The 288,358-nt window shown below is 40.6% G+C and overlaps 4 protein-coding genes and 1 pseudogene across 14 annotated transcripts; 3 read left to right on the forward strand and 2 right to left on the reverse strand.

Moving 5' to 3' along the window:
* Positions 1–3,619: 3,619 nt before the first annotated feature.
* On the reverse strand, positions 3,620–102,405 carry PUS7L (pseudouridine synthase 7 like). Of its 7 annotated transcripts, none has more exons than XM_039340711.1 (8): positions 53,471–53,689; positions 51,244–51,387; positions 46,416–46,611; positions 45,830–45,928; positions 45,414–45,495; positions 43,632–43,795; positions 30,365–30,418; positions 3,620–3,789 (listed from the first exon to the last, which is right to left on the reverse strand). In XM_039340711.1, the coding sequence occupies exons 1-8, from the start codon at positions 53,542–53,544 to the stop codon at positions 3,769–3,771; spliced, it is 834 nt and encodes a 277-aa protein (XP_039196645.1). In that variant the 5' UTR covers positions 53,545–53,689; the 3' UTR covers positions 3,620–3,768. The 7 variants fall into 7 exon arrangements, with proteins under 7 accessions (XP_039196645.1, XP_039196646.1, XP_039196647.1 ...); XM_039340708.1 differs by lacking the exon at positions 3,620–3,789 and adding an exon at positions 17,564–19,746; XM_039340712.1 differs by lacking the exons at positions 3,620–3,789; positions 46,416–46,611; positions 53,471–53,689 and adding exons at positions 17,545–19,746; positions 47,891–48,008 and having other exon boundaries at positions 51,244–51,272.
* LOC120306805 lies at positions 65,969–68,468 on the forward strand (annotated as a pseudogene).
* On the forward strand, positions 101,850–201,202 carry IRAK4 (interleukin 1 receptor associated kinase 4). 4 transcript variants are annotated; one of them, XM_039340705.1, is made up of 12 exons: positions 101,851–101,998; positions 124,185–124,354; positions 125,221–125,366; positions 126,544–126,738; positions 128,637–128,797; positions 135,688–135,752; positions 170,921–171,035; positions 173,369–173,478; positions 174,259–174,442; positions 182,021–182,083; positions 199,731–199,889; positions 200,846–201,202. In XM_039340705.1, exons 2-12 carry the CDS (start codon positions 124,194–124,196, stop codon positions 200,879–200,881), a joined length of 1,395 nt encoding a protein of 464 aa, XP_039196639.1. In that variant the 5' UTR covers positions 101,851–101,998; positions 124,185–124,193; the 3' UTR covers positions 200,882–201,202. The 4 variants fall into 4 exon arrangements, with proteins under 4 accessions (XP_039196641.1, XP_039196640.1, XP_039196639.1 ...); XM_039340704.1 differs by lacking the exon at positions 200,846–201,202 and having other exon boundaries at positions 199,731–200,341; XM_039340707.1 differs by lacking the exons at positions 182,021–182,083; positions 199,731–199,889; positions 200,846–201,202 and adding an exon at positions 175,615–176,195 and having other exon boundaries at positions 101,850–101,998.
* Positions 135,770–137,578, forward strand: LOC120306809 (tRNA methyltransferase 10 homolog A-like). Its single transcript, XM_039340716.1, is given in 2 exon segments — positions 135,770–136,273; positions 136,276–137,578. Coding segments are annotated over 2 exon segments (615 nt in total). The 5' UTR covers positions 135,770–136,074; the 3' UTR covers positions 136,692–137,578.
* A 5,212-nt stretch (positions 201,203–206,414) lies between the features above and the next one.
* On the reverse strand, positions 206,415–219,419 carry TWF1 (twinfilin actin binding protein 1). Of its 2 annotated transcripts, XM_039340717.1 has the most exons (3): positions 219,248–219,411; positions 209,361–209,438; positions 206,415–206,791 (listed from the first exon to the last, which is right to left on the reverse strand). In XM_039340717.1, exons 1-3 carry the CDS (start codon positions 219,291–219,293, stop codon positions 206,433–206,435), a joined length of 483 nt encoding a protein of 160 aa, XP_039196651.1. In that variant the 5' UTR covers positions 219,294–219,411; the 3' UTR covers positions 206,415–206,432. The 2 variants fall into 2 exon arrangements, with proteins under 2 accessions (XP_039196651.1, XP_039196652.1); XM_039340718.1 differs by lacking the exon at positions 209,361–209,438 and having other exon boundaries at positions 219,248–219,419.
* Between the last annotated feature and the right edge of the window lie 68,939 nt (positions 219,420–288,358).

The raw sequence follows: 288,358 nt of genomic DNA on the forward strand, positions 1-288,358 counted from the left end.
AGTCCTGCATGAGAGAAGTTGGTCCTTCTCGAAAGGGAATCCTTTCGAGAAGGATGCTGGCTTGTTGGGGTAGCCTTCCCTCATGCAGCTCCCTGACACCCCTCCTTCTCTCCAGAGATCTTTGTAATTCAACCAAGAACTTTGGCCTGCTGCACACACGCATGCACACACTGTGGTGTGTGTGTATGTATGTAAACTTGGCTGCTGGCAGTTTGGGAAGGTGAAGAGCTTGTGGGGCACCGAGTTGTCCCTATGTTGAGTTAGCCAGTGCGTCTTGTTCCATCCCGACCCAGTCTTCCTGAGTCAGTGAAGCTGGGCCGACTGCACTTACCTGGCCACGCCTACCCAGCCATGCTCTCCTGGCCATACCGAGTCAGCCGCACCAAGTGAGTGGCATCAAGCCAGCCACGCCCACCCATCTGGCCCTTTCAAGGCAACCATAATGCTGATGCAGCTCTCAATGAAATTCAGTTTGACATCCCTGGTCTACACTGAAGTAATCTCTAGCCCAGTGGTTCTCAACCTTTTTAATGCCACGACCCCCAACCGGTCATAAGTCGAGGACTACTCAACCGGTCGTAAGTCAACTGGTGCAGCACCGTTTGCAGAATGGGACTTTTGGTGGGCTCAGCAGGGCAGAGACAGCCTGGACAATTCCTATTGGCTTTTGAAAGCCAATAGAATTAGACTCTATTCAAGAGAGTCTATTCTATTGGCTTTCAAAAGCCAATAGAATAAAAGGGAGTAGCACAGCTAAGGAAAAGGGGAAAAAATGGTGGACTGCGTTGTTTGGCGACCCCCGTGAAATGGTCGTTCGACCCCAAATGGGGTCCCAACCCACAGGTTGAGAACCACTGCTCTAGCCTAACATGTCACTCAAACTTTTCACTGCAGATAATTTGCAATAGGCTGCTGTTGTAACTTATAAAGAGGCAACACTTCATTAATGTGAGGGTCTGGTAGCTTGTCTACAGAACTATACTTCACAGAATTGTACAATTTGCAAAGAAATAGATCTAACTCAGTGGGTCATGTTTTTGTTACCCCACACCAACATTATGTTTCTTTCATTATGTATTGCAGTTCTCCAGTGAGGACCTGAACTCTCCCTTATATCTTTAGTGCTTCTACAAGATGGTGACATATTCATAGAAAACACCACATTACACCTGTCAACCATCCTGATGTAAATGCAGCAAAAGAAACTCCTGGGACATTATGTTACCAAGAGTATAACTTTACTGATAACTCTACATAGGCACAAAAGTAGCAAAGCCAGGTTCTAAAGTTTTCACATGAAAACCAGCATAGGTAAAATTCCCTTTTTCCCCTGGACCTCTCCACGGTTCATTATCCACAAATCAATTGCATTCATTTTATTTTGGGAACAATCTGAGAGCCTCAGAATTTTCCCAGCATTTGACCTTGGGGTGTTGGGACTGTGCCAGGCTGTGCCAGCTCATTTGCATTCCTCAATTCCCTCCCAAGCCTCCCTTGCATTCAAATACTCCCCCCCCCCTATGTTCATTGGCTCCATTTGTTTGAGGATGATGGGCAGAACTAAGTCTTTGGGAGGAGCCTATCAGATTCAGGAATTCACGCCAAAGCTTGATGTGAATTGTACTTCCTGATCTGAAATGATGCGCTTCAGGACACCGTGTAGCCAGTATACATGCTGCATGAATGGTTTAGCTAGGGAATGGACGAAGGAATCCTGGGATATGCCACAAAGTGGGTTTGCTTAGAGAACAAATCATGATAGTCCAGATTACAGTATTCACAGCACTCTCCGGCAACTCCACAGATAGTCCATAGATATTTCCCTCCAGGGAGCTGTCGGGCTGGCCACCATTTGCAGCAGACCCAGAAACCCGGCAGCTGCTTCATTGAGGCACATATGGGACAGCTGGCCACATAGGCTTCTATGTCCTTCTTAATTCTTGGCCACCAAAACTGCCTATTTATGAGATGAAGAGTCTTTACAAATAACAAAATGCCCTGCCTCTCTAGCATCATGGCTCCTCTGCAAAACTAGAGTCCTCTGGCTAGCTGGAACATATAGCTTGCTCCTCTCCATGCCAGCCCATCTCTTAACCACAGATCATCTTTATGCTGTTGGAACCATTCATCTCCTACCAGAGCATCTTTTAAGGTTGCATTAGATCTTTGGCTAACTGCAGTGGCGATGCTCTCTGCTGTCTTGTAAGGGTTGGTGCCCCAAATTATCTGGACAGAATTATGGAGTTAATGACTTCCTTTTGGGTGCAGTTGTACTCTGAATTTGGGAGACGGCATCTCACAAGAAATTCCCCCCGGTAGATAGCAGAGGGTAAAAGTGAAGTGGGAACTTCAGCCCCTGTCAAAATGGGACCAGTCTTCTATAAAAGCAACTGCAAAGGAGAAGACAAGAGCACCATCATCCCCTTGACTGCTAGGGTGGAGATTTCGTTGTCTTCGGACATAAAGGGGACCCTTACGGCCTTGATAGATACAGGATGCACCAGATGCTTGGTCTGGCCCCAAGTGGTAGAGAAGCTAAGGAAGCCCATAGCATTTTCCCACCTAGATGGCTCGATAACAGGCAAAGTGTCAGCAACCTGCCTAACCAAGCCTGTGAAGCTAAAAGTGGGGACCCATACAGAGACTATTTGATTTATTATGGCCCTGGGGATGACAGAGGCCATGGTTTTGGGCCTGGCATGTGGAAAAAATGGAGCCCATCTGTCAATTGGGCAGAGACAAGTGGCAGATGCGAAGGAAAGTATCCAACTAGCAAGAGTTAGGGAAAGTGCTAAGAAGCTGCCATGCACCTGCGGTTAAGAAAGTGAAAGCTGCCAATACATTAAAAGAGAGTGATAGCTCAGAACCACTGACTCCCAAGGAATATCATGATCTAGCCAAGATCTTTCGTGAGGAATCTGACATGCTTTCCCCCACCACCCCAAAGACTGTGCGATTGAGATTGTGCCTGGGGCTAAGCTGCCAAAGCTATATTCTATGACACCCAGGGAGATGAGAGAACTCTGCTCATTCAAAGACAAAAATTTAGCCAGAGGCTTCATTCAACTGGTGATGTCAATGGCAACCCCTGTGCTGTTCAAAAAGAAGAAAGATGGGTCCCTTAGGTTGTACATCGACTATAGAGGGCTAAACTGTATATATATGGAAAATATGTATTCCCTTCCTTTAATGAAGGACATGTTGGGCCACATTGCAAAAGGGAAAATTTTCACAAAGCTAGGCTTGAGGGAGGCATACTACTGAGAATTAAGGAGAGGGGTGAATGGAAGACAGCATTCAACTATCCTCTGTGTAAGGACCCACTTCAACTAACCACCCAAGAAAGCAGAACTCTTGAAACAGGCATTGTCTCAAAAGGATACTTTTATTAGGGGTCAGTGACAGTAGGGAAGTCAAGGCAAGATCTGGGGAAAATCCCACGCAAACGATATAGTTAAGCAAACAATATTCCTCCTCCCACCAAAGTATAATGTCCATTTGAAATTCAACCAATCCACAGGTGGTATGATGTGCGGGTAACTGGCACAGTTGATGTGCATCTCAAGGTCTTCTCCAGCTTTCGTTTCTCTGTAACTGTCTCCCTGATAAGGGAGATGCATTCCTTTTTCAAGGAGGGAGGCAGGAGAGGGAAAGTAGAAAGTGAAAGTATCACAAGCTCCCCCTCCCCCCAGCAGAATGGCAGGTCCCAAAAGTAGAATATATATGCAAGGGAAAACAGAGATTTTGGGGTCCAGACATTTGGGCCCCCTAGAAGAATGGGAAATCCACCTAAAAAACAAAAAAGGAAAGGGGAACAACAACACAGAAAGTCAATGAGGTTTGTCAGGATATTTAAAATGAAAGCGTTTTAAAATCGTAGAGGCCCTAATGTGTCTCTTGTACACTCACTCATTCTGGACAGAAGGGAGATTCTTCCAAGCCACTAGGTACTGTGTCACCCATGGTGTGTTTGAGAGTCTAAAATGTCTTTGATTTCAAAATGTTGTTCTCCCTCAATCATGATAGGTGTAGGCACCGGTGGTGCAGGAGGCCTATTATTGGAGGTGACTTCTAGTTTAAGCAAACTGCAGTGGAAAACAGGGTGGATTTTCTGTAGATTCTTTGGCAAATCTAATTCAACAGTCACAGGATTGATAAGGCGCTTAACAGGAAAAGGTCCTATAAATTTAGGCCCTAATTTCTTTGAAGATTGTAGAGACTGTAAATATTTTGTAGAGAGGAATACACAGTCCCCAACTTTGTACGGTTTCTGTTCTGCCCTCGATTTGCCAGCTTCAGCTTTATAGGCCTCCTTGGCTTTATCTAGGGCCTTCCTGATCACCGGCCAGGTGTTTTGCAATTGTTTGATCCACTCCTGCAAGGAGGGGAATCTCAGGCTCTTTGGTGGGGAGTTCAGGCATGGCCATAAAGGTTTGACCATTTGCTACTTTTTTTAAAAAAATTTATTATTTTATTTTCAATTACAATCATAAAAAAAAATTCAGATACATAACAAGTTAAAATACAACACACAAATTCCGGCATTGCTCACCCATTTCCCCCCAAACCGCATCCTCCTCTCATCTCTTCACTTCCCCCTTCCTTCTTCTTCCTCATTCTCCTCCTCTCCTCCCTCTCTGCTCCATCTTTCTACTTGCTTATCTCTCTCCTCTTCTTCTCAATTGGATGCGGTCTAGGGGAAAATGCCTGAGCAATCCTCTATCACCAAAAAAAAGAAAAGAAAATCTTAAAAATATAAAACTATTCCTACTTATCTGAACTATTGAACATACTACCCATACTCTCCCCCCCTCCCCCCACCCCCTTCTCCCCCCGGCTTCCCAGAGCTCAGTACAGGGTTACACACACAAAAAAACCTAAACATAATCAACTTAAATTTACTACTTATACAATAACCAAAATCATAATAACCATTAACTCTCTGAAAACTTCAATTCATAATTTAATAAAAATCCATTATTCATAAAATAAATGAAACTTTGTTGTTCCATACTTCTTCTGAATATATTCTATCCATCTTCTCCATACAGAAACATATCTCTTTTGTGAATGGTCCTTTAAATAAGCAGAAATTTTAGCCAATTCTGCTAAATTAGAAACCTTGAATACCCATTCTTCTAAAGAAGGCAGAGAATCTTTTTTCCAATACTGACCCACCAGTAGTCTTGCTGCTGTTATTAAATTCAGCATTAAAATAGTTTCTTTAACATCAAAATCCACAAAAATACTCAAAAGAAATAATTGGGGAGTAAATTTAATTTTCCTTTTAAAAACCTTTTGAATGTTCCACCAAATCATAATCCAAAAAGCTTTAATATTTTTGCAAGTCCACCAAACATGAAAATAAGTTGCATCCAAAGAACCACATCTCCAACATTTGGGTTGCAAGTTCAGATACATACAAGATAACTTTTTAGGATCCAAATGCCATCTATAAAACATTTTATAAAAATTTTCCCTCAAATTTTGTGCCTGAGTAAATTTAACATTTCTAACCCAAATTATCTCCCAGGAATCCATTAAGATCGGTTCCTGTATATTCTGAGCCCATTTGATCATACAATCTTTTACTAACTCTGTTTCCGAATCCAATTTTATTAACTCATTATAAATTCTTTTGATATGAGCAAATTTCTGATCTTTAATCTGAATTATCAAGTTTTCATCTGTTAAAGTAATTCCCATCTTCTTATCTACCCTCCATCTCTCCATTATTTGCAAATATCGAAACCATGATTGTAAAATATTTTCTTGCCTTAACAAATCAAAAGACTTTAATTGCCAATCTGTACCTGACCAAATGAGCAACTCTTTATATGAAATATTATCAAAATTCACCCCCTTAGAAACCCCTTGAATTGCCTGTCCAGGAATCCCCCAAATGGGTATTTTATAGTTTAATTTGTAATAATACTTCTTCCAGACTCGAAGTATGGCATTTCTTAAAATATGTGACTTAAACACCCAATCTACTTTCTTATCAAAAACTAAATATACGTGCCAACCAAATAATAAATCCCAGCCTTCAAGAACCAAAATATTTTTATTTGTTAAATTGAGCCAATCACTTACTAAAGTTAAGGTGGCCGCATCATAATATAATTTCAGATTAGGTGCTTTAAGTCCACCCCTTTCTCTAGCATGTTGTAAAATCTTAAACTTAACCCTTGATTTCCTGCCATCCCATATAAATTTATTGATACTCTTCTGCCACTCTTCCAAATTTGCATCCTTTTTCAAAATGGGTAACATCTGAAATAAAAAAAGAAACTTTGGTAGAACATTCATCTTTACTACTGAAATTCTCCCCAACAAAGATAATTGTAGTTTTTGTCAGTCATTTAAATCTTTTTGTACCTTTATCCACAATTGTTCATAATTATTCTTATACAATTTCCCATTAGATGTTGTAATATATACTCCTAAATACTTAACCTTATTAACTACTTCATAACCTGTTACTTCAGCTACAATATCTTTTCCCTTCATAGACACATTTTCCAATAAAATTTTAATTTTATTCTTATTCACCTTAAAACCAGAGACCTGTCCATACTGCGCTAAAATTTCAACCAATTCATTAATCGAATCTATTGGATAAGATAATGTCACCACCAAATCATCAGCAAAAGCTTTCAACCTATAATCGATCTTGTTTATTTTTATTCCTTTTAATCTAGGGGATTCTCAAATTTTAATAAGTAAGATTTCCATAGTTAATACAAATAACAAAGGGGATAGAGGACAACCCTGTCTAGTACCTTTTTCTATTTTAAATTGCTCTGTTAATCCCCCATTAATTATAATTTGTGCTGATTGTTGCTGATACACAGCTTTAAGAGCACACAAAAATTTATCTCCAAAATTCATTTCCTCTACCACTTTCAATAAAAATTTCCAATCTAATTGATCAAACGTTTTCTCCGCATCTATAAATATTAAGGCAGCAGGAATTTGATTATTCTTATCCAAGTATTCTATTATATTAACCAATTGTCTTACATTATTTTTCATATATCTTCCCATTATAAATCCCAATTGATCAGTATGAATCAATTGTTCAAAACCTGCATTAATATATTTGCCAATATCTTTGCAAAAATCTTATAGTCCGTATTTAACAAAGATATAGGCCTATAATTTCTAGGTTGGGACAAGTCCTGGTCGTCCTTTGGAATCAATGATATGAAGGCCCTTTTCCAAGATGGAGGTAACTCTGCTCCCAGCAAAATGTCATTAAAAAGTTCCTTCAATGGTTCTATCATTTCTTCCGATAGCATCTTGTAATAAATTGCAGTTAATCCATCAGTGCCTGGCGTCTTACCAACCTTTAATTGTTTAATTTCAGAGGTAATCTCTTCAGCAGTAATTGAAGCATTAATCCCATCATGCTGATCAGTTGTAAGTCTAGGAAAATTGGCTTGTTGTAAATAGTTTTCTATTTTGAAATTTGTATAACTTCACTAGTATATAACTTAGAATAAAAATCTAAAAAAGCCTTTTTAATCAAATTTTGTTGATACACTTCTTTACCTTTATAACTTATTTTGTTTATAATCCTTGATTTCTGCTTCTTACGTAATTGATAAGCCAACCATCTACCAGGTTTATTTGCATTACAAAATGTATTATACTTCATATACCTCAAATTAATTTCCATCTGATCCGCTATTAACATATTAAATTGTTCCTTAAGCAGAGTTATAGAAGCTTTCAAATTATTATCCATTGGATTTGATAATAAAATCTTTTCCTTACATTTAATCTCATCTTCCAACTCTTTACGCTTCTCGGTTTGTTTACGTCTATGAGCATTGTTCATAGAGATCAAAATCCCTCACATGTATGCTTTACTGGAATCCCAAACCATTGGCATCGAGGTACCCTTATTCATATTCCAAGAGAAAAATTCTTTTAAATAACCTCTACATTTCTGTATATTCTCTTCATATCTAAATAAATTTTCATTTAACCTCCAAGACCTTCTAGACCCTTTATCCAAAGAAATTTCCAACCATACAGGACTATGATCTGAAAAAATTCTAGGAAATATCTTAGTATTCTTCATTCTGAAAGAAAAGTCATTAGTAACTAGAAAAAAATCAATTCTAGATGCCTGTCGGAAAAAAAGGTAAAATCTTTTTCCTGAAGATTACATTCTCTCCAAATATCTCTGAGTTCCAAATCATCCTTTAAATCAAAAAAAGCTTTAGGAAGTCTTGCCTGGTTGCACACTTTAAAATAACCCTTCTTATCTTTGCTTGGATCCAAAACACCATTCCAATCTCCCATCATAATAACCGATTTATAATCCAAATAAATTAGTTTCTGATGAATCATCTTGTAAAAATGTTTTTGTTGTTGATTGGGAGCATATAATCCAACAAGAAGAGTTCTGTTATCATTTATTAAAAGATCAATAATAACGTATCTGCCTTGTAAGTCCGAGTCAATTAATTTTGGTGAAAGCTCTTTTCTTACATATATAACTACACCTCCTTTTTTCTGCAATGCAGGAGCTATAAAATGTACCCCCAGCCGAGGGATGAACAAGTATTTTTGATCTTTGGAAATAATATGAGTCTCTTGCAAACAAATAATATCATTTTTATGCTGTTTCAAATAGTAAAAAACTTTCTTTTCTGTGGAGTGTTAAGCCCGTTAACATTCCAGGTTAGAAGCTTTGCCATTCTTGGCAGGTTGAAGCCTTTGGAACAAAACCTCTAGACTTGCAGTCGATGATTTCTTTGGCCTTGCTCCTCCCACTGGCTCCGAAGTAAAGTGTGATCCATCATCAACCTTTTGTTGCTGTTGCTGTTGTTGTTCTCTTTCTCTATGTTTATAGGCAGCACGTGTAATTTTCTGTTGTTTTGGGTCATCAATTAATTGAATAGATTCAACCAATAACTCTTCTCCTGGGAGTGGCTTTAAGCCTACATTAGATTGTGTTTCTGCCTTGCTCTCATCTTTTTTTGATTTTGGAGATGGTGGTGCCTCTTCTTTTAACACAGTCATATAAAAATCTTTTGCTTTAGAAATTGTATTAAGACGATAATGTAAGCCAAGATAAGTCACCACTATCCCCACAGGTATATCCCATCTGAATTGAATTTGTTGTTTCTTAAGTTCATCAGCCAAAAAAGCAAAATCTCTCCTTCCCCTAAGGATTTTTGAAGGTATTTCTTTTAAGATTATCACATCTTGAGTTGCAATCTGAAATCTGTGCTTATAAAAAGCCTGAATAATTTCATTCCGCAATGATCTTCTAGCAAAATAAACCACCACATCTCTTGGTAGCTTCCTCTGTCTTGCGACCCATGAATTAACTCTAAAAATCTTTTCTATATCTCTCAACATTGCTTCAGGGTCGCATTCCAAAATAGAAGCCAATTCTATTGCAATTTCTTCTTTCAAATTCTCCTGAACATTCTCCTTCAAACCTCTTATTCTCAAAGCAAACTCAATTTCTCTATATTGTGACATTAAAATCTCATTCTGTACATTGTCTGCATTGTCTTCTATCTTATCCACTCTATCTTGTAGTATTTTGACTTTCCCCACCACTTCATCCACCCTGTCATCAATTTTTTCTACAAGTCCAGCAAGCCCCTCAAGGGCAGAAATAATATATACCCTCATCTGGTCATTTTTTTTCTCTATAACTTCTGCTGTCTTTTGTATAGTTTTCTCATAAATGTTCTCCAAAGCATCTTGCAAATCTTTAAGTGTTATTGACTGAGGTGGTGGTGAGGGTGGAGAAAGTTTAGGTCTGGGTTGTTGTTGTACAGTCTGAGTTGCTGAAGAAGGAGTTGCAACTTTAGGAAGAGAAGCAGGTCCAGGACGTTTTGAAGCCATTTTAACAAAAGAATTTTTTTTTAAAAAAAAAGAATTAAAAACTAGTAAAAATAAAAAGAACAAGAACAGCAAAAAAAGAAGTTTATTCTTTAAAAAAAGGAATTCTCTTAAACAAATCAAGTCCATTACGTTGTTAAAGCTATTACCAATCCAGTTTGGATGGAATTGGCTGTCGAAAAAGAGGAGAGGAGATCCTGGAGGGTGAATGAGAACTTATTTAAACAAGAAAAAAATGTTCAAAAATTAAAGGAGTGCTTGAAGGATTACTTTGCTTTAAATATGTATAAGGGAACATCAATATCAATGGTATGGGATGCAGGTAAAGCCTTCATGCGTGGGATCTTGATAAAGATGAATAATGTTTATAGACAAAAGCAGATTCAGAAACGTAAAGAATTAGAAGATGAGATTAAGCTAAAAGAGAAGTCTTTGATTTTAAACCCTTCAGATGAAAAGGTTAAAGAAGCTATAAAGTTGTTAAAAACACAATTTAATATGTTGATGGCTGACCAAGCTGCAACTAATTTAATGTTTATGAAACAAAATACATTCTGTAATGCTAATAAACCAGGGAGATGGTTGGCCTATCAATTAAGAAAGAAACAGAGACAGAGAATTATAGATAAAATAAATTATAACGGTAAATTGGTCTACCAGAAAGAGTTGATTAAGAAATCTTTTCTAGATTATTATCAGAAATTATATAAGAGCACCAATGTACAAACTTTAGATATAAATAATTATTTAAGTGAGGCTAACTTTCCTAAACTAACAGAAGATCAGAAACAAGAAATCAATGGTTTAATTACTAATGAGGAAATTGTGACAGTTATTAAGCAATTAAAATTAGGTAAAGCGCCGGGTACGGATGGTTTGACATCCATTTATTATAAAACCTTAGTAGAAGAGATGACTCAACCTTTATGTGAGCTTTTTAATAATATATTACAGGGTTTAGAGATTCCTCCGTCATGGCGCAGTGCTTTTATATCCTTAATTCCAAAAGAGGATCAAGATCTTACCTTACCAAAGAATTATAGGCTTATATCTCTCTTAAATGTGGATTATAAAATTTTTGCAAAAATTTTAGCTAATAGGTTTATGAGGGTTTTGCAGCAGCTTATACATAAGGATCAATCGGGTTTTATAACCGGAAGGTATATGAAAAATAATGTTAGACAAATTATTAACTTATTAGAATATTTAGATAAGAATAACCAAATCTCTGCAGGGCTGATATTTTTAGATGCTGAAAAAGCCTTTGACCAACTGAATTGGCAGTTTATGTTAAGATTAATTGAGGAGATGAATTTTGGAGAAAAAATATCACAAGCTCTAGGTGCTATATATCAAAAACAAACGGCACAACTTATTGTTAATGGGGGTTTGTCAGAGGTTTTTACAATAGAAAAAGGTACAAGACAGGGATGTCCATTGTCACCGTTATTGTTTGTTTTAACATTGGAAATTTTGTTGATTAAAATTCGAGAGTTGCAGGAAATAAAAGGAATAGAAGTTAACAAAAAAGAATATAAGTTAAGAGCTTTTGCAGATGACTTGGTGGTTACTCTGTCTCAACCTACTTATTCTGTAGTAAAGTTACTACAACTGATTCATCAATATGGATGTGTTTCGGGTTTTAAAATCAATAATAATAAGACTAAAATATTACCTAAAAACATGACTAACCGGGACAAGAAGATTTTGGTTAATTTAACAGATTTTGAAGTTGTTGATGAGGTAAAATATTTGGGGGTTACTTTATCTGTTTCTAATGTAAAATTGTATAAGAATAATTATGAAAAGTTGTGGATCAGGGTACAGAAAGATTTGAAGAATTGGGATAAGTTACAGCTATCTCTTATGGGTAGAATTGCAGTGATTAAAATGAATGTCCTACCAAAATTTCTTTTTTTGTTTCAAATGCTACCTATTTTAAAGAATGAGCTTAACTTAAATGAATGGCAGAAAGGCATTAATAAATTTATTTGGGCAGGGAAAAAACCAAGGGTAAAGCTTAAAATTATGCAAGATTTTCGTGAGAGGGGTGGACTCAAGGTACCGAATTTGAAATTATATTATGATGCTGTGGTCTTAACATTGATTAGTGATTGGGTAAATTTAACAAATGTAGAAATACTCCATCTGGAGGGCTGGGACTTACTTTTTGGATGGCATGCCTACTTAATTTTTAATAAAAAAGTGGATCGAGTTTTTAAATCACATATTATAAGGATCTCTTTACTTCGGGTTTGGAGGAAGTATTATAAGAGTGATTTTAAAATACCTTTATGGGCTATACCTTGGCATGCGATAGAGGGGATAAGGAGAGGAGTTAAAATGGATAGGGTTTCTTATACACAATTACTTAGATGGGATGGTCAAAATTGGCAGTTAAAATCTTTGGAAGATTTAGTACATGAAAATATTACCTATTCATGGTTTCAATATAGACAAATAGTGGACAGATGGAAGATGGATTGTAATATGGGCTGGCTTAGAGAAGATGAAAATCTTTTTAAACAAGTAAAGGATCAAAGACAAACTCACATTAAGAGGATTTATGGGGTTCTAGTGGAATTGGATTCAGAATCTGAATTAATCAAAGATTGTATGATTAAATGGGCACAAAATTTTGGTGAACCAATCCCACTGGATACCTGGGAAATTATCTGGGTGAGGAATGTTAAATTTACATAAGCCCAGAACTTAAGGGAGAATTTTTATAAAATGTTTTATAGATGGCACCTTGATCCACAAAAAATGTCTCTTATGTACCCTGATTTACAGCCTAAATGTTGGAGATGTGGCTGTTTGGACGCCACCTATTATCATATTTGGTGGTCGTGTAAAAATATAAAAGCTTTTTGGATTAAGATATGGTGGAATATTCAAAGAATTTTTAGAAGGAGGGTAAAATTTACTCCGCAATTATTTTTGTTAGGTATTGTTACTGATTGTGATGCTAAGGAGGTTATATTGATGTTAAATTTGATTACAGCCGCAAGGCTGTTAGTAGGGCAATATTGGAAGAAGGAATCTTTGCCTACCTTGCAAGAGTGGTTTTTTAAAGTTTCCTATCTGGTGGAAATGGCAAAGATTTCGGCTTTTTTAAAGGAGCAATCGCAAGAGAAATTTTTTGCTGTATGGGAAAAATGGATAAATTTTATACAACATAAATTGGATATAAAAAAATATCATTTAGCTTTTTTATAACTTGTATATAATTTTTCATATTTTATAGATTGTTTTCTCTTTTTTCCTTTTTTTCTTTTTCCTATTTCTTTTCTTCTTTCTTTCTTTCTTCTTTTTTTCCTTTTTAAGTATTTTTTCTTTTTAATGTTTATGTCATATATATTTTATTATTAACTATTTTATAAGTTGTTAAAATTTGTTTAGGTTTCTTAAAATTTTAATTAAGCCTCTATTCAGCTCTGGGAAGCTCGGGGGGGGGATGGAGGGGGTGGTTTGGGAGGGGTTGGGTGAGGGTTGTTTTGTGTTTTTTGTTTGTTATTGTTCTTTTTTTGTTATTTGTAAAAACTTTTAAAAATTCTCAATAAAAAAAAAAAGCTATTACCAGGAAATCCATCAATAAAAAGTAGAAAGTGAAAGTGTTCAAACAAGGAGAGTAACAAAGAAACAATATTCCTCTGCCATATTTCTTGACTCCAGCAGTTTGTTAAAATAGTAACAGGAGAAGATGTTAGTTCTCCCTGAGTTAAATTAGAAGTAAAATCCAATCATTGTCCTCCCGACAGCTCTGTCTGCTTTAAAAGTAACTTACAGTTTTCATTAGGAAAGCAGCAGTGGAGGTGGTGTCTGGCTTCGTTCTCTTCGGAGAACAAAGACATCCCAGGAAACAGAGCAACACCCGGACTTCGGAGGAGCTCTCACGCTTCACCTCCCAAGAAAAAATCCCTGGGAGATTGGTGAGGCTCAACTCCTATCCAGGAGAGAGCTCACCTTCTTCCCTTCACCCGGGAAGAAATTTTCAAGCCATAAAACAGCTGATCGTCGCTGTTTAACCGGCTTTTACGATCTCCCGGGAGAGGCAGCTGTAAAACAGCTGCCATCAACACCAACGCAGCCACCGGAAGTCCGATGGCGAACCTTTTTGACCATTTGCTACTTGAAATGGAGTGAAACCAAGTGTGAAACCATGAGTGTACAGCATTATTATAGGCAACCTCAGCAAACGGTAGCAGATTGGCCCAATTGTCTTGTTGGTAATTAATAAAACATCTTAGGTAGCGTTCTAGAACACTACCTAAGCCTCTCTGTCCCCTCAGTAGTTTGAGGATGGTGAGAAGATGATATTCCCTGACTAGAACACATTAAGTCCAGAAAAGCCTTCCAGAATTTAGAAGTGAATTGAACCCCTCAGTCTGAAATTATATGCTTCAGGGCTCCATGAAACTGATATATGTTCTGCACAAATAGTTTAGCTAAAGTTTTTGCAGTTGAAATCTTGGGGCATGGGATGAAGTGAACTTGTCTGGAGAACAAGTCTGTTACAACCCAAATTACAGTGTTGCCAGCACTTTCAGGCAGTTCTATAATGAAATCCATAAAAATCTCTCTCCAGGGTGCTGATGGACTTGCTACTGGTTGCAGCAGTCCTGGGTATTTCCCTTGTCGCCTCTTAGCAGCTGCACATGTGGTGCAGCTGGCCACATAGCTTTCTATGTCCTTTTTCAATGCAGGCCACCAAAATTGTCTCTCAATATGATGTAACGTTTTTACAAAACCAAAATGTCCAGCAGTTTTTGAATCGCGTCCTGCTTGCATCACTTTAAGTCTCAAGGCTGCTGAGTTTCTGTCCAATCCACACTAATACATCTTTTAATGTACACAGGTTATTATGGTTAATGAAACCATTCATCTGTTTCTAAGGTGACTTTAAATTCCTGTAATAAAGTATTTCTAACAGGTTCCACTGGTTTTGATTGGGCCCTAGTGGTCACAGGGGCTGCAGTTGATGAGAATGCAGAAATGGTTTGGCCACTTCTGCTTTCTTACTGTTATATTGTGGTAACCTATAAGGCATCAGTCACAAAATTCTGCCCCCCAGGGAGGTAATGAATTGTAAAGTTGAAATGATGGAAATGTTTGGACCACCTTGCTTGTTTAAGGGAGAGTTTTCTGCATGTTTTCATGGCTTCAAGGTTCTTATGATCAGTCCATACTTGAAATGGTATTTTATTTCCTTCAAGGAAATGCCTTCAAGTGAGCAAAGCCCACCTACAGCGTAGGCGTCTTTTTCCCAGGCTGCCCACCTCTATTCAGTCTCTGACAATTTTCTCAAAGTGTAAGCACAAGGTTGCAATTGTCCATCTTTATTTTTTGGGAGTTAAACTGCTCCCACAGCCACATCACTGGCATCAGCCTGAATTATAAAGGGTTGTTCTGAGTCCAGGTGTTTCAAAACTGGCTCCAAAGAAAAAAGTCTCTTAAGTTTCTCAAAAGCCACTTAACATTCTCCTGTCCATTTTAATGGTTGACTAGGCTTTGGCTTATCTCCTCCTCTGGTCTTTAACAGGTTTGTGATTGGGAAGGCAATCTGTGGAAAAAATGGGATGAATTGTCTGTAAAAATGTACAAATCCTAGGAAACTTTGGAGCTGTTTCCTGGGTTTTTTTGGGGGGGGGGATGCCCAGTCTAAGACTGCCCTTACTTTCTCTGGGTCAATCTCTATCCCTTCATTTGATATGCAATAACCCAGGTAATCAATGCGATCTTTGTGGAATTCACATTTTGACAGTTTGCCAGAGCGTATTTCTTCAGTACTGCTCTGACTAGCTTAATATGTTCATCTTTTTGGACCTCTGGTTTTGACGTCACAGAATCACAGATGCAGGATGATGGGGCTCCGCCTTTCCCCTGCTGGGGGACCCTGGAAAGGGTTAAAAGTCACCCCATAGAGGCAGCAAGGAGGGGACTCTCATTGATCATGGGGGGGGGGGTAGCAGTCCTCCTATTTGATCTGAGGAAGCCCTCTTCCTGAAAATCTGCCCAAGCACTCCCGCAGATGAAAGAAAGGGAATTTCCGTCCCATTCCCTCAGAAAAGAAAAACGGTGAATTAATTACTTGGGGAAAATGGCAAAACCTATAAGACTTATCTGGAATTAATATATACATAAAGCTTGAAAATTTGGGGACTAAAAGTGTTTTTAAGACCTTTTTTTTAAAAAAAAAAGACTTGAAAAGTTTACAACATAAGTTTTGGATCTAAAAACTGGAAAGCAGTGTTTATGACATCTAATGATGAATTATGGCACTACAATTTATTTATGCCTAAAGGAAACCTGGCTTGAAGCCCAGAACTAGATAAGACTTTGGCTGGCCTTGGAAGCTTTTACTATTGAGAAATTGCAGCTGAGAAAAAAGGAACAGGCTTGGGAGCTGCTTATCTGTGTGGCACAGATGATAAACATTCTAAATTTGGCCTGTCTGAATTTTGAACATAAATACTGACTTTCAGAACTGTATTGTGGATTTATTTTCTTGTAGAAGAAACATATGGAACATTTTGGATTATAAATCTTGATTCTTAAACAATCTTCAATGGTTCTTTTGTCACCTTGGACAGAAAGGATATATTTCTTACTGGACAAAAAAAAATTGAATTTTAGTTATATCTGCTTAAGGGAGATTCAGGAATGGACAATTGGTTGGATAAGTCTATAAAGGCTACTTATAAAAAAAAAATAAAATGGATGTTTCATATTTAGCATTAAATAGTAAAACACCATCTTTAACATCTGTTCCTAGTAGCCTTAACTTGCCATAACATCAAGAAAATATTGATGAAACACAGAAAGAAATTCTCTCCATGTTGAAATTAATACAGAAAACAATTACTTTAGCTTGTGAGCAGGTTAATAATAACACAAAGGAGATAAAAGAACAATTTTCTAATTCAAATCTACAAACTCAGAAGACAATTACAGAGAAGGAACCAGCAACCCAGAAAATAGAAGGAAAACTAGAGAATGCCAGCACAAACATTGACGATCTAAAAGAAGAATCTAAGGACCAGACTCAGATAAATGAAAACTCAGAAGACACAATGATAATATTGGAAATGGAAATGACATTTTATAAACCAAGGTTTCAGAACATACTGGATGACAAGGAAGGAGACTGATGGAATGGAAGATAAAAGTCGTTAACAGAACTGTGGGGAACTGGAGAAGGAGGAAGGCGGTTTAATGAATATCAACAGGCTAGCTTTTCCAAAAACACTTTAACCAAATTGTTTCTCTTGTTTCAAATAATATATACAAAAATAGAGGAAGAATTATTTGATATTCCAAATGCACTGACTTGAAAAGTTAGTTGGCAAAGAAAGAAAGCTAGAGTAAGATTGAAGGAAACAGAAACTTTGACCTATTAGAGGGGATGCTATATTATTAATTAGAGGTTTGAATATGGTTAAGAATAGATTGTTAGAAATAGAAGTATAGTTATAACTATATAGTTAGGATTTGTAATCAGAATATTAGATTTTGGTATGAGAAGGGAAACAGGAAAATGCTAAGAAGTTTGAATAAGAGAAACTTTTGGTTACTCAAATACAACTTACTTTGAAATTATAAACAATAGAGACATTTTGAACACTGAGGGGAAATTAAAATTTTAAAAAAGCGAAAACAGGATACTGATTGAACATATAGATATTGAGTGCAAATGCAATTAAGATATGCTTTGGCTAGAAAAAATATTTTAAACTGATATTATTGATATCATTAGAAAAATAAAACAAATGTTGATATGCAATGGTATGTTTACTAACAATAATAATTGCATTTGCTTACTATGGAAAAATGGTTATTACCAAAAGAAGAGAGGATGTACTGGTGGGTGTAATATTGGATTTAGTTGGAAGAAGCTTATATGTACCACAGAATCACTAATGGACTCAGTTATCATGTTGTCTATTGAGCACTTGTTTGTAAAAATAGAAAATTAATAAACATTTAAAAAATATTCATCTTTTGTTTCGGTGTAAATAAGGATATTGGCCAGGTAAACTAGGACCCCCTTATAAAAGTGATCATGTAGGACTTTGTTGATCAGTTGCATGAATACTGCAGGGGGCCCCTGTAACCCAAAGGGAAGAACTTTAAATTGGCAATTGAAAGCAGTTTTCCACTCATCTCCTTTCTTTATTCTTATTCTGAGTCCCTAGGGATTGGGCGGCATATAAATTTTATTAATAAATAAATAAATTCTATAATAAGCCTCTCTCAAGTCCAGTTTTGTGGGAAAAAAATTCCTTTCGATAGGTGCGTTAACTTGTCTTTTATTAAAGGTAATGGATACATGTTTTCCATGCACACAGCGTTAAGGCTTCTATAATCCATGCAAAGACGAAGAGAGCCATATTTCTTCTCTCTGAATAACACAGGGGCTGCTATCTAGCTGGCCAGCTGGCTCGATAAACCCTCACTCTAAGTTTTTTTTGATATTTTTTTCCAGTTCGTTCAACTCTCTAGGAGTCATTGAGTAAATTTTAGGTTTTGGCAATTTCATCCCTGGGATGATTTCTATTGCACAGTCTGTGGGCCAGTGAGGGAGGAGTTCATCCGCCCTCTGCTCGCTGAAAGCTTCAGCCAAATCTCGGTATTCCATTGAGAGGCTTTGCAAGTCTGACTCACTGAGGGCAGAGGCAAAATCACAATGTAATCCACATCTCCCACCATTTCCTTTAGTAATGTGCGGGGCTTCCCCATGGGAATCTGTTGCCCTTCCCTCCAGTTCCATTTCTTTAGCCAAGCCAGTCCCAGAACTAATGATCACTCCATTCCCGAGGCCACAATAAATGTTAAAGTCTCTGTGTGGCCACCCAGGTCGATGTATAAGGGTCTGGTGGCAAAACTAGCAGGCAACCCCCCCAACAGAACCATCCAGATGGCAAAAATTGGAGTCTTAAGTCTCCTGAGGAGGATCCCCATTTTTCCCACTAGTTCTGGGCTAATCATGTACTGGGTACACCCCAAGTCCAGCAAGGCTAATTTCATGACCTCCCAATGCCGGATATGGAAAGTTCTAGGGGCACTGTTATGGGGTCAATTGGCCTATTCACCAATGGGTCATCCTCGTAGTCATCCTCCACCGCTTCTGGGTCATCATAATGTGGAGTTGACCCTCTTAATTGCAATCCCAAGCTCCCCCTCTTCCTTCCCCCAGCAGAATGGCAGCCCCCAAAAGTAGAATATATATGCAAGGGAAAACACAGAGGTTTTGAGGTCCTGACACTCTACGTTGCTACCAATTGAGGGTGATGTCATTTAGGCTACAAGGGACTCCATGGTATTCATAAATGAAGTCCTGTGGAGCCAGCTGTCAAGAGAAACGGGTGTGTTGAACGATTCTCTGGATCATTTCCCCCTGCTTCCGACCGTTTGACGGACTTCTTGGGGTCCCAGTTTCCTTGGAGGGAAAATGGAAAATAAGAGGAGCGATCTCTGGTGACAGCTGAGACCAGCGAATTCAGGAGAAGCCTTGGAAAAGTCGAGCGGAGGAAGGAGACAGCCCATAATGGCGGCCGCAAAGAAATGACAGCTGACAGCTGGCCGAAAGACAGTAGCAAAATAGTGGGACAGAGACGTGACAGATTGAGTGAAAAGTAATCCTAACAGCAATCCTGACGATTCAGTGGAAGTGATCTGGGGTGAAAGAACTTGCCGGAGGATTTCCAAGGAAGGAAGTACAAAGGAGCCCAGAAGAGTGAGAGGAGAGAAAGCTGTTTTCTTTTCTTCTCTCCTGAAACAGCAGCGAGAAAAAAGTTTGGGCATAGAAGGGTTGCTTGCATTGTGGAATTGTACTGGCTGGAGAAACTCAAAGTGAAGAGGAGTTTCTTTTTTCTATCAAAAAAAAGAGAAGGAAAGTCTAATCATGAGAGGCAAGTGCGCTTCAAAGCCATAAAATGAAAGTGCTGATGAAGCCGAGGAGGTAGACATTTTGAATTAAGACTGCAGGCTGAATAGCAGAGATAAAGACAAGAGAGACACCTGCTGGCTGAACAGAGAACAACTCTAGAAGGGAAAAAAAATAAAGAGGGAATTACAAACCTGAGACTTTAAAGTACACTTGGTTTTGTCTGCAAGTGTAAATTAGATATTTGAGCAAAAACTCTCTGAAAGGAGCTATAGGGAAAAACTATATGAGGGAATTGTGAGTATAGCAAGGGTGACAAATCATATATATTTATTGAACTTTTTGAAATCATTGACATCTATATTAGCTAAAAGAATGATTGTTAATTATATGTATTGATAAGTTTACTGTGAATATTGATCACTGCAAAATATTGGTGACCCAGATTTACAACTTAAATAATTTAATTTAATAACAAGTACCTAAAATTAATTAGTTATGTCTATGTTTGTTTTAAAACGCTTTAATATTCACTGTTAAGTATGTTAATATCTGTATTTAATATATCTAATTGACAACCTATTACTATATCCAAACCTAACATACTTAGATCTAATTGTGATAACCTTGATATACTGGACAGAAACAGAAAAATTGTAAATAAGTGGGGAGGTTGGTTTAAAGAGTTGAGAAAGATGACAAGTATTCCCAATCTCACGAGAGTTGGAATAGGAAGGAAACAGACAACACAAACCATAACAATGGAACCAAGCCCAGCTAGGCAAAGATCTCTGGAAGAGGTGACACAAAGAGATAGAGCGAACTCATTTAAAGACTTACAATTAATGCTGCATCAATAAAAGAGGTAATGTGTAAAAACCATGAAGACCTCAAAAAAAAAAAAAAAAGAAATTGGGAAAGTGAGAAATGATACAGGAGAACTTAAGGAAAAGATGCAGTCAATGGATGGGAAATTTGAGTGTTTTCAGCAACAGATTATGAAAAATGAACAAAAGTTACAGGAAATGGAAGAAAGAATGGGAAAAGAAGAAAAGAGAATAGATGAAATGAATGAGAGATTAACCCAGGCTAACAGAGAATTGGAATCGACAGTCATCTCCCTGGAACTAGAGAAGGCTGCCCATTACCTACGGTTCCAAAACATCAGAGAGATGAAAGTGAAGATCTACCAGTGATGATGACAGACCTACTGGTGGGAGCTTTAGGGACTGGCAAAGAAGAGATGGCGAACAAAATTGATGAGATCTATAGAATCCATACGAATTATGCAAGACAATATAGTCTCCCTAGAAAAGTCCACATTAGATTTGTTAAGAAAGCTATTAGAGATGAGATATTATTTAGGACTAGACACGACCCACTAGAATACTGAGGCAGGCAATTAACTGTACTTAAGCAAGTACCCAGAAGGGTGAGGGATTTAAGGAGACCCTACCAACGAATAACCTCCAAACTGACAAGAAAAAATATTAATTTCAGATGGCTGGCACCAGAAGGGATTATGGTGGTGTGGCAGGAAAAAATGCTTCGACTAGATACAATAGATAAAGCAGAAGAATTTTATGGACAAAATTTTGGTAATGAGGAGGAGTTAGTGGAAAGAGAGATAAGAGAAGGTGAGATACTAGCGCAGGCCATAGAAGGAAAGGAACCACAAATCAAAGACAAGGGAGCTGGGAAAAGAGAGGATATAGATAATGAAAAAGATAATGAAAATGAGGATAGACTCAAAGAAGTTAAAGAGGTTAGACCGACAAGAATGTTAGTGGAAAGAGAAAAGGAACCACAAGTTAAAGAGTCTAGACTGACAATAATAACAAGATCTAAATATAGATAAAGAGACAAAAGAGGGAGCTGAGATTCTATCCTTGAACATTAATGGCCTCAACTCCCCACTAAAAAGGAAAAAAAATTAAACAAACTCAGCAAGATGAATTTGGATATAATAATTCTACAAGAAGTCCATATAAAACAACGACATCAACATCTACTAAATTGCCCCAAATTGGGGAATATGTTTGCATCACTGTCACAACAAAAAAGGAGGAGTTGTAGCATATATTAAACAAGAAATTCCGACGAAACAAATTTACAAAGATGAAGATGGTAGAATTCTAATAATAGAAGTAATACTGAATAAAATAAAAATAGCTCTCGTGGGAATCTATGCCCCGAATGAAGGGCAGAAACAATTTTATAAAAAATTACATAGTATCATTGGTGAGTTTGAATATGATAATATCTGTATAATGGGAGATTTTAACACAATTGCGGATAGACACTTAGATTATAAAAGTGGTAAGATTAGAAAAGGAATTAAAAGAACATTACCTAGTACCTTCCTTAAAACGGTGGAGGAGTTTAATATCCAAGATATCTGGAGGGAGAGGAATATAGGGAAAAAATAATATACTTATTATTCGGGTCGAATCTATCATGGTCCAGAATCGACACGGTGTGGCTGTCAGCAGATTTAAATTCAGAAGTGGAAGACATTACAATTGACAGAACTCTTGGACAGACCACAATCCAGTCAGAATTAGATGGAGAGGACAAAAGAAAATAAGGAGATGGACTTTGAAAAGAGCAATTTTAAAACATAAAGAATTTAAATTGAAAATGGAAGACCAAATGGGCCTGTTTTTCCAGATGAACAAAAAGGAAGATACAAACTGACAAAATTTATGGGACACAAAGCCTACATGAGAGGTGTTGCAATTGCTTACATGACCAGGGAAAATAAAACCAAACTACAGCGACAAAGAAATTTAGAAGAACTTAGTAGAGCTGAGAAAAAAACTACAAAATGAACCACAAAGATGTGACTTGAAGCAACAAATAGACCTAATTAAACACAAGATAAACACCATTGAAAAGGAAGAACTGACACAGCAAATAAAATGCACCAAGCAAAATTCTTTTGAAAACGCTAACAAACCGGGGAGATGGTTGGCTTACAGAATAAAAAAACATAATGATAAAAAGAGGATTAGTAAACTATACAATGAAGAAGGTGATATTGTATACCAGAATGAAGAAAAGAAAATCATGGCCTATGAGTTCTACACGAAATTGTATAAACATGAAGAATGGAAAAATAAAGATGATATACTAAAATACTTGCAAACAGCTGAATTACCGAAAGTTCCAGAAGAGATCAAAAATATGTTGAATAAAGAGATAACACCTTTAGAATTATCAGAGGCGATTAAGAAACAAAAAAACAACAAAGCCCCAAGCCCTGACAGTTTACCGGCAAAAATATATATAATTTTACAAGAATCTTTAAGTCCAATATTAATAGAACTATTCAATGAGGTCCTAAAAAATGCGAAAATACCGGCTTCATGGGAAGAAGCAATCATTACATTGATTCCCAAGGAAAACTCAGACTTGGCATTTATTAAAAATTATAGACCTATCTCATTACTAAATTCGGATTACAAAATTTTTATGGCCATAATGGCTGAGAAACTTGAAAGATTCTTAGTAGAATTTATACATACAGATCAAAATGGCTTTTTACACAAAAGATACATAAGAAATAATGTTAGGATTGTATTAGATGTATTGGAATACTATGAGGTTCATAATGAAAAACAAATGGGACTAATTTTTCTTGATAAAAAAAAGCAAAAAGCATTTGATAATGTTAAATGAGACTTCATGCTTAATCAACTCGTATATATGGATTTGGGGGAGAACTTTATAAATATGTTTAAAGCAATCTATTCCAAACAGGCAGCTAAAGTAATAATCAATGGAGAAACAACTGAACATTTTCAAATTCAAAAAGGCACAAGGCAAGGTTGTCCACTATCCCCGTTACTGTTTGTACTGTCCCTGGAGGTATTAATTAGAACGATTTGGAAATATGAGCAAATCAAAGGCTTGGAGATTAAGAGAGAAATATTTAAAATGCAAGCTTTTGCAGATGACCTTGTTTTTATAATTGAAGAGCCCCTACAATCAGAGACAAGGCTAATGGAAGTACTGGGTGACTATGGTGAAATAGCAGGCCTAAAGATAAATAAAGAAAAAACTAAAATGCTTGTTAAGAATATGACTAGAGCACAGAAAAATGAATTAGTTGATAGATTAGGCATTCAGATTGCAAAGAAAATATTTAGAGATACAATTAACAGCTAAATGTGCCATACTTAAAGAAGACAATTACGACAAATTAATGGAGCAGATTAAAATTGATTTGGATAGGTGGACAAACCTACAGCTTTCTTTTATGGGAAGAATCGCTGTAATTAAAATGAACGTGCTACCCAAAATACTATTTTTGTTTCAATGCATACCGATCAAATTAGATAAAGATTTTTTTTGAAATTTTAACCAAATTATACTCAAATTTATTTGGCAAGGGAAAAAATCAAGGATTAAATTAAAATTATTGCAAGATTCTAAAGAGAGGGGCAGATTCGGTCTCCCGGATTTGGAAAAATACTATCAAGATACAATATTAATATGGGTGCGGGACTGGATACAATTGAAAAATAGGAGATTGTTAAGATTGGAAGGCCATGATATGCAGATTGGGTGGCACGCCATATTATGAGATGAGAAATACAAGGTTCATCAGTACTTCCGGAGGCATTATATAAGATGTGCGCTAATAGATGTGTGGGTTAAAATTAGGCAACAAAATTATATGCAAATTCCTAATTGGATTTCAACATTGGAAATGCACATACACCCAATGTTCATACAACTTGGGAAAGTAATAACATATAAAAATATATTAGACGAGAGAGGAGAATTGAAATCAAGGAAAAATCTTCAGGAAGAAGGGATAGGATTGGAATTGTGGGCATATTTCCAATTGCAATCAAGATATAGGAAAGATAAAAAAGATTGGGGTATAAAAACAGAGTCGACACATTTAGATAAAATATTATTAGGAACTGAGGACAAAATGATTAAAAGAATATATCATTACCTTCTAGACCAGGCAATGTATGAAGAGCAGGTCAAAGAAACTATGTTAACGTGGAGTAGGGATTTCGGCTTTAATATTGATCTGCATATTTGGCAAGAATTGTGGGAAAGAAACAGGAAACTCACTTTAGCTACTTCTTATAAGGAAAATCTCCATAAGATGTTTTATAGATGGCATTTCCCACCTATGAGGTTAGCCAAAATGGGCCCAAATCTTTCACCATATGTTGGAAATGTAAAATAGCAATAGGGACTTATTACCACATGTGGTGGGAATGTCCTAAAGCCTGTGATTATTGGAATAGGATAATAAAATGGCTGAAAGAAATATTAATGTTGGAGATAGAGTTAAAACCTGAACTCTTTTTACTGGGCATAACCACAGAGAAATATGATAAGGGGATAATCTACTTGATGTTGCACATCTTGACCACTGCTAAATTGGCGTTTGCGCAAAAATGGAAGAACAAAGAAACTCCCTCAGACGAAGAGATACTGCATAAAATACTATCTTGTGCTGAAATGGACAGACTTAACGATGGAACTGAAAGATAAAAGTGGATCAGAATATTTTGAAATCTGGGATAAATTCTACCATTGGTGGGAATCGAGGAGGACTGTTGGGGTTATAGATTAGCGACAAGATGGAAATATACATAATCTTAGGTCAGCAAACAGACAAAATGTATTAAGTATTGTATAATTTTTATATGTATTTATAGAGAGAAAGAATTGAATGTAAGAAGAGAAATAATTTGATAGAAATGTTCAAACTGGAAAGTTACGTCATGTCCAATGTTTTCTTTTTTTAATTGTATTATAAATAAAAAAAATTAAAAAAATTAAAAAAAAAATGAAGTCCTGCATGAGCACTTGTACAAGGGGTGTATGTGGATGATGTCCAAGGAGGACAATATGAAGTTGGTTAGGGCAGTGCTTGAGAAAGTGCAGAAGGCTCAGCTTTTTAGGAAACTGTACAAGTGTGATTTCCATAAGAGTAGCTTGGATTACCTAGGTTACCAAATCTAGAAGGAAGCATAGAAATGGATCCTGGGAAAGTCTGAGTGATCCTAGAGTAAGAGCCTCTGTGAACAATAAGACAACTATAAAGTTTTCTTGGCTTGGCTAACTTCTATCATCAGTTCATCCCCATGTTTGCTCAGATAGCCCTACTGATCACGAACTTGTTGAAAATGAAAGGGGAAGCTAAGCCTAGGCCCAGCCAACCCTTAAGCTGGTCACTGGAGAGCCAAGCCAAGAAGTTCAAATGTCTTTTTGCTGCTGAACCAGTCCTAAAACACCCTGACTCAGATGAGCCCTTTGTAATACAAGTGGATGCCAGTGATGTGGCCATGGGGGCAGTGCTACTTAAGAATGCAAAGGAAGAATTACAGCCATGCACCTACATCTCACACAAGCTGAGACTGAGAGATGATGGGCTATTTGGGAAAATGAGATCCTTATTTGGAGGTAATTCCTGGACGGCAGTAAAAGCCCCTTCGAGATGTGAACAGACCACAAAAACCTAGAAGCATTGAAGGCTCCCTGAAAGTTGTCTCCCAAACAGTCCACTAGGCCCAATACTTCAATTGATTCAACTTCACCCTCTGCCTATCAGGAGGGCAAAATTTCTTGGCAGACGCTCTCTCCTGGATGCCAATATAACAGTGCTCAAGAGGAGATCATCAACTCCATCCTCCCCTCCAAGCAAATTGCAGCATCAGCCCTCATGAGACAGCAGGAAGCATCATCAACATTGACCAAGGACCTGATGCGGCCACTAAAAGAAGCCCTGGCAGGGCATAAGTGGCTACAGCAACACAAGAGTGAGCTGTCATTAAGAGACAGACTGGCATGGCTGGGGAGCAAGCTATACGTCCCAGCAAGCCAGAAGACTTTAGTATTGCAGCAAAGCCATGATGCGAAGGCAGCAGGGCATTTTGGATTTGTGAAGACCTTTCACCTTGTAAAGAGACAGTTTTGGTGCCATGAATGAAGAATGACATAGAAGCCTACATAGCCAGCTGTCCTATGTGTGCTTCAGCGAAGAGGCTGCCCAGCAAACCTCCAAGGCTATTATAGGCGGTAACCAGCCCCACAGCTCCCTAGAGGGAGGTATCTATGGACTTTATTGTGGAGCTGCCGGAGAGTGCTGGGAACACTGTGATCTGGTCATTACAGTTCCTATGCAAGCCCACTTTGTGGCATGCCCTAGGACCCCCCTCTGTCCGGACTTTGACTAAGCTCATTGTACAACACGTGTACTGGCTGCATGGGATTCCAAAATGCATAATCTCAGATCAGATCAAAGTTTTGGCAAGAATTCCTGAGGTTGCTAGGCTCCTGCCATGGCCTTAGTTCTACCCATCATCCACAAATGAACGGAGCTTGTGAATGTAAAATGCAGTCCTGGAGCAATACTCTCGATACTACGTGAACTAGTAGCAGACTAATTGGACCAAGTTTCTGCTTTTCACTGATGTGGCATACAATAACTCTGTGCACAGTAGCATCGGGTTTATCCCCTTTCAACTGGGCTGGAATTTGTGCCTGTGCCAGAGGTTTGTCAAGAGTCTCCATCAACCTGCTTGACTGAATGGATGAGTACAGTAAAAGCTATCTGGCCTGTAGTGTGCAAAGCTCTAGAGCAGTGGTTCTCAACCTGTGGGTCGGGACCCCATTTGGAGTCGAACGGCCATTTCACGGGGGTCGCCAAACAACGCAGTCCGCCATTTTTTTCTCCCTTTTCCTTAGCTGTACTACTCCCTTTTATTCTATTGGCTTTTGAAAGCCAATAGAATTAGATTCTATTCTAATTGAGTCTTGAATAAAGTCTAATTCTATTGGCTTTCAAAAGCCAATAGAAATTGTCCAGGCTGTCTCTGCCCTGCTGAGCCCGCCAAAAGTCCCATTCTGCAAATGGTGCTACAAGTTGTCTGTAGCGAAGGCGAGCTGTCTGGAAGTTTCCACCCCTCCCTGCTGAGCAACTACTAAAAATGTAAGTAAAAGAGGGCCAGGGGTGGGAGGTGGGAGGCCGGCAGGCGCAGGGAGGGTTGCTGGCATGCTTGGGGCCCGGTGGGTGCCTTACCTCCCTTGGGCTGGGCCAGCTGGTGGCCCAGCCGGTGATCGGCCTGCGCCATCTCTGCCACTTGCCAGCAAAGCCTCGGCCGGCGCAGGGAGTGGCACCACGCATGCGTGGCGTTCCCGGGCAGGGAAAGTCCTCGACTTAAGACCGGTTGGGTAGTCCTCGACTTATGACCGGTTGGAGTCATGGCATTAAAAAGGTTGAGAACCACTGCTCTAGAGGAAGTAAGAAGAGACAGGCTGACAAGGAGAGCACTTCAGAGGGAGTTTAGGATAGGGGAGGAGGTGTACCTGTCCTCGAAATTCCTGCAGTTGGGGCAGCCCTGCAAGAAGTTGGGCCTTAAGAACCTAGGTCCTTTCCCTATTATCCAGATTGTAAATCCAGTGTCAGTGGAATTACAATTACCCAAATATCTCAGGCATATTCACCCAGTGTTTCACTATAGTTTGTGGAAGCCCTTTTGTACGTCCCCTTTAAGGCTGGCCATTAAGCCGCCTCCCCCCTCCCCATATGGGTAAGTGGAGAGAAGCATTTTGAGGTCAAGGAAATGCTTGACTCTGGGTACCACAAGAGGTTGTATTTGGTTTTGTGGAAAGGGTTTCCTTTAGCGAGGCAGAAGGGAATGTCCATGCTCCCTGCTTACTCAAAGGTTCAATGCCAAATACCCAAATCGACCCCAATAGAATGTTTGTGCATAAAGACTAGTGTAGGAATAATGTTTGTATTTGTCTCTTTGTAGGATTAATCTTTTTTTGGAGGGTCATAAATGACTCGCTATACAGCCTGCTCACAACCTGACAACAATAATGGGAGGGGGGAGGGAAGGCATCAGAATGTGAGGGTGGTTTGGGAGGGAAACTCTAGAATGCAAGTGTGCCATCTGGAAGCCTCAGGCCGTTACACTCCCAAGATCATCAGGCCTGGGAACATCGGAGGCAAACAGATCGTTCTCAAAACAACCCAGGTGCAACCGATTGGTGGACAAAGAACAATGGGAGGTCCAAGGGAAAAGGGGGAATTTATCTTACGTTTTTCACATGCAAAATTTTAGAACTGCCTTTTCCACTTCTGTACCCACATGGCTTTTCAGTAAAGTATAGTCTTGGAGAAAAAAAGTCTCAAGAGTTTTTTTGCTGGCTAGCATAGTGGGACAGTTGACAAGTTCTTTCAAAACCAGAATATTTTCTCACTGGTCATCTGACTACCTTCAAGACATGGCTGATTTTTTAGCATTAATTTTTGAGCTATGAATCCATATGCAAAAATGTGATAGTTTTCATTGCTACTAACACAGTAATACTTTGAGTTAAGAATTACTATGAAATAAAATTGTACCTTGATTCCATTGTGCTAGAATTGTGTTGATTCCAAACACATAAAAACTAGTTGCTTTTCCATTTTATTGTATTTATTTATCAAATTAATATAGCCTGCCATCTCATAGGAAGTTACTCTGTTCATGGTTTATATAGGACAACTGCATTTCTAGGGTAGATTAAAATCACAGGATTCATTTGTCTTAGAACTCATTAATAGAGGTTTGCTTGGAATCCTCCAAGGAAATATTCATAATCAAGCTGCTTTGCTTTTTTATGAAGTTCTTAATCATCAGTGCCATCTTTGGTAATTTCTGAGTGGATTGTTGTACAGACTGAACGAAGATTCACATGAGAAATTAATACCATGGTGAAATTTGTCTTCCAATTTTCCCTCTTGCGTACAACAGCCTTCTGTTTTTGTTTCATTCTCAGGGCACTTTCACATTTAACAGAAGTGTTAGAAGAGTTGGGTGCCATTAACTCAACTCAAATAAATATATAATAGAAAGCAGGAGGAGCTTATAATATAACAAATTATTTGTTATAATAATTAAATATCATTCTTGTGGCTCTACTGATTTTTACACAAAGTCTGTGCCACTTTGAACAAATCAACATGTTCCTTAAAATTGAATCTTTTAAAGCTTGCATTTCATGATTTCCCCCAAACAAGCAGTTGCATAACATGAAGTGATAGTAGAGAACTATTTTTCATTCCCTTTTCAGTACTATCTAAAAAATGGTATAACAGATCATGAGGGTATTTTAGAAGCTATCTGTAGCAGCCTGGCACATTCAGCTGCAACCCAGGAAGTCTGAACTCGCACATCTGAAGCCCATGATCAGCAAGCCTTTTGTGATACCACTTCCCAATTTCATTAGTGGGATATTGGATACTGTAACCAACCATTGGGAGAATAACCTTGGGAAAGAAAATGATAATATCAGTTTATATTTTCTATGGGAGGGGGGGGAACTCAGCATGTAAAATTCTATATATCAGAACAAAAGAAAATAGCAAATCTGAAGCCCAGAAAGGAAATAAACAGGGAGCAGGAACAGCAGTTGATTCATTCAGTGCTTTTCTCTGAATGGGTTTGATATTTAGACTAATTTTTAAAAAAATACCAGCATATTTTTCAACAATGCATTATACTGACAGAATTATTCCATGAAACTAAAACCCAGTATTAATCCAAAGCAATACAATTTGATTCTTTCAAGGAAACCTACTTGGTTTATTGTATATTTATTGTCCATTTCTTCTACAGCTGTTACCATATGGACCTATGGCATAAAAAGAAATTTTATATATATACAGTATACCATTTGTAATGGTCATTTGTCAATGGTCAAGCTAATTATTTTAACACAATCTACATAGGGCTGCTCTTGAAGATCACCCAAAAGCTACAACTGGCCCAAAATGCAGTAATATCTACAGTGTTGGGCATCTCTAGGTTTCCCACATTACTTCCCTGTTGTGTGAACTGCACTGGTCCCAGTTCCTTTCTTGGTGCAACTCAAGGGTTGGTTACCACTTTAAAGCCCTACATGACACAGAGACAGAATATTTGTGGTCTTCTTTTCCCTGAAGGCATCTGCCCATTTCATTATACCAAATAAGATTGACATGCTCCAGGTCCCTTGCCTGAAACATTGTATCTAGGGGGCATAGAAAGTGCGCCTTTTCTCATGCTGCTCTACCTTATAGAATATACTCCCTCTGGCAATCTGCCAGGAATCCTTTCTCTTCTAGAAGGCAATTAAAACCTACCTTTACTCAGGCACTTAAGTAGAGTGATGGAGGCTGTGGACAGTTGTTGGGGATCCTAGGAGGTGGACTGAGGTGCAATATTTTTAGTTTATGAATACTGTGTCTTTCCCCTTTATGGATTACTGCCTTGTCATGGCGAAGGGGCTTGCGTAACTCAATGAAGCTATAAGCTATGCCGTGCAGGGTCACCCAAGACAGACAGGTCATAGCAGAGAGTTCTGACAAAATGTGATCCACTGGAGAAGGAAATGGCAAACCACTCCAGTATCTTTGCCATGAAAACCCCATGGACAGTACTAAAAGGCAAAAAGATACGACGTTGGAAGATGAGCCCCTCAGGTCGGAAGGTGTCCAATATGCTACTGGGGAAGAGCAGAGGGCTAGTACTAGTAGTGCCAAAAAGAATGAAGCGACTGGGCCAAAGCCGAAAGGATGCTCAGCTGTGGATATATCTGATGGTGAAAGGAAAATCCGATGCTGTAAAGACTTTTTCTCCATAGGAACCTGGAATGTAAGATCCATGAATCAAGGCAAGCTAGATGTAGTCAAAAAAGAGATGACAAGACTGAACATCGACATCTTAGGAATCAGCAAACTAAAATGGACAGGAATGAGTGAATTTAACTCAGATGACCATCAAGTATACTACTGTGGACAAGAATCCCTCAGAAGAAATGGACTAGCTTTCATAGTCAATAAAAGAATAGGAAAAGCAATACTGGGATACAATCCCCAAAATGACACAATGATCTCAATTCGAATCCAAGGTAAACCATTCAATATCACAATAGTCCAAATTTATGCCCCAACCACTGGTGCTGAAGAGGATGAAATTGACCGGTTCTATGAAGCCCTACAGCACCTTATAGAATTAACACCAAAAAATGATGTCCTTATCATCATGGGGGATTGGAATGCTAAGGTAGGAAGCCAAAAGATAACCGGAATAACAGGCAAGTTTGGCCTTGGAGTACAAAATGAAGCAGGGCACAGGCTGATAGAATTTTGTCAAGAGAATACGATGGTCATAACAAACACTCTTTTCCAACAACCCAAGAGACGGCTCTACACATGGACATCACCAGACGGTCAACATAGAAATCAGATTGACTACGTGCTCTGCAGCCAAAGATGGAGAAGCTCTATACAGTCAGTAAAAACAAGACCAGGAGCTGACTGTGGCTCAGATCATGAGCTTCTCGTTCCAAAATTTAGGCTTAAATTGAAAAAAGTAGGGAAAAGCACTAGGCCACTCAAGTATGAACTAAATCATATCCCTGATGAATATACAGTAGAGGTGACAAATAGATTTAAGGAATTAGATCTGATAGACAGAGTGCCTGAAGAACTATGGATGGAAGTTCGCAACATTGTACAAGAGGTAGCAACTAAAACCATCCCAAGAAAAAGAAATGCAAGAAAGCAAAATGGCTGTCTGAGGAAGCTTTGCAAATAGCTGAGGAAAGAAGGGAAGCGAAAGGCAAAGGAGAAAGAGAAAGATACACCCAATTGAATGCAGAATTCCAGAGAGTAGCTAGAAGAGATAAGAATGCCTTCTTAAATGAACAGTGCAAAGAAATAGAAGAAAACAACAGAATAAGGAGGACCAGAAATCTCTTCAAGAAAATTGGAGATATGAAGGGAACGTTTCATGCAAAGATGGGCATGATAAAGGACCAAAATGGCAGGGACCTAAAAGAGGCAGAAGAGATTAAGAAGAGATGGCAAAACTACACAGAAGAACTATACAAGAATGAACTTAATGTCCCAGATAACCACAATGAGATGGTCACTGACCTCGAACCAGACATCCTAGAATGTGAAGTGAAATGGGCCTTAGAAAATCTGAGCAACAACAAAGCTAGTGGAGGTGACAGTATTCCAGCTGAGCTATTCAAAATCTTAAAAGACGATGCAGTAAAAGTGCTACACTCAATTTGCCAGCAAATCTGGAAAACTCAACAGTGGCCACAGGATTGGAAAAGGTCAGTTTACATTCCAATTCCAAAGAAAGGCAATGCCAAAGAATGTTCAAACTATCGCACCATTGCACTCATTTCACATGCTAGTAAAGTTATGCTTAAAATCCTACAAGCTAGACTCCAGCAGTATGTGGATCGAGAACTACCAGAAGTACAGGCAGGATTTCGAAGAGGCAAAAGACATACCAGAAACAAAAATTAAAATAAGCAAGAAAATGATAAGGAAACACCTATCCAACCTTGACGAATATAAATCACCGGGACCCAACAGGCTACATCCCAGAGTTCTGAAAGAGCTGGCAGATGTTATCTTAGAACCATTGCACCACATCTTTCATAAATCCTGGAGCACCGGGGAAGTATCAAAGGATTGGAAAAGGGCTGATGTGGTCCCCATCTTCAAGAAAGGGGAAAAAAACGGACCCAGGAAACTATAAACCAATCAGTTTAACATCAATACCTGGGAAGATCCTAGAAAAGATAATCAAAAAACAGATCTGCAAACTAGAAGCAAACAATATCATTGTCATGGCCCACTTCAAAACCTCATCCTAAGAAAGCAAAACTCGCGGAAGCAGTTTCTTCCAAAAGGAATTTTATTAGGAGAAGTTGATAGCAGGCATAATAGACAGGATCTGAGGGTTTCCCGCTGAGATCAATAGGTATCCCAAGCAAATCCCACCCCAATAGTTTATCCGGTCAGTTCGAATGGGCGAATCCACAAGTGTGGGAAAGAGCTGATAACGCCAGGCTGTCTCAGGATTGCAGCGATGTTTTGTTGGGTCTTTGCACCTTCCCTTCCGAAAGTGGAGATAAACCAGTTGCCGAAGGTGCATTCCTTTCTCCTCCCCCCCTTCCAAGCTGACATCAAGGGGGAAGATAGTTCAAAGAGCGTGTATGCAGAAACAGCAAAAGTGTTACAGTGTAGTGATAGAAGAAAACAAAGAAATAGCCCGCAGAGTTTTCTCCCTCCCCTGCAGGAGCATGGCAGAATCCAGAAGTGTAGAAAGATTAGAGTTAGAATTAAAGTTAGAAAAAGCCCCCCTAGAATATGGGTTCTGACAGTCATAATTAGTAGCCAGCACGGATTTGTTAAAAACAGATCATGCCAAACCAATCTCATCTCATTTTTCGATAAAATGACTGAACTAGTAGACCAGCAAAACACATTGGATGTAGTATACCTAGATTTCAGTAAGGCATTTGACAAGGTAGTCCACAACCTACTCCTTGGTAAACTAGGAAAAGGTGGGATAGACAACATCACCATGAGATGGATCTGTAGCTGGCTAACAAACCGTACTCAACGAGTAGTCCTCAATGGCACTACATCCACATGGAGAGAAGTAAGCAGTGGCGTATCACAAGGTTCCATATTAGGCCCAGTACTCTTCAATATTTTCATCAATGACAAAATGATGAGGGAATTGAAGGGGAACTCATTGAGTTTGTAGATGACACCAAACTGGCAGGAGTAGCCAACACCCAAGAAGACAAACTCAGGATCCAAAAAGATCTTGACAAATTTGAACAATGGGCCTTATCTAACAAAATGTGTTTCAATGTGGAGAAAAGCAAAGTCTTACATTTAGGCAGGAAAAACCAAAGGCACAAATACAGATTGGGCGAGACCTGGCTTAAAAACAGTAACTGTGAGAGGGACCTTGGAGTCCTAGTGGACAATCACTTAACTATGAACCAGCAGTGTGCAGCAGCAACCAAAAAAGCTAATGCAGTCCTGGGTTATATAAACAGAGGCATAGAATCAAGATCACGTGAAGTACTATTACAGCTTTATAAAGCCCTAGTAAGACCACACCTGGAATACTGCAGCCAATTTTAGTCACCATATCACTAAAAAGATGTTGAGACTTTGGAAAAAATTCAGAGAAGAACAACTAAGATGATCAGGGGCCTGGAGACTAAAACATACGAAGAATGGCTATGGGGCTTGGGTTTGGCTAGTCTAAAGAAAAGAAGAAACAAGGGAAATATGATAGCAGTGTTCCAGTATCTGAGGGGCTGCCACAAGGCAGAAGGGGGCAGGTTGTTCACCAAAGCACCCGATGGAAGGATGACAAACAATGTTTGGAAACTGATCAAAGAGAGAAGCAACCTGGAACTAAGGAGAAACTTCCTGACAGTGAGGACAATGAACCAATGGAACAGCTTACTCCTAGAAATTGTGGGTGCTCCATCACTGGAGATTTTTAAGAAGAGATTAAATATTCACCTGTCTGAGATGGTATAGGTACTATAGCTCTATTCTATTCTTCTATTCTTCTTATACTATATTAGTCTTAATCTATAACTTTCAGGTCCCTACCGGAACATTGCCATTCCAAGGGTAGGAGGAGAGTTACTTTGTTACATTTCATCCCCTGCTAAAAGATTTCCACGGCCAAAGGGCTGGCAAAAATGTTCCTGCACGATGTTTATCTCCTGCAGGGAGTATCGCAACACATCATCTTAGACGGATCTAAGATATTTTGCCTCCTACCCTTGGCCTCATTTCCTTCTCTTTGAGCCTCCCGCCTCCTCCCATTTGCAGCCAGCTTTCCTCCTCTGCTGGACCTCCCCCAGCCATTCTCCATGGTCAATGGGCCCCTTGCCCTGTGTTCTTCAGCCTGGCCCATTCACCGAGGTCCCCTTTGGCTGCACAGGACAAATAGCCTTTGGCTGCACAGGACAAATAGCCGCCAGCCAATCAGATGGCAGGCAGAAGCTATGGTGCTGTGGGAACAGTGTGTGATTGCTGATAGGTGATTGCACAGGCTTTGGAGGGGGCACAGTTTCTGGCATTGAAGTGGGGGCATGTTGGGATGTTAGTGGGTTATCCTGAAAGATTCCCTAACTTTAAAACAGCTCTTGGGTGGTGAGTTACCCAGCACAAGGGGCTCAGGAGAAAGAAGTGATGGCAATGCTAACTCCCAAGAATAAGGCAGCTGTCTCAGAGGCAGCTACAAGTATGGAGGGAAGGAGAGAGGGCAAAGAAAGAAAACCAACTCTGATTGACAGCGAGCGTAGTAACCCTGCCCCTACTCCTCAGAGGGTAGATCTCCATCATCCCTGGCCCGGCAGTGTCTTCCTGCCCCCTTCCTGTTGCAGACAAGGGCAGCTCCAATGAGGAAGAGGAAGAGGGTTTAAGCAAGCTCAGCAACCGGCGTGGGGATCCCCCCGCCAAAAACAAACATGCTTCATGGGCAAACTCCTAGCACAACAGAAGTGACCAAAACCTGCTGCAACCACCCAGCAGACAGGTGGGGGGGAATAAAAACCAAACAGCCCCCACTGCCAATCACATGACCCTGGGACTCATAAATACAAGTCAGATGCCAAGATCCCAATTTTGATCACATAATCCTGGGAAACTGAAACCGTCATAAGTACGAGTCTGATGCCAAGTGTCTGAAATTTAATCACATGGTCGACCCTGGGACGCTGTGACCATCAAAAATATGAATCAGATACCGTCATAAATATGAGTCAGATGCTTGGCAACTGAGTCGTATTTATGATGGTCACAGCATTACAGGCTCATGTGATTAAATTTCAGATGTTTGGAATCTGACTCATATTTATGATGGTCGCAGTATCCCAGGGTCATCCAATAATAATAATTTTCATTTTTAAGTGCAAATTTTCTCAACTTCAATTTGCCAGAGAAGTGCGATTAGCATCTGAGAGAAGGGGGGGGGAACAGGGCAGAGGAAGGGGAGGGAATCAAAACAAGAAAAAAAAGATTACATACACATCCAGTTCTTGGGGAGGAGGTGGAGTGGGGCATTTTTATTTTTTGCATTTTGCTCTTTTAAAAAGACTGTGCCGGCAATGCCCCTCCACAAAGCCAGAAGCCATGTGCCATCGCCGTTTGCCTGCTGCCGCCGCCTCCACAGCCCCTTTCCCTTCCTTTGAAAAAAACAACCCACCCTCGAATCCTCCTGTTCCTCCTTTCTGAATTAAAACCAAAGACAGCCAAGTTTTTTCTTTTGTGGTCTTTACATACTTAAACTGCTAGAAGGAAGTGGGGTAGAACACCATTGAGAGACATTCTTCTGTTTTAACCTTTTTTCCTTGTCATTTTTTGGAGTTTTTATCCTGCTTTTGTGAGAGGGCAGTGTTTTTTGGGGGGGTGAAGCTGCCCCTGCCCCCCCTGAAGCCACCAGCCAAGCAAGATGCCTGCCTGCCCACTCTCCCCAAGGTTTTTGTTGTCGTGAGCATTTCTTTCTTCCTTTTTTTATTGAAAATTTTTAAAATTTTACAAAAAAGTAAACCCTCTCAACCCACCCCAACCCTCCCCCAACCTTCCCAGAGCTTAATACAGGCTTAATTAAAATTTAAAAGAAAATTTTTTAAACACAAATAAACCATATACAAATTTGGTTACAATAATTAAACAAATTATAAAATACTTTAACACCAATATTTAAAAAACAGAAAGAGAAAAAGAAAAGAAACAAGAAAAAGAAGAAAAAAAAAGAAAAAAAATTAAAAAAAAAGAATATCTAAAAAATATCTTAAACTTTGAATATAAATTATTCAAAAGCTAAATAATATTTTTTTATATCATACTTGTATTGTATAAAATTTATCCATCTTTTCCATACCAAAAGGTACTTCTCTTGCGATTGATCTTTCAAAAAAGCCGAAATCTTTGCCATTTCCGCTAAATAAGAAACTTTAAGAAACCATTCTTGCAAAGTAGGCAAAGATTCCTTCTTCCAACATTGCCCTACTAACAACCTAGCCGCTGTAATTAAATTTAACATTAATATAGTTTCTTTACTGTCACAATCGGAAACAATACCCAACAAAAACAATTGTGGAGTAAATTTTATCCTTCTTTTAAAAATTCTTTGAATATTCCACCATATCTTAATCCAAAAAGCTTTTATATTTTTGCATAACCACCAAATATGATAATAAGTGGCGTCCAAGCAACCACATCTCCAACATTTAGGCTGCAAGTTTGAATACATACGAGACATTTTTTGTGGATCAAGGTGCCATCTGTAAAACAATTTATAAAAGTTTTCCTGTAAGTTTTGGGCTTGTGTAAATTTGACATTCCTCACCCAAATAATCTCCCAAGTATCTAATGGAACCGATTCATCAAAATTTTGTGCCCATTTAACCATACAATCTTTAACTAGTTCTGCTTCTGAATCCAATTCCACTAACACCCCATAAATTCTTTTAATATGGGTTCGTCTTTGATCTTTTATTTGTTTTAACAAATTCTCATCCTCTCTGAGCAAACCCACCTTGCAATCTATCTTCCACCTTTCCAATAATTGTCTATACTGAAACCATGAATAAATGTTTTCTTCTATTAAATCTTCCATAGATTTTAATTGCCAATTTTTACCATCCCATCTAAGTAATTGTGTATAAGAGATACTATCCATCTTAACTCCTCTCCTTATCCCTTCTATCGCATGCCATGGGATAGCCCATAATGGAATTCTAGAGTCACTTCTATAATATTTCTTCCAAACCCAAAGTAAAGAAGTTCTTAAAATATGAGACTTAAAAACCCTATCAACCTTTTTATTAAAAATTAAATAGGCATGCCATCCAAAAAGTAAATCCCATCCCTCCAGGAGGAGTACATCTACATTCGTTAAGTTAACCCAATCACTAATTAATGTTAACACCACAGCATCATAATACAATTTCAGGTTCGGTACCTCGAGTCCACCTCTCTCACGAATATCTTGTATAATTTTAAGTTTTACTCTTGGTTTTTTCCCTGCCCAAATAAATTTATTGATACCTTTCTGCCATTCATTTAAGTTGGCCTCATTCTTTAAAATAGGTATCATTTTAAATAAAAAGAGAAACTTTGGCAAAACATTCATTTTAATCGCTGCAATTCTCCCCAGTAGGGATAATTGCAGCTTCTTCCAATTTTCCAAATCCTTTTGTATTTTAACCCACAGCCTTTCATAATTATTTTTATACAATTTTGCATTGGAGGCAGATAAAATAACCCCCAAATATTTTACCTTATTAACAACCTCAAAATCTGTCAACCTAACTAAAGTCTCCTTATCCAAATTGGTCATGTTTTTAAGCAATATTTTAGTCTTATTATTATTAATTTTAAAACCCGAAACTTGTCCATACTGATATATCAATTGTAACAGTTCCATAACAGAATGAGTTGGTTGGGATAAAGTAACAACCAAATCATCTGCAAAAGCCCTTAATTTATATTCTTTTTTATTGACTTCTATTCCTTTTATTTTCTGTGATTCCCGAATTTTAATCAACAAAATTTCCAAAGTTAAAACAAACAGCAATGGTGACAGTGGACAACCCTGTCTAGTCCCCTTCTCAATTGAAAACACCTCTGACAAACCTCCATTAACTATGAGTTGTGCCGTTTGTTTTTGATAAATAACACAAAGAGCTTGTGAAATTTTTTCTCCAAAATTCATTTCCTCAATTAATCTTAACATAAATTGCCAATTTAACTGATCAAAAGCTTTTTCAGCATCTAAAAATATCAATCCTGCAGAAACTTGGTTGTTTTTATCCAAATATTCTATTAAATTAATAATTTGTCTAACATTATTCTTCATATACCTTCCAGTTATAAAACCCGTTTGATCCATATGTATTAATTGATTTAACACCCTCATAAGTCTATTAGCTAGAATTTTTGAAAAAATCTTATAATCTACATTCAAAAGAGATATGAGTCTATAATTCTTTGGTAAAGTGAGATCTTGGTCTTCTTTTGGGATCAAAGATATGAAAGCTCTGCCCCATGACAAGGGGGTCTCTGTAATATATTGTTAAAACTTTCCCTTAAAGGTTGTTTCAACTCTTCTACCAAGGTTTTATAATAAATAGATGTCAATCCATCAGTACCCGGTGCTTTACCTAATTTTAATTCTTTAATTACTATCTCAATTTCCTCGATGGTAATCAAACCATTAATTTCTTGTTTCTGATCTTCTGTTAATTTAGGGAAGTGAGCATCTTGTATATATTTATCTATATCTGAAGCCTGTACTTTCGTTCCCATATATAATTTTTATAGTAATCTAAAAAAGATTTCTTAATCAGCTCCTTCTGATATACAAATTTACCATTATAATTTATTTTATCTATAGTTCTCAATCTCTGCTTCTTTCGCAATTGATAAGCCAACCATCTCCCTGGTTTATTAGCATTGCAAAATGTATTATGTTTCATGTACAATAAGTTGGTTGCAGTTTGATCAGCCATCAACATGTTAAATTGTGATTTAAACAATTTTATAGATTCTTTAATCTTCTCATCTGTAGGATTCAAAATTAAAGCTTTGTCTTTTAATTTAATCTCATCTTCCAACTCCTTACGTTTCTGCACCTGTTTCTGTCTATAAACCTTATTCATTTGTATCAAGACCCCCCGCATGTAAGCTTTACCTGCATCCCAAACCATTGGCATTGAAGTTCCCTTATACATATTTAAAGCAAAATATTCCTTTAATTGCTCCTTTAATTTCTGAACATTCTTTTCTTGTCTAAATAAATTTTCATTCATCCTCCAGGATCTCCTCTCCTCTTTTTCATTAACCAATTCCACCCAGACTGGACTATGATCCGTCAGTGTTCTAGGAAAAATCTTAGCATTCTTTACCCTAAAATATAAGTCCGTTGTAATAAAAAAAAAATCAATTCTTGAAAAAGATTGATGTCTGTCTGAAAAGAAGGTGAAGTCTCTCTCCTCCAAATTGTGTTCACACCAATAGTCTCGCAACTCCCAGTCCTCTTTCAAATCAAAAAAGGCCTTAGGTAATTTAGCCTGTTTGAAAGAAGTAGAAGATCCTTTTTTATCTCTTTGTGTATCTAAAACACCATTCCAGTCTCCCATTAATATAACAGATCTATAGTCCAGCAAAATTAATTTTTGATGTAACAGTCTATAAAATTGTTCCTGTTGTTGGTTTGGTGCATACAAACCTGCTATAAGTACTTTCTTGCCATACAGTCCCACTTCAATCATAACATATCTCCCTTGAGGATCAGAATCTACTAAACAAGCTGATAAATTTTGCTTAATATAAATAACTACACCCCCTTTTTTCCCAAGAGCAAAAGATGCAAAATGACATCCCAATCGGGTATTAACTAAATGTTTTTGATCCTTAGAAATAATATGTGTTTCCTGCAAACAAATAATATCATTATTATATTGCTTTAAATAGTGAAATATTTTCTTTCTCTTTTGAGGGGAATTGAGGCCATTAGCATTCCATGTCAGGAGCTTTACCATCTCCCTTGACCAAAAGCCTAGAGAAGACTGCTTGAAGATCTGCCATTGAAGAATGTACCGCAGAACTCTTGGGTCTTGCTCCTCCCACAGGCTCAGAAACAGATTCTTGTAAAACTTCTTTAACATCTTTCTTCTGTTGTTCCTTTTCCTTACGTTTGTGGGCTGCCCGGGTCATTCTTTGCTCTTTCATCCCTGCTTGTTGCAACCACTCAGCCTGTAGTTTTCCAGCTTCCATCAATACTACTTCTTCAGACTGCTGTTCTGCCTCCTTGCCATCCAAAACTTTCATCATCATAGGTGGTGATGAGCGTGCTCCCAGGACCGACATATAAAACTCCTTTGCTTTAGAAACAGTATTAAATCTATAACGCGTCCCCACATGACTCACCACTATGCCAATCGGAATCTCCCATCTGAATGGCATCAACCTTTTTTTAAGTTCATCAGCTAAGAAGGCAAACTCTTTTCTTCTTCTTAAAATTTTAGATGGAATCTCCTTTAGGATTATAACATCTTGTGCAGCAATCTGAAACCTCTTATTATAAAAAGCTTGTATAATTTCATTACGCAGAGATCTTTTCCCAAAATAAATTACCACATCTCTTGGCAGATTTCTTTGCTTCGCAACCCAGGAGTTGACTCTAAATATTTTTTCAATTTCCCTAGATATTGCCTCTTTTTCTCTGTCCAGAATCACAGCAAAATCATTTGCTACAATCTCTCTCAGATCTTGTTGGATGTCTTCTCTCAGCCCCCTGATTCTTAAAGCAAACTCCATTTCTCTATATTGAGACATAACAATATCATCTTGTGAAATTTCCATCTTTTTTTCCATGCCTTCAAATTTATCCTCCAAAACCTCCACCTTATCTGCCACTTCTTCCACTCGAGAATCCAGCTTCTCAGCCACAGAAGCAAGTCCTTTTAGAGCCACAACTATATCTTGCCTCAAAATAATGTTATTCTCCACTAAAAGCTCTTTCACTTCCCCTCTAATTTGAGATATAGCATTTCCCATTATATCTTGCATATCTTTTACCGTTACTGATGGCAGAGGGGGGGAAGGTGGTGGTGTAGCTTTAGGTTGTTGTGCTGGTAGAATCGCAGGAGAGGAAGCCACCTTGGGTACTGTAGATGTTACTTGCCACTTTGAAGCCATTTTCAAAAAGAAAAGTTTTGTTTCTTCTTTCCTCCTTCTTAAAAAAAATAGAAAAAATACAAAAAAAAAATCCCTTAAAGAAATAACAAAAAAGAGTTTGACAGAGAGGGAAAATAATCTTCCTAAAACATAAATCCATCTTGAAAAAACCTTTAAAAACGATCTAATCCATTCCGTTCCGTTCCACTCCCTTCAAAAAAAAACCAAAAACTTTCCAATCGCCATTTTACTTTCCCTCTCGAGAAAAGAAAAAAGAAAAAAAGGGAAGTAAAAATCAATCTTTAAGCTTAAGGTCCAAATAAAATAAAAAAAATAAATAAAATCCTTTATCCAGCTCTGTCCGCTTTTAAAATAACTCACCCGATTTCTTTAAGTGTGGAGGATCATGAGCATTTCTGTTAAGGATTGGCAGTGGGCGGCTATTTGGTTTTTATTTCCCCTCCACCTGTCTGCTGGGTAGTTGCAGCAGGTTTTGGTCACTTCTGTCGTGCTGGGAGGTTACCCACAAAGCACATTTGTTTTGGGGGGGGATCCCCACTCTGGTTGCTGAACTTGCTTAAAACCTCTTCCTGCTCCTCCTCCTCACTGGGGCAACGGTGGGGCAAGAAGACCCCTGCCAGGCTGGGGAAGATAGGGATCTACCGTCTACAGAGTAGGGGCAATGTTACTATGCTCCCTCTCAATCAGGCTGATTTCCTTTCTGTGCCCTTCCTCCCTTCCATATTTGTAGCTGCCTCTGAGCCCCTCATTCTTGGGAGTTAGCATTGCCAGCACCTCTTTCTCCTGAGCAACTTGTGCAGGGTAACTGTTGCACCCAAGAGCTGTTTTAAAGTTAGGGAATCTTTGGGAATAATCAACTAACACCCTGACACGCCCCCCATACCCCACTTTACCGCCAGAAGCCGCACCCAACTCAAAGCCCCTACAATCGCCTATTCGCGATTGTACACTATTCTTGCAGCACTATGGCTTCTGCCTGCCATCTGATTGGCTGGCGGCTATTTGTCTCATGCCTGGGATAAAGGCGAATGGGCTGGGCCGAAGGGCGCAGGGCAGTGGGCAAGGGATCCATTGACCATGGAGAATGGCTGGGGGAGGAAAGCTGGCTGCAAATGGACAGAGACTGGAGGTTCGAGAAGGAGGCGTGTCCAAAGGTCAGTGTCTAAACATCCCATTCTGTCTCAGACAGAGGGTTCCAATTCATGTCTAAGTTTTAGAGAGCTTTTTTGGATCTCTTAGGGCTCTGTTCCAGTCACCCATCTACAATAGAACGGGGGGATGGAAAGAATGGATTCAGTTCTAGAGCAGTACCTTCATTGCTTCATCAACCACCAACAGGATGACTGGACTGACTTCTTGCCTTTTTGCTGAAGTGGCATACAACAATGCTGTACACACCAGCCTTTCTGAATGGCAACAGGACAGGATTTCAACCTGATGCCTGAATAGCCAACCAATGACTCCACAATCCCCTCCTTAAAGGAATGGATAAATCAGTTAAAGAATACCTGGCCAGTTGGCACCTTGCTGAGGCCAGGACAGCTACAAAACCCAAAAAACAAAAAAAGGATAGACCATAAACCATTTCACATTGGGGACCATGTCTCCTACAATCCTTACAGTCCTCAAAGAAGTTAGGACTGAAATTTGTAGGGCCTTTTCTCATGAAACGAATTATTAACTCAGTCACAGTAGAATTAGAGCTACCTAAGTCACTAAGAAAAGTCCACCCCTTTTTCCGTTGCAGTCTTCTAAAATCGGAGGTGATTTCACCTTTAAGGCCAATTCCTCTTCCGATACCTGAACCTTTTATGGTGAAAGGGGAGCAGCACTTTGAAATCAAAGAGATTCTTGACTTATACATGCACAGGGGGGGGCATCCAATAGGTAGTATATGGAAAAACCTCCAGAATGAATGTGTACAAAAGAAACATATTAAATCCCCTAGACCCGTGATGGCAAACTTATGGTACACGTGCCACAGGTGGCACACAGAGCCCTCTCTGTGGGCATGCGCACCGTCACCCAAGTCCTAGGCCTTCAGCTGGGTTTTATAAATCTTTTCACTTTAGGCCTCCGCCGCCATGTGCAAAAAAAGGTTCAATCAATCAATTTCAACTTGCAGGAAAAAAAGATCTCGCAAAATTGGAATTGATTGATTGAACTTTTTAGTCCCATCCAATCTGCCGTTACCACCACAGCCACAGCCACCCAATGGGCCACGCACACCCAATGGGCCACACCCACCTGGCACCCAACGATACATGTGGGTTTTGGGTTCCAGTTTGGGCACTCGGTCTCTAAAAGCTTCTCCATTATTGCCCTAGACTATTTAAGCTCTTTCATGACCACTATTCTGATAAATCTAAATGAATGTGTAAGTTTTCTTTTCTTGTTCCCTCTATTATTCTTTTAGGAGGGCTGCCGTTTTGAGGGGAGGGGGAGAGTTACTTGATGATTGAGGATATTTCTATATTGTTTCTACTTTCGCTTTGATGTATCTGCATGGGAATCGGGGAGGAGGAAATGAACCCTCAGGGCCATCTGGTTTGACTCCTTTCTGGCTAACGCCTGCCTGCTACCAAGATCGCGTTGCCACGGAACGACTCATTATCACCTTTTCGGCTTGGAGTTCTCACAACAACTTCACACCAGCAGATTGGCTCCTGATGGACTGGGGATTTGGGGTGGGGTTTGGACAATGGGAAATTAGCTTAACATTTTGCACAAAAACCTCAGATTCCACCTGACCTCTCTGCAATTTTTTTCTCTCAGTAAAAGATCCTTTTGAAATCTCGCTTTCCTGAGAAGATAGCTGAGGCAGGACTTACAATAACTGTATCACATCTTTCTGCACAGAAAGCATTTCAAGGGACTAACTATACCGAGGTCCCCAAACCCCAGGCTGCAGTCATGAGCCAGAGCCCATTCGGAACCCAGCCTCAGAAGTGGGTGAGATGCATTTATCAAAGCAGCACCTCTGGCAGTCTGCCGAGCTGGAAAGATTAGGAAATGCTGAACTACAGAAAATAAAGTATAAACTTTTCTTCCCATACTGTATTTCATGAAAAGAAATCAGTGTGAAGTATTTACCAGTCTGAAGAAAGTATTTCTTTGCCTTATTAACAGGATCATTTGAATCTTCTGGTGTGAAAAACAGTTTTACAGATTTGACCTTTCAAATAAACAAGAAAGAAAGAAATGCAAACATTGTGTTGCTTTATTCATTTTTACATCAATACCATCTTTAAAAAAAAATGAAATGTTTCCCAAATCTGTCTTATATTGTAGCTGGGAGTAGAATTTTTCTGAGATAGATTTAGAACATATAGATGAAAATGAGTCAGAGTATAATAATATGAGTAGAAGACCTGGATTCAAGAACCTGCCTAGCTATGAAACTCACTAGGTCTTAGGACAGTTGCTGCCTTTCAACTAACCTCCCCATCTGCTATAATAATAAAACAGAAAGACAAATTCCGAACTTAAAAATAATGTATAACAAGTACCATTTCTTCATTCAGCAAAGCCAAGCCAGTCTGATTGATCTGAATATTCTGTCCTTGTCCAAACCGCTGAGATCCATAATAATTTATAAACCCGTTTTTCTACAAAATTAAGACAAAAAGAAAATATTATTTGGGCTATCTTGTGAATTTTATTCAGTATATAGGTAGTCCTCAACTTACAACAGTTCATTTAGTGACCGTTTGAAGCTACAGCAGCATTAAAATAGTGAATTATGACCATTTTTCACATTTATGACCACTGCAGCATCCCCATGGTCATGTGATCAAAATTCAGATACTGGGCAACTGACTCATATTTATAATGGTTGCAGTGTTTCAGGGTCATGTGACCCTCTTTTGCAAACTTCTGACAAGAAAAGCCAATGAGGAAGCCAGATTCACTTAATAACCATGTTACTAATTTAATAACTGCAGTGATTCACTTAACAACTGTGACAAGAAAGGTCACAAAATGGGACAAAACTCACTTAATGTCTCACTTAGCAACAGAAATTTTGGATTCAATTGTGATCGTACGTTGAGGACTACCTGTACTCACTTAAATCATTCTGAATATGAGTATTACCTTGACATTCTCAATTGCCTCACAAATTTGCTCCTTTAGGCTTGAGGTAGGCTCGTTATTATGGAGTTTTAAATCTCTCACAATTATATCAAACTGATTTCCTTGCAGTTGACACAGTCTAAGTGACTGGCTCACAGAATATATATGAGACACACCAAGTCCTTTTTTTTCAACTGCATTTCCAAGTTCTTTTAATCTGCCGAAAGACAGACAATATTATTTATGTTACCATCAAATGATTAATACTAGGCTCAACCTAACATTTTGGTATAAGTTGTTTTTCTAGATGCAAAAAAATTACATGCTATATCATTGCTGTACAAGCTGCACTGGCTCATGGTTTCCTTCCAAGTGTAATTTAAAGTACCAGCTGCTATGTTTAACATGGCACAAGGTTATTTGTGGAACTACTTTTTCCTGAAAGTACTGTATCTGCCCATCCCACAACATTGGACAGAATAGACAGACATCACATCCTGAGAGAAGGTGCAGGTGAAGCCTAGGGAAGTATGCCTTTTCTGTAGCTGTCCCTGCTTTGTGAACATCTTCTTCTAGGTGATCTGGCTGGCTCCCACCCTTTTAGTCTTCCAGAAGAACTGGCTCTTTACCTATACACTGGGATAGAGCCATTAAAGCCTATGGATGGTTGTTGGGACATCCTAGGTGGATGCATGCAGTAATATAAGTTACATGTCATCCTTGTTTAGCAACTGCCTTGAATAACAGTTAACAAGGATAATGTAAAAGCAATTTTGTGACAATTTAAGACAAGGGTGTCAAACTCGATTGTGTCACATGACATTTAATGATTTTTTTGCCTTTGTGGAGCCGAGGTAGGCATGGCATGATGGATAACCAGATCTTTTTCGTTTTAGTTCTTGTTCTTATAGTTTGTAGTTTTCTGATTGATGTGGGCCACCCAGAGTTATGCTCTAAGAGAGGTGGCCATACAAATATTTTTTAAAAATAATATATAATGGTACCTCGGTACTCTGTAATTCATTCTGAAAGACACGATGAATACTAAAACTAACGAGTACCAAAAAACCCCCACATAACTTACCACATGACCTGCTATTTCAGTCAGAAGAAATAGCGTGTCATGAGGCAGTTGACATCGGCAATTTTTCCTTGCACGTTGACTACCAGGAGAAAGGCGAGTGCTGGGACAAGATTTCTGCTTCAAAACGTGTTGAATACTGAATCTGAGGAGTTTTGAAGCAATCAAGTGCCAAGGTATGACTGTAAATAAATTCTGAACCTTAATATAAATTTTATAAGTATTTCTTCAATTGCAAAACTAGGAAACAGTTAAGGATATCATGCTACTTGATGCAATCGACATAGAGTTTTAGAATTTACAGGACCTATTTTAAAGTACTAAGACAATTTATTGCCATCAACCAATTTGAAGGAGAAAGTTTTTTTTAAAAAGAACATAAGATAAAAAAGTCAAAATTAAAAAAAAGCCCAACCTAAAAATAAATAAGAAACTAGAGATCCTCCTGAAAACAATTTATATATGGAAAGTTGCTGTTCTTGCCGAAAACATGGAAGGGAAAACCACTGTTCAATAAAGACACTGAAGAAAAGCTGCAAAAATAGAGATATTAGATATAGAAATATTAGATATTTTGCAAAAGGAAGAATTTTTAATGAAAGATCTCCAGCTACATTGTTTTTAAAATATTTATTTTGACACATAATTTTGCAGCAATTAAGAACTGCAAGAATATAAATTAAAAGGTCAGTTCAGACTATTACCTCTAACAGTATATTTAAGACAAGTAATATTAACCCATCTTATTAAATATATAACTATAAGATAAAATTCTCAAAGTAAATATTTTTTTCACATACTGGTTAAAGAGTACTTTGAAAAAGATGACAATTTCATATTTTTATATTAAAAAAAATAGCTCATGACTCAACAGTGATTGTTTTAAGACTCATTATTCACATGACATTTCCTCTAATATACTTCAATTTTTCTTTATTATTTCTGGTGTTTTTAATCACAGACAATGTTTTTGTAGATTTCAACTAGGGAAATGCAAAATGTTTCAAACTATTTGCAAAGCAAAACACACCTCAAAAGAATTTCACAATTATTAAAACAGCCTTTTTTGAATTTAAAATAAGGCATTTCACTCTCAAGAGTATTTTGAATTCTAAACTTTTGCCCATCATGCAACACATGGATTTCATCCTAGAGATCATTAGAAAAGATGAAAAATAATGATGAAAGCGCTGAAAAATTGTTGCCATTCTATTTGAAAATTGAGTAAAGCTCTGGTACTCAGATTTCAAAACAATATCACATATATGATATTCAACAGAACTGAAAAGCTTAGAAATATTCACAAAGTGGAGAACATTATAAGCAGGGATTGTCCAATGAATCTATTAATGGACATTTTAAAACAGGTTAAAAAAATTACAATGTGACGATGGCACCCAATTAGCTTTTTCTTAAAAAAAGAAAATAGAAACTAAAATTAACCCATGGCACAACTCAGGTTGAGAATGAACCTTACTTTTGTTCTTGACTTATGACCACAATTGGGACTGGAACTTCCATCGCTAAGTGAGGCAGTTGTTATGTGAGTTGTACCCAATTTTTACATGGGTTTTTTTGGGGGGTCATTAAGCAAATCATCACATTTGTTAAATGAATCTGGCTTCTCCCATTGACTTTGTTTGTGGAAGCCGGTTTGGAAAGTCACAAATGGGGATCATGTGACCTAGGGACATGCAACCATCATAAATATATGCCAATTGCCAATGCCCCCAATTTTGATATAACTATAGGGATGCTATGACTGTAGTAAGCATAAGGACTGGTTGTAAATCACTTTTTTCAGCATTGTTGTAATTCTGAATGGTCACTAAATGAATGCTCATAAGTCAAGGACTACCTGGAAAAGCTGTGACATTAATAATACCAATCTCAACTTGATTATTTTAAATTGTAAGTTTATAGCTGAAACAGCTAGCCAATTTTTAAACTTCCCTATTTCTTTCACATAGTTGTGTTTTATATTTTGCCTGATGAAAAGATCTAAGTAACTTAAAATCTAGGACAGTTAATTTGCTCATAAAGGTACTGCTGAACAATGGATAAATATGACTCTCACTGATTTCTGAATGTTGGGAACATCAAATGGAAATGAAAGGTTCAATATATCTGGTAAATTATTCAATTCTCTATGTGGCTGTTAGCTTTGGTTTGTACATGTTTTGTATTTTTCTATTATACATTTCCTGCAATTTCATTGATGCATGTTTTTCTTTCATACTTGTTCATCGTGATGAATGCAAGATTGAAAAGTATCTCATAAATAAGTAAAAAGTATTTATACAACAAAATAAATACAAGAAATGAAAGAAATCTTGGTTACAATTTACAACCAGATCTTACAAAAAAACAAACCCTAATAACATGCATTATATCTGCTTCTCATATTTGGGGAAATATATTAGATATATAAAAAACTTAAAACCATTTATGAATAGAATGATGATATTTTAAAAATATTCTTATAACATCAACATTGTATACAAGAATAATAGGAAGAGGGGTTTTGTTAATAATTCTTCTAATATCAAATCCACTATCTTTTAGCTTTTCATTTTGTTTTATAATGTTAAAAACTCCAAATAAAGTGGTACAGGAAGTCTTCGAGTTACGAGTGTAATGGAGCCTGCCCATTCCACTCGTAACTCGAAAACTCGTAGAGTGAATTTCGTTCGAAGTATGAGATCATTCCTTTGCTTGTTAAAAAGCACACGGCTGGTTAAACAAACATGAGGTATCTCAGGGTGGGGAAGGCCATGGAGGGTCTAGTGTTGAAACAGGTCCCCAAGGCCTCCCTGACTCACAAAAATACCGCATGCTTCCCCCTCCCTTCCTGCCATGCCGGACTCACCTGGAAAAGATCCATCTCCTCTCTGCTGTGGGTCCTGCTGCCGCCCAGATTTGAGGCCAGGAAACGCTTCTGCAGTCCTCCCATGGCCCGTTCGGGTCTGGAAAAGGCTTCCGGAGCCCGGATTGGGCCGGGGGGGGGGGTTATGGAAGCATTCTCCAGCCTCAAATCTGGGTGGCAGTGACCTGGAAAAGGCCTCTGAAGCCCAGATCAGGCTGTGCAGGGTATGCGGAAGCGTTCCCCAGCCTTACATCCAGGCCACAGCGGCCTGGAAAAGGCCTCCAGAGGCACGTGGAAGCATCCCCCAGCTTTGGTTCTGTTCTCTGTTGCAGAGAACAGAGGCCTAAAGTACCATGAAATCATGCGAGATCATGTGAGATCTTACCCCACTGATCTCGCGTGATCTTGCGTTACTTTAGGCCTCCATTCTCTGTGAATGCACTGAAGGCCTGGAGCAACCAAGAAAGTGAAGGATCTTAATCTTCGCAGGGTGATTATTGAAGATCTGGTGCCTAGAGAGACACGGGGATGGGGAGGGACGGAATAACCAGGGTGTATGTTGCAGAGCCACTGTGGTCGCTCGTAAGAGTGAACGACTGCCATGGTGCTGCAATATTCATAACTTTGGGATTTGCTTGTAAGCACTAGGGGGTGCTCATCACGTAACTTTGAACGAGCGCTACATGAATGCTCGTAACTCAGGGATTACCTGTATGTCTTTTCACATCTATTCGAACTTGAACAGAACCCAATTGTTAAAATGAATCTTGATGTTCTTGTACGAATAAAATGATAGTTAAATGTCATTTATTACACTGCAATGTCAAAATGACCTATATGTGGTGACATCGTAATACATACATTGGTGCCTGTGAATTGAAGTATAGTGTAAATCTTCATACCTTTGAGGGGTCACTTTTTTCACAACAGCTTGATAAGTAATTGCTCTTTTGTCTTTAATGCCAGTATAACTGAAATCTGAAGGAAATATACCAAGCTTTGCAGACAAATAATTAATTGCTTCAAGGGTTTCCAGGTTCTCTTTCCTAAGAGTAAAAGTTGCAACATCATTGTAAGTTCAATTCATACATATTTCATCTCACACGGACTCTCAAGAGAAATATGCTAATATAACATTAATTTACATATTGAACTGAAAGTTCTGGACTCTTTTAAGATTAAACTTTCTTATATTATACTAACTTTTATTTTACTCCATGTAAGAACACTCTGGCTCAATTTGTTTTTAACAAATCCCAACAAATTTATTGCAGCTGTTTCTTTATAATCATGTCTTTATAATTTCATCACTGTAATAAAAAATAACACTATAATTAGCTCTAGTTCAATTTTCCAAATGAAATAACATAAAACATCACTGGGGTTTTTTTTAGGCTATGCTAGACATTTAGTAATTGCATGAATTATTTTTAAAAATGTAAGTTACAGATATATATTTCACTCACTGCTGCCCCCAAATCTCAAATCTGTATCAATTCATTTATGAGGAACAAAGGAGAACCTTTGTTTTCTTCACACTTGGACCAGAACCTTGAGCCTTCTAATTGTATAAAGAACAAAGTACTATGTTTGAGTGTATGCAATAGTGTGTGACATTAGTGTGCTATCATGGTTTAAAAAGTTAAAGTGCAGAGCTCAGAACTAAGAATCCTTCCATCAATGAAATTTGGTTGAAAGTGCAGGAGGTAGAGCTACGGATTAAAGCTTCTGTATCTTCCATTAGATTTTGATTCACATAAGAGTTACTAAACTACCAACTTAAATCTAAACCATTCATACAATCACTATTATTTTGGTATTAGATATATTCAAAATCTTCCATGTTAATAGAATCACTGATGTGATGCTTGCTGTATTAGTTTTTATCCATTTTTTGACAAGTATTTTGAACTCTAAAAATCTGAATGCAGCATCTTTTTATTCATTTTAGCATCATCATCTTTTTTTCAGGCTAATGCAGAAGCCTAAAAAATGACATTATTTATTAAACAGACATTTGATAGACATAAAATATATGTCCAGAAACTGCATTCTTTTGATGATTAGCAGAGAAGCATTGCATTTGCAAGGGATCGGAAACACTTTACTATTTCAAAATGTACACACTACCTCTATGACAATGTTAGAAAACTTCATGTTAGGAAAGCTTGCCTATTCCAGATGCAGTGGAGTATAGATAAAAATGGGCCTTCAATATCCAGAAACAGTAACTGTGATCTTTACATTTAAATCCACATTACAGTAGGGACATGCCTCTACCTGAATACTCAGCTTTGAAATCAGTCAAATACTTTTTACATCTTGATAAAGCTGAGAGGGTTTGGTTTAGTAATATAAACTAATAACAGTATTAATAAAAACATGTTGTTTTCCTTACACATAGTCTTTTTTTAATGACTGCAATTGGTTCTGGTAAAATGGTCACTAAGCAAATCCTGTAACTGAGAGTGATCCTGTGAAGATTAATGGCTGCTGGTGTTGCATTCAGATAAAGTTCTCTCATACGCTGTCCTGTGTCTAATCCATTTTCCCCCCTTGCAGGGGGAGAGATTGCTTGAACAAGTTATTTTTTCCTGATCTGCTTTTCTGACAATGCAGCACTTCCCTCAAAAGTGCTAATGGCAAGCTAACAAGCTCAACTCTATGACTTTGATTAGCTGATTATAATTCCCCTGCTAGCTCCCAGCTGATGCTTGAAACTGACAATACCTTACTCAATTTCAACTGAAATCTTAAATCAGGAGTGTCAAACTGGCGACCTGTGGGCCAGATGCGTCACGGGCAGGCCACACCCACCCAGCTCCACAAAGGCAAAAAAGTCACAATACATCACGTGACACAATCGAGTTTGACACCCATGTCTTAAATGGTCACAAAATTGCATTTACATTATCCTTATTAACTGCTATTCAAGGCAGTTGCTAAACAAGGACAACATGTAACTTATGTTATTGCAGACACTGGATTAATATTCTATATAATTAGTTAACAGGGAGCAATTTAGTTTATGGAGATCTTTCTTCAAAGTAAGCAGCACTCTGTTTGGCAATAGACTGTTTTACTATAAGAGCACAAAATTGTTTTCCAAGAAAATAATGAATTAGTTACCTATGTACCTGTATAAATGTAGTGCTTCTCTCCAATGTTAGAATTAGTCCTTTTCCCGAATCTACTTTTCTCATGAAACCTTATTACAATCACAAGCTTTTGCTGAGAGTCAGGGAACAATTTGCTTTCTATAAGCTTCCCAATTTTTTTATTCAGAAAATGGCAGAGTATCTTACGATGCTCTTTATTCCCCTCAGGTCTAAAAGCAAACTTGGAATTTTCTAATTTAGCATCCAAAAATTTTAGAAATCCAGATGCTTCTTCTTCAGATACCAACTGGCAAAGTTCTTGGTAGTCTTGGTTCGCTTTGATGATAATCTCATCACATTTTGTAGCTGTGATTATGAAAGGATATTCTTGCCTGATGGCCCCATGCAGGCTAGCTCGGACCTTTTTGTCAAGAACTGAACCAAGGGTGAATTCAGGGAGAACATCTCTTGACTCATATGCAGAATTCCATGTGTTTTTAAAATGACAAGCAAATTGATGCAGTTGTTCTCTAACCCGCTCATCTAATAAGATGTGTAATATAACAGCTTTGTCACAATGGCATTCAAATATGTGATTATCTTTACAGATTTCACTTTCTTGAACACAGAGTGAAAGCTGATCAGTAGAACAATAAACATTATCAACTTGAATTCTGCAGGATTCTTTAGTTGAGCATTCCTTATCTATCCACAACTTTTTGGAATCTTGTGGTCCACTGGTTCTTTCTTCTGATAAGATTCCACTGGGTTTTGGAAAAGAATCTGCCACAATTTCATTAACCAGTTGTCCAAGTATATTAATTTCTGTCACTACAAAGTCACTTGGAAATGTTTTTATATTGCCAGAGAAGCCAGTGTGATCATTTATATAAGTGGAAAACTGTACAATCTCTGGTGCTTCAGAACTTTTTTCCATTCCAATATTTTACAAACTGAAGAAAAGTGGAAAGATTGAATGAGTAGTCCTGTGATAAAAGAGATATATACATACATACATACATACATATATATAGTCAATTACCAAGAAAACGTGAACACCAGGAATATAATAAACTATAAAAGTTTAATACCATCACCGATCACCAAGCTTTCGTCAGATACTTCTGACATCGTCAGGGTTAATGCTGGTCTGTGGGAGAGTGCCTTTATAGGTGAGCCGTCATTTGCACATGGCTTCTAGATCTTGTCGCGGGTCCTAATTGATTTAACTGCTTTTTAATTATGGCTTCCATACTGATGACTCCTCTTTTCTTGCTTTTACTGCTTGTGGGTGTGTCATTATTCCCCTCTACCTCCCACTGTCTTGAATTAGGGAGGTTCTTTCCTCTCCTTTTTTGGTCATTCGTATCTCTAAGTTGTTCCCTCTTCACACCTCCGTGTCTCCTACCTTCCTCCTTCTTCTGGTCTTTATTTGCTCCCCAATTGTCATCCCTCATTCTATGGGGCCGCACTCTCAGCCTTTCTCCCCATCCCTTGCTTTCCATTTCCCTCTCTTTGGCTGCATAAACTCCGTTTCTGTCGTTGCCATTCCGTCTGACATCTACTTGCTCTTTCACCCCATTATCAATGTTCTCGGACTCCACATCAGACTGAATCCCTTGAATATCTCCTTCCTCCTCATACAAGCCCTTGTGTGCCCTCCTTTTTTGAATACGTATGCCTGGTTCCTTTGTATCCCTCCCTCCATCAACACAGTGATCTTTTTTTTACAGTTTCTATCACGTTCTACCCTTATTTGCATTTCCCCCCCATTCACCCTGCTCTCGATCTCTATATCCTCTCGGGCGTTCCGATTGGCGCTCTATTGTTTCCGTTGATGGACTGTTGTCACAGGGTAAGCCGGTCCCATCCTCCTTCTTTCTTGATGCTGCTGGATCATCACTGTTTTGGTTTCGGGGGGTCGGAAATGATTGTTCGTTGGCTAATTGCCTCTTTCTCATCATGCAACCGTTCTCTCACTGTCTGGGAGCGTGTGCATGGTCCTGGAGCAAGGGGGAAGAAGTCCCTCAATCGTTGATTATTCTCCTGAATGTCCATGGGCCATTGCTGTTGTTGTGTGTGTGGGGGAAATTCATCCCCTCCATAACTTCTTGCCTAGGGTTACGTGGTACTGTCGCAGGGTGTCTCCTTAGGGGTGGGCGGTCTCACCTGTTCCATGCTCTTTTTTTTTTTAATTGAAAATTTTTATTTTTTTAAAACATACAATCATTTATAAAAATACAATAAAATTTTAAAATAGAGAACCCCCCCCTTACCCTCCCTCCCACCCCCACCCCCCTCCCTTCACTTCCCAGAGCAGAATACAGGATTAAGAAAAAAAAAGAAAAAGAAAATTATAATAATTAAAAAAAAGAAAAAAAAAGAGAAAGAAAAAAAATATCATAATTAACCTTTAACTCCATAACTTATAAAACAATTCTCTATAATATTTGATATTCATTCATAAAATAAATAAAACTTTTTAATTCCATATTTTTTCTGAATATAATCTATCCACCTTCCCCATACAGTAATATATCTTTCTTGTGTATGATCCTTTAAATAAGCAGAAATTTTTGCCATTTCTGCAAAACTAGATACTTTAAATATCCATTCTTCTAAAGTAGGCAAAGAATCTTTCTTCCAATATAGACCTACTAGTAACCTTGCTGCAGTTAATAAATTCAACATCAAAGTAGTTTCTTTTTCATTTAAGTCAACAAAAATACCAAGTAAAAATAGTTGAGGAGTAAACTTTATCTTCTTTCTAAAAATCTTTTGAATGTTCCACCAAATCATAATCCAAAAAGCCTTTACTTTTTTACAATTCCACCAAATATGAAAGTATGTCGCATCATTATTGCCACATCTCCAACATTTGGGCTGTATGTTGGAATACATACAAGATAATTTTTTAGGATCTAAATGCCATCTATAAAACATTTTATAAAAATTTTCTCTCAAATTTTGAGCTTGTGTAAATTTAACATTTCTTATCCAAATTATCTCCCATAAATCCAATGAGATCGGCTCCTGTATATTCTGAGCCCATTTAATCATACAATCTTTAACCAATTCTGTTTCCGAATCTAACTCTAATAAAACATTATATATTCTTTTTATATGAGCCGGACCTTGGTTTTTAATCTGAATAACCAATTGTCTATCTTCTAGTGTTATTCCCTCTTTCTTGTCTACAGTCCATCTATCCATTATTTGTAAATATTGAAACCATGACTGTAGAATATTTTGCTGCCTTAATACATCTAGGGATTTCAAATGCCAATTCGAACCAGAACAAATTAACAATTCTTTATATGAAATTTTATCAAAATTTGTCCCCTTAGAGGTTCCCTCAATTGCATGTCTGGGAATCCCCCAGATAGGTATTTTATAATTTAATCTATAATAATACTTCTTCCAAACACGAAGTAAGGCATTCCTCAAAATATGTGATTTAAAAGTCCGATCAACTTTCTTATTAAAAATTAAATATGCATGCCAACCATATATTAAATCCCAACCTTCCAAAAAACTGTTCCATGCTCTTAAAGTAAGATGTGGCGGGCACAAATAGATGTGCCGGTTGACAGAGTCCCTGTCAGAGAGCCATGCCTCTTTAATAACCGGCCCTCTTTCGTGTTGTCACCGGACAGGATGCATACATTATCAAAGTCAAAGGAATGTCCAGAATCCGCCATGTGCGCCCATACTTGGGAGTGCTGTTCCCCCCTTTTTACTGCTAATTTATGCTCATGGACCCTAGTCTTCATTCTTTTTGAAGTCTCTCCAACATAATTAGCGGGGCAATCTTTACAGTTGATTTTATACATGATTGCCGATTTTTCAGTGTTGGGGAGTGGGTCCTTTGGGCGCATCACTTTGGATCTTAAAGTTTGATCAGGTCTGTGAGCCACCCTCACTTTATGGGGGGCTAACAACCTGGCTGTTGCTTCTGAAACATTGCTGATGTAAGGGAGGGTGACACGGGTTATCTGTGACAGGAGTTCCTCCATATCCGAGCTCATCCAGGGTTTGGTGGTATACTACAGCATCTGATGAACCTGGTAGGGTAACCATTGCATCTGCATATTTGGAAGAGATGGTTTCTTTCTTCCCTTTTAGCTTTGGCTGTGCTGCAATGGGAGTCTATTCGTCTATTTCGATGCGGTGAATGATTGGTTCAAATGAAGCTGCGAAATCAAGGTGTTTGGCATCCTTAAGGTTGGTACCAGCATCACGTTGTAACAGTGAGGTTTGTTGACTGGTCAAGGTCCTAGATGAAAGGTTGTGTACCAATTTTTCAAGGACTTCTTTCTTGTTTGAGGTGATTAAGCTTTCAGTTTTTCTTTGAAGTATCTCTGTTTTGCGCTGTCGTGTTTTTTGGGTAGTGTGGTATATTAAGAGGTTGAGGATGTTGAAATGTTCTTGGGTGAGGATGGATCGGCATTGTTCACGATGGTGCTGGATTCTGGTAGTTTGGGCATCAATGCGTCTGTGATGGTGATTAATCATGGCACGCATGATGCGGCGTTGGAACTGCCAAACTGCTGCATAACCTTCTGGTGATTTAATTGGAGGCTTCTTACGTAAAGATTTTGGTGGGAGGTTGTTGTGGATGCAGTTATGTAAAAAAGCTAGTTGTTCATAGCTGGTAGTCATGCGTTTGGATAAACTCTCCCAATATCTGGCTTGTTGTAATACTGCCGGTCCATATGGGTCTTTAATAATTTTGAATACAGGAATCCCAGGTATGGACATTTAAAGTCAATCAGATAAAAATAAAGAGCTCTGGGATGTAAGATAAAAGGCTTTTTTTATTAACTGCTGAGCTTTCGTTAACAACCTGTTAACATCATCAGAGCAAAGGGCTAAATGAGAAGAGGGAGCATGTGCATAAATTTACATAACAGTTAAAAAAAAAACAGTTGAAGTGAGGCATGTGCACACATTGTGCCCAAGAAGCTCTTAAAGGCATAGAGCAGTCAGTCTCAAGACCATTTTAAAAGTCGCGCTTGTCAGCTGTTTGGCGCGTAGATCCAGCATGCCTTTTAACCTGCCTCTTGGATTGTATAGTTTGTTTGGTGTAGGGTTGTTGTGTGTGTGTGTTTTGTTGGGTACGGTTATTTGGAATGTTTGTGTGTGTTCATTTGTTATGCTTATTAGTTGTGGGTGGTTTTGTGGTGTTTGGGAATTGGGCTGTAATATTTTGTTCCATTGAATGTGATAAGTTATATTTCATTGTAGGGGGGAGTTTTGGTCTTGGTCTTAATATTCTGTTGTTACTTAGGTGTTGTGTGTGTATGTTTTGTTGTGTGTGAGTATCTTATGAGGTTGCAGGATTTATGTTTTGGATGTTTGTGTCCTGGATGTTGTGGTCAGGGGGGTTGTTGTTTCTGTGTGTGAGAATATCAGAACATGGTGTGTTGGTTGTGTGAATTGTCATGGTTGTGTTAGAATTATATTCTTTAGTTAGGTTTGATGAAAAGGATTGTGTTGTAGAAAGGATATCTATTGTGTTGGTTTGGGGTTTGATAAGTGGCTGGGGTGGTGTTTTTGTGTTATTATTGGTTGGGTTGAAGTGTTTAGGTACTTTACGTTTTTGTAAATGTCTTTTTAGGGTTTGGTAAGGAGGTAGTAGGTCTATGTGTCTATTAATAGAATGACAGTCTGAAAACCAAGCTTCTTTTAAAAGACGGCCTCCTTTGGTGGAATCATGAGCAATGACTTCTGCTCCTTTACAGTTGAAAGTGTGGCCATGCTCAGCTATATGGGTCCAGACTTGGGAGCGCTGTTCTTGTCTTCTTACTGCCAAAACATGCTCATGTATTCTGGTCTTAAGTCTTTTTGATGTTTCTCCAATGTAGTTACATTGGCATGTGTTGCAGTTGATCTTGTATACGATGGAGGACAAATCACTGATTGGTAATGGTTCTTTGGGTTGCATCAACTGGGAACTGGGGCCTAGTTGTTACATCTGCTTGTGGAGGCCCATTCACTTCCTGAGGCTTGAAATGCCTCAATTTCAAAAGAAGAATTTGTAAAGGCAAAGAGTACAGTATTAAACTGGACCCTGAATGTGTTAAATCGCTAATCTGCAATCCGCAGTTGCTTTGAGCTTCTGTTGAGTTGATTGAGTTCAGAGGCCTTCAAAAAAAAAAAAAACACCCCGCTGAAAAGACAGCGCTGATTTAAGACCTGAGTGTTGTGGCCAGGTCTAAATAGTCCTTGCTGTGAATTGAGAATTGTTTCTCCAAGGCCTCTTCCAATAATTGAACTGAGGTCCCTTTTAGAATTGCTGAGCTAAACAAGTACTGTTTACAGAAGGAACTACCTCCCTCCGGCTGGAAAACACGCTAGCAGTGGTCAAAATGGCGACTGCTATTGGCGAAAGTAAAACCCAGGCTTCAGCCGAAGCTTAAATAGCAATTCAGGCAGAAAGGAGCCAGAAACGTTCGGAAATCAGCTTTGCAAACAACAAAAGCAGTAGATTTGAATTGCTCCCAAAGCAAATCACAGAAGTGAAAAAATAAAACAAAATAGAGCAATAAACAGAGCAATAAACCTCCCCTGCGGCGTCCAAATGGTGCCCGCAACACTGAAGGAACCAAAAGGAGGGTTGAGGCTTCCTGAAGCCTGCAAAGCCTATATGTAGGTCTTTGGTTATTCAGGTTTTCTCCCGCGTAAAATTGGAAGTGTCTTGGTGACGTTTCGACGAAGTCCATTCATCATCTTCAGGCTGGTGTTTTCGGCTTCGTGCTTCTAGGAGCAATGTGTGATCGTAGCTGTTTCTTCCTTTTAACTGCTAGTGGGGGTATGAACTGATTGGATGGGAGCATGGCTGTGTTCTGATTGGGTGGAGGTGTGTTCTGATTGGTTAGGGGCTTGGGTGTGCTATGATTGGATGGGGGGTTGGTTGTGCTCTGATTGGATGGGGGAGTGTTCTGTTTGGGTGGGGGCTTTGTTGTGCTCGGGTTAGTCTGAGTTGCAGGGGAATTTGAGATGGTGAGCTGCATTGCTGTTTGGCTTCACGTTCGTGGTCGTGCCTCATTTTCATGGTGGGTGTCAGTTTGCTTCATGTATGGATTGGAGGGGTTTAAAGTGGCTAATGATGCAGCTGTGGTCTGGCTTCTGGTTTGTGGTCATGCCTCATCATCGGTGTGGGTTTGGGTTTGCTTTTTGCGTGGTTGTGTGGTGGTGACGTCCTGTGTGGTTTTCGTGAATGTGTGTCTGGTGTCATTCTTTGTGTTAGGGACTCGTTTGTCAATAAGGGCGGGTTTCCAAATGGCTGGTAGGTGGGAGGTATCATCTCATTTATTCATGCTGTGTGGGTGTTTTTCTATCTCGATGGCTTCTCTGATTATTCTGTTATTAAAGTGTTCAGTTTTGGCGATAGTTCTGGTCTTTTTAAAGTCAATTTCATGTCCTGTAGCTTTAAGGTGTTGGACCAGGGAAGAAGTTGGTTCCTCTTTTTTGACTGAGTTCTTATGTTCTTCAATGCGTGCACTTATTCTTCTATTGGTTTGTCTGATGTATTTGGTGGGACAAGTGGTGCATGGGATTTCATATACTCCTTGATTTTCTAACTCAATTTTGTCTTTGGGGTTTCTTAGGATGGTGGATATTTTTCGGTTTCTGCAGAATGCTGTCTTGATGTTGTATTTGTGGAGGATCTTGTTGATTCTGTCTGTGGTGCCTTTTATGTATGGGAGGAGGGCTTTGCCATTTTCTTGTTCTCTGTCTTGGGTTTTAGTGGGGGTTTTTTTTGGATTAGGTTGGTAATCTTATTTCTTTGGAATCCATTGGATGTTAGTACATTAGTGACAGTGTGTAGTTCGGTTTTTAGGTGTTGTTCATCAGCTAAGCGTTTTGTTCTGGAGATGAATGTCTTGGCTATGGAGTTGATCTGTGCTAGGTGGTGGTGTGAGAGAGTGTGCAGATAGCGGTTTGTGTGTGTTTTCTTCTGGTAGATGGTGTGTCCTAGGGAGCCATTGGATTTCTTGTAGACTAAGACATCCAGGAAGGGAAGTTGGTTATTAGCTTCTGTTTCCATGGTGAACTGTATTTTGGGGTGTAGGCTGTTGAGGTGTGTGAGGAAGTTGTCCAGTTTTTCTTTCCCATGTGGCCAGATTATGAACGTGTCGTCTACGTATCTGAGCCAGAGTTTGGGTTTGTGATCAGATTTTTCTAGAGCTTGGGTTTCAAAGTGTTCCATGTAGAGGTTTGCAATGACAGGTGAGACGGGTGATCCCATGGGTGCTCCTTCTATTTGTTTCTATTTTTGTCCATTATAGATGAAGTATGTGTTGGATAGGCAGTGGTTGGTCAGATCTAGGATGTGTTTGGGGGATTATATTTGTTTTGGATAGCAGTCAAGGCTTCTTTGATTGGCACTTGGGTGAAGAGGGATATGACATCGAAGCTCACAAGTAGGTCGCTGGGCTGTAAGTTTTGTTTCTTTATGATCTCTATGAAATGGAATGAGTTTTTTACGTGTGAGGTGATGGATTCTGCATAGGGCTGTAGTTGTTAGGCGAGAAATTTGGATAGGTTTTGTAGAGGTGAGCCTATGGAACTAACTATGGGTCTAAGTGGGGTTCCTTCTTTGTGTATCTTGGGGAGACCATAGAGCTTAGGGCATCTGGATGTTTTCTCTCTGGGAATGATTCTTTGCTGAATCTCTTTGCTAATGGGGGAGGCTTTTATTTTGGATCTGGTGGTTTTTATGTCATATATAAAAGTATATATAGTCATATATATTGATATATATGACTATATATATATATTGTATCATGTATTTTTTGTGGAAACTATACTTCTTAAGAGTCCATATACATCCGCCTCCACAATTTTTAAATCACAAACACAAACCACAGCTGTTTCCAAGCCTTTATCTTTTCTTCTTATTAATTCCTGAAGTAGTGTTCTCCAAACACTATTTTCGCCACAAGATGTCCTCAGTAAGCTATAAAAAGCTTTTCTTTGCATGTTAAAAGCCTTTATCTCATTAAGAATGAGAACGAAAGAGACAGGAGGAAGCAAATATCTTCAGTATAGTAAGTAAAATAATGCTCTAAATTAGAAATCTTTCCAGGGATGCCCAGTATCCAAAAGGTTCAAAATATAATGAGTACTATTTATATGGTTGATTTAAAGTATTATTATTATTTCCCCCCCCAAACAGACAGAAGCTGCTTTCTTAAAACAGGGAAGTCATCCAAAAAGTAAGCTCTTTGCAGGAAAAGTAGTTCAGAATGGAGAGAGGGAGGAAAGGTCTCACCCAGATTCACCATGGTGGTTCTTTATGCTTAGATGATTTTCTGACTTCAGCTGGCACAGAGAAGTGATCAGCCATTTTACTGACCGATCTTCTTCTTTCATTGGCCCTACGGAGTTAGCTTAGACTGTAGGGGGAGCTGGTTTTTCTTGATGCCCAGAAGGCATTTGATAATCTGAATTGGAAGTTTATTATAACACAGTTGCACTATACAGATTTTGGGACAAAATTTGGAAAGATGGTTGAAAAAATATATACTAAATAAACAGCTAGGGTAATTATAAATGATGAAATGACAGAAAAAATTGATATAACCAAAGGAGTAAGACAAGGATGCCCACTCTCCCCTCTTCTGTTTATTTTATCATTAGAAATACTTCTGACAAAAATCTGAGAGGAGCAAGAAATAAAGGGTTTGAAAATTAAGAAGGAAGAATATAAGGTCCAAACTTTATATGATGATTTGGTATTCATTTTGGAAGATCCATTAGAAACCGGCCTTAAATTGATTAAAAAAATAGAAGAATTTGGTCAGATAGCCGAACTTAAGATTAATAAGAATAAATCCAAATTAATAACCAAAAATTGTACAAAGGCAAAGGAAAGTGAACTGGAAGATAAAACAAAGATAAGTGTAAATAAAATATTTAGGTATCTGGCTTACAGCGAAGTGTTCCTTGATTAAGGAGGATAATTATGATAAAATATTACATCAGATAAAAAAAGAAAAATCTACAAATCTACAAATTTCATTTTTAGGGAGGACCGCTACGGTCAAAATGAATATATTGCCAAAAATATTATTTCTGTTCCAAGTTATTCCAATAAAACTAGGGAAAACATTCTTTCAAGAATTAAATAAATTGGTCACCAAATTTATATGGCAAAGGAAAAAACCCAGGATTAAATTAAAACTCTTGCAAGATATGAAAGATAAAGGGGGATTGGAGTTACCAGAGTGGGAAATATACTACCAAGCATCGAGCCTAACTTGGCTAAAAGAATGGATGGAACTGAAAACTACCAGAGTTTTAACAACAGAAGGACATGACTTGCAAGTGGCGTGGCATGCATTCCTATGGGACGAAAAATATAAAATACATAGATACTTTCAAAGACACATTGTTAGAAATGCATTGCTACAGACTTGGGAAAAAATAAAACAAAAACATTATATAAGAATTCCAATGTGGTTATCCCCAACAGAAGTTCTGAAACACCCAAACCTACTGGGTATAAATAAGATAATTAGATACAAGGAATTAGTAAACGAACAGGGAAATCTGAAAACAAAACAAGAATTGGAATAAGATATAGATAGAGAGATTGACTGGTGGACATTTATACAAATTCAATCTAAATATACAGAGGACAAAAAATTATATGAAATACAAAAAGAGCCACAAGAATTGGATAAAATTAATTTAATTAATTAATTAGCAGTCTATACAAATACCTATTGAGATATAAAATGGAAGACGAGGTTGTCAAAGACACAATGATTAGATGGGCAAAAATTTTTGGATATAATATAGAATTGGAGAAATGGGAAAAAATACGGGAAATAAACATAAAATTGACTATGTCAACAGCATTCAAGGAAAACCAGTTGAAGATGTTTTACAGATGGCATCTTCCACCAGCAAAACTTGCCAAGATGTTCCAGAACAATTCACCAACATGTTGGAAATGTAAAAAAGTACATAGAACATATTATCATTTATGGTGGACATGCCCAATTGTGAAAAAATACTGGACTAAAATAAGAAGATGCATGGAAGAAATAATAGACCAACCCGTAGACTGGAAACCAGAGATCTTTTTGCTGGGTATTTTAAACAGAAAATATAGTAAAGAAATACGGTATTTAATTCTATATATAATAACGGCAGCAAGAATAGCATATGCACAGTTCTGGAAAAATGAGAATATACCATTAGAGGAAGAAGTGATAAGAAAAATCATGGACTGTGCTGAGATGGACAAATTAACAAAAGAGATAAAAGAAAAGGAAGATACAGAGTTCTATCTAATACGGAATAAGTGGTATGATTGGTTGGAGACTAGAAATAATAAAGGAGAATAAATGTGGAAAGGTCAAAAGTGGAAAATGTGTGTATAATAATGTATAGTAATAATAATATGTATTATTTTTAGTATGAGGTATAGTATGAAGGAAGAAAAATGTAAACAAGAAACAATGGGACAACAAGGACAAATATATCTAAAGAAGAATAAGGGGGGGAAATGTAAATAATAGAAGATTACCGTTACGAAATTGCTGTTAAAAAAAGGAGGAGTATACACTGTGTGTGTATGTGTTACATTTTGTTGTTTAAAAAAATAAAAAAAAATAAAAAAATAGAATTAAAAAAAACATACTATGATCAACATATGTATAGACAAGCAGTTCTCAACCTGTGGGTCGTGACACCTTTTGGGGTTGAATGACCATTTCACAGGGGTCATCAAAGTCCTGGAGCTTTTCCTCATAGAATCCTTATGAAACGCAATCCGGCATTTTTTTATTTTTGTTTTTTTCCCCTTTTTCATGAGCTGTGCTACTCCCTCTTATTCTATTGGCTTTCGAACGCCAATAGAATAGACTCTCTTGAATAGAGTCTAATTCTATTGGCTTTCAAAAGCCAATAGGAATTGTCCAGGCTGTCTCTGCCCTGCTGAGCCCGCCAAAAGTCCCAGTTGGCAAACATTGCTGCAAGTTGTCTGCAGCTAAGACGAGCTTTCTGGAAGTTTCCACCTCTCCCTGCTGAGCAACTATTAAATGTAAGTAAAAGAGGGCCAGGTGTGGGAGGGCCGCTCAGGAGCACCTGGGCCTGCCTGCCGCCGCACCGAACAGGTGGGGTTCATGGTGAGGCTAGCGGGGTAGCAGCGGGCACTGGGAGGGTAGCTGGCATGCGTGGGGCCCGGAGGGTGGCTTACCTCCCTTGGGCTGGGCCAGCTGGTGGCCCAGCTGGTGGTCGGACTGCGCCATTGCTGCCGCTTGCCATGGCCTCCCAGGAGCGCCTGGGCCTGCCTGCCGCCGCAACGAACGGATGTCTTGCTCTGCGATTGCCGGCTCTGCGCAAGAAGCAGAGTTTTCTTTTCTTTCTTCTACCCCCCTTCTCCCCCTCTCCTGTCCCCTCTCCCATTCTTTTCTCCCATCTCCTTACGTCCCCTCTCCCCTCCTTTCTTTTCTTTTTTCTTTCCTTTTTTCTTTTCCTCCTCTCCTCCCCCTCCCCTTTCCTTCTCTCTTTTTCCTTGTCCTGTCCTGTTCTGTCCTCTTGTCCCCTTTCCTTTTCTTTTTCTTTTCTTTTGTTTAATTTTCTTTTCTTTCCTTACATGGCACAACTTCTTAATTGATTACCTACTCAAATAATGGAGTAATTACTTTGTTGAAGTGCTTAATTACATGTTATGACTTCCAGGAAGAGGGTTTGGAAATGGGGAATAAAAGTTGATTTCTTCTGCTCTTTTCCTTTTTAATATTTCATTCCCAGAATGAAATCTGAGTGTAACGTATTTCAGCAAATATTGGGCAGATTCTGCCTACGCTCCCTGAGGTTGGGTGGTGCATCTTGGGCTCCCAAATCATGATGAATACTCAGTTATGTGGCCACCTAAATATGGACTTGTGTTTTCTCATAGTCTCAGATCTCTGGCTAAAAATCTGAATTGCATGAGCCTGGTTTCTTTCCCAAGATAGTAGAGTTGGTTTTCCACCAAAGGAGTAAAACTTCTCCCATGGAGTTGGTGATTGCTGGCTGTGAAGTTCTGGGAGTTGAAGTCCACATGCCATAAAATTGTCAAGGTTGAGAAACACTGGGTTTGTAAATAGAACAATACAGAGAATGGTAAATCATAGGGAACTTTAATGAACTGTTTTGACTGAACTATGCCATGTGTCATGTTTTGTATTATTGAAGCTATTGTTACATATTTTCACTAGCAAACCATTCAATGACAATGGATCTGAAGAACATCAGGAAAAGGAAATATAGTGAGGATTTCTTACAATATGGTTTTACCTCAATATTTACAACGGGAATCGAGAAACCGCAATGTGTAATTTGTTGTGAAGTTCTATCAGACAAATCGATGAAGCCGAACAAACTGAAATGCCATTTTGAGAGCAAGCATCTGAGCTATGATGGCAAGGATACCAACTATTTTAGAACCAAAGCTGATGGACTCAAAAAAGCCAGACTTGACACTGGTGGCAAGTACCACAAACAAAATGTAGCAGCCGTTGAAGCTTCATATGTGGTGGCACTCAGAATTGCCAGAGTTATGAAACCTCACACCATGCTTAGGAGTTACTTTTGCCAGCGGCAAAAGACATTGTTCGACTTATGATCAGAGACGAATTTGTGATGAAATTGAGTGCAGTTTCCTTGTCCAATGACACTGTCCACAGAAGAATAGATGACATGTCTGCTGATATTCTTGATCAGGTAATCCAAGATATTAAATCTGCTCCACTTCCAATATTTAGTATCCAGCTTGATGAATCTACAGACGTTGCAAACTGTTCCCAGTTACTGGTTTATGTGAGGTATATTAACGATGGTGACATTAAAGATGAGTTTCTGTTTTGCAAACTTCTTGAAACGACAACTACTGCATGTGATGTATTTGACACAGTTCATTTCTGAAAGAGCATAAGATATCTTGGGAAAAGGTTTGTGGTGTTTGCACAGATGGTGCTCCAGCTATGCTAGGATGTAGATCTGGATTTCAACATTTGGTACTGAATGAGTCACCCAAAGTCATCGGAACTCACTGTATGATTCATCAGCAAATATTAGCAACAAAGACGCTGCCACAAGAGTTACGAGAAGTAATGGAAACTGTCATAAATTCTGTCAACTTTGTAAAGGCAAGCAGTTTAAACACATGACTGTTTTCACAACTGTACAACGAGTTGGATGCACCAAACAATGCTCTGCTATTTCACACTGAAGTGAGATGGTTGTCAAAAGGAAAAGTTTTAAAATGTGTTTTGAGCTTCGTGATGAACTCAAAATGTTTTAGTCAAAAAGCAAGACCGTAGTTTGAAGCTCTTTTCAGCGATAACAGTGAATTGCAGAAAATAGCTTACTTGGTTGACATCTTTGCCATCTTGAATGAGTTAAATTTATCACTGCAAGGACCAAATGCAACATGCCTCGATTTGTCTGAAAAGATCCGATCATTCCAAATGAAACTGCAGCTTTGGCAAAAAAAATTGGATGAAAATAAAATTTACATGTTGCCTACCTTATCTGCTTTCTTTGAGAAACATGACATTGAATCAGACAACAGGATTACGATGATAAGTTCTGTTAAAGAACACCTGCGCATGCTTGCAGATGAAACCTCATCGTACTTTCCAAATCTACCTGACATCCCATTTGCACTTGCCAGAAGCTCATTCACAGTCAACGTTGAAAATGTTCCTAAGACAGCACAAGAGGAGTTCATTGAACTTATTAACAGCGATGCAGCAAGAACTGATTTCTCCACAATGCCAGGTACAAAATTCTGGATCAAATGTTTGCAGTCATATCCTGATCTGTCTGAGACTGTGTTGCACCTTCTTCTTCCATTTCCAACAACATATCTTTGTGAAACAGGGTTTTCCAGCTTGTTGTTTATCAAATCTAAATACAGAAGTAGACTTGTTGTGGAAGATGATCTTTGTTGTGCTCTTGCAAAGACTGCCCCGAGAATTTCTGATCTGGTGAAAAAGAAGCAATCTCAACCTTCGCACTGATGTTGGCTTTTTATGCATACTGTTGAAAAATGTAGCAATGTAGTTTACTGTTGTTATATTAAGACTGTTACCCATGCTACACCATGCTTCAAGACAAAAATTCATTTTTTGTAATTAAAAATAAATATTTAACAATATATAATTACATATTGTTTTTGTGATTAATCACTATGCTTTAATTATGTTCAATGCAAATACATCCTGCATATCAGATATTTACATTGCGATTCATAACAGTAGCAAAATTATAGTTATGAAATAGCAATGAAAATAATTTTATGGTTGGGGGTCACCACAACATGAGGAACTGTATTAAGGGTTTGCAGCATTAGAAAGGTTGAGAACCACATCTCTACATATACATAGCAAATAAATATTAAATATTGTCCATCTTGAATATATAACGGAAGGAGGAAGCTTGAGAGTTCGCAAGATTAATGCTGTATGGAATGAAACTCTGGCTGAATCTGGATGTTCTGCTTCAGATACCACGAAGCCTCCTCCCAGAAGGTAACAAGGAAAAAGAAAGGAAAAAAGGATAAATACAAAACACTTGTGGACAAGGAAGAAAGGGATAAACTTTCAAGTCAGGGAGTAGAGGGTTAAGAGCAAAGCATGTCCTAGAACAGGGCTTTTCAACCTTTTCACCCATCATACCACTTTTAGGATAAGGCAACATCTGAGTACCACCAGTTGCCCAGCAAGGTATCAAAAATGTGACCAAAAAAAGGAAAAAAATGATAAAGTACAGGTAGTCCTCGACTTACAACAATTCGCTTAGTGACTATTCGAAGTTACAATGGCACTGAAAAAAGTGACTTATGACCATTTTTCACACTTATGATTGTTGCAGCATCCCCAGGGCCATGTGATTTACATTCGGATGCTTGGCAACTGATTCATACTTATGATGTTCACAGTGTCCCAGGGTCATGTGATCACCTTTTGCAACTTTTTGACAAGCGAAGTCAATGGCCGGGGGGGGGGTGTGGCCAGCTCATCATTCAGGTTGCAGGGTGCCTGTGGGGGGAAATCCTTGGGTCTCTGGTGGAGGGGGGTGGGGCTGGGGTGGGTGCCTTTCTTCTTTCCCTCCCTCTCTCCCATTGTCCCTTCCTTCCTGCTTTCCTTCCTTTCTTCCTTCCTTCCCTCTTTGTCACTTCCTCCTTCCCTCTCATTGTCCTTTCCTCCCTCCCTCCCTCCATCACTCAGTTTAAATTTCTTTGATGATGGTTCCTTTGCTGAATCACTTTCCTTTTGCACTGTAATAATTAAGATGTGCAGTTTTAAGTCCAATATAAAGGAATGACTAAATCTCTTGATATAGGAACATGCAAAAACTGGTGCAAGAAATCTCAGCCTTTGTGTAAGAACTACAACCTCCCATAAAAGACACCCCAAAAGCTGTTACTATTATAAGTAGGCAGGAAGGAAACCAAACTTTTCAATAGACATGTTAGTGTTTATACTCTGAAGGGCTAAGTGAAGACCCAGGATCAGCGGGCTACATATGTGTGTGTGTTTGTGTGTGTCTGTGAGAAAGGAAGAGGGAGAATGTATATGAATATGCATATGTATTTGTGCATATATTCATATTTTATAGTGCTATTCCAAGTTCATATTATCCAGATTGCATATTTAAATTTCATCTTGTTGTATATCTGTAGTATGAATAAGCCTTTTAACATATTCTGATTTGATATTGTTTTTTAACCAAAATGTTTGTCTGAAAGTACTTTTTTAACTATCCTGAATTTGTCACTTTAGTTTTGGATATTCTGAGTATTTGAATGCCAATTCTTTTGTTTTGATTAATGACTACAATAAAGTTAAGATGATGATAATGATAATGCAACCCAGAAGGCTGCAGTAAAGTTGAGAAATATTGAAAAGAATAACTCTTTGATTCAACTGATAAAGGAGAGTATTTATAAGCTCAGGGCTGACATGAGGGATCCTTGGTGCTCTCTGAACTTGGTTGTTTTCTTGCAGATGTTTCATTACTCAAATTAGATAACATCAGCAGTGCTAGTAGGGAATGGGGTTTGTTGTTAATTTATATTCTAGTAGTAGGGAATGGGGTTTGTTGTTAATTTATATTCTAGTAGTTCTGTCAGTATAGGGAGGAGTGATCTTAGAGGTTTTTTGTTTCTTTGCAGCAAAGCTCAGAGAGCACTAAGGATCCCTCGCTTTGATTCAAATTCAGAAATTTGCTATGAAAAGTAAGGTAATTAAAATTTGGGGGCCAAGGATCTTGATGTTTAACATATTACAACGGACAGGAAGAAATAAGAAACTCTGGAAAAATCAAATAGATCGAGATTAAGAGAGATTATAACTGCCTGAAAACTGTAGTTAATCAAGGAAATTACAATTAAGCAGATTCAAACAAGGGAGTAGATTGTCCCAAGCAGCAGAGAAACAAAATTCAGAAGACACAGAAAGATGTCAAAAGCTGTTGATAGATAGATAGAAAGCAAGCGGAAAGCAAGCAAGTGAGCTGGGCAGGAGCACGGAATCGGCGTTTCTGAGCACATGCCGATTCGCGCCCCTGCCCATCTCGCTCGCCTCCAGGGGTCCTCACCAACCTTCACCGGATGGGAATGGGGAGGGCATAAAAGAGCTCAGAGGAGGCAATTGGAGTTTGGCCGCCACCGCCGCTGTTGCTGAGCCAGACGGCTGCACGACGGTGGCAGCTGCGGTTCCTGCCCGCTGCTTCTCCTTGGCTGCTTCCTCCGAAAAGGAGTAGCGGTCGCGCTCGGTGCAGCCAGGAGCCCAGCACAGCCGCTGTTCTTCTGCAGGGGGAGGAGAGCGCAGGCAGCGGAGGAGCACATGGGGACGGGGAAAGAGCCTCTGGTGCATTGTGCGTGGCCACAGCAGGAGAAAAGCAGCAAGTGCGGAAGCAGCTCATTCATTGCTGCAGCCAACCCTGAGGAAGAACTGGCACAACCCTCAGGCGAATCCCGCCTGGCTGCATTCTTTGTGATTGAAAGATTCCGCTTTCCCTTCACTCTGGCTGGGTCCATGAATGCCAGATCTAACCCCAGGGTGGTTCGAAAGGCCAGCAGGCTGGCTGGGAGTTTTGGGGTGGAGACGTGTGAGCCTTCCTCCATCTTCTTGAATCTTCATGAGAAAAAGATCTGATAGCCAAGAAGGGAGCCCTTCCCTATGAATTTGACTTCAAGGATGCCCTGGAATGTCAAATGGCTTAATAACTGCAACAGCTACAGCTTCCAATCACAGAAACAATGCAAGAAATCCTCTTTTGCTTTCTATCAAGCTATGAGAGACCAGCTACCAGTGTGGCTCTTGGAAGATACTTGCTTGCGGAAAGCAAGCGAAAAGCAAGTGAGCAAGATGGACAGGGGCATGAATCAGTGTGTGCTCAGAAACGCCGATCTTGTGCTCCTGCCCATCTCACTTGCTTGCAGAAGCAAAATTCAGAAGATGCAGAAAGGCATCAAAAGCTGTTGATAGATAGAAAGCAAGTGGAAAGCAAGCAAGTGAAATGGGTAGGAGCACGAGATCGGCATTTCTGAGCACACGCTGATTCGCGCCCCTGCCCATCTCGCTCGCTTGCTTTCCACTTGCTTTCTGCAAGCGAGATGAGCAGGAGCATGAGATCGGCATTTCTGAGCACATGCCAATTCGCACTCCTGCCCGGCCTCCCCTCTGCCTGCTTTGCACACCTCCTCCTGGGCCCCCGCGCCTGCTGTTAACCCTCTTGCCACCATGCAGGGTAAGGTTGGCACCCTGGCCCCACCCAGATGCCCTTGCCTCCCCCAAGCATTTTTTTACTAACCTGCTTTCAGTTGCACTCCCTTTCTTCTTTTGCTTCACTGCCTTCGCCACGTGTTTGTGGGACTATCGATAAAAAAGAAAAAAGTTCCATGAGATTTTCTAACTTCTCGCAAGAAGTTAGAAAGTCTTATGGAACTTTTTTTTGTCTCACAAACACATGGCGAAGGCTGAGAAGGACAGGAGAAAGGGAATGCTGCTGAAAGCAGGTTGGTAAAAAAAATGCTTGGGGGAAGGTGAGGGCATCTGGGTGGGGGTGGTGGGACCCAGGCGATGCATCACGCAGCTCCAGTGGAATGTCCACTGAAGACTGCTTGAGGCTGCCTGCTACTCCCAAGGCCACCACCAATCAGCTGAAGCTGCGCGCTTTAATCCTGGGCTCAGTACGACCCAGGCAATGTGCAGTTCCAGCTGACTTTGCCAGAAGCCTCTGTGGCGCTGCTGCCACTTCACCTCATCCACTTTTACACTTTTTTTACAGTGCTATTCAACCCGTCCTATGCGTACCACCAGCCAGGTGCTCGCATACCACTGGTGGTATGCATACCACGGGTTGAAAAGCCCTGTTCTAGAAAATAGTCTGATAGTTCCAACAGAGGAAGTGCATATTACTTCACAAAGGGCAAAAAACTCTTGTAAATTCTTAAATTTTAAAAATCTCTGAATTCTTTCTTAAGAAAAATTCCTTTTCAATTTTTTAATTTCTTTTTTCAATTTTAAATTTCTTGCTCTAATTTTACTCTTTTTCAACTTTTAAATATCATTTTAAATTTTAAATTCTTTTTTCAATTTTAATTCCTTTTCAATTTTAAAATCCTTTTTTCAATTTTTTTTATAAAATCCTTTTTTCAATTTCTCCAATTTTTCAATTTCTTAATTCAACTAAACATTTGAAAAAAAATATTCTAATTCTTTAGAAATTTTTAAATTCTTAATGATCTAAGAGGAAAAAATAAAAAACCACAGAGACAGACACTTAAAACAGAGAAGTTACTGATGACATTTTCAAGACAGAGAACAAAAGGTCAAGAACTCTTGTAAACTTGTAAGCTATTGCAAACTGACACTTCATAACACAAAGAATAGTTTACAATTTTTAGAAAATTTTTAATTTTTTAGCAAACAAACAAAGAAAAAAGTCATGGAGATAGAGACTAACACTATAGCAACTTGCAAAGTGTGCCATATGTTTCAGCTTATGTCTAGAAAAGACACAAACTATGTATGTATCAAATGTAGTATCCCAGGGTCACGTGATCCCCTTTTGCAATCTTTTGACAAGCAAAGTCAATGGCAGGGCTGCTGGTGGTCAAGTGCTAAGGCAGAACTTCCTTCAGACCCACCCTCCCTTTCATTCCAATCTCCCTCCCTCCTCTCTTCCTTCCTTTTTTCCTCCCTCCCTCCTTCCCTGCCACCCTCTTTTTTATTCACATCTCCTTCCTTCTGAAGGAAGAATTTCAACACTATCCCTCATATTTTCCCTCTTCCATATATTTATCAAACAAGGAAAAGCCTCCAGAGAAAAAAAGACAAGCTGCTGAAGGAACTAGCTTAAAAAGACGCATTCCCCTTTAAGAATAAGCTACTGGCTAGAAAGGAAAGTTAAGGAGCCAGTAGCCAGCACTTAAGAAAAAACAAATAAACAAACAAACAAACAAAAAAACAAATGTAGCAAATACTGGCTTCCGGCTAAGGCAGCCTCCCCAAATGGCTCCATTCATATGTAAACAAATGCTACAGGCAAAATCCATTCAGAACAAAAATACTTCGAAACCCCTTGCAGCAAAACTTATAGCTAACAATAGCAGAGCAATAGAATTAGAACCCAAAATCCAAACACTCCTTAAGAACACAAAGCCCACATTGCACAAATCCCAGAACTTTAAAGTCACAAAATCACATAAGAATCCTTCCACTCTCCCGGTTTGTTGTTCAGCTGATCCAGAACTGCTGAAACGGCACTTCGCTTCTGCCAATAAACATCTCTTCTTGAGCAGCTGACTTCCTCTCGCAACAGCAGTGCTTCATTTTTTTTCTTTTCTCTTAAAGGTATAGCCTCCTGGCTGGAAAGCAAGCCCCTGGCTTTCCTTCCAACACTTACTTTCTTTTCATTTCCCTCCCTCCTTCCTGCTCTCTACCTCCCTGTTTTTCATTGCCATCTCCTTCCTTCCTTCCTTCCTTCCTTCCTTCCTTCCTTCCTTCCTTCCTTCCTTCCTTCCTTCCTTCCTTCCTGCCTCACCTCCAGCCGATGCTGCCTTTCTTCATTCCTCATGGAGGGCGAACCTTTTCCAGCAGCGTTTCTTGCCTGTTTGTCGTTGCCACCTGAGTGCATGCCCAGAGAGCCAGCCTATTTGATCTCCTCTCCTCTCTTCCCCCTCCTCCTTTTCCCTTTGGTGCAGCTCCAGTTGACTCCTCTTCCCAAGGCTGCATCTTTTTTTTTCTCTCCCTCTCCCGCCCAAGCTGCCTCCTTTTATTTTTTTTCATAAAAGTTTTATTAATTTTTAAAAATTACAGTATTTAGTGTTTAGTAAACAACATGTTGTCTGGGTTCAGATATTTAACATTAACTTCTTTAATATAAATCTGTTCAATATCTCACAATCCAGTATTTTCTTCTCCATATTTTTTCCATTTTCTCTTCATTACACCATTACAATTTTTGGTACTGTTAATGTATACAGCATTTGATATAAGTATCTTCATCATATTTTACTAATATCAGACAAATAACAATAATATCAATTCATAAATCAATAATGTCATTTTATTAATCAATATCCTGTTTTTTGTGTTCTTGTTAAAGTTTGATTTCCCATCAGTATTGAAAATGTCTGTATCAGTTATGATTTTCTCAATATTACATTTATATAGCAGAAAGTTTTATTCAAATAAATTCTCCTCTTATCTTCATATTTCCCATATCAAAAGAAAGAAGAAAAAAAATGCTATCTTAATTCTAAATCATATCTTATATTACAAAGGCCTAATTATATCTTCTGTTCTTTTAATCTTATTCAAAGAAATATTTAAACATTTAATGCAACCCTCTAAAAGATCAAATCTTCTGTTTTTTAAATCTGACTCTTGCTTTTTTTTTTTTTGCCAAGTCGCTTTCCAAGCCAAGGCAATTCGATTGCCCAAGAATTTTCTTTCTGTTTTTGTAAAAATTGCTTGGCATGAGGAAGACAATTTAGGTAGAGTATTTTGGGGGGAGAATTCCACCCATTTATATTCCTTAAACAACTCCCAGTTCCTTTCTCCCTCCAATTTTCTTTTCAATCCCTGTCTCCCAAATTGTGACATTTCCCTTAACAGCTCTAGATTCCCTTTTTAAAAATCTTTTTCCTTGCCATCAGATGTATTTTGCAGACCTGAGGGGTAAAAGGTCTTTTGCATTTTCATTGTTATAGCTAAGTTTTGCAGTATTTTATTTGTATATAATCATTTGTATTTCCCTTCTTTTATTTCTTCCATCTTAAATCCATTTCCTCTGTTTCAACTTCTGATTCTGGATTGTTTATTCATATTTTGTAGTCGTTATCTGGGAGCTTTCTAGTTGTAGATTTAATTTGGAGATTTGCTTGTTTATATTCTCTAAATTGTTTTTAGTCTTATTATGATATCTTTTTATTTCCTCTTTTCATTCAACAATTGTTTGGTGAATTAGTTGTAGCATAGAATATATTTATTTCTGAAAGGTGTTTGTTTTTTCTTGAGGCATTATTCCTGGAGATTAATTTTCTGGTCTTTAAATGTATCCTTTATAATCCAATAGATTCCAAAGTATAGGTTCAGTTCTGAAAGCAATATTTTATAGTAATCCCTTGTCTCAATTATCCCAAAAATTGTCAATCAGGCAAGGCTGTAATCCATAATGTTCAAAATGTTCAAAATGTCCAACCTCTCTGGCTTCCGGTGGCGCTGCGCTGGCCTGAGAAAGTGTTAGAACCGCTGAGAACAGCAGGCATCAGCTGTTCTGTGGTTTAAAACCTCCTTCCCGGGCAAAGCGAAGGAGGGGAGTATCACCCTGAATAGTGGTAGAGCCTCTGAAATCCCCAAAAGAATCTTTTTTGGGGGGTGAAAAGAGTGCTCCCACGGAGTTCAGGGTGTCTCCGCTTCTCAGCTGTCTTTGTCTCTCGCTGTTGGGGACAAAGCAAGACGCCACTCCCACCTCCGTGACTAAAGAGAACTGGTGAGTTATTTAAAAAGCGGACAGAGCTGAACAGAGGATTTTATCTTTTGATTTTATTTGGACTTTAATTTTAAAGATCTATTTTTATTTTTTTATTTTTTTCTTTTGTTGAGAGGGAAAGTAAAATGGCAATTGTAAGTTTTCTCTTTTTTTAAGGGAATGGAACGGAACGGACTTGGTTACTTAATTACTTTTTTTTATAATGATTTTTTGAAGGAGGATTTGGGTTTTAGGAGGATTATTTTCCCTCTTTGTTTAATTTTTTTTTTACTTTTCTAAGGGATTTTTTTTGCATTTTTTAAGAAGGAGGAAAGAAGATATATATATATATATATATATATATATATGATTGGAAATAAAAACAAAAACATGACTCTTGGGAATATTCATGTTAGTCAAATAGTAATGATCACCAAGAGAGTATCTATAAAAATAGAATTTTAATCCACCGAGCTTTCGTCAAACACAATTGACATCGTCAGGGTTAAAAGGTAAGTGCCGGGGGAGAGTCTTATATACAGCTGTTTAGTGTCTGCTTCCGGCTCCTGGAGCGTGTCATAGGCCCCAGCTGATCGGGTTGGGTCTCCAGCCTACATCCCACATTACTAATCTGCATTCTGTCATAAGTTGTTTCAGAGTTGGGAGTCCAGATCTTTTTGCCTTCCTTGCTCATAGCCTCCCCCCCACCACCATCCCACACACGACTTCCCTCTACGAGTGGGGGTGGGCAATTATCACTTTCAGTATCCTTACAAGCCTCACGGCTATTTTGGTCTTGTTTATCCGTCTCCCGGAATTGTGCCCTAGATTCATAACCCCCGCCCATATTGTTCCTCCTCCCCTCCTTCTTCCCCTGGGTTCCCCTGTACGGTCCGTTGTTCGTTCCCACACGCTCTGTCTTGTGCACCGTCAAGATGTTTTTTGTCGTTGTCCTATTGTCAGTGGCTCGTTGTTCCATCCGTTGCCGGTGGGCAACGTTACCGTCTGTCCTTGGTTCTCCATTCCCACTCCATACGGCGTTCTTCCCCTTTAATTGTAGTCGCTGTTTCATCCCATAACTTTGCGCTGGGGGTGTCGAAGGGGGGTGCATTCTCCTGCTGGATTGCGATCGAGTTGTCATGCTGTGTCTGGTAGCCTCCTCATGGGGGGGTTCATCGTCGTTCTCCTCATCTCTACCGGACCTGGTTGTATTCCGTTTTTCTTCCAGTTTCTCGAATCCCCATCCATTTCCATTCCATCTCCATGCTGTTCCGTTCTCTACGGATCGTGGCGAATCCGTCCACAGTTGTCTGCCAGGACTGGTCTGTAGTTGTTCCAGGAAGGGGGGGGCCATCAGTGGGGGCTGCATTAATGTGATTACATGAGGAGGAGGGTCGGGCGATGTCTTCTGGATAGTAAGTCTTTGAATTAGGTCCCCTCTCCCGGTTAATGCAGCTACCAGCATTCCATATTTTCAGAGCCTGGTGTGCTGCACACAAATCCACACGCCTATTGATGGATTCAGTTTCTGAGAACCATGCCTCTTTTAATAAGCGGCCTCTTTTTGTGATATCGTTAGCCAAGATTTGGGCATTCTCAAAATCAAAACGATGGCCGTATTCTACTGCATGAGCCCAAATCTGGGAGTGTTGTTCACCCCGTCTGATGGCTAGCCTATGCTCATGTAGGCGGGTCTTAAGTCTTTTCGAGGTCTCGCCTATGTAATTACTCTGGCAATCCGCACAGTTGATTTTATAAACTATGGCTGATCTCTCGGCGGTGGGGAGCTGATCTTTGGGGCGCATCACCTTAGCTCGTATGGTTTGGGTGGGTTTGTGGGCTACCTGTATGTTGTGGGGTGCCAGAAGCCTGGCTGTAGCCTCTGACACATTTCTGATGTACGGTAGTGACACGCGTATGACCCGTGTCTGGAGGTCCTCTCTTGATTGTCCATTATGTAGTCCGGGTGCCATACTGTGTCGCTTAATAAACCTCGGGGGATACCCATTCATTCGGCATATGCGGAATAGATGTTTTCTTTCTTCTGCCTTAGCTTCCATGGTGCTGCAGTGCGACTGTACCCGTTTGAACAAGGTCTTAATACAGCTGGCCTTATGGGAGGCCGGATGATTACTATGGAAATGGAGGATGCGGTCCGTATGAGTGGGCTTCCGATAGACCTTGGTGTTCAGAGTTCCATCTGGGGAACGTTGGACCAGTACGTCCAGGAAGGCTATCGAGCCCCGGATATTTTATATATATATATATATATATAAAAAGATGGCTTCAAAGCGCCAAGCAACTTCTACAGTACCTAAGGTGGCTTCTTCTCCGGCGATATTACCAGCACAACCTAAAGCCACACCACCATCTTCTCCTCCTTTGCAACCAATAACGGTAAAAGACTTGCAAGATATAATGGGAAATGTTATATCTCAAATTAGAGGTGAAGTGAAAGAGCTTTTAGTGGAGAATAATAGTATTTTGAGGCAAGATATAGTTTTGGCTTTAAAAGGACTTGCTTCTGTGGTTGAAAAATTGGACTCTCGTGTTGAAGAAGTTGCAGATAAAATGGAGGTGTTGGAGGAAAAATTTGAAGGAATGGAAAATAAGATGGAAAATTCACAAGATGAGATTGTTATGTTTCAATATAGAGAGATGGAATTTGCTTTAAGAATTAGGGGTCTGAGAGAGGATATGCAACAAGACTTGAGAGAGATGATAGTAAATGATTTTGCTGTGATTCTGGACAGAGAAAAAGAGGAAATATCCAGAGAAATTGAAAAAATATTCAGAGTCAACTCTTGGGTTGCAAAGCAAAGAAACCTGCCAAGAGATGTGGTAATTTACTTTGGGAAAAGATCTCTGCGTAATGAAATTATACAAGCTTTTTATAATAAGAGGTTTCAGATTGCTGCACAAGATGTTATAATTTTAAAGGAGATCCCATCAAAAATTTTAAGAAGAAAAGAGTTTGCTTTTTTAGCAGATGAACTTAAAAAGAGGCAGATGCCATTTAGATGGGATATTCCAATTGGAATAGTGGTGAGCCATGTGGGGACACGTTATAGACTTAATACTGTTTTTAAAGCAAAGGAGTTTTATACTTCGGTCCTGGGAGCACGCTCATCACCACCTATAATGTTTAAAGTTTTGGACGGGAAGGAGGTAGAACAGCAGTCTGAAGAAGTTGTATTGATAAAAGCTGGAAAACCACAGGCTGAGTGGTTTCAACAAGCTGAGATGAAAGAGCAAAGAATGACTCGAGCTGCACATAAACGTAAGGAAAAGGAACAACAGAAGAAAGAGGTTAAAGAAGTCTCACAAGAATTTGTTTCTGAGCCTGTGGGAGGAGCAAGACCTAAGAGATCTTTGGTGCAATCCTCAATGGCAGATCTTCAAGCAGTCTTCTCTAGGCTATTGGGTGATGGAGATGTAAAGTTTCTGACATGGAATGTTAATGGCCTTAATTCCCCTCAGAAGAGAAAGAAAATATTTCACTATCTGAAGCAACATAATAATGACATTATTTGTTTGCAGGAAACGCATATTATCTCTAAGGATCAAAAATATTTAGCTAATGCTCGATTGGGATCTCATTTTGTATCCTTTGCTCTTGGGAAAAAAGGGGGCGTAGTTATGTATGTTAAGCAAAATTTATCAGTTTGTTTAGTAGATTCTGATCCTCAGGGGAGATATGTAACGATTGAAGTGGGATTGTATGGTAAGAAAATACTTATAGTAGGTTTGTATGCACCAAATCAACAACAGGAACAATTTTATAGGTTGTTACATCAAAAATTGACTTTATTGGACTATAGATCTGTTATATTAATGGGAGATTGGAATGGAATTTTAGACACATATAGAGATAAAAAAGGATTTTCTACTTCTTTTAAACAGGCCAAATTATCTAAGGCCTTTTTTGATTTGAAAGAGGACTGGGAGTTGCGAGACTATTGGCGAGAACATAATATGGAAGAGAGAGACTTCACCTTTTTTTCGGATAGACATCGATCTTTTTCAAGAATTGACTTTTTTTTAATTACAACGGACTTATATTTTAGGGTAAAGAATGCAAAAATATTTCCAAGGACATTGACAGATCACAGCCCAGTGTGGATGGAACTGGCTACTGAAAAAGAGGAGAGGAGATCTTGGAGGTTGAATGAAAATTTATTTAGACAAGAAATGAATGTTCAGAAACTTAAAGAGTACTTAAAGGAATATTTTGTTTTAAATATGCATAAGGGAACCTCAATGGCAATGGTATGGGATGCAAGTAAAGCTTATATGCGTGGGGTTTTGATACAAATGAATAAGGTTTATAGACAGAAACAGGTGCAAAAACGTAAGGAGTTGGAAGATGAGATTAAATTAAAAGAAAAAGTTTTAATTTCGAATCCTACAGATGAGAAGGTCAAGGAATCTATAAAATTGCTTAAATCGCAATTTAATATGTTAATGGCGGATCAGACTGCAACCAATTTACTTTATATGAAACATAATACATTTTGTAATGCTAATAAGCCAGGGAGATGGCTGGCTTATCAATTGCGAAAGAAACAAAAGTTGAGAATTATAGATAAAATAAAGCATAATGGTAAATTGGTATATCAGAAGGAATTGATCAAGAAATCTTTTTTAGATTATTATACAAAATTATATATGGGTAGGAAAGTACAGGCTTTAGATATAGATAAATATTTACAAGATGCTCATTTTCCTCAGAAACAAGAAATTAATGGATTGGTTACTATAGAGGAAATTGTTACAGCAATTAAACAATTAAAAGTAGGTAAAGCACCGGGTACTGATGGATTGACATCAATTTATTACAAGACTTTGATAGATGAGATGATAGAACCTTTAAGGGAACTTTTTAATAATATATTAGAGGGATTAGAGACCCCCTTGTCTTGGGGTAGAGCTTTTATATCCTTGATCCCGAAAGAGGACCAAGATCTTACTCTGCCAAAAAATTATAGACCTATATATCTTTTGAATGTAGATTATAAGATTTTTTCCAAAATTTTAGCTAATAGACTTATGACTGTGTTGAATCAATTAATACATATGGATCAAACTGGTTTTATAACTGGAAGATATATGAAAAATAATGTTAGACAAATTATTAACTTAATAGAATATTTGGATAAGAACAACCAGATTTCTGCAAGATTTATATTTTTAGATGCTGAAAAAGCTTTTGATCAGTTAAATTGGCAATTTATGTTAAGATTGGTTGAGGAAATGAATTTTGGAGAAAAATTTTTACAGGCTCTTTGAGCCATTTATCAAAAACAAACGGTACAACTTATAGTTAATGGAAGTTTATCAGAGGTATTTCCAATTGAAAAGGGGACTAGACAGGGTTGTCCACTGTCGCCTTTGCTGTTTGTTTTAACGTTGGAAATTTTGCTGATCAAAATTTGTGAATCACCTAATATAAAAGGAATAGAAATCAATAAAAATGATTATAAATTAAGGGCCTTTGCAGATGATTTGGTTGTTACTTTGTCTCAACCAACTTATTCTGTAATGGAGTTGTTACAATTGATAAATCAGTTTGGACAAGTTTCAGGTTTCAAGATCAATAATAATAAGACTAAAATATTGTCAAAAAACATGACCAACTTGGATAAGGAGATTTTAGTTAGACTGACAGGTTTCGAGGTTGTTAATAAGGTAAAATATTTGGGGGTTATCTTATCTGCTTCCAATGCAAAACTGTATAAAAATAATTATGAAAGGCTGTGGTTTAAAATATAAAAGGATTTAGAGAATTGGAAAAAACTGCAATTATCTTGCCAAAGTTTCTTTTTCTAATTCAAATGATACCTATTTTAAAGAAAGAAGCAAACCTAGATGAATGGCAGAAAGGTATCAATAAATTTATCTGGGCAGGGAAAAAACCAAGAGTAAAACTTAAAAATATACAAGATATACAAGAGAGAGGTGGATTCAAGGTACCGAATTTGAAATTGTATTATGATGCTGTGGTTTTAACATTAATTAGTGATTGGGTTAATTTAACAAATGTAGATATACTCCTTTTGGAGGGGTGGGATTTATTATATGAATGGCATGCCTATTTAATTTATAATAAAAAAGTTGACAGGGTTTTCAAGTATCATATTTTAAGAACTTCTTTACTTCGGGTTTGGAAGAAATATTATAGAATTGATTTAAGAATTCCATTATGGGCTATTCCATGGCATGCAATAGAAGGAATAAGGAAAGGAGTTAAGATGGATAGTATTTCTTGTACACAATTACTTAAGTGGGATGGTAAAAATTGGCAATTAAAATCCATAGATGAATTAGCACAAGAAAATATTAATTATTCATGGTTTCAGTACAGACAATTATTGGAAAGGTGGAAGATAGATTATAAAGTGGGTTTGCTTAGAGAGGATGAGAATTTGCTAAAACAAATTAGAGATCAAAGTCGAACCCACATAAAAAGAATTTATGGTGTATTAGTGGAATTGGATTCAGAATCAGAATTAGTTAAAGATTGTATGGTTAAATGGGCTCAAAATTTTGATGAACCGATTTTATTAGATACATGGGAGATTATCTGGGTGAAGAATGTTAAATTTACACAAGCGCAAAATTTACGGGAAAATTTCTATAAAATGTTTTATAGATGGCACCTTGATCCACAAAAAATGTCTCGTATGTACTCAAATTTGCAGCCTAAATGTTGGAGATGTGGTTGCTTGGATGCAACGTATTATCGTATCTGGTGGTCATGTAAAAAAGCATAAAAGTGTTTTGGATCAAGATATGGTGGAATATTCAAAGAATTTTCAAAAGGAGGATAAAATTTACCCCACAATTGTTTTTGTTGGGTATTGTTTCTGATTGTGATGATAAAGAGATTATTTTAATGTTAAACTTAATTACAGCGGCAAGGTTGTTAATAGGGCAATATTGGAAGAAGGAATTTTTGCCTACTTTGCAGGAATGGTTTCTTAAAGTTTCTTACTTAGCTGAAATGGCAAAAATTTCGGCTTTTTTGAAAGATCAATCGCAAGAGAAGTACCTCTTGGTGTGGAAAAGATGGATAAATTTTATACAATATAAGTATGATATAAGAAAATATTATTTAGCTTTTGAATAATTTATATTTAAAGTTTAAGATATTATTTAGAAGTGTAGAATAGGTTTTTTATTTTTTTTATTTTTTCTTTTTTTCTTCTTTTTCTCTTTCTGTTTTTTATATATAATGGAGTTAAAGTATTTAATAATTTGTTTACTGAATGTAATTATATTTGTTTGAGGTTTATTTGGGTTTAAAAGTTTTTTCTTTTAAGTTCTAGTTAACCCTGTATTCAGCTCTGGGAAGAATGGGGGAGGGTTTTGGGGTGGGTTGGGAGGGATTGGGGAAGGGGTTTTTATTGTAAAATTGTAAAAAATAATAATAATAATAATAATAATAATAATAATAATAATAATAAAATGTTCTCTGAAAACAGCTCAAAAGTCTTTCCCAGCCTGGCATAGTCCAAGGTCAATTTTTTCTTTCTCTCCCACTAGCCGTTGAAGTTAAAAATCCAAGCTCAGTAGGTATATGACCCAAGAAGGTCAGGATGATAAAATATTTTCCTTTATTGCCAGTTGTTCTCCCAAGGTAGGAATCACCAAGTGAAGCAAATTATGGTGCTATACACAAACCCACCACTAGATATCATTCAAAGTCCATTTTCCACTCTTAAAACAAAGGATTTCTTATAATTCGCTTTAATTTCCCCCCCCAAAGAGAAAATCTTAACAGTTATCTCAGTTTTCAAATTTATCAAATTTGTCGTTTTATATTACTTCCACTTCAATATTATATGTTTCTGTCCCCCATAAAATTAAAACTCCATTTCAGTTTACATTCGGAGGGTTTTAGCTTCTTGGGAGCCTTTCCCAGAAAATTCAGTTGTAAAATAGTAAAGATAGGATCAATATTCTCACCCAGTTCCAAACATACTGTTTATGATGTCTTAAGTAGTGGTTTTTTTCCTTTAGGTTGTCAGCAGCTAATGGCCAGCCACAGGAATGTAGCCGGTCTTTCCCCTGCTGGTTTGTAGGGCTTTCCTTGGATCGAACCAAAAGACCGCCATCTCTCCATGATCAACAAACCACCCCTCTTCATCTTTGGGGCGATTTTACACCCTTTTCAGGGCCCCCAGCCAGGCAAAATCAGGCGTGGAAGGCAGGGCTTGTCACGACGCAAACCGAAAGTCCCCCAAGCTGCCTCCTTTTATAGCCTCTCCTTTCTCTGCCCCCTCCTCCTCCTTTCTCTTCTAGGTGAGCCAGAAGTGCCGATCTTGGCACCTTTGCCTTGCTCCAGCCACCCTACAGCTCCTCAGGACTCTCTCATGGCAAGTCCTGTGATGCACCACTTTGGCTCATTTCCTCCCCGCTACACTTGGCTGGACTGGGCAGGGCCGCGTACCATCTGCCATGTGCCAATGTACCACTGATAAGCCCTGTCCTAGACCATGGTCTGAATTACCTAGATGAAGGGCTACTGGCAAGGGATGGACTGCACTTCACAAGAACTGAAAAGAATATATTCGGAAAACGACTGGCTCATCTAATCAAAAGGGCTTTAAACTTAAAATGAGAGGGGAGGGAGGCCAAATTGCACAACCTATAGAACCTAATGTCAACTTTACAATGAACCTGGCTGCAGCCACGTTGCTTGTTCTAGGTTGCCACAGCATTGGGAAAGTGTATGGAGGATTTCTACTAGTACAGACATGTCAAACACAAGGCCCGGGGGCCAGATGTGGCCATTCTGGAAACAGTGAGGCAACGGCCCCCACTGCCGTGGTCCTGGCCCAGGCCAGCTGGGAGCCAATGTACAATTTTGTGGTGGCCATCTATGCTGAAATACATTCAGTCTTAGCTCCAATAGGCCATCTGGAAACAGTGAGAAACCAGTCCCTGCCGCGTTGGCCGCACCCCCCATGGATGCATGCTGAGGTGTCTTTCTTTGTGAGGAATGAAAAAATGCACCATCGCCTGGAAATGGCCAGCAAATGGCCCTCACCTACTTCACATATCTGGCTTGATGGGCTCTGCGGGAGGTGTTTCGGCAGGCAGCGGGGCGCTCTTCTCATAGCGCCGAGAGGCTGAGCTGGGTGGCACAAATCCAAAAAGAAACGCGAGGCCGCCCAGCTCCTAGCCTGCCTGGTTTCAGCAGGCAACGGGGTGCTCTCCTCACAGTGCCAAGAGCTGAGCCAGATGGCGCGAATCTGATGAGAAGTGCAATGCTGCCTAGCCCCCAGCCTGCCCAGTTTCAGCAGGCAACAAGGTGCAAAACTTGTGAGCTTTGCATCACCCGGCTCAGCCTCTCGGCACTGTGAGGAGAGCGCCCTGCTGCCTGCCGAAACCGGGCAAGCTGGGGGCTGGGCAGCATTGCACAGGTAATGTTGACTGTCACGCTGCTCACGGCATCCCCTCCCCCAGAGCCCACCAAGCCAGATATGTGAAGTAGGTGAAGGCCATGTGCTGGCCACTTCCAGGAGATGGTCCATTTCTTCATTCCTCACAAAGGGTGACACCTCCCCAGCTGCGTTTCTTGCCTGTTTTTCTCCCTCCCTCATCTCAAATATTTTCCCACCACTCTGTACTTAGGAAGAAAGGAAAGGAGGAAAGGAGGAGAGGGAGGGTCTGAGGGAAGTCCTGCCTTAGTCCTGCCCTTTCACCATTCCCTTGCCCCCTCCTCCTGGCCTATCCTGGGGTCTCCCATCATATTGCTAAGGAAGCTTTTGATACAAAGCTGGGTCTCCTCCCATGGAGAGGGAATGGGCCTCCCTCTGACTTTGCCCTCATACCCATCATGAGCAACCTGGGTAAGGAGAGCAAGCACAGCAGCAACAGCCTTGAGGAGGTAAGTGCAGCTGTGTGCCCCCTTGGGAGAGTGGGGCTGGGCTTGGTGCCGCGAGTGCTCGAGGGCCAGGCTGGGCGTTTCACCTCTGCTGCCCAGTGCTCCGGGCAGCCCGTGCCACCATCTAGCCCCCCCCCGCATGGTCTGAGAGGAACAGTGAGGCTTCTCCAGTGGACCATGCCTTGGCACCTGCCCTGATCCATTACAATGTAACAAATTGTCTCCTATACTATGCACTCCTCTGAACTTCTCCTATCGGGCAGCTAAGAAAAGTGGGGGGAAGAAATACAAACCTCTGGGACCTGGTTTATTTCTCCATCTTCAAAATGAGGTGTGAAGAGCTGTGGAATGATCGTGCATGAATGGAGCCAGATTGATGTTATCTTTCCATTCCCATTGATGGAATTAATACCTGGGGAATTGCCAGTCTGAACCACCTGGATGAACTGTGGGATGGAGTTTGCTTAGGGACACTTTAAAATATCAATCTGTAAGGGAACCCCTTAGATCCTGTCTTTATGCCTGCTATCAACTACTCTTAATAAAAGTTCCTGTTGGAAGAAATTGTTCCCAAGAGTTCAGCTTTCTTAAGATGTGCGTTGAAGTGGGTCCTTACAGTAGGAAACATACCACAGTAGTAATAGGAGACTTTAACTATCTTGGTATCAACTGAGAGACAAACTCTGTAGCAAGTGGGAGATCAAAGAGATTCCTAACCAACTTACCTGACAACTTTATTCAAAATGTAGAGGAGGGAACTAGAGGAAAAGCTATACTAGATCTAATTCTTACTAATAGAGAAAATGTGATAGGAGGAGTTGAAATTGCCAGAACCTTGCAAACACAAGCAATAGAATATGATCCAACCAGTGTCTTAAAAGTTTAAAAGATCTGATTTTAAAAAAACTCAAAGAGAGCCTAAGCAAAATTTCATGGATAAAAATCTTAAAGGGGAAACAAATCAAGAAGCATGGGAAACACTGAAAAATAAAATCATAAAGGCCCAGTCCAACACAATACCACTAAAAAAGAAAAACAAGAAATCCAAGAAGAAACCAGCATGGTTGCACAAAGATCTTATAAACTGAAAGACAAAAAGGATAAATACAAAAAATGGAAAGAGGAACACATAACTAAGGCAGAATATCAGCAAATAGCCAGAATCTGAAAAGATGAAGTCAGGAAAGCGAAGGCTCAGAATGAACAAAGACTTGCAACAAAAGTCAAAGATAATAAAAAAAAACTTTCTTTCAACATATAAATAACAAAAAAAGTCAAGGAAACAGTCAGTCCACTAAAGAGAGAAGATGGCAAGGAAGTAACAGGCAGTAGAGAGAAAGTGGAGCTCCTTAACTCATTCTTTGCATCAGTCTTCATGCAAAAAGAACCTATAGCCCAACCTACCAAAAATCTAACTGTAAATGACAGACTAGAAATAAAAATTAAAATAAGCAAAACAATGGTAAGAGAATACCTGTCTGACCTTGATGAACATAAGTCACTGGGACCTGATGGATTACATCCCAGAGTTCTAAAGGAGCTGGCAGATGTTATCTCAGAACCATTGTATCATATCTTTAAAAATCTTGGTGCACTGGGGAACTACCAGAGGATTGGAAAAGAGCTGATGTGGTTCCCATCTTCAAAAAAGGAAAAAAAAACAACAGAAGATTCTGCCAGTGTCATGATGGCATGGACGAAAGAAACCGGAACTCTGGTTTCCCAGTCCAATTTTGCTCTATCCGGAGACCCTAAAGGGTCGGAAAGTTGCCCTGGAGAAGCGACGAGGAGGAAGGGAAGACTTGGGAGCTTGGAGTTGATGGAGGTCAGCCCAATCAAACCGAGGAAACTCTTCAAACAGATGGGAGAAAGCCTGCTGGTAAACGTACATACAGCCCAAGTCATAGATAACCGGGAAAGAAAGCAAAGAATGCAGCAAGCCGCGGCATGTCCCTGAACAGCTGATTGTCAACAATGTGTTGAGATCTGGGTGAGAGTATTTTTTAATTTCCTTTTTCCTATGGATTTAGAAATATAAATCCCTTGATTGGACAATTTCCAAAAGCAAAGACCCCAAGAAGAATTGGGAAGAAAGGAGTTAAAAGTGGCGAAAAATCTTAAATGGAACAAAATTAAGGAATACAAAAGAATATACAGAAAATGTAATTGGGACTGATTTAAAGAAAACTTTGCTAACTTTTATGACGTGGGAAAATGTCTCTATTTTTGTGAGAAAGTATTTTTTTTTAAAAAAATCCTCTTTTAAACCTGGATATAGACATTACAGTTAAATGAGGACATCTAGTGGTGAGAAGACACTACAACAATACAAAAAGTATCTAAGAAATTGCTGACCTTGAATTAACATCTGCTGTAAACAAAAAGAACTTTATGTGACTCTATACCAGAAAAGGTTTTCTACAATTATATCTTTTGACCTTGGATATAACTATTATAGAAACTATTTGAAGATAGAAGGCTTTTTATATTTTTGAACTGACTGGAATGTTTGGATCAGCCTAAAGCAGTTGGCCTTTTTTACGACTGGATTATAGCCTAAACCAGTTGGCCTTTTTTCTTTTTTTTCCGTTACCCTTGTGGATTTACAAAACTTACTTATTTGAAAAAATGAGTGCTCCAAACCTTACTAAAATTACAAAAAAAAAAAAAAACCTGGCACTTACAGTGGCTGCGTTGGTGTTGATGGCAGCTGTTTTACAGCTGCCTCTCCTGGGAGATCATAAAAGCCGGTTAAACAGCGACAACCAGCTGTTTTATGGCTTGAAACCTTCTTCCCGGGTGAAGGGAAGAAGGTGAGCTTTCTCCTGGATAGGAGTTGAACCTCACCAACCTCCCAGGGATTTTTTCTTGGGAGGTGAAGTGTGAGAGCTCCTCCAAAGTCCGGGTGTTGCTCCGTTTCCTGGGATGTCTTTGTTCTCCGAAGAGAATGAAGCCAGATGCCGCCTCCACTGCTGCTCTCCTAATGAAAACTGTAAGTGACTTTTAAAGCAGACAGAGCTCCCAGGAGGACAAAGACTGGATTTTACTTCTAATTTAACTCGGGGAGAACTAACATCTTCTGCTGTTACTATCTGAACAAATTGCTGGAGCAAGAAAGATGGCGGAGGAATATTGTTTCTTTGTTACTCTGCTTTGGTCGCACTGACCGATGACCTCTGGCGAGCCCGGGATAGGGGTTATTCCTCTATCCTGGTGCTTCTTGACCTCTCAGCGGCTTTCGATACCATCGACCATGGTATCCTTCTGCGTCGTCTCGGAGAGGTGGGGGTGGGCGGCACCGTATTGCGGTGGTTCTCCTCCTACCTCTCTGACAGGTCGCAGTCGGTGTTGGCGGGCGGACAGAGATCGACCCCTAGGCGCCTCAATTATGGGGTGCCTCAGGGCTCGGTCCTGTCCCCCCTCCTTTTTAACATCTACATGAAACCACTGGGTGAGATCATTCGGCGACACGGGGTGAGGTATCATCAGTACGCGGATGATACCCAATTGTATATCTCCACCCCGTGTCCTTTCAGTGAAGCAGTCGACGTGATGTGCCGGTGCCTGGAAGATGTGAGGGTCTGGATGGGGGTGAACAGGCTTAGACTCAACCCTGACAAGACAGAGTGGCTCTGGGTCTTGCCCCCCAAAGGCCAACTGGATGGTCCATCTTTAGTCCTGGGGGGGGGCAAATTTACCTCCCTCAGTGCAGGCACGCAACTTGGGTGTCCTCCTGGACTCACAGCTAAATTTGGAACAACATCTATCGGCTGTGGCCAGGGGGACCTTTGCACAGGTTCGCCTAGTGCACCAGTTGCGGCCTTATTTGGACCGGGAGGCTTTACTCACAGTCACTCATGCCCTTGTCACCTCAAGACTGGATTACTGTAATGCGCTCTACATGGGGCTACCCTTGAAGGGCGTTCGGAGGCTGCAGTTGGTTCAGAACGCAGCCACGAGAGCGATTGTGGGCGCACCAAGGTTCGCCCACGTGTCACCTATCCTCCGCGAGCTGCACTGGCTTCCTGTGGGTCTCCGGACACAATTCAAGGTGTTGGTTATCACCTTCAAAGCCCTTCAGGGCATAGGGCCAGGTTACTTACAGGACCGCATTCTGCCGCACAGCTCCCAGAGATTGGTGAGGTCCCATAGATTGGGCCTCCTTCAGGTCCCATCGGCCAGACAATGTCTTCTTTGTTAAAATGGCCTGAAAACGTCCTGGACCTGCTTCTCTTCCTAAAGTTGCAACTCCTTCTTCAGTAACTCAGACTGTACAACAACAACCCAGACCTAAACTTTCTCCATCCTCACCACCACCTCAGTCAATAACACTTAAAGATTAGCAAGATGCTTTGGAGAACATTTATGAGAAAACTATACAAAAGACAGCAGAACTTATTGAGAAAAAAAATGATCAGATGAGAGTAGATATTATTTCTGCACTGAACGGGCTTGCTGGACTTGTAGAAAAAATTGATGACAGGGTGGATGAAGTGGTGGGGAAGGTTGAAATACTACAAGATAGAGTTGATAAGATAGAAGATAATGCAGACAATGTACAGGATGGGATTTTAATGTCACAATATAGAGAAATGGAGTTCGCTTTGAGAATAAGAGGCTTGAAGGAGAATGTTCAGGAGAATTTGAAGGAAGAAATTGCAATTGAATTGGCTTCTATTTTGGAATGCGACCCTGAAGCAATGTTGAGAGATATAGAAAAGATTTTTAGAGTTAATTCATGGGTCACAAAACAGAGGAAGCTACCAAGAGATGTGGTGGTTTATTTTGCTAGAAGATCATTGCGGAATGAAATTATTCAGGCTTTTTATAAGCACAGATTTCAGATTGCAACTCAAGATGTGATAATCTTAAAAGAAATACCTTCAAAAATCCTTAGGAGAAGGAGAGATTTTGCTTTTTTGGCGGATAAACTTAAGAAACAACAAATTCAATTCAGATGGGATATTCCTGTGGGGATAGTGGCGACTTATCTTGGCTTACGTTATCGTCTTAATACAATTTCTAAAGCAAAAGATTTTTATATGACTGTGTTAAAAGCAGTCACCACCATCTCCAAGATCAAAAAAAAATGAGAGCAAGGCAGAAACACAATCTGATGTAGGCTTAAAGCCACTCCCAAGAGAAGAGTTATTGGTTGAATCTATTCAATTAATTGATGACCCAAAACAACAGAGAATTACACGTGCTGTCTATAAACGTAGAGAAAGAGAACAACAACAGCAACAGCAACAAAAGGTTGATGATGGATTACACTTTACTTCAGAGCCAGTGGGAGGAGCAAGGCCAAAGAAGTCATCGACTGCAAGTCTAGAGGTTTTGTTCCAAAGGCTTCAACCTGCCAAGAATGGCAAAGCTTCTAACCTGGAATGTTAACGGGCTAAACACTCCACAGAAAAGAAAGAAAGTTTTTTACTATTTGAAACAACATAAAAATGATATTATTTGTTTGCAAGAGACTCATATTATTTCCAAAGATCAAAAATACTTGTTTAACCCTTGGCTTGGGGTACATTTTATAGCTCCTACATTGCAGAAAAAAGGAGGTGTAGTTATATATGTAAGAAAAGAGCTTTCACCAAAATTAATTGACTTGGATTTACAAGGCAGATATGTTATTATTGATCTTTTAATAAATGATAATAGAATTCTTCTTGTTAGATTATATGCTCCCAATCAACAACAAAAACATTTTTACAAGATGATTCATCAGAAACTAATTTCTTTGGATTATAAATCGGTTATTATGATGGGAGATTGGAATGGTGTTTTGGATCCAAGCAAAGATAAGAAGGGTTCTTTTAAAGTGTGTAACCAGACTAAACCTCCGAAAACTTTTTTTGATTTAAAGGAAGATTTGGAACTCAGAGATATTTGGAGAGAACGTAACCCTCAGGAAAAAGATTTTACCTTTTTTTCAGACAGGCATCAATCTTATTCTAGAATTGATTTTTTCTAGTTACTAATGACTTTTCTTTCAAAGTGAAGAATACTGAGATATTTTCTAGAATTTTTTTAGATCATAGTCCTGTATGGTTGGAAATTTTTTTGGATAAAGGGTCTAGAAGGTCTTGGAGGTTAAATGAGAATTTATTTAGATATGAAGAGAATATACAGAAATGTAGAGGTTATTTAAAAGAATTTTTCTCTTGGAATATGAATAAGGGCACCTCGATGCCAATGATTTTGGATTCCAGTAAAGCATACATGCGAGGGATTTTGATCTCTATGAATAATGCTCATAGACGTAAACAAACTGAGAAGCGTAAAGAGTTGGAAGATGAGATTAAATGTAAGGAAAAGATTTTATTATCAAATCCAATGGATAATAATTTGAAAGCTTCTATAACTCTGCTTAAGGAACAATTTAATATGTTAATAGCGGATCAGATGGCAATTAATTTGAGGTACATGAAGTATAATACATTTTGTAATGCAAATAAACCTGGTAGATGGTTGGCTTATCAACTACGTAAGAAGTAGAAATCAAGGATTATAAACAAAATATGTTATAAAGGCAAAGAGGTGTATCAACAAAATTTGATTAAAAAGGCTTTTTTAGATTTTTATTCTAAGTTATATACTAGTGAAGCTATACAAATTTCAGATGTAGAAAATTATTTACAACAAGCCAATTTTCCTAGACTTATGACTGACCAGCGTGATGGAATTAATGCTTCAATTACTGCTGAAGATATTAAAGGTTGGTAAAACGCCAGGTACTGATGGATTAACTGCAATTTATTACAAGATGCTATTGGAAGAAATGATAGAACCATTGAAGGAACTTTTTAATGACATTTTGTTGGGAGCAGAGTTACCTCCATCCTGGAAAAGGGCCTTCATATCATTGATTCCAAAGGATAATCAGGACTTGTCCCAGCCTAGAAATTATAGGCCTATATCTTTGTTAAATACGGACTATAAGATTTTTGCAAAGATTTTGGCAAATAGATTAATGCAGGTTTTGAAACAACTGATTCATACTGATCAATCGGGATTTATAACAGGAAGATACATGAAAAATAATGTAAGACAATTGGTTAATATAATAGAATACTTGGATAAGAATAATCAAATTCCTGCTGCCTTAATATTTATAGATGCGGAGAAAGTTTTTGATCAATTAGATTGGAAATTTTTATTGAAAGTGGTAGAGGAAATGAATTTTGGAGATAAATTTTTGTGTGCTCTTAAAGCTGTATATCAGCAACAATCAGCACAAATTATAATTAATGGGGGATTAACAGAGCAATTTAAAATAGAAAAAGGTACTAGGCAAGGTTGTCCTTTATCCCCTTTGTTATTTGTATTAACTATGGAAATCTTACTTATTAAAATTCGAGAATCCTCTAGATTAAAAGGAATAAAAATAAATAAGATTGATTATAGGTTGAAAGCTTTTGCTGATGATTTGGTGGTGACATCTTATCCAACAGATTCGGTTAACGAATTGGTTGAAATTTTAGCGCAGTACGGACAGGTCTCTGGTTTTAAGGTGAATAAGAATAAAACTAAAATTTTACTTAAAAATGTGTCTATGAAGGGAAAAGATACTATAGTTGAAGCAACAGGTTATGATGTAGTTAATAAGGTTAAGTATTTAGGAGTATATATCACAACATCTAATGGGAAATTGTATAAGAATAATTATGAACAATTGTGGATAAAGGTACAAAAAGACTTAAATGACTGGCAAAAACTACAATTATCATTGTTGGGGAGAATTTCAGTAGTAAAGATGAATGTTCTACCAAAGTTTCTTTTTTTATTTCAGATGTTACCCATTTTGAAAAAGGATGCAAATTTGGAAGAGTGGCAGAAGGGTATCAATAAATTTATATGGCAAGAAACCAAGGGTTAAGTTTAAGATTTTACAAGATGCTAGAGAAAGGGGTGGACTTAAAGCACCTAATCTGAAATTATATTATGATGCGGCCATTTTAACTTTAGTAAGTGATTGGCTCAATTTAACAAACAAAAATATTTTGGTTCTTGAAGGCTGGGATTTATTATTTGGTTGGCACGCATATTTAGTTTTTGATAAGAAAGCAGATTGGGTGTTTAAGTCACATATTTTAAGAAATGCCATACTTCGTGTCTGGAGGAAGTATTATTATAAATTGAACTATAAAATACCCATTTGGGGGATTCCTGGACAGGCAATTCAAGGGGTTTCTAAAGGGGTGAATTTTGACAATATTTCCTATAAAGAGTTGCTCATTTGGTCAGGTATAGATTGGCAATTAAAGTCTTTTGATTTGTTAAGGCAAGAAAATATTTTACAATCATGGTTTCAATATTTACAAATAATGGAGAGATGGAGGGTAGATAAGAAGGTGGGAATTACTTTAACAGATGAAAACTTGGTAATTCAGATTAAAGATCAGAAATTTGCTCATATCAAAAGAATCTATAATGAGTTGATAAAATTGGATTCAGAAACAGAGTTAGTAAAAGATTGTATGATTAAATGGGCCCAGAATATACAGGAACCAATCTTAATGGATTCTTGGGAGATAATCTGGGTTGGAAATGTTAAATTTACTCAAGGAACCGATTTCACTGGACTTATTGGAGGTAATTTGGATTAGAAATGTTAAATTTACGCAGGCTCAAAATTTGAGGGAAAATTTTTATAAAATGTTTTATAGATGGCATTTGGATCCTAAAAAGTTATCTTGTATGTATCCGAATTTGCAACCCAAATGTTGGAGATGTGGTTCCTTGGATGCAACTTATTTTCCTGTTTGGTGGACTTGCAAAAATATTAAAGCTTTTTGGATTATGATTTGGTGGAACATTCAAAAGGTTTTTAAAAGAAAAATTAAATTTACTCCCCAATTATTTCTTTTGGGTATTTTTGTGGATTTTGATGTTAAAGAAACTATTGTAATGCTGAATTAATAACAGCAGCAAGACTATTGGTGGGTCAGTATTGGAAAAAAGATTCTCTGCCTTCTTTAGAAGAATGGGTATTCAAGGTTTCTAACTTAGCAGAAATGGCAAAAATTTCTGCTTACTTAAAGGACCATTCACAAAAGAGATATGTTTCTGTATGGAGAAGATGGATAGAATATATTCAGAAGAAGTATGGAACAACAAAGTTTCATTTATTTTATGAATAATGGATTTTTATTAAATTATGAATTGAAGTTTGCAGAGAGTTAAGGGTTATTAGGATTCCGGTTATTGTATAAGTAGTAAATTTAAGTTGACTATGTTTAGTTTTCTTTTTTTTCTTTTTTTCTTCTTTGTTTTGTAACCCTGTACTGAGCTCTGGGAAGTCGGGGGGAAAAGGGGGTGGGGGGAGGGGGGAGGGGAGAGTATGGGTAGTATGTTCAATAGTTCAGATTTTGGTGATAGAGGATTGTTCGGGCATTTTCCCTCAGACCACATCCGATTGAGAAGAAGAGGAGAGGGATAAGTAAGTAGAAAGATGGAGGAGGGAGGGAGGGGAGGAGAGGAAGAGGTAGAAGGAAGGGGGAAGTGAAGAAATGAGAGGGGGATGCGGTCTGGGGGGAAATGGGTGAGCAATGTCGGAATTTGTGTGTTGTATTTTAACTTCTTATGTATCTGAATTTTTTTTCCTTATGATTGTAATGAAAATAAAATAATAAAAATTAAAAAAAAAATTACAAAAAAACCCTTCTTCTGCACCCTCTTCTGGAACATGTAGTCCAGCAAGCCAGAGATCCATTGAAAAAATGTTACAATGAGAAAAGCAAAATAACTTTCAAAAAGAAATGCAAGCTACATTACAATTAATTCAAGAAATAATACAGAAGAATCATGAAGAGATAAAAAAACAACCTAGAAAAGCTAAATGAGCAAATGCTTGACATAAAGACACAATTTGATGTCCATCAACAAATGATTGTTTAAAATGAACAAAAAATTCAAAAAATGGAAGATAAATCAGAAGAAACTGATAAAATAATGGAGGCAATAATGGAAGAAAATGAAAGGCTAGAACAAGCAAATCAAAGTTTAGAAGGAGCGGTTGCAGCCTTGGAAATGGAGAAAGCTGTATACTATCTAAGATTTCAGAATATACCTGAAGATAAGAAGGAAGACATAGCGGAGACCCTAAAAACAGACAAAGTTGAAATACAACTGGAGATTGATGAAATATTTAGAATGAATTCAAGTTATGCAAGGAAACACAAATTGCCTAGAGAAGTCCATGTAAGATTTGTAAAGAAAACAACAAGGGATGAGATACTGAGAAGAGTTAGAAATGACCCATTACAATATCATTTGGACTCAGTTTGGAAGGCAGAAAACTTTGATGAAAGAAATAGAGCATTCTTGGGAGAAAGAACACAATACCAACAAGAGGATAGAAAAGCCCAGAAACAGACAGAACAGTTTTTTGTTTTGTTTTGTTTTTTAATTTTTATTTTTCCTTTTTCTCTTTACAAACAAACAAAATACACAGTACATTTTTTCTTTTTTCTTAACAATACTATGTCCTGTATTTCTTACATTTATTTACATTTATTTACATTACTTCTCATACTTTTTTATTCCTCAATTCTAACCAGTTATAGTACATGTCCCATATCTCGTAGAATTCTGTAGCTTCTTTGTCTTTTAGTTCTAAGGTAAGTTTGTTCATCTCAGCACAATCTAATATCTTACATATAATCATCGCATTTGGTATATTCTCCCTTTTCCAATATTGTGCATATGCAATGCCTGCTGCAGTTATAATATGTATAATGATGTATTGGAGTCGTTTCTCAATTTTTGGGTTAATTATGCCTAATAAAAATATTTCGGGTTTGAGTTCAATTTGTTGTTTTGTTATTTCCTGTAACCATCTCCTAATCTGCTCCCAATAGGTCTTTGCTTTGGGGCATTGCCACCACATATGATAAAATGTTCCTTCTTTGTTTTTACATTTCCAACATTCCGGATTCATATTTTTGTATATTTTAGCCAATCTCGCCGATGCTAAATGCCATCTGTAGAACATTTTATATGATTTACAACTTGTTTGGCATTTTTTCTTATGGTGTGGGAAAAATAAAATTCATAAATATTTTCAAAACCACTACATTAGAAATGCATTATTATTAACATGGGAAAAAATAAAATGTAAAATATATTTGAAAATTGCAAGATGGCTTTCAATAATGGAAGCATTTGTATATCCAAATTTAGTCAGTCTTGAAAAAATATAGACATATAAAGATATTCTGAATTCTGAAGGGAACTTAAAATCTTTGACAAGAGATGGAAAATCAGAGTATTGATCTATCATGGTGGACACATTTACAAATGCAAGTGAGATATGATAAAGATGTTAAACTGTATGGATTTTATAAAGAGCAGATTTTGTTTGATAAGATATTATTAACTTCTGATGAGAAATTAATTAAGAAAATGTATAACTTCTTATTACATTTGAAAATGGAAGATGAACAAGTAAAAGAAACAATAATATGGGCAAAGAACTTTGGATACAATATAGCTGTGGTGGCGAATCTATGGCACGCATGCCAGAGGCGGCACTCAGAGCCCTCTCTGTGGGCACGCGCGCCATGTCCCGGAGATGGCAACCATCCCTCTTCAACCAGCTGCCCACTAACTCACCGAGGTCCCACATGACTGGATGCATCCCAGCACCCATGCGCTCACTGGCGTCTGTGTGCAGGGGCCGATGGTGTCAGGCAGCAGCCGCCCCGGCCCCTGCCTCACCTTTCCCTGTGACAATGGCACCCCTGTCCTGCCTTGCCTTGCCTTGGCTCACCCCGCAGGACAAGCCTCCTGCCCATCGCCCCACCTGCCAGAGACCCCCTGGATCTCCCCCAACCCTGCTCGGCACCCACAGACGTCCCTCCCCACGAACAACATCAAGGTGATCATGCCCACCTTGGCCACTCCCACCCAATCTGCCATGACCACTGCAGCCATGCCCACCCAGTGGGCCATGTCCACTTGGCACCTGGCAATAAATAAGTGGGTTTTAGGTTGCAGTTTGGGCACTCAGACTCTAAAAGTTTCGCCATTACTGCAATATAGGCTTAGAAAAATGGCAATGCCTGTGGGAAACTGACAATGTTAACCTCTTATAAAGAAAACCTATATAAAATGTTTTATAGATGGCATCTGCCACCAGCAAGATTAGCAAAAATGTTTAAAAATATGTCAAATAAATGTTGGAAATATAATCATAAGCCAGGTACTTTTTATCATATGTGGTGGACATGTGTTAAAGCAAAGGGATATTGGACAAAAATACATACTTGGCTAGAAAAGATGTTGGGGAAACATATAGATTTTATTAGGCATAATGCCAGAAAAACGTGATAAACAAAGTGTATATTTGCTTTTGCACATGATAACAGCGGCAAGAATTACATTCGCATAATACTGGAAAAATGAAGAAATACCACCAGAGGAAGAAATAATTAAAAAAATACTAGACTGTGCGGAAATGGACAGACTTACTTTGAGGTTTGAAAGAAAAAGAAGAAACAATATTTTCAAACTTGGGACCTATTTTATCAATGGTTGGAGAAACAAATTAGGGATTAGAATTTAATTTATATTAGTGAATGATAAACTCAGACATGTTTGTTGAATAAGCACTTTTGAATTGTATTAAAAAATCAATAAAAACTAATAAAAAAAAACAGACCCAGGAAACTACAGACCAATCAGCCTAATATCAATACCTGGGAAGATACTGGAAAAAATAACCAAAAAACAGATTTGAGAACATCTACAAACAAATAATGTTATAACTAAAAGCCAGGATGGGTTTGTTAAAAATAAATCATATATTTAAACTTCAGCAAGACATTTGACAAATTAGACTACAACCTACTTCGTGGTAAGCTAGAAAAATGTGGGTTCGATAACATCATCACCCAATGGGTGATGTATGATTTGTCAGCCAATGGGAGTTGAAGTCCACGAGTCATAAAAGAGCTAAGATTGCGTACCCCTGCCCTAGTCCTTTTCTCTAGACTAGCCAAACCCAAATCCTGTAATTGGCTGACAAATCATACTCAACGAGTAGTCCTTAATGTTACTATATCTACGTGGAGTTGAAGTCCACGAGTCATAAAAGAGCTAAGATTGCGTACCCCTGCCCTAGTCCTTTTCTCTAGACTAGCCAAACCCAAATCCTGTAATTGGCTGACAAATCATACTCAACGAGTAGTCCTTAATGTTACTATATCTACGTGGAGGGAAGTAAGCAGTAGGGTACCACTAAAGTGGGAAGCTGGAAAAATACTGATTGTCTAACAAAGATTGTGGGTGAAAGGGAGGTTTTCCTGCCTACCAGACAACACTTAAAATTAGAATTGCCAGATATCCTGTTCTCGGCTCTGCACATGATACAATGCAAACTGTCTATCACATGATATATTGAAAACTGCTTAACACTTGAAATATTGCTAACTGCTAAAAGCATTCCTATGTTTAAAAGAAGAACTATAGATTATAACCATGTCTAGTAACTTTCCTATGTTAGAATAAGGAACTATAGAATGTAACCATGTATGGAATATGTCTTAATCAGGAATACCTACGTATTGGGGGTTATAAATATGATCATCTAAGCCCCAGTCTGACGTTCAGACTCTTTAAGCTGTGAATAGATCTCTGAACCTGTGCAATAAACTTCCCTTTCCTCAAAAGAGCTGACTCAAGTCTCTCATTTCTACAACACCATAAGGTTCTGTTTTAGGCCCAGTACTTTTCAATATCTTCATAAATGACTTAGCTGAGGGAATAGAAGGGGAACTCATCAAATTTGCAGATGACACTAAGCTGGCAGGAATAGCCAACATCCCTGAAGACAAGCCCATGATCCAAAAAGATCTTGACAGATTTCAACAAAATGATATCCAACAAAATATTTTTGGATGTGGAGAAAAGCAAGGTTTTATATCTGGGCTGGAAAAATCAAAGGTACAAGTATAGATTAGGTGAAACCTGGCTCAAAAACAGTAACTGTGAGAGGGACCTTGGAGTCCTAGTGGACAATTAAACATGAGCCAGCAGTGTGTAGCAGCAGCCAAAAAAAGCTAATACAATCCTTGGTTATATAAACAAAAGGCACTGAATCAGTATCACATGAAGTATTAGTACTGCTTTATAAAGCCTTAGTAAGGCCACACCTGGAATACTGCATTCAGTTTTGGTCACATTACAAAAATATGTTGAGATTTTGGAAAAAGTATAAAGAAGAGCAAATAAGATGATTAAAGGTCTGGAGACTAAAATATATGAAGATTGGTTACAGGATTCGGGTTTGGCTAGTCTAGAGCAGTGGTTCGGGACCCCATTTGAGGTCGAACGACCATTTCACGGGGGTCACCAAACAAGGCTGTCCGCCATTCTCCCCCTCTTTTCTTTGGCCACACCCCTGGCACCTGGTGATGTATAAGTGGTTGGGGGTCACCACAACATGGGGAACTGTATTATGGGGTCGCGGCATTAGAAAGGTTGAGAACCACTGGTCTAGAGAAAAGGAACATGACAGCAGTATTTGAGAGGTTGCCAAAAAGAGAAGGGGATCAACTTATTTTCCAAAGCACCAGAGGGCACTTTAATCTACAAGAGAGTAAACCAGCATACAATGTGGAATACACATCGAAAGATACGGTATGCACTAGCGCCTGCAGCTGCACTCAGCGAACAATCGGGCGTATTTCCCCACTGTGTGCCTTTGTAACCCCTTCCTTTACAATTTCGCCGCTCTGCGAGGGGGAAAAAGAAAAATATATTAATGACTCCGCTATGCAATCTTTCCTGTGCTGATATGCTCCACACAGGGTTAACTTGAAAAATCAACCATCTGTTACATTAATCTGTGCTCTCCTTCTCTCCCACTTTTGGGAAAGTGCCCTTAAGATAGAAATCCCTTATCTATTTCTATTTATTTGCAGAATCGCGCACCAAGCGCTTATTAAAGCAAGCAAGTCATCAGCCTATCCTTGTGGAGACTATCTCTAATCTTAGCGCGTGAACTGAGACGACAGCGACTGGCATCAAAGGAAGGTTTCCTATAACTCTCAAGACCGATCCGTGCAGCTGCCAGCTTCTTACCCGAATTGGACTCCGTACTCGGGAACTCAATCCCGCGGCCTCTGTTGCTGCATCACGTAAATACACGGCAATGACGCTTCTTCGCGTGTGAGCTAGCCAGCCACCGAACTGAGAATAAGAAGGTGGAGTCAGGCAGAAAGGACCCTACCACAATCAAATAACAGGATGATAGCACTAGCAAACTAGACTATTAGAGCAGAGCGGCCGATTAAATTGCAGGACACAGAAAACTCGTTGCAGGATCACTGTGGCCAATAACCGGGGTAGAAAAAGAGAAGAGTGAAGTGTCTTTCCTTAGCGTTTCAGTTAATGGTACCAAGCAATTACGTCCCCGACATCCCTTCCAATCGGCCGAGCCTGCTGGGAAAAAGCGTGAAGGCATGCGCAGACTCTTGTTTCGAGAGAGAGTGCACGAAATCCGGATTAAGGGGAAGCGACAGCAAGGAAGTTCCCATCTTGGGCAATCGGATGATGAAGCTGGGAGGCGGGGCTGCTTTTTTTCCTGCTTCGGTGAATCCGAGCGCAAAATACGTAAAGTGAGACCTGCAGCGCTTCCTTATCGGCGAGTATATGTTATAAATAGTAAGTATTTATTTACTAGATTTCGATTCTACCTTTTTATCCTGAGTTGAAGGCGTCGGGCTTAGGAGTCCTCTTATTTTTCTTTACAACAACCATCCTGTTAGGTAAACTTGGCTCAGAGAGAGTCCCGGTGTACAGCGTCGCCTCCCAGAGTAAAGCCTTCCGTTCTCCGATAAAAGAACAGAGGAAGAGTGGAAACAGACTTTGGACAGCAATTCTGTGATTGGACGGGCAGCCAGCTACATAAGTCTTGCATTTGAATTGCTAGTGGGTGACAGTTTAATTGAACATACTGAGATGTTTATAAAATGAGAGGAGACGCGTGATGAGTGTGTGTAAAGAAGAGAGTGAGGAGCGAAAAAGGGAGAGAAGCAACGTGAGAGGAGCGGAGACGGGGGGGAGGGGAAACAAACGGAGGAGAAGAAGATAAGGAAGAAAGGGGGGGGGTAATCGTTTATCAACTTACCCTGTCACTACACCGCCACCTAGTCCCTGCTTAGCGGGGCTGCAAGGGAGGCAGTAGGGACCAGGCAGAGAATGTGCTATTGAAGCAGCAGGCATGCAGAAGCAGGGCTCTCCTGAATAATCTATTTAAAAGCTTAAAAAAAAAAAAAACCCTAAGCATTCACAGAATTGCACCCACAGAAAGAAAAGACGACTTGGAGAGAAGAAGAAGACTTGGAATGAAAACATTTATTTGGATGCAAAGCTTATTCTGCTGAGTTCTGTCTACAGCTTCCTTTGTTTTTGCTGAATGTTCAGCACAACATCTTAGCATGGAGATTGTTTTCTCTATATAAACTACTGTTTTTCTTACTTACTACTTACACAGACATAATTAAAAAATGAATTAGAAACAGATTTATTTGCACAAGTGGTCTTCCGCCCTCTAATGAATTAGATGCAGATCTGTTTTTTCTTTCTTTTTTCCCTGATTTATAATAACTAAATCATTAATGAATATAAAGTTTTGTATATATTGAATGTTCGTGAGAAAACTGAGCAATCAATTAAATAGTTGTTACAACTATCACTAGAAGATTTTAAACCTTTTCTGCCTAGACTGTAAACTTTATTGCCCTGATAATAAATTTTATTGCCCTGGGCTGCAATTATCACTCTACCCTCTTTTGTGGATTACAAATGATCAGAGACTGCAGTATTTTCACAATATTTTTAAAGGTTTTAAATATCTTTATGGATTTTTGTGGTTTATCTTTATATAATCCTTACAATATATGTATATATATAAACAGATCATGCCAAACCAATCTCATATTATTCTTTGATAAAGTGACTAAACTAGTAGACCAGCGAAATGCAGTGGACATAGTATACTTAGATTTCAGTAAGGCATTTGACAAGGTAGACCACAACCTACTCCTTAGTAAGCTAGGAAAAGGTGGAATAAACAACATCACCACCAGATAGATCTGTAGCTGGCTAACAAACTATACTCAACGAGTAGTCCTCAATGGCACTACATCCACATGGAAAGAAGTAAGCAGTGGGATACCACACAGTTCCGTTTTAGGCCCAGTACTCTTCAATATCTTCGTAAATGACTTAGATGAGGGAATTGAAGGGGAACTCATCAAATTTGCAGATGACACCAAACTGCTAAGAGTAGCCAACACCCAAGAAGTCAAACTCAGGATCCAAAAAGATCTTGATAAACTTGAACAATGGGTCCTGTCCAATAAAATGAGTTTCAATATGGAGAAAAGCAAAGTCTTACATTTAGGCAGGAAAAACCAAAGATACAAATACAGATTGGGCGAGACCTGGCTTAAAAATAGTAACTGTGAGAGGGACCTTGGAGTCCTAATGGACGATCACTTGACTATGAGCCAGCAGTGTGCAGCAGCAACCAAAAAAGCTAATACAATCCTGGGTTGCATAAACAGAGGCATAGAATTAAGATCACACAAAGTATTACCGCTTTATAAAACCCTAGTAAGACCACACCTGGAATACTGCAGCCAGTTTTGGTCACCTTATCACAAAAAAGATATTGAGAGTTTGGAAAAAATTCAGAGAACCGCAACTGAGATGATTAAAGGCCTGGAGACTAAAACATATGAAGAACGGGCTACGGGACTTAAGTTTGGCTAGTCTAAAGAAAAATAGGGGAGACATGATAGTAGTGTTCCAGTATTTGAGGGGCTGCCACAAGGCAGAGGGGGCCAAGTTCACCAAAGCACCAGAGGGAAGGACGAGAAACTGATCAAAGAGAGAAGCAACCTGGAACTAAGAAGAAATTTCCTGACAGTGAGGACAATCAACCAGTGGAACAGCTTACCCCCAGAAATTGTGGGCACTTCATCACTGGATAGTTTTAAGAAGAGAATTGACATTCACCTGTCTGAGATGATATAGGTTCTCCTGCTTGAGCAGTGGGCTGGACTAGAAGACCTCCAAGGTTCTGTTCTGTTCTATTCTATTCTATTCTATTCTATTCTATTCTATTCTATTCTATTCTATTCCATTCCATTCCATTCCATTCCATTCCATTCCATTCCATTCCATTCCGTATAGAAAGAGATAGATAGAGATAGAGATATAAAGGCATATAGGTATATATAGATACATAGATATAGATTAGATAAGATATCCTTTTATACACTAACAATAAGCTGACATTTCATTTTTTATTCTCAGCTGAGATACTATTCCTTTTTTATTTCAGTTGGGATTTTGTTTTCCTTTTCAAATTTTATTCATCTGTCATTTTTTAAAATACATCTGTGGATTATAAACTATATTAAGAGGGCAACATCAATATTAGCCCCAAAAGGGACCGAAAGGAGAACTCAGAACTCCCAGAACTCCTGACAATGTAAACAATTAACCAGTGGAACGGCATGGATTCCCTACCACTGGAGGTTTTTGAGAGGAGATTGGACAACTATTTCTCTAAAACAGTATAATTCTGTTACTGTCCCTTCAATTCTGTTACTCATTATTCTAGAAGACGAACATCTAGGAATAGAAATTTCAGTTTAAATTTTCTTTTTTAAAAAAATAATTTTTGGGAATTATGAAAATAAACTTCTAGAATTTTTAAAATGTTGGAAAAAAAGCTTTAACGAGGTGGCCTGGTGCTTTAACTGAGAGACAGCACAGCTGAGCAGAGCTAAATGGCAGAGAAGTGGAGTGCCCAGAGCAACAACTGAGAGCAGTGCAACAGATCAGCAGTGGCTAAGACCAGCATGGCAGACCAAATGAACATTGGTGGTGCAGAGCTAAGTATGACAGCAGGCTGGAATGCCAGCAGCAGTGGCTGAGAGCAGCATGGCAAACCAGCAGCAGCTAAGGGCAGCGCAGCAAAGCAGCTGAGTAGCGGCTAAGCACCCAGATCAGCACATCGTACCTGAAAACCCCACCAGTGGCCAAGCAACTGAAGGGCAAGAAGGCAGGGAGGAAAAGGATAAATACATAACACTTGTGGACAGAGAGGAAAGAGGGTGTAGAGGGTTAAAAACAAAGCATCTCTTAGAAAAAAGCCTGAGATTTCCAATATAAAGAAGTACATAACACTTCATAAAGGGCCAACTTTTGTAAATTCTTAAATTTTAAAAATTTCTGAAGTTTTTTTTTAAATTTAACTTTTAAATTTCTTTTCAATTTTAAATCACATTTTCAATTTTTAAAATATTTTTCAATTTTAAAATTCTTTTCATTTTTTTTATAAAATTCTCTTAAATTTTTTTCAGTTTTTCAATTTCTTTTTTCAACTAAACATTTGAAAAACAGTTTACTTATTTTAATTCTTTAGAAATTTTAAAATTCTTAATGATCTAAGACAGGCATGTCAAACTGCCGGCCCACGGGCAGGATGCGTCACACCAAAACCGCACCCACCTCACTGTCGGCAATGGGCAAAAAGTCCCAATACGTCGTGCGACGTCACGTGACATCGTGAGTTTGACATGCCTGATCTAAGAGGAAAAAAATAAAAAATCACGGAAAAAGAGACACTTAGAATAGGGAAGGTAGTGATGAATTTTTGAAGACAGAGAACAAAGGGTCAAGAGCTTTTGTAAACTATTATAAACTGACACTTCACTATAGGGAAAATACATTTTTTAGAAATTTTTAATAAAAAATCATGGACATAGAGACTAACATTATAGAGACTTGCAAAATAGATCATATGTTTGAGATTATGCCCACAGAAGACAAAAACTATATATGTATAAAATGTAAATTATATGAATCACTAGAAGAAAAAGTAAAGGATCTAGAAGCAACTCTAGCCATTCTGAAACTCAAAGTGAGAACCTAAACAAAAAGATTACACCAAAATTAAACATAATAAGGGAGCACATAGCTTCTAAAAATGACCATATATATCAGGGGTGTCAAAATCGCAATGTCATATGACGTGTCGCGACATGTTGCAACATTTTTTGCCATTGCCAGCAATTGGGTGGGTGCGGTTTCGACATCCGGCCTGCAGGCCGGCAGTTTGACACCCCTGCCATATACGAACAAAAAGAAGAAAACCAATATATCGAAATTGAACACAATAAGGAGCAAATAACTTTGAAAAAAATGACCCTCTATATGAAGCTAAAGAGGAAGACTGATGGAAACATGTCACTTTTAGATGTAACTAAGAACCTTACTAAAATAATCAACCCCATAGATTACTACCTCTTTCTTCTACATGTGGAGGCCAATAACACAACAATGAATCTAAAAACAACGAGATTACGAACAGCTAAGGAAGAAAGTTAAAGAATTAGAGCAGAAGTAGTATTTTCATCTATACTTCCAACAAAAGGCCAACATCCAATGAGGGAGCAAAAGATTTTAGAAACAAACCACTGGCTTAAGAACTGGTGTTATCAGGAGAACTTTGGTTTCCTAGACTATGGTCTGCATTACCTAGACGAAAGGCTACTGGCAAGGGATGGAGTGAAGCTCACGAGAACTGGAAAGATATTTGGAAAATGACTGGCTCATCTTATCATGGCTTTAAACTATAATTGACTGGGGGGCAATGTTCAAGACCTTTAGAACCTAATTCCAAGCAAAAAACGCTATTTAACCAATCTTATAAGGAGGTAGGGAGTAAAGAAAAAGAAGAAGAAAAGGAAAAATATAATGAAGTAGAGAATGACAGAAAGGATGGAAAACCCAGATACAAAGTAGAAGATATACAAAACATACTCAAGACCCATAAAGGACTCAAATGCCTATATACAAATGCTCAGAGTTTAAGGAACAAACAGGGTGAACTTGAAGCACTAGTACATCAAGATAAATATGATATAGTTGCCATTACTAAAATGTGATGGGATGAAACTCATGACTGGAATGTAGTGATGAAAGGATACAAATTATTTAAAAGAAACAGACCTAACAAAAGAGGAAGCAGAGTTGTATCATATATAAAAGATCATTACATCTCTACAGAAATGCACAAAACCAAGGATAAAAACCTAGAATCCATTGGGGTCAATATAAAAGGGGAAAAAATAACATTGCTATAAGCATATACTACAGACCACCCAACCAAGCTGAAGAAATAGATGAAATTTTTGTTAAACAATTCACAAATGTATGTAGGAAATATACCACAGTACTAATGAGGGACTTTAATTACCCAGATATCAACTGATAGACAAACTCTGTAGCAAGTGGGAGATCAAAGAGAATCTTAACCAACTTATCTGACAACTTTATCATCCAAAAGGTAGAGGAGGGAACTAGAGGAAAAGCTATACTCAACCTAATTCTTACTAATAGAGAAGAAGTGATAAAGGGAGTTGAAATTGCTGGAACCTTGGTCAGGAGTGCCCACGTCATATTGGAATTCAATATAATGCAAACACAAGCAATAGAACATAACCCAGCCAGTGTCTTACACTTTAAAAGAGCTGATATGAGCAAACTCAGAGAGAACCTAAGAAAAATTCCATGGATGGAAATACTAAAGGGGAAAAGAACGCAAGAAGCATGGGAAACGCTGAAAAATATGATCATAAAAGCCCGGTCCAGCCCAGCACAATACCACTGAAAAAGAAAACAAATCCAAGAAGAAACCAGCATGGTTGCACAAAGATCTCTGATAAACTGAAAGACAAAAAGGATAAGTACAAAAAATGGAAAGAGGGGGACTTCCGGTTTTGCACAGTAGTGACCAGTTGCCAGCTTGCGGTTTCTCTGCACCCCCATGGCTAATTTCACCCTGCCAGGGAACCCTAAATGGGTCTAAGCTGCCCCGGAGAGGCGGTGAGGAAAGAAGGGTGCCCCAGCGATTCTGGAATGATGGCGGTCATTCCATTCGACTTGGGGAAAGCCTTCTAACCTAATAGGAGGAAGGCTGGCCGTATTTCATCGACCAGCCCAAGCTACTTGCAACTAAAGTCCAGAAGTACTAAAACCAGCACAACTGTGAACAGTGTGCTTGAAACTGGGTGAGGAATTTGATCTTCTCTTTTCTATTCTATATTTAATTTCCTGGAAAAGATCCCCAAGAAGCAAAATACCCCCGAAAGGGAATTTTCAGGGGAAAAAAAAAACTTTTTTCAACTATTTGGATTACAAATAGGACTCTAAAGCTATTTGCAGAGAAAAGAAAAGAAGAGAAAAACTCAAATTCTTGGCCATCATGGATCAGAGACATATAGAAAGAACATATCAAGAAAACATAGATACTCCACAGGAGGAGATATATAGTATACTGCAACGAATTCAAACAATGATTTTAAACCATAAAGAAATCCAAAATAACTTTGAAAATATAAACCAATCTATTTCCAAGTTAACTCTACAATAAAACAATTCCCAGAAAACAACAACAGAGAAGGAGCAGATAAAACAGAGAAATGGATACAAGATTGAGAATAGAGACTTAAAGATGGAAGTTAACAAAACAAGGAAACATGACTTAAATCTCATGGAAAAAAATTCAGAGAATTAGAACAAACAACTTATCTCTTAAGACTACAAAATAAATCTGAGGACAAGAAAACAGATTGGATAAAATGGACTATAGAGATGTCAGGAACATCAGAGAGAAAGGAAATGATAAGGGAAGCAGAGAGAAAGAAAAAGATTTTCAACAAACATGGAAAGGCAGAGGCCCCATACAAAGACACTTCATCAGATTTACTTGTTATATCTATAGCAACATTTACAAATATATGGAAAAACCTTTCAACTCAGCAAAATAATTAATTTAGAAAGATACTGGGCAAAGGAAAAAGACTAAAGTGGAAATCAAGAAAATAAATGATGGGACTTACCAGAGAGAATACTTAAAAAAGAAACATTTATTTGAATATGGTTAAAGAAATAGAAAAGTTTTGGAATATATACATGTCATTTTAAGAGGGATGAATCCCCTAAATAATATAGTATGCTTTTCCCCCTTTTTTATTCTATTTCTTGATATGAATAAATGTGATTGAATTTAAGAAAATTATAATGGATAAAAATGTTTTGAATATGAGTTAAAGGACTAGATCAGGGCTTTTCAACCTTTTCACCCATTGTATCACTTTTAGGATATGGCAATATCCGAGTACCACCAGTCGCCTAGCAAGGTGTCAAAAATTTAATGACCCCCCCCCAAAAAAGGAAAAAAGTGATAAAGTACAGGTAGTCCTCGACTTATAACAGTTCGCTTAGTGACTGTTTGAAGTTACAATGGCACTGAAAAAAGTGCCCCCCAAGCCACAACCGAGTAAGACACCTGCCTGCCTGCCTGCCCAGTGGCACTCTTCTTCCTGTCCGAGGTTTTCATTGTTGTAAGCATTTTTGTTGAGGATTGGCAGTGGGGGTGGGGTGGGGGGGTGTTTGGTTTTTATTCCCCCTGTCTGCTGGGTGGTTGCAGCAGGTTTTGGTCACTTCACATGACCCTGGGACACTATGACCATCATAAATATGAGTCAATTGCCAAGCTTCTGAATGTAAATCACAAGACCCTGGAGATGCTGCAACATTCCAGCTGATTGGTGCTTCTTCTGGGCTCAGCAGAAGTGCCAGGATCAGTGCTGCTTTCCAGCTGATTGGTGCTTCTTCAGGGCTCAGCAGAAGCACCAGGATCAGTGCCGAGCTCCAGCTGGAGCCTGGTATTGATCCTGATGCTTCCACTGAGCCCTGACAGCCCCAAAGAAGCGCCGATCAGCTGGAAAACAGCACTGATCCTGGTGCTTCCGCTGAGCCCTGACAGCCCTGCAGGTCCAGCCATCTCTTGCTCAGGCTTGTGCGGTGCTGCCACCGGTTCAGCTCATTCCCCTCCCCTGCTACCACTTTTCTAAGATGGTTGCATATCACCTGCCAGGTGCCAATGTACCACAGGTGGTACCCATACCCTGGACTAGATGACTAGAGGTATTAAATGGAATATTTAAAGATCAAATATAATTTTAATTATGGTTAAAAAGAATAAGAAATCTCGGAAACAAATATATAGTAGCTTAGGAGGGATATATATTTTAAGTAGTATGTTATTTTTTATGTTTCTTTACTCTTGCTCTCCTTTCTTTTTCTTTACCTTTTTTATCTATTTATTAAGAAATGTAAAAGTATTGGGCTTCCGGTGGATCTGCGCGCGTGATGGCGGCTACTTTGTAGCCGTCCTCCTGGGTAAGTGAATCGCTATGAACAGCGGCCATCAGCTGTTCAGCGGTTCAAAATCCCCCTCCCGGGCAAAGGGGGGGGAAGAGGTTGTCTGAATAGTGGTAGAGCCACTCTCATGCACCCCCAAGGCTTTTTTTGGGGGGGTGAGAGGAGTGCTCCCACGGAGTTCAGACTGTCTCCGCTTCCCAGCTGCTTTTGTCCCTAGGGACAAAACAAGCCGCTGCAACCACCTCCACGATTAAAGTGATGTGGTGAGTTTTTTTTAGAGGCGGACAGAGCTGAGTAGAGGATTTAGCTTTTGCTTTCTTTGATTTTATTTGGATTTTAAGTTTAAAGATTTACTTTTACTTTTATATTCCCTCTTTTTATTTTTTTCCTTTTGTTGAAAGGGAAAGTAAAATGGCGATCGGCAAGCCTTTCGGTTTTTTTTTTTTCCTTTGGGAAGGTAGAATGGCGATCGGCAGGCTTTCTGGTGTTTTTTTTATCCTTTTCCTTTTTTTTTAATGATTGGAACGGAATGTGGATTTGATTTTGATGTTGGGTTTGGATTTTAGAAGCATTATTATTTTTGTTTAACTTCTTTGTTTTGCTTTTTGTACTTTTAAAAAAATGGAATGGATTTTTTCTATTTAATTATTTTTTTCTTCTTCCCTTTTCTTTTTTTAACTCCTTTCTTTTTATTATAATGATCTCCTTTTGAAGGATTTTTTGATTTTTTGGAGTTAATCTCTCTTTTTCTTTTGTTTAATTTTTGTAACTTTTAAGAAGGAGTAAAGATTTTTCTAAGATGGCTCCAAAGCGTTCAGTATCTTTTTGTTATAATGATCTCCTTTTGAAGGATTTTTTGAATTTTTTTGGACTTAATCTCTCTTTTTCTTTTGCTTAATTTTTGTAATTTTTAAGAAGGAGTAAAGATTTTTTTTAAGATGGCTCCAAAGCATCCAGTAATTCCTACAGCTCCTAAGGTGGTTTCTTCTTCGGTGTTATCATCAGTGCAACAACCTAAATCAATAGCTTCACCCTCTTCCTTGGTACAGCCAATAATTGTGAAGGATTTGCAAGATATGATGGGAAATGTTATATTTCAAATTAGGGCAGAAATGAAAGAGATTTTAGAGGAAAATAATAAGATTTTGAGGCAAGAGATAGTTTTGGCTCTAAAAGGAGTTGCCTCTGTTCTTGAAAAGCTGAACTCTCGTGTAGAAGAGGTAGAAGAAAAAAGTGGAATTGATGGAGGGAAAATTTGAAAGCATGGAAAAAGAAATGGAAAATGAGATTCTTATGCTTCAATATAGACAAATGGAATATGCCTTAAGAATCAGAGGTTTGGGAGAGTCTGTGCAAGGAGATCTGAGAGAGATGGTTGCAAAGGACTTTGCTGTGATTTTGAATAAAGAAAAAGAGGAAATACTTAGTGAAATTGAAAAATTATTTAGAGTTAACTCTGTGGTGGCAGTGCAAAAGAATTTGCCAAGAGATGTGGTAATTTACTTTGGGAAAAGATCCCTGCGCAACGAAATTATACAAGCTTTTTATAAGAAGAGATTTCAAATTGCTTCACAAGATGTTATAATTCTAAAGGAGATCCCATCTAAAATTTTAAGAAGAAGAAAGGAGTTTGCTTTTTTAGCAGATGAACTTAAAAAGAGACGAATCTTGTTCAGATGGGATGTTCCGATTGGAATGGTGGTGAATTACCTGGGGATATGTTATAGACTTAATACTGTTTCTCAAGCAAAAGACTTTTATACTTCGGTCCTGGGGGTATGTTCATCGCCATCTATTAAGTTTAAAGCTTTGGAAGAAAAAAAAGGTAGAATTGCAGTCTGAAGAGCCTATACTTATGAAAATTGGGAAACCTCAGTTTGAGGGGCCTCAACAAGTTGAGATGGAGGAGCAGAGGATAACCTGTGCAACATATAATTATAAAGAAAAGGAGCAACAGAAGAAGGTTAAGGAAGCCTCACAACTATTGGTTTCTGAATCTGCGGGAGAAGTAGGATTTATAAATTTTTTGGAGCAACCTTTAAGGGTAGAATTGCAGTCTGAAGAGCCTATATTAATGAAAAATGGGAAATCTCAGTTTGAGGGGCCTCAACAAGTCGAGATGAAGGAGCAGAGGACAACTCATGCAACATATAATCGTAAAGAAAAAGAGCAACAGAAGAAGGAGTTTAAGGAAGCCTCACAAGTATTGGCTCCTGAGTCTGCGGGAGAAGCAGGATTTATAAACTTTTTGGAGCTACCTTTAAGGGCAGATTTCAAAGCACTTCTTTCGAGATTTATGGATAAGAGAGACTGACAAGGATGGAGATCAAATGAAAATTCTAGATAAGAAGTTTAAGTTTAAGTACTTAGTTTAAGTATTCAAAAGAGTACTGAGTCTGTGGGAGAAGCAAGATTTACAAACTTTTTGGAGTTAGCTTTAAGGGCAGTTTTCAAAGCACTTCTTTTGAGGTTTATGGACAAGAGAGACTGATAAGGAATGTGTTTATTGTGGATGGAATTTGTTATTGGTAAAGATTTAAATGTGTATAAGGGAATTTTAATGGTTTATGGACAAGAGAGACTGATAAGGAATGTGTTTATTGTGGATGGAATTTGTTATTGGTAAAGATTTAAATGTGTATAAGGGAATTCTAATGTTTTAAGTAATGTTCAAATTTGTGTTTTGGAGGGAGTTTATAAAGAATGATGGATAATAACATAAGTATGATATGAAAAGGTTCAGAGTATATTATAATGTGTTTAATGATTGGTTTTTTATTATTATTATTATTATTTTTAAGAGAAGATAACTTGTTTAATTAAATGTACCTAGATTTGTTTAGGATTTATATGTCTTTTAAGTTTTTTTTTTGATAGGAGAGAAGATTATGGAGATTGAATGAAAATCTTAGATAAGAAGTTTAAGTTTAAGTATTTAGTTTAAGTATTCAAAGAGTATTTAGTTTTAATGGTATAATGAAGGTTTATATGTTTATTTTTGTGTTCTAGGATAAAGAAAGAGGGAGAGATTAGATTTTATATTGTAGGTATAGATATTCAAAGAAAGTAATGTTTAAATTTGTGTTTTGGAGGGAGTTTATACAGAATGATGGATAATAATATAAGTATGATACTAGAAAATGTTTAGAGTATATTATAATGTGTTTAATGATTGCAATTATTATTTTTTAGAGAAGATAACCTATTTAATTTAATGTATTTAGATTTGTTTAGGATTTATATGTGTTTTAAGTTTTTCTTTTCTTTTTCTGAAAAATTTTAATTAAGCCTGTACTCAGCTCTGGGAAGGTTGGGGGAGGGTTTGGGAGGTTTGGGGAGGTGGAGGAGGGTATGGGAGGGTGGGGGGTGGGTTTGGGGAGGGGATTTGTTTTGTAAAATTTAAAAAACTTTTAATAAAAAAAAAGAAATGTAAAAATGTTGAGATGGTTCATATGTAAAAAATAGACTTAAATTTTTAAATGTAATTATTTTTTGAGAAAATCTTAACCAGTAAGAATACTTAGAATTTGATGGGAGAAACAGATTTAAATAAGGACTGTAACAGGATCTATGATAAGACAACCAGAATGATTGGATAAAAAAGAAATATTATATTGATGTGATTATTATTTTTAGGAATATTGGGAAAATACATATTTAATTGTTATCTATCAAAACAATGAATTGTATTAACTCAATGTTTGCAAAAGAGGATATTTTGGGAAAAAGAGGAAATCAACTAAAACCATTATGTGGATTATGGATTATAGAAATCAATTGTTAGTGATTGTTTTATAAATGTAAACCCAGACAACACACTGTTCACTAATTATTAAGTGATTTATGTTTTAAAAAATCAATAAAATATATTACAAAAAAAGTGGAAAGAGGGACACATAACTAAGGCAGAAAGCAGCAGATAGCCCGAATCTGCAAAGATGAAGTCAGGAAAGCAAAGTCTCAGAATGAACAAAGACTTGCAACAAAAGTCAAAGGTAATAAAAAAAGTTTCTTTCAACATATACCGTAAATGCCGGCGTATAAGATGACTTCCGCGAGCGCTGAAATCGGCGCCAAAGACGGGGGTCGTCTTATACGCCGAGTCGTCTTATACGCTGGAAATACTGGTAGTTTCCAGCGTATAAGACGATGTTCTAGGAATGCAGTCCGGCTATAAAGACGGGGGTCGTCTTATATGCCGGGTCGCCTAATACGGCGGCATATACGGTAAATAACAAGAAAAAAGTCAAGGAAACAGTAGGTCCACTTAAGAGAGAAGACGGCAAGGAAGTAACAGGCAGCAGAGAGAAAGTAGAACTGCTTAACTCATTCTTTGCATCAGTCTTCACCTAAAAAGAAACTGTAGCCCAACCTACCAAAAACCTAACTGTAAAATACAGACTAGAAATAAAAATTAAAATAAACAAGAAAATGGTTAGAGAACACCTATTTGATCTCGATGAATATAAATCACTGGGATGGTTTACATCCCAGAGTTCTGAAGGAGCTGGCAGATGTTATCTCAGAATCATTGTACAATATCTTTAAAAAATCCTGAAATGCCGGGGAATTATCTGAGAATTGGAAAAGAGCTGGTGTGGTTCCCATCTTCAAAAAAGGGGGAAAAACAGACCCAGGAAACTACAGACCAATCAGCCTAACATAGATACCTGGGAAAATACTGTCAAGACTGATTTGCACTTTCAACTGTATTCCCCTTTACTCGCAACTTGACAAAAGGGAGGAGGTGGGATGGAATGTAAGGATGGGAACAATTGCATCGGAGCATTATCTGTTCCCTTGAGAGAGTGCTCCAACCGAAGGACACATCAGGCAGATGAACTACAGTGGCCTACCAGTTCCCATAACAAAATGAACAGAAGTGATTGGTGAACGTAATGGATTATGGGTGGCCCATAGGGAAAGGGGGATTAACAATGCTAGCTTTTGTGCAGAAACCCAGAGCTGGTTTTGCTTCGTCTATGCCAATATGGTTTATTCAATAAAGTTTATACTGTTGGTAAAATAATGTCCCAGGAGTTTCTTTTTCTGGATCCGCTAACTGGACAGCTAACAGATATTGGAAAAGATAATCAAAAAACAGATCTGCGAACATCAAGAAACAAAGTTATAACTTTATAACTAGTAGCCAGCATGCTACAGATCATGCCAAACCAATCTTATTTCATTCTTTGACAAAGTGACTAAATTAGTAGACCAGCAAAATGCTGTGGACATAGCATACTTAGATTTCAGCAAGGCATTTGACAAAATAGACTACAACTGACTTATTGGTAAGCTAGAAAAATGTGGGATCGACAATATCATTACCAGATGGATTTGTAACTGGCTGACTACTCAACATGTAGTTCTTAATGGTACTACATCTACATGGAGGGAAATAAGCAGTAGGGTACCATGAGATTCTGTCTTATCCCAGTACTCTTCAATATATCAATGACTTAGCTGAGGGAATAGAAGGGGAACTCATCAAATTTGCAGATTAGACTAAACTGGCAAGAATAGCCAATACCCTAGAAGACAAGCTCATGATCCAAAAATACCTTGACAGATTTGAACTGTCCAACTATCCAACACCATGAAATTAAATGTGGAGAAAAGCAAGGTTTTAGGCAGGAAAAATCAAAGGTACAAATATAGATTAGGCGAAATCTGGATCAAAAATGGTAACTGTGAGAAGGACCTTGGAGTTCTAGTGGATGATCACTTAAACATGAACCAGCAGTGTGCGGTAGCAGCCAAAAAATACAATCCTTCGTTGTATAAATAGAGGCATAGAATCAAAATCACATGAAGTATTAGTATCGCTTTATAAAGCCTTAGTAAGGCAACACCTGGAATACTGTATCCAGTTTTGGTCACCACATTACAAAAAAGATGTTGAGACTTTGGAAAAAATACAAAGAAGAGCAGCTAAGATGATTAAAGGCCTGGAGACTAAAACATGAAGAATGGTTGCAAGATTTTGGCTAGTCTAGAGAAAAGGACTAGGGGAACATGATAGAAGTATTCCATTATTTGAAAGGTTGCCACAAAGAGGAAGGGGTCAACTTATTTTTGAAAGCACCAGAGGGCAAGACAAGAAATAATGAATGGAAACTAATCAAGGAGAGAAGCAACCTGGAGTTAACAAGAAACTTCCTAACAGTGAGGACAATTAACCAATGGAACTGTTTGCCTTCAGAAGTTGTAGTTGGTTCATCACTGGAAGTTTTTAAAAAGAGACTGGACAGTCACTTGTCTGAAATGGTATAGGATAGACATGTCAAACACAAGGACTGCAGGCCAGATATGGCCCACTACGTTGTTCCATTTGGCCTGGGGCCCTGCTCTGGAAACAGCAAAGGATTGGATCACGGCATTTCAGCCCAGCCCAGGCTGACCGGGCACTGACCTACAATCTGGTGCCAGCCATCAAAGCCAGAACATGCTCTGCCTTAGATTCACGGGGCAGCCCTGGAACTAGTGATAGGCGCCCTTGCCCTGCCCCTTGGGCGTATACTCAAGCGGCGCCGAGCAGGTGGAGTCCATCGTCCCTGCTGGCTGTCTTCCCTGCAGACTGACTTCACCCAGAATACTGGCACTGATCATCTCCTGTGCGCACATATGGGTGGGACAGACGCGGTGGGGCAGCTCTACGGTGGTTCCAGGGCTGCCCCACGATCTAAGGCTGAGTGCTTTCTGGCTTTGATGGATGCAACCAGGTTGTAGATCAGCGCCACCTGCCCTCCATGGCCTGCTCGCTGACCTAGCCTCGCAGCCACAAGGCTTCCCTTTCACAAGGACTGGCCCCGCCTGCCCACATGGGATAACGACGACTGGCAGTGCTGGCAATCTCTCCCCCTCCCATCATCCCTTCCTGAGCTCAGAGGAAGGAAAGAGATGAGAAGGAGAAGGAAGGGAGGGAGGAATGGAAGAAGGAAGAAGAAAGAAGGAAGGAAGGATGAAAGGGAACAAAGGGAGGGAGGAAGGAGAGGCAACTTGGCTGGAGATGCCCCAGGTCACACAGTTCTGCTTCAATTCTGGATCCATTGAGACTTGGGCTCAAAAGAGAAAGTGTCAGAATCCAATTATATTTCATCTTTAATCATCAAATATAGAAAACCCCAATTCTGCCTTCTCTGGATTCTGCCATAAGAGGGAGAGAAGGGGGAGAACAAAGGGGCTTTATGGCCCTCACTTCCTTCAGTATACTTCTAAGGAATTGAATGTGTTTATTGCAACCTCAAAGAGTTTGAATGTAAATAGCACCAAAGAACCTTACCATAACAAAGGGGGCTATTTACCTTTCATGTAGTTTATCTGAACTCTCCATCCAGACGGAAGAAAGGAACAAAGGGGTGGAATTGTGATGCCTGAAACTATCACTGGAAGGGGGGTGATTGGGTGGGACTTCTGGGGAACCCCTTAAAACCTTGAATGGGAGAGCTTGGACCCCAAGTCCTGTCTAGCACGCCTGCAACCACTTCTTCTTAATAAAGGATTCCTGTTGGAAGAATTATTCCAAGAGTTCTGTCTTCTTAAGATGCAAAGTGGGGTGGGTCCTTACAGAAAGCAATTTTGTGTTCTCTTTTGTCACAGTCAGGACTTTATTGGCAATCCAAATTAACATTGGTATTCTTGAGTTGTGAACTCTTATGAAATATCTCCTCTTGTGTGTTACAAATAGCCATTTCCAGTGGGGAAAACAGGACGAAGCAGAGTGGGAGAAAATATTTTCCTTTGCTATATTTCCAGTCTGAATCAGACCATGGTAGGGTCCCTACAGGAGAGCTCTTTTAAGGATTATGTATTAATAGAAAAACAACTAACTTACCTCTGTTCCTAAATGCTAAAGCTGTTGCACATAAAAACCAGAAGAGCTCTGATCAACTATCACAGCCACCATTTTTACAGTTTTGCTATACTGTTGTCTGTGGACACCCCCACTAAATGCGAGCAGGGGATAAACTGAGTCTGGTTTGTTCTCAGTCTTTTAAGTGGCCACAGGCTATTAGCAAAAGTGGCATTTGGTCACAAGGCAAGGAGGCATCGAGAAATGTTTCCCCTTTTGCATTTGAGTAAACACCATGAGTGGGCCTCCCTCTGATCCACACATTTTTCCCTCCTGCACCGTGAACAACTTGGCAAAGGAGAGCGAACCAATGAGCAGCAGCCTTGAGGAGATAAGTGCAGCCGAGTACTCCCGTGGAAAGGCTGGATTGGGTGCTTGCCCTCCACTGCCCAGAGCTCCAGGCAGCCTGCATCACTCAGGGTTCTATGCATGGCCTGAGAGGGACAGCAAGGCTCCTCTGGTGGACAAGGCTATAGTGCTTTCCCTCGTCTTGCCTTCCTCAGTTCGAGACAATGGATCCCCCCAGCCCTGCCATGGCCTCCACAGATGTTGAGCTGACTACGCCCACCCTCACTATGCCCACACTGGCCGTGCCCACGCCGCCCCCTCCCCAAAGTCAACCACAACCCTGTGGCCCTCAACGAAATCGAGTTTGACACCCCTGGTATAGGGTCTCCTGCTTGAGGTTGGACTGAAAGACCTTGTAGGTCTCTTCCAGTATATACTGATTCTGATTCAGATATTTTTAAAACTGCATTTTCTTTACAGTTTGGCATAACATGAAAAATAGCATAAAAATTCAGTAAATAATATTGAGAATCTGTGGATGTAAACCCTGGGAAATGATCTCTTTTGTTTTTTGCACTTCTCCCCCTCCCACCTCAATGATACTCATTGCATTAAGACAGACTTATAAGAAATTTCCTAAAGCCCCTCTTTCTCTTTAAAATAAGTTCTCTCCTTTACCTTCCCCACACAAACCTGCTCTGATGCACAGGAAGTTGTTTTTTTGGGGGGGGGATGTTGTAAATTAGTAAGTTATATGCATTTCACTTTTTATGATAGCTCTGCCCATTAAACAGTTTTGCTATAGTGTATCATGTTAAGTTTTGGAAGTAAATGCTATGGATGAATATAAATGTGTAGTTGAGGAATATACATTAAAGTAATAAGATAATAAATTGCTTTGTGCAGGTAGTCCTCAACTTACAACAGTTCATTTAGTGACTGTTCAAAGTTACAACAGCACCAAAAAAAGTGACTTATGATCGTTTTTCAGTTTTGACCGTTGCAGCGTCCCCATGGTCCCTTAATCAAAATTCACATGCTTGGTAACTGGTTCATATATAATAATAATAATAATAATAATAATAATAATAATAATAATAATAATAATCCCCCAGTGAGGCACTACCTTGACGTGGTTGTGGGGCTTGTGTACTCTGAGGAAGATGAGAGCTATGCCAGAGGTTCAACCATACTGGACAGGTCTCATCAGAGGAGTCAGACAAAGAGTGTCTCTCCCATAAAAAAATATGGTGAGACGTAAATTTCAGAATGCCATACCGGCTCGGATGTCGCCCGGGTTAACAAGGTCCGCGCTAGATATTGGAGTTCCTGGATATCTGGTGAAAAATGGGTTACAGGACTCAGGACTGTTGGCTGAGCAACCAGGGCCAGCAGCTGCAGAACTCCTGGAAGAAAAGGTGTTTACCCGTCGCAGATACACAGTGATGGAAAACAAAGAAATAATGATCTGTTACTACAGATCAAGTCCAACAAGAAGAGGATATCTAAAACGAATGAACCAGTTCTGGAAAGAACAACATCCAGAATCAGAAATAACAGAACAGAGACTAGCAGATCAACGCCGATTTATAACACGAAATAAAATATTCACAGAAACAGAATTGGAAGAACTGCAAAGGTTTACCCAGGGCAAAGAAATCAAAGCCTTACCAGAAGTAATTCAGAATGTAGAGGCAAACCAGGGGGAGTTGGCAGTGAATGAATCTAGCAGAGATATACAACTGTTCTCATTTGGAAATCAGGCACCTCTACCTCAGGAAGAACAAAACCCTCTAACTAAAGAAATAAAAGAATTGAAATAAAGAATAACTGAGCATCTAGAACAGCACAAAAACAACAGAATAAGGCTGCCTGCATTGAAGCTTGTTCCAAAGAAACAGCTAGCACAAGCATTAAAAGATGCAAATACTGCAATATCAAGTATAAGCACAAATTCACTGCAAGAAACAAATCAACTAATGTACAGCACAGCTGCAGTTATAACTGAATACCTGGGATGCAAAATCAACAAAGAAGAAAAACAAACAAACAGTGCACCACAAAAATGGAAAGTTAGACTAGAAAATAAGATCAGCACGTTAAGATCACATGCAAGCAAGCTAGAACAGATGAAAGAAAAGAAGCTGAAGAACAAGAAGACCAAAGAATATCTAATCAAGAAATACCACTTAGAAACAAGGAAGATCAGGGAAGCACTGGAAATAATAAAGCAACAAATAACAGCTATAGCCAGGAAAATCAGTAGATATGAAGGTCGAATTGCAAACTATAGGCAGAACCTCCAATTTCAATCCAATCAGAAACGTTTCTACCAATCCATCAATGGAGAAACTGCAAGGAATCAGTCAGTACCTGACAAGGAAGAAACAGTGCAATTCTGGAAGCAGATATGGATAACCCAAAGAAATACAACAAGGATGCAGCTTGGTTAAAAGAGGTGGATGCAAATAAAACAGAAGTTGAAATGAAAGAACTAGCAATAACAACAAAAATGGTAGAAAAAAGAGCAAAGAAAATCAACAATTGGTCAGCACCAGGTGAAGATGAACTGCATGGGTTTTGGTTGAAACATCTAACTGTTATACACCCACTCATTGCCAAACAGTTCAACAATATACTACAAGGAGGAGAAATTGAAAAGTGGCTAACAACTGGGAAAACCTACCTAATAATGAAAAATCCAGCAAAAGGGGCAACACCAGGTAACTACAGGACAATTACCTGCTTACCAACAACTTTCAAATTACTAACTGGTGTAGTAGCTGATGCAGTGCAAAAGCATCTAGTTGAAAACAATCTCTTTCCACCTGAGCAGAAAGGAAACCGCCCCAACAGCAGAGGAACAAAAGATCAACTCCTAATAGACAAAATGATCTTGGAAAACTGCAAGAGAAGGAAGACCAACCTGAATGTGGCATGGATTGACTACAAAAAGGCATTTGACTCTCTGCCACATGATTGGATAAACAAGTGCCTAGAAATAACAGGAGTCAGTAGAAACATCAAAAAATTTGTGCAAAGATCGATGGCACAATGGAAGACACAGTTGGAGATCAATGGTGAGAGGCTGGGAGAGGTTAATATCAAGAGAGGAATATTTCAAGGAGATTCATTATCACCATTACTATTTGTTATTGCACTGTTTCCTCTGTCAACAATACTGAATAACTCAGGACATGGCTATCAAACATCAAAAACATCTGCCAGACTATCCCACCTCCTTTATATGGATGATCTGAAGCTGTGTGGAAAAACATCATCTGAAATAGAATCGCTGCTCAACACTGTCCGTATATATAGCCAAGATATTGTAATGAAGTTTGGCTTGGACAAATGTGCCACACTTACTATCAAACAAGGAAAAATAGTGAAAACTGAAGGAATCAAGATGCCCCACGAAAATAACATTAAGAATCTGGATGAGGAAGAGTACTACAAATACTTGGGTATCCTTCAAGCTGACAACATCAAGCACACTGAACTCAAGAAAAAGATTAGAAGTGAATACATCAAGAGAGTGAAGAAGATCTTAAAGTCCAAACTCAATGGAGGAAATACCATAAAGGCAATCAACACCTGGGCAATCCCAGTCATTAGGTACACAGCTGGAATAGTGGACTGGACTCAAGCAGAACTAAAAGCAATGGACAGGCAGACCAGAAAAAATAATGACAATGAATCATGCCCTTCATCCACGCAGTGACATCGATAGACTTTATCTACCAAGGCAAATAGGTGGGTGTGGAATGCTACAAGTACATCAGATGGTTGAAGAAGAAAAAATGGCTTTGGAAGAATATCTGAAGAACAATGATGAAGATGCCCTGAAATTAGTATATCAGGAAGGCTTATTAACTACTGGAGAGACCAAACTGGCCTACAAGAAAGACCAAATGAAGAACAGAATAGAGGCATGGGAAGACAAAGCACAACATGGCCAATACATTAAAAAAATAGCTGGGAAAGCAGATATTAACAAGACCTGGCAATGGCTAAGAGCAGGAAAATTGAAGAAAGAGACCGAGGGACTAATTCTGGGTGCACAAGACCAAGCCTTAAGGACAAATGCATATAAAGTCAAAATTGAGAAGAGAGCAACAGACAGTAACTGCTGCCTATGCAAAGAAGCTGAAGAAACAGTGGACCACCTGGTAAGCTGTTGCAAGAAGATTGCACATACTGATTACAAGCAGCGGCATGACAAAGTAGCAACAATGGTGCATTGGAAGATCTGCAAAAAATATCATTTGCTGTAAGCAAAAACTGGTGGGATCATAAAATAGAGAAAGTCATAGAAAATGATAAAATTAAACTGCTCTGGGACTTCAGAATTCAAACAGACAAGCACCTGCAACATAATACCCCAGACTTAACAATTGTCGATAAGAAAGACAAAAAAAGTCTGGATAGTGGACGTGGCAGTGCCTGGAGACAGCAGAATAGACGAGAAAGAACTGGAGAAGAGAACAAAATACAAAGACCTACAAATAGAAATAGAAAGACTGTGGCAAAGGCAAGCAAGGGTAGTACCAATAGTCATAGGCTCCTTGGGTGCAATCCCAAAACAACTGCAGCACCACTTGAACACCATTGGCATTGACAAATTCGCTATTAGTCAATTGCAAAAGGCAGCCTTATTAGGAACTGCTTCCATCCTGCGACGATATCTATAATACCATCAAACATCTGCCTATCCCAGGTCCTGGGTAAGGACTCGATAGGTAGACAAAATGCCAAATCCAGTCTGAACATCTGGCTGACTGTGCGATGATCGATAATAATATAAAGTTGGAAGAGACCTTGGAGGTTATCGAGTCCAACCCCCTGCTCAGGTAGGAACCCTACACCATTTCAAACAAATGACTGTCCAGTCTCTTCTTAAAAACTTCCAGTGTTGGAGCATTCACCGCTTCTGGAGGCAGGTTGTTCCATTGGTTAATTGTTCTAACTGACAGTTGCACTGTCCCAGGGTCATGTGATCAGCTTTTGCAAACCCCTGATAAGCAAAGTCAATGTGGAAGCCAGATTCACTTAACATCCGTATTACTAACTTAATAACTGCAATGATTCACTTAATAAATGTGGCAAGAAAGGTTGTAAAATGGGGCAAAACTCACTTAATAAATGTCTCACTTAGCAACTTAAATTTTGGGCTCAATTGTTATAAATCGAGGACTACCTGTATTTGTTATCCTTTAAAGGGATTGGTTCATATTTATTTGGTAGGAGAATATGTGTGATGGATGATTGAACTTTTTAAAAGAATCTTGCAAAATAATTCAAGACATAGTAATCAAATACTGCATTATAACTAGTACTATGATAAAACTTGTAAAAATAAAGTACAAATGATATATGCATTACAACCTTGGGGATGGTGTATAATCTTGGATTATAAAAAAAGTGCTTAATAGCAACTTCATTTGCATTTGTTAGGAATCAGAAATGACCAATTCCATAACACCTTCTACCTATGTACGTTCCCTTGGCTATGGAATGATGAAACAGCTGGCAGATTTCATTGATCCACAAGAAGGATGGAAGAAATTAGCTGCTGATATAACTGATTCATCTGGTGCAAAACAATACAATCAAATGCAAATAAGGTAAGGTATAAAAACCAAAGGGGAAGCATTGTTACAGAGTTATTTATTTTTTAAATAAATTTATATAACCACTTAACCCCTTGATTCTAGCTAGAGTTAGTTTGCAACTTGCTCAATAATTTGGTCATTGAAAATGAAGGCAATAAAATTAGTGTATGCTCAAGCATGCTACTTTCCAATGAGTGATTGGTAGTTGGAGTGAGGGACCAAAAAAAAAAAAAATGTTAGAACAGCTGTTGTTGGGACATTGCTAAGGTGAGGGAATAAAAGTCAGTCTTTGAGATGGACCCTGTCTGAGTTTTTCCCGACTTGAACTAGAGATGTGCTAAGAAGCTGTATGTGGTGAGAAGCTGTATATATTGGATCATGTTGATATTGTATTGCCTGTAGTTTTTCATTGAAAGATTGACTGTCCAAAATAAGACTTAGGTGTCTACAGTTTGGGATTGTCTAACAAGGATGGCAACTTTATTTTTAAGAATGGCACCTTGATGCTGAGCCTTTCTTGTAATATCTGATTTTTTGCTATATTTGTTTTATATATCACTCAGTTTGTGAAAGCAATTTTGGAAATTAACTTTCTCTTCAGTTCAATTCAATTTATTTTGTTTTATAACATTTATTTCTGTGCCAGGTATAGTCCTTTTTCTCGTTGCTGCTGGGCTCAACTGTTATATAAATTATTTAAGTCAGTAGGTTCATGTATTCTAGTACTTTATAGCTGGCAGAATATTGAATAGCTGTTCAGGCTTGGACTAAAGACCTTATAGCAAAAGTGCAACTAAAATGGTTATAATATGTCACACTTCTATTGATAAATAATAGTTAATTCTTTTATCTAACTAACATATGTATATATCTTAAAGGCGATTTGAAGCATTAAAACAAGTAGGAAAAAGTCCAACCTGTGAATTACTTTATGATTGGGGAACATTAAATTGTACTGTTAGTGATTTGGTGGACCTCCTCATCAGAAATCAGTTCTTGGCACCAGCAAGTCTTTTGATTCCAGGTAATTTTGATCTATACTTTATCTTTGCAATGTATTTTAAAGAAAAGTTTTAAAAATGTTTTCCTTTCAAACTGTTATCTTGATATATTTATATACAATATATATATAATATGAAGATATATAGTCTTTGATGAAGCCTGGTTTAATTTCTTGCATTTAATAGCAATCTGTAAAATTAAATTCATAATGTTAATAGTTAAGAAATTCATACAAGAATTTTGCTTTCTTGAAAATATTGATTTCATATAATTAAACTATAACGGGACATGTTTTGTTCTGGCTTATTGCTAATATGAAACCATTAGTAAACCATAATTAAACTGTAGTGACCAAACATTATTAGCAAACTTTGCCTGAAAGGTCTGTAGAGAGTAGAGCTGAAACACCATCCGCTTATAAAATAACATGATTTGACAGTGGAAGAGATAGTTCAGATAAAACAAACCCTAATTAGCCTTCTTTGTGTGAAGCACAGGTTCTCACAGAATTTATCAATTTTATATATCTGTAGTCAAATTCTTGGCTAGCATAGTTGACCAGCTACCACAAAGTGAGGTTACTTTATACTAAGATTTTTTGCTGAATTGAAATTTTTGATTATTTTTGTTTGAAATAATTTTAGAGGATACAATTAAAATTTACATTGAAAAAAAACTTTTGTTTATTGTGTTTACTGATAGAAGTTATGCTGCTGAAGTAATAAATGATTTTTAAATAAAGTCGATAGTATTTTCAGGACTTTAATTTTTACATCTGGATTTGAAGAAACATAGTTAGAACTAAATATCAATAGTTAGTAAAAGAAAATAGCTTTTAAGTATGTGAAAGGGCTAATATTTTTCTGTTTTATACTATATATTAAAAATCCCTTTTATTCAGTGGGGTAGAAATGATGACAAAATTTTCAAATTTACAATTGAAGAATCTGTCAAATTATATGAGACACATATTATGAAAAAATGTGGTTGTAAACTGTGGTGAAGGCCATCATTCACAATTTAACCAGCCCAAGTTTTCATACCATTCTAGCTGATTCACATTATAGCTTTGTATTAGCCCCATAATATGCTTAAAAGACTGATTACTCAAGCATAATTCATTCCTTACACCTTTTTTAAAGTGATCTAGGATGAATGCATTTCCTATCTGACATCTATATGATTTTATTTAATGGCAGATTCTGTAAGCATGACAAAAAACATGACCCTGTGTCTATCCTTACCGGAAACTGTACTCCTACATAAAAAAGGACCTCTTGTAGAAGGCAAGAAAATATCTGAATTGCCATCCTTGGATCCAAATGAAGGCCACCTAACATCAAATAGTTGTGATCCGAGTTCAGAGAACATCAGCAGTCACCTTAATGATACAGGTAGATAATTATCCTTTCCAAACTTTATGTCATCTTTTACTCCACCCTTGCTAGTCCATTCCAGTGTAGAGGTTGGTTTCAGATGATGACAATCTGGTAGAGATATACAAACTTACAGCTGTTGACAAAATGAAACAAGGCTGTTTCTTTCTAGGAGGATTCTGGGTATTATGCCTTGACACTGTAATACTGTCAATCAGCAGTCAGGGCACCTGGCTATAAAGATAGATCTGCTCAGTTGCCTGTGGTCTGAAAATGCTTTTGGCCAGAAGGCTGGCTAGATACAAAAATCTGGTGTGAAGAATCCAATGTCCACATAGGAATTGAGGAAAGGCAAAACTCTTATTTCTGTACAGAAGCAAAAGAGGATGCCTTTGGGGTTTACATTCAAGGAACTCCCCAAAAATCAGTCAGTTATTTTTATACAATTTGCTACAGGAAACAAAAGTAAGAGAATTATTCATTGGTTACAAAGTTAAATGACAGTCATACATGCACACAAAGCAAAACCATTCCACAATACTTCATTAATTATTTAATTCTATATCATCATACAAGTTGAATACCTCCATGTGTTTTTTTATTATGCTGTGATAAATTGAGAGAAGATTCATTCTCTGAGCTTGTGGGTTGGTTTCCAAACGTTTTGTTACCAGGCTAGGTAACATCTTCAGCGGAGTTTAGGGGATGTCAGTGTTCTGTTTATAAGGGCTTTGTGATGAATGTGATCCATCACAAGACCCTCACTTGACACACCCACACCTGAGTCATTACAAGACCCAACACAAGAACCTCACTTGACACACTCACACCTGACCTATTGACCACACCAAAGCCCTTATAAACAGAACACTGACACTGACATTCCCTAAACTTCATTGAAAATATTACCTAGCCTAGTAACGAAACATTCAGAAACCAACCTATATGCTCAGAGAACAAACCTTCACCCTCATCCTATACCCGAGCTATAGATATTTGCCACTATGATAAATTACTTATCTCCAGGCTCCTAACCACTGTTAAGCTAAATACCAGGTACCCTTTTTTTATTCCAGTAACAAATTTGCTTGCAAGTGTCAAAGGTACAACTTGGTAGACCATATAGGAGATATTTGTGGACTGTTTGTGGGCAAACCCCCCCCCCCAGGTCTTGCTGTCAGATGTTATGAAATGTTACTTCTAACAGGTAAAAGCACAAATGAAGTAATGGCTCTGGCTAAAGTTAATTTATAAAAGCCTCTAATTATTTATTAGTAACCTAATAAACCACCAGATCTTTAAGCTGGAAAGATGTCATATCTAAGAACCAAGGAAATTTCCATTCATCCTACAATGCCAGCCTTGGTTGCTTGCAAAATGTCAAGAAATCTGTTGTTAACAGATACCAGCCTTGAAAGTCTACATCAGTATATTAAACTAATTGTGTTTGGCCAACCTCATTCAGGTATTTGGTTCCAACCACTGTCTAAAAACTTTAATTTGATCCACTTTGTTGTACATTGATCACTGCTTGGATTATAATAATGCACTATATCAGGGGTGTCAAACTCGCAATGTCACGTGACGTGTAGCGACATATTGCGACTTTTTCTCCATTGCTGGCAATGGGATGGGCGCGGTTTTGGCATGACACATGCGGCCCGTGGGCCGGCAGTTTGACACCCCTGCACTATATGATGGGCTTTCTTTGGAGATGAAGTCACTATAATAGTTATTGGAAAGCCTCTGAGCCCTGTTAATAATGTTGTTTATTACTTTTAGATTGCTATATAGCATAGCACTAGGACAACATGTGATTTACAATATAAATAAATTAATGTAGAGTTTGAATTATAAGATTTCCATGCTTAAAATGGTTTGACTTGTTCTCTTTGCCCTTTCCCCCTTCTGCCCAGGATTGAAAAGCTTCTTATTTTATGAACTGAAAAGTATTACAAATAACTTTGCTGACCAAACTCTGTCAGCTGGTGGCAACAAGATTGGTGAAGGAGGCTTTGGAGTGGTTTACAAAGGATGCATCAATGGCCAAACAGTGGCGGTGAAAAAACTTACAGCTGTAGGTTGTCTGTTTTTTGCTAATAATAATGTTGATTTATGCTATATTGCCTATTTAATTTAAAGAATTATGTCATACAATCATGCAGTAATAACAGTTCTATGCTGCCTTTCACACTGCATTATAATATCTAATCGAAAAATCAGAGCAGGAGCAAAATTTTAAGAATTCAAACAGGAAAATTGTTTCAAATAATTAAGCTTCAGAAATTTTTGACTTAACTAAGAGAATTTAATAATTCTGTGTAGAAAACATTACTTATGGCAAAATCCTTCAGTTTACTGTTCTACAAACATTTTGGGCTTAACAAAATTCAAGTATTTACTGGTTCTGAGAGCATAATTGATTTGTTTTGTTGAGATATAACAATGGATGTTTAAATCAGCCACAATGAACAGAACTCATATACAGTGACGGGAAAAAGTATTTGATCCCCTCCTGATTTTGTACATTTGCCACTGACAAAGAAATGATCAGTCTATAATTTTAATGGTAGGTTTATTTTAACAGTGAGAGACAGAATAACAACAAAAAAATCCAGAGAAACGCATTTCAAAAAAATTATGTTGATTTGCATTTTAATGAGTGAAATAAGTATTTGACCCCTTCATAAAAGATGACTTAGTATTTGGTGGCAAAACCCTTGTTGGCAATCACAGATGTCAGACGTTTCTTGTAGTTGGCCACCAGGTTTGCACACATCTCAGGAGGGATTTTGTCCCACTCCTCTTTGTAGATCCTCTCCAAGTCATTAAGGTTTTGAGGCTGACATTTGGCAGCTCGAACTTTCAGCTCCCTCCACAGATTTTCTATGGGATTAAGGTCTGGAGACTGGCTAAGCCACTCCAGGTCCTTAATTTGCTTCTTTTTTAAAAATATATTTTATTAATTTTTTGCAATAACAATCTTTAATGTTTTGTGAACAGTGTGTTGTCTGGGTTCATATATTTAAAACAATCAATAATAATTAATTTCTACAATTAATATGTTGGTAATATATTTCTTGATCCTCTCTTCTTCCTGTAATATTTTTCTTTTGTCTAAATTAAACAAATAAAATTATTAATATTTTTAGTATATACAAAATTGAATATAAACATTTTTAGTATTTATGCATATAATAATAACATCAACATATAACATGTTTTTAATCAGCTTGTATTTCCATTGTATGTATAAAAGTCATTAAGTCAATATATGTCCTGTTTTCAAGATTCTTACTGAAGTTTAGTTACCCCTCATTATTTAGACCACTCTTATCAGTCATAATTTTCTCAAAATTTATTACCTTTAAATATCTAAACTTTTCATTTAAGTAGACTCTCTCAATGTTTTAATATTTCATATATTCTAAAAGTGTTTTACTGCTTATATATCTTATTCCTCTTACTATAGGGTCCCTTTACAAGTTTTATCTATCTGTAGTTGTTTAGTGAGAAATTTGGCTAGGTTTTGTAGAGGTGAGCCAATGGAGCTGACTATGGGTCTGAGTGGGGTTCCTTCTTTGTGTATCTTGGGGAGACCATAGAGTTTGGGGCATCTGGATGATTTCTCTCTGGGAATGATTCTTTGCTGGATCTCTTCGCTAATGGGGGAGGCTTCTATTTTGGATCTGGTTTTTTTCCAGGTAGGTGGTGGATCTGTGTTTAGGGGTTTGTATGTGGAGTCTTGGAGTAGATTGGTTAATTTGGTTTGGTAGTCAGATGTGTTCATAACCACCGTGGTGTTGCCCTTGTCTGCTGGTAGGATTATTATGCTGGTGTCTTCTTTCAGGTTACGTAGTGCTGTCTGTTCCTCTTTGGGTAAGTTGCTTTTGGGTGGCTTGCTGGTGCAGAGGATGTTGGTGATTTTGAGTCTGATTCTGTTCGCGTCGTCGGGGTTGATTTTGGTCAGGCTGGTTTCAATTCCACATATAATGGTTTCAGTGGGGATGTGTTTGGGAGCGACTGCAAAGTTGAATCCTTTGGAAAGGACACTTCACCTCAAACTCAGCAACAAGATCCACCCCGCACTTAGGGACAAATCCAAATGACTCGCCGTCTGGAGAGCCAAAACACAGACCACCCTCAAGACAGACACACACACCAACAAACTCAGAAGACTACAAGAACACCAGAAACAAACCCCTCCTCCCTTACAGCCACACATGAAACAGTGCATAACATCTCAGATAGGATCCTCACCAAAGCTGAAACCAATGTCCTTTCCACGCAAAAAGCAAACCCAAAGCCACACCGATGATGAGGTACGACCACAAACCAGAAACCAGACCACAGCTGCATCATTAGCCACTTTAAACCCCTCCAATCCATACATGAAGCAAACTGACACCCACCATGAAAATGAGGCACGACCACGAACGCGAAGCCAGGCAAGGCAGCCCACCATCTTAAACCCTCCTGCAATTCAGACTAACCTGAGCACAACAAAGCCCCCACCCAAACAGAACACTCCTCCATCCAATCAGAGCACAGCCAATCCCCCAGCCAATCAGAGCACAGCCAAGCCCCTAACCAATCAGAACACACCTCCACCCAATCAGAACACAGCCAAGCTCCCACCCAATCAGTTCATACCCCCACTGGCAGTTAAAAGGAAGAAACAGCTAAGACCACACATTGCTCCTCGAAGCACAAAGCTGAAAACACCAGCCTGAAGATGACGAATGGGACTTCGTTGAAACGTCGCCAAGACACTTCCAATTTTACGCGGGAGAAAACCCGAATAACCAAAGACCTACATACAAACACCCGCAAAAACCTCAGAAAACATACACACACACACACACACACACACACATACATACATACATATACATACATACATACATACATACATACATACATACATAATTCAAACGCTTAGTCATGTAATATTCCATCTGATAAGTTGAATCGTGTCTCTTGACTCCAACTTTAATCTTCTTCTTTTGTCAGGTCACTTTCCAAATCAGTAAGTTTAGCTTGCCAGGTATTTTTGAAAGTGTTAATTGGGGACAAAAAAGACAAATCAAGTAGGGTATCAGGTTTTTATCTCCCACATTTTGATGATTCTTCTGACAATTCTTTAATCCATTTTATTTGTTCTTCTTTTTTATCCTCAAATTTGTTTTGAAGTCCTGGAGGATAAAGCATCTTTTTTGTCTTCTTTATTATAGTAAAGTTTTGCAGATTTTTTTTGTATTAAATTGTAGTTTTCTTCATTTATAGCTTTTCTATTTACCGTATTTTCCGGTGTATAAGACGACTTTCTAAACCCTGAAAATCTTCTCAAAAGTCAGGGGTTGTCTTATATGCAGGAATATACGGGTAGCTGTTCTCTGAATTTAAAACCAATCTGCCCCCTAGTGACCAGCCCTATTTTTTTTTACAGAAATAAGCACTAACAGGACAAAGCTTTCTAGCAGCAAAGCAGCTCCTATTGTGCTCATCTATAAACAGAAATTCAATATTGTACTGTATTTTCTGGTGTATAAGATGACTTTCTAAACCCTGAAAATCTTCTCAATAGTTGGGGGTCATCTTATACGCCCAGTCGCCTTATACGCTGGAATATATGGTAAGTGACTTTCATTTAATTTATATTCTGTTGTCTGATTGTTTGTTCATTCTTTGTTGTCGTATTTTGAGTGTCATTTAGTTGTAGGTTTAATTTAGAGATATGTTCGTTTATATTGTCAAACTTATTTCTAATCTCATCTTGATTTGAAACAATTATCGTTTGAATCTGTCGCAGCATTATGCATATTTTTTCCTGGAATGTATTTGTATTGTCTTGAGTCATTGTTCCTGCAGATCTTTGAAGCTCCAAACTGGAGTCTTCAAAAAAAGGTGTTAGGTATGGTTTTCTATTACTTTTAGATAGGTATATAATATCCATTTTATTTCTCCCTCTAAGTAGTTTCCCATTGGTGTCATAAGCTTTTTAATTAGTTTTATCAAGCCAGTCCATCTTAAAATCCAAACAGCCAAATCTCACGTAGTTCTTATCTTTATATAATGGTTTTATAATCCAGTACATTTCCAATTTTTAAGGCACCACTGAAAACAGTATTTTGTGGCAGTTCTTCTTTTCAGGGTTCTTGTAATTATCAGCCAGTCAAGATTCAGTTCAAAGTATTTGACCATCTAAAAGTTTTTCAGTAATTTCTCCTTTAGAGGATTAGCCAAAAGCCAAAATTTTTCTTTCTTTGCAAAAGAGTTCTTAGGTTAAGATTTAAGAATGCAGTTCAGTGTGTTTATAATCCCAGAAGTTCAGCAGTTTCTAAACATATGTAGTTTCACTCAATAGTAGATAACTCAATGCTTTGTTCCCAGTTGTTTTTTGCTGTTTCTAGGCATCTTGCCAAATTCTGGGTCAGTGCTACTATAGTTTTCTCTAATCCTCCACTAGATGTCACTGTTCATTTTTCAACTTTTTAGAATGAAGAGTTATTTTTGTATGTATGTATGTATGTAATATCTGTTGGGTGAGGCACCCGGTCTACCATATATAAATCAGTCTGTTCTGCGTTTCACTCCAATCTAGGAGCATGTTTTGCAGGCAGACCTCACATACTGTGAACACTATAAATTCAAAATTTTGTGGCTGACAAAGAGTTAGTGGGAGACTAGTATAGCTATTTCAGGCTCATTTGCCCTCATCAGCTGTTCTGATGTGGGGAACCTGTGGTTCAAAAGGGTAATACAGCTGCCTAACATGCAAGCTGCCCAGGTTCGAATCCCTGAAGGGTGTGAATAGCTGATGAGGGCAAATGAACCTGAAATAGCTATATTTTAATTAACAATTAACATTAACAATTTTAACAATTTTCTTAACTTTCAAATTTATCCAATCTGTGGTATTTTACATTTTTATTCCCCATAAGGGTTTAATTCACCACTTCCGTCTATAGAAGGGTGAGACAATCCCCCCCCCCCGCTTCTCACTTTGGGAGGCTTTTTGCTTCTTGGGGAAGTTTTTCAGGAAATCAAATATAAAAAGGAGAGAGAAGATCAAATTCCTCACCAATTTTCAACATGCTGTTCACTATTGTGCTGGTTAGTGCCTTTGGACTTTGGTTGCATGTAGCTTGGGCTGACTAGCAAAATGTGACTAGCCTTTCTCCTGTCGGATTAGAAGACTTCCCTCGAACCGAACCAAATGACCGCTGTCGTTCCAGAGTTATCGGGGCACTCTTCTTTCATTACTGCCTCTCCGGGGTGACTTAGACTCATTTAGGATCCCCTGGCAGGGCAAAACTAGCCGCGGGTTGTGGAGATCCGCAATCCCGTGACCAGGCGCTACGGCACAAGACCGGAAATCTCCTTAATGTGCTTCTTCTTGAGCCACTCCTGTATTGCCTTAGTCGTGTGTTTTGGGTCATTGCCATGGGTGGGTAATGTAATGCCGGGGATAAGGGAAGGAGGTTCTCACCTAAGGTTTGACAGTACATGGCCCGGTCTATCGTCCCTTTGATGAAGTAAAGTTGTCTTGTCCACTTAGCAGAAAAACACCCCTAAAGCATAATGTATCCACCTCCATGTTTGATGGTGGGGTTGGTGTTCTTGGGGTCACAGGCAGCATTCCTCCTCTTCCTAACACGGTGAGTTGAGTTGATGCCAAAAAGTGTGATTTTGGTCTCATCTGACCACAACACTTTCTGACCACAACACTCATCTGACCACAACACTTTCTCAACACAGTTCTCCTCTGAGTCATTCAGATGTTCATTGGCAAACTTCAGATGGGCCTGTACATGTGCTTTCTTGAGCAGGGGGACCTTGCAGGTGCTGCAGGATTTCAGTCCTTCACGGCGTAGTGCATTACCAATTGTTTTCTTGGTGACTATGGTCCCAGCCGCCTTGAGATCATTGACAAGATCCTTCCATGTAGTTCTGGGCTGATTCCTCACTGTTCTCATGATCATTGAAATTCTATAAGGTGAGATCTTGCATGGAGCCAGACTGAGGGAAATTGACAGTTATTTTGTGTTTCTTCCATTTGCAAATAATCGCACCAACTGTTGTCACCTTCTCACCAAGCTGCTTGGCAATAGTCTTACAGCCCATTCTAGCCTTGTGTAGATCTACAATCTTGCCCCTGACATCCTTGGATGTCTCTTTGGTCTTGGCCATGGTGAAGAGTTTGGAATCTGATTGATTGATTGCTTCTATGGACAAGTGTCTTTTATACAGTTAACAAACTGAGATTAGGAGTACTCCCTTTAAGAGAGTGCTCCTAATCTCAGCTTGTTACCTGTATAAAAGACACCTGGGAGTCAGAAATCTTGCTGATTGCTATTTCACTCATTAAAATGCAAATCAATTTATAACTTTTTTGAAATGCAGTTTTTTGGATTTTTTTTGTTGTTATTCTGTCTCTTACTGTTAAAATAAATCTACCGTTAAAATTATAGACTGATCATTTCTTTATCAGTGAGCAAAGAAATCAGCAGGGGATCATATAATTTTTCCTTCACTGTAACATGCTTGATCATAAAGCATTTTTAGAAGTCATCCTTTATTAGCTTTTTATTTAAACCAGATATCATGGATAATAGCCCATGTTTCTTGCCAGTACAGGATATGAACCCAGATAATTGCAGTTTATTCACTTCCTCTTAGGTCAGCGGTTCTCAACCTGTGGGTCGCGACCCCATTTGGGGTCAAACGACCATTTTACAGGGGTCGCCAAAGAACGCGATCCGCCTTTTTTTCCTCAGCTGGAGACACCGCGCATGCGCGCCACGCATGGGGGGCGCGCATGCGCGGCACGTCCTTATGACTGGGGTCGCCGGTATAAAAAGGTTGAGAACCACTGTCTTTAGGTAATGAAATCAAGGCATAGGGCTCTGCAAAAATAAGTATATATCTTTTCTATCAACCACATGTACATTTATTTTATTGTAGTTGGCTGATGTAAGTATCAAAGACCTGAAAAAGCAATTTGAGCAAGAAATAAAGATTATGGCAAGGTAAGTAGTATGCGTTGTTAAAATATTGTTGCAATATGTACTGTATCTGGAATAAATTGCTAAGTTTTTTTTAAATTTCATGTTAGAATTAAAGTTGAAATCTTAGTAGAAAATATATAGAAATATTAGATATTTCTTCTAATTGCATATTATGAAATTTAAGAAGGTGCAGCAGAAACTAGGGGAATGTTAATCACTGATAATATTACTGCATATATTGGTGGTGGCTATTGCTCCAGGTTCGTGCACTGGATGATGTTACTGATACAGAGGAAAAGGTGAAGGAGCAACATTGATCCTTCATTAATTGCTACTGGAAAAGATGGAGATTATTGAAATTATGTCAAAAAGACAAAAGCTAATAAAGCAGAAACAGTGGGAAGAACAAAGAATCTTGCGTAAGCAAAAATGTAAAGAAAAACACTTGAAGAGAGAAATGGAATGCCAATCTCAGCTGGAATCAAACAGTGAAGGAAGTGTTAGGAAACATATGCATAGGGATATTGTTCCTAGTGTACTTCGCTTATAATAGACTGAAGTTTTGACAATTTAGTGGGGTTAAAGGATGTCAAGAAACTTCATAAGCAAATTCAGAAGTGTTATGCAGAAAATCGTAAAGCACTTCATCCTGTTCAGTTTTACTTGATCAGTCATGGAAGCCAGCTGAAGGACAACATGAATGAAACAGACAAGGGATGGATAAATTGGAAGGATATTAATATTAAATCAGCTCATTATAGTGATTTGGTGAAAAAGGAAGATCTTGTTTACCTTACCTCAGATTCTCCAGATGTCTTGAGTGAATTAAATGAATCAAAAACCTATGTTATTGGAGGCTTGGTTGATCACAGTCAACACAAGGGAATTGCACACAAAAGAGCAAAAGAACAAGATATAAGCCATGCACAGCTCCCCCTAGGAAACTTTGTGAAATTTTAGTAGTTTAGGAAACATGTTGATATAGTAATCAAAGTAGTTCAGTTGTAATTCTAAAAGCCTTTTTTAATTTTCATTTACTTTAATATCACTAGTACAACTATACACATAGAATGGCCATCTCTTTTGGGAAAGGGACTAGCATTGTGCAGGGCCGTAGCTTTTAGAATTTTTAGTTTTTTAAAAAACACAAGCTAGCTGAAGGGAACTTTAGTTTCAATTCTAACATGAGAGGAAATTTCTCTAGAAATAAACATGATTTATGCTCATGACATCTTCAGAAATCATCTATTTTGCTGATCTGAACTGTTCATTTTGCTGATCTGAACTGTTCATTTAAAAACATATTTCCCAATTATTTTTATGTACATATTCTTGAAGCTTAAGAAACTTTCTTTGATTAATTACTGTGACCTATTCTAAATTTATGAACTAAGAAGTAGGTTCCACTAATTGGAATGAAATTTACTGTTTTAAACTTTTGAAGTTACTTGGAATGTTTCAGGTCATGTATTGAAATAAATATTTATTTTTGATTTTATATCCTTGAGATTCCAATTTTAGCATTTTTTTAAAAAAAATACTGTATTATTTTAGTTAGTTAGACCAGTGATTGCCCTGACTCAGGCCAGATAGGACAGATAACAGTATTATGTCTAATTTGATGTTCAGTAGTCAAAACATTGATTATCTGATTTTTGGAAAGGAATATTTCTATCCATAGAAATTAACACAGAATATTTTGTGTAGAAAATATTAAGCTATGAAATTTACTGTCTTTAGGACCGCTGTAGTGCTTCTAGCTTGTGAACAGTTTTGGGGGGGGGGAGAGGGGAGAGTTGGGATTCACAGGTGCTCCTTATCAATGTGAGAGCCGAAGCCACTAAGGAGATGTTATGGTGAAGACTGAAGTTTCTTCTCATAACAGTTGCTGGAAGATTAATTGGACAATGTGACCTGAACTGTCAGAGAGGGGAGGGACAGTTTTACTCTTTTTTTTTTAAAAAAAAAAATATTTTATTAATTTTTTACAATAACAATCTTTAGTGCTTCATGAACAGTATGTTGTCTGGGTTCATATATTTAAAATGATAATTAATTTCTACAATTAATCAATATGTTGGTAATATATTTCTTGATCCTCTCTTCTTTTTTTTATTGAAAAGTTTTATTCAAGTTTTTAACAATATCCCCCCCTAGAATAACCCCCTCCCTCCCTCTCCCCCTCACTTCCCAGAGCAGGTTACAGGGTTACAAATAAACAAGCAAATTCTAAATAAAGTTATTCAACTATACAAATAACAAAATCAATAATGTGCTTTAACTCAAATACAAAACAAATTTAAGCAAATTTAAAAAAACAAAAATAACAATATAAGTAATTCCAAATTAAAAACTAAAAATTATTCATAATCTAAATAATCCATTAAATCCCATATTTACTCTACATGTAATTTATCAATCTTCTCCATGCCGAGGTGTATATTTCTTTTAAACAACCATTCATCCATAATAAACACAAGATTTTCCCTTCAATATAACTCCATCAACAAACTTACATTCAATAAACTTGGCTCTTTGCTTTTTTCCCCCCCACCCTTAAGTAAATTTATTAATACCCTCCTACTTAAAAGTTTTAGCAAACCATTCATCTTAATCACTAAAATTCTCATCAACAGAGATCATTAGAATTTAAATTCTTTTACACCTTTACCCATAATATCTCATAATTATTTTTATACACTTTAAATTAAAAAAATTATAATATATACTCCCAAATATTTAAACTTTTCCACTAAATCAACACCTTCTATTATTCTTTTTCTTTACATCTACATACTACACAAGTCATTCACTATTCCTTTAAAACATACTAAATCAAACTACCAGCTAAACTAACATTTATTGTTCTTTGTCTTTACATCTACATATTACACAAATCATTCACTATTCCTTTAAAACAGTGGTTCTCAACCTTTCTAATGCCGCGACCCCATAATACAGTTCCCCATGTTGTGGTGACCCCCAACCACTTATACATCACCGGGTGCCAGGGGCGTGGCCAAAGAAAAGGGGGAAAAAATGGCGGACAGCCTTGTTTGGCGACCCCTGTGAAATGGTCGTTCGACCCAAAATGGGGTCCCGACCCACAGATTGAGAACCACTGCTTTAAAACATCTTCTATCTCAAAAAACTACTACAAAAGTTCTTCATTTCCTTTTCTTTGTTCCAACATCCGCCTTCTGCTGTTCTTTTTCTTTATGTCTATAGGCAGCACGAGTCATTCTCGGTTTCTTTAAAAAAATCTTCTGTCACAAGACACTGTTGCAGAGGTTCAGCCTGTATGTCTCCTACATCATCCGGCTGCTCTTCCAACTTTTCTTCTATTATCTTAGGTCATGAAAATGATGGAGAGCCCGCTTTCAAAACAAAAGTGTAAAAATCTTTCGCCTTTGAAATTGTATTAAGTCTATAATATATCCCCGTATAATTCACCACTATTCCAGCCAGTATCTCCCATCTGAACCGGACCTGTCATTTTTTGAGCTCGTCAGCCAAAAAAGCAAAATCCTTTCTTTTTCTAAGAATTTTTTTTAATATAATTTTTTATTGAATAACAGAAAAAGAAAAAAAAATAAAAACATTTGAACATGGTAAATCAGATTTGACAAACATCTCAGTTCATATTCACAATTAATTATTAATAAAAACTCTATACAATAACATCAGTCTAATCTCAATCTTAACTTATCTCATTACAATGACCTCCATATTTTTTGCCCCACCATCTATAAAATTTGTTCCAAATTTGGTAAAAATCCATTTCATCCTGATTTTTAAGTCTTTTAGTTACCTATCTAATTCTGTGCAGTGCATAATTTTATGAATTAAGATTTCCTCACTAGGTATAGCCATAGCTTTCCAATTTTGAGCGAATACAATTCTTGCCGCTGTAACCACATGAATGAATAAATATATATCCTCTTTACTAACATTTTTTTCAAGAATTCCTAACAACAGTGTCTCAGGCTTATACTGAATGTTTTGCATACTCATTTCTGCTACCCATTCCCAAACCATACGCCAATATCTCTGTGCTTCTTTACATGACCACCAAACATGAAAAAAGTGCCCCTTTCTTTTTTGCATTTCCAACACAAAGATGAGTATCCTTTGTACATTTTGGTTAATCTTGCTGGAGGGAGATGCCATCTGTAAATCATCTTATACAAATTTTCTTTATATGAGGACGCCAATGTAATTTTATTATTTCGCATCCATACCTGCTGCCATTGATCCAAATTAATGTTGTGTACTAGATCTATCGCCCACGTCACCATTGTTTCTTTAACCTGTTCTTCAAATAGCCTGTACTCCAATAGGTGTTTGTAAATATTCTTTATTTGTTTTTTTTTTCGGACTAAGCAGAATTTTATCTAGCCCCATATCTTGTCTATAAATACCCCATTCATGTTTGTCTTTCAAATATCTTGCTTGGATCTGGAGGTAAGACCACCACTCTATCTCTATTCCTTGTCTTAACTCTTGTTTAGATTTTAAAAGACCCTCTTCTGTCAAAATGTCTTTATACCTGATAACCTTATCTTTCCTGAGCAAATTGGGGTATATAACTGCCTCCAATGTCGATAACCAAGTTGGGATCTTTGTATAATGAGATTTAACAGTATTCCAACTTTTAATTAACCCTTGCCAGACCTTGTGTTTTAAATAATATTGGTAGTTTCTACTTTGCCCCTTCCACATATGAGCATGCCATCCCTGCTGAAGATCATAACCCTCTAACTGAATACATCTTTGATTCTGTAAGGTTATCCAATCACTAATCCAAGACAGGGCTGTGGCTAAGTAATATAATTTCCAATCAGAAAAGCCTAAACCACCCCTTTCCTTGGCATCTTGTAAAGCCTTTAATTTAATTCTAGCCTTCTTACCAGACCATACAAATTCTGAAGTTAGTTTATTTAACTCCTTGAAAAATTTCTTATCCAAGTAAATCGGAATATTCTGAAACAAAAATATCAATTTCGGTAGGATATTCATTTTTACAGCAGTGATTCTCCCAAGTAATGAGAGGTGTAAATTTTTCCAACGTTCTAGATCAACTTTAATTTTTTGTATTAATTTAACATAATTATCTTCTTTAATTGATGAACAACGTGCAGAAATGACTATCCCTAAGTATTTAAATTTAGAAACTACTTGTATCCTAATTTAACCTCGAGGGATCCTTTTTGTATATCGGTCATATTTTTAGTGATAATCTTTGTTTTATTTTTATTTATTTTTAAACCTGCATAATCTCCGTAAACTTCTAAAATTTCAAATAATTTCTGCCCAGAGTGTTCTGGGTCTTCCAAAATAAAAGCTAGGTCATCTGCATAAGCCTGAAGTTTATATATTTCTTTCTTAATCTTAAATCCTCTAATCTGTCCTTCTTACCTTACCGCTCTAGCAAGAATTTCTAGAGTATAAATAAACAACAATGGCGAGAGAGGGCATCCCTGTCTAGTGCCTTTCTGTATGTTAAGTCTATCAGTGGCTACCCTGTTTATTATGATCTGCGCATATTGTTTTGAATATATTGCAGTTATAACATTTAAAAAATTTCCTCCGGCTTCCATTAATTTTAATTGTTGTATCATAAATTGCCAATTAACATTGAAAGCCTTCTGCCCATCAAGAAACAGAAGTTCCACTTGCCGATCGTTATGTGATTCATAAAATTCAAGGATATCTAAGATTATTCTCATATTATGTTTAATCTGTCTGTTTGGTAAGAAGCCGTTTTGATCCGGTTGTATAAAATCTATTAAAGATTCTTTAAATCTCTCCGCCATTATTGAAGCAAAAATTTTATAATCCAAATTCAATAAAGATATGGGTCTATAATTTTGTATCCATATTTTTTCCGCATCTGCTTTTGGAATCAGTGTTATATTTGCCTCTAACCATGACTTAGGTATTTTAGCTTTGGTAAGTACTGCATTAAAGACCTCTAATAGATATTGGTTAAAAACACTTTGTAAGTCTTTATATAATTCAGCAGGTATTCCATCTGGGCCTGTCACCTTATTAATTTTTTGTCTATTTATAGCCCTAATTAATTTAGACATGCTTATTTCCTCATTTAACATAGATTTTATTTCCTCCGGTATCTTTGGCAACTCTGCCTTTGGTAAATATTCAATTATCTGTTCCATGCTTCTTCCCTCATTACTCTTATATAAATTTTCGTAATATCTTTGAGCAATGCCCCTTTTTATAGTCTCCTCCCCCTGGGTTTCTCCATTTTCATCTACCAGATTAGTAATCCATGATTTCGCTTTCTGTTTTTTTAATTTATACGCTAGCCACCATCCCGATTTATTTGCGTACTCAAAATTATTTTGGTTAGCTGCCTGAAATTTTTGTGCATGTTTTTCCAATTCCTCTAAGTTAAGTTTGTGTTTAATTAAATCCATTTTTATTTTCAATCCTTTATTTCCAGGATCTCTCTGAAGTAATATTTCAGCCTGTTTATAGTTTGCCTCATCTTATATTGCTGTTTCTCTTTATTTCTCTTAGCCGTATACGAAATAATAACCCCCCTCAAATATGCTTTAGCCGTGTCCCAAAGATTCTGCAAGGATGTGTCCTCATTATCATTCACTTGAAAGAAAAGATGCATTTCTTTCTCCATACTTTCTCTAAATTCTTTTTCCTTAAGAATCCCTCTTTGGAAGGTCCATCTTGGCCTATATCTTTGGCCTTTCAAGCATAAACTTATCGGGTTATGATAAGCCCAGAGACTGGGTTCTATGTCTATTTCATGTATTTCTGAGGCTAATTCTTCGGTACACCATAGCATATCTATTCTAGTCCATGATCTGTGTCTGTTGGAATGGTATGTGTATTCCCTCTTTTCAACATTCCTCTCCCTCCAAACATCCTGTAAGCTAAAATCCGTACACATCTCGAAGAAAATTTTTGGAAGTATTTTTTTTTATGTCCTTTCATTGCTTCTGTACATCTATGGTCTTTAGTTTCTAATCTACAATCGCATTGAAATCTCCGATTATACAGAAACCATCTCCCTCCATATCTCTCAGCTATTGTATAATTTTTTAAAAAAGGATACCTGAGCATCATTTGGGGCGTATATTACAGCAAAAATTATATTCTTTTTATTAAGCTTAACTTCAACAATCAAAACCCTGCCCTCTTTATCATTATATATTTGTTTCGAGATTATCTTCTGCTTAACATACAAAGCAACACCCCTTTTTTTTCCGATCAAGTGAAACATATAATCAACCTAATTTAGGTCGTTCTAATAGAAATTCCTGGCCAGATTTTATATGAACTTCCTGTAAAGCTATAATATCCACATTCAATTTAAGAAGTTTATTAAAAACCTTCCTACGCTTTGCTAGTGCATTCAACCCTCTAATATTTGTTGACCAAATCTTATACTCCTCTCCCATTATTCAACTTTTGTCGTGACTTTGTACTTCTGGTAATTCTTATTTCCTTCGCCTCAGCTAAACTTCTCCCCTGTTCCAGCCTGTCTTGACCATTTCCCATGCTTATTTCCTCCATATTCTGTTCTATCCCTCTTTTCTCCAACGTTTGTTCAACGTCCCTTCTTTTTACTACCATCTCTTCCTTCTCCAGGATCCCTCAAGTCTTCCTCTGAGGTACAGTATTGCCGATAAAAATCTTCCGCTTTCTCAACTGTGTCTAACCTGAACCTCTTCTCCTGCCAGGTCACAATAATCCCTTCAGGTGTTAGCCACCTAAAATTTATATTACTTTGATGTAGCCTAGATGTCAGAAAGAGGTAATTTTTCCGGAGGTCTCTCATCCTCTTAGGTACCTGTTTTAATACAATAATTTGTTTCCCTCCATATTCTAACTGGTCATCACGTGTTCTGTATAGTAATTCATCCCTAATCTTCTTTCTTATGAATTTAACATGGACCTCTCTGGGGAGATTATGACGTCTTCCATAGTTTGTCTGGACTCTATAAGTCTCATTCATTTCAGCAATCATCTCTTCTTTTTCCCTCTCTAAAGCTCCTGCTAACAACCCAGCCATCTTATCTGGGAGATCTTCTCCTCTTTCTTCAGTGACATTTTGAAACCTAAGATATTGGGATGCCTTCTCTGCTTCCAGTAGTATCACCGCTGTCATTAACTCTTTATCAGCCTCCATTAAATTTTTTCCCATCTCTTCCACTTTCTTTTCTTCATCATCCAGTCTTTGCTCCACAGCCACCAATTTCTGTTCATTTTTAACAATTTGCTGTTGAAAAACTTCGAGTCTGCCATCCATCGCCTGGATCTTCTCTCTCATTTCTCCTGTAACATTCCTGACTGCTTCCAGTTCCGTTTTGATTTCTTCATGATTCTTCATCATGACTTCCTGAATAGCCTGCATCATTGCTTGCAGTTCTTTAAGTGGGTTGGGACTTTCTTTTTGAAGCATAACATCTAATGGTCTTTGAATCATAGGACTGGAACCTTGAACTACGTTTTTCTTCCCTCCACCAATCTTAACTGAGTTTGGATTACTTGCCATTTTAAATAGACTCTCCCACCACCTATTCTTCTCCCAAAATGTCCGCTTTCCACTTCCCTCTTTTCATTCTTCCACTTTCAACCCCTTTACGGTATTCCCTTTCCAGATGTTTAACCATCAACAGTACCGTTGGTATATACCATCTATAAGACACTATCCATATAATATTAAACAAATACAAACTCTGACAAGTACATCCAAATATTTACCATCAATCTTATCAACAACGTTTCCAAGAGTTAAAAGTCTCTATAACAATCCAGTTGCATTCTATCATGGAGTTTCTATTTCTTTCCGGTGAGAAGAAAAGAAAAAAGGGCTCCAAAGAAGAGATCGTCCCCTTTAAACCGACCAATCCACTCAGCAGACGAATCGAAGCCCGAAGACAAACAAAGTTCTTGACATAAATAGAAGTTAATTCCTATCCTTTTATGTGGTTTAAAGCGCCAAGTCTTTTAATCCGAAACAGCCTGTCTCTTCCACGTCAAGCCCTTCCGGGTGTTCTTCCTGCCACTTTCGCTCGGCGCTGTCTTTTCACTCCTTCAACTTCTCTCTTTCCAGGCTTCCCCTTTCCGCAATTCTCCTTTAACGCATCTACCATAAACAAATCACAAAGTTTTGGGGAAAACAATTTGATCAAGTCCGATTTACTGTTGTTCAGCTAGTCCCTCACTTACTTTGTCCAGCTGGCAGCTTCGGCGACCATTAAGGCCGTCTTCTTCCTGATCCGCTCAGTACCGGGTTTATCTGCCACCCCTCGCCAGTCGCCACTGGCGACAGAGCAGCAGATCGCCCACGCCTTCCAACGCCCCCACAAGGCTTCTTTCTGCTCAGATGAGCCCCGCGGACCTAGGACGAGCGTTCGACGGTGCCGGAGAGACCATCCACACCGCCGCCCGCTCTGACAGCTGGCTCCGCCCCATCTTTTTCTAAGAATTTTTGAAGGTATTTCTTTTAAAATTATAACATCTTGAGCTGCAATTTGAAATCTCTGCTTATAAAAAACCTGTAAAATTTCATTACGAAGTGATCTCCTAGAAAAATAAATAACCACGTCTCGTGGCAAATTCCTCTGCCTCGCAACCCTTGAATTAACCCTAAAAACTTTTTCCATCTCTCTCAGTATTTCTTCAGGCTCAGCCCCCAAAATGAAAGCTATATCTTTTACCACCACTTGTCTCAAATCCTTTTGCATGTTTTCCTTCATTCCCCTTAATCTTAAAGCAAATTCCATGTCTCTATATTGTAACATAGTAATTTCATCTTGTATTATTTCCACCTTATTTTCTACTTTGTCAATTCGATCTTCCAGTTTTTCAAAATTTTCCACAGCATCAATACGATCCTCCAGACGCTCTATATGACCAACGAACTTTTGAAACGCAAACAGTATGTCCTCTCTCATTTCTCTGATTTTATTTTCAAAAAATTCCTCCATCTCTTCTTTAATCTGTCGTGCCGTATTTCCCAAGGCATCCTGTAAATCTTTAAGTGTACAGGCTGATGACGATAGAGAAAGTGGTGGTACCTTAAACTTAGCTTGCTGAGCTGTCTGCATTACCGGGAAGATTGAGGCTTTAAAAACAACAGAAGCTCCGAGATGCTTTGAAGCCATTTTATTTTTTAAAAAGCCTCTTATTAAAAAGTCTGCTAAAATCTTATAAAATCAACAAATACCAAAAAGAAAAAAGAAAAAAAGAAGGGGAGGAAAAAAGACAAAAGCCCCCTTAAAAGAAAAAAAAGAAGATTCTTGCATTTTATATAAATATAAAATCTGTTACATTGTTCCATATAGAAGTTCTGGTCCTTTCACTCAAAGAATCAACATCTCAGCGCCATTTTTCACCACTCTTAATTGAAAAAAAAGGAGAAGATAAATTCTTTTCCAGAGTTAAAGTCTCAAAATAATCACCATTTTAATCTCTCCTGGTCAGCTCTGTCTGCTTTAAATTTTACTCACAAATTCATTTTAAGCACAGATGTGGAAGCAGCATCTAGCTTTGCCCTGAAGAAAAATCAAGGCAAAGGCATCCTGGAATGTGGAGAACACCTCAGACTCCGTGGGAGCTCTCACCCTCCGACCACCGAAAAAAAAACTTTGGGGTCTCGGGGAGCTCTACCACTATCTGAGGAAAGCTCACCTTCTCCCGGGGAGAGAGGTTCTGAGCCGCGAGACAGCTGTTGCTCGCTGTCTCAGCAAGCTTTGACACATCCCAGGGCGGACGGCTAAAAAAGCTGCCATCGGCGCGGCCGTCACCACCAGAAGTCCTTGATCCTCTCTTCTTGCAATAATATTCTCCTTTTGTTTACATTAAACAAATATAATTCTTAATATTGTCAGTATATACCAAGTTGAATATAAACATTTTTAGTATTTATGCATATAATAATAACATCAACATATAACCTGTTTTTAATCAGCTTGTTGTCATGGTTCCGATAGATGAAACCCATTAAAGAACTTCAAGGCAAGAATTCTTCCTTAAAGAACATTTTATTCAGGAAACAAAGTATTGGCACTACATAGTTGAATCCAAAACTAGATTCTCTTCCCCCAGATACAAAGTAACAAGTTGCAAGTCCCATCCCCACTAAGCAGTCATAATTCACATTCTCCAATTAGTCTGGAGCGTGGGCTCTTTTCCCAGCTCCTCAGCCTACCAAAACATTATCGGTTTGTGACCTTGAGTTCCCACGGAGCTACATTATTATTATGGCTAGCTTAGCTCAAGCATTCACCCCATCCCCCCTTCAACACCTGATCTTAAACAGAGGAAAAAGCACGTTAAAAGCAAAGTGAAAATGGCTGCAATTTCCATCACTTGTCAGAGCAGGAACATCCATTGTTACAGCATTGACATCTGGCCCCCCTTTACAAAAAGGATAAATCCTGCAATTCAAACAAAACCATAAGTTAGGGGTTGCCTTTCTGTTTATTAGGGTGCTTATCATAGAATTTACGAATGAGCCTGTCGGCTTTCACATCACTAGATTTTATCCAGGTGGCCTCAGATAATGGGTATCCTTTCCACTCTACTAAATACTGCAACTTTCCTTTGTAAAGTCTAGAATCAAGAATATGCTTCACTTCATAATGTGTCTGTCCAGCTACCACCAGCGGGCCAGGTGCCGCCTTAGGGGGAGGTCATAGAGTAGATCCCCAAAAAGGTTTCAATAGGCTGCAATGGAACACAGGGTGGACTTTCCCTAAGAGTGTGGGAAGCTTTAACTCCACCATAACCGGATTTATAATCCTTTCGATGGGGAAGGGACCGAGGTATTTTGGTCCCAATTTCTTACTAGGTAATTTGAGTCATATTTTGTGGATAAGTAAACCTTTTCCCCAATCTGGAATGACCTTTGGGGAGCCCTCTTTTTATCCATTTGTTTTTTATAGGTCTCGGAAGCCTTTTTAAGAGTTTTGTTTTATGCCAAACCTCTCCCCACTCCTTCACCCATTGGTCAAGAGTTTAGGAAGCAGAGGGTCCCTGAGGATACTCAGGAATTGGGTTGAATTCTTTTCCCATGGCAATCTTGAAAGGTGTAAAACTGGTACTACTGTGAACAGTGTTATTGTAAGCCACCTCTGTGAAAGGGAGGAGGTCAGTCCAGTTTGTTTGCTGATAATCCACATAGCATCTGAGGTACTGCTCCACCACTGAGTTCGCTTTTTCAGCCACACCATTCGTAGATGGGTGAAAAGCCAACGATAGTCCTGGCAATGAGCCAATTAATTTGAGAAAACCCCTCCAGAATTTGGCCATAAATTGCATCCCCCTGTCAGAGATAATTTGCTTTGGCGTGCCGTGCAGCCTGTAAATGTGCTTAAGAAACAGCTAGTTTCTGGGCCTCCAGGAGTCCTTTGCAGGCAATGAAGTGAGCCTGCTTTGAAAAAAGATCAATCACTGTCCAAATCACTGTATTTCCTCTACCCTCAGGTAACTCAACTATAAAATCCATAGCAATTTCTTCCCAAAGCTGGGAAGGGCCCGCGCTTTTGACATAGTTCTCTACATCCCATTTCAAACCTGGCCACCAAAATTGCCGATGAACCAAACGCAGTGTTTTTAAATGGCTGAAGTATCCAGCTTGTTTCACATCATGACCATACTGGAGAGTGTTGAGGCAGAGGGTTTCGGGCAAATACAACTTCCCCCCTTTGTAGGCTAATCTATCCCTGCACGTCAGGGTGGCTTGGTTGTCTTTGAACCATCGATCATTGAGGAGTTCCTGTTTTAGTATTCTTGTCCCAGGATTATCAGGGTTTGGGATCCTCGAAGATGGGGCTCTTTGTGGCATTAGTTGAGACACAACTTGCAGTGTAGGTATGATTGATTCATTAATCTCTTCACGCTGACTCTTGTATTGAGGCAATCTGGATAGAACATTAGCTAAAAGGTTTCTCCCTCTTGGTATGTACTTCAGGGTGAAATTAAACCAGTTAAAATACTGCAAGCCCACCATACTTGCTTCGGGGAAAGTTTGCAAGCAGTTTTCAGTGCCTCTTAAGTTTTTGTGATCAGTCCATACTTCGAAAGACAGCTTGCTCCCTTCTAGGTAGTGCAGCCAGTTTAACAGAGCCCAATGAATTACGAAGGTTTCCTTCTCCCACACTGCCCACCTTCTCTCAAAGTCGGTGAACTTCTTTGAGGTGTAGGCACAGGGCTATAGGACACCCCTCATGTTTCTTTTGCAATAGTACAACTCCAACGGCCACGTCGCTGGCATTGGCTTGAATTACAAAGGGCTGCCCTGGGCATAGATGCTTTAGGACCGGCTCGACTGCAAATAGTCTTTTCAGATTCTCAAAAGCAGTTTACAATTCATAGTCCATGTTAGCGGCTGGTCCGGTCGTGGCTTTCCCCCATCTTTGCCAGTTTTTAACAGATCCGTGAGAGGTAAAGCAATTTCGCCAAATGAGGGGATGAATTGTCAGTAAAAGTTGGCAAACCTCAGAAAGCTTTGAAGCTGTTTGCGAGTCTTTGGGGGTTGCCACTAGATTACGGCTTTTACTTTTCCAGGATCCATTCCACATTGGAAATTCTGTAGCCTAAATAATCCAATCAGGTCTGATGGAATTCACACTTCGACAATTTAACATATAGTTTGGCATTCAATAATTTCTTTAACAACTCTTGCACTAGCTTCACATGGTCAGCTATGTTCTTGCTGTATATTAGGATGTCATCGAGGTACATCAAAAGCCCCTTCATGTAGCACCTGGTAATGTCGTGTAGCACCTGGTTGATCAGCTGCATGAAGACAGCTGGAGCCCCCTGTAGTCCAAATGGCATAACTTTGAACTGATAGTTACCCATAGGGCAGTTAAAAGTGGTCTTCCATTCATCTCCTTTTCTTATTCTCACTCGGTAGTATGCTTCTCTTAGATCCAATTTAGTAAAGATGCTCCCCTTTGCAAGATGGGTTAGTAGGTCCTTCAGGAGGGGGAGGGGGTACTTGTTTTCTACACTCACAGCGTTTAACCCTTTATAATCCATGCAGAGACGAAGCGACCCATCTTTTTTCTCTTTAAATAACACCGGAGCCCCCACCTGGGATTTGGCCAGTTCTATGAAGTCTCTCGCTAGTTTTTTGTTCACATATTGCTGTAGTTCATCCATTTCAAGGGGGGATCATAGTGTACATTCTCGGCCTTGGGAGTTTAGTCCCTAGTAATAGTTCATGGCGCAGTCATTTGGCCGATGGGGTGGCAGGATGTTGCACTCTTTCTCATTAAACAACTCTGCTAAATTACAGTACTCACTGGGAATGAGTGGTTCGCCCGGCCGGGGAATGGCAGCTATCTTTGCTGATTTGGTAAATGGCTTAGGCCCTCCAGTAACGTCGGTAGAATCAAGAGGGGGCTTGGGGTCTATGGGCAATCTCACATTCCTCATCCCCTTCTCCCACCAGGTAAAAGGCTTCTACTTGTCTAACCAGGCTGGACCTACGGTCACAGCCTTAGTCATCTTCGGGGCCACCATGAAACATATGAACTCCCCATGCTCACCTATTTCTAAGCATATAGGTTCCGTCAGATGGGTGATTAAAGTCCCTCCCATTAAGGAGCCATCTGCCTATTCAAACTTCATGGGCCTGGAGAGCAATCTTGCTCGTATACCCATTTTGAGGGCAGTTGACAAACTGATAATGCACCGGGAACATCCTGAGTTCACTAGCACTTTCAGATCCATTTGTACCCATTATTTTTGTTCATATATGTATTCCAATTTTACGCGGGAGAAAACCCGAACAACCAAAGACCTACATACAAACACCCGCGAAAACCTCAGAAAACATATATATATCCTTAATGGTTTTAAAAATGCGAATCCTGGGCATATTTGTTCAATAATGCAATCTTAGATCTCTGGGAAGAGTATAATCTAGTTATTTATTGTTAAAACAATATTTAAAACAATAAAAACAGTTATATACAAAGTTAAAAACAACTTAGCTTTCGCTGGTCCTCTGCCAGTGTCCTCAGAGTGAGGCTCAGGGGGGTGGGGAAGTTCTTTTTATCCTCTTGCCGATCTAACTGCTTGCTCATTGCTCACGTGACAGGGCCACTCTTCCTGATTGCCTGTAACTGCCTTAGTTGCCCCACCCTCTCTTTATTGCACTCCAATTTTGCATTTTTCTGCTGTGTCATCCCTGTCCAGCCTCCTCCTCCCTGTACTGTTGTTACTGATATACTCTCCAATCACTCTTTCCTACTCATTGCGGGGTACACCTTCCGATCCGGTATTACAAGAGTCCTGCCATGGGGTTTTCCCTTTTTATTCTCCTTGTTGGTCTGCTGGTCTCCCTGCCGTTTTTGTGTTCCATTATCCACTCTTATCCCATCTCCCTCCTCTGGTTGTTCTCCTCTCCTGACCTGCCGTTCTATATACCCTTTCTGCCTTTTGTCATCCATTCTTATCAATCCTTCCTGCTCCAATTTTTCTCCTCCCCTAACCTGCCTACCTATATACCATTCCTGCCTGTCATCATCTATTCATATCGATCCTCCCTTCTCCAGTTTTTCTCTCCTCCTGGTCTGCCGGTCTACCTGCTGTTCCTGTTTCCCATCATGCCTTCTTATCAATCCTCCTCTCTCCAGTTCCCCCCCCCCAGTCTGCCGATCTCCCTGCTGTTCCTGTCTTCCGTCATCCATTCCTGTCCCTCTTTCCTTCCCCAATTTTTCCTCCCTCCCCAGCCTGCTGGTCTACCTGCCATTTCTGCCTTCCATCATCCATTCCCATCGATCTTTCTCTTTCAATTTTCCCCTATCCCTACCCTGCCAGTCCTGCTTTTCGTCATCCATTCCTATCAATCCTCCCTTCTCCAACCCTCTAACCCAGTGGTTCTCAACCTTTCTAATGCCGCGACCCCATAATACAGTTTCCTATGTTGTGGTGACCCCCAACCACTTATACATTGCCGGGTGCCAGGGGCGTGGCCAAGTGGGTGTGGCCACCAAGTGGGCATGGCAAGAAAGACAGCCCCGGCCACCGTTAATGCTGTGCCGCTGCTGCATGTATTTTAATGCATGTTTACCCTGCCTTTAAATGTGGGACCAAAATTTACAGAAAGTTAGTAAATAATAAATAAGAACAAGCTGCTTTCATTTGAACCATAGATTATTATGGGGACCTGGAGGGATTTTCTTTCCCTGAAGATGAAAGAAAGTATATGAAAGAGGGAATAAAAAGCAAAGCAGAAAGGAATAAGAAGAGTGAGAAATGGCATGGAGGTTATAGGTTTCATGGATCAGAAATAAACAAAACAATTAAATCAGTTTTAAGAGAATAAATGGCAACAAATGGAAGATTCAAACTAGTTTTAAGGGAATAAAAGGAAATAAATGGAAGTATTAAACCACTTTAAACAATAAATGGAAGAATCAAAGCAGTTTATAAGCAGTTTATGAAGGGGAAGGGATGGAGATGGAGATGGAAGGAAGATTGAAGGGGAAAGGAAGGAGATGGAGAAGGAGGGAGATTGAAGGGGAAGGAAGGAAGGAGAGAGATTGAAGGGGAAAGGAAGGCGATGGAGAAGGAAGGAGATTGAAGGGGAAAGGAAGGAAGGAAGGAAGGAAGGAAGGAGAGAGATTGAAGGGGAAGAGATGGAGATGGAAGAAAGGAAGAAGGAAGATTGAAGGGGGAAGGAAGGAGATGGAGAAGGAAGGAGATTGAAGGGGGAAGGAAGGAAGGAGAGAGAGATTGAAGGGGAAGGGATGGAGATGGAAGGAAGGAAGGAAGATTGAAGGGTGAAGGAAGGAGATGGAGAAGGAAGGAGATTGAAGGGGGAAGGAAGGAAGGAAAGAAGGAAGGAAGGAAGGAAGGAAGGAGAGAGAGAGTGAAGACGGGAGGTGCTGCCAAGGACGCACAAGCAGCTCCGCACAATTGCCCAGGGAGGGGGGGAGGCTCTGGTGGAGAGCCAAGCAGCGGCTCATTCGGGGCCTCAGAAGCTGCGTGGAGGATCTGTGCAGCTCGGAACCGCCGGCTGCCCTCTCACACCCACACGGGGACCTGAAGCAAGATGACCTGCCGGTTCTCTAAGGGGTGGCATTTGTTGATGTGGCGGGTGAGGCCTGGCGAGCTGTAAAAATGTCACCGGGCAGTATTTGCAGGGGATGGCCTGGGCAGCATGGAGCATGCGCAGGTGACACTCTTGACCGCTCTTACTGGGGAAGGTCTCCCCGCACACTGGGCAGAGGTGGCACTCCCTGGACAAGCTCAGCGGGCTGTGGCCGTCTGGCACTGCCTCTTCCAGACAGGCCTCGGGAAGTGGGCGAGCCTGGGACAAGCCATCAAGGGGCTCGTGGTGGAGCGGCAGGTGCTTACGCAGGGCACTCTGGCGTCGGAAGCGCTTGACGCAATGCGGGCAGGTGAATTCCTTGGCTCCGGTGGCCTCCGGTTCTCCGCTGCTGCCGCCCCCACCACTCCCAGGACTCGGCGTATCCCACTCGCTAGAGATTAGGACCTATAACGAGATCCATGAGTCGGACGCAAGCGGCTTTGTCATCTATAAATAAACTCTCTCATTGACTAAATGATCCCTGATGATGTTGGCAGAAGCCAACGAAAGCTTAGAATTTTATCTAATTAAAACTTTTATACTTTTTAACCTTCCTGGTGTTCATGCTTATTTGTTGTTCATCATGAATACACCCAGGAATCATTCTTTTATTTTTAACATTGTTTTTGATATGTGTGTGTGTGTGTGTGTGTGTGTGTGTATGTATATATATGTGTGTGTGTGTGTGTGTGTGTGTATGCGTAGGTCTTTGGTTATTCAGATTTTCTCCCGCGTCAAATTGGAAGTGTCTTGGCGACGTTTCGACGAAGTCTCATTCGTCACCTTCAGGCTGGTGTTTTCGGCTTCGTGCTTCTAGGAGCAATGTGTGATCGTAGCTGTTTCTTCCTTTTAACTGCCAGTGGGGGTATGAACTGATTGGATGAGAGCTTGGCTGTGTTCTGATTGGATGGAGGTGTGTTCTGATTGGTTAGGAGCTTGGCTGTGCTCTGATTGGATGGGGGGTGGATGTGCTCTGATTGGATGGGGGGTTGGATGTGCTCTGATAGGATGGGGGAGTGTTCTCTTTGGGTGGGGACTTTGTTGTGCTCAGGTTAGTCTGAGTTGCATGGGGTGGTGAGATGGTGAGCTGCATTGCTATTGTTTGGCTTCGCGTTCGTGGTCGTGCCTCATCTTCATGGTGGATGTCAGTTTGCTTCATGTATGGATTGGAGGGGTTTAAAGTGGCTAATGATGCAGCTGTGGTCTGGCTTCTGGTTTGTGGTTGTGCCTCATCATCGGTGTGGGTTTGGGTTTGCTTTTTGCGTGGATGTGTGGTGGTGACATCCTGTGTGGCTTTTGTGAGTGTGGGTCTGGTGTCATTCTTTGTGTTAGGGACTCGTTTGTCAATAAGGGCAGGTTTCCAAATGGCTGGTATGCGGGAGGTATCATCTTGTTTGTTCATGCTGTGTGAGCGTTTTTCTATCTCGATGGCTTCTCTAATTATTCTGTTATTAAAGTGTTCAGTTTTGGCGATAGTTCTGGTCTTTTTAAAGTCAATTTCATGTCCTGTGGCTTTAAGATGTTGGACCAGGGAAGAAGTTGGTTCCTCTTTTTTAACTGAGTTCTTATGTTCTTCAGTGTGTGCACTTATTCTTCTGTTGGTTTGTCCGATGTATGTGGTGGGACAAGTGGTGCATGGGATTTCGTATACTCCTTGATTTTCTAATTCAATTTTATCTTTGGGGTTTCTTAGGATGGTGGATATTTTTCTGTTTGGGCAGAATGCTGTCTTAATGTTGTGTTTGTGGAGGATCTTACTGATTCTGTCTGTGGTGCCTTTTATGTAAGGGAGGAGGGCTTTGCCGTTTTCTTGTTCTCTGTCTTGGGTTTTAGTGGGGGTTTCTTTTTGGATTAGTTTGGTAATCTTATTTCTTTGGAATCCATTGGATGTAAGTACATTAGTGAGAGTGTGTAGTTCGGTTTTTAGGTGTTGTTCATCAGCTAAGCGTTTTGTTCTAGAGATGAGTGTCTTGGCTACAGAGTTGATCTGTGCTGGGTGGTGGTGTGAGAGAGCATGCAGATAGTGGTTTGTGTGTGTTTTCTTCTGGTAGATGGTGTGTCCTAGGGAGCCATTGGATTTCTTGTAGACTAAGACATCCAGGAAGGGAAGTTGGTTATTAGCTTCTGTTTCCATGGTGAACTGTATTTTGGGGTGTAGGCTGTTGAGGTGTGTGAGGAAGTTGTCCAGTTTTTCTTTCCCATGTGGCCAGATTATGAAGGTGTCGTCTACGTATCTGAGCCAGAGTTTGGGTTTATGTTCAGATTTTTCTAGAGCTTGGGTTTCAAAGTGTTCCATGTAGAGGTTTGCAATGACAGGTAAGAGGGGTGATCCCATGGGTGCTCCTTCTATTTGTTTGTATTTTTGTCCGTTATAGATGAAGTATGTGTTGGATAGGCAGTGGTTGGTCAGATCTAGGATGTGTTTGGGGGGGTTATATTTGTTTTGGATAGCTGTCAAGGCTTCTTTGATTGGCACTTGGGTGAAGAGGGATATGACATCGAAGCTCACGAGTAGGTCGCTGGGCTGTAAGTTTTGTTTCTTTATGATCTCTATGAAATGGAATGAGTTTTTTATGTGTGAGGTGATGGATTCTGCATAGGGCTGTAGTTGTTTGGCGAGAAATTTGGATAGGTTTTGTAGAGGTGAGCCTATGGAGCTGACTATGGGTCTAAGTGGGGTTCCTTCTTTGTGTATCTTGGGGAGACCATAGAGCTTAGGGCATCTGGATGTTTTCTCTCTGGGAATGATTCTTTGCTGGATCTCTTCGCTAATGGGGGAGGCTTTTATTTTGGATCTGGTGGTTTTTTCCAGGTAGGTGGTGGGATCTGTGTTTAAGGATTTGTATGTAGAGTCTTGGAGTAGGTTGGTTAATTTGGTTTGGTAGTCAGATGTGTTCATAACCACCGTGGCATTGCCCTTGTCTGCTGGTAAGATTATTATGCTGGTGTCTTCTTTCAGGTTAAGTAGTGCTGTCTGTTCCTCTTTGGGTAAGTTGCTTTTGGGTGGCTTGCTGGTGCAGAGGATGTTGGTGATATCGAGTCTGATTCTGTTCGCATCGTCGGGGTTGATTTTGGTCAGGCTGGTTTCAACTCCGCATATAATGGTTTCAGTGGGGATGTGTTTGGGAGCGACTGCAAAGTTGAATCCTTTGGAAAGGACATTGGTTTCGGCTTTGGTGAGGATCCTATCTGAGATGTTATGCACTGTTTGTTTCGTGTGTGGCTGTGAGGGAGGAGAGGTTTGTTTCTGGCGTTCTTGTAGTCTTTGGAGTTTGTTGGTGTGTGTGTCTGTCTTGAGGGTGGTGTCAATAAGGGCAGGTTGCCAAATGGCTGGTAGGTGGGAGGCCATTTGGAAATCTGCCCTTATTGACAAACGAGTCCCTAACACAAAGAATGACACCAGACCCACACTCACAAAAGCCACAAAGGATGTCACCACCACACATCCACGCAAAAAGCAAACCCAAACCCACACCGATGATGAGGCACAACCACAAACCAAACAACTTGCCATCAGGAGAGCCGAAACACACTAAAAAGATACCCCCACTAAAGGGTACACCTATGGGGTCTCTGATCTCCAGTGTAATTGCTGAGGTAGTACTCCAACAGTTGGAGCACATAGCGATGGCCCAATACCAACCTAAATTTTGGGCCCGCTATGTCGACGACACATTTACTGTCATCAAGAAGCATCAAAAAACTAACTTTATGGGCATACTGAATTCGGTATACCCAGACATTCAATTCACGATGGAGGAAGAAAATCAGGGTTCACTGGCATTTCTGGACGTACTGGTCCATCGACAGCCAGATGGAACTCTTGACACCAGGGTATACCGAAAACCAACATGCACAGACAGAATCCTCCATCACAAGAGCAATCATCCAGTGGCCCATAAAGTTAGTTGTATTAGAGCCCTGTTTAAACGGGTGGAATCCCACTGTAGTACTGCCAGAGCAAAAATAGAAGAAAGAAACCATTTCTTTCATATATGCAAGCGCAATGGATATCCAACAAGGTTCATTAGGCACTATAGTGTGCCACCTGAACCTCGAAGAGATCCATGTACAAATGAACAGACACCACAGACGACGCTGGTTACCCTCCCCTATATCTGCAACGTCTCTGAGACAACTGCTAGATCACTAGCACCATATAATGTTAAGGTGGCCCATAGACCCAATCAGACGCTACGTGCCTCAATCATGCGCCCCAAGGACCCACTCCCCACCATGGATAAGTTAGCAGTCATCTACAGAATTGACTGTGAGGACTGCCCCAGTAACTATGTTGGGGAGACCGCCAAGAGAGTAAAAACCAGGGTCCATGAACACAAATTAGCAGTAAAAAGGGGTGAACAATACTCTCAGATTGCGGCACGTATGACTGAATCAGGCCACCGATTTGACTTTGAAAACGTACGTGTCTTGGCCAGTGACAATACGAAAGGGGGCCGCTTGCTTAAAGAAGCATTGCTATCCAATAAGGACTCAATTAATCGGCATATCAATCTTTGTCCAGCCCACTTAACGTTGAGAGCTTGGAGCATGGGTTTCCCCACCCCACTGGAAACAGCCTAAGGAAACGCCGAATATATCAACGGAGAGGATTATAGAGAAGACTTCCCCCTCTTACCATCCACAGCCCGGGAGTATCCAGACGGAACACAAACAATGATTGAAACTTCCCCCCCCCTCCCAAAACGGTCAGACATCTCCGAGCATCTGAAGGAGCGTCGAGAGACGCAGGAGCATCAACGTGTGGATTAGGGGTTTACACATATCCCCCAGGACATCCGGAGGGGAGAGCATCGCCTAATAAGAGATCCATATTTAAAACACCCTTGGCGGGGGCATTGAATTGCTGGCCGTATTTGGGAGGGGAAAGAGTAGCCTCTCCAACCCCACTGCCTGTAACAACTCGATCACCCCGTTCAGCAGTACCGACCCAAATGCGCCAACGGGAAGTGTGGAGTGACCCCGATGAAGATGCACAGGGGAGGAACACCAAGAGTGGAGGGGAGAGAGCAGTGAAGTTTGATGTCGTATAGAGAACATCCAGGGCGAGTTAGTTAAAACTAGGATGGAATGTATAAAGATCAGAGATAAAGAGAGGAGACGCCTGGGAGCAACAACTACCAGATCGTACTCGAAAAGGGGAGAAAAAGCCTCATTAGCATGTTTGGTGAATACGACCCGCCCACCCCACCTCGCAATGCCGATCTGCCTGTATCAACAGGCAACATGGAAGAACCCTCAAGACGGCACCGTGTAAGCAAGGAGCAAGGAAGAAACAGGGGCTGTGATAGCAATTAAATGAATAACATCTGCGGAGACCATGATTGGGGAAAACACAAAGAAAATAAGAGACAGTGCATTGTAACGGGGCAATCAGAATGGAGTGGGGAAGGGGGGGATGGAGGTGTGCAACTAAACAAAGTGGGTGTGGCAATAAAGCAAAAAAGAGGGGGGACATTCAACCAAACCCCGAATTTGGCAAAGAGAAAACACCCGATGACATTTACACAAGCAAGAAATGCAAGAAAGCAATTATTGCTAATAAGAAACTGGCAACCGGGAAACAGCCTATTCCATCAGGCCCAATGACAAGATCTAGGAGCCGGGTGCAGACCCTGGCCAATCTATAAAGAGACTCTCCTACTGACCGGCATTTTGAGCCCTGATGATGTCAGCAGTTGTTGACAAAAGCTAGGCGTGTTATTGGTTTTATTGTAATTTTATTGACATTTTACTAAATTTTATTAAATTTTTTAGCACTCCCTGGTGCTCACATTTATTTGTTTGGTTTTAAATATGTATGTATGTATGTATGTGTGTGTGTGTGTCTGTCTTTGGTTATTCAGGTTTATATATAATTTCATCAATGCTTTTTCAGGTATATAGTTTTAAAAAATTTCTTAGTTTTCAAATTTATCCAAACTTCAGTATTTTATATTTTTATTCCCCATAAGAGTTTAATTTACCACTTCCATCTATAGAAAGGTGGGTGTAATCTCCTTCTCACTTTGGGAGACTTTTTGCTTCTTGGGGAACTTTTCCAGGAAATCAGATATAAAATAGAGAGAAGATCAAATTCCTCACCCATTTTCAAGCACGCTGTTCACTGTTTTGCTGGTTAGTGCCTTTGGATTTTGGCTGCAAGTAGCTTGGGCTGGCCAGCAAAATATGACCAGCCTTTCTCCTGTCAGATTAGAAGGCTTCCTCCGAATTCAGCGAAACGGCCGCCGTCGTTCCAGAATCCTCAGGTCACCCTTCTTTTTTTGCCATCTCTGCGGGGTGACTTAGACCCATTTAGGGTCCTCTGGCAGGGCAAAAATAGTCGTGGGGTGCAGAGGTTTGCAATCCTATGACCGGGTGCTACTGCGCAAAACCAGAACTCCAGAAAGTTTTACTATTTTAATTATCTGTTTTCTGCCATATTCTCAGAGCTAGCTTTCCTTCTATCTCACCAATTTGCTAATGCCTAATAAAGTTTATATTAGAGAATGCAGTGTCTCTAGTATTTTGCTTCATTGGGCTTCTCAGTTGGAACTTTACACTAAGCTAGTCTCTTTCAACTTTAATTCCATTAAGCGGTCCTGAGCCCCTGTGCCCTTTCTGGTAGCTTCCAGAGGGGTAGTGAAGACTCAGGAGAAGTTGCCTGAAACAGAACAGCTGGAAGGAGCCAGGTTGGAATCGACCAGCGGGACCCCAGCTGGGGCTGAAAGCAGTTTCATAACCCCACCAGCTTCAACACGCTCCAAAGAATGGGTTGTACGAAAAGAGCCAACCCCAGCCTCGGAGTGGATGGGTAGAGCAGTAGCATTCAATCAACCCAAATTGGAGAAGTGGTGAGAAGGACTACAAAAATACGCTGAAGCTGAATTTCCACTGTGCTACCCTCAGCCTGAATGGGGCAGAGAACTGGAGCAGTGGGAGCGAAGAGCCTCTGAATGGTCAGCATCGAGAGCACTATTTGCCATTGTGCGGCAGCCAATCGGTGGAACAACTGAGGCAGAACTTCAGCAACTTGGAGGTCCAACGGCTGGACCCTAAACCCCAAGGTGGCTCAGCTCTGCTCCCAGCACCGATACCGATTCCTTCACCTCAGCAACTAGCAGGAGCAGCAGCTGGGACAATTGGAGGAGCAGCTAGCCCACAATTGGGGTTGTCCCCACAGCCCAGTTCCAGTCTGGGACAGGAAACCCACAGTCCACAACCGTTGCCTGCTCCTCAGCCTGGGAGAGTAGGCTGGTAGCCATAACTGGGCACCAGGTACAGGGCTCAATTGTGGATGTATCCCTATGGCAGAATTTGGATGCTGGAGCCCTGGCCCACACCCAGGCTATCTCCACCCCTGCCGCTGAGGGCAACTTTTGACAGGAATCCCAAGAAAGTGGCATTCTTCCTCAACCAATTCTGGATCCATCTTGACTGGCATGGAGGAGAATACCCTGATGAGGCCGGAGTGGATGTCATTGTGGTCAGCCTCGAAAGAGAGATGGCAGAATGGGTGACAAATCTCCACCATGAGGTGCCCCTGAGCTGGCAGACCTGGATGCATTCCTCTGGAGCCTCAGAGCTCACTTCAGAGTCCCCATGCAGAATAGACAGGTGGAGACGGAGGTCTGCAATGTCAAACAGAAATAAGCCTGTGGTAGAGTACATCAGAGAATTCAGGAAGATTGCAGGGAAGCTGAGGCACTGGCCACCTCCTGACCTAATACTTCTGAGAGGGGCTGAGCTGTGAGCTGTTTCACCTGTGCCTAGCCCAAGGGAATCCCAGACCAGCTCAGTGATTGGTACCATTTGGTCACCACGTGGAGCTAGATCTGGCAGTGTACAAGGACCATGGGGCTTTCAGACTGCAGCTGAAGAAAAGTCAAGAGAAGTGCGCCTTGGAAAGGAAGCAGCCAGTGGCAGTGTCTCTGGCCCCCGTAGGGTCACCTGTTTGCACCCCCTCATGCATTTTTGTTGTGGCCAGGAGGACCACAGAGCAGTGATGTAGCCAGCGCCAACCCCCAAGATAGCTCCCACGGCATTGACTCCCTCGAGGCCGCTGAAGGGGAAGGAGAAATCGTGAGTAACAGCCCAGATCATTGAGGTCTCCCCCCCCAGAGAGTGAAGGGGAGGGAATTCCAGCCAAAAAGGAGTTGCCGATGACCCTCAGCGAGAGTGAGGGAGAGGACGACCCAATGGTGAGTGGATCTGTCAACCACCTTGAAGTTAGGGTGGACATCATGCCATCCTGCTCGGGCGAGGGAGGAGGTAAAGGCTGTCATGGACTCAGGCAGCATCTGTTGCCTTATTAGCCAAGCTATAGTGCAGAGGCTAGTTGTCAGGTCTGCAAATCCTTTCCTATATATCCTCTTGTACTTTGCTCTGGGGCCTGCCATATAGTTAGGGGGAGATATTTACTTTTGCTTAGCATAACTTTCACTTTCTGCTTTTATTCTTCCACCTCTAATCATTTGAGAAAGGAATGTGTCTCCCTTATTAGGGAGACGATTACAGAGAAACGAAACTGGAGAAGACCTTGAGATGCGCGCCAACTGTACCAGTTATGCGCACATTGTGCCACTTGTGGATTGGCTGGATTTCAAATGGACATTATGACTTTGGTGGGAGGAGGAATATTGCTGGTGTCAGAATCCAATTATATTTCATCTTTAATCATCAAATATATAAAACCCCAATTCTGCCTTCTCTGGATTCTGCCATAAGAGGGAGAGAAGGGGGAGAACAAAGGGGCTATATGGCCCTCACTTCCTTCAGTATACTTCTAAGGAATTGAATGTGTTTATTGCAACCTCAAAGAGTTTGAATGTAAATAGCACCAAAGAACCTTACCATAACAAAGGGGGCTATTTACCTTTCATGTAGTTTATCTGAAGTCTCCATCCAGACGGAAGAAAGGAACAAAGGGGTGGAATTGTGATGCCTGAAACTATCACTGGAAGGGGGGGTGATTGGGTGGGACTGCTGGGGAACCCCTTAAAACCTTGAATGGGAGAGCTTGGACCCCAAGTCCTGTCTAGCACGCCTGCAACCACTTCTTCTTAATAAAGGATTCCTGTTGGAAGAATTATTCCAAGAGTTCTGTCTTCTTAAGATGCAAAGTGGGGTGGGTCCTTACATTAGACAGGACTTGCAAAATTAATCCACCTGGAAGGGAGACCCTTGCCGGGGGATTTTGCAAAAATTTACCATGTCAGACAATGGAGCAAGAGAGGGGGAAAACTCCCTGGAAAGAGAGCCGCTGACCCAGTTGGAACCTTGCCAGATGTTGGGATCCGAGAGGTCAGATTCCTCAGGAGAAGAAGTGGTGGAGACAGGGACCACAAGCCTCGCTGGTCAATGGGCGTTGGAAAGAAAAGTGAGTGGGGAAAGGAATCAAGAAAGGTGACCCTGAGACAGGGGACCAAGCAACCAGAATGGAAGCAGGAGATGGAGAAATCCCTGCATGCAAGTGAAGAGGGAGGAAGCTGGGCACCGTACTCAGACTGGATCCTAGAGAAAGCTATTGACCTGATGAAAAAAACTCTCAGCTCCCTAGGAGAGGAGAATCCTGAGCCCTACGGCCGCCCCAGCTCCTGGAGCCGCAAAGGGAGAGACACCGAGGGGGACATCTACTGCAACCCCGGGGACATCTACTGATCCAGTAGCCCCCACCCCCTACCGGACCACAGATGGCAATCTGGACGGAAGACACTACCACCAACAACGGAGGCACCGATCCATTCCAAGACGTCCACCGTTGGAGGTGAAATTCAAAGGGGAGCCAACACGCTTGGGGTTTTTCCTAACCCAAGTCCTCAGCTACATGGAGGAATACGGGCAGGACATTCCCAGCGACAAAGCCCGCATCCGGATCGTGCAATCTGCCCTGGATGGACCGGCTGCAGATTGGGTGGTGAACTTGCATGACTCCAATGCCCCAGAACTCAGTAACTTCAACTGTTTCATGTCCTCTTTGAGAAGACGATTTGAAGATCACCTGGCTAATCGCAAAGCCCGTGAAAGGATAAAAACGATGAGGCAAGGCAAATGCCCGGTGGCTGAATATACACAAGAATTCCGGGCCATTGCCAGCAAACTGAATTGGCCAGAAGACATCCTCCTTAGCCATTTCAAAGACGGACTAAACTATGAACTATATGACGCTTGCCTGCCCCGAGGGGACCCACACCGACTTGAGGAATGGTACGTCTTGGCAGAGGAAGCAGAGATCGACATATTGAAGAGGCACCGCCGAGGAAAACAATGGAGCCGCCCCCCGCCTGAGCTGACACACGAACCGGTGAAATCATCGGCTACAGCCAAGAAGCAAATGGGGTGTTTCAAGTGCGGAAGAGAAGGGCATCGAGCTGTAGAATGCCACTCAAAGGCCCCCCAGCACAACCCAGACAGATCCCCAATCAACAAACCCGGAAAGTCTTCAGCTAAGCCAAAAGAAACAGCCATGAGAATGATGGAAATTGCAGAACCCCCCTTCCAGTGATAGTGATAGATGAGCAGGGCATTTTGGATTTGTAAAAACTTTACATTTAATTAAACGGCAATTTTGGTGGCCATCCATAAAAAAGGACATTGAAAGTTATATAGCCAGTTGTCCAAAATGTGCCACGGAAAAGAGATTGCAAGGGAAATTGCCAGGACTATTGCAAACAGTGGCAAGTCCCTCAGCCCCCTGGAGAGAAATAGCCATGGATTTTATAGTGGAATTGCCAGAAAGCAATGGGAATACTGTGGTCTGGACGGTCACGGACTTGTTTTCCAAACAGATGCACTTTATCCCTTGCCAAAAGATTCCCACTGCAAAAGCCTTAGCAAAACTTTTCATCCAGCACATTTACAGATTGCATGGGGCACCCCAACGCATCATCTCTGACAGGGGGGTGCAATTTACGTCTGCATTTTGGAAGGAATTTTTATCCCTCTTAGGAACCACTCAGGGACTGACATCTAGCCACCACCCACAAGGAAATGGGGGGGCTGAAAAAATGAACTCCGTACTTAAGCAATATTTAAGATGTTTTCTTAGTTTCCAGCAGACCGAGTGGGCGGACTTACTCCCTTTTGCAGAAGTTGCCTACAATAATGCAGTCCACTCCAGCACAGGGTACACTCCTTTTCAAATAGCCACCGGTCAAAGTTTCAACCCCATGCCAGAATTAACCCCAAACGAACCAACGATCCCTTCGCTGAAAGAATGGATGGAAAAACTACAAAACACCTGGCCAATAGTTAGAAAAGCACTAGATGAAGCTAGGCAGGCATACAAAGCACAAGCCGATAAAAAAAGGGTTGAGCCTACACCATTCATTATAGGAGAAATGGTGTACTTATCTACAAAATACCTAAAGTCCCTACAGCCCTGTAAAAAACTTGGACCAAAATATATAGGACCTTTTCCAATTAAAAGAATCATAAATCCAGTAACAGTAGAATGAGAATTACCCAAAAATCTCAGGCAAATACACCCAATTTTTCATTGCAGCTTGCTGAAAAGAGAGCATCAGTCACCTCTACGGCCAAAAATCCCCCCCCCACCACCTCCAATCATGGTGGAGGATGAACAACACTTCGAAATAAAGGAAATCCTTGATTCTAGGAGATATCATGGAGCAACTCAGTACCTAGTTGCCTGGAAACACCTCCCTCCCTCACAAAGCGAGTGGGTCCATAAACGTCATGTCAGAGCCCCGAAGCTATTGAAGAAGTTTCACACAGAGTATCCTAACAAGCCTGACTAAGTTTTATACCTGTTTTGTTTTCTTTCAGGTTGATCTCTCTTATTTTTAAGAGGGGCCGGATGTCAGAATCCAATTATATTTCATCTTTAATCATCAAATATAGAAAACCCCAATTCTGCCTTCTCTGGATTCTGCCATAAGAGGGAGAGAAGGGGGAGAACAAAGGGGCTATATGGCCCTCACTTCCTTTAGTATACTTCTAAGGAACTGAATGTGTTTATTGCAACCTCAAAGAGTTTGAATGTAAATAGCACCAAAGAACCTTACCATAACAAAGGGGGCTATTTACCTTTCATGTAGTTTATCTGAAGTCTCCATCCAGACGGAAGAAAGGAACAAAGGGGTGGAATTGTGATGCCTGAAACTATCACTGGAAGGGGGGGTGATTGGGTGGGACTACTGGGGAACCCCTTAAAACCTTGAATGGGAGAGCTTGGACCCCAAGTCCTGTCTAGCACGCCTGCAACCACTTCTTCTTAATAAAGGATTCCTGTTGGAAGAATTATTCCAAGAGTTCTGTCTTCTTAAGATGCAAAGTGGGGTGGGTCCTTACATTAGACAGGACTTGCAAAATTAATCCACCTGGAAGGGAGACCCTTGCCGGGGGATTTTGCAAAAATTTACCATGTCAGACAATGGAGCAAGAGAGGGGGAAAACTCCCTGGAAAGAGAGCCGCTGACCCAGTTGGAACCTTGCCAGATGTTGGGATCCGAGAGGTCAGATTCCTCAGGAGAAGAAGTGGTGGAGACACAGGGACCACAAGCCTCGCTGGTCAATGGGCGTTGGAAAGAAAAGTGAGTGGGGAAAGGAATCAAGAAAGGTGACCCTGAGACAGGGGACCAAGCAACCAGAATGGAAGCAGGAGATGGAGAAATCCCTGCACGCAAGTGAAGAGGGAGGAAGCTGGGCACCGTACTCAGACTGGATCCTAGAGAAAGCTATTGACCTGATGAAGAGAACTCTCAGCTCCCTAGGAGAGGAGAATCCTGAGCCCTACGGCCGCCCCAGCTCCTGGAGCCGCAAAGGGAGAGACACCGAGGGGGACTACTGCAACCCCGGGGACATCTACTGATCCAGTAGCCCCCACCCCCTACCGGACCACAGATGGCAATCTGGACGGAAGACACTACCACCAACAACGGAGGCACCGATCCATTCCAAGACGTCCACCGTTGGAGGTGAAATTCAAAGGGGAGCCAACACGCTTGGGGTTTTTCCTAACCCAGGTCCTCAGCTACATGGAGGAATACGGGCAGGACATTCCCAGCGACAAAGCCCGCATCCGGATCGTGCAATCTGCCCTGGATGGACCGGCTGCAGATTGGGTGGTGAACTTGCATGACTCCAATGCCCCAGAACTCAGTAACTTCAACTGTTTCATGTCCTCTTTGAGAAGACGATTTGAAGATCACCTGGCTAATCACAAAGCCCGTGAAAGGATAAAAACGATGAGGCAAGGCAAATGCCCGGTGGCTGAATATACACAAGAATTCCGGGCCATTGCCAGCAAACTGAATTGGCCAGAAGACATCCTCCTTAGCCATTTCAAAGACGGACTAAACTATGAACTATATGACGCTTGCCTGCCCCGAGGGGACCCACACCGACTTGAGGAATGGTACGTCTTGGCAGAGGAAGCAGAGATCGACATATTGAAGAGGCACCGCCGAGGAAAACAATGGAGCCGCCCCCCGCCTGAGCTGACACATGAACCGGTGAAATCATCGGCTACAGCCAAGAAGCAAATGGGGTGTTTCAAGTGCGGAAGAGAAGGGCATCGAGCTGTAGAATGCCACTCAAAGGCCCCCCAGCACAACCCAGACAGATCCCCAATCAACAAACCCGGAAAGTCTTCAGCTAAGCCAAAAGAAACAGCCATGAGAATGATGGAAATTGCAGAACCCCCCTTCCAGTGATAGTGATAGATGAGCAGGGCATTTTGGATTTGTAAAAACTTTACATTTAATTAAACGGCAATTTTGGTGGCCATCCATAAAAAAGGACATTGAAAGTTATATAGCCAGTTGTCCAAAATGTGCCACGGAAAAGAGATTGCAAGGGAAATTGCCAGGACTATTGCAAACAGTGGCAAGTCCCTCAGCCCCCTGGAGAGAAATAGCCATGGATTTTATAGTGGAATTGCCAGAAAGCAATGGGAATACTGTGGTCTGGACGGTCACGGACTTGTTTTCCAAACAGGTGCACTTTATCCCTTGCCAAAAGATTCCCACTGCAAAAGCCTTAGCAAAACTTTTCATCCAGCACATTTACAGATTGCATGGGGCACCCCAACGCATCATCTCTGACAGGGGGGTGCAATTTACGTCTGCATTTTGGAAGGAATTTTTATCCCTCTTAGGAACCACTCAGGGACTGACATCTAGCCACCACCCTCAAGGAAATGGGGGGGCTGAAAAAATGAACTCCGTACTTAAGCAATATTTAAGATGTTTTCTTAGTTTCCAGCAGACCGAGTGGGCGGACTTACTCCCTTTTGCAGAAGTTGCCTACAATAATGCAGTCCAGCACAGGGTACACTCCTTTTCAAATAGCCACCGGTCAAAGTTTCAACCCCATGCCAGAATTAACCCCAAACGAACCAACGATCCCTTCGCTGAAAGAATGGATGGAAAAACTACAAAACACCTGGCCAATAGTTAGAAAAGCACTAGATGAAGCTAGGCAGGCATACAAAGCACAAGCCGATAAAAAAAGGGTTGAGCCTACACCATTCATTATAGGAGAAATGGTGTACTTATCTACAAAATACCTAAAGTCCCTACAGCCCTGTAAAAAACTTGGACCAAAATATATAGGACCTTTTCCAATTAAAAGAATCATAAATCCAGTAACAGTAGAATTAGAATTACCCAAAAATCTCAGGCAAATACACCCAATTTTTCATTGCAGCTTGCTGAAAAGAGAGCATCAGTCACCTCTACGGCCAAAAATCCCCCCCCCACCACCACCTCCAGTCATGGTGGAGGGTGAACAACACTTCGAAATAAAAGAAATCCTTGATTCTAGGAGATATCATGGAGCAACTCAGTACCTAGTTGCCTGGAAACACCTCCCTCCCTCACAAAACGAGTGGGTCCATAAACGTCATGTCAGAGCCCCGAAGCTATTGAAGAAGTTTCACACAGAGTATCCTAACAAGCCTGACTAAGTTTTATACTGTTTTGTTTTCTTTCAGGTGGATCTCTCTTATTTTTAAGAGGGGCCGGATGTCAGAATCCAATTATATTTCATCTTTAATCATCAAATATAGAAAACCCCAATTCTGCCTTCTCTGGATTCTGCCATAAGAGGGAGAGAAGGGGGAGAACAAAGGGGCTATATGGCCCTCACTTCCTTTAGTATACTTCTAAGGAATTGAATGTGTTTATTGCAACCTCAAAGAGTTTGAATGTAAATAGCACCAAAGAACCTTACCATAACAAAGGGGGCTATTTACCTTTCATGTAGTTTATCTGAAGTCTCCATCCAGACGGAAGAAAGGAACAAAGGGGTGGAATTGTGATGCCTGAAACTATCACTGGAAGGGGGGGTGATTGGGTGGGACTGCTGGGGAACCCCTTAAAACCTTGAATGGGAGAGCTTGGACCCCAAGTCCTGTCTAGCACGCCTGCAACCACTTCTTCTTAATAAAGGATTCCTGTTGGAAGAATTATTCCAAGAGTTCTGTCTTCTTAAGATGCAAAGTGGGGTGGGTCCTTACATTTGGTTTAACTATACTGTTTAAGCGGGATTTTCCCCAGGTCTCACCTTGACTTCCCTAATGTCACTAACCCCTAATAAAAGTTTCCTTTTGAGACAATGCCTATTTCAAGAGTTCTGCTTTCTTGGGTGATTAGCTGAGGTGGGTCCTTACATTAGGTTTACATGTGAGGAAGCTCAAGAACCTAGTGAAATTCGAGCAGGTTAATGGCACCCATTAACCGGTGCATCTAGGATTTGGGGACCACCAAGAGACTATCTGTTTTATGGTCATCCCAAAGATGGCAGAGGAGATGATTCTGGGCCTGGCTTGGTTTGCCACGTGGAGGCCCAGGATCTATTGGAAGAAAGCCTCAAAGTGAATGATTATGAGGAAGCAAGTCCCAAGCCCTCCTGACAAGAGAAAAGAGCAGTCTGAGAAGGTGGGATGGGCAAGGAAAACCTCTTGAGTACAGCAAGGGAGCATCGGAGGAGGGGAGGAGCAGCAATCTCCAAGACCTCATGGAGATGTTCAGCAAGAAAGAGTATGACGTCCTACCCCCTCACTGCCCCACAGACTGTACTCTTGAGATCCTGCTTGGGGCAAAGCTTCCAAATCAAAAATGTATTCCATGACTCACCCACTGATGCATTTGCCCAACAGCTGAAGCAAGAGCTACAAACTGATGCATGGTTTGTGGCTCATCAGAGAGAATTGACCATGAGGCAAGGAAAGGGAACAAATTGTATGTCCCAGACCATCTGCGGCTACAAGTCCTACAACACAGCCATGATGCTGAGCAGGCAGGCAGGCCACTTTGGGTTCCTGAAGACGCTGCATCATGCCAATCACCAGTTCTGTGGCCAAAGATGAAGAAAGACATTGAGAACTATGTGGGGAACTATGCTGTTTGCGTGGCCAGCAAAAGATTATAGGCTGCTGCAGACCCTTGGAGAAAATAGCCATGGACTTTGTAGTGCAGCTGCCGGAGAGTGGGGGAAGCATTGTGATTTAGACTGTAATAGACCTGTTTTCCAAGCAAGCCCACTTCATTGCTTGTGCTGGACTCCCCTTGGCCCAGAAGCCAACAAATATGTTTTTGCAACACATCTACTGACTACATGGAGCATCTAAGCGCATCATTTCAGATCGTGGAGTCCAGTTTACTGCTAAGTTCTGGAGAGAGTTTATAAGGATGATTGGGTCCTCCCAGGGCTCAGTTCCTCTTTCCATCTGTACAAATGGATCTGCAGAACAAGCTAATGTCATAGTAGAGCACTACCTGCATTGTTATGTCAACTACCAGTAAATGAACTGGGCAGAGCTTTTGCTGTTTGCAGAGGTGGTGTATAACAATGCAGTACACAGCAGCACTCCATTTAAGTTAGACACAGGAGTGGAATTTGTGCCAATACCAGAGTGCCCAGAGGAGCCCCCCCCTCTTCGAGCACCCTAAGTAGTCACTTAGGGTGGGTTCGTTCCAACGGGTCTGGAGCGATACAAAAAAGGCTTTAGCTAAGGTAGCCGAAAGTCAGAAAAAGCAAGCAGATAAAAAATGAGCTCCTCAGTTCCATGTAGGAGATAAAGTGTATCTGTCTACCAAGTATCTTAAGTTGAGACAAACTTGCAAGAAGTTAAGACCGAAGTACATAGTTCCTTTCCCCATCTTAAAAGTCAGTAACCCAGTGACAGTAGATCCAAGACTACCAAGATTGTTGGGTAAAATGCACTCAATATTCCATTGTAGCTTACTGAAGCCATACAGGGGATCCATGATGAGACCAGTAGGGACAGCAGCCCAGCCCCAATAATAGTAGAAGGGGAAATGCATTATGAGGTTAAGCAAATCCTCGATTTCAGAATCCACAAAGAGAAGTTGCAGTACTTAATCCAATGGGAGAGTTACCCGATATCAGAAGCTAGATGGATAAAAGCCCAGCACACAAAAGCGGATCGTTTGGTAAAACGATTCCACACTAAGTACCCACAGAAGTTGGGACCTGTTCGAGGAAAAGATTAGGAAGTAATGATGGGTATTCCTTTTTGTTTTCCAGATTCCCTTTCTCTTCTAGGTGGCTGGCCTGTCAAGCTACAAAATTTACTGTTTTTAGGACCATTGTAGTGGTTCTAGGTTGCCAACAGTTATGGGGGAGGAGAGAAGGGACAGTTTGGGATCCACAGGTGTTCCTTATCAATGTGAGAGCCAAAGCCACTGAGGAGATGTTGTGGCAAACTGAAGTTTCTTCTCATAACAATTGCTGGAAGATTAATTGGACAATGTGACCTGAACTGTCGGAGAGGGGAGGGAAAGTTTTACTCTTAATTATCTGTTTCCTGCCATATTCTCAGAGCTAGCTTTCCTTCTATCTTACTGGTTTGCTAATGCTTAATAAAGTTTACATTAGAGAACGCAATGTCTCTAGTGTTTTGCTTTGTTGGGCTTCTCAGCTGGAACTTGATAGAAAATATGAGATCAGTCACTGATGACATTGAATCAGTTTCTACTGTACATAGACAATTTATAGTCAAAGCTAGAAGTAACTTAGATATCCCTTATGTTTTTCAGAATGGTACATATTGAAAAATATGAAAGCCCCAGCAATATAAAACTATCTATTTTGTCTACAGATGCCAACATGAGAACTTAGTAGAATTGCTTGGTTTCTCAAATGATTTTGATCAGCCTTGCTTGGTGTATGATTATATGCCCAAAGGTTCTTTGCTTGATAGATTAGCTTGTCTGGTAAGTGCTTTCTCTAGTATTTAAGCCTAAAAGTATGAAACTTGACCTATTCATGCAGGGTCATACTTTTTAAATATTTAACTTTTTAAAACATAACAATGAGAAACAGGAATCATATGGCTGATTGAGACTGATTTTCTAGTATAGGTCAACTATTTCTTGATTAATTATTTTGGAGAAAAAATTTATTAACATTGTAACATTTTTCTACATAAGATTAATTCCTGTTTGAATTCCTAATAAATGTATTATGAATCAGTTCAAGATTTCAGAAAAAATATGTAGCCTTTGCAGACATAATGTTAAACTGTTACTCTTCATTTAGTACAGCTAGAAGGAATATGTCAAATGTTTTAATCTTTAAAAATAATTAGAGATTATTAAGCCTGAATAGGAGCAAAATGTTCTTAGCTTAAAGTACAGTATCTGTTAGAAAAATGGTTCATAAACTATAGCTTTTATTTTTTCAAAACACTGAACTTTAATGAGTAAAGGCAGAAAAACTTTAATAGAGTTTTGCTCTTTATTCAGTGTTATTGGAGTTAGTGGGAAAGGTACAGATCTTAGCCATATTATTCATGTAATGCTAAAGTATATTTTAATGTTTTTCCTAACATTAAATGTATTTTCAAATTTTCTTTTACTAGATAATAAAATATAGGTAGTCCTTAACTTACAACAATTCATTTAGTGTTCAAAGTTACAATGGCACTGAAAAAAATGACTTATGACCATTTTTCACAGTTACAACCATTCCAGCAATCCCATGGTCAAATGATCAAAATTCAGATGGTTGGCAACTGGTTCATATTTATGACCGTTGCTGTGTCCCAAGATCATGTGATCACCTTTTGTGACCATCTGACAAGCAAAGTCAATGGGGAAGCCAGATTCACTTAACCATGTTACTAACTTATCACCTGCAATGATTCAGTTCACAACTGAGGCAAGAAAGATCATAAAATGGGGCAAAATTCACTTAACAAATGTCTCACTTAACAACATACATTTTGGGCTCAATTGTGGTTGTAAGTCGAGGACTACCCGTATTGTAATTCATAAATTCTGTAGTTAAAAGGCTCATTATAACATGACTAGTTTTCTTTGATTAGTGACTAGACTTTGCTTTGTTAAGATATGAGGGCAATTCGGAAATAAACCCCCATTTGGTTATCAATGACAGACACTTGCAGATACAGAACGTTTATTATACACATTAGAAAACTACAACATTACATTGCTTTTCGACATAATAATTGAGGCACTTGTCATAACGTCCTACAAGGTTTGAAATTTCATAGTAGTAATCACTTGGTGCCAAATCTAGGCTATGGGGGTGTGTATGATCAAAAACATCCCAACGGAACTGCTTCAAAAGTTCTTGGGTGTGTCTAGTGGTGTGTAGGCAATGCCACACTGGAAGTCAGTAAGCTCCGACACTTGTTATGGATGGCCCGTCTGAGTTTTTGTAACGTTTCACAGTAGACTCTTGAATTGATGGTCGAACCACGCTCCATGAACTTCACTAGCAGTACTCCTTTGGGATCTTCACATTTGATGGGATTTTCTATGGCACCATTTCTGGTGTGGTGTTGGTTCATGATAATGCTCGCCTGCACACTGCTAGATGCACCCAAGAATTTTTGAAGCAGTTCCGTTGGGATGTTTTTGATCACACCTCGATAGCCCAGATTTGGCACTGAATGACTACTACTAAGGAATTTCAAACTTTATAAGACGTTATGACAAGTGCCTCAATTTGAATGGCAATTATGTTGAAAAGTAATGTAATGTAGTTTTCTAATGTGTATAATAAAAGTTCTGTATCTGCAAGTGTCTGTCATTGATAACCGAATTGCTCTCGTATATGAACATATTAGTAACTGTATATTCTGTTCATAAGAATCATACAGAATTGACTAATATTCAGTGTCAGCAAATATGAAAGGAGTGATTTACAGTGTAAATTTAGAAAGTGACTGCACTTTTTATGAAACAGAAATCTCTATATTGGGATAATGTTCATGATAGCTAATACTTAAACATAAAAATGAGATAAAGATATACTTCTTTCCCAAATTGCCAAATATGATGTTTCATTTAATGGAATCAGTGACATGAAAAAATAAGATCCAAGCTTATTATTAGTTGCAGCTTATCCTGAAAAAAAAATTCTCATGAGTTTTTATAGCTTTAATTGGTCAGTGCTGCTTATTATTGGGAATAGAATGCTCTCAACTTTGCTTTTCTTCTTTTGTTAGTTTAATTTTATTGAATAAAATAAGTGATTCCGATAAAATGCTGAAACTTTTCTACTCTCCCTATTTATAAAGGACAACACTTCACCAATACCTTGGGAAACAAGATGCAACATTGCTTATGGGACATCAAATGGAATCTCTTTCTTGCATGAAAATAATCATATTCATCGAGATGTTAAAAGGTAATGTCTATAAAAATAATTCCTGTGTAAAGCATTCTAAAGGGTGACGGAGTGGGATAAAAAGGGCTGTAAGATTTACTTTTTTCCTTGAGTTGCTTGTGAACTTGTTATGTGCTCCTGGCTACAGGCAAGCTCGCCTGACCAATAACCAGCCAAGACACAGTGAAAGACTTTCGTTTCATTTATTGCAATAAACAGGGAGAGAAGCTATCAAAGCTTGGTTCTTTCCAAGGTTCCAACCCAAAATATTCCCTTCTTTATACAACCCTGTCCCAGTTGCCACATCCCTCCTCGTTCCCCATTGGCTGAGGTACTATGAGGTTGCACTCTTTCTGACTGCTTCCTTCATATTTCCTGTTACTTTCCTTAAATATACTAAATCATATTCATATGTACAGTAATAATATAAAATATTAGACATATTCAGGTAATTATTTTGAGCTGATATTTTATGCCATTTCCTCTTGCAGCGGCTTTTACAGCTTGTATTCTTCCTTTCCCAATTCTGGAGACCCAGATAAATTTTTGCCTACGTGTTTATCTTACATCCTCCCTTTATACTACCCTTTCCTGGTTCTCATCCATTGTAGTTTCTTTGGCAAGATCGTTTTTCTACAGTAAGATTCCATTACATAGCAGATTCGACCTTTCATTTTGATCCTATCAAACTGAATTACAGAAAGGTTCCCCACCATTTGGATTCAACCCAGCTGTTATTTCTGTTTGTTATTTCAGTGGGGGGAGGCAAAAAATAACTTTTAGCTTACTTTTTTTTCCCAGTGCAAATATTTTACTAACAGAAACATTTGTGCCAAAACTTTCTGACTTTGGGCTTGCAAGGACATCGGTAAGATTTACACATACTATTCTAACAGATAGAATAGTTGGGACAGCAGCTTATATGGCTCCAGAGGCATTAAGAGGGGAGATAACTCCTAAATCGGATATCTTCAGTTTTGGCGTGGTAAGTTGTTATTTTTTAAAATAACTCAGTAAATGAAGATTGTTTTCTCTTTGTGCTGCCTTTCTGTTTCTTAAATTATCTTGCTTAATGAAAAATTATTGGTAACTCACAAACTATACCTTGTTTTTCAACTTTGGGATGGTCCAATGCACAACTAAATTTAACTCCAGGTTTCTTGTAATGCCAGTGTCTCAGTTGTTAAATTGCTCTGCTTTTGTAGATGGATTTCATTTTTCTTCACTAAGAAAGTCATGAATGAGATTTAGTGGGAATTGCCCATTATTTTATCTCAAGCCAGAGTTTTCCTAAGAGCCTAACTCCTAGTGTTAGAGGGGATACACTAGTCCAGTGGTGGTGAACCTATGGCATGCGTTCCAGAGGTGGCACTCAGAGCCCTCTCTGTGGGCATACATCCCATTGCCCCAGCCTCGCCTTCCCCCGCGCCCCCCTCATCAGCAGCCCCCCTGGAGGAGAGTCACCCCCGACCATGGCTCATGTGGAGCAGTGCAGCCAAGGACATGGCAGCCAGGCAGCGTAGACAAGACTCTGTCCTCATGCCCCATCGCACACAGTTGATGCTGCGGGGCGCGGGCAGAAGGCGTGGCCACCATGGCACTGCTGGGCTGCCTAGGTGATCTGCGGTGGGCCCTGGAGGCGGTGAATGGCCCTGCAGGCAGGGCAGGAAATGGGGTGGGGCAGAGCGGGGGTAAGGCAGAGGGTGAAGCGGGGCAGGGCCCGTTTTAGGGCACTCAGTCTCTAAAAAGTTCGCAATCACTGCAGTAGTCCAATAATCTGATTTCTTTTTCAGGCAGATATCTGATACTTATTTAAATATTTATCATGAAAAGACTTCAAATCCCCCTCTATAAAATGTAGAATTTGAAAAACTTTCTATTATAATCCTAAGTCTAGTGATAGCCATACAGAGATTTCGGAAATACAATTTCTTCATATATTCAGTTTTACACTTTTGATCACTAGTTATAAACTACGTATCAGGTCCCCAAATCCTTATTGTCTACCTTGCATATAAATTCTTGTGGTTTTGTTTTGGGGCCTGCCATTCTATTGGAGGGAGGGGGGCATTTGCTTTCGTTTGGGATAACTTTCATTTTCTACTTTTCCTCTCCCACTTCTATCCATTTGAGAAAGGAATGTGTCTCTCTTATCAGGGAGACGGTTACAGAGAAACAAAACTGGAGAAGATTTTGTGATGCATGCCAACTGTGCCAGTTACCCACACATTGTGCCACCTGTGGAGTGGCTGGATTTTAAATGGACGTTATGACTCTGGTGGGAGGAGGAATATTGCTGGTTTAACTATACCGTTTGAGCAGGATTTTCCCCAGATCTTGCCTTGACTTCCCTACTGGCATTAACCCCTAATAAAAGTTTCCTTTTGAGATGCCTGTTTCAAGAGTTCTGCTTTCTTGGGTGGTTAGCTGAGGCAGGTACTTACATAAGGTGAGATCTGCATAGTACTCAACCTGGAGAAGTTGCTGCCCTACTGGGGGAGTCGCAACTAAATTTCACATGGAGGAATTCCAGGCAGAGAAATGGGCTGAGGAACTCCTATGTTTGAAATCAGATGAAAGCCACTCCAGGGATCTGGAAGAAACCGGACCTTCTGGTGAAGAAGATTGAACCCACATGGTCACTCGGGGTTGGAAAAAAGGAAGCATGGGAAGAAAAAGCCCCGAAGGTTGCCCTTACCTGAGGAGGAGGAGGGAAGAAAAAGAAAAAAGAAAAAAAATCCAGAGCCTGCCCCTCCTGATAAAGATGGAGAAAAGGAGGGATTGAAATTGGGGATGATGGAAGCTGTGATGGAATATGTGAAAAAAGCCCTCAACAAAATTAAAGTGCAGCTGAAAGAAATCAGAGGAAGAGTTGGAGGGTGAATCGTATGAGAAGGAATTGGAGGTACGAGAGACGGCAGCGGCTGGAGCCCAGGAGGCAGTACCATGGCGAGGCCGTCCGTCTCATGGAACCAGAGGCAGACCACCCCAACCAGCCGAATTGAAGCCGATTCCAATTGGAGTGAAGTTTGATGATCTGCGATTGGGATATTTCCTGGTACAAGTGTTCACCTACATGCAAATGTATGCAAGAACACTGCCTACCAATGTCAAGAAGGTCTGAGTAGTTACTCTAGCTTTGGAAGGTAGAGCAGCTGACCGGATGGTGACCCTGTACAATTGCAACACACCTGAATTATGGAATTTCAACCGCTTTATGGCTGCCCTCTGCAGACGTCTTGAAGACCGGCTGGCAGACAAGAAAGCCCGTGAGCACATAAAAACAGTGAAGCAGGGAAGGAGAACAGTCACTGAATACACTGAAGAATTCAGAGAGTTGGCCACTCGCCTTCACTGGCCGGAAGACATCCTGGTAAGCTATTTCCAGGATGGGCTCAACGAAGAGCTATATAATGCCTGCGTAACTTGCGGAGCCCCAGTCCGGCTGTACGACTGGTGCCTGCTAGCTGAGAAAGTAGAGATCAATCAATACAAGCACCTACATTGCCCAGTGAGACCAAGCTTCAGACCGCAGTCAGAGAAGCAAGGGGAGACCGCATGAGGTTCGCCTGCCCCATCTCGCAACACTACCTGTTTCAAATGAGGTAAAGAAGGACATTGAGCCGTGGATTGCTGTAGCAAGACATCTCTCAAGAGGGGGGACAGTCTACTGGCTGGAAGATCTCTGAGAGTCTCACCATACCTCAGGGAGACTGTGATGAAGTCCGAAGAAGTTGTAGAGCTCCCCTGGGACCGCGATTGAGAGGGTCGAGCTCTGACTCCATGCTACGATGGCACAGAAGGGATGGAAGATGACTACGAGGATGACCTCATTGGTGAGTGGGCCAACTGACCCCATAACAGTGCCCCTAGAACTTTCTATACCTGGCACTGGAAAGACAGTAAAGTTAGCCGCCTTGCTGGACTTGGGGTGTACCTGATGCATGATTAGCCCAGAACTAGTGGGGAAAATGGGAATACCCCTCAAGAGGCTAAAAACCCCAATTACTTTCTGCCAAATTGGACGACTTGGTTGCAGGTGGGGTGCCTGCCATCTTTGCCACCAAACCTTTATGTATTGACCTGGGGGATCATGCAGAGACTCTAACTTTTATTGTGGCCCAAGGGATGGAGTGGCCATTAGTTCTGGGGCTGGCTTGGTTAAAGAAATGGAAGTCCATGGTCAACTGGAGAGAAGGACAATTAAAATTCCCATGGGGGAGCCCCGCCTATTCCTAAAGAAAACAGGAGATGTGGATTACACCACAATTTTGCCTCCGCCCTCAGTGAGTCAGACTTGAGAGTCCTCCTAATGGAATACTGAGATTTGGCTGAAGCCTTCAGTGAACAAAGGGTGGACAAACTCTCCCCTCACCAATCCACAAACTATGCTATTGAGATCATCCCAGGGCCACACTGCCACAACCAAAAATGTATTCTATGACTCCCAGGGAATTAGATGAACTGGGAAAGTTCATCAAAAAGAATTTGGAGCGGGGTTTCATAGAGCTGGCTAGACTCCAGGTAGCAGCCCCTGTACTATTCAGAGAAAAGAAAGATGGCTCTCTTCATCTCTGTGTGGATTATAGGAGTCTGAACGCTGTGTGCGTGGAGAATATATATCCATTACCTTTAATGCAAAACAATGCTAGCGCACTTATATAAAGGGATTTTTTCCCCCAAACTAGACTTGAGAGAAGCTTATTACTGTATACGGATAAAGGAAAGGGATGAATGGAAAACAGCTTTCAATTGCCCACTTGGTTGCTTGTACTTTAAAATTCTCCCATTTGGCCTACAAGGGGATCCTGCAATATTCATGCAACTGATTAACGAGGTCCTACAGGATCATCTATATAAAGGGGTTTTGGTTGACCTGGGACATCCTTATCTACACCAAAACCAAGATGAGCACATTAAACTGGTCAGAACGGTACTTAAAAAACTGTGCTCTGCGAAGCTGTACGCCAAACTGTCAAAGCGTGAGTTCCACAAAGATCGTACTGATTACTTGTGCTATCATATATCCAACAAGGGAATAGAGATGGACCCGGAGAAAGTGAGAGCAGTCTTGGACTGGGCTCCTCCAAAGACCAGAAACAGGTCCAAAGTTTCCCAGGATTTGCCAACTTTTACAGATAATTCATCCCATCTTTTGCACAGATAGCCCTCCCAATAACAAACTTGTTAAAAACCAGAGGGGGGGGGGATAAGCCAAAGCCCAGTCAACCATTAAAATGGACAGGAGAGTGTCAAGCAGCCTTTGAGAAACCTAAGAGTCTTTTTTCTATGGAGCCAGTTTTGAAACATCCGGACCCAGAACAGCCATTTATAATTCAAGCGGATGCAAGTGATATGACTGTGGGAGCAGTTTTATTGCAGAGAAATAAGGAAGGACAATTACAACCTTGTGCTTACACCTCTAGGAAATTATGAGACTGAGCAGAGGTGGACAGCTTGGGAGAAAGAGGCATATGTGGTACGATGGGCTCTCCTCACTTGGAGGCATTTCCTAGAGGGGAGTAAAATACCATTTCAAGTATGGACTAATCATAAGAATCTTGAAGCTATGAAAACCCTCAGGAAGTTCTTCCCTGAACAAGCAAGATGGTCCCAACATTTCCATCATTTTGATTTCACTATTCATTACCTCCCTGGGGAAAAGAATTTTTTAGCTGACGCATTATCCAGGTTACCACAATATAACAGTAAGAAAGCAGAGGTGACTAAACCATTTTTACATCCTCATCAATTAGCAGCCCCTGTAACCACCAGAGCTCAGTCAAAACCTGTGGCTCCTGTTGGAAAGACTTTGTTGCAGGATTTTAAAACTGCATTAGAATCCAATGAGTGGATTCAAAACCACAATAATCTCTGTGTGTTAAAAGATGGATTAGCATGGATTGGAGAAAAACTTTATGTCCCAGCAGCGTTAAGGCTTAAAGTAATGCAAGCAGGGCATGACTCAAAAACTGCTGGGCATTTTGGACTTGTGAAGACCTTACATTTCATTAAAAGGCAATTTTGGTAGCCTGCATTGAAAAAGGACATAGAAAGCTACGTCACCAGCTCCCCCACATGCACAGCAGCTAAATTGCGGCAAGGGAAATCCCCAGGACTGCTTCAACCGATAGCCAGTCCATCAGCACCCTAGAGAGAGATCTCTATGGATTTTATTGTGCAACTGCCTGAAAGTACTGGAAACACTGTAATTTGGGTCTTAATGGATTTGTTCTCTAGACAAGTTCATTTCATTCCATTCCCCACGATCCCAACTGCAAAAACCTTAGCTAAACTCTTTGTGCAAAACGTATTATCGCTTTCATGGGGCCCCACAATGTATAATTTCAGACAGAGAGGTTCAATTCACCTCTAAGTTCTGGAAAGCTTTTCTGGACTTGATGGGTTCTAGTCAAGGATTATCATCTTCACATCATCCTCAAACGAATGGGGGGACAGAGAGACTGAACTCAGTTCTAGAACAATACCTGAGAAGTTTCATTAATTATCAGCAGGACAATTGGTCTGACCTGTTATCATTTGCTGGGGTGGCTTTTAGTAATGCTGTGCACTCTAGTACAGGTTTCACTCCATTTCAAGTAGCTAATGGTCAAACATTTGTGGCCATGCCTGAACTCCCTACCAAGAAGCCAGAAATTTCTTCCTTGAAAGAGTCAAATAAACAGTTACAAAATACCTGGCCAGTAGTCAGGAAAGCTCTGGATGAAGCCAGAGAAGCCTATAAGACTCAAGCCTATAAACGGAGGGTGGAACAAAAACCATATAAAGTTGGAGACCAAGAATACCTCTCCACAAAGTATTTGCAATCTTTACAACCTTCTAAGAAGTTAGGCCCTAAATTTGTATCAAACACAACATCAATCCTGTGACGGTTGAATTGGACTTGCCAAAGAACTTACTGAAAATCCACTCTGTTTTCCACTAGTTTCCTCAAACTGGAGGTCACTTCTAACCTTAGATCTCCTGCACCTCAGGCATCCACACTTGTCATGGTTGAGGGTGAACAACACTTTGAGATTAAGGACATTTTGGACTCTCGAATACACCATTGGGTGACACAATACTTAGTAGCTTGGAAGAATCTTCCTTCTGCCCAGAATGACTGGGTGTACAAGCAACGTGTTAGAACCCCTAAACTTCTAAGACATTCCATTCTCAATATCCTGATAAACCTAATTTATATGCCTGTATTGTTTGTTCCCCTTCCCTTTTTGTCTTTTAGGTGGATTTCCTGTTCTTCTAGGGGGCTGTATGTCAGGTCCCAAAATCCTTATTGTCTATCTTGCATATATATTCTTGAGCTTTTGTTTTGGGGCCTGCCATTCTACTGGAGGGAGGGGAGACATTTGCTTTTGCTTGGGATAACTTTTGCTTTCTACTTTTCCTCCCGCCTCTATCCATTTGAGAAAGGAATGTGTCTCCCTTATCAGGGAGACGGTTATAGAGAAACGAAACTGGAGAAGACCTTGAGATGCGAGCCAACTGTGCCAGTTACGCACATATCATGCCACCTCTGGATTGGCTGGATTTCAAATGGACATTATGACTCTGGTGGGAGGAGGAATATTGCTGGTTTAACTATATGTTTGAGCGATCTCGCCTTGACTTCCCTACTGTCACTAACCCCTAATAAAAGTTTCCTTTTGAGACAATGTCTGTTTCAAGAGTTCTGCTTTCTTCATTAGATTTAAAATATTTGGAAATTAGTTGAAAATAAGGATTTTATCTGTTTAATATTTAAAAATTAGACCTAAAAGGAAAAAAATTATTATTATGAATATGTTTATTTATTAACCCAGGTAATATATACAATGGTTTTGATTTATTAACTGGGATATTGTATTATTAAGTAGATGATTTAATATGGTGGGAAATAGATAACCTTTAGGAAATAGAACAAGATTATATTCAAATAGATAAAATGTGTATTTTGGATATTAGATTCTGTTATGAGTTGAGATAAGAGAAATCTTGGTTACCTAAAGCTTGAAAATTATAAATATCAAAGGCTAAATTGGAATATTGATGGGAAACTAAAAATTGGGAAAAAATTAATAACAGGATATGGATTATTTATGAAGATTGAATGTAAAAAATAATTAAGATACATGTAAGCTAAAAATTTATTGATAAATTTAATAATGATGTTTGTACTGAGTTGATATAATAAGAACTGTATTAGCTTAAATGTTAAGGGGAAAAGAGGAAATATTTGATGTTGTCACTTGAGATTTGTACTAAAGATTTTGTTATGGAACTATTTATTAACCCAGCCACCACGTTGCTTTTTAAATACATAAATGTAAAATTGGAAAATTAATAAAATATTATTTAAAAGAGTTCTGCTTTCTTGGGTAGTTAGCTGAGGTGGGTCCTTACACTAAGTCTTTTTGGAATTGTATTGAAACTTACTTTGTTCCTAAGATAATTGAGCATCCCTTGGTGAAATAAAATAGTATTTTTTTACATTGTTTGTTGTGCAGTGATATTTGGTGAAAACTTGTGATATGTATTTCACATATTAATTTCCATCTGTTTCCAGGTATTACTCGAAATAATAACTGGGCTTAGTCCTATGGATGAAAATCGAGATCCCCAGTTACTGGTATGTTTTCTTTCTTGGCATGTTTGTTTGTATATGTATGTACAGTGAGGGAAAAAATTATTTGATCCCCTGCTGATCTTTTATGTTTGCCCACTGACAAATAAATGATCAGTCTATAATGTTAATGGTAGGTTTATTTTGTAAGGACCCACCCCACTTTGCATCTTAAGAAGACAGAACTCTTGGAATAATTCTTCCAACAGGGATCCTTTATTAAGAGAAAATGGTTGCAGGCGTTCTAGACAGGACTTGGGGTTCAAGCTCTCCCATTCGAGGTTTTAAGGGGTTCCCCAGTAGTCCCACCCAATCACCTCCCTCTTCCAGTGATAGTTTCAGGCATCACAATCCCACCCCTTTTTTCCTCTCTTCCGTCTGGATGGAGACTTCAGATAAACTACATGAAAGGTAAATAGCCTCCTTTGTTATGATGAGGCCTTTTGGTGCTGACCACATTCAAACTCTTTGAAGTTGCAATACACACATTCAGTTCCTTAGAAGTATACTAAAGGAAGTGAGGGCCATAAAGCCCCTTTGTTCTCCCCCTTCTCTCCCTCTGATGGCAGAATCCAGAGAAGATAGAATTGGGGTTTTCTATATTTGATGATTAAAGATGAAATATAATTGGATTCTGACATCTGGCCCCCTCAAAAATAAGAGAGATCCACCTGGAAGAAAAAAAAACAGGTATAAAAGTTAGTCAGGCTTGTTAGGATACTCTGTGTGAAACTTCTTCAATAGCTTCGGGGCTCTGACATGACGTTTATGGACCCACTCGTTTTGTGAGGGAGGGAGGTGTTTCCAGGCAACTAGGTACTGAGTTGCTCCATGATATCTCCTAGAGTCAAGGATTTCCTTTATTTCGAAGTGTTGTTCGCCCTTCACCATGATTGGAGGTGGTGGGGGGGGATTTTTGGCCGTAGAGGTGACTGATGCTCTCTTTTCAGCAAGTTGCAATGAAAAATTGGGTGTATTTGCCTGAGATTTTTGGGTAAGTCTAATTCTACTGTTACTGGATTTATGGTTCTTTTAATTGGAAAAGGTCCTATATATTTTGGTCCAAGTTTTTTACAGGGCTGTAGGGACTTTAGGTATTTTGTAGATAAGTACACCATTTCTCCTATAATGAATGGTGTAGGCTCAACCCTTTTTTATCGGCTTGTGCTTTGTATGTCTGCCTAGCTTCATCTAGTGCTTTTCTAACTATTGGCCAGGTGTTTTGTAGTTTTTCCATCCATTCTTTCAGCGAAGGGATCGTTGGTTCGTCTGGGGTTAACTCTGGCATGGGGTTGAAACTTTGACCGGTGGCTATTTGAAAAGGAGTGTAACCTGTGCTGGAGTGGACTGCATTATTGTAGGCAACTTCTGCAAAGGGGAGTAAGTCCACCCACTCGGTCTGCTGGAAACTAAGAAAACATCTTAAATATTGCTTAAGTACAGAGTTCATTTTTTCAGTCCCCCCATATCCTTGTGGGTGGTGGCTAGATGTCAGTCCCTGAGTGGTTCCTAAGAGGGACAAAAATTCCTTCCAAAATGCAGATGTAAATTGCACCCCCCTGTCAGAGATGATGCGTTGGGGTGCCCCAGGCAATCTGTAAATGTGCTGGATGAAAAGTTTTGCTAAGGCTTTTGCAGTGGGAATCTTTTGGCAAGGGATAAAGTGCACCTGTTTGGAAAACAAGTCCGTGACCGTCCAGACCACAGTATTCCCATTGCTTTCTGGCAATTCCACTATAAAATCCATGGCTATTTCTCTCCAGGGGGCTAAGGGACTTGCCACTGTTTGCAATAGTCCTGGCAATTTCCCTTGCAACCTCTTTGCCATGGCACATTTTGGACAACTGGCTATATAGCTTTCGATGTCCTTTTTCATGGATGGCCACCAAAATTGCCGTTTAATTAAATGTAAAGTTTTTACAAATCCAAAATGCCCTGCTGATTTTGTGTCATGGCAAAGCTGCATGAAAGTGACTCTTTGAGTTATCCTTCTGGGTGGTTAGCGTCGGTGATGGCGGCTACATTGTAGCCGTCCTCCTGGGACGGCATTAGATCTGCGGAGCACAGCGGACATCAGCTGGCCTGCGGCTCAAAATCCCCTTCCCGGGAGAAGGGAAGGGGTAGAGAACTACACGAATAGAGGTAGAGCCTCTTAACCCCCCCCCAGGATTTTTGGGGGGGGTAGAAAGAGCACTCCCTCGGAGTTCGTGTTAATCTCCGCCTCCCAGCTGTTTTTGTTTCTCAGAAACAAAGTGAAACGCCACTACCATCCCCGCGCTTAAAGTGTTCTGGTGAGTGACTTTTAAAGCGGACAGAGCTGTTTAAAGGATTTTACTTGTAGTGTTTGATTTCTCTTTTAGTCTATGTTGATTTCTTTTTTTTTTTCTTTTTTCTTTGCTGGTGTGGAGAGTGAAAGTAAGATGGTGATTTGAAAGTGCCTTTGTTCCTTTTTTTTTTTCCTTCCGGAAAGAATTGACTTAAACGGAACGCAATGGACTATATAGCTCTTTCTCTTTTAAACTTTTTTTAAGCTTTTCTTTTTTTGAAAGTGGTTTGGTGGCTTTGAAGTTTCTTTTGTACTCTCCTTTGTTTTTTTAATTTTTGAGGATTTTAGTACTTTTTTATTCTTTTAAGAAGGAAGAAAGAGAGAACAAGATTTTTAAAAAATGGCTTCAAAGAGGCAACCAGCTTCTACAGTTTCTAAGGTGGCTTCTTCTCCTGCAATCTTATCAGTACAACAACCTAAAGCTACATCATCAGTACAACAACCTAAAGCTACATCACCACCTTCTCCTCCTCTGCCAGTATTATCTGTACAAGATATGAAAGATATAATGGGAAATGCTGTATCCCAAATCAGAGAGGAAATGAAGGACCTTTTTGAACAGAATAAATTTGAAAGTAGAGGGGAAATGAAGGAGCTTTTAGAGCAGAATAATACTATTTTGAGGCAAGATATAGTAACTGCCTTATCAGGATTGGCTTCTGTGGTCAAGAAGCTTGATTCCAGAGTGGAAGAGGTTGCAGACAAAGTTGACTTCCTGGAAGATAAATTTGAAGATATGGAAAAAAAGATGGAAATTTCACAAGATGATATTCTTATGTCTCAGTACAGGGAAATGGAATATGCCCTGAGAATCAGGGGTCTGAAAGAAGACATGAATCGAGATTTGACAGAGATGGTGGTTAATGACCTTGCTGTTGTTTTGAACAGGGAGAAAGATGGATTACGTAGAGAAGTGGAAAAAATTTACAGAGTTAACTCTTGGGTTGCAAAGCAAAAGAATCTACCAAGAGATGTGGTGATTTATTTTGCAAAGAGATCTCTGCACAATGAAATCATACAAGCTTTTTATAATAAGAGGTTCCAGATTGCTGCCCAAGATGTCATCATTCTAAAGGAAATCCCATCTAAAATTTTGAGAAATAGAAAAGATTTTGCTTTTTTAGCTAATGAACTTAAAACAAGAATGATGCCATTCAGATGGGAGATTCCGATGGGTATTGTGTTGAGCCATGCGGGGACACGTTACAGACTTAATACAGTTACTAAAGCAAAAGAGTTTTATAACTCGGTCCTGGGAGCAGGTTCATCGTCATCTATGATTCAGAAAGTTCTGGATGGCAAGGAGGTGGAACAGCAGTCTGAAGGAAAATTACAGGTGGAATGGCAGCGTCAAATAGAGGTCAAAGAGCAGAGAATGACCCGTGCAGCACATAAACGTAAGGAAAAGGAACAACAGAAGAAAGAAGCTAAAGAATCTTCTCATGAGAGTGTTTCAATGCCGGTGGGAGGAGCAAGACCCAAGAGCTCTGCAACACATTCTTCAGTGGCAGATCTTCAGGCAGTCTTCTCCAGGCTCCTGGTTGAGGGAGATGGCAAAGTTCCTGACCTGGAATGCTAATGGTCTTAATTCCCTGCAGAAAAGAAAGAAAATCTTTCATTATCTAAAGCAACATAATAATGATATTATCTGCTTGCAGGAAACTCATATTTTACTTAAAAATCAAAAATATTTAGCTAATGCTCGCTTGGGATCTCACTTTGTATCTCCTGCCCCTGGAAAAAAAGGGGGTGTGGTTATTTATGTTAAGCAAAGTCTACCAGCTTGTCTGGTAGAATCAGATCCTCAAGGAAGATATGTTGTGATTTAACTTGGATTATATGGTAAGAAAATACTTATAGTGGGATTGTACGCACCAAACCAGCAACAGGAACAATTTTATAGATTATTACATCAGAAAATAACTTTGCTGGACTATAGGTCTGTGATATTAATGGGAGACTGGAATGGTGTTTTAGATACACAAAAGGATAAAAAAGATTCTTCTACTTTTTTTAAACAGGCTAAATTACCTAAAGCCTTTTTTGATTTGAAAGAGGACTGGGAGTTGAGAGACTATTGGCGTGAACGTAATCAAGAGGAAAGAGACTTCACCTTTTTCTCAGATAGACACCAATCTTTTTCAAGGATTGATTTCTTCTTGATTACAAGAAGATTTGATTTATATAATAGGGTGAAGAACGTAAAAATTTTTCCTAGGTCATTGATGGATCATAGTTCAGTCTGGATGGAATTGGCTGCTGAAAAAGAGGAGAGGAGATCCTGGAGGGTGAACGAGAACTTATTTAAACAAGAAAAAAATGTTCAAAAATTAAAGGAATGCTTAAAGGACTATTTTGCTTCAAATATGTATAAGGGAACATCAATGTCAATGGTATGGGATGCAGGTAAAGCCTTTATGCGTGGGATTTTGATAAAAATGAATAATGTTCATAGACAAAAGCAGACCCAGAAACGTAAAGAATTAGAAAATGAGCTTAAGCTAAAAGAGAAGTCTTTGATTTTAAACCCTTCAGATGAAAAGGTTAAAGAAGCTATAAAGTTGTTAAAAACACAATTTAATATGTTGATGGCTGACCAAGCTGCAACTAATTTAATGTTTATGAAACAAAATACATTCTGTAATGCTAATAAACCAGGGAGATGGTTGGCCTATCAATTAAGAAAGAAACAGAGACAGAGAATTATAGATAAAATAAATTATAATCGTAAATTGGTCTACCAGAAAGAGTTGATTAAGAAATCTTTTCTAGATTATTATCAGAAATTATATAAGAGCACCAATGTACAAACTTTAGATATAAATAACTATTTAAGTAAGGCTAATTTTCCTAAACTAACAGAAGATCAGAAACAAGAAATTAATGGTTTAATTACTAATGAGGAAATTGTGACAGCCATTAAGCAATTAAAATTAGGTAAAGCACCGGGTACGGATGGTTTGACATCTATTTATTATAAAACTTTAGTAGAAGAAATGACTCAACCTTTAAGCGAGCTTTTTAATAATATATTACAGGGTTTAGAGATTCCTCCGTCATGGCGCAGTGCTTTTATATCTTTGATTCCAAAAGAGGATCAGGATCTTACCTTACCAAAGAATTACAGGCCTATATCTCTCTTAAATGTGGACTATAAGATCTTTGCAAAAATTTTAGCTAATAGGTTTATGAGGGTTTTGCAGCAGCTTATACATAAGGATCAATCGGGTTTTATAACTGGAAGGTATATGAAAAATAATGTCAGACAAATTATTAATTTATTAGAATTTCTAGATAAGAAGAATCAAATCTCCGCAGGGCTGATATTTTTAGATGCTGAAAAAGCCTTTGACCAACTGAATTGGCAGTTTATGTTAAGATTAATTAAGGAGATGAATTTTGGAGAAAAAATATCACAAGCTCTAGGTGCTATATATCAAAAACAAACTGCTCAACTCATTGTTAATGGGGGTTTGTCAGAGGCTTTTACAATAGAAAAAGGCACAAGACAGGGATGTCCATTATCACCGTTATTGTTTGTTTTAACATTGGAAATTTTGTTGATCAAAATTCGGGAGTCCCAAGAAATAAAAGGAATAGTAGTTAACAAAAAAGAATATAAGTTAAGAGCTTTTGCAGATGATTTGGTGGTTACTCTGTCTCATCCTACTTACTCTGTAGTAAAATTATTACAATTGATTCACCAATATGGATGTGTTTTAGGTTTTAAAATTAATAATAATAAGACTAAAATATTACCTAAAAATATGACTAACCGTGATAAGCAGATTTTGGTTAATCTAACAGATTTTGAAGTTGTTGATAAGGTAAAATACTTGGGGGTCATTTTATCTGTTTCTAATGCAAAACTGTATAAGAATAATCATGAAAAGTTGTGGATCAGGGTACAGAAAGATCTGAAGAACTGGGATAAATTACAGTTATCTCTTATGGGTAGAATTGCAGTGATTAAAATGAATGTCTTACCAAAATTTCTTTTTTTGTTTCAAATGTTACCTATCTTAAAGAATGAGCTTAATTTAAATGAATGGCAGAAAGGTATTAATAAATTTATTTGGGCAGGGAAAAAACCAAGGGTAAAGCTTAAAATTATGCAAGATTTCCGTGAGAGAGGTGGACTCAAGGTACCGAATTTGAAATTATATTATGATGCTGTGGTTTTAACTTTGATTAGTGATTGGGTAAATTTAACAAATGTAGACATACTCCATCTGGAGGGTTGGGACTTACTTTTTGGATGGCATGCCTATTTAATTTTTAATAAAAAAAAGTGGATAGAGCTTTTAGATCACATATTATAAGGATTTACTTACTTAGGGTTTGGAGGAAGTATTACAAGAGTGATTTTAAAATACCCTTATGGGCCATACCTTGGCATGCGATAGAGGGGATAAGGAGAGGAGTTAAAATGGATAGGGTTTCTTATACACAATTACTTAGATGGGATGGTCAGAGTTGGCAGTTAAAAACTTTGGAAGATTTAACACATGAAAATATTACCTATTCATGGTTTCAATATAGACAAATAGTGGACAGATGGAAGACGGATTGTAATGTGGGCTGGCTTAGAGAAGATGAAAATCTTTTTAAACAAGTAAAGGACCAAAGACAAACTCACATTAAGAGGGTTTATGGGGTCCTAGTGGAATTGGATTCAGAATCTGAATTAATTAAAGATTGTATGATTAAATGGGCACAAAATTTTGGTGAACCAATCCCACTGGATACCTGGGAAATTATATGGGTGAGGAATGTTAAATTTACACAAGCCCAGAATTTAAGGGAGAATTTTTATAAGATGTTTTATAGATGGCACCTTGATCCACAAAAAATGTCTATTATGTACCCTGATTTACAGCCTAAGTGTTGGAGATCTGGTTGTTTGGACGCCACTTATTATCATACTTGGTGGACGTGTAAAAACATAAAAGCTTTTTGGATCAAGATATGGTGGAATATTCAAAGAATTTTTAGAAGGAGCGTAAAATTTACTCCGCAGTTATTTTTGTTAGGTATTGTTACTGATTGTGATGCTAAGGAGGTTATTTTAATGTTAAATTTGATTACAGCCGCAAGGCTGTTAGTAGGGCAATATTGGAAGAAGGAATCTTTGCCTACTTTGCAAGAGTGGTTTTTTAAGTTTCTTATTTGGCAGAAATGGCAAAGATTTCGGCTTTTTTAAAGGAGCAATCGCAAGAGAAGTTTTTTGCTGTATGGGAAAAATGGATAAGTTTTATACAATATAAATTGGATTTAAAAAAATATTATTTAGCTTTTTTGTAACTTGTACGTAATTTTTGATATTTTATAGATTGTTTTCTCTTTTTTCTTTCTTTCTTCTTTTTTCTTTTTCTTATTTCTTTTTCATTTTCTTTTTAAATATTTTTTTAATGTTTACGTTATATATATCCTATTATTAATTATTTTATAAATTGTTAAAATTTGTTTAGTTTTCTTAAAATTTTAATTAAGCCTATATTCAGTTCTGGGAAGCTCGGGGGGGGGGGATGGAGGGGGTGGTTTGGGAGGGGCTGGGTGAGGGTTGTTTTGTTTTTTTTGTGTTGTTATTTGTAAAAACTTTTAAAAATTTTCAATAAAAAAAAAGAATCTATAAAGTTGCTAAAAACACAATTTAATATGTTGATGGCTGATCAAACCGCAACCAATTTATTGTTTATGAAACAAAATACATTTTGTAATGCCAATAAACCAGGGAGATGGTTGGCTTACCAACTGAGAAAGAAATAGAGACAGAGAATTATAGATAAAATAAATTATAATGGTAAATTGGTGTATCAGAAGGAGTTGATTAAGAAATCTTTCTTAGATTACTATCAAAAACTATATAAGAGCACTAATGTACAAAGTTTAGACATAAATAATTACTTAAGTGAAGCCAACTTCCCCAAATTAACAGAAGATCAGAAACAAGAAATTAATGGTCTAATAACCAATGAGGAAATTGTGACAGTTATTAAGCAATTAAAATTAGGTAAAGCACCGGGTACGGATGGTCTGACATCCATTTATTATAAAACTTTGATAGAAGAGATGATTCAACCTTTATGTGAGCTTTTTAATAATATACTACAGGGTTCAGAGATCCCTCCGTCATGGCGCAGAGCTTTTATATCTTTAATCCCAAAAGAGGATCAAGACCTTACTTTACCAAAGAATTATAGGCCTATATCTCTTTTAAATGTAGATTATAAGATTTTTGCAAAAATTTTAGCTAATAGGCTTATGAGGGTTTTGCATCAGCTTATACATAAGGATCAATCGGGTTTTATAACTGGTAGGTATATGAAGAATAATGTTAGACAAATTATTAACTTATTAGAATATTTAGATAAGAATAATCAAATTTCTGCAGGGCTGATATTTTTAGATGCTGAAAAAGCTTTTGATCAATTGAATTGGCAGTTTATGTTAAGATTAATTGAGGAAATGAATTTTGGAGAAAAAATATTACAAGCTTTTGGTGCTATATATCAAAAACAAACGGCACAAATTATTGTTAATGGGGGTTTGTCAGAGGTTTTTACAATAGAAAAAGGGACAAGACAGGGATGTCCATTGTCACCGCTACTGTTTGTTTTAACTTTGGAAATTTTGTTGATTAAAATTCGAGAGTCGCAGGAAATAAAAGGAATAGAAGTTAACAAAAAAGAATATAAATTAAGAGCTTTTGCAGATGACTTGGTGGTTACTTTGTCTCAACCTACCTATTCTGTAGTAAACTTATTACAACTGATCTACCAATATGGACGGGTTTCGGTTTTAAAATTAATAACAATAAGACTAAAATATTACCTAAAAATATGACTAATTTGGATAAGCAGATTTTGGTTAATTTGACAGATTTTGAAGTCGTTGATAAGATAAAATATTTGGGGGTTACTCTATCTGTTTCTAATGTAAAATTGTATAAAAACAATTATGAAAGGCTGTGGGTCAGGGTATAAAAAGATTTGAAAAATTGGGAGAAGTTACAGTTATCTCTTATGGGAAGAATAGCAGTGATTAAAATGAATGTCCTGCCAAAGTTTCTTTTTCTATTTCAAATGTTACCTATTTTAAAGAACGAGGTTAATTTAAATGAATGGCAGAAAGGTATTAACAAATTTATTTGGGCAGGGAAAAAACCAAGAGTAAAGCTTAAAATTATGCAAGACTTCCGTGAGAGAGGTGGACTCAAGGTACCGAATCTGAAATTGTATTATGATGCTGTGGCTTTAACACTAATTAGTGATTGGGTTAATTTAACAAATGTAGAAATACTCCATTTGGAGGGTTGGGATTTACTTTTTGGATGGCATGCCTATTTAATTTTTAATAAAAAAGCTGATCGGGTTTTTAAATCTCATATTATAAGGATTTCTCTACTCCAGGTTTGGAGGAAATATTATAAAAGTGATTTTAAAATACCATTATGGGCTATACCTTGGCATGCGATAGAGGGGATAAGGAGAGGAGTTAAGATGGATAGTGTTTCTTATACACGATTACTTAGATGGGATGGTCAAAATTGGCAGTTAAAATCTTTGGAAGATTTAGCACATGAAAATATTATTTATTCATGGTTTCAGTATAGACAAATAGTGGATAGATGGAAGATGGACCGTAATATGGGCTTGCTTAAAGAAGATGAAAACATTTTTAAACAAGTAAAAGATCAAAGGCGAACTCATATTAAGAGAATTTATGGGGTTCTAGTAGAACTGGATTCAGAATCAGAACTAATTAAAGAATGTATGATTAAATGGGAACAAAATTTTGGTGAACCAGTTCTACTGGATACCTGGGAAACTATCTGGGTGAGGAATGTTAAATTCACACAAGCCCAGAACTTAAGGGAGAATTTCTACAAAATGTCTTATAGATGGCACCTTGATCCACAAAAAATGTCTCGTATGTATCCTGACTTACAGCCTAAATGTTGGAGATGTGGTTGTTTCGATGCTACTTATTATCATATTTGGTGGTCATGTAAAAATATAAAAGCCTTTTGGATTAAGATATGGTGGAATATTCAAAGAATTTTTAGAAAGAGGGTAAAATTTACCCCAGGTATTGTTACTGATTGTGACGCTAAGGAGGTTATATTGATGTTAAATTTGATTACAGCCGCAAGGCTGTTAGTAGGGCAATATTGGAAGAAGGAATCCTTGCCTACCTTGCAAGAGTGGTTTTTTAAAGTTTCTTATTTGGCGGAAATGGCAAAGATTTCGGCTTTCTTAAAGGAGCAATCGCAAGAGAAATTTTTTGCGGTATGGGAAAAATGGATAAATTTTATACAATATAAATTGGATATAAAAAATATCATTTAGTTTTTCAATAACTTATATATAAATTTTAATATTTTATAGATTGTACTTTTTCCATATCTCTTTTCTTCTTTCTCTTTTTTTTCTTACTTTTTTCTCTTTCAAGTAATTTTTCTTTTTAATATTTATGCTTTTTTCTTATATATATATTATTGTTAATTACTTTACAAGTTGTTTATGTAATGTATTTAGATATACTTATGATTTATATTTTTTCAATTTTTTTTTAAGATTCTTAAAAATTTTAACTAAGCCTATACTCAGCTCTGGGAAGGTTGGGGGGGATGGAGAGGGAGGGTTGGGGTGGGTGGGTTAGGGTTGTTTTTTGTTTTTTGTTTTTTTTTCTTCTTCTTTCTTATTTGTAAAAACTTTAAAATTTTCAATAAATAAAAAAATAAAAAAGTGACTCTTTGAGTTGTTGGTATATATAACTTTCCCCCTACCCAAGGCAACCCATCAGCGCTGTTCCGTTTTGGTGAGTTTCTTGGATGTATATACACAGGGTTGCAATACCCCTTCATTGTTTTCTTGTAATAGAACAGCCCCCACTGCCACATCACTTGCATCTGCCTGTATTATGAAGGGCTTGTCCATGTCTGGGTGCCTTAGTACTGGTTCGGCAGAAAAAAGTCTCTTTAGTCTCTCAAATGCTGCTTGGCACTCCATTGTCCATGTTAGCGGCTGGCTAGGTTTTACTGAGGATGCTCCCTTCGTTTTTAGTAAGTTAGTGAGGGGCAAGGCTATCTGGGCAAATGAGAGGATGAATTGGTGGTAAAAGTTTGCAAAGCCCAGGAAACTTTGTAGTTGCTTTCTTGTGCGGGGTGGTGCTCAATCTAATACTGCTTTGACCTTCTCTGGGTCCATTTCAATGCCCTGGGGGGATATGCGATAACCTAGGTAGTCTATCCTTTCCTGGTGGAATTCGCATTTTGAGAGTTTGGCATATAGGTGGGCGGCTCGCAGCTTCTTTAAAACTGCTCTGACAAGGTTGACATGTTCCTCTTTTGTTTCAGTGAAGATAAGAATGTCATCCAAGTAAACCAGGACCCCCTTAAACAGGTGCTCCCTTAGAACGTCATTGATTAATTGCATAAAGACTGCAGGGCCCCCTTGTAATCCAAATGGCAAGACTTTGAATTGATAGCACCCCATGGGGCAGTTAAATGCAGTCTTCCATTCGTCCCCTTCCTTAATTCTCACGCGATAGTAAGCTTCCCTTAGGTCTAGTTTAGAAAAAATTTTCCCTTTCGATAGGTATGACAGCATGTCTTTCATGAGGGATAGAGGGTATAGGTTGCTTTCACTGATTGTATTCAGGGCCCTATAATCCACGCATAAGCGTAGAGAGCCATCCTTCTTCTCTCTAAAGAGGACCGGGGCAGCCACTTTAGGCTTGGCTGGCTCAATGAAACCTCTCTCTAGGTTTTTTTTAATAAATCTTTCCATTTCCTCCTTCTCCTTTGGGCTCATGGAGTATAATCTGGGCTTCGGGAGTTTTGCCCCAGGCTTGAATTCAATGGTACAGTCTGTGGGTCGGTGGGGGGGGAGCTCATTTGCCCTCTCCTCACTGAAAACCTCAGCGAGGTCTCTGTATTCCTCTGGTATTTCTGTTAGTCCCTTTTCCTCTCCCATGGATGCTTTTTCTATTCTTGATTCTGGTAGCCTCCCTTGGGGTTTTAAGTCCATAGGGTCCCCCTTCAGGAATTTGATTTCTCTTGTCCTCCAATTTACCCAGGGGTTCCATTTTTTCAACCATTCCATCCCTAGAATCATTGGGCATTCCATGCCTGGGGTCACCACAAACGTTATGTCCTCTTCATGTTTGCCCAGGGAAAGATGTATTGGTAGAGTGGCTAGGGTAGCTGCCCCCCCTTGCTATGGATCCATCTAACTGGCCAAATGAGATTGGTTGTTCCAGTCTCCTCGATGGGATGCCCAGATTACCCACTAGTGTTGGGCTAATGAGGCAGCGGGTACAGCCAGAGTCTATTAAGGCTTTCACCTTCACAGCTTCGGGCATGGGGGTGATTAATATAGTCACTGTTTTGAAGATGGGTGTGATGCATCCACTTACCAGGGGTTCGCCCTCCGAGCTGTCATCTGAGGCATCCACCGTCCCTGTGGTGTAGGCTGGAGTTCTTTCCCCTTGGTGAGCAGAAGTGGGGGGTTCTGCAATTTCCATCATTCTCGTGGCCGTTTCTTTTGGCTTAGCTGAAGACTTTCCGGATTTGTTGATTGGGGATCTGTCTGGGTTGTGCTGGGGGGCTTTGGAGCAGCATTCTACAGCTCGATGCCCTTCTCTTCCGCACTTGAAACACCCCATTTGCTTCTTGGCTGTAGCCGATGATTTCACCAGTTCATGTGTTAGCTCAGGCGGGGGGCGGCTCCATTGTTTTCCTCGGCGGTGTCTCTTCAATATGTCGATCTCTGCTTCCTCTGTGAAGATGTACCATTCCTCAAGTTGGTGTGGGTCCCCTCGGGGCAGGCAGGCATCATATAGATCATAATTTAGTCCGTCTTTGAAATGGCTAAGGAGGATGTCTTCTGGCCAATTCAGTTTGCTGGCAATGGCCCGGAATTCTTGGGTATATTCAGCCACTGGGCGTTTGCCTTGCCTCATCATTTTTATCCTTTCACGGGCTTTGCAATCAGCCAGGGGGTCTTCAAATCGCCTTCTCAAAGAGGACATGAAACGGTTGAAGTTACTGAGTTCTGGGGCATTGGAGTCATGCAAGTTCACCACCCAATCTGCAGCCGGTCCATCCAGGGCAGATTGCACGATCCAGATGCGGGCTTTGTCGCTGGGAATGTCCTGCCCGTATTCCTCCATGTAGCTGAGGACTTGGGTTAGGAAAAACCCCAAGTGTGTTGGCTCCCCTTTGAATTTCACTTCCAATGGCGGACGTCTTGGAATGGATTGGTGCCTCCGTTGTTGGTGGTAGTGTCTTCCGTCCAGATTGCCATCTGTGGTCCGGTAGGGGGTGGGGACTACTGGATCAGTAGATGTCCCCGGGGTTGCAGGTTCCACGTCCCCCTCGGTGTCTCTCCCTTTGCGGCTCCAGGAGCTGGGGCGGCCGTAGAGCTCAGGATTCTCCTCTCTTAGGGAGCTGAGAGTTCTCTTCATCAGGTCAATAGCTTTCTCTAGGATCCAGTCTGAGTATGGTTCCCAGCTTTCTCCCTCTTCACTTGCGTGCAGGGATTTCTCCATCTCCTGCTTCCATTCTGGTTGCTTGGTCCCCCGTCTCAGGGTCACCTTTCTTGATTCCTTTCCCCACTCACTTTTCTTTCCAACGCCCATTGACCAGCGAGGCTTTAAGGGATTCCCCAGTAGTCCCACCCAATCACCCCCCTCTTCCAGTGACAGTTTCAGGCATCACAATCCCACCCCTCTTCCGTCTGGATGGAGACTTCAAATAAACTACATGAAAGGTAAATAGCCTCCTTTGTTATGATGAGCCTTTTGTTGCTAACCACATTCAAACGCTTTGAAGTTGCAATACACACATTCAGTTCCTTAGAAGTATACTGAAGGAAGTGAGGGCCATAAAGCCCCTTTGTTCTCCCCCTTCTCTCCCTCTTATGGCAGAATCCAGAGAAGGCAGAATTGGGGTTTTCTATATTTGATAACTAAAGATGAAATATAATTGGATTCTGACATATTTTAACAGTGAGAGACAGAATAACAACAAAAAACCCCAGAAAAATGCATTTTAAAAAAGTTATAAATTAATTTGCATTTTAACGAGTGAAATAGATATTTGACCCTTTCGCAAAACATGACTTAGTACTTGGTGGCAAAACCCTTGTTGGCAGTCACAGAGGTAGTTGGTGACCAGGTTTGCACATATCTCAGGAGGGATTTTGTCCCACTCCTCTTTGCAGATCCTATCCAAGTCATTAAGGTTTCAAGGCTGACATTTGGCAGCTCGAACCTTCAGCTCCCTCCACATATTTTCTATGGGATTAAGGTGTGGAGACTAGTTAGGCCACTCCAGGACCTTAATGTGCTTCTTCTTCTCCTTTGTTGCTTTGGCCAGGTGTTTTGGGTCATTGCCATGCTGGAATAACTACTCACGACCCAATTTTAATGCTCAGGCTGACGGTACATGGCCCTGTCCATCGTCCCTTTGATGCAGTGAAATTGTCCTATCCCCTTAGCAGAAAAACACCCCTACAGCATAATGTTTCCACCTCCATGTTTGACAGTGAGGATGGTGTTCTTGGGGTCATAAGCAGCATTGCTTCTCCTCCAAACACGAGCTTGATTTTGGTCTCATCTGACCATAACACTTTCACCCAGTTTTCCTCTGAATCATTCAGATGTTCATTGGCAAACTTCAAACGGACCCATACATGTGCTTTCTTGAGCAGGGGGATCTTGCAGGCACTGCAGGATTTCAGTCCTTCACGGCGTAGTGTGTTACCAGTTGCTTTCTTGGTGACTATAGTCCCAGCTGCCTTGAGATCATTGACAAGATCCTCCCATGTAGTTCTGAGCTGATTCCTCATGGTTTTCATGATCATTGAAATTCCATGAAATGAGATTTTGTATGGAGCCCCAGACTGTGGGAGATTGACAGTTATTTTGAGTTTCTTCCATTTGCGAATAATCACACCAACTGTTGTCACCTTCTAACCAAGTTGCTTGGCGATGATCTTGTACCCCATTCCAGCCTTGTGTAGGTATACAATCTTGTCCCTGACATCCTTGGATGTCTCTTTGGTCTTGGCTATAGTGGAGAGTTTGGAATCTGATTGATTGCTTCTATGGACAAGCGTCTTTTATACAGGTAGCAAGCTGAGATTAGGAGCACTCCCTTTAAGAGAATGCTCCTAACCTCAGCTCATTACCTGCATAAAAGACACCTGGGAGCCAGAAATCTTGCTGATTGATAGGGGATCAAATACTTATTTCACTCATTAAAATGCAAATCAATTTATAACTTTTGGAAATGTGTTTTTCTGGATTTTTTTATTGTAATTCTGTCTCTCACTGTTAAAATAAACCTACCATTAAAATTATAGATTGATCATTTCTTTATCAGTGGGCAAACATACAAAATCAGCAGGTGATCTAATATTTTTTCTCAGTATGTAGATATATATATATATACATATACATGCACACACATCACATACATACAGTACATACAGATTTATGTGTCAGTTTCAGTGCTATGCCTATGCCAGCTGACGTTCAGCATCTTTGGAGGACACAAGTGGTCTACTGTTTCAGTGGGTTTGGAGATTCTGGTAGAAGCTAATGTTTCCCAATTTCACATATTGCCCTAAGTTGTAATATGATTTGCTTGTGGCTTATTTAAGAAGTTGTAGTTAAAACAGGGATTCAGAGTAATCATTGAAATGAACATCAAAGATTTGTAATGTCAATATTGGGGAATTAAAAAAAATACTTTGCCCTTATGCTGGTTTATTTTAAAGTTAGATCAGTATAAGAACCAATGTGGCTGTGTGTTTCTGTTGATTCTTTGGTAATAGCAGAAGTGTCAAGTCATGGAAAAGTAGAATAAAAGTTTCTTGAAACTGCCTAACAAAAACAATTCTGGCGTAAATTTTATCCTTCTATTAAAAATCTTCTGAATGTTCCACCAAATCTTAATCCAGAAAGCTTTTATATTTCTACATGACCACCAAATTTGATAATAGGTTGCATCCAAACAACCACATCTCCAACATTTAGGCTGCACATTTGAATACATACGAGACATCTTTTGTGGATCGAGGTGCCATCTATAAAACATTTTATAAAAATTTTCTCGTAAATTTTGAGGCTGAGTAAATTTAACATTCCTCACCCAGATTATCTCCCATGTATCTAATAAAATCGGCTCTTCAAAATTTTGAGCCCATTTAACTATACAATCTTTAACTAATTCTGTTTCTGAATCCAATCCAAGGCATTATTGTTGATTGTGATGCTAAAGAAATTATTCTAATGTTGAATTTAATTACAGCGGCAAGGTTGCTGATTAGGCAATATTGGAAGAAGGACTCTTTGCCTACTTTAGAAGAATGGTTTCTTAAAGTTTCTTATTTATCTGAAATGGCAAAAATTTCGGCTTATTTGAAAGATCAATCGCAAGAGAAATATATTTTGGTGTGGAAAAAATGGGTGAATTTTATACAGAATAAATTTGAGATTAGAAAATATTATTTAGCTTTTGAATAATTTATGTTTAAGGGTAATGGTTAGAATTTTTGCTTTTATGTATTGGAGTTAAAGTATTTAAATTTTGTTTTTTTGGATGTATGTATAATTGTTTGATGTTCATCTAAGTTGTATGTTTTTTGTTGTCTTTAACACTGTATTCAGCTCTGGGAAGCGGGGGTGGGGGAGTATTTTATTGTAAAATTTTAAAAACTTTCAATAAAAAAAGGTTTCTTGAAACTGGAAATTGAAGAAAGAAGTATGACATATGAAACAAGGAAACTGGACATTATCTTAATTGGAGATAGTAATTTCTTATCAATAAAATTATCAAGATGTTAAGTAACATAAAAATATTCAAGTTCAATATTAAAGCAAATGTTTAATGTTATTGAAATATATATAACTGTCCATTTAACTTCAAAATATTCCTCCAGAAGATGGGAACCTGTAACATTGTGAAAACAGGACAGAAAAGGTTTTACCAAGATCTAAGCAAAACATAACATGGAAATCTGAAAAATGTGTTATTTATTTACATTCTATAATATAAGGATTCCTACTCCTTTAACCTCATAGGGTAAGGCACTCAACAGCTCCTCTTGGAATGAATGTACAAGATGATCTCTAGGTAGGGTGATACAAACAAATAACCTCTCCCATTGCCCCATCCCACCATACAATCACAGCTTGCTTTATTCCTTTTAATCAATTCACAAGAACAATCTGTTTTTCTTCCCTATGGAATTTCTATATTGTGAAGTAATATTATTATTAATATTATTTTAATACTTTTGCTGCTCCATTCAGCTGTCCATCAAGGAGGAAATTGAAGATGAAGAAAAGACTATTGGACATTATGTTGATAAAAAAATCAGCAACAGGAACATCACCTCAATTGAACAGATGTATTCAATTGCTTCACAGTGTCTGCATGAGAAGAAGAACCGGAGGCCAGATATTGAAAGGGTATCAATTTTAAATATAGTGATGCTATATATATGCAATTCAAAAGTACATACATACATACAGTGGTGGGATTCAAATACCTGAACAATCGGTTGTCTGCGTCCCCGCACTTCCGGCAGTCCATTCTGGGCCTGGGAAGCTTCCCCGGCTCAGAATGAACTTCCAGAGGTGGCGTCCATGCACTTCTGATGGGCTGTTCTGGGCCTGGAAGGCCACCCTGGCTCAGAACGGACTTCCAGAAATGGTGTCCATGCACTTCCAGTGGTCCGTTCTAGGCCTTGTGAAGAAGGGCTAGGGCACGGGTCAGCAACCCGCAGCTCTGGAACCGCATGTAGCTCTTTGAGCCTTCTTCTGCACCTCCCAGCCTCCTCTGCCATTTGCAGAGAGAGAGAGAGAGACAGAGAGAGGCATCCTCCCCTCCCCTTCTGTCTGTCTGTCTCTCTCTCTCTCTCTCTCTGTCTCTCTCTGTGTTTGTGTAAAAAAGAGAGTGGCCTCACACTGTTCTCGGACAAGCTGACAAGCTTATTGGGGAACAATATGAAGCCAGCTTGCCACATGAGCAGAAGATCGGAGACAGGGAGGGAGGGAGGGAGAGAGAGAGAGAGAACCCATGCACAGCAGCCTCTATTTCTTTTTAATTAAATTCTTCAATCAAGCTCCTTCCCTTGCGTATGCGCGCTCGCACACACACACAAGTTTTGTGGCTCCCAGTGTTTTCTTTTCTCTGGGTAACGTGTCCAAATAGCTCTTTGAGTGTTTAAGGTTGCCGACCCCTGGGCTAGGGCATCAGCCGGTTTGCCGAAGTCAACAAAAAATTAGCTACCAGTTCTACCGAAGTGGTACAAACTGGCTAAATCCCACCACTGCATGCATGCATGCATACATACATACATACATACACACACACACTTACTTTGAATTTTGCCAGCATGAATTTTATATTCCTTCTGTTTCAGGTCAAAGAACATTTAAAAGAAATGTTGATCGAATGAAGTCAGTTGGTGTTTAAACAACAAACCTGTTTTTATATCCTAACTTAAATATTTCTGTCCCTTTATGATTGTTATTCAGTGTTTTTTTAAATGAACACAATAAGGTTTGTGGCCCTTTTATTATCTATTCATAAATTAGGCTCTACAATATAGTGATAAAAATGTGCAACAAAGATCACATTATCTTGTCTTTTTAAATCATGTGTGTTTCTATTGTATATTCTAAACCAAATACAATTTATGTTAAAAAAAAAATTCTTTTTTCTAGTATGCTTGTTTTCCCTTAGCAAATTTCTTTAAACTGAATATATCCTAAATTAATTTCGCCTTTAGAGTTTTATTATTAAAAATCGGTTTTTACTATAATCTTATGTACATTTCTGATTGCTAAGAATGAAAAAAAATGGGGTGAGGCTGGAGAAGCTATCAAGACTATCAGTATTGGAAGATTTGCTTTGAATGGATAGCTGGGAGGAAACTGTCTTTATTTGCTTCATTTTAGCCTAGCAAAAGTTTCATTGTAGGTTTGATGCTAAAGTAGGAGAGAGCTTTGTTATTTGTGGATTATCTCAAAAATATCCTAGCAATAGTTTATTATAAGGATTATAGTATTAACTCAAGGATTGTTATCCTTACCATTTGAACTAAGTAAAGGTCAAGAATACCTGGATGTGAAGTGACAGATTTGGGAAAGAAAGTTTAAGTATTTGATGCTGGGATCTGTTTTGAGGAAAACGCTCTAGTTCTGAGAGGTCTTAAACTGTATGTACAGATCTTAGAAGAATTTTAATTTTTTGTTGGAATATTCATGAACAGGAAGAGTCATATGGTAACTCAGTCAGCCAATGTGAAGAAAGAGCTACTGAGTCTGTGCAAAAGAGTATTGAGTTAGGAGCTGGATTTCCAGTCTCAAGTTTTGTCTCTGATCTGTCTCTGTAAGAAGTCTTCATCAACCTATGTTGCTGTAAAGAAGAATGGTATTGTAAATATTTTTATATAAATATAAAATCAGCTAAATGCAGTCAACTGTGAGAGCTTCTGATTTATTTTTCACCAATAGAGAAATTAAAATTCTCTAATAGGTTATGGGCCCAGAGCTTACTAAAGACTGCATTGTAATTTAAAGCTGGAAGAAATTGCCTGTGTTTAGAAAGTATAAGAACAAGGTAGAATTAGCAGAATGGCTGCAATGAAATTTAAGGAAAGCTGTGTGCCTTGTTTGGGCCAGAAGTGTGGGCAGTGTGGGCAGTGTGGGCTGCAAAAATGGAATGTTTGCTGAAAGCTAAAGAGCTGTGGTATATTGTTGAAAATCCACCACAAGTATTTACAGCTGCAGATCAGAAAAGCCATGATCAAGCAATAGCTTATCTCATCTTGAATTTAGATGATGATCAATTTCTAAATGTTGCAAATTTAAAGACTGCAAAGGAGATTTGGTTGAAGTTGAGAGCTGTGTACGTGAATGTTTCTGCATGCAATATAGTGCAATTGTCAAGAAAACTCTACAGGGCCTGTTTGCAACCAGGTGAATCTGTGGAACAGCATTTAAATAAAATGCAAAGTTTATTTTTGGACTTAGAACAACGTGGGATTAAATTCCCTGAGTCCCAGAAGGTTTTATTGGTGTTGAACAGTTTAGATAAAACCTGGGACACAGTTTCTGCAATATTTGAGTGCAAAGAAGAGCAAGACTTAAATTTTGAGGCTTTAAAGGCATGTTTGCTTAATGAAGAAGAAAAACGCCATTTTAGAAGCAGCCACGAGGAGGAATAATTCCTGAGGAGGGGGTCCAGTCTGCAAGTCTCCAGAGGAGAAGAAACAAGCAGATCGGACCCAGACCAAATTGCAACAAAGGAGAGATTTTGCAAGCAGAGAGCTGCTCGGCAGGAAAAGACTTGCTACATTTGTGGAGCAAACAAACATCTGCAAAGGAACTGTTTGCAGAGGAACAATTTGCAGAAAAAGACATTTGTGCAAGGAAAAAGGACTGTTTTGCAAAAAGAACATTTTGGTGTTGCAAAAGTTTGCAATAGCAACAACAGAGACAAGTGGCTAATAGATAGTGGGGCAAGTCAAACAATAGTTAATGACTCTGAATTATTTTGCAGGTTTGTTCCAAAGCTGTGGCTTTGGCAAATGGCCAGAAAGCAAAAGTCATTGGAAGAGGCGATGTAAAAATTCCATATTTGGAATCCAAGTTTACCAATGTGCTTTGTGTACCTGAGATGGAACATAATTTGTTAAGTGTGTCTAATTTAGATAAACAAGGGTTTGAGGTCATTTTTGCAAATGGGAAATGTCTCATCAAAAGGAATGGGAATATTTGTGCAGAAGGCATAAAGGAAGATAATCTATATGTATTGCAGGAACAAAAGTTTCAATGTTCCCATATATTTAAGAATGTTGCAGAGCATGATTCATGTGTCCATCTTCTACATAGAAGACTTGGCCATGCAAGCTTTAAAGTTTTGCAGCAAATGCAAGATTTTGCAGAAGGGCTAAATTTAAAGGGATGCAAAACATATTTGGACTGCATTATGCAAAGCATCGAAGTCAAAGGCATTCCCAGTTAGTAAATATAGCACAAGACAAACAAAAAAGAGTTCTAGAGCTGGTCCATGCAGATCTGGTGGGACCTATGCAAGCCAGTTTGGGAGGAGCAAAATATGCACTGGTAATTGTTGATGATTATAGCAGGTATTCATTTTGCTACTTGCTTAGAGCAAAGTCAGAGGTGCTACAACAATTCAAACAGTGGGTACGTTTTTAGAGAGAAGGTACAGACAACAAGTGTGTCAGTTGCAAACTGACAGAGGTACTGAATTTATGTCAACTAAATTCCAATAGTTGGGGATAAGACACAGACGTATAAATCCTTACACAGCAGCAGAGAATGGTGTAGCTGAAAGAAGGAATGGTGTTTTGCAAACAATGAAAGATTCATTGTTAGAGGATTCTGGTATGAACAGGTCATATTGGGGAGAAGCCATATTGACTGCAAATTATATAGTTAACAGGGTGTGCAGTTCCTTCATTAATAATACTCCATATGCCATTCTATATGGGAGAAAGCCATCACTGGCACATTTGAGAATTTTTGGAAGTACTGCATGGGTACATATTCCGAAAGCAATCAGAAGAAAGGGACAGCAAAAGGCAAGAAAGCTCAGGTTTGTGGGCTATGAGCCAGGGTCAAAAGGATATCGCTTTAGCGATGGAAGTAAAAGAATTGTAATTTCAAGGTCTGCTAATTTTGCAGAACAAAATTGGGACAGAATTAATGCAAATTCTGGGTATGTCTCACTTAATGACAGTGATCTGTTTAGTGACAATAACTCATCTAATGATAAAAAAATGATGATTGAAGATGTCCATGTTCAGGGAGGAGATGCTGAACAAGACATGAAACCAGAAAGACTTGAGACACAGGAGCAGTTAATACCACGTAGGTCAGAGCGATGTAATAAAGGAATTCCGCCTGACAGGTATTCTGCCAGCAAGGTAAAGGTTTGTAATGTGTGGTATGAGCCAAGAAGTTATAAAGAGGTTTTGGCATTACTAAAAGCTGAACAAGAAAAATGGAAGGAGGCCATGGATAAAGAGATGAAATCCATGGGAGACCATGAAGTATTTAAATCAGTGACTTTGCCACAGGAAACAAAAGCTGTGGGTTGTAAGTGGGTATATAAGAAAAAGGTATTGCCAAATAATGATGTACAGTATAAGGCCAGGTTAGTGGCACAAGGTTTTTTCACTATTAAAGAATGTATTAAATAGGTCTGATGTCTCTTCCTGTCATGAAGGGAGGAGTGTTGGAATATTCATGAACAGGAAGTCAGCCAATGGGAAGAAAGTGCTACTGAGTCTGTGCAAAAAGAGTATTGAGTTAGGAGCTGGATTTCCAGTCTCATGTCTGTATCTGGTCTGTCTCTGTAAGAAGCCTTCATTATGTTGCTGTAAAGAAGAATGGTATTGTAAATATTTTTATATAAATATAAAGTTATTTGAATCAGCTAAATGCAGTCAACTGTAAGAGCTTCTGATTTATTTTTCACCAATTAGAGAAATTAACATTCTCTAACAATAGGCAATCAGGTGCTCCCCATTTGGTTCTACATTCTTTAGTTACTGATCTTGCTGGAAATTATAATGCAAAATAGCTGGAAAACTATCAATCCCAGATAGATTTCATATTTTCATACTTGAAACAAATCAATGTAATTGTATGGGAAAATGGGAGGGAGGGGAGAGATGCTCCCTAGGAAATGGTCAGATAGACAACATAGCCCACAGCTGTATAATAGGCAAAGAAAGAGGCTCATAAGAGACCCCCTCCCAGTTCTCAGACTGTAAGAAAGACAGCAGGAGATTTATACTTTCAAGCTTGCAAGATTCTGTTAATGTGACTTTACAATAAACTAGAATTAGTTCATCTGTCTGGTCTACCTGGGAGGGCTGAAAGTCACTAATAGGTCAAATGGAACGGCTCCTCGTAAAGTAAGAATAAAAATCATTGTTCTTCACAAATTGATGAATTATTAGTTATAGAATTCATTGGCACTGGCTATGCTGACAACAGCACTTCAGAATTAAAGTCCAAAACATCTGGAGGCATATCAGAATGCTAGGTCTAGTGCACAGGTCGGCAAACTGCGGCTCCGGAGCCGCATGCGGCTCTTTGAGCCTTCCCCTGTGGCTCCCAGCTTTGCTGAGAAAGACAGAGACAGAGAGAGGCAATTGCACTTCCCTGCTTCTCTCTCTCTCTCTCTCTCTCTCTCTCTCTCTCTCTCTCTCTCTCTCTCTCTCTCTCTGTGTGTGTGTGTGTATGTGTAAAAGAGAGTGCACTCACAGTGTTCTCCGAGGAGCTGAAAAGCTTACTGGGCGGAGCTCCTCCCTTTGCTGCATCTCTGCAGGAAGCAGGAAGCAGGAAGGGCAGGAGAGAGCTAGCTAGCCCAGCTAGGCTGACTCAGGAATTCTGGGAGTTGAAGTCCATGAGTCATAAAAGAGATGAGGTTGCCTACCCCTGAGCTTGTTGGACAACAGCTTGAAGCTTGCCAGGTGAGCAGCAGATAGGAGAGGGGGGGAGAAAGAGAGAGAGAGAGGGAGGAGAGAGAGAGAGAGAGAGAGAGAAAGAGAGCGGGGGAAGAGGAGTGGCAGACCAAGGGCAGATAGAGAGGGAGAGAGAGAGAGACCCTTTTGACATCTAAAATGAAGATAACACTGCATATATCCTTTTTTACCTGTGTGTGTGTGTGTGTGTGTGTGTGTGTATACACACACACATACATACATACATACATATATACATACACACACACACACACACACACACACCTACCTATAATAAAGGTAAAAAAGGATATATGCAGTGTTATCTTCATTTTAGATATCAAAAGGGTTTTGCGGCTCCCAGTGTTTTGTTTTTGGTGGGAAACGGGTCCAAGTGGCTCTTTAAGTGTTTTGGGTTGCCTACCCCTGGTCTAGTGAAACAAATATCATTATAAAAAAAATCACATGAACAGATGTGCATTTATTTCTGTTTTAATTAGTACTATCCTTTCCAATGGGTGCCTGTTAGCCAAAAAAGACATGACTTAAGGGTGAGAAAGTGGAAGACAAGCACATGGATCTGTGAAGTATAGGAATAACCAAATACTAATTTGCAGTAAAAGATATGTTTAAAAGAGTTTAATGTATAGTTTGTTGTCATCAATTTAATTCTGTTACATACAGGAGAATGATCTGGTGACCATGCAATAAAGATCCATTCATATCCTTGGGCATTGTGAGAATCTAATCTGTACAGGAGATAACATGATTGTCTTTCTTCAAGCAGAGGGAGAATAAAGGAATCATAATCCTTTTCCCAGGTTGAACCAGGTTGCTTGGCACGTCCCACAGCAAGCTGCTCTGTAAAAATACATTAAATATGAATGACAAACTATTAATGGCAGCAACATTTACATTAAATAAACATATTTATGTTTCCCAGAAGACTACTGAAACATCTACTGTAGTTGGCATCTATCATTCCCAACATATTTGAAAGGCATCAGGCCAGGAAAAATATCCAGGAGTTATGCTGAATTCATTAAAACCAAAATATAGCTATTCAGAATTCCTTACAAAAGGCAATTAAGGCAGATAAGAGACTTCAATCTCTAGCCCCTTTTGAAATGTGACAATAAGACAACAGAAAAGATTTAAAAGAATGTACAGTTCAGAATTGTGCCTATATTGGAATGAAACACTACTATCTTAGCCAAGATTTACAAGTAGCCTAACTGGCTTTACTCAACCAATTGCACTACTTATATACCTTAAACTAAAATATGGTTGGTTAATGTGTCATATGAACTGCTATTTTATTGCCTTGGAACTAAAAATTGCAGAAGACACAGGGACAATGCTATTTATTAATTACTGAATATACAATATAATTAATTGTATTGTTATCCAGCCTTTATTACTTTATAAGTAACTCAAGGCAGTGATCATACATAATTCCCCTTCCTCCTATTTTCACCAAAACAACAACCCTGTTAAAGGGGGTCAACTGAGAGAAAGTGACTGGCCCAAATCACCTAACCAGCTTTCGTGCCTATGGCAAGACTAGAAGTTTTTAGGCTACCACCTTAATCATTACACCAAACTGGCTCTTCTTCTTTTTCTGGTTCTGCCCTCCTTCTATCACTCTCTTTGAAGATAACAATTCACTTAAAATAAAATGCAAGTTCCTAAATCTGTAGTCTAGATTGGGAAGTTACAAAGTGCAGTGAAAAACCTAAATGCTGTTGCTAAAAAAAGCAACACAGATCAGGAATTTTTAAACTAGTTCAAGATATGGAACCTGCTAGTTAAAAAAAATAAATCTCAGAACTCTTGATCCAAAGGTAAAGCTCTAGCGACAGAAGATAAGTTCTGTTGAAGACCCTTCCTCCCTTTTTTTGCCCTTAGCCTTTCATGAAATCTCTCAGGTTCTTGTGAAACTTAACATTCTGTTGAATGGGTCCCCAACCCCTGGGCCATCGCCCAGAACTGGGCTGTGCAAGCAGAGGATGCTTTTGCATGTGTAATTCCACTTGTGTGTGCAGTGGACACAAGGGCGCTCATATGTGGGCAGCTCCACATGCGTGAATAGTGGGTGCTCATGCACAAAGCTCCATTTCTACAAGTGGCAAGTGCACATGCTTGCGCAAATGGAACTGCATGCACTTTCATACAATTCTGCCACTGACATGGAACTATCCCCTCTCCTGGTCCACCAGATCAGAAAGAATGGGCACCACTGTGGTGAAACATAGTTTGAAAAATCCTGATGCAAATATGTCACTAGTGATAAAACCATAGAGTTCAAAGGGAGCTTAAAGGTCTTCTAGTCCACCCTTTCACAGTTGGAGCTTATCACCAGGAGTCAAGCTGACTTAAGCAAAACATCACCTAGGACAGGGGTAGGCAACCCAAAACACTTAAAGAGCCACTTGGACCCGTTTCCCACCAAAAACAAAACACTGGAGCCGCAAAACCCTTTTGATATCTAAAATGAAGATAACACTGCATATATCCTTTTTTACCTTTATTATAGGTGTGTGTGTTTGTGTGGGGGGGGTATTTGTGTGTGTGTGTGTGTGTGTATATGTATATGTATGTATGTATGTGTATATATATATATATACATACATACATACACACACACACACACACATACACACACAGGTTAAAAAAAGGATATATGCAGTGTTATCTTCATTTTAGATGTCAAAAGGGTCTCTCTCTCTCTCTGTCTCCCTCCCTCTCTATCTGCCCTTGGTCTACCACTCCTCTTCCCCCACTCTCTTTCTCTCTCTCTCTCTCTCTCCTCTCTCTCTCCCTCCCTCCCTCTCTCTCTTTCTCTCTCTCTCTTTCTCCCCCCCTCTCCTATCTGCTGCTCACCTGGCAAGCTTCAAGCTGTTGTCCAACAAGATCAGGGGTAGGCAACCTCGTCTCTTTTATGACTCATGGACTTCAACTCCCAGAATTCCTGAGTCAGCCTAGCTGGGCTAGCTAGCTCTCTCCTGCCCTTCCTGCTTCCTGCTTCCTGCAGAGACGCAGCAAAGGGAGGAGCTCCGCCCAGTAAGCTTTTCAGCTCCTCGGAGAACATGTGAGTACACTCTCTTTTACACACACACACACACACACACACAAAACACACACACACACACACACAGAGATTGAAGCAGGGAAGCGCAGTTGCCTCTCTCTGTCTCTCTCTGCAAAGGCAGAGGAGGCTGGGAGCCACAGGGGAAGGCTCAAAGAGCCGCATGCGGCTCCGGAGCCGCAGGTTGCCGACTGTGACCTAGGACATAGGCAATTTCTATTGACAAGCACTGCCTAGTTCCAAGGGCTCAGAAAAAAAACAGTCATCCATCACTTTATTGATTTTCCCTTATTCATCCAAGCAACACCATGAGAAAGTATCAGAAAGGGAACTGACACGTACCATTTTCAATAACTATTTTTAAAAACCTGTATTGGCCATTCCTAGCTCTGGCAAAGATTTCTTTGACTTCTTCACTAGCTGAAAAAAAGAAAAAACAAGAAGAACAATGGATTTTAGTCATTCAGTTTGGTTTAAAGCTAACCATTTACTATATCAGTTATGACTGAAATATATATTTCACGTGACCAGTACCATTAGATACTTTTATACTACAATTGAGGTCCTTTTCAACTCATAAATACAAAATAAATAAACTAACATAATCCGAAATTTCATTTTATGTTGTATAATTTATCTGTACATGTAATAAATGAAATCCACACAGCATTGTGTGCTGTGCCTTCAGCTGCTGGCATTGACAATAAATCAACATAGCAAGACAAAAGCACATTTTCCTGCAGAAATTAGCATAGAAATAATCACATGAATGCTACTAAGTTACAATCAGTGCAACCCAATCTGATCTATTTTTCTACAGGCCTGGTGAAAAGCAATAGCAGAAGCAGTTTTAGAAAGCAGCTGAAGCCTGAACACAGTCTGGAAGGAATTCCCCCTTTCTTCAAGAAAGACCAAAGAGCAGGGGAAATAATTTGTTTTTCCAGGAAGCCCCATTAAAAGTCCCAAATCCTTACTCAGTTTCCAGAAGATGTCCTTAATTGTAGACAGCAAAAATTGCTAACTTTGGTTTGCAGATTTGTTTGCTTATCTATTTATCCCTCTGGTATATCATCCCTACTCCTCATAGCTAAAACACATTCTCCAGATGAGAATCACAAAATGCATGTTTAAGACAGGATTGTTTGCCAACCCTCATTTTTCTATTTTGGTTGGAATTTTCCATTTATACATAATAACAATTAATTCAATGGATTTTTCCATTATGGTTGATGAGAGACCCCCCTTCACCCAAATAAAAAATAAATATGATTTAATCAAACATGCATTAACCAATATAGAAAAACCCCAATGCAAAGAAACAGTTTGACTCAAGCTAAACAGCCCCAGGCAAACAAACACTTAACACAACAGATACAAAGTAACAATTTAAAACATTTAAGATAAGCTGAAATGCTGGAATGCGAGACTGGCTATCAACAATTAAGACTGACAGGATTAAGACAGGGACATAATAATAAGGAATAGATAATAAATAGGAACAAATCATATCCTCTCCTGAGGCAAGGATTAACCTTTTCCTGAGCAATATCTGATAAATTAACACATCAATAGACACTGCTCCACAAATCAGGAATGACAATTTTAAAGCCACGAAATGACAGTTTTGAAAACCAAGAAAAGGTATAAAAACTCACGCTTGGGGACCACTCTTTCTAGCTAGCCAGGGATTCATGTTGAATTGTCACTAATCTCTGTGATTAAACCTCTCTTTCCAGTAGCTAGCTTCATGTTCTAGTTATTCTTCTAGTGCCATTTGCAGAAAATCCTGGCTGGAAGAGCCTAAATGGGGCAATTCCTCCCAACAATTTCCTGGCGACCATGAAGGGACTTCCAGCTCACCCAGCCACTGGACTGGGCCCGGAAGAGCCATCACCAAGCCAGCAGCGGACACCTTGTTCCGTGGGGAAGCCTCTACGGACCTTGCCCAGTCGGCAACCAGTATTAAAGGAAGTCTTTGAGACTTGTGCACAAGCAGCTACCTGGAAAGTGGATGAGTACTGCCAAATTCAAACTTCTAGATTTAAAGGGTCTTAGAGAATGAAAGGAAACGTATGAATGTATGTGTGAAACAGCTGGATCCCACTCCCTCTGTGTGCTCTCTAGCCGCCCCCCGGTCTGCTGCTAGCTCTTTTAGAGTCATGACCAGGAGAACCTGGGAAAACAAGGGGGCCACCAGAGCGAGGAACATTCTGAGAAAGAGAGAGGAGCCGAGCAGGCAACGAAAGTGTCAATAAAACTTCAGAATTGATAGACCGGGCCCACCCGCCAGTAATTCATAAGCAAATCCCCAAGGTAGGAAAATTAAGTCCTGGGCTAGGAGCGACTCATACTTCTGAAAGCAAGCAGAGATCCTCCCAGACATTTGAGGTCCGCAAATTGTGCTTGTGAAGGAAAAGATGGTACAGGAGCAACCCATACTCTCTGCGGGGAGCAAAAGAGTCCTCACAGGCCCCTTTTTGGTTTGAAACTGTGGTAGAGAATCCCTGAAGGAGCAACCCATACTCTGTTAGGGATACCAGAGTCCTCTGTGGGTCCCTTTTTGACCCAAAAACTGTGGTGGTAGGTAGAAGGAGGCTTCAAGTGTGCCAGACCCGACTAAGCTGAAGTGAACCCCTACATTGGAAATAGGGGGATCATGGGATGTTCTAGTTCAAGGGTCGAGATAGACTCCCCCGTAAAGGACTTGCTTGAAGCCTGGGACGGGTATTGGCTACCCGTTCAGGCAGGCATGAAAAAGAGACAGATAAAGAAATTATGCAAAAAATGGGCTTTGCTTAGAGATGAATGTGGAAAACACATTGGGCCAGAAAGCGGCACATTTTAATTTAAAACCCTGAAAGCATTTAGGTCTAGAATAGAATCGGCTCAGCTACCTTACTGGTATTGCTCGGCTGAACTTTCCAGATCAAAAAACCTAAACCAGACACAAAGTTGAACTCAAACCTCAGACACCCTAGACAACCCCAAACTAAAAATCATGGGCCCTCTGCTGAGCAGGCCTGTATCCAGGTCTCTGAGGGGCCAAGCTGAATATGTCCTAACCCATATAACCTTTTCCCCAGCTGACCTAGTCATCTTGGATACCCCCTCCTTCCGAGCAGACCCACAAGTGGTTATAACAATCTTAAAAATGATCGAGAGCCCAGGAGTTAACTCTATAAATTTTTTCAACTTCTCTGAATATTTCCTCTTTCTCTCTATTCAAAATAGCAGCAAAGTCATTTACCACAATCTCTCTCAGATCTTGCTGCATATCTTCTTTCAGGCCCCTGATTCTTAAAGCATGTTCCATCTCTCTGTACTGAGACATAACAATATCATCTTGTGAAATTTCCATCTTTTTTTCCATACCTTCAAATTTGTCTTCCAAAATTTCCACCTTGTCTGCCACCTCTTCCACTCTAGAATCTAACTTCTCAACCACAGAAGCAAGTCCTGTTAAAGCCATAACTATGTCTTGCCTCAGAATAGTGTTATTCTGCTCTAAAAGGTTCTTCATTTCCCCTCTGATTTGGATTTTATTTGCTCTAAAAGCTCCTTCATTTCCCCTCTGATTTGAGACACAGCACTTCCCATTATGTCTTTCATATCTTGTACCATTATTGCTGGCAAAGGAGGAGAAGGTGGTGGTGTAGCTTTAGGTTGTTGTGCCGGTAGGATCACAGGAGAAGAAGCCACCTTGGGTACTGTAGAAGCTGCTTGCCTCTTTGAAGCCATTTTAAAAAAAGAAAAAATCTTATTTCTTCTTTCTTCCTTCTTAAAAAAAAACAATTAAAAAAATCCTCAAAAAGAGAAAAAGAAATAAAAAACAAAGGAGAGTTTAAAAAATCATTCCAAAACACAAATCCATCTTCAGAAAAAGTTTAAAAGAAAACCATGTAGTCCATAACATTCCGTTTCACTCACTTTTTTTCCGGAAAGAAAAAAAAAAAACTTTCAAATCGCCGTTTTACTTTCACTCTCCACACAAAAAAAAACAAAGAAAAAAAAGAAAGGTCAGCCTTTCAAACTAAAGTCCAAATAACATCGCAAGAGAAGTATTTTGTGGTATGGAAAAAATGGATAGATTTTATACAATATAAGTTGGATATAAAAAAATATTATTTAGTTTTTCAATAACTTATATTTAAAATTTAAAATATTTTATAGATTTTATTCTTTTTTTATTTTTATTTTTTTATTTTTATTATACTTTCTTTTATCTTTTTCTTTTTTCTTTTTTTTATTCTTTTTTTTAAGCATTTTTCTTTTGGTATTTATGTTTTTCTATATATATATTATTGTTAATTATTTTATAATTTGTTCAATTAAAGTATTTAGATTTATTCATGGTTTATATCTTTTTAAAGATTTTTTGAAGAAATTTCAATTAAGCCTGTATTCAGCTCTGGGAAGGTTGGGGGAGGGAATGGGAGGGTTGGGGAGGTTTGGGGAAGGGTTGTTTTGTTTTTGTAAAATTTTAAAAAAATTTCAATTAAAAAAAAATGATTGAGAACCATAACCCATCATGGGGAGATGTCACCCAATTACTGCACATCTTTCTGACAAAAGACGAATTAATGAAACACTTTGAGAAAACTGAGGAAATAGCCAGGCGGCCCATAATAATTATGCTGGGGCAAGTAGCCCCTGCCAGAATTGCTTGGCCATTGAACTGCCCAGACTAGGATTATAACAAAATGAACCACTGGGATGAATATACAAGGGCTAAGGACAATTTAATGGAGGCATTCCAGAAGATAGGGAGGAAGCTCCTGAATTGGTCCGAATTCCAGCGAACAACACAGAGGGATAAAGAAACCCCAGCTGCCTTCTGGGTTCACCTCCTAGAGGCTGGAGTGGCATTTGCCCATTTAGATTTAAACTGCCAAAAGGACCAAAAAATTCTAGCTGCCGCCTTCATTGATCAATAAGCAAATGATATCCAGAGGCATTTTCATAAAATAAGTTTCTAACTGATCGGCATTAGACATCTCAGAATTGCGCAGAATCGCAACCTTTGCATTCGACCATAAGGAAAAATTGGCGGAGAAAGAAAAGGAAAGGAAAGAGGTGGAAAAAGACAGAGAGAAAGAAAAGAAACAAAGACGTTGCTTCTATTTCCCTGCCACACAATTCCACTTTAATTCAATACATGGATGATTTATTGTTGGAAAGTCGCAGGACTGACATCTACCATCTATTAGAGTGCTTGAGTGAAAGAGGACACAAAGCCTCCCCCTGAAAGCTACAGTACCTAAAAAAGGAAGTAACCTACTTAGGATATATCAGTGCTCCTGGGATTAGGAGGTTAGCACCAGAAAGGGTTAAAACCATTTTAGGGATGACGCACCCACAAACCAAGCATCAAGTTTGAGCCTTATTGGGGGTCTTGGGATTCTGTTGCCCTTGGATTCCCTCTTTTGGGGAAATGGCAAAACCTTTGATCCAATTAACTTCAAAGGATAAACCAGATCCCACTGAATGGACAAAAGAATTAACTAACACCTTCCAAAAAATAAAGCAAACTCTAGCTTCAGCCCCTGCCCTGGGCCTCCCTGATTACAAAAAACCTTTTTCCTTTTTGTCCACGAATGTAAGTGTGTGGGTTTAGGAGTGCTGGCACAGAGATTCAGTCCAACACTCAGACCAGTAGCCTATTACTCTGTTCAGTTAGACCCAGTAGCAAGAAGAACTGTTCCCCATTTAAGAGCAGTGGCTGCAATGGTGGACCTAGTTAAGCAATCAAAAGACTTAGTCTTAAGTCATTCCCCCATCTTGTGAGTTCCCCATGATGTGCTCGCTATGCTGCTAAAATCACAACAAGCATTCACACAACAGTGCCTAGCCCAATACAAAGCAGAGTTATTTACATCGGAGCACATCTCTTTTGAGTGCTGCAGTACCCTAAACCCAGTTATCCTCCTGCCCACTCAACTGTCAGCTGAACCCTTGCACAACTGCTTACACCTGGTACAGGACGCTGAATTACCCTACCCAGATTTGGCCAACACCCCTCTACAAAACCCAGAATTAGAACTATTCACCGATAGTTCCTCTTACTTACAAGAAGGAAAGCAAGTAACAGGAGCATCCATCGTTTCCCTCCATGAAGTAGTTTGGGCTTCCACACTGCAACTGCACTATAGCACACAAGCAGCTGAGCTAATCGCATTGAAAAAGCGTGCAAGATGGCAGAAAACCGGTCTACCAATGTATATACTGACTCCAGATATGCTTTTGGAGTCTGGTCATGCGACCGGTTCTCTGTGGAAGCAAAGAGGCTTTTTAACATTGAATGGCCAACCAATTGCCCATGCTGACCTTATATCTGATCTATTCAAAGCCATCCAGTTGCCTTCAAGCCTTGCAATCATCCACTGTAGAGCCCACCAAAGAGATGGGTCTAGCACCACCAAAGGTAACCAATTCGCCAATGCCACAGCTAAATGGGCTGCTACCCAACCCATGCCAGTATCTGCCACTTTCTTAGCAACACACTTAGAAAACAAAATACAATACCTAGACTTGTTAGAGCCAGAGGAAATCAAAATGTGAAGCAACCTATCATGATGGTTTCTGGTGGGTCCCTGATGGTAGACCCATAGCCCCTAGGCGTCTACTATGTCTAATATGCCAACTTACACTCCAAAGGGCACTGAGGGACACAGGCTATGGTAGTTGCCATAAGGAGGGTATAGTATGCTCCAGGAATGTCCAGTGAGGCTACCCGCATAGCCAGAGGATGTCAAACATGCCAAGCAAACAATTCATCCTCCAAAAAGGCAATCCACCAAGGGGAAAGACCATGGGCTCACTGCCCCTTTGAAAAACTTCAGCTGCACTACATACAGCTCTCAAAGGCTAGCAACTACCAATATATATTAGTGTGCAGGGACCAATTAACCCACTGGGTAGAAGCATACCCATGCCACCATGCTACAGCCCTGGAGACAGCCAGACACCTCCTAAAAGACTTAGTGCCCAGGTTTGGGGTCCCAACTGTCTTAGATATGGATAGAGAGACACACTTTGTGTCACAAGTTGTTACATATGTCCTCCAGGCACTCGGAATCAGACAGGAACTACACACACTGGCACACCCTTACTCATCACGGGCGTAGAACGCCAGAACAGAGACTTAAAGACCCTCCTGGGTAAACTGTGCCAGGAGACACACCTATCCTGTCCCCAAGTATTACCTATAGCCTTATTCCACCTTAGAATCTGGCCAAGATGGGATTTGGGCATCTCCTCCTTTGAACTACTGTTTGGCTGCCCACCTGACATACTAAAAGGTCTGGACCCACACTCCCTTTGCCTAGAGAGAAGGGAGATGGTCCTATCGTCTTATCTTATAGCCCTACAGCAACAGCTCTGGAAGTTGTGGGAAAAAAGCACCTTAAAGCAGACCTTGCCTTTGGAAAAAAACCTGCATCCTTTCAAGCCAGGAGACTGTATTTGGATAAAGGCCTACATCAGAAAATCACCATTGCAACCTAAGTGAACCGGTCCTTACCAAGTCCTGCTGACAACTCACACAGCAGTAAAAGTCACAGAAAGAAACTCTTTCACACACTCAGCAACATGTTTTAACTAATAGGGCACCACACATCCAGATTTACAGAAATCTGTAACCTCAACAACACAGTTAATTTGCAACCATACTGAAACTATCACCTTCTTTTACAGCCACATGAAACTTCCACCAGGATGGTTCTTACTCTGTGGGAAAATGGCTTACACTTACTTACCAGCTAACTCTACAGGAGGACTGTGCACACTTGGGCGATTAACTATGTTGATGCCCTCTCTGCATAGGCAACAAAAGAGAAGTTTCCACACTTTAGAACCCGACTGTGATTCAAAAGCATCCCTTCTCACCAAAGCAGAATATGTTGCATTGGCTATCTCACTAGTGGGAATGCTGGGCCTGGCAGTACATAACTCCAGAAACCTCAACAACTTGGCATGCACCCTACCTCCCATGCCCTTGATGCCCTAAACAAAGAGTTATGGCAAGTTAGAGAAGCAACCCTCGAGAATTGAGAAGCTATTGATTACTTATTATTAAGGCATAATCATGGCTGTGAAGAATTCCAGGGACTTTGCTGTTTTAATCTATCCAACCAATCTGGACTAACTGAACAAGACATTAAATATCTAAAAGAATTGGCACAGTATATTGGGCACAACCAATCATCCTGGGACTTCTCCTAGCTTTTTTCGTGGTTACTAGACTTTCATTGGTTAAAACTTCTCATTGCAACCATAATCACAGTCATAGTAGGTGGAGTCATCCTTTGCTGCCTATGCCAATTAATCCCTTTAGCTTAAGATGTCTAAAGATCAGCACGGTCCCTACCAGAACTAACAAGCAAGATAAAAAGACCTCTTTCATGATGTGCTAGATTGATCATCACTATCAGGTATGTGCAGAACTAGTTGGACTAATCATTAGAACACTAGTGATAGCCCAAAATGGGGGAATTGATGAGCGACCCCCTTCACCCCAATACAAAATAAATACAATTTAATCAAACATACATTAACCAATATAGGAAAAACCCCAATGCAAAGAAACAGTCTGACTCAAGCTAAACAGCCCCAGGCAAACAAACACTTAACAATCCCTGCTGGAAGAGCCTAAATAGGGGAATTCTTCCAAACATGGCCTATCTATTCCTTTCTCATATAGTAAGAAACCTTACTAAATTCCTGCAATTGGCCTTGTCAATCTGACTGTCTTACCAACTGTTAACTATAGTTAATGGAATTAACCCATTTTCTAATGTTTGCTCACATCTTGGTTATAAACCAGGGCTCCCCAAAGTGGTCCATTCAGGTGGATGAGACTATCCAAGGAGTAAATATTTGTAATAGTACTATTAAAGTAGTATGCAGTGCTTAAAAAAAAGTGCTGGAACTCACACATGTCATACAACCTGCCTTGCCTACCCTACAAGGTTCCATCCAAAAAAGGTGCCGGAATTCTGTTCTGGGCGTTCTATGACCAAAAAAGCCCTGGTAGTATTTATTACATTATTTTCATAACGTAATAAATGTTTGGGGTCGATGAATAATCAAAAACTGCATGAAGGGGAGGGGATAAACTGAAGAATTTGGAGACCTCAGTTGACCACAGACTTGATTCATAAGTAAGCTAAATTATGACTAGCTAGCTCAGGGGTCTTCAAACTTGGCCCTTTTTTGACTTGTGGACTTCAATTCCCAGAATTCCTCAGCCAGTGTGCCTGGCTGAGGAATTCTGGGAGTTAAAGTCCACAAGTCATAAAAGGGCCAAGTTTGAAGACCCCTGGCTAGCTGATGTTTCAGCCTCTCACCAGCTATCTGCAATTAAGATTTCAGCAAGGTTTCTTTCCCATGCAGGACAATCAGATGGTAAATCCCGGAGCTGAGTATGTTTCGAATTTGTTCACACAGAGAAAAAATGAGGATAAGGTTAGCATTTGCCATATAAGGCGCTGTAGTCAAATGCTAGCCCGCAAAAGTTGAACCTTAACCAAGCGTCGTCCAAAACAATCCCCAACGTATTTGTTTCCAGAGCTAATTGTTTGGCTCGGAAACTTCGATTTGTCCGCAAGCAGGTGCGACTCCCAAGAGGTCAGCGCAAGCCGTTGCCGCCGCCGCCTCCAATCTTTTCCCTCCTCCTCTCAATCTCCTTGGCAACATTACCCTGATGGCAATTAAGAGACGAGCCTCTCTGCAAGTCCATTGCTACACTGTGTTTTGTGTGTTTACTACGTACAATAACAAAACCCTTTTTGGACGAACTTTGGAACGACTCGATCACTTTATGGCTTCAATAGCCAATGAGAAGAACTGAGAAAAGAGAGGGCATTGAAAGCCCATCATCCAAGTCTCCGCTTCCCTTGTCTGGAATTCAGTTTCTGATCTAGACTTCCCTCAATCAACAAAACAAAGCAGAAACGCAAAGCACTCTACATATGCTCAGAGGCATGCCTCGCTTTCTTCTAAATATAAAGGCATAAATTCCACAGATGGAAACTGCAAGTCTGTGTATTGGACGAATGGATTAAATCTAATTGCCAGAAGTCTCCCCCCGCTACAGTGGCCCCTAGCAGAGCCAATCGGGTGCGGGGAGGAGTCTTAGTGCTCTCTCAACGCCCCAGCGGGAAATCTGAAAACAAAAGGAGAAAGGAAGAAACCCGAAACCACAGATTGCCCCAAAAGATACTGTAAAGTACCTTGGATGCCGGTCTGGTGGGACATGACTACAGCAATATTTGCCATCACTCAGCCGCTCTCTCGCCTTTGCCCGGCCAGCAGCTCCTTCCGGCTGGAACTGCGCCGGGAGCCACGGGGAACCCCGCCCATCGCTGCCACTAGACTACATCCCATCCACCACCACTCGCTGGGAAAAAGGGGAGGTCCGATACTTGTCTTGCAACATTTCTTACAAGATAGTAAGTAGGCGATCCTGAATGTGCTGAGGTCCAAGTCAACCCTAGTAACGTTGATTCAGGTCATTCCCAAGATCTCTTCATAGAATTCCACCAGAGGCTGGTTTTTAATGTAATCCTAGTCTAGAACAGTTTACTCATTCTTTATTAGAACTGTATGTCAACTGTAAAGAAAAAACATCCACAGAGACTCAAGAAAGAGAAACTTAATTTATGGTTTTGTCCTTCTATGTGACTTGTCCATATTAAACATTTCGTCTAAAAACTTAACAAAAAATAAACCCTATGAACACTTTGCTTTAAAGCAAACAAACCTTCAAATTCAGCCCTCAAATCTTCCTCTTACAATAATCAGTTGCCTTTTTTCTTAAAGTATTACTGGATTATGTTTTTATTGTTGCAATACACTTTGTTTTTGAACCTATAATTACATATTTTTATCTATACCTAAATAACAAGACAAAAAACAAGCACAAACAAGCAGAAAAAAGGATAGAAAAAAAATAGGCATAATTACCTAGAACAGAGAACCTAGAAACAAGGCTAACAGCAAAGCACATCCACCAACCAAAAAGAGGAATTTTCAAACAACAAACTCATGGAACAGGTGACTGATACTATTGTGGTATGCAATACATGTTCCATGTAAACTATGAAAACTACTGGAAGAAAAAGTAAGGAACTTAGAGGCAAGTCTAGCCAAGTCCCAACATACAAAAGAAAGCTCTACCCAAACCGAACCAATTAATGAAAAATAATTTCCAGAGGATTTGACCCTACTGATAAACTCTTGGAGGAAGACAAATGGAGGTATGTCACACATAGAAGGAAACACAATACTCAAGGAAAAAAGCAACATACAATTAACAAACTCCTTCTGCCCAATCCAACCCAACCAGAAACAGCCCCACTAAAACTGAGCAATCGATTTCTCCCCTTAGATGGGCCAGGACGGAAGGGGAGAAGCGGCGCCTTCCAAGTGGGAGCTGGCACTCCGGCCGTGCCCCTCTCTTGTGCAATGGGCTGCGCGGTATGGAAAGAAGCTCCTGCGACCCCACCTCTGCAATGGCACTCAGGAGGCTGGAGGGGTGGGCAGGTCCTGAGGGGCGGCTGGGAGAGGGCAAGAGGTGCTGGGATGAGGATGGGGGCTCCAGGTTGGCGGGTGTGAGAGGGCAGCTGGCAGCTCTGAAGCACATGGATCCTCCGTGCAGCTTCCGAGGCCCTGGATGTGCCACCTCTTGGCTCTCCACCAGGCTCTCCGCCAAAGCCTCCCCCCCTCCCTGGGCAATTGTGCGGAGCTGCTTGTGCGTCCTTGGCAGCGCCTCCCCCCTTCAATCTCCTTCCTTCTCCATCTCCTTCCTTTCCCCTTCAATCTTCCTTCCTTCCTTCCATCTCCAACTCCATCCCTTCCCCTTCAATCTCCATCTCCTTCCTTCCTTCCTTCCTTCCTTCCTTCCTTCCTTCCCTCTTCAATCTCCTTCCTTGTCCATCTCCTTCCTTTCCCTTTCAATCTCCTTCCTTTCCCCTTCAATCTTCCTTCCTTCCATCTCCATCCCTTCCCCTTCAATCTCTCTTTCCTTCCTTCCTTCCTTCCTTCCTTCCTTCCTTCCTTCCTTCCTTCCTTCCTCCCTTCCTTCCTTCCTTCCTTCCCCCTTCAATCTCCTTCCTTCTCCATCTCCTTCCTTTCCTGTTCAATCTTCCTTCCTTCTCCATCTCTTTCCTTTCCCCTTCAACCTTCCTTCCTTCCTTCCATCTCCATCTCCATCCCTTGGCGGGTGTGAGAGGGCGACTGGCAGCTCCGAGGCATGTGGATCCTCCACACAGCTTCCGAGGCCCCGGATGTGCCACTGCTTGGCTCTCCACCAGGCTGTCTGTCAGAGCCTCCCCCCCAGGCAACTGTGCAAAGCTGCTTGTGCGTCCTTAGTAGCATCTCCCCCCTTCAATCTCTCTCTCCTTCCTTCCTTCCTTCCTTCCTTCCTTCCTTCCTTCCTTCCTTCCTTCCTTCCTTCCTTCCCCCTTCAATCTCCTTCCTTGTCCATCTCCTTCCTTTCCCCTTCAATCTTCCTTCCTTCCTTCTATCTCCATCCCTTCCCCTTCAATCTCTCTCTCCTTCCTTCCTTCCTTCCTTCCTTCCTTCCTTCCTTCCTTCCCCCTTCAATCTCCTTCCTTCTCCATCTCCTTCCTTTCCCCTTCAATCTTCCTTCCTTCTTCATCTCTTTCCTTTCCCCTTCAACCTTCCTTTCTTCCTTCCATCTCGATCTCCATCCCTTGGCGGGTGTGAGAGGGCGGCCGGCAGCTCTGAGGCATGTGGATCCTCCACACAGCTTCCGAGGCCCCGGATGTGCTGCCACTTGGCTCTCCACCAGGCTCTCCGCCAGAGCCTCCTCCCCCCCCCAGGCAATTGTGCGGAGCTGCTTGTGCGTCCTTGGCAGCGCCTCCCCCCTTCAATCTCTCTCTCTCTCCTTCCTTCCTTCCCCCTTCAATCTCCTTCCTTCTCCATCTCCTTCCTTTCCCCTTCAATCTTCCTTCCTTCCTTTCCCCTTCAATCTCCTTCCTTTGCCCTTCAATCTTCCTTCCTTCCTTCCATCTCCATCTCCATCCCTTCCCCTTCAATCTCTTTCTCCTACCTTCCTTCCTTTCCCCTTCAATCTCCTTCCTTCTCCATCTCTTTCCTTTCCCCTTCAATCTTCCTTCCTTCCCCTTCCCTCCCTCCCAACATTTTTGAGCAAGGAAGAGCAAGCTTCTCCAGCGAGCATTACTATATTGTTTTTGTGATGAATCACTATGCTTTAATTATGTTCAATTCGTAACAATAAAAATACACCCTGCATATCAGATATTTACATTACGATTCATAACAGTAGCAAAATTACAGTTATGAAGTAGCAACGAAAATAATTTTATCGTTGGGGGTCACCACAACATGAGGAACTGTATTAAAGGGTGGTTTAATACATTAGGAAGGTTGAGAACCACTGAACTAGATGATAAACTTAAGAAGCTAGGAGCATAAGTAATGTTCTCATCAGTACTACCAACAAAAGGCCAACCCCCACTGAGAAAAAAAAAAGAATTCTAGAAATAATCACTGGCTAAAGAGTTGGTGTCGCCAAGAAAACTTTGGTTTCTTGAACGATGGACTACATGAAGGACTCTTAGCAAGGGATGGGCTGCACCTCGCAAAAACAGGGAAAAGTGTACTCTGAAAAAGACTGGCCCAACTCATCAGGAGGGCTTTAAACTAAAATTGAGGGGGGAAGGTAACAAATCTTTAGAAATTCTAGAACCCAAAACCAATCATAAATCCCAAGAAAACAAATCAAACAGTGAGGTAGGCAGAGACGAGAAAAAAGAAAAACCCAGAGAGTTTCCAGTGACATCACTGCAAGTTGGGCACTGGGGAATGAAGCTTCGTTCCCCAAGCCTGATTTCTAGCAGCTGGGGAGTCCAATAGGATGGAAAGTCACTCCCTAGAGGCAACTGGCCAAAGGGTGAAACTTTGCAGATTGCGGGCCAGCAGTAGCTGGCCAACTTGATCCAAAGGAGCCCTCAGGACTGGCAGGAAGAAAGGCTGACCGCATCCATGCAGTCAACAAGAAGGAGCTGATCATCGGAGACAATGAATTCTAAAAGCAGAAAGCAAAACAGCTGATCCGAGTGAGACTACTTTCTTTATCTCTCTACAAGCGAAAATACCAGTTCTGGGAAAAAGCATTCAAAAGCAAGAAATCCCCAAGCTCCAGGGAGGGGGGGCTTTTTTCCTTACCCCCTCCCACCTGAACTATAAGCAGACTCCCCAGCTGATAGAAATCGGGCTTCGGGAATGGAGCTTCATTCCCCAGTGCCTATCTTGCAGCGAGGTCACCGGAAACCCTCTAAATGGAAAAATGTCAATGATGGAGATTATAGAGGCTATAAAAAGGCAAAAAAATGGTAAAATGGATTACCTGCAGAGTTTTATAAATCATTACAAGATGTATTAAGTCCTACTTTGAAAGAACTGTATAATGAAATACTCCTAGAGGCTAAAATACCAAATAAATGGACTGAGGCCAACATTACTTTAATACTCAAAGAAGATTCTGATCTAATGCAAATAAAAAATTATAGACCAATATCACTATTAAATGTAGACTATACAATTTTTGCCTCAATAATAGCAGAAAGACTAAATAAATTTTTGATCGAATTTATACATACAGACCAAAATAGTTTTCTACCTGAAAGACAGATAAAAAATAATTTAAGAATGATTCTTGATATGTTAGGATACTATGAAATTCATCCAGAGAAACAGATGGCTTTAATATTCCTTGATGCATAGAAAGATTTTGACAATGTAAACTGGCAATTTATGTTTCAGCAACTTGCAGAAATGGGCTTTGGAGAAAACTTTATAAATGTAATTAAAACAATTTATCATAAACAAACAGCCAAAATAATTGTAAATGGAGATTTTACATAAAACTTTAATATTAAAAAAGGCATAAGACAGAGATGTCCACTATCTCCATTACTATTTTTACTAACACTGGAAGTATTGAACAGAAATATCAGACAAGATATAGAAATTAAAAGACTAAAGATAAAAGATGAAAAATATAAACTACAAGCATTTGCAGATCACTTGGTTTTTATGTTGGAAGATCCATTGGAAACAAGCACTAAACTTATGGAGAAAATAGAAAAATTTGGAGAAGTGGCAGGGTTGAAAATAAACAGGGAAAAGACTAAAGTGCTAACAAAGAATCTAACAGAAAAACAAAAAAAAGTCATCTAACAAAAAGAACAAATCTTCAAATAGTTAAAAAGTCAAATATTTGGGAATTTATCTAACATCAAGATGTGTAACAATAAAAGAAGATAACTATATAAGACTGCTAAAACAAATAAAATTGGATCTGGAATAACAATAAAACAATAAAAGAAGATAACTATACAAGACTGCTAAAAAAATTAAATTGGATCTGGAAAAGTGGAAAAACTTACAACTTTCAATGCTTGGGAGAATAGCAACAGTGAAAATGAATATCTTACCAAAAATACTCTTTTTATTTCAAATGATTCCTGTAAGGCTGGGAAAAGCCTTTTTTGATGAACTGAATACAACAATATTGAAATTTATCTGACAAGGGAAAAAAGCTAGAATTAGACTGAAAATGCTATAAGAAGCAAAAGAAAGTGGAGGATTTGGACTGCCTGACTGGACATTATACTACCAAGCAAGTATTTTAACATGGCTTAAAGAATGGATAATGCTTAGAGATAAAAGACTATTATATCTAGAGGGGCATGACCTACAAATTGGTTGGCATGCCTTTCTGTGGTATGGGAAGAATGAAACACATAAATACTTTCAAAGCCACTATTTTTTATATAAATTTTATTGATTTTAAAAAACATAAATCACATAATAGTTGGATAACAGTGTGTTTGCTGGGTTTACATTTGTAAAGAAAAATCATTGACAATTGATTTCTATAATTCATAATCCACATGTTCAAACAAATGGTAGATCCCGTCATCTATATTCTTAATTTTCACTTTAATAGTTTAATATTTTTCCTTTGATCAGTATCTTTCTTGATCAATGTATTTTGCTGAGTCAGAGAGTTTTTCCATCTTTTTTCCCCAACTAATTATACAATTTGTTCCAGATTTCATAATAATCTGTTTCACTCTTGTCCTTGAGTTCTAACGTCAATCTATCTGTTTCAGCACAGGATAAAATCTTATTTATTACCTCTTCTTCTGAGGGTGTCTCATTATCTTTCCATCTCTGTGCAAAGACTAATCTTGCTGCTATTAGCATGTGTAGTAATAGATATAGGGATCCTTTATTGTATTTATCCTTAGTAATACCCAGAAGAAAGAATTCTGGCTTTAACTCAATGTTCTGCATTAGTGTCTCTTCTAACCACTGTTTTATCAAATGCCAAAATTTTTGCGTATAATTTTTGAATATTCCCACCACATATGGTAATAGGTCCTTAGCAATTCTTTGCATTTCTAACATTTCAGTGAGATCTTTTTGTCCGTTTTAGCTAGTCTTACAGGAGGAATGTCTTATATAAGTTTTCTTTATACGCAGTAGCTAATGTGAGCCTCCTATTCCTTTCCCATAATTCTTGCCAGTTATCTAAATCAATGCCATAACCAAAATGTTTATTCCAAATTCACACTGTGTCTTTTACTTGCTCTTCCAACATATCCTGTTCTAATAAATATTGATATATCCTTTTTATCTCTTTTTCCTCCATTCCTAATAAAATTTTATCTAATTCTGTATGTTCTAATTTTATTCCCCATTCTTTTTTATCCTTCATATATCACGATTTAATTTGGAGGTACACCCATTATTCAAGTTCTATTCCTTCTTCTAATAACTTGTTCCTCTAATTTAATTCTCCTCCTTCGTCTAAGATGTTTTTGTATGTAATCAACTTTCCTAATTTCATAAAATTTGGGTGTATGAATATCTCCAATGTGAATACCCAATTAGGGATATCCATATAATTGAGTTTTTTGGTTCTAACCCATACATCTAATAGTGCCTGTCTGATGTAATGTTTCTGGAAGTATTGATGAGCCTTGTGCTTTCTTTCCCAAAGAATTGCATGCCACCCTATCTGCATATCATGGTCTTCTAAAGCTAATAATCTCCTGTTTCTCAAATGTATCCACTCTTTTGCCCAGGTAAGCGTGGCTCCTTGATAATATTTTTCCCAATCTGGGAGGCCGAATCCACCTCTTTCCTTAATGTCCTGTAAGAGTTTAAATTTAATTCTCGATTTTCTCCCTTGCCAAATAAATTTAGATATAATGTTATTTAAATTTCCAAAGAACTCCTTTCCTAATCTGATCGGTATACATTGAAATAAAAAGAGTAATTTAGGTAGTACATTCATCTTTATTATTGCAATTTTTCCCATAAAGGAAAGCTGCAAATTTTTCCATCTGTCTAAATCTGTTTTAATTTGATCAACTAATTTATCATAATTATCTCCTTTGAGTGTAACACATCTTGCCGTCAATTGGATCCTGAGATATCTCACCTTCTTTGTTATCTGAATATTTAATTTCCCAACTAGCTCGGTTTCTTGTAGTTTCGTCATATTCTTAACTAACATTTTAGTTTTTTCTTTATTAATCTTTAAACCTGTTACTTCTCCATATTCTCCCAATACTTCCAACAATCTCACACCAGACTTCAAGGGCTCTTCCATGATAAAAACCAAATTGTCTGTGTAGGCCTGTAACTTAAATATTTCCTTTTGATTTCTAAACCTTTAATTTGTTCTTCTTTCCAAATTATTCTAGTCAAGACTTCTAGAGAGAGGGCAAATAGTAATGGTGATAATGGGCAGCCTTGTCTTGTGCCTTTTTGTATTTGAAAACTTTTGGTAGTTTCTCTGTTTATTACTACTTTTGCTTCCTGTTTCAAATAAATTGGTTTGAACATATTTATAAATTTTTTGCAAAATTCCATATGTTTTAACTGATTCAACATGAAATCCCATTTAACATTGTCAAGTGCTTTCTGTGCATTGACAAAGACAAATGCCATATGTTTTTCATTGTGGGTCTCGTAGTATTCCAACTTTAAATTCAAAGCTTTCCAGGGGGCAATTGAAGGTGGTTTTCCATTCGTCCCTATCCTTAATCTGGACTCTGTAATAAGCCTCCCTTAAATCCAACTTTGTAAAAACTTTCCCCTTTGCCAGGTACGCTAACAAGTCCTTCATTAAGGGGAGTGGGTATATGTTCTCTAGGCTGACAGTGTTTAGTCCTTTAAAATCTATGCATAATCTCAGTGACCCATCTTTCTTTTCTTTGAACAATACTGGGGCTGCTACACAAGATTTTGTTGGTTGGATGAAGCCTTGAGCCAGGTTCTTATCAATGTATTCTCTTAACTCTTTCATCTCTCTGGGCATCATAGAGTACATTTTCGGCTTCGGGAACTTTGCCCCGGGTAGGATTTTGATGGCACAATCCAAAGCCAAGTGAGGGGGGAGGACGTCGTCTTCTTTCTCACTAAATGCCTCAGCTAAATCACGGTATTCAGTTGGGACAAGCTGGATTCCTGGCAGCTTCTCTAAACAGCCTTTAGCATTTCAGAGTGTTCTTTCGGAGCCTCATATATAGTATAGTCCTTTGTGGTGGTGGTAGGGGGGAAAGGGACCTACCCCCAATCTTAAGATTCCTCACTCCATTCTCCTACCAGATGGTTGGGCGCCACTTGTCGAGCCAGGCCAGATCCAAAATTACAGCCTCAGTCATTTTTGGGACCACCACAAAATGAATGATTTCCCAGTGCCGGACCATTTCCAATCGCACTGATTCTGTTAGGTGCATGGCAGGTGCACCACTGATAAGGGACCAATCAGCTTGTTCAAATCTCATGGCTAGGGGTAACAGCCTTGCCTGAATCCCCAGCTTGAGCACTGTGGGTAGGTTAATTAGGCACCTGGTGCAACCTGAGTCTATTAACACATTTAAGTCCTTTTGGGTCCCGGTTTTGGGTACTATTATTTTGGCAGGGATGGCAAAAGGTGGGATGGGTTGACTTAACATCGGATCCTCCTTGCCTTCCTCATCACAGTTACAGGACGCTGGTGTCTGTAATGGCTCTGGCTGGGCTCTTGCCTTGGGCTCGGCAGGAGGGGGGTATCCAACAGCTGGGTTCTGCCATGTCCAGTTTGTCTTCTCTCTTCCTCCTCTGGGGGCTTTTGATGGCCTAGTGGTGGCAGCTGGTATACTTCTGGCCTGTGTGCTGGGTGCTGGGCACTCCACAGCATGGTGAACCATTTGGTCGCATCAGTAGCATTTGATTGGAGCTGTAATTGGTGGTTGGGGGATGCTGGTGGTCATGTAGCTTGAGTTCGGCTGTGTCTGGCTTCCTGGGGTGATCCAATTCAATGTCCAGCGTCACTGCCATGCTGCACTACTCAGGGAATTGGTTAGGAAAGCCCCAAATGATGCAGGCTTGGAGTAGGTCACGGTCTAGCCCCTGCTTGAAGTAATTGACCAATGATCGTTCCAGCCACTGTCCTAGCCATCTAGCAACTCACCTAAATTCATGAATGTATTCCTTAGCGGGTGGCCTTTTTGCTTCAGATGATGGATCTCTTTCTCGGCCAACAGAGTTTGGGATTCATCTTCAAAAGGACCTCTCAGTTACTCCATGAATAGGTTAGCGTTCTGCAGCTCAGGAGCCCCTTCATCATGAAGGTTGGTCAACCAGTTGGCTGCTTCCCTCTCCAAATTGGCTGCCATGGCATTCACCATCTGAGCATGATTGAGGTAGGCATAAGTGTAGTGATCTAGATGAGTCCACACTTGGTTCAGGAAAAAGGATAGCTTCTCGGGGTCCCCATCAAAGGTGGGCTTTATGGGAGGTGGCTCAAATTGTGGCGGGGCTGCCTGCTCTGGCTGCTGAGCTGCTTGTTGGTCCTGGGGATGTGGCCAAACTTCCCTTGGCCAGGCTCCTGGACTAGTAGTCCGAGGCCGCGCAGCAGGCTTGCTTGGGATACAGGGCTTGACATCACAGCTGGGGAATAGGTAAGGCAGCACGGGATCCCGCAGTCAGTCTGGGACTCTGGTGAGGGGGAGGGAAGAGATGGGTAGCCCTTGGCATTCCCCCCCCCCACGGCGCACACATCCTTGGTGACAGGAACCATCTCTTTTACCTCCAATCTACTGAACTTCTCCTTCAGCTGCTCGAGCGAGGGGCTATGGACTGTGAACTTCCAGTCTCTGGTGACATCCCCTCCAATCGATCCCTTTCCCTTCTGGTATGCCGCAAATGAAAACCCCTGGGATGGCAGCAACAGGAGTTCCTCTTCAGCGGCAATAGGAGTGCTCATGGACTGAGGGGAAGCTTCAGCTTGATAGAGGTCCACTAGGATCGTAGATCCCCCCTGCAGTACCAGCTTCCCAGTTTGGATCAATTGGGACTTTGGCTGAGCCCCTGCCAGTGATGCCTCCTTGATGGATGGAACAGCTGCTTGTGCTCCGACAGCCGGAGTTCCATTGTGGCCAGCAACAGCTCTATTCTTTTCCTCCATTCTCAAATCTTTGCCGAGTCTTTACTGTTCTCCCATAGAATGGGTAGGCGGTCGGAGCCCAGCTCCCCAAAAGAAAACTAAAGTTTTAGGAGACTTGGTTTAACATCATGGTTCCAACAAAGATGAATAAATCAGAACTCCAAGGATTGAAAATTCCTCAAAGATCATGTTTATTAGTTACAAAGTATCAGCATGGTCAAAAGTGAAACTAAGTCTGAATACACAAGTAACAACTGCCAAACTACAAAGTTAAATGTCCCACCCACAAAACCACGCAAGCAACTACGTTCCTCAGTATACTTATTTGGTGGGCTTTTTATGCAAAGCCCAGTCCCTGGTCTCAGGAACAGCAGATGACCTTGGTTCCCATGGGACAGAAGATTATCTTGACTAATAAAGCACCTGGGCAATCCCCCTCCTTTGTTCTATATGGCAATCTAGACTGAGAAGAAAAAATGGCTGCAGCTATGCTCATTGTAGAGTTGATACCTAACCCCTCAAGTCAAAGGGGTTGGCCAAGTGTCTACATGCTTCTATGACCTTTTAGTGGGCAGATGAATAGATTTCCAAAGAAATAACTGTGCTGCTACATCCATTTTTTTTCTGGTTCTTTGCTTAAAAACAATCTTTGTGGGTCTTTGTGGGACTACTAGTATGGCATTTTGAGGCTTGTCATTCATGTACAGGGTATATCAAAAATCAGACCTCATATGCCAATCACATACATAAAATATGTTTCTAAACTTATTAGTTATTTCTTTCAGGTAAAATGTTGCTGTATTTAGTAATATTCAAAAGTCATGCATCAAACAAGGAAGTGTTTAGAAGAAAATGGCAACCAGTTCAAAACTTTAATGTAATTTATACCCTTGTCTAAAGGGCCTAACTTTACTACATAGTGTATATACTGTATATACATGAACATGCACACACACATATAAATACACAACAAAAATAAGGTGGATGAGAAGCTTGGTGGGTGCATGTACATTCCCATGTGCCACTTTAGGCACATGAAGTGTAGATTTCTGATTGCAGTGATGCTATAAGTTTTAACAAGAGGCTCTCAAACTGCTGTCTAAAGTGGGACAGCCAAATAACCGTACCAAGACACTAATCACTTCATCTTACTGTTGCATGCAAAGATCTAGCCTTAGTCCTACTACAATCAAATTTTCATTGAAATTCAGAAACTCAGTCTTGTAATAATTGCTTTGAGAATTTGTGTACTAAATAGTTTCAAGCAGTAACTTTCAAGAGTTGAAATACTTCAACAAGAACTTTCAACATTAACAAATTAACCTGATAAATGATTCTATATGACATACTATATTTTCCCTGTCTTGTTTCCTTTAAAATATCTTCCTTTTTGCAGGACTGTCCTCTCATTAGACAGAGTGAAGCAGCACTCCAGGTTTTCCTGGACATTATCTCATAAATAGTCTAAGAGCAACTAGTGTTAATATATTTTTCCTCACAGGTCTTCTAAATCAAATACAACAGGAGCCCTTGAAGGCAAATCGTTGGGAGTGAAGAAAGAGTAAATGTCTAGTCTAACATAGCCTTCCACCTTAAATTGTAATAAAAGCCAAATAAGATTAAACTGTTGGTTGTTTCTGGAATGGAAGTAATTGTGTTCAAAAATCTGCTTCATACAATAATACTACTTTTGTCAGGTTGGCTTTCTAGTATAATACATCAACAGGTCCATAAAAAAGTACTGAATGTAGAAAAATAGGCTCTAGAGCAGTAGTTCTCAACCTTCCTAATGCCGTGACCCTTTAATACAGTTCCTCATGTTGTAGTGACCCCCAACCCTAAAATTATTTACATTGCTACTTCATAACTGTAATTTTGCTACTGTTATGAATCATAATGTAAATATCTGATATGCAGGATGTATTTTCATTGTTACAAATTGAACATAATCAAAGTATAGTGATTAATCACAAAAACAATATGTAATTATATATTGTGAAATATTTCTAATTATAAATAAATGAAATTTTGTCTTGAAGCATGGTGTAGCAGTCTTAATATAACAACAGTAATACATTTTATTTATTTATTTATTTATTTATTTATTTATTTATTTATGAGACTTATATACCGCTTTAAGTGCAAGCACTCTCTAAGCGGTGTACACCAGTAAGCAATGTGTATATATATATTTACATTGCCTCCAACAATCTGGGTCCTCATTTTACCTACCCCGGAAGGATGGAAGGCTGAGTCAACCTTGAGCCGGTGAGATTTGAACCGCTGACCTGCTGAACACAGTCAGCTAAAGTGGCCTGCAGTAGGCATACGACAGTATGTGTAAAAAGCCAACGTCAGTGCGAAGGTTGAGATTGCTTCTTTCTCACCAGATCAGAAATTCTTGGGGCAGTCTTTGCAAGAGCACAATGAAGATCATCTTCCACAACAAGTCTACTTCTGTATTTAGACTTGATAACCAACAAGCTGGAAAACCCTGTTTTGCAGCCCCCCCATGTTGGTGTTCATGCTGGGAAGAGCTTGGCCATATGGCATGGAGTGGGAACAGGGAGGGGGGGGTCCCTTGCACTAAAGCGTGAGCTGATTCCTAACTCACACACCCTTTCCAACTGACCCCCCCATCTTAACAATGTCCCCCTCAAGTCTGCTTTTGCGCAGACTTGAGCCCTTTCTGGAGGTGTGTGGTTCGTATTGTTCCTGGTTTGCTTGCGGCTGTGGCTTCGTGGGACTTCAGCGGGAGAACTGGGGAGTCCCAAAGAGCAGCCTTCCCCCCAAATCAGAGCCCGCTGTTGCATTGCAACCGTCAGTTCCCCAGGTTGTGCTGATCAGGGCGCCCTGGGATTTATGTAACCCGTGCCTCTGGCAGGCACCCCTTGCCGCAGGTACGACTGGAAATATGAGGGGAAAGAAAGGCTTGTTCTATGCGTCTTTGCAAAAGAATTGCGTGTGGCTTTCAGCTTTGCAGTGGTCTTGCTCCGACAACACGTTTCCACTGGAGAGACAGGCACTGGGGATCGACCCCCCCAGGATCCAAAGGAGAATTGGCAAGGGAAGACCAGCATCACGGTCGAGGCGGGGGAGGTTCTTTTTTTTATTGAAAAGTTTTATACAAGTACATTATTACAATACAATAACCCTCCCTCCCTTCCCCCCACCCCAAAGCAACCCATACCCGCTGCCCCTCATGAAAGACATGCTGTCACACCTATCGAAAGGGAAAAAATTTTCTAAACTAGACCTAAGGGAAGCTTACTATCGCGTAAGAATTAAGGAAGGGGACGAATGGAAGACTGCATTTAACTGCCCCATGGGGTGCTATCAATTCAAAGTCTTGCCATTTGGACTACAAGGGGGCCCTGCAGTCTTTATGCAATTAATCAATGAGGTTCTAAGGGAGCACCTGTTTAAGGGGGTCCTTGTTTACTTGGACGACATTCTTATCTTTACTGAAACAAAAGAGGAACACGTCAACCTTGTCAGAGCGGTTTTAAAGAAGCTGCGAGCCGCCCACCTATATGCCAAACTCTCAAAATGCGAATTCCACCAGGAAAGGATAGACTACCTAGGCTATTGCATATCCCCACAGGGCATTGAAATGGACCCGGAGAAGGTCAAAGCAGTACTAGATTGGGCACCACCCCGCACAAGAAAGCAACTACAAAGTTTCCTGGGCTTTGCAAATTTTACCGCCAATTCATCCCCTCATTTGCACAGATAGCCTTGCCCCTCACTAACTTACTAAAAACGAAGGGAGCATCCTCAGTAAAACCTAGCCAGCCACTAACATGGACAATGGAGTGCCAAGCAGCGTTTGAGAGACTAAAGAGACTTTTTTCTGCCGAACCAATACTAAGGCACCCAGACATGGACAAGCCCTTCGTAATACAGGCAGATGCAAGTGATGTGGCAGTGGGGGCTGTGCTATTACAAGAAAATGATGAAGGGGTATTGCAATCCTGTGCATATACATCCAAGAAACTCACGGAAACAGAACAGCGCTGGCCCGTATGGGAGAAGGAGGCTTATGGGATACGTTGGGCATTACTCACGTGGCGACAGTTCCTGGAAGGCAACAAAATCCCCTTCCAGGTGTGGACTGATCACAAAAATTTGGAAGCCCTGAAAACTTCCAGGAAACTCAATCCCAAACAAGCCCGCTGGTCCCAGCATTTTCACCAATTCCAATTTAAGCTCAAACATTTACCAGGAAGAAAGAACTTCCTGGCAGATGCACTATCTCACATGCCCCAATATAACAGCGCACGAACCACAGACTCTAGACCAATAATGGCAGATTCACAACTGGCAGCACCAGTAACCACAAGAACCCAAGCCAAAATAAAACCACAACTGGACAGCCAAACTGGGATTGAATTCAGAAAAAGCTTGGAAACAGATGAATGGTTCCAGAAAAACAAAAATGTGTGCACAATGAGAGACGGGTTGCCTTGGTTAGGGGAAAAGTTATATATACCAACAACTCAAAGAGTAACTTTCATGCACCTTTGCCATGACACAAAATCAGCAGGGCATTTTGGATTTGTAAACACTTTACATTTAATTAAACGGCAATTTTGGTGGCCATCCATGAAAAAGGACATTGAAAGTTATATAGCCAGTTGTCCAAAATGTGCCACGGCAAAGAGGTTGCAAGGGAAAGTGCCAGGACTATTGCAAACAGTGGCAAGTCCCTCAGCCCCCTGGAGAGAAATAGCCATGGCTTTCTGGAGAAAGCAATGGTGCACTTTATCCCTTGCCAAAAGATTCCCACTGCAAAAGCCTTAGCAAAACTTTTCATCCAACACATTTACAGATTGCATGGGGCACCCCAACGCATCATCTCTGACAGGGGGGTGCAATTTACGTCTGCATTTTGGAAGGAATTTTTGTCCCTCTTAGGAACCACTCAGGGACTGACATCTAGCCACCACCCACAAGGATATGGGGGGACTGAAAAAATGAACTCTGTACTTAAGCAATATTTAAGATGTTTTCTTAGTTTCCAGCAGACCGAGTGGGTGGACTTACTCCCCTTTGCAGAAGTTGCCTACAATAATGCAGTCCACTCCAGCACAGGTTACACTCCTTTTCAAATAGCCACCGGTCAAAGTTTCAACCCCATGCCAGAGTTAACCCCAAACGAACCAACGATCCCTTCGCTGAAAGAATGGATGGAAAAACTACAAAACACCTGGCCAATAGTTAGAAAAGCACTAGATGAAGCTAGGCAGGCATACAAAGCACAAGCCGATAAAAAAAGGGTTGAGCCTACACCATTCATTATAGGAGAAATGGTGTACTTATCTACAAAATACCTAAAGTCCCTACAGCCCCTCTTAACAATAAGAGAGATTCACCTGAAAGAAAACAAAACAGATATAAGACTTAGTCAGGCTTGTTAGGATACTCTGTGTGAAACTTCTTCAATAGCTTCGGGGCTCTGACATGACGTTTATGGACCCACTCGTTTTGTGAGGGAGGGAGGTGTTTCCAGGCAACTAGGTACTGAGTTGCTCCATGATATCTCCTAGAGTCAAGGATCTCTTTTATTTCGAAGTGTTGTTCGCCCTCCACCATGATTGGAGGTGGTGGGGGGGGATTTTTGGCCGTAGAGGTGATTGATGCTCTCTTTTCAGCAAGCTGCAATGAAAAATTGGGTGTATTTGCCTGAGATTTTGGGGTAATTCTAATTCTACTGTTACTGGATTTATGATTCTTTTAATTGGAAAAGGTCCTATGTATTTTGGTCCAAGTTTTTTACAGGGCTGTAGGGTGGCACGACGTATTCCTTGGGGGCTCCCTAAGAATCGTCGCTTTCCAGCTGTTTGAGGAGGTCTGCCTAGTCCTAGACAGACCAGAGCTGTCCTGTAGGGTCAGTGAAGAAGGGAAGGATAGTTTGGCAACACAGGAGAGTTCACAATCTCCTGAATTGCTGAACGGAAGCTTCCCAGACCAGCAGCTGTCAGACAGCCATTGCGAGCTGTCACAAGCCAGGCGTTTGCTTCCAAGAATCAGAAAGAAAATTAGAGAATCGCCTGGGTGAGCTGATCAAGAGATTGTTAAAAGGAGGAAAACTTTCTCTTTTAAATGCTGGAAATGCTGAGGGGTGGAATTAGAAGAATTTGAAGCCGTGGAGAAAAGGTGGGGGGGGGCAGACCCTTAAGCTGCTCCTGTTCCTCCTCTGGAATTTCAGCAGCGAAAAAGCAGAAGGCAATAAATCAATAAATCAATGTAAAGACTGTGGAATTTAAAAAGCCTACTGAAAACAATTGGACTAATAGAACTATTTGAGAGTAAACAACTGTAAAAGTAAACTGTTTGCTTTTTTCCTTTAAGTGGGTTGCTTCTTTTTCTTCAGCTTCCTTCTTCTAAAGCAGAAGACTAAGTGACCCTGAACAACATCTTCTGGGCTCACTGATAAGAAGTGAGACATTAATTGCATTTAACACAAAAACTGTTTCTTGTTTCGGAGACTGGTGGTTTGCTTTATGGAGGTTTTATTTTCGATCTCCTTTTTTTGGATTAAGGCATGAAGAGCCTGAAATAAAGAAGTCTAAATTGTATTTTTTTCCTGCCTTTGGACGTTTGAGATGGGATTTTTCTCCTATTTTTGTTTCTTTCCTCCTCTTCTTGGAACATTTTGGGATCATAATAGCACACTGACATTTGGATTATAATCATTGGATAAGATGAAGAAGATCACAACACATTTAACTACAGAGTCCGGTGGTGCAGAAAACACTGGACTCTACAATACAACAAGATAAATTTAATATGGAACTGAAAAATATGATTCAGGCATTACATACTGACTTCAAGGAAGGGTTAGGTAAATTAGAAGAGGAATTAAAAGAGGTCAAAGAATTGATGGGGAAAAGTGAACAAAGACTGCAACAAGTGGAAGGGAAAATTGAATTAATGGATAAGAGAGTAGAGGAGATGGACAATCGACTGACATTAACAGATAGGAACCAGAAAAAAACGATTATCTCTCTAGAGATGGATAGAGCTGATTATTACTTAAGATTCCAAAATGTTGAAGAAGAAAAGGGAGAGAATTTAGTGGACAGCTGAAATATTAGCAGACGCACTAGAGGAAAGCAAGGAAAAGATAATTAATGATATAGATGAGACATTTAGAATACATACTAGATATGCAACGAGAAATAAGCTTCCTAGAGAGGTCCATATAAGGTTTACTAAAAAAGCATTAAGGGCAGATATATTACAGAAACTGAGAAATGTCACAATAAAATATAAAGGAAGAGAGATAGTGATATTAAAGCAGATTCCAAGAAGAGTGAGAGACTTGAGAAAGGAGTATCATTTTTTGACAAAAGTCTTAATTGAGAAAGGGATAAATTTTAGATGGTTAATACCAGAAGGAGTAATGGTAAACTGGCAAGAAGAGAGACACAGACTAGACACATTAGAGAAAGCAGAGCTTTTTTATGATCACTACTTTGGACAGCAAGAAGAAGAAAGGCTGAGAAGGGAAAGAGGAATTAGACATCAAGGAGATCAGATAGAGAAACAACAGAGTGAGTATAGTAAAGAACAGGAGGAAAGGGCATTGGTAGAAGGAGTAAGGACAAAAGAGGCAAAAGAGCAAAGAGAGATGAGAGTGATGAGATCAGTTAAAACCTTAAATAAATAATCATGGAAGAAGAGATAAAAATAATCTTGATAAATATAAATGGATTAAATTGGACCATAAAAAAGAAAAGAACACTAAATAAACTAGGGAAAACTAAAAATGGACATAATTTGTTTACAAGAAGTTCATATTAGGAAACAACATAAAAATTTATTAGAATATCCAAAATTGGGAGAATTATACACCTCACTTGCGGACCAGAGTAAAAGAGGTGTGGCATTATATATTCAGAAAACAATACAAACTAAATTGATATATTCAGATGAAGAAGGACGAATCTTAATGGTAGAAGTAATTATGAACTGTAAAAAATCATTATTGGTAGCAATTTATGCTCCAAATGAAAATCAAGAGAATTTTTATCTAAAATTACATAAGAAAATAATAGAACTGGAATATGAAAGCATATGTATGATTGGAGATTTTAATGCTATTGTAAAGCCTGAGTTGGATTATAATACAACAAAAAAAATAAGACTCTAAGAAGAACACTTCCTAAATCCTTCTATAATATGGTGGATGAATTAAATATACTTGATGCTTGGAGAGAGAAATATCCAGCAAAGAAACAATATACATTCTATTCTAACAGACACCTGTCCTGGTCGAGAATTGATATGACATGGATGTCAACAGATTTATTTACAAATATACAAAATATAGCCATAGAAACAAGCACATGGGCGGATCACAACCCAGTAACAATCATATGGAAAGGACAAAAAAAGAGAACAAGATGGACATTAAACCAAACTATATTGAATGAAAAGGATTTTCAGCAATATATGAAAAAAGAAATACTTTTCTTTTTTAAGGAAAACAAAAAAGAAGATACTTCACTTCAAAATGTTTGGGATACGGCGAAAGCATACATGAGAGGTCTTGCTATCACTTATTTGGGGAAAAAGAATAAACAGAAAAGACAAAATAAGGGAAAACTGGAGGAAGAATATAAGATACTTGAGAAAGAATTACAGAAAGATACACAAAACAAAAAGATTAAAAATTTAATGGAACTGAACAAACATAAAATGATAATGCTGCAACCTGATAGTACAATTCCCAATTAGGTAGACCAAACCCACCTCTCAATCTTGTATCTTGTAACATTTTTAGTTTAATTCTTGCCTTTTTTCCCTGCCAAATATATTTCAAGATTCTTTATTAAGCCCTTCAAAATATTTCTTTTCTAATCTTATTGGTATTGTTGTAAACAAGAACAATAATCGTGGTAATATATTCATTTTGATTATCGCAATCCTTCCCATTAATGATAGTTGTACATTTTTCCATTTATCCAAATCTACTTCAATTTGTCTTTTCAATTTATGATAATTATCCTCTTTAATTGTTGTGCATCTTGCTGTCAGGTGGATCCCTAAATATTTTACCTTCTTTACAATCTGTATATCTAATTTTCCCACCAGTTCTTTTTTTTGTTTTTCAGTAATATTTTTCACTAACATTTTGGTTTTATCTTTATTAATTTTCAACCCAGCTACCTCACCATATTTTTCTATTTGTTCTATTAATACAGGTCCTGTCTCTAATGGTTCCTCCAAAATAAATACTAAATCGTCTGCAAATGCTTGTAGCTTATATTCTTCCCTCTTAATTTTCATCCCTTTTATGTCATTATTCTGTCTTATACGTCTATTTAATACTTCTAATGTCAGAACAAACAACAGTGGAGATAGGGGAAAGCCCTGTCTTGTTCCCTTCATAATGTTGATCTTCTCAGTCATATCTCCATTTATCATTACTTTGGCTGATTGCTTATTATAAATTGTTCTGATTACGTTTATAAATTTCTCCCCACAATCCATAGTCTGTTTAGGGGACAACTTTTAAGGGATTTTTATTGCCTCTAAGTTTTTATGATCAGTCCATACTTCGAAAGGCACTTTGCCCCCTTCCAGAAAATGATGCCAAGTTAGTAAAGCCCATCTCACTACAAAAGCCTCCTTCTCCCAAACAGCCTATTGTCATTTTATTTCCGAACATTTTCTTGAAGTGTAGGCATGTCAAGGTATTGATTTAACAGCTAACCAGCTTATGTAATGTAAGATTTAAGATATAATGATGGGAATGACTCAGCAGGGTCTGTATCTCTTTAAGAGCCTTTGTATAAAGAGAAGGCTCCACTGATGTGTTCTCTCTCTTCTGTTTCCTGCTGTAACTGTGGTTTGTTGGATCCTGCTGTATTAGCACATGAATGTACATTGTTCCTGATGTATGATATTGTAGATAGTGTAAGATAAACCACCATTTAATATAGACCACTGTTTACTGTGTTTACTCCTGGGTTATCTCACGCAATAAGACTGCACACTGAGCTTCCAGTTTTGACATTGCAATGAAGAAGATGCAGGAAGATGGAGTTCTGTCTTTCACATTTGATTTTGCCCCACTGGGGGACCCTGGAAAAGGTTGAAAGTCATCCCATAGAGACAACAAGCAAGGAGGGGACCCTCATTGATCATGGGAGGGAGTGGCAGCCCTCCTGTTTGATCTGAGGGCTGGAAGCCCTCCAAACTGGTGGGGGAAAGACTGGCTACATTTGCGTAGCCAGTCAGAAGCTGCTGTCAATGGAAGACAACAACCACTATCAAGCAATCTTACAGCAACATGGATGAAACTGGGTGAGACCTAAGCCTCTCTTTATGACCTCTTAAGACCTCTTTCTGAAAATCTGCCCAAAGCACTCCCCCAAAAGAGGAGGGAAAGGGAATTTTTCCCCAATTCCTCAGGAAAATGGTGAATTAATTACTTGGGAAAAAGGAGACCTACAAGACTAATTTGGAATATGAATATATATATATATATATATATATATATATATATATATATATATATATATATATATATATATATATATATATATTCTTATCAATGTGTGTGTGTTTCTAACAAGGTGGTTTAAACGGGTTCCATAAACGTCTGCGCTTGGTTCCTAGACTGTTTAGGAACCAAGTGCAGAAGTCTATGGAACCCGTTTAAACCACCTTGTTAGAAATGGTCTCTCAGCCCTGAAGATGTTGGGGAGTTTTCCCAACGAAAGCTTGGCAACCTTTTAATATAGTAAAATACTTTAATTAAAGTATTTTAACTTTAAACTCTCCTGGTGAATGCCCTTTATTCATTCCATTTATAATTATGCCCGGGAGTCGCATTTTCACCATCATTATTGAATATATATATATATATATATATATATATATATATATATATATATATATATATATATATAAAATAAAGTGAGCACCAGGGTAATAAAACTATAAAAGTTTAATTTAATTTAAAAACCCGCCCTTATTGACAAACGACTCCCTAACACAAAAAATGACACCAGACCCACACTCACAAAAACCACACAGGATGTCACCACCACACATCCACTCAAAAAGCAAACCCAAAGCCACACCGATGGTGAGGCATGACCACAAACCAGAAGCCAGACCACGGCTGCATCATTAGCCACTTTAAACCCCTCCAATCCATACATGAAGCAAACTGACACCCACCATGAAAATGAGGCACGACCACGAACGTGAAGCCAAAAAATAGCAAGGCAGCCCACCATCTTAAACCCCCCTGCAACTCAGACTAACCTGAGCACAACAAAGCCCCCACCCAAACAGAACACTCCCCCAGCCAATCAGAGCACAGCCAACCCCCCAGCCAATCAGAGCACATCCAACCCCCCAGCCAATCAGAGCACAGCCAAGCCCCTAACCAATCAGAACACTCCTCCACCCAATCAGAACACAGCCAAGGTCCCACCCAATCAGTTCATACCCCCACTGGCAGTTAAAAGGAAGAAACAGCTAAGACCACATATTGCTCCTCGAAGCACGAAGCTGAAAACACCAGCCTGAAGATGACGAATGGGACTTCGTCGAAACATCGCCAAGACACTTTCAATTTTATGCAGGAGAAAATCCGAATAACCAAAGACATATATATATTCTGAGGTTTTTGCGGGTGTTTGTATGTAGGCCTTTGGTTATTTGGGTTTTCTCACGCGTAAAATTGGAAGTGTCTTGCCGACGTTTAGACGAAGTCTCACTCGTCATCTTCAGGCTGGTGTTTTCGGCTTCGTGCTCCTAGAAGCACAAAACCGAAAACACCAGCCTGAAGATGACGAATGAGACTTCGTCGAAACGTCGGCAAGACATTTCCAATTTGACACGGGAGAAAACCTGAATAATCAAAGGCCTACACACACACACACACACACACACACACACACACACACACACACACACACACATATATATATATATATATATATATATATATATATATATATATATATATATATATATTAAAATCAATAAATAGTTGAACACCAAGAGAATAAAATTATACAAAAGTTAAAAATGTTAAAACTTTTATTTACTAAACCTAGCTTTCGTCAAGAGCTCTTGACATCATCAGGGTGTAAACGGCAGTCATTGGGAGGGCTTATATGCAGCCTCCAATCATTTGCGCTTGGCTCTTGGATCGTGTCATGGGTCCCAGCTGTATGCGTTGTAATCCAAGTGTGTGTCCTGCATCGGGGTGTAGTTCTTTCTCACTCCTTCTACGTGTGCTGTTACATGTGTCTTTCTCGCTAGTTCTAAAATTAGCCGGGGTATTTCCCCTTTCCTTGCAGTTAGTGGATGTTTCACTAGTTTCCCGTTCATAATTCTGTCTGTTACGGGCGGTACATGCTGTTTTCTGCTTCCTTCTAGTTCCTCCAACCATCCCCTCTGAGCCACGTTCTAGTCCTCCTATTCTCTCGGATTGTAGCCCCCGTGTGCCATCCCATCCTGCACCACTCTCCCTCCTATTCCTTTCCATCACCCCCTTGGGTCTGTCATCACTCTCCTCCCTATATTCTTGGCTGTCTCTGCCCTGCTGAACCTGCCAAAAGTCCCATTCTGAAAACGGTGCTGCACCAGTTGAGTAGTCCTCGACTTACGACCGGTTGAGTAGTCCTCGACTTATGACCGGTTGGGGGTTGCGGCATTAAAAAGGTTGAGAACCACTGACTTAGATGATGCTAGGAGGGGGGAAGAAAGAATGTGGGTGGGGAATTACTTTAGATAAAAATCCCACGCTGCAAAAATGGAAGGGAACCTTTGTCCTTCAAACTGATTGGAGAATGTGATTTATGACTGCAAATTAAAAGAAGGAAATATGCTGGCACAATATGTACTCATGGGAGGAGAATTTAGATCTTGGCATCCCTCCACACTGTGCCGACTCTGTTACACAAAATAAAGACTTTTTAGGAAAATAATGCCTGGAAGTTCTTTGAAGTGTTTCATTAATCGGAACCATGGCATCATGCCAAGATCCAGTCTCTTTTCAAACTATCTGGGGTCCTGAACTCCAACCTCTGTCTCTAGACTTGAGAGAAGCTGGCAAAGATTCAGGAGGAAAGAGAGAGCCTGCTTGAACGCGATAACCCGGCAGCTGCTAATACCCCAGAGGGGGAAGCAACAGACAGCATGCCAGGGGAGGAAGAGCTTTGGCAGAATTCCCAGCTGGGGAAAAAACCCAAGCAGCTAGGAGAGCTTATCTGGTCATCAGGCTGGACCCAGCCTAGTGGAGACTTCAGACGCCTCAAGACTGCCTTGCCACCCTCAAAGTCTTCAAAAGCAGAATGATGGAGAGCTACCAGATTGTCTGCCACTGAGAATTTGGGTGAGTGGAAAATCCTGTCTGCAGACCAGACAGCCCTCCAGCCCCAGGAGTCCCCTGCCAGGCCTTCCAGCCAAACAGAGAGAGAGAGACCCCCAGCCTGGGGTCCCTGCAGCAATGGGATGTTTGGGAACCCCCGCATGTGGATGGTCAGCAACCTCTGAGCTTGCCACAGCTAACAGAGGCCTTGCAACAGCTTAGGGTGGTGCAGAAGCCAGGAGATCAGCAGCTGGTGGGAGGACAACTACAGCAAGGAGGTTGGTCACCACCCCCAAACATACAGCAACTGCAGAGGGGCCTACAGCACAGAGGGCATGGCCACAGCCCCTGGGCATGAATCAGCAACCAGGATGGGGCCAACAGCAACAGCCACAGTGGAGGCCCCAATTGTACCACCTTTCAGAGCAACCTTCGATGGGGATCCAGAGAAGCTGATTTTTTTCCTCAACCAAGTGCGCTCTCATTTGAACCTCTGGGTCTTTCTCCAGCATGATTGGATGGAGAATCCACTGGTGGGTTGTCTTAATCTTCCTGCTCCAATAAGACTAAGTCCGAGTTAAAGTCACGCCTCTACTGTGCCCCTATGGCCCAGTTTTAGACTTAGTCTTTTGCTCCTAAGATGCATTTCTCTATAGCTTAAACAATTCCTAATAATTTCTTACCTCCTTGGTGAGGGAAACATTCCTTCTTTATATAGCCTTGTCTCTGTCCTGCAATTAAAGACTTCCCCAGGCCGATTTGGACTCCTTGTGATCAAGGAGACCTTTTGGCCTCTTTGGCTGGAGAGGCAGGGCACAGAGGCTACTGCTCGTTCCAGCTTCTCCGATAGTCTGAGGCTTTCTGCAGCGTCCACGGATCGCCCGAAGCTCAGCTGAGTGTCGAAGGCCATGCTGAGAGCCGGCAAATCATTGGAGGCCTTCCACAGCGGCTGCGGATCGCCCGAAGATCAGCTAATCGTCGGAGGCCTCAGAAGATCGTCGGAGGCCTTCCGAGGCAGCCGCGGGCCGTCCGAGGCTTGATTGATCGTCGGAGGCCTCCGCAGCACCAGCCATTTGTTGGGAGCTTTCTGGATCGTCGGAAGCTCCTTAAAGCACCTGAAGAGCAGCCAAACTAGGTTGAGGCCCCTCAGACAAGCAGCCAAGCTAGGTTGAGGCTCCTCAGGATCAGAGGCCTCTCTGGCTCCTTGCAGGATCTCTGACGGCCCATTTTCCCTGGCGGAGCAGGCAGCTGACTCAGCGACTCATTGGAGCTTCGGAAAGGCTTCGGTGGACAGAAATATTCAGGTCAGAAATTTAATTGGTAATTAAAGGAGCCCAGGTGCTTCATATTGGAGCAGGCTCGTTCCAGAGGCCTCATTTGAGCTGTTTAATACAGTTTGAGGCAGTTTGGCCAGGAGAAATTTTGGCGCGAATCTTACAGTCATCATTTTGTTTGCAGCATCCATTTTGAATTTGGGCCTAGTCATCGTCTGCAGTCCGGCCTGGGGAGGGCAAGCTCGATGTCAATGCTTCAAATACTGTATATTCTTGCTTTGACAATATGCAAAACTGTCTGGTATTTACTGGGTTAATACATAGCTTAGAGTGGGGGGGGGGGAAGCCCGGGAAAGAAAGAGGAAGTAAACTTTTGACCTTCACACTAATTGGATAATGTGACTTGTGACTGCAAGATAAGGGAGGGGTTTAGCAAGAAAAGATTGATGCCAGCGAGAGGAAGTCAGATTCTGGCATCAAAACGTCCATGGTGGTGACCGGCAATTTGTAGCTCTGTAATAAAGACTTTAGTAAACATGCCTGAAAGTTCTTTGAAGTGCTTCATTAGTCGGAACCTCTGACATCATGCCAGAATCCAACATTCTTTTCAAACGACCTGCGGTCCCGAACTCCATCTGCTGCCTCTATGCTTGAGAGGAGCTGGCAAAGTTTCAGGAAAGATCTCATTATGGAGAAAGAAAGATTGCCTGAGACCAGCCCCGTGGCTTCAACAGTTTCCCCGGGGGGGGGGAGCGACAGCCAGCAAGCCGGGGGAGAGAGGAATTTGGCAGATTTCCCAGCTGAGATCGAAGACTTCAAAAGCAGAATGGACAGATAACACAGTTATGGGTGAGTCGTTGGGAAGATTTCAAAACTTAGAAATGAAAACCAGAAATCAGTTCCTACAAAGTGAAACATACAACCCTTCTATTGCAAATGTTCCTGCCATGGACTCCAGCCCTGAGAGAGAGAATCCCAGTCTGAATCCTCTGCAGCAAGGGGGAAATTGGGTTTCCCAGCAGGTGGCTGATCCATGTCCTCTGAACTTAACACAGCTAATAGAGGCCTTGCAATGTCTTGGGGTGGTACAGAAGCCAGGAAATCAGCAGCTGTGGGCAGAACAGCCACAGCAAGGAGGTTGCCTACAGCCCCCAAACGTGCAACCCCTGGGCATAAATCTGCAGCCAGGTTGGGGCCTACAGCAACTGGGGTGGCCACAAGAGCAGTGGGGAGCCCAGCAGGAAGCGTGTCAGACCCTGCCTTCACCGGCCAGAGACCCCAACCCTGAAGAGAGGGTGAGTTCCAGTCTGAGGCATCTGCAGCAATGGGTAGATGGGTTTCCCCAGCAGATGAATGATCAGCAGCAGCAGAGGGCACCCCCCCCTGCAGTCCAACAACAGAGAAGACCACTACAACCCCCACTTGCGCAGCCACCATTGGGAGGCCTACAGCAGTAGGGGGCACCATCCAACCCCGCTGGCCAGCAGCAGAGGGCCCAGCAGCCATGGAACCAGCCCCAGTGGGGGCCACAGCAGCCTGTGTTCACACCACCCTTCAATGCAACCTTTGATGGGGACCCAGAGAAGCTGATTTTTTTTCTCAACCAAGTGCGTTTTCACTTGAAATGCTGGGCCTATCTGTACCCGGAACCAGGGGCCATGGTCGATGTTATTGCGTCCAACCTAGAGGGAGAAGCATATGAATGGCTGAACCATTTATATAGCGAGCAAGCCTCCGAATTGGAAGATCTCCACCGCTTTCTTTTAAGTCTGAGAGAACGATTTGAGGACCCATCCATTGGCCTTAAAGCAGCAGGATAAATTCACAAAATAAAACAAGCTGGGAGGCCTGCCCTGGAGTATGTGCGAGAATTCTGCAAGATAGCAGGTCGAATAGAGGGGTGGCCTGAGCAGTCCCTCATCCATTACTTCATTGAGGGATTAGACGATCACCTCTCTCAGGCCTGCATCTATCGAGAAGTACCTGTTTGGCTGCAGAAGTGGTACCAGACAGCCATGAAGCTAGATGTTAAGCTCTCTCACTATAAAAAGCCTCCCCCACATGAACCCGAACAGCAACCAGAGCTACCTGGACAGCAATCACCCCCACAAAAGCCTTCAACTACTGCAAGAGCTGAGAGACCCAGGCCACCTGCACGCCCTTCCTTCGAGTGTTTCCGGTGTGGACAAGGAGGACACCGAGCGGCCACCTGTCCAGTCCCCTACCCTCAACTGCAGAGCAAGCCATGACCGGCAATGCAAAAGAAACCTGCTTAGCGGCTAACGAGAGAAAAATCCAATCAACTCACGCAAGAACCAGTTGCCCAGGTTACACCCCACACACAGGAGGATGCCAAGACTCCAGGTGGACCTGCCCCTGCTCTACCCTTCTTTGATAGCTACGATGAAGGAGAAAACGACCCAATGGTGAGTCAACAAATCCTGGCTTTTTCACTGGCCACCAAACTTATAATCCCTAAGTCTGGGGCACAAATAGACTTAAACGTACTAATTGATTCAGGATGCACCCGCTGCATTATTAGTCTGGCATTTCCATGAAAATGGGCATAAGGGCAAAACAGCTTTCCAAACCGATGAGATTTTAGCAAGCCAATGGCTCCCTGATGGGAGGGACTCTTATTACACAATTAACTGAGCCTTTATGCCTAGAAATAGGTGCACACTGGGAGTTTATTCGTTTCCTGGTGGCTCCAAAAATGACTGAGGCGGTGATCCTAGGACTAGCCTGGTTGGACAAATGGAAGCCGTTTATCTGTTGAGAGAAAGGAATGAGAATTGTGAGACTACCTATAGGGCCTGATCCCCCCATTGATTCAACAGATGTTACTGGGCATCTTAGGCCACCCAATGAGCGAATGCACATGGGCGCCTCACTGACTCCAGGCGAACCAGTCATCCCCAAAGAATACTTGGACCTGGCAGAGGTGTTCAGTGAAAAAGAATGTGATGCCCTATCCCCTCACAGACCCAATGACTGCTCCATTGAACTGGTGCCCGGAGCCAAACTCCCACGTCCGAGGATGTATGCTATGTCCCCCCTCGAAATGGAGGAGATGCAGTGATATGTGAACAAAAACCTAGCGAGCGGGTTTATTGAACGGGCCAAATCTTCCGTGGGAGCCCCTGTGTTGTTCAAAGAGAAAAAAGATGGGTCTCTTCGTCTCTGCGTAGACTACAAGGGACTCAACGCTGTAAGTGTGGAAAATAAATACCCCCTCCCCCTCCTAAAGGATTTATTGACCCATCTGGCTAAGGGGAGTGTCTTCACTAAGTTAGACCTAAGAGAGGCATACTACCGGGGAGAATAAAAGAGGGGGACAAGTGGAAAACTGCCTTCAACTGTCCTATGGGGAGCTATCAGTTCAAAGTCATGCCATTTGGACTACAGGGGGCCCCAGCTGTATTTATGCAGTTGATAAATGAGGTTCTACATGATCACTTGTACAAAGGGGTTTTGGTGTATCTTGATGATATCCTGATATACAGCACAAATATGACTGATCACATAAAGCTAGTGAGAGAAGTGTTAAAGAAACTATTGAATGCCAAGCTTTATGTCAAATTGTCAAAATGTGAATTTCACCAAACCGAATTTCCAATGAGGGTATTGAAATGGATCCGGCCAAGGTGAAAACTATAATCTAATGGCAGCCCCCAAGGACTCGCAAACAGCTCCAGAGCTTTCTGGGTTTTGCCAACTTTTATCGTCAATTCATCCCTTCTTTTGCCGAGATTGCCCTACCTCTTACAGAACTACTCAAAACAGGCAAAGGAGGAGGGAAGCCACGACCGGGCCAACCACTAGCATGGACAATGAGCTGTCAAACAGCTTTTGAGAATTTAAAGAGACTATTTGCCACTGAACCGGTTCTAAAGGACCCCTGCCCAGGAGAACCCTTTGTGATTCAAGCCGATGCCAGCGATGTGGCGGTTGGGGCAGTGTTACTTCAAAAGAACAAAAATGGGATCCTGCAACCCTGTGCCTACACCTCTAAGAAATTCACTGAGAGCGAGCGAAGATGGGCAATCTGGGAGAAAGAGGCCTTCGCAATTAGGTGGGCGCTATTGAACTGGCAACACTATCTAGAAGGGAGCAAAGTGCCATTTGAGGTATGGACAGATCACAAAAACCTAGAGGCACTGAAAACTCCCCGCAAATTGTCACCAAAGCAAGTACGGTGGGCACAGTACTTTAACTGCTTCAACTTCACTCTAAAGTACATACCAGGAGGAAAGAATTTTCTAGCTGATGCGCTATCCCGGTTACCCCAGTACAAAAGTGAACAAGAGCAGGTTAACGAGGCAATTATTCCCGATCCACAAACTGTTGCTCAACTTACACCTCTCAGGGTCCCCAATCCTGATATCCCTGGAGTGAAGAAAATAAAATGAGAGCTCCTCACTGACCAATGGTTCAAAGATAATCAAGCATCCCTAACATGCAGGGATGGCTTGGCTTACAAAGGGGGGAAGTTATATTTGCCAGAAGCACTCCGTCTTAATGTTCTCAAACATAGCCACGATGTAAAGCAGGCTGGACACTTTGGATATTTGAAAACCCTACACCTCACCCGCCGGCAATTCTGGTGGCTGGGGCTGAAAAAGGATGTGGAAAACTATGTAAAAAGTTGTACTGTATGTGCCACAATGAAAAGAATCCCAGGGAAAACTCCTGGATTACTGCAACCCGTGGCAGACCCTTCACAACCCTGGGAAGAAATAGCTATGGACTTTATAGTGGACCTACCTGAAAGTAGGGGAAATACTGTCATCGGGACTGTAATAAACCTGTTCTCAAAACAGGCTTATTTCGTTGCCTGCAAAGGACTCCCATCTGCCCAACGACTGGCCAAATTGTTCCTGAAACATATCTACCAGCTGCATGGTGCCCCTAAGCGAATAATCTCAGACAGGGGGGTGCAATTCACAGCGAAGTTTTGGAGAAATTTCCTTACATTGATTAGATCATCTCAAGGGTTATCGTCTGCTTTTCATCCGGCTACCAATGGGGCTGCCGAAGCCGCTAACAAAATGGTGGAGCAATATCTTAGGTGCTACATTTCTTACCAACAGATGAACTGGACTGATCTCCTCCCTTTTGCGGAGGTGGCGTACAATAATTCCGTGCACAGCAGCACCGGCTACACGCCTTTCAAAGTAGCCACAGGGAAAGAATTTAACCCAATACCTGAATATCCTCAGTTGCCCTCCGCTTCACAGACACTTGATCAATGGGTGAGAGGGTGAGAAGAAGTTTGGAAAAACACAAAAACTGCTTTAAAAAAGACTTTTGAAACCTATAAAAAGCAGGCTGATAAAAAGAGGGCTCCCCAAAGAACATTCCAAGTTGGGGAAAAGGTCTATCTGTCAACTAAATATATACACCTCGAATTGCCCAGCAAGAAATTGGGACCAAAATTCTTGGGGCCTTTCCCCATAGTAAAGGTCATCAACCTGGTCACAGTACAACTAAAACTCCCTAAACTGTTAGGGAAAATTCACCCAGTTTTCCATTGTAGTTTGCTGAAGCCTTATCGGGGCTCCACTTTAAGACCTCCTCCAAAGAAGGCACCTGGACCCCTCGTAGTGGCAGGGCAGACCCATTATGAAGTGAAACGTATTCTTGGCTCCAGAATCTTTAGAGGGAAATTACAGTACTTAGTACAATGGAAGGGATACCCATTGTCTGAAGCCACCTGGGTAAAATCTAGTGAAGTGAATGCTGATGGATTGATCAAAAGGTTTCATGTGAAACACCCCAGCAAACTGAAAGATAACCCTTAACATATGCTTTTGTTTACTTTACAGGATCTGTCCTTCTTGTAAGGGGGGCCGGATGTCAATGCTGCAAATACTGTATATTCTTGCTTTGACAATATGCAAAACTGTCTGGTATTTACTGGGTTAATACATAGCTTAGAGTGGGGGGGGAAAGCCCGGGAAAGAAGGAGGAAGTAAACTTTTGACCTTCACACTAATTGGATAATGTGACTTGTGACTGCAAGATAAGGGAGGGGTTTAGCAAGAAAAGATTGATGCCAGCGAGAGGAAGTCAGATTCTGGCATCAACATGTCCATGATGGTGACCGGCAATTTGTAGCTCTGTAATAAAGACTTTAGGAAACATGCCTGAAAGTTCTTTGAAGTGCTTCATTAGTCGGAACCTCTGACACTCGTCCCTACAAGGACACACATCTTATCTGGCCCCCATCAATCCCCCCTCACCTGGGTGCAACTTTCATCAATTTCGATCTTCAGTGGCTGATTACAACGCTCAAGGGGGGGGCGCTTCACCACTGAATTGATCTTCCTGAGGCCTATTACCTCAGTTGTTGATCATTATCAGCAGATAGTCCCAGGACTATGGCGGACAATTCTTACCCCTCATCTTCAAAGGATAACGCAGAGCCCCCATCCAAGAGGAGACAAAAAGCCTCTACTGAGGCAGTGGGGTGGAACATATCCAAGACCAGGGCAAAGTCCTCCAGGAAGCCCAAGAGTAGTAACAGAGAGATTCCTGCCCCTCAGCAATCTTGGGAACAAGATTCATCTAGGCCAAGATCAATTATTCCTGGGGCCATGGACACCATCCCTTCTGGAGGGTCCATATTTGAGCCTCTGTCAGCTCACTGTAATTCTGCCCCAGCTCACTGTAATTCTGTGTCTCCTCCTAGGGACACAGTGCAGTCTGATCCTGACAGGACAGCATTGGAACCAGTAGTACAGGGGTCTACTAGCCAGGGCATGGCGGGCCCTTCAGCCACCTTTACGCCCACTGCAGTAGGACTTCGTTCTACAGAGGTTCAGCCTCTAGGAGCAGGGCAGATTCAGGCCATGATTACTCAGGCCCTTGCTCAGTTCATGACCACCTCGGCCCCACAACAACGTCCTCAAGCAACAACTTCACGGCATCAGCCTCGCCCTGACTTGCCAGACCTCATAGAGGATGTCTCATCAGGGTCAGAATCAGATGACTATGACTCCTCTCGCCTAATCCTATCGGATGATGAGGTCACTCCGGCACCGGAACCAGTACCACCTACCGGGCTCTTCAATCACTCCCTCTTCAATTCCTTGCTTCTCAAGGCTTGCACCACAGCCAACCTTACCCCAGAACAGGGGGCCGCGGCCCCTTCAACCTCAAAGGGTCCAAATGCCATATATGCTGAACCAGTGGTACTATAGAACCATGTTCCTTGTCCCCCTTTTTTCCTCAATGTGGTGCAGAAGCAATGGGACTTGCTTCTGCACCACACTTCCCAGCCCAGGATCCACAGAGAAGAGCCTGTTTAATGTAGCCCCTGCCCTTGCCTCCTTGCTGGAGGTCCCGCAGGTGGATGAGCCTCTAATGTCACTGTTCCCCAACATCAATATCCCAGGGGATATACCCGAGGCTCTTAAGGCTGAGGATAAAAGGATTGAAACGGCCTTATGCAGATCACATCAGGCGACTGCCTGGGTGATTAAGGCCTCCACATCCATGGACTTCTTCGCTAGAGCTTCGGTTCTGTGGCTTCAGGACATGGTTCCTCCTGACCAGCTTCGCGTCCATCAGAACTTGGGCAAGCTAGTAGCCACCTCCCAGTACTTGGCTGACGCCTCCTTAAATTCTGCCAGGCATTCTGCATGAGCCATTGCAGCAGATGTTTCTGCCTGCAGACTCCTGTGGCTTAAGAACTGGCGGGCAGACCTCAAAGCCAAGTGGCATCTCACCACCAAGCCTTATGCTGGGGGTCATCTTTTTGGTCTGGCCCTAAAACCCTATCTGGTTGAAGGTAAGGACAAGCACAAGTCTCTAGTTAATACCAATAAGAAGGGAGACAAGCGCACAGGGGCTGGATCAACCCAGGCCTTCCATCATAGGCAGTCCTTTCGGTCCACCCCTAGCTGGGAATGGGCCCAGAGATCAGAGATCGGAGTGACAACAGGATCGTTCTGCACTGTCAGAATCCAATTATATTTCATCTTTGATTATCAAATATAGAAACTCCCAATTCTGCTTTCTCTGGATTCTGCCATAAGAGGGAGAGAAGGGGGAGAACAAAGGGGCTTTATGGCCCTCACTTCCTTCAGTACACTTCAAAGAGCTGAATGCTGAATGTGTGTTTATTGTAACCTCAAAGCGTTAGCATACCAAAGAAGGGTATTTGCCTTTCATGTAGTTATCTGAAGTCTCCATCCAGACGGAAGAAAGAAGAAAGGGTGTGGAATTGTGATACTTGAAACTATCACTGGAAGGGGGGTTGATTGGGTGGGACTACTGGGGAACCCCTTAAAACCTTGAATGGGAGAGCTTGGACCCCAAGTCCTGTCTAGCATGCCTGCAACCATTTTCTCTTAATAAAGGATTCCTGTTGGAAGAATTATTCCAAGAGTTCTGTCTTCTTAAGATGCAAAGTGGGGTGGGTCCTTACATTAGACAGGACTTGCAAAATTAATCCACCTGGAAGGGAGACCCTTGCCGGGGGATTTTGCAAAAATTTACCATGTCAGACAATGGAGCAAGAGAGGGGGAAAACTCCCTGGAAAGAGAGCCGCTGACCCAGTTGGAACCTTGCCAGATGTTGGGATCCGAGAGGTCCAGATTCCTCAGGAGAAGAAGTGGTGGAGACACGGACCACAAGCCTCGCTGGTCGATGGGCGTTGGAAAGAAAAGTGAGTGGGGAAAGGAATCAAGAAAGGTGACCCTGAGACGGGGGACCAAGCAACCAGAATGGAAGCAGGAGATGGAGAAATCCCTGCACGCAAGTGAAGAGGGAGGAAGCTGGGCACCGTACTCAGACTGGATCCTAGAGAAAGCTATTGATCTGATGAAGAGAACTCTCAGCTCCCTAGGAGAGGAGAATCCTGAGCCCTACGGCCGCCCCAGTCCTGGAGCCGCAAAGGGAGAGACACCGAGGGGGACGTGGAACCTGATCCTGATCCAGGAGCCCCCACCCCCTACCGGACCACAGATGGCAATCTGGACGGAAGACACTACCACCCACAACAGAGGCACCGATCCATTCCAAGACGTCCACCGTTGGAAGTGAAATTCAAAGGGGAGCCAACACGCTTGGGGTTTTTCCTAACCCAAGTCCTCAGCTACATGGAGGAATATGGGCAGGATATTCCCAGCGACAAAGCCCGCATCCGGATCGTGCAATCTGCCCTGGATGGACCAGCTGCGGATTGGGTAGTGAACTTGCATGACTCCAATGCCCCAGAACTCAGTAACTTCAACCGTTTCATGTCCTCTTTGAGAAGACGATTTGAAGACCCCCTGGCTGATCGCAAAGCCCGTGAAAGAATAACAACGATGAGGCAGGGCAAACGCCCAGTGGCTGAGTATACACAAGAATTCCGGGCCATTGCCAGCAAACTGAATTGGCCAGAAGACATCCTCCTTGGCCATTTCAAAGACGGACTAAACTATGATCTATATGATGCTTGCCTGCCCCGAGGGGACCCACATCGACTTGAGGAATGGTACGTCTTGGCAGAGGAAGCAGAGATCTTTCCTCCACCGCCGAGGAAAACAATGGAGCCGCCCCCCGCCTGAGCTGACACACCAACCGGTGAAATCATCGGATACAGCCAAGAAGCAAATGGGGTGTTTCAAGTGCGGAAGAGAAGGGCATTGAGCTGTAGAATGCCGCTCAAAGGCCCCCCAGCACAACCCAGACAGATCCCCAATCAACAAACCCGGAAAGTATTCAGCTAAGCCAAAAGAAACAGCCATGAGAATGATGGAAATTGCAGAAACCCCCACCTCTGCTCACCAAGGGGAAAGAACTCCAGCCTACACCACAGGGCCGGTGGATGCCTCAGATGACAGCTCGGAGGGCGAACCCCTGGTAAGTGGATGCATCACACCCATCTTCAAAACAGTGACTATATTAATCCCCCCCATGCCTGAAGCTGTGAAGGTGAAAGCCTTAATAGACTCTGGCTGCACCCGCTGCCTCATTAGCCCAACACTAGTGGAGAATCTGGGCATCCCATCCAGGAGACTGGAACAACCAATCTCATTTGGCCAGCTAGATGGATCCATAGCAGGGGGGGTGCCAGCTACCCTAGCCACTTTGCCAATACATCTCTCCCTGGGCAACCATGAAGAGGACTTAACATTTGTGGTGACCCCAGGTATGGAATGCCCAATGATTCTAGGGATGGAATGGTTGAAAAAATGGAACCCCTGGGTAAATTGGAGGACGACAGAAATCAAATTCCCGAAGGGGGACCCTATGGACTTAAAACCCCAAGGGAGGCTACCAGAATCAAGAATAGAAAAAGCATCCATAGGAGAGGAAAAAAGATTAACAGAAATACCAGAGGAATATAGGGACCTTGCTGAAGTCTTCAGTGAGGAGAGGGCGAATGAGCTTCCCCCCCACCGACCCACAGACTGTACCATTGAATTCAAGCCTGGGGCAAAACTCCCGAAGCCCAGATTATACTCCATGAGCCCAAAGGAGAAGGAGGAAATGGAAAGATTTATAAAAAAAACCTGGAGAGAGGTTTCATTGAGCCAGCCAAGCCTAAAGTGGCTGCCCCGGTCCTTTTTAGAGAGAAGAAGGATGGCTCTTTACGTTTATGCGTGGATTATAGGGCCCTGAATACAATCAGTGAAAGCAACCTATACCCTCTGCCCCTCATGAAAGACATGCTGTCACACCTATCGAAAGGGAAAATTTTTTCTAAACTAGACCTAAGGGAAGCTTACTATCGCGTGAGAATCAAGGAAGGGGACGAATGGAAGACTGCATTTAACTGCCCCATGGGGTGCTATCAATTCAAAGTCTTGCCATTTGGATTACAAGGGGGCCCTGCAGTCTTTATGCAATTAATCAATGACGTTCTAAGGGAGCACCTGTTTAAGGGGGTCCTTGTTTACTTGGACGACATTCTTATCTTTACCGAAACAAAAGAAGAACACGTCAAACTTGTCAGAGCGGTTTTAAAGAAGCTGCGAGCCGCTCACCTATATGCCAAACTCTCAAAATGCGAATTCCACCAGGAAAGGATAGACTACCTAGGCTATCGCATATCCCCACAGGGCATTGAAATGGACCCGGAGAAGGTCAAAGCAGTACTAGATTGGGCACCACACCCGCACAAGAAAGCAACTACAAAGTTTCCTGGGCTTTGCAAATTTTTACCGCCAATTCATCCCCTCATTTGCACAGATAGCCTTGCCCCTCACTAACTTACTAAAAACGAAGGGAGCATCCTCAGTAAAACCTAGCCAGCCACTAACATGGACAATGGAGTGCCAAGCAGCGTTTGAGAGACTAAAGAGACTTTTTTCTGCCGAACCAGTACTAAGGCACCCAGACATGGACAAGCCCTTCATAATACAGGCAGATGCAAGTGATGTGGCAGTGGGGGCTGTGCTATTACAAGAAAATGATGATGCAGTATTGCAACCCTGTGCATATACATCCAAGAAACTCACGGAAACAGAACAGCGCTGGCCCGTATGGGAGAAGGAGGCTTATGGGATACGTTGGGCATTACTCACGTGGCGACAGTTCCTGGAAGGCAACAAAATCCCCTTCCAGGTGTGGACTGATCACAAAAATTTGGAAGCCCTGAAAACTTCCAGGAAACTCAATCCCAAACAAGCCCGCTGGTCCCAGCATTTTCACCAATTCCAATTTAAGCTCAAACATTTACCAGGAAGAAAGAACTTCCTGGCAGATGCACTATCTCACATGCCCCAATATAACAGCGCACGAACCACAGACTCTAGAGCAATAATGGCAGAGTCACAACTGGCAGCACCAGTAACCACAAGAACCCAAGCCAAAATAAAACCACAACTGGACAGCCAAACTGGGATTGAATTCAGAAAAAGTTTGGAAACAGATGACTGGTTCCAGAAAAACAAACATGGGTGCACAATGAGAGACGGGTTGCCTTGGGTAGGGGAAAAGTTATATATACCAACAACTCAAAGACTAACTTTCATGCACCTTTGCCATGACACAACATCAGCAGGGCATTTTGGATTTGTAAAAACTTTACACTTAATTAAACGGCAATTTTGGTGGCCATCAATAAAAAAGGACATAGAAAGTTATGTTGCCAGCTGCCCAACCTGTGCATCAGCAAAGAGGTTGCAAGGGAAATTGCCAGGGCTATTACAACCAGTGGCAAGTCCCTCAGCCCCTTGGAGGGAAATAGCCATGGATTTTATAGTGGAATTGCCAGAAAGCAATGGGAATACTGTTATCTGGACAGTCACGGACTTGTTTTCCAAACAGGTGCACTTTATCCCTTGCCAAAAGATTCCCACTGCAAAGGCCTTAGCAAGACTTTTCATCCAGCACATTTACAGATTGCACGGGGCACCCCAACGCATCATCTCTGAGAGGGGAGTGCAATTTACGTCTGCATTTTGGAAGGAATTTTTACCCCTCTTACGGACCACTCAGGGACTGACATCTAGCCATCACCCTCAGACAGATGGACAAACAGAACGGTGCCATTCAGTACTTGAGCAATATTTGAGATGTTTTTTAAATTTCCAACAGAGTGATTGGACGGACTTACTTCCTTTTGCAGAAGTTGCCTACAATAATGCAGTCCACTCCAGCACAGGCTCCACTCCTTTTCAAATAGCCAACGGTCAAAGTTTCAACCCTATGCCAGAGTTAACCCCAAACGAACCAACGATCCCTTCGCTGAAAGAATGGATGGAGAAACTACAAAACACCTGGCCAATAGTCAGAAAAGCACTAGATGAAGCTAGGCAGGCATACAAAACACAAGCCGATAAAAAAAGGGTTGAGCCTACACCATTCAGTATAGGAGAAATGGTGTACTTATCTACAAAATACCTAAAGTCCCTACAGCCCTGTAAAAAACTTGGACCAAAATATATAGGACCTTTTCCAATTTAAAGAATCATAAATCCAGTAACAGTAGAATTAGAATTACCCAAAAATCTCAGGCAAATACACCCAATTTTTCATTGCAGCTTGCTGAAAAGAGAGCATCAGTCACCTCTACGGCCAAAAATCCCCCCCCACCACCTCCAATCATTGTGGAGGGCGAACAACACTTCGAAATAAAAGAGATCCTTGACTCTAGGAGATATCATGGAGCAACTCAGTACCTAGTTGCCTGGAAACACCTCCCTCCCTCACAAAACGAGTGGGTCCATAAACGTCATGTCAGAGCCCCGAAGCTATTGAAGAAGTTTCACACAGAGTATCCTAACAAGCCTGACTAAGTCTTATACTGTTTTGTTTTCTTTCAGGTGAATCTCTCTTATTTTTAAGAGGGGCCGGATGTCAGAATCCAATTATATTTCATCTTTAATTATCAAATATAGAAACTCCCAATTCTGCCTTCTCTGGATTCTGCCATCAGAGGGAGAGAAGGGGGAGAAAAAAGGGGCTTTATGGCCCTCACTTCCTTCAGTACACTTCAAAGAGCTGAATGCTGAATGTGTGTTTATTGTAACCTCAAAGCGTTAGCATACCAAAGAAGGGTATTTGCCTTTCATGTAGTTATCTGAAGTCTCCATCCAGACGGAAGAAAGAAGAAAGGGGGTGGAATTGTGATATTTGAAACTATCACTGGAAGGGGGGTTGATTGGGTGGGACTACTGGGGAACCCCTTAAAACCTTGAATGGGAGAGCTTGAACCCCAAGTCCTGTCTAGCATGCCTGCAACCATTTTCTCTTAATAAAGGATTCCTGTTGGAAGAATTATTCCAAGAGTTCTGTCTTCTTAAGATGCAAAGTGGGGTGGGTCCTTACACGCACCTAGAACCTGACCACAACCCCAGGGCAAGCGGTCATTTCGGAGCCAGGGGGCTCACCCCTTCAGAAAAGGCAAGTGATCCCACAGGTGTACCTCCCATAGGAGGTCGGCTGTCCCTTTACTATAATGCATGGGCAGCCACAACTACAGATTCATGGGTTCTAAACACAATCTCACAGGGTTTGATGTTAGAATTTCGTTCCAATCCACCGGACCGTTTCCGGAGTTGTCCCGCCCCCATGAGTAGGAATAGATTGACCGTCATGTCAGAGGCCATTTCTCACCTGTTACATATACGGGCCATAGAACCAGTCCTGCAAGACCAGGCAGGGCAGGGGTTCTACTCAACACTGTTTGTCATCCCCAAGTCTTCAGGGGGTTGGAGAGCAATCCTTGACTTAAAGAAATTAAACCCGTTATTTGATGTACAGGAAGTTTAAAATGCAATCATTACAGTCAATTCTGGCCAGTGTCCGGTGGGGAGACTTCCTAACATCAATAGATTTAACTGAGGCCTATCTCCATATTCCTATTCTCCCTGGGCATCGCAAATTCCTCAGATTTTGCTACAATCACCAGCACTTCCAGTACAGAGCCTTACCATTCAGCCTATCCGCAGCTCCTAGAGTTTTTACAAGGTACTGGCAGTACTGGCAGCTCACCTCAGACAGATTCCGGTCCGTGTCCAATGTTATCTAGATGACATGTTAATATAGTCCTCCTCCTTCCAGAGGGCTCAGTAAGACCTTGCCCTCGCTATCAGGACCTTTCAGGAGCATGGGTTTTCTGTAAAATTCCAAAAAAGCCATACCACACCTTCAACCCAGCTCCTTCATTTAGGGGCAGTCATAGACACCAGCAACTGCATGGTTTATTTATCTCAGGACTGACAGGACAGCATCAGGGCCCTTGTGCAGAAAATACGACATGACAAGGTAGTGACCTTAGCCTTATTGTCCCAGCTCCTAAGGAAAATGGTATCCTGCGTGCACATTGTACCGTGGGCCCGCCTTCATGCCCGGGAATTGCAGTGGATCCTTCTTCCCTTTCAGAGGCTACGCATCAGCACTTCCAGGTTGAAGGTTTGAGTTCCACAGTCGGTGTTGCACTCCCTTCGATGGTGGGCCTCTCCAGCACTGGTACAGGGCACAGAGTTCAAAGAACCAGCCAGAACCATCATCATCACAGACGCCAACTGGCTGGAACACAGGGCCATTCATCTGGCTGGAACTCAGGGCCATTCATCTGGCACTACAACATTTCAGAAGTATGATAGTGGGTCAGCATGTATTAGTACTTACAGACAACATAGCTGCCAAGGCCCACGTGAACAGGCAAGGGGGGACAAGGTCCAGACCCCTCATGCAGGAGGCCAGACGACTGGGGTCTTGGCAGAGCTACACCTGGCTTCCATCAAGGCGGAGCACATATCCGGGGCGACCAACCACCAGGTGGACTTGTTAAGCAGAGTCACTGTGGACCATGGTGAATGGCGGCTGGACCCGGGAGTGTTCAGGGAGATCATGGACAGGTTTGGTCTCCCAACCTTAGACCTGTTTGCCTCCCCAACCAAGTCACAATTTCCAAGGTTCCTTTCCAGTTTTCTGTCTCTATCAGCAGAAGGGACAGATGCCCTCCGCAGTCCCTGGCCCAGGGAACTGCTGTATGCCTTTCCTCCCATTCCGCTCCTTCCAGCCACGATCCGCAGGATTTTACACAAGTGAGCGGAAGTTCTCCTGGTAGCTCCTCATTGGCCACGACAACCGTGGTTCGCGGACCTGGTGGAGCTCTCCGTGAACCACGGTTGTCGTGGAGGATTCCGACAGATCGTATCTCCCTCACTCAAGGGGAGATCCAGCACCTGGACCCGCAGTGGCTCCAACTAACTGTTTGGCACTTGAGAGGCGGGCCTTGAGCCAGGACTCATATTCGTCGAGAGTGATAGCTGTGATTCAACAATCCAGGCGCCCCTCAATGAATAGAATATATGATGCCACTTGGAAGACTTTCTGCAATTAGTGCGCAGGACATAAGGTGGAACTCGCAGGTGTCTCTGTTCCTATTGTGCTGGAATTTCTAATGGATGGGTTAGATAAAGGACTATCCCCGAGCACAATCCGTAGACAGGTTGCTGCTCTAGCTACTGTTCTCACGTGCGATAATGCCACTCCTCTGACTCACCACCCTTTGGTTCGTTCCTTTTTGAAAGGAGCAACCAACACCAGGCCACCAACAGTTCACCAATACCCCTCGTGGGACCTGCAACAGGTCTTACAAGCTCTGGTTGCACCCCCCTTTGAACCTATGGAGACATGTTCACTTGATTTGTTATCCATGAAGGTGGCATTCCTTGTGGCAATCACGTCGGCCAGGCGAATTTCGGAACTGGCTGCTCTTTCCATCAGGGAGGACCTATGCATTTTCTTCCCAGACAAGGTAGTCCTCAGGCTTGACCCTTCCTTTGTTCCCAAGGTGAATTCCCTGTACCATAGATCCCAGGAAGTGGTTTTACCAGATTTCTGTCCTCATTCCAGGACACTGAGAGACAGTGGGACACACTGGACATCCACAGGGCGTTACAGCATTATATCAATCGGACTTGGGCCTTCCGAAAGTCCAAGGCCTTGTTTATTTCCTTCCAACCTTTGGCTAAAGGTCAGAAAGTTTCTTCATCAACTATAGGGAGGTGGATCAGGTCTTGTATTGCCCTGGCATACAGGACACAATCACTACCTGTCCCTAGGAATATCACGGCCCATTCCACCAGAGGTGCAGCTACTTCCGCAGCTTGGGCGACCCAGGCATCTATAGGGGAGATTTGCGGGGCGGCCATGTGGTCCTCCTCTTCCTCCTTTGTTCGTCACTACAAAATTGACAAATACACACCCTTAGACGCCTCCCTTGGTCACAGAGTCTTGCAGAAGGTATTGCCCTCTAGTATGTCACAGGCACAAACTGACTCCCTCCCTTAGGGACACAGGGCTTTGGTATGTCCCACCAGTGGATTCTTCATCCAATCATGCTGGAGAAGGGGGGTTGGCTTACCTGAATGCCTTTTCTCAGCATGATGATGGAGAATCCACCCCCTCCCAGATAGGGTCAGTTGGCCCTGGTTCCAATGATCAATACGCAAGTCCGTGGTCTAATGTCTGTACATCGCCTAAGTCTCAAACTGGGCCATAGGGGCACAGTAGAGGCATGACTTTAACTCGGACTTAGTCTTATTGGAGCAGGAAGATTAAGACAACCCACCAGTGGATTCTCCATCATCATGCTGAGAAAAGGCGTTCAGGTAAGCCAACGCCCCATCTCTACCCGGACCCAGGGGCCATGGTCAATGTGATTGCATCCAGCCTAGAGGGAGAAGCATCCGAATGGCTGAACAACTTATATAATGAGCAAGCCCCTGAATTGATGGACCCCCACCTCTTCCTCCTAGGGCTGAGAGAAAGATTTGAGGACCCATCCATTGGCCTCAAAGCGGAGAACAAATCCACAAAATAAAATAAGCCAGCAGGCCTACCCTGGAGTACGTGTGAGAGTTTCGCAAGATAGGTCGAATAGAGGGGTGGCCTGAGCAATCCCTAATCCATCACTTAATTGAGGGATTAGACGACCACCTCTCTCAGGCCTGCATCTATCAAGCAGTACCTGAATGGTACCAGGCAGCGGTGAAGCTAGATGTTCAGCTCGCCCGCTATAAGAAGCCTCCCCACCTGAATCCGAGCTGAAGCCAGAGCAACCCGAACAGCAATTACCCCTATGAAAACCTCCAACTATTGCGATGGCTGAAGGACCCAGGCCACCTGCAGGCCTGTCAATTATGTGTTTCTGGTGTGGATGGGAAGGACATCGAGCAGCAAACTGTCCAGTCCCCTACCCATGACTACAGAGCAGACAGAAACCAGCGGCGAGAAGGAAACCTGCCCAGTGGCTAACGAGAGAGAAATCCAACCGGGTCATACAGGAACCTGTTGCCCAGGTCACACACACCACACAGGAGGACTTTGGGACTCACGGTGGACCCGCCACTGCTCTACCCTCCTTTGACAGCGACGACGAAGGAGAGAATGACCGATGGTGAGTTGACACGTCCCATCTTTATCAATGCCTGCCAAACTTATAATTCCTAAGTCGGGGTACAAATAGACTTAAACGTGCTAATCCAGTGGTTCTCAACCTTTTTAATGCCACGACCCCCAACCGGTCGTAAGTCGAGGACTACTCAACCAGTCGTAAGTCGAGGTCTACTCAACTGGTGCAGCACCATTTGCAGAATGGGACTTTTGGCGGGTTCAGCAGGGCAGAGACAGCCTGGACAATTCCTATTGGCTTTTGAAAGCCAATAGAATTCGACTCTATTCAAGAGAGTCTATTCTATTGGCTTTCAAAAGCCAATAGAATAAAAGGGAGTAGCACAGCTAAGGAAAAGGGGGAAAAAATGGCGGACTGCGTTGTTTGGCGACCTCCGTGAAATGGTCGTTCGACCCCAAATGCTAATCGATTCTGAATGCTCCTGATGCATCATTAGCTTGCCGTTTGCCATGAAAATGGGCATATGGGCAAAACTGCTCTCCAAACCTGTGAGGTTTGAGCAAGCCGATGGCTCCCTGATAGGAGGGACTCTTGTTATGCAATTAACTGAGCCCCTATGCCTAGAAATAGGTGAGCACTGGGAGTTTATTGCTTCCTGCTGGCTGTGATGATTGAGGCTGTGATCCTAGGGGTAGCCTGGTTGGACAAATGGAAACCATTTATCTGGTGGGAGAAAGGAATGAGAACTGTGAGACTACCTATAGGGCCTAACCCCCCCAATGATTCAACCGACGTTGCGGGACACTTTAGGCCACCTAATGAGCAAGCGCACATGGCTGCCTCACCACCACCAGGTGAACCACTCATTGCCAGCGAATACCGGGACCTAGCGGAGGCATTTAGTGAAAAAGAATACGATGCCCTGCCCCCTCACAGACCCAATGACTGCTCTATTGAACTGGTGCCAAGAGTCAAACTCCCACACCTGAGAATGTATGCTATTTCCCCCCTTGAAATGGAGGAGAGGCAGCGATACGTAAACAAAAACCTAGCATTGAACAGGCCAAACCTACCGTGGGATCCCCTGTGTTATTTAAAGAAAAAAAAGATGGGTCTCTTCATCTTTGTGTGGATTATAAAGATCTGAACGTGGTGAGTATGGAAAATAAATACCCCCTCCCCATCCTGAAGGACTTACTAACCCAGTGGTTCTCAACCTGTGGGTCGGGACCCCATTTGGGGTCGAACGACCATTTCACGGGGGTCGCCAAACAACGCAGTCCACCATTTTTTTTCCCTTTTCCTTAGCTGTGCTACTCCCTTTTATTCTATTGGCTTTTGAAAGCCAATAGAATAGACTCTCTTGAATAGAGTCTAATTCTATTGGCTTTCAAAAGCCAATAGGAATTGTCCAGGCTGTCTCTGCCCTGCTGAGCCCGCCAAAAGTCCCATTCTGCAAACGGTGCTGCACCAGTTGAGTAGTCCTCGACTTATGGCCGGTTGAGTAGTCCTCGACTTACGACTGGTTGGGGGGTCGTGGCATTAAAAAGGTTGAGAACCACTGCTCTAATACATTATTTTATTCATTTAATTTAATATTATAGTATTTGCTTAAAACATCTGTGTAGCTGCCCATCTTAAAACCAATCCTGGGCAGCTTACAACTGACAAAACAATATAAAACAAGCAATGATTAAACCACCCCACAACTATACTTCCCTGATGCAGCTCGCATTTTGAGCTTGCCCTATCCCAGCAGTCGTCCCGAGACTTGAGAGCTGTCTGGAAGGATAGAAAAGAACTCTCCTCATCCTAAGCATCATGTAGGGGCCAGCTTCTAGTCAAGCAGGAGGCTACTCCAAAAAATCGGCGCTGTATCTACAAATTCTACACATCTACTTTGAGGAAATGGGAAACAACCCATCGTCCACGAGTCATCAAAGAGCCAAGGTTGCCTACCCCTGTTTTGGGACAATCAAGTCAGGTGGATTGATTTTTGTTGGAAAGAGATGGCTCAGTTCCATCATCAATCGAATTACAGATAGTCCTTGACTTACAAACCATTTGTTTAGTGACCATTTGAAGTTACAATGGCACCGAAAAAAGTAACATATGTCATGTAACCATCATTTGTGACCTTCCTAGCTGGCTTCCAACAAGAAACGTTAATGGGGGAAGCTGGATTTGCTTAACAACCTTGTGATTCACTTAACCACAGTCACAAAAGTAAAATTGGGAGGGATTCACTTCGCAACAGCTTTGCTTATTGTAAATTCTGGTCCCAATTGTGGTATGTTGAGGACTACCTACACTTTTATGGATTTATGACATCTCTTTAACAACATTGGGAAAAATAGTACTCAGTTATTTAACTCTCCTCTGGAGGGGCTGCTGGTGAGGAGGGGGCCACGGGGGGAGATAGGTCTGGGGCGACGGCGTGAGTGCCCACAGAGAGGGCTCTGAGTGCCGCCTCTGGCACTCATGCCATAGGTTCTCCACTACTGTACTAACTTATCAGCTGCAGGGATTCACTGAAAAACTGTGGCAAGAAAGGTCATAAAATGGGACAAAAGTCACTTAACTCATGTCTCCCTTAACAACAGAAATTTTGGGCTCAGTTGTGGTTGTAACTGAAGGACTACCTGTGAATCCAATAAACACATAAATCAGACATGTCAAACTCAAAGCCTGTGGGCCATATCTGGCCCATGATGGTTTAGATCTGTCCCGAAAGCAGACTAGTTGGAGGGGGTGATTGAGTATGTAGCAGGAGGGGTGAGCTGAAGTGACGGCAGCACCAGAGAGGTCTGGGAGAGAATCAGTTGGAGCTGTGGTGTTGCTGGGTCTCTGCTGAGGCAGAGGATTGGCACACGTGGTTCCAGCTGATCAGGGCTTCCAGCAGCCTCGGGGATGGCCGGCAGCCGCATGCAGTCTTCAGGGGAAGAGTCAGATGGAGCTGTGGGGCTGCCAGGCCTGGATGACGACCCAGAATCAGCTCATACAGCTCCAAATGATGAGCGTGAAAAGGCCAGCCGGGCAGTGAGTGAACCCATGGGGGAGGAGAGGAGAGGATATAAAAGGAGGGGTTTTGGTGGGAAGGAGGAGGAGTGAGGGGGGAGAGAAGGCAATAAGGAGGAGAGGAGAGATGTCGAAGGGGCAAGCCTGAGGGAGAGAAGGGGACAGCAGCTGGCCCTTTGAGGGCAACCATAATGCTGACGCGGCCCTCAATAAAATTGAGTTTGACATCCCTGACATAAATAATGCAAAGTAAATTATAAAATACGTGGAGGTCACCATATTTGGGAAAATTGGGAGATAAGATCTTCCCTTCTTGTTTGTTTTAACTTTAGGTATTGGAGGCTTAGAATTGGATTTTCTTGTGGCAAGTTCTAACCGTTACGGCAGGCTTCAGGTCTTGAAAAGGTGGGAGCATCAGAACTCTACAGGGCCTGAGGTAACCTAACAGCACAAAAACATAAGCACGGTTCTTCTAGATCAGTGCTTCTCAACCTGTGGGTCGGGACCCCATTTGGGGTCGAACGACCATTTCACTGGGGTCGCCAAACAAGGCTGTCCGCCATTTTTCCCCCCCTTTTCTTTGGCCACGCCCCTGGCACCCGGTGATGTATAAGTGGTTGGGGGTCACCACAACATGGGGAACTGTATTATGGGGTCGCGGCATTAGAAAGGTTGAGAACCACTGTACTAACCCATCTGGCTAAGGGGAGCATCTTTACTAAAATAGACCTGAGAGAGGCATATTACCAGGTGAGAATAAAGAGGGAGATGAGTGGAAAACTGCCTTCAACTGCCTCATGGGGAGCTATCAATTCAAAGTCATGCCATTTGGACTACAGGGGGTTGCCAGCCGTATTCATGCAGTTGATTAATGAAGTCCTACATGATCACTTGTACAAAGGGGTTCTGGTGTACCTTGATGACATCCTGATATACACCATGAATGCCGCTGATCATATAAAGCTAGTGAGAGAAGTATTAAAGAAACTATTGAATGCCAAACATTGTGCCAAATTGTCAAAATGTGAATTTCACCAGACCCGATTAGATTATCTTGGCTACAGAATTTCCAATGAGGGCATTGAAATGGATCCAGCCAAGGTGAAAGCTATAATCAAACGGCAGCCCCAAAGACTTGCAAACAGCTCCAGAGCTTTCTAGGTTTTGCCAACTTCTATTGTCAATTCATCCCCTCTTTTGCTGAGATTGCCCTACCCCTTACAGAACTAATCAAAACAGGCAAAAGAGGAGGGAAGCCATGATTGGGCCAACCAGTAGCATGGACGATGGGCTTTTTGAGAATTTAAAGAGACTATTTGCTGCTGAACCGGTCCTAAAGCACCCCTGCCCAGGAGAGCCCTTTGTAATTCAAGCCGACGCCAGCAATGTGGCAGTTGGAGCTGTATTACTGCAAAAGAACAAAAGTAGGGTCCTGCAACCCTGCACTTACACCTCTAAAAATTTACTGAAAGTGAGCAGAGATGGGCAATATGGGAGAAAAGGGCCTTTGCAATTAGGTGGGGGCTATTAAACTGGCAACACTATCTAGAAGGGAGCAAGGTGCTTTTGAAGTATGGACAGATCACAAAAACCTAGAGGTACTGAAAACTCCCCGCAAATTGTCCACAAAGCACGTACGATGGGCACAGTATTTTAACCATTTCAACTTCTCTCTAAAGTACATACCAGGAGGAAAAAACTTCTTAGCTGATGTGCAATTGAGATTGCCCCAGTACAAAAGCGAATGCGAAAAGGTTAATGAAGCAATTATCTCCAGTCCACAAACTGCCGCTCAACACACACTTCGCAGAGTCCCTAATCCTGATGACCCTGGGGTACAGAAATAAAACAAGAGCTCCTCACCAATCAATGGTTCAAAGATAATGAAGCCTCCCTAACGTGCAGGGGTGGCTTGGCTTACAAAGGGGGGAAACTATATTTGCCTGAAGCCCTCTGTCTTAATGCTCTCAAACATAGCCATGATGTAAAACAGGCTGGACACTTTGGATATCTAAAAACTCTACATCTCATCCGCTGGCAATTTTGGTGGCCGGGGCTGAAACAGGATGTGGGAAACTATGTAAAAAGTTGTACTGTATGTGCCACAATGAAAAGAATCTCATGGAAAGAAATAGCTATGGACTTTATAGTAGACCTACCTAAAAGTAGAGGAAATACTGTCATCTGGACTGTGATAGACCTGTTCTCGAAGCAGGCTCATTTCATTGCCTGCAAAGGACTCCTATCTGCCCAACGACTGACCAAATTGTTCCTGAAACATATCTACCAGCTGCATGGCACCCCTAAGTGAATAATTTCGGTCAGGGGGGTGAGTTCACAGTGAAGTTTTGGAGGAGTTTTCTTAAATTAATTGGATCATCTCAAGCTTTATCATCTGCTTTTCATCCGACTACCAATGGGGCTGCAGAATCCGCTAACAAAATGGTGGAGCAATATCTCAGAAGCTACGTTTCCTACCAACAGACAAACTGGACTGACCTCCTCCCTTTCGCAGAGGTGGTGTACAATAATTCTGTGCACAACAGCACTGGCTACATGTCTTTCAGAGCAGCCACAGGAAAAGAGTTCGGTCCAATACCTGAATACCCTCAGGTCCCAGACACTTGACCAGTGGGTGAAGGGATGGGAAGAAGTTTGGAGAAACATGAAAACTGCTTTAAAAAAGACTTTTGAAACCTATAAAAAGCAGGCTGATAAAAAGAGGGCTCCCCAAAGCACATTCCAAGTTGGGGAAAAGGTTTATCTGTCAACTAAATATTTATGCCTCAAATTGCCCAGCAAGAAATTAGGACCAAAATTCTTGGGACCTTTCCCCATCGTAAGGATCATTAACCTCATCACACTAGAATTAAAACTCCCTAGGCTTTTGGGGAGGATTCACCCTGTCTTCCATTACAGCTTGTTAAAACCTTGTCAGGGGTCCACTTTAAGACCTCCTCCAAAGAAGGCACCTGGGCCCCTCGTAGTAGTGGGTCAGACTCACTATGAAGTGAAATGTATTCTTGACTCTAGAATTTTTAAAGGAAAATTGCCATACCTAGTACAATGGAAGGGGTATTCGCTGTCTGAAGGCACTTGGGTGAAATCTAGCGACGTGAAGGCTGACTGACTCATCAAAAAGTTTCATGAGAAAAACCCCAGCAAACCAAGAGATAATCCCTGACATATGCTTTTGTTTACACACAGGACCTATCCTTTTTGTAAGGGGGGGGGACGGATGTCAATGCTGCTAACATTGGATGTTCTTGCTTTGACAAAATATGCAGAGCTGTGTGATATCTTTAGAATTAACTTAAGATGATGCTGGGAGGGGAGGAGAAAGAATGTGGATGGGAAATTACTTTAGATAAAAATCCCACACTGCAAAAACGGAAGTGAACCTTTGGCCTTCAAACTGATTGGAGAATGTTATTTATGACAGCAAATTAAGGGAGGGAAATATGCTGGCAAAATATGTGCTCATGGGAGGAGAATTTAGATCTTGGCATCCCTCCATGCTGTGCCGACACTCTGTTACACAAAATAAAGACTTTTTAGGAAAATAATGCCTGGAAGTTCTTTAAAGTGTTTCATTAGTCAGAACCATGACACTGGCTTTGCTGGCTGCTCAAGTTGCTCAGCTTCAAGCCTCCGCTCCTGCTGCTCCACAACCCTGAAGGAAGTGTCTAGTCGCAGTGCCTGACAAATTCGATGGCACTCTTGAGATGTATCCAGCTTTTTTGGACCAATGCCAGCTCTTTATCAGCCTGAGAGCGGCTGACTTCCCCACTGACCGTGATAAAGTGGAGTTTATGATCAGCCTCCTCTCTGGTGCTGCAGCTCATTGGGGCACACCCCTGCTAGCCCAGCCTAGTCCATTGTTGGATAATTTTGAAGGGTTTTGTGACTATATGCGTCTTATGTATGAGGACCCCATTAAGACACAGACCGCTACCCGATGCCTGAAAGCTCTGAGGCAGGGCCGACACCCTTTACAGGGATATATCAGTGAGTTTTGGCTGCTTAGCAGGATTCAACCTGGAATGAAGCTGCACTCATGGACGCTTTCCAGGATAGCTAGTGGGAGGAGCTGTTGGACGAGTTGGCCCATGTCAATGATCCCCCAGACCTCAATGGGTTGATCCATCTCTGTTTGCAGATCGATGCTCAGCTGCAGCAGCATAGGAGTCGTTGTGCCACCCCAGAGACCCGGGTGGCCCCAGTTGTGTGTGAGACTCCGGTTCTGCAGGAGGAGCCTATGGAGTTAGGTGCTGCCAGACCTCACCTATTGGTGGCAGAAATGAATAGATGACGTTCAGAGGGGTTGTGTTTCTACTATGGGGATGCTGGGCATTCTCCAGCATGATGAATGTAGAATCCACCTGTGGGTAATCTCAGCCTTCCTGCTCAGATGAGACTAAGTCAGAACTTTAGCCACGCCTCCCTCTGGGTGTGTCTTCCCATTTATTCACTTAGTCTCAGCTCAGTAGGATGCAAATTTTCTGGCTCCTCAGTTAGACTAGGTTAATTATTTAAATTGGATTCATTAATTGAGTTTCACAGCATTTTAAAGTTTTCTAAATTTACTATAAATTATTGCTTACTAGTAATTTGGATTCAATTTGGAAATTCTATTTGATTGCTGCCCAGGCCTTTTAGGCCTCAACGAGCCTGGCAAGCTCCCAAGGAGCCGAAGCCACGAGGCTCTGCAGTGATTTCTAGCTCTGGCCCAGCTGATCAGCGGGAGCACTGGATCGGCCAATTAGCTTGTTTTCGGTTCCTAGGAAGGCATTGGAGCTCGGGCAGACCGGAGGGCCTCTCTCTTGAATTGTTGCAGCTCAGGAGGTTCTATTTGGAGCAAGCGGCTGTTTGGATTGCAGTGGAGGCTGCGCAACTCAATTGTAAGTGTTCTGGCGAATGGGGGAGCTGAGGCCCTTGTTTTCATTAGACTTTGGGATCCTTAGAGTCCTGATTTCAGGAGGCCCAAATAGACTTCCTTTCGCTCCGTTTTGGCATGGACGCCATCTTGAGCTAACCAAAACAGGTGTGGCCGCCATTTTGAAAGCCTTTTCAGGTGCAGACACCATTTTGAATACCTTTTCTGGTGCCAACGCCATTTTTTGTAGGGACCTCATGTTCCTCAAGAGCTCAACTAGGCCATTTTGTTTGTCACTTTAGCTTGCTGTGACAGGCTCTTAGCGGGGGACATATTCAATGATTTCTCAGTAATTCTGTACATTATTAAGACAATCACAAGAGTTTGTCGCTAATTTGTATTTGCTTTGATTGATCTAACTACTTATTGGGGCGTAGTTTCCTTTTCTCATCTATAGTGAGGGGGAATTTATATTAGAATCCACCTGTTCTACTTAGTTTGTAGTGTCACAAGGCCTAAACAGGCAGTTCTAGTGAACTGTTTGGCTGTTTGGCATTGTTGTTGTTCAGAGCGTGGGTTTTTTCCTTCTCTGACAACCAGATCTGCATGTTTTGGTTTTCCCCCATTTCTGGACATCTCCTATCCGGAATATCTAGAGTGCAATGGCAGACAGTGTCTCGCCCCAGGCATCGCAGTGTTTTGATATTCCCCCCACACAAGGAAAGCACAGATCATCTGATTTGGAAGCGGGGGGAAAGAAAAAGGCCAAGACCAAACACCTATCATCTAAGGAGACCTCCAGGGCAGCTGAACGAGAGGTCTCAAGGAGACATCAGGTGCTGGAGAGGGAATTCTCTAAGGCCCAAAGGCTCATGTCCAGCGAAGCTGAAGTGGTTCCCCCCATTTCACTGGATCGCTCCCCATTTGAGCCTTCATTTATGCCTTCCCAGGATGCCCCTAGGACATGGTCTCCTCAGGGGGAAACTGAACAGGTTGGTCCCCCTCACTCTTCTTCTTCCACGACACAGCAGGGTCCTGAAACCACGAATATTCCCTCTGCAGCGGGTGTTCGTTCTTTAGAACAACAGGATATATGGTCACATCAGTTCCAGGCATTCATGCACCATGCATTTACACAATTTATGGCCTCCTCTATAGGTCAATGACCTTCACAACTGCCACCTCCTCCATCCATGCCTATTTTTCAAATGGGACGCGTTCCGGTTCCCGATTCTGGCATTTCTGAGACATCCTCTCAATTAGGTGAGGAGGGGTCTGTGGACCTGGAGGCAGCCGACATGCCCATGTCGGAGGATGAGGAGGCGGCACCAGAACAAATGCCTACTTCTGGTCTATTTGATCCTTCCATCTTCAGATCACTGCTTATAAAGGCCTGTACTACAGCCATCCTTATTTCGGAACAGGAAGCTAAACCTTCTACCTCCACTGCTCAAGAGTCTAATCCCTTGTTTGCAGAACAAGTGTTGGAGGAGAAACAAATTCCTTGTCCAAGTGTCTTTCGCACTATGGTAGAGAAACAGTGGGTTTCTCTGGCCACTTTTCCTTCTCCCAATAGCACAGAAAAGAAACTTTTCAATGTTTCTTCTTCATTTTCTTCCCTTTTGGAAGTGCCTACTGTGGACACTCCACTAACCTCATTATTTTGCACATCCACAATTCCAGGGATATGGCTGAGGCCTTGAAGGTGGAGGACAAGAGGTTCGAGTTCTCCCTTCATCAGGCTCACCAGGCATGGGCAAGTAAGACTTCATCTTCCTTCTTCGCAAGGGCATCCATCATGTCACTCCGTGAACTCCAGGCACTCATTCCTCCTGACCAGGTGCACACTCACCAAACGTTGGGGAAGTTAGTGGCAGCATCTGAATATATGGCAGACTCATCTCTTCACTCTGCCAGGTACTCCGCCAGATCTATTGCAGCCACGGTTGCATCTCGCAGGCTGCTGTGGTTGAAGCAGTGGCGGACCAACTTGAAATCTAAGTGGCGTCTGTCGACAGCCACATACAGTGGTACGCATTTATTCGGTCTGGTCCTTGAACCGTACATCATTGAGGGCAAGGACAAGCATAAGGTTCTGGCACACCTCTCCAAGAAGTCGGATAGGCAGCCTCAACAGGATTTTCACAGACAGACTTTCTGTCCAAGTGGCACTTGGGAGTGGAGGCAGCCCTTTCGGGCTGGGCAGTCCTGGGAATGGCCCAGAGGCTCTCGATCCTTTCCGCCCAGACAGGATTGCCAACAGGACCACCAAAACGCTGGAGCCAAGGGCCAATACCAGTCCAAATGTCCCTTCTGAGGTTCTGGGGGCCGTCCTTACAGATGGACCAAGTGATGCCAAGGAGGCCTCTCCCATAGGCGATTGCTTGTTGCTGTTCAGCGACCTTTGGGAGGTTACCACCACAGACTCCTGGGTGAGAGAGACCATAAGACACAGTCTCGCCCTAAAGTTCTTCTCAAATCCTTCAGACCATTTCATATAGTATCCAGTCTCAAGAAACACAACCAAGGCAGAATTGGTAGCCACGGCCATCTCCCATTTAATAAAAATAAGGGCCATAGAGCCAGTTCCTCTGGAACAGATAGGACAGGGCTTTTACTCCATTTTGTTCATGGTACCCAAAGCCTCAGGGGGATGGAGGGTGATACTGGACTTAAAGGGTCTGAATTATTTCTTAACCTACAGGAGGTTCAAGATGCAGACCCTAAAGTCCATTCTGGCCAGCATCAGAAAAGGGGATTTCCTTTCCTCCATAGACCTGACAGAGGCTTTCTTGCACATCCCGATCCTCCCAGAACACCACAGATTCCTTCGGTTTTGTTACGCGCACCAGCATTACCAGTACAGGGCTCTTCCCTTTGGTTTCTCTTCCGCCCCAAGGGTTTTCACAAAGATTTTGGCAGTATTGGTGGCCCACCTCAGGATGATTCCGGTGCGCATACAATGTTATCTGGACGATATTCTTGTCCAATCCAGTTCTTTCCAGTCAGCTCAGTCAGACCTGGAAATCATGATCAATACTCTTCAGGATCACGGGTTTTCTGTGAACTTCAAGAAAAGCCATACAACCCCTACAAAGTGTCTCCTTCATCTAGGTGCGATAATAGATTCGCATCTCTGCAAGGTTTACCTTTCATAGGAGTGCCGGATCAGCATCCGGAGGCTTGTCCACTAGGTTCAGAGAGAGAAGATAGTTCCTCTGGTCCAGCTGTCTCAACTGCTGGGAAAGATGGTTTCTTGCATGGGAATTGTTCCGTGGGCTTCTGGACTTCACAAACCTCCAGTGGTTTCTCCTCCCATTCCAGAAACGGAACCTCAATTCATCCACAAGGAGGATGAGGGTTCCACATCACACCCTGTTATTCCTTCTGTGGTGGGCTTCATCCGCAATGACCAAGGGGACCATCTTCAAGGAGCCTCCCAGGCTCACCTTGACCACAGACGCCAGTCTGTTTGGTTGGGGTGCCCATCTCCAGACTCATTTGGCGCAGGGTCAGTGGTCCCGTTTGGATCTAACTCACAACATAAATTGGCTCAAACTCAGAGCCATACACTTGGCACTCCATCAGTTTTCCTCCCTAGTGGCGGGACAACACATCCTGATTCTGACAAACAACGTGGCAGCCAAGGCTCATGTCAACAAGCAGGGAGGGGCTTGGTCATGGTCGCTCATGCTGGAGGCTTTGGATCTGGGTCTGTGGGCAGAGTCCAATCTGGGTTCCATCAGGGCGGAACACATATAGGGGGAGGCAAATTGTCAAGCAGATTCCCTGAGTAGGGTCACAGTCGACCACTCGGAGTGGCGTCTGGACCCGGCACTGTTCAGGGAAATCTCCATCAGATTTGGTCATCCACAACTGGATATTTTTGCCTCCCCAACAAACTCACAACTCCCCAGGTTCTTCACCAGGTTCCCAGCACGGGGGGCGGAAGGAACAGATGCTCTCCGGTGCAAGTGGCTGGGGGGACTGCTTTACACTTTCCCTCCCCTTCCATTGTTACCGGCCACCATTCGCAAACTGATTCAGGAACGGGCAGAGATAATCTTAGTTGCTCCACATTGGCCAAGGCGTCCATGGTTTGCCAACCTTGTGGATCTGTCGCTCTCACCACTGTGGAGGATTCCCCTGGATCAAGTTGCTCTCAGCCAGGGGAATCTTCAACATCCAGATCCGCAGTGGCTCCAGTTGGCCGCCTGGCACTTGAGCGGGAGAGTTTAGCTAGGCAATCCTATTCATCTGGGGTGATCTCGATGATCCAAGCCTCAAGGTGCCCCTCAACTAATAGGATTTATGACGCCACGTGGAAGAACTTTTGCACGTGGTGCACTAAGCAGCATCTCAGACCGTTATCGGTCACCATTCCTAACATCTTGGAATATCTTTTAGAAGATATGAATAAGGGATTATCACCTAGCACCATCCGCAGACAGGTTGCAGCCCTATCAATGGTCCTTACCTGTGACAACCTGGTTCCATTATCGCAACACCTGGCAGTTAGTGCTTTTCTAAAAGGGGCAGTTAATGCTAGACCACCTGTGGTGCATTGTTATCCATTGTGGGACTTATCTAGGGTGCTACAAGCCCTGACTTCTCCACCGTTCGAACCCATCAGGTCTTGTTCTCTTCATTTTCTTTCTCTAAAGGTGGCATTCTTAGTAGCTATCACATCAGCTAGACGGATTTTGGAATTGGCCACACTCTCAGTCAGAAGTGATTTGTGTACCTTTTTTGAGGATAGGGTCGTCCTTCGTTTGGACCCTTCCTTTATCCCAAAAGTCAATACCTGGTTCCATAGGTCCCAGGATCTAGTTCTTCCAGATTTTTGCCTAATCCGTCACATCATCTGGAGAGACAATGGCATAAATTAGATGTGCGTAGGGCTCTGCGTCTTTATGTTAAGCAGACCTCGGCCTTTTGCAAGTTGGAGGCCTTCTTCATGTCCTTTCAGCCATCTTCCATGGGTCAGAAGGTCTCATCTTCGACCAGAGCATGCATTGCTCGAGTTTATCTTTCTCAGTCTCTTCCAGTTCCTTCATACATCACTGCACACTCAACGTGCAGTGCGGCTGCGTCAGCAGCCTGGTCCACCCAGGCATCTGTTGAGGAGAACTGTAGGGCAGCGACTTGGTCCTCCCCTTACTCATTTGTAAGACATTACAAGATTGATAGGTTTGTAGCGGCAGATGCTGCGTTTGGTAGGAGAGTTCTACAACAAGTAGTTTCTCCTCAGGGGACGCAAGCCTAGACTCTTCCCCCCCCATAGGGACATGAGCGGCTTTGGTATGTCCCACTGGTGGATTCTACATTCATCATGCTGGAGAAGGGGCATTGTCTTACCTGAACGCCTTTTCTCAGCATGATGATGTAGAATCCACACCCTCCCTTCATGGTAGTCTAGGCGGTTGTCATGTTAATTGGAGCCATTGCGTCAGACTTTGTCACGGATGCTTCACCTTGTCAATAACTGGGAAGACACACCCAGAGGGAGGCATGGCTAAAGTTCTGACTTAGTCTCATCTGAGCAGGAAGGCTGAGATTACCCACCGGTGGATTCTACATCATCATGCTGAGAAAAGGTGTTCAGGTAAGACAACGCCACTTTGGCCGCCTTCTGCCCCAAGAAGTGACAAAGGGCATCAGCTACCAAGCCTGCCCCCTCGAAAGCAACCTCATCTGTCGGGAAACGCCCTGAGCCCGCCCTAAAAGATATTTTGGGTCGGGCTTCCCTCAACACTGGGCAACGTCCTTTGGATGCTGCACTCGGAGCTCCACGGCATTTGATATTGGCAGCATGCTTGATCCTCCCCGGGAAGCCATAGGGGATTCCAGTACATGCTTTGGTCAGCTCCAGGACCACCACAAACTTTATGGATGCAGCATTTGTGGGCAAATGGGCTGTTCCCCAATGCCCGGTGGAATGGCCTCTCTTAGTAGAGACTATTTTTTTTAAAAAAAATTTTAAAACAAGTTTTATTAATTTTCCATTTTAACAAAGCCTTAGGTATTAAGGAAGCAACTTGGTGGTTGGGTAATACATAGTCCAATAACACGTTTTTCCACACATATGTCAGTTTACATCATCAAAAATTTCCTCTCTGTTTCCCATAGTTATTATACCAAATTTCAGATTAATATATTGCTAGTTATAATTCAATTATTTAAAACATTTATCGACAACTTTTGATTTATATGTCTTCAAATCCTGTTTTTAACTTTTATCTGGTTTCAATTACAGTATTCTAGTTGGCTTAATGTCCATAGTATTTAGATTTCAGATAGCCCATGGTTTCCTTAGTTCATTACAGAATAGTTATCATCTCTAAAATACACTTATTATTTATTCAAATAAATTGTTGGTTTATTCCACAATCATATTCATCGCTTACTAATAAAATAACTTTTATCCTCTGAATCCATCTTCTATGTTATAATTCAAAACTATTATTCTAGTAACTAATTTATTTCCCTTATAAATATAAATCCTGAATATTACTTCAATTGATATCTTTTAAAATCTCCTTATCCCATTAAGTACGATTTAAAGCTCTTCCATTAGAGGTCACATAAAGAAAACCATTTTTTAAGTCTAACTCTGGCCTTCCTTTTATGCCAAACAGGCTTCCATAACAGAACTTTTAAATCCTCCGGTGGATCAACCTTCATTCCTGCATATAGTCATTAAATTATTGGCCTGATAGTTTAAATCTCCATATTTGGCTTAGTGTATTTGTCATGAGTTCAGGCTGATCTTCTTCTGATTTCAGCTGGTTTAGATGAAAGGTCATATTCAGTGTTGTGTAGTTGTTTTTTGGTCATCTGGGTTATCTGAATTCTCAATGTATTGTGTATGTAAGTCTTCAGCATTTTCCATCTTAGTGTTGCGTTCTTCAGTTTCTGTTGCTGTTGAAGTTGCAGATTATTTGGATGCAATCAAAATTTGGATATCAGAGTTCTGAGTAGATTTTAGCTGGCATTCTTTGAAATCCACTTTGGTATTAATTCCTTCTTCTTCTGTTGCTTTTTGGCTTGTAAGTTCATCAATTGGAGTCAGGGCTGCGTTTTGTAGCTTTAAGGTGGTATGTATATCTTTCAGTCTGAAATTCATTTGCTCAGTAGCCTCTAAGATTTTTTTCAAGTATAAATTTGAAATTAAGCTATGGGTGGTGTTCTTCCATTTCTGTGGTATTTGCAAATAGTCCTTTAGTGGAGGCTATTTTTAATGAAAGTCAATAGGAATCCACCTCCACTATAGAAAATTATTTTCATCACCCAGTTGTTTCAGGTTCTTATCTTTTTGATAATGTCAAGAACAAATTTTAGTCTCAGAAGTCTCCCAGTCAAAAAAAAAATGTTTTTTTCACTTGCTGTACCAGGTTTCGCCACACGATGTCCCTAGTGCCATACACAGCTATTATCCGGTTCAAAGCTATTATCCGGTTCAAAGAAGAAAGAAAGAAATATTCCTTTTTTTTCCAGCTTAGCAAACAAACAAAACAATAGATCTCTGTAAGAATAAAGAACTTTTTGAGAGCACAGGTATCCAGAAATTACAAGTCCAAATATTTAGTTGTTTAGTCTAGTTGTTCTATTTTTTTTCCTTGCCTTAGCTTTATATTCCCAAAGTAGGCAGGAGCTGCAGAATTAAGAAGGGGGAAGGAGGTATTCAAAGGCTTTTACAGGAAAATAGATGGGAAGCAGGAAAGGTAAGGTCTCACCCAACTCCTCCAGGTTGCTTTCGTTGTGCTTAGTAGTGCTTTGGGCTTTTGGCAGGAATGGCTTTTCTTTGTCAGTCCAAAGGAGCTGCCTTGGATCCAGCAGAAGGGTTGCTGCCCTTCTGCAGTCATCGAGGATCCTCCTCAGCGGTGGTCGCCCATTCAGGGCAGCTTTTGACCCTTTGCAGGGTCTTCCAACGGAGAAAAACCGGGGCATTTGTATTTCATGTCAGACCCTGAGTTGGCCGCATTGTGGGACTTTCTGGACAAAAATTTGACTCAGAGTTTTATTCGGCCCTCATCTTTGCCAGTGTCTGCACCAGTGCTCTTTGTAAAAAAAAAGTCTGGAGAATTGAGGCTTTGCTGTGACTATCAAAAATTAAATGCCATTATGGTACACAATCAATACCCACTACCCCTCGATCCCCAAACTTCTGGAACGGCTCCGGGAGGCAAAAATCTTCATGAAATTGGACTTGAGAGAAGCTTACAATCTCGTTAGGATTTGGTCGGGTGATGAGTGGAAGACAGCATTTGGCACCTGGTATGGGCACTTCGAGTATACAGTGATGCCATTTGGGCTGACCAACGCCCTTGCAGTTTTTCAACACTTCATGAACGACATATTATGGGATCTGTTAGGTCAATTTGTCATGATCTATTTGGATGACATTCTGATCTACTCCCTTTCGCAGGAGTTGCACCACCAGTATCTCTGTCAGGTCCTGCAATGGCTCCGAGATCATCGTTTATATGCCAAACTGGAGAAATGCCAATTCTATCAAATGACCATTGATTTCCTAGATCATCGCATTTCTCCTGAGGGCATCGCCATGGAACCAAACAAGGTCAAGTCTCTGTGTAGTTGGCAACCCCCATGTCGCGTTAAAGATGTCCAGCAACTCCTTGGGTTCACCAACTACTATAGAACATTCATCCCTGGTTTTGCTTCCATGACTCTGCTCCTCTTTCGGCTCCTGCAGAAAAAAACCCAGTTTCATTGGGATACCTCAGAGCAACAGGCTTTCCAGGCTTTAAAGGAAGCCTTCATGAAGGAACCCATCTTGAAACATCCTGACCCGCAATGACCGTTTGTCATGGAAGCAGATGCCTCTGACATTGCCATTGGAGTGGTGTTACTCCAGGTTAATGCGCCCGGTGTTGCCCTCTTCTCTTGCGCATACTACTCACAGAAACTGAATCCGGCTGAGCACAACTACACCATCTGGAAGAAGGAGCTACTGGCCATCAAAGTGGCATTTGAGGCCTGGAGGCATCATTTGGAAGGGGCTCGGTGTCAATTTCGGATGGACCACAAAAATCTGGAAAGCTTGCAGACCGCCCAGAAATTGAACCAACAACAGATTCTGTGGTCTCTCTTCTTTGCTAGGTTCAATTTCTGCGTTACTTTCATAACAAACCATCACAACCAAAGAGCAGATGCTCTGTCAAGGAAGCCAGAATATTCCTGTATAGAAGACAAGCTTCTGCCTAGGACAGGTCTCCCACAGAGTCTTTCTCTGCAGTTTGGGAGCCAATAGATGTACGGGCTCGGATTCGGGAGGCACAACACCATGATGCATGGGTGGCTCAACGAAGGGAGGAGTTGGGGCCAGACTCCCCATGGACCATCACAGATGGACTCCTGAAATATCGTGATTGGCTCTATGTTCCAGGAGAGCCACTCAGAGGGCTCATTCTCAGCCAATGACATGATAATTAGGCGGGGGGCATTTTTGGCCTGTTCAAGACACTGAACTTGGTCTCCCATACATTCTGATGGCCCCGAGTATGACATGATGTCCAGGCCTACGTCACGTCTTGTATACAGTGTAGGCAGGCCAAGTCAGCAACGGGCCCCTACCAGGTCTACGTCAGCCCTTGCCAACACCTGAAAGACTTGGGGGCAGTGTCCATGGACTTCTTGATGAACTTGCCTCATCTTCTGGCTTCACGACGGTATTTGTGGTGATGGATATGCTGACCAAGATGGTGCATTTCATTCTTCGTTGTGGCTTGCCGTCAGCCCACGCCACCATTCGCATGTTCATCCAGCAGGCTTTCCGGCTGCATGGCCTTCCTGATAGGGTCGTTTCAGATAGAGGGGCTCAATTTATGGCCTGTTTCTGGAAGGGGTTGATGAAAACCCTAGACGTAAAAATCTGCCTATCGTCAGCACATCATGTGCAAACTGATGGCAGGACCAAGAAAGTAATCGGAATCCTAGAACAATACCTGCACTGTTATGTGAATCAGCAACAGGACAATTGGGTGGACTATCTTGCGGTAGCCAAGTTCGCGTTTAACAACTCACAGCACACCTCCATGTATATGACAACGTTCCTGGTCAATGTGGGGTATCATCCCCAACTTTTTCCCCTCTCGCAGCTCAACTTGTCAGTTCCTGCAGCTAATGAATATCTGACCGAGTTACGGACTATCCATCAATTGGTGTGGTGACAATTAGATAATGCCAAGGCAGATTACAAGAAGGTTGCCGATCGGTCGAGGTGAGATATGCCTACATTGACGGTGGGAGATCGGGTGTGACTGTCAAGCAGGAACCTGCTGTCAAATCGGCCTGCCAAGAAACTAGGCCATCGGTACCTAGGACCATTCCCTTTCGAAGCCATCATGAACACGGTTGCTTATTGGTTAACTTTGCCACGGTAGTTATGGGTACATCTGGTCTTTCACTGGTCTCTGTTGGTCCCAGAACAACTGGCATGTCCACTCTGATGATCAGAACACCCTCCATCAGAACAACATGACAGAGACAGCACTCCCGAGTATGAGGTTGCCAGTATTCAAGACTCCCGTTGGCTGAAAGTCCAATTTCAGTATTTTATTGAGTGGAAGGGCTATGGACCAGAGGAGTTCACCTGGGAGGATGTGATCACTGTCTATGCTCCTGCCTTGGTGTCAGTGTTCCACGAACAGTTCCCTTCACGACCGCATCTGGCCCGGCAGACAATATCGGCGATGCTGGATATTGTTGTGATTCCTCACCAGCCAGTGGATCCAGCAGCTGAGTCTGAGAAATCAGATGAGGAGGAGGGGCCTGGAGTGACCTTAGAGTCAGAGAAAGGCTCTGAGGAGCTCCAAGACTTACAGTCAGACGAGGAACCTTGCCCCTCTACTCACACTTAGGCTGAGACACAGCTGTGCTTGTTCAGTGATGAAGAACATTTGGGACAAATCCAGGATGCACGAAAGCACAGACAAGAGAAGCGAGTAGGACAGAGGAATGCAATGGAGTGGCTCCAAAGGCAAAGGAGAAGGCATTAGGAAGCCACGCCTTGGCTGAATTATAAAAGGGAAGGTGTGGGAGGTGCTGGTTGCCAAAGGCAACTGTTCATGTTGAGGATCAAGTTTCTGTGGACTTGTTTGTTTGCCTTGGACGTTGCCTTGGACATTGACTCAGGTCTGTGAGAATAAAAGGGTTTTTTTTTTGTTTGAGGTTCCTGCCTGTTTCTTAGAAGAGGGGTTTCTCCTTGTGAGCATAACAAGGACTCACGTAAGCTGGGACAGAAGAGAGGGCAGGCAAGAAACAATGGAAACTAATCAAGGTGAGAAGCAACCTGGAATTAAGGAGAAACTTCCTAACAGCAAGGACAATTAACCAGTGGAATAGTTTGCCTTCAGACTTTGTGGGTGCTTCATCACTGGAAGTTTTTAAGAAGAACAGTCACTTGTCTGAAACAGTATAGGATCTTCTGCTTGAGCAGGAGGCTGGACTAGAAGATGTCCAAGGTCCCTTCCAGTTCTATTCTGATTCTGATTTTTGGAAGCTGTTGGAACACATTTGGGAAAGACCCTTTTCAGCCAGTCTTTTTGAAATCAACAGAGATTGATTTCGCCTAGATCGGGTGGAGTCGCTCTGCCAAGTAGCCTATTGGTCTCAAAGATACTGGCTGAAAAAGTCCGTGACAAAAACCAAGTAGGATTTTGGCATGGGGCACTTGAAGCATGGGGTGTTTGAAGCCAGTCCAGGTTTCTGAATGTTGGTAGATGCTGGGCCTCCAAGTATCTCCTCCATCCACTGAAGCATCCCTGCATAGTTATCTAACCACTGCAGTGGGAACAAAGTGGTCAAAGGTGCATCTCACTTAACAGCTGCAGTGACTTACAATGTAAATTCCAGGCTCAGTTGCGATTGTAAGTCAAGGAGAACCTGTAGCTATTAAATAGAAAAGCATGAAGTAGAAATAAAATTCCCATTGCACTGTTTAGAATTGAAGAAGAGCTGGTTAAAATGCTAACATCAGATAGATAACACAAAAAGTATAATGGAGAGAAGAGCAGACTAATAAGGTGCTTTACGGTGTTTCCCTGAAAATAAGACTGGGACTTTTTTTTGCCTCTAAAAGAAGCACCAGGTCTTATTTTGGGGGGATGTCTTTTATACTCACCTCTGTCATCGACAGCCCCACCCAGCCAGTCTGTTTCTTCTGCATCCAGAGGAGCAGCTACATTCCAGCCTACATTTTGCAGTCAGGCCTTTCCAGAAGAGGCTTTGTAGAACTGAGCTATATATTGAATCCATAGCTCAGTTCTCAGCTACAGTGGCCTTCTGGAAAGGCCTGTGACTGAGAAATGCAGGCCTGGCTGCAGAAGACACACAGAAGTAGGGCGAGGAGAGGCCTGGCTACAAGGTAAGTGGGTGCGGGGCCCATGGGGCAGCTCCACCGCCTACCCCCACCCTAGCTTGATTTTTAGGTGTGTGCCTCACCCCAAAACTAGGGCTTATTTTTTGGGTAGGTTTTACTTTTGGGGAAACACAATACTTTTACTATATTCATTACTGCAATGTGGGGGGGGGGGAGAGGTTGCTATATAGATCATGCCAAAAGGTGTGTTATATTAGAGCTACTGGGAGTGGCAGTTTACTTGATTATTCTTCTGAAGAAATGTTACAGTAAATACAATAAAGGAAAAATTCCTGTAAAAACAGAATCTAAAGAAACAGAGTTGTTTAAAATAGGAAGGAACAAGAATGTTGTATAACACCACACCTGGAATACTGCAACCAATTTTGGTCACTATATTACAAAAAAGATGTTGAGACCTTGGAAAAAGGTCAGAGAAGAGCAACTAAAATGATCAAAGGCCTGGAGAGTAAAACATGAAGAACGGATACAGGACTTGTGTTTGGCTAGTTTAAAGAAAAGAAGAAATGGGTGATATGATAGCAGTATTCCAGTATTTGAGGGGCTGCCACAAAGAAGAGGGCGTCAAACTATTCTCCAAAGCATCAGAGGGCAGGACAAGAAACAATGGTTGGAAACTGACCAAAGAGAGAAGCAACTTGAAATTAAGGAGAAAGTTCCTAACAGTGAGGACAATTAACAGTGGAATGGCTTGCCTTCAGAAATCGTGGGCATTCCATCACTGGAGGTTTTAAAGAAGAGACTAGACAGTCACTTGTCTGAAATAGGTTCTCTTGCTTGAGCAGGGGGCTGGATTAGAAGACCTCCAAGGTCCCTTCCAGCTCTATTCCTATTCTGTTCTATTCTATTCTGTTCTGTTCTATAGTGTTCCCTTGTCTATTCATCTTTTACAGCAAGTATGGGATGGAAGTAGACTCCAAATAGGCCCACAAAAATAATTATTTGAGACAACTCTCCTTCTAGCTTTTCCTAATTTTTATTTTTGAACTCTGATGTATCTTCTATGCTTTTTAATTGATTCTTCCCCATCATTCTTATATTGGCTTATGACTGTAATTTAATTCCTCCTTTAACTGAAAGTTAATTTTTAAAATAAACATAGAAAAAAACGGATTAATGTTAAATGTTAAGAAGATAAAACTAATGACAAAGACCATATTTGTGGAGACAAGTAAAGCTGGTTTTGTTTTCTTGAGATCAAAAATAAAAGTGGTTAGTATTCTGGAGAAGTAATTTTAGGAAAGATACAATGAAAAACTTAAACAAGATCATGAATTTAACGATATTTCTATGACAACAAAATAGTAATATACCTATGGAGGCAGATTGAAAGAAATATATGTACTGAAAATTTTTTATGTATGCCTTCAAATTATGAATATGGAATCAATTACTAAGAGTATTGTGGAATGCAAGAAAAACCAATCAGTCAGTTCTGTACTAAATTAAGATGAGTCTCCCTTGAAACAATGATCATCAAAGAGAAACTCATACATTTATGTTGTATGATAATTGGGGGTTTTTTTGTCCATTTTTCCCCAATTTCTTTTTCCGAAAGCCACAAGAGGGCAGCAAATACTTGGCAAATTCTTGGGACTGATAGCCATTGAGTTCACTATCGTAAAAGAGTAATTACTAATTGTCATATATGCTATTTTTTAACAACACATTATCATTAATATGAATCTCTTTAACTTCTACTTCTCCCACCTCCTTTATTAAATGGCTGTTTCTGATTATTATTTTTAAAAAAGCTATATAAATATTCTTTGAAAATTTCTTCAAATTCCTCCCAAAGCCATCCTTAGCCAATATAGTTATAGATTTCAAAGCGTTCTTGATATAATGAATTATCCAAACGAATTTTCAGAATGGGATGTTTTTTAACTGGTAGGCTTAAACCCCATTCAGTTGCATCTGTTTATAAGAACACGGACATAGTATCCAATTCTATCACTGGTTGAATAAGCGGCAAAAATATTGGCATCTCTCAACAATTTCAATTTTCCTGGGCATTTTCTTATAGACATAGTACCATGCCTGAATAACAATGAAGGGGAAATTTCCATTTGAGGCCATCACCTCAGAATTCATTAGCAGGGTTGCCACAGGTGTTAGGTCCCAGTAGATGCCCAATAGTCCTGGGAATTGGTAAGCTGCTGTAGAATTTTTCTTTATGCTTACCTTGGGGTGCCTTTTGTTCTCAACACGTAAAGTGTATTATATTCTTATTTCTGTTTTACATAACTCCATCTTGTTTCTTGCATTGCACTGTTTTTATTTTAAAACAACTTCTTTTTTCTTCTTAATACATTTGTCGAAGTAAAGTTTGCCCATCCAGTAAATGGGTGGGAGATCTCAGGGCTGCAGCAGGTATATGCACTTAACATTTCTTGAAGTCAAAAATTAGAGAGTGAAACCACAACACAAAGGAAGGGAGGTTGTGCCAAAGGTAGAGAGTACAATTTTCTCCTTCTCCTGGTTTTGTTTGTTTGTGTGGGGATTTGACAGTTTTCTTTTTAGAAAAAATGCTAAGCTGGTTTTAGGACTCATACTACCATTTTTATATATTTTGCACCTCAACATATGGGAAACTGTACAACTAATTTTTGATAGTTATGGTTGGAGGCAGCTCTGGCCATTCAAATTAAGGTGATTTTGCAATGATCTATTGATCAAGGACTTCAACCCAATGAACATCACTTGAAGCTCATGGTCATCTTCTCTAAAGATTCATAAGGTGTTACCATGGCAATGTCACATTCATCTCTTAGAAGGTAGATGTATTATGTTGACACTTTTTCCTATTCATTTTCTTTTATGCAAAAAATCCAGTATTTCCCATGGAGGTATTTATGTTATCAAAGCAAGTGTATTGCTTCTTTACAAGTATAGCCTTTCTGTGCTATACTGCTGTTTCTGTCAATGTTTATAATATTTGGCTTCAGTTAAAACCAAATATTCCTACTTCCAGTATACAAAGAGAGTCCAGAAAATCTCCACCTATATGTAATGTCAGAGCCTAGCTCTGTAAATAATGTTGCCTACTTCCTGTGCTTTACTCCTTATTATATGCATTAGTTAAAATAAAAGCACATCAATCTGCGTAAAGTCAAATAAATTAGGGGACTTGAACTATGCAGTGAGAGTTATCTGCAAGCATTCAGAAACCTAACATTAGGAAAGGATTTAATACATCTCTTCATAGACCCCATCACTTGCTAGCTTCCAGATGTGTTTGACATTATGGCTGCAAATTATGGGACTTAAATTTAAGGAAGAAGGCAATGGCAAACTTGAAGATCAACAAGGAGAAGAAATTTCTTTGACAACAAAGATAAAAATAATTGAATAAATAATCTTGCTGGTAATGTATTGTTAAATTATATTCTTTTATTAAATTCATGTGGCTACCACCCAAATGCAGAAAAAGTCTGAGTGGGTAATAGGTGAAAAATAATATAAAAACAATAGTAAAGACACAATAACCATATATCTATATTTACAGCAGGTTGATAGGTCCACAAGGCCCAATGCCTTGTTTTCAAAGATCTTCCAGGTGTTTAAAGCTATCATACAGCCGAGTCTTGGAGAGATGCTATTCCATGGGACAGGCATTGCAACAGAGAAGAATACTTATGAGTCCTATCAGATGACATTGTTTAATTGATGAGATCTGGAGCTTGTTAACTGCTGGATCTTGTAAAACAGGAAGTCTCAGGTTGGAGTCTCAGGTCCCATGCCATAGAACAGGCATGTCAAACTACTGGCCTGCGCGCCGGTTGCATCATACTAAAACCATGCCCACCCCATTGCCGGCAATGGGGGAAAAAGTCATGATATGTCACATGATGTCACATGACATCGCGAGTTTGACATGCCTGCCATAGAAGATCACCAACTTTGAAATGCATTGGAAGCCCATTGATAACTTGTGCAGCTCACACAGTAGCAGTTTTACATTAGCATACTGACATGTACTTTATTATGAACTGGCTGGACTCATCTTCTGATGAAGAGGAGATGGAGCAAGTAACCAGGGGCTTATCGGAATAATAAGCTTGGAGGGGGTGATTCCAGCAGTGTTGACATTAGTAACTACACTGGTTGAGGTAGATCGAGCAAGTCTACAGAATTCCTGCCTGCACTTATTGACAGTTTCTCAGACTTTGAGGTTCATCCAACCAGACCCAAGCAGTAGTATGGTTTAAAGATACATTAGCAGAGGTCTGAGTGCTACTGGTCAGATTAGTCTGGCCAAGAAGCATATAGGAAGGCATGAATCATGTGTCGCAACTGTTTAACTGGGTGGTAAGAAGCATGGTGGGTCTTGTGGCTAGTGTGAGATGTAAAAACCCCAAATTTTGATACAATACGAAGACAAGTCTGGTTAACAAAACAAAGGTTTATTGGAGAATAACATAAACAGAATAAAAGAGAAAAGAAAAAGAATAGAAGAGAGGAGCGTTTGCAAACGCGGCCCCCTGGATCCTTCCCAATGGATTGGCTTCCAGGAGTGCACTGGCCTGGTTTCAAGATCTGCATTTTATACCCCTACAATGTATGCCATATCTAAGAAGCTCTTTCATCTTTATAATGTACTTTGAAGTTGTACTTTGTTAACCTGCCTCTTCCATCCACCTGCTGTTATCTTGTTTATTTGTAATTTTCACCTAGGGTCAAAATCCCCCTCTTTGATAGTGACTTTTACTCAAAGTGTAAGTTCCTGTGTCCGGAGGATTTTTAGGCAGGAAATAGTAAACATTTGGTCATAATTAATTATCTTTGCTGATTACCATTTGTAGTCACTTTTACATGAGCAGGAAACAGTAAACATTCCTGTTTCATATATTGGCATTACATTGTTACATTTGCGTTACAGTGTTACATTTATACTAAAGAGACAGTTTCATATAATGGCATTACATTTCTACAATTATTTCTACAATTATTAAAAGAATAACTTTTATTTCCTTCACTAGGATGCTGGGTTGGAGGTTAGCAAGCCCATATTCGAGACTCAAGTGCTATCATTGAGCAGAGTGAGCTCTCTCCTTTGCTCCAGTTCCTGTTGGGGACATGAAAGGAGCTCCAACTGTGTGTTCCCTGGGCAACAGTGATGACATGGGCTAATCCTTTCAATCTGGAAGTGCCTCGGTGCTTCTGACATGAGTGAAAAAAAAAACCTATGTGGTGGCTCAGTATGGCTGATTTATTGGCCTCTGTCCCTCAGATAAATGCTGAGAAAACTTTTACAGCATCAGCTCTGGTGTGTTTAGCTTCCTGTGCCCTGCTCTGAACTCTGGATTCCCCTTCATCATGTCTCCTGCCTTTTCCCTTGGATTCATTATTTGTTTATTAGCTTTTGGGTCTTAACCCATACCAAGCCTTGATTTATATTACAATTGCTCTCTCTAACTACAAGTAAAAAGAACATGCTTGACACTGCCAACATCCTGGCCCCAGTGCTTGGAAAGTAAAAGAAGGGACAATATTGGCTAAGATGGATGGATGGATGGATGGATGGATGGATGGATGGATGGATGGATGGATGGGCGGGCGGACAGACAGATGGACAGATGGATGGACAGATGGATGGACAGATGGACGGACAGAAAGACAGAGAGAATGACATAAATTACTGTACCAAGGTTAGAACTATGTGGTACCACTTTGGCTGTAAAACTCACCAACTTCACAACGAAGACATTGTGCCTTGAACTTCAGTCTACCACCTTCTACACAGACAGCAAGGTGATGTCAAGCTACATCTGCAAGCAAAGCAGACATTTCTACATCTATGTAGAAAAGTCTGCTTTGACTTCTACATCTATTAGATTGACTTCTACATCTATTAGAAGTCAATCTAATTGATCAAAGGCTTTTTCAGCATCCAAAAATATAAAAGCCACAGGAATCTGGTTGTTCTTATCCAAATACTCAATTAAGTTAATAATTTGTCTAGCATTATATTTCATGTATCGCCCTGTTATGAATCCTGATTGATCACTGTGAATCAAATCCTTTATAACCTGCATTAATCTATTTGCCAAAATTTTTGTAAAAATCTTGTAATCTACATTTAATAATGATATCGGCCTATAATTCTTAGGCTCTGTA

Source organism: Crotalus tigris, unplaced genomic scaffold (assembly GCF_016545835.1).
Source record: "Crotalus tigris isolate CLP2741 ecotype Arizona unplaced genomic scaffold, ASM1654583v1 scf7180000017753.6788120, whole genome shotgun sequence".
Taxonomy (NCBI): domain Eukaryota; kingdom Metazoa; phylum Chordata; class Lepidosauria; order Squamata; family Viperidae; genus Crotalus; species Crotalus tigris.

Coding starts and splice junctions, on each gene's coding strand:
- IRAK4 (XM_039340704.1), top strand. CDS start 124,194: ATGACCAATTCCATAACACCTTCTACCTATGTACGTTCCCTTGGCTAT. Junction 124,355..125,220: donor TACAATCAAATGCAAATAAG/GTAAGGTATAAA, acceptor TATATCTTAAAG/GCGATTTGAAGCATTAAAAC. Junction 128,798..135,687: donor CGGTGAAAAAACTTACAGCT/GTAGGTTGTCTG, acceptor ATTTTATTGTAG/TTGGCTGATGTAAGTATCAA.
- TWF1 (XM_039340717.1), bottom strand. CDS start 219,293: ATGGCAAATATTGCTGTAGTCATGTCCCACCAGACCGGCATCCAAG. Junction 209,439..219,247: donor CCACCAGACCGGCATCCAAG/GTACTTTACAGT, acceptor TCTTTTTTTCAG/CTAGTGAAGAAGTCAAAGAA. Junction 206,792..209,360: donor AAAAATAGTTATTGAAAATG/GTACGTGTCAGT, acceptor GTATTTTTACAG/AGCAGCTTGCTGTGGGACGT.
- PUS7L (XM_039340708.1), bottom strand. CDS start 53,544: ATGAGAAAAGTAGATTCGGGAAAAGGACTAATTCTAACATTGGAGAGA. Junction 45,929..46,415: donor AGGCAATTGAGAATGTCAAG/GTAATACTCATA, acceptor TTAATTTTGTAG/AAAAACGGGTTTATAAATTA. Junction 30,419..43,631: donor TGGTTGATGAAGCAATGAAG/GTACTGCTCTAG, acceptor TTTATGCCATAG/GTCCATATGGTAACAGCTGT.